General features: G+C 40.8%; 2 protein-coding genes, 1 long non-coding RNA gene and 2 other non-coding genes across 5 annotated transcripts; 1 reads left to right on the forward strand and 4 right to left on the reverse strand.

Moving 5' to 3' along the window:
• Positions 1-7770: 7770 nt before the first annotated feature.
• Positions 7771-19607, reverse strand: LOC140727668 (uncharacterized). The gene is made up of 4 exons (XR_012098897.1): positions 19472-19607; positions 13102-13229; positions 9063-9130; positions 7771-7863 (listed from the first exon to the last, which is right to left on the reverse strand). It is a non-coding gene; the product is annotated as an uncharacterized lncRNA (long non-coding RNA).
• Positions 19608-43519: 23912 nt separating this feature from the next.
• Positions 43520-168985, reverse strand: LOC140727203 (transmembrane protease serine 9-like). The gene is made up of 36 exons (XM_073044470.1): positions 168766-168985; positions 162963-163093; positions 155444-155511; positions 152463-152656; positions 151203-151241; positions 148080-148308; positions 145961-146094; positions 143746-143858; positions 139705-139811; positions 136525-136661; positions 130156-130263; positions 116838-116948; positions 116635-116751; positions 115918-116089; positions 112705-112973; positions 107378-107514; positions 104204-104391; positions 103028-103186; positions 100899-100998; positions 100025-100253; positions 99740-99864; positions 92721-92788; positions 83090-83289; positions 82939-82977; positions 78618-78837; positions 77351-77493; positions 76903-77000; positions 74979-75091; positions 70587-70720; positions 69762-69866; positions 68127-68234; positions 65857-65976; positions 57054-57237; positions 52584-52855; positions 47287-47423; positions 43520-44274 (listed from the first exon to the last, which is right to left on the reverse strand). The coding sequence occupies exons 1-36, from the start codon at positions 168983-168985 to the stop codon at positions 44116-44118; spliced, it is 5187 nt and encodes a 1728-aa protein (XP_072900571.1). The 3' UTR covers positions 43520-44115.
• A 20450-nt stretch (positions 168986-189435) lies between these two features.
• Positions 189436-199200, reverse strand: LOC140727671 (transgelin-3-like). Its single transcript, XM_073045307.1, has 5 exons — positions 198903-199200; positions 195351-195538; positions 192178-192352; positions 191289-191391; positions 189436-191117 (listed from the first exon to the last, which is right to left on the reverse strand). The coding sequence occupies exons 2-5, from the start codon at positions 195528-195530 to the stop codon at positions 190976-190978; spliced, it is 600 nt and encodes a 199-aa protein (XP_072901408.1). The 5' UTR covers positions 195531-195538; positions 198903-199200; the 3' UTR covers positions 189436-190975.
• Positions 199201-218596: 19396 nt separating this feature from the next.
• trnap-agg (transfer RNA proline (anticodon AGG)) lies at positions 218597-218668 on the forward strand. The gene has a single exon. It is a non-coding gene; the product is annotated as a tRNA-Pro (tRNA).
• Positions 218669-218805: 137 nt separating this feature from the next.
• On the reverse strand, positions 218806-218877 carry trnap-cgg (transfer RNA proline (anticodon CGG)). The gene has a single exon. It is a non-coding gene; the product is annotated as a tRNA-Pro (tRNA).
• Positions 218878-243130: the final 24253 nt, after the last annotated feature.

Raw genomic sequence — 243130 nt, forward strand, 5'->3', positions numbered from 1 at the left:
GGGATAAAGCTGAAGGGCCACAAGTTAATGCTGCAGCTCTGGTTAGACCACACTTGGAACATTGTGTTCAATTCCGGTCACCTCATTTTAAGAAGAACATAGAAACTTTAGAGAAGGTGGCAGAGGAGATTTACCAGAATGCTGCCTGGACTAGAGGGCATGTCTTATGAAGATAGGTTGAGTGAGCTAGGGCTTTTCTCTTTGGAGTGAAGGAGGATGAGAGGTGAATTGATAGAGGTGTACAAGATGATAAGAGACATAGATAGAGTCGATAGCTAGAGGCTTTTTCCCAGGATGGAAATGTCTAATACAAAGTGACATAATGTTAAGGTGATTGGAGGAAAGTCTAGCGGGGATGTCAGAGGTAAGTTCTTTACACAGAGAGTGGTGGGTGTGTGAAAAACCCTGCGGGGATGGTGGAGGCAGATACATTAGGGGCATTTAATAAACATTTAGATAGACACATGGATGATAGAAAAACAGAGTTATATAGGAGGGAAAGGCAAGATTGATCTCAGAATAGGTTAAAAGGTCGGCATAACATTGTTAGTCAAATGACCTGTATGTGCTGCAAGGTTCAATATTATATTAAAATTTTATAGAAAACTTGGTTCTTCTGCACTAAATCTTTGCAGCAGTCTAGAAAGAAAGAGAGGAAAAGCTCCAGTCTGCAATCATGCTACTTTCTGTAGTTTCCATTCTGGCTCTGATGATGCAAGATCTCCTTGCACACATTCTCTGAATTCATAAATGCTTTTGCATGCAAGAATGTCAAAAGAGCATGTTGAAAACATATGGATTTAACAAAATGACAAAATGCATTTAAGAATTTTCTCCTGGCAGACGGTATGGAAGCTGTCTTTTATACTCACTTTATACATGAGAATGCCATTGGAGAAACGTTTTCAGAAAGAAGGGGAAAATCAAGTCATTTGTTTTTATCATTCCTAATCCCTAATCACACACCGACTGCCAATGTACAGATTTTTGTGATGAATATTTGCTATCCAATGATGTTGTGCTCCGTACCTCGTGATTAACTTCAGCTTTGCAGGCACCAGTGAGTCATAGAATGCAATGTAATTCATGTTGCAATCACCATTCATAAAATACTTCTTAACAGAAATTTGCACTGCCTGGTTTGCAGGCCCTCTCATCTCCCAACGGCATGGCAAAGATTCGTTCCACTGGACTCTTGCACCAGTCACAGAACATGCTGAAGGGTGAGATATGATCAAAAGAACTTAATGTAGGAACAAAACTGACTCATTGTTCCTTGTTACAACTGTAAGATTGTTTGTAAATACTGTTCAGTAGTAACTGGAACACAAAGTATCCTTGTACACTAGTTTGAAACAGGGTTTAATAAAATTAATCTATTCAGATGGAGGCTGCTAAGCTTCCTGGACATTAAGTATCCTTTGTACCCAACAAAACTAAACTATTTTGAATTTTAATTTTAACTGAATCAATAGGTAAACTGAATGTAAGTTATATTCTGTGTAACTAGGGGTATATAGTGAGCAAACTGACCAACTTGAATTCTTGCCAGACAGATTGACTTGTATCGAACTCTCCTTTGTCTATCCTGCCTGTTATTTCTTCAAAATCTTTTCTACCCTAAGCACCTTTTATATTCTAGTTACAATCTGGAATCAGTGGTCAACTGGATAATAGAATTAAGGTCATATTATCAACTCTGTCATTAGAATGATGGACAGCAGGTAAGTTAACCTTACCATATGCATCTGCTGCTGCCTATATTGCTACCATTTGACACTGTCTATACTTTGTTGACTACAGCCTTAATCACGAAAAGTTGATTTTCTGAAATTATCACATTGTGAACCAACTTGCATGTTCCACTTGGTGCAGTTCTTTTGTGTGTGATGGTTGGCTGACAAATTTCAACCTATTTATTTCATTATGAACGTTGTTTTGCGCTTTGAAAGAAGTTTCTTTATTGAATACCATGTGAAATTTATCAAAACTCTGCTACTAAGACTCTTGGCAGTGTGGAGGATCAGAGGGATCTTGGGGTCCGAGTCCATAGGACACTCAAAGCAGCTGCGCAGGTTGACTCTGTGGTTAAGAAGGGATACGGTGTATCGGCCTTCATCAATCGTGGAATTGAATTTAGGAGCCGAGAGGTAATGTTGCAGTTATATAGGACCCTGGTCAGACCCCACTTGGAGTCCTGTGCGCAGTTCTGGTTGCCTCACTACAGGAAGGATGTGGAAGCCATAGAAATGGTGCAGAGGAGATTTACAAGGATGTTGCCTGGATTGGGGAGAATGACTTATGAGAATAGGTTGAGTGAACTCGACCTTTTCTCCTTGGAGTGATGGAAGATGAGAGATGACCTGATGGAGATGTATAAGATAATGAGAGGCATTGATCGTGTGGATAGTCAGAGGCATTTTTCCAGGGCTGAAAAGGTTGCTACAAGAGGACACAGGTTTAAGGTGCTGGGGAGCAGGTACAGAGGAGATGTCAGGGGTAAGTTTTTTACTCAGAGAGTGGTGAATGCGTGGAATTGGCTGCCGGCGATGGTGGTGGAGGTGGATACGATAGGGTCTATTAAGAGACTTTTAGATAGGTACATGGAGCTTAGAAAAATAGAGGGCTGTGGGTAAGCCTAGTAATTTCTAAGGTAGAGACATGTTTGGCACAACTTTGTGGGCCTAAGGGCCTGTATTCTGCTGTATGTTTTCTATGTTTCTATGTCTTTCAAACAAATTAAAATAAGCTAGAGACAAGTGGAACAGCCATTCTTGGAGTGGACACTGTGGGGATTTTGAGGCTCTAGCTCCTCGAGGCTTCAGTCACAGAAAGTGAATAGCTGTAGGTAGATTTTGTCCCTACAGTTTATTTATTGTTTCTCCTTCTTTATATTTTTTTCAGTTAGAACAGTCGGGATGCCAGGCAGTGTGGTTGAATGCTCCTCTTGCAGGATGTGGGAAGACAGGGAAACCGCATTAAGGAGTTGGAACTGGAACTGGGTGAACTCCAGATCATTCGGAAGGCTGATGGGGTGATAGATTGGACACACAGAGTGGTAGTTCCACTCAAGATGCAGGACACAGGAAACTGGGTGAGGGTCAGGAAGGGGAAAGGGGTTAAACAGCCAGTGTAGAGTACCCCTGTGGCCAGCCCCCTCAACAACAGGTATGCCTCAAGGGGCCGGAATGGCCTATTCTGCGCAGTATTTCAATAAATAAATACTTTTTGAAATTGGTCCTCTGGAATATCAGAATGTTAATTCATGCTTAGAACCAAAGCAGATGAGGGAGATCTTAGGTGAATATTTCTCCTCTGTACTTACTCAGGAGATGAACGCAGGGTCTATAGAAATGAGCAAAGCAGTATTGACCTCGTGGACCCTGTACAGATCAGAGGAGGAGGTGTTTGCTGTCTTCAGGCAAATTAGGATGGACAAATCCCTAGGACTTGACAAGGCGTCCCCTCAGACCCTGTGGGAGGCTAGTGCTGAAATTGCAGGGGCCCGAGCAGAGATATTTAAATCTTTTTTAGCGAGAGGTGATGTACTGGAGGATTGAAGGTTAGCTAATGTTGCTCCATTATTTAAGAAGGGCTGTAAAAATAAACCTACCCATTTTCTCTACAACATAGCAAGCCTGTATTTAACCATCCCTGTTCTGAATAATCTTTGATCTGAAACTTTAATTCTGTTACTTCTCTCACAGTTGCTTCCAGAGCTGTTGAGTATTCCCAGCATTTTCTGTTTTTTAAAGATTTCCAGCATGTGTATTTTTCTTTGATAGTCATCTACTCAACTTTATACTGAGAACAAATGGCATAAGGACTTGTTTGCCCTGCCAGTATCAAATCACCTTTAAATTTGCCACTCACAGGGATTGAAATTTTGTTAAAATAATTTCTTTGTTATAAATTGCACCAAATGAGTCCAATCTCTTTATTTTCTTATTACACGACTGATCTGATAAATGGTATCCACAGGACTTTGATAATATTGGAGAAGCAAATGCTCTTAATTACTACATCACTCACTCTTACTTCGCTCTTTAAAGCGTGTTGTACAGTCATATGGTAATTTTCTAGTGAACTCAGTGAGCTTAAAGGGATAACAAGCAGCAAATCCTGAGCACTTTCAGTACACAAGTTTAAGTTTGTCTGACTGGCTGAAACATGGTGGAATTAGAAATAAACCCTACCTGTCATAGCTCTGTGAAGATGCATCCAATAGCAGAACTATTATACTGAAACTATAACTAAGCCACAATTTATAGAGAATTTATTGACATTCATTACAATTAATTGGAGATATTTTGAACAGAAGTATCCTCAGTCAACAATGTAAACAAGACACGCAGAAATAAAAATGTTGTAACGTCTGATTAGGTCTTTGTATATGCACAAGCAAGCACTTGATTTTGTGGACTAGCTTCCAAAGACTAATCAAAGTAAACTCTCCACGGGGAACAAAATACAACTCAGGTATTGCCTTATATGAAACAAAACAATATGTACCAAGGCAAAAAAAATCTCAAGAATACTGAAACTCCAAAACAAAATTGGACAATGCTGGAAGTGTTCAGTATAGTTGAATCAGTGGGGAGGGAGTGTTGATACCCTCAAGTCAAAGACCCCTGACTAGAACTCAAAAAGTGAGAAAACAAGAGTGTTAAGCTGAGGACAGGGAACGTTTGTGATAAGCTGCAAACCAAACTTGGGTAACAATTACTTTAAATTTGGTATTAGGAGTCAGAAAAGAATAAGGAAATGTTAGATATAAGAAGCAGGAAGTAGGAGGGGCTTATGAGAAATATCAGGAAGGAGCTAAAGGAAGGATTTAGGAGAGCTTTAAGGGGGCATGAGAAGGCCTTGGCATGTAGAATTAAGGAGAACCCCAAGGCGTTCTATGTGTATGTGAAGAATAGGAGGATGATGAGAACAAAGGTGGGACCGCTAAAGGATAAAGAGGGCAACATGTGCCTGGATGCGGAGGAGGTTGGGGAGGTCCTAAATGAATACTTTGCTTCAGTATTCACAAGTGAAAAGGATCGTGATCAGGATGAGGTTGAAGTAGAGCAGGCCTGTGTGCTGGACAATGTAGAGATTAAGGAAGAAGTAGTGTTGGATCTTCTTAAAAACATTAAGATTGATAAATCCCAGGGCCGGATATGATACACCCCAGGTTGTTGTGGGAATTGAGAGAAGAGATCGCAGCAGCATTACCAGCATTATCTTTGAATCCTCTTTGGCTAGGGGAAGTGCCGGAGGACTGGAGAATGGCAAATGTAGTTCCCTAGTTTAAAAAAGGTAATAGGGAGAAACCTGGGAACTATAGACCGGTGAGTCTTATGTCGGTGGTCTGCAAACTACTAGAAAGGATTCTTAAGGATAGGATCTACAAGCATTTGGAGAAGTACAGTCTACTCGTGGACAGTCAACATGGCTTTGACAAGGGAAGATTGTGCCTCACGAGCCTGATTGAGTTTTTTGAAGAGGTAACAAAAGAAATTGATGAGGGTAGGGCAGTGGATATGGTCTACATGGACTTTAGCAAAGCATTTGACAAGGTCCCTCATGAGATACTCATCCAGAAAGTCATTAGGCATGGGATAAGTGGAACCTTGGCTGTTTGGATAAAATATTGGCTTAAAGGAAGAAAACAGACCGTAGTTGTGGAAGGAAAGTATTCTGCCTGGAAGTCAGTGACTAGTGGAGTGCCGCAGGGATCTGTCCTGGGACCCCTGCTATTTGTGATTTTTATAAATGACCTGGATATAGAGGCAGAAGGATGGGTGAGTAAGTTTGTGGATGACACAAAGATCGGAGGAGTTGTGGATGGAGCTGTAGGTGGTCGAAGGTTACAAGAGGATATAGACAGGCTGCAGAGTTGGGCAGATAAATGGCAGATGGAGTTCAATCTGGACAAGTGTGAGGTGATGCATTTTGGAAGGACAAACCAGAAGACTGAGTACAGGATTAATGGTCAGTTACTTAAGAGTGTGGTTGAACAAAGGGACCTTGGCATTCAAATCCATACATCCCTCAAGGTCGCTGCACAGGTTGATAGGGTAGTTAAGAAGGCCTATGGGATGCTGGGCTTCATTAACAGGGGGATTGAGTTCAAGAGTAGAGAGGTCATGTTGCAACTCTACAAATCTCTGGTGAGACCGCACAGAGTATTGTGTTCAATTCTGGTCACCTCATTATAGGAAGGATTTAGAAGCTATGGAGAGGGTGCAGAGGAGATTTACCAGGATGTTGCCTGGATTGGAGAACAAGTCATATGAAGCAAGGTTAGCAGAGCTGAGACTTTTCTCTTCGGAGCGTAGAAGAATGAGAGGGGACTTGATAGAGGTCTACAGGGTTATGAGAGGCATAGATAGGGTGGATAGTCAGTACCTGTTTCCCAGGGCACCAATAGCAAACACCAGAGGGCATAGGTACAAAATTAAGGGAGGGAAGTTTAGGGGAGACATCAGGGGTAAGTTTTTTTACACAGAGGGTTGTGAGTGCCTGGAATGACTTGCCAGTGCTGGTGGTGGAGGCTAAAACATTAGGGGTATTTAAGAGCCTCTTGAACAGGCACATGGATGAAAGAAAATTGGAGGGTTAAGGGGTAGTGTGGGTTTAGTACTTTTTTTTTAAGGATTATATGGGTCGGCACAACATGGAGGACTGAAGGGCCTGTACTGTGCTGTAGTGTTCTATGGTTCTATGGAAATAAACTAAAACAAAAGAATTGCCATATCTGTGAAGGGAATAAAAGCTACGGCTTCCTTACTGACACTTATTTTGTCAAATGAGAGATTCCAGCAGAAATTCAAATCGTGCAATAAAATCCTCATGCATTAAGATTAAAATGTATTATATAATTACTTATTTTAAAAGGCTATACTTGTGAAAGATATATCTTGCTTTTAGTTATAATCCTATCACCAATTTATGTTTGCTTGGGCTATACTCCCTGCTTTGCTAATATTTTATTGGTACTTTATGGGCACAATGGGACAGGGAACTTAAATTAAGCAGGAAAAAGTTGCAAGCAATTTAATCCCATAAAAGATTATGTACCTTCTTCCAATGATAAAGAATACATGTTTTGTTCTAGTTCTGCAACAGAAATATTGAAAGCAGAATCATTAATAATATTCAAAAAGTTCTAATTATCAAAATAAAAAATTCAAAACATAAGGATAATCAGCAAGAATGCTAAACAATTCATAACTATATGGAAATTTTGTAGAAACTCAAAATCTTTAAATACTGACGGCCATTCAGACCTGAAAACATAGTTCAATGTTCATCACTGAAAAGTTGGAATTGATTTCTTATTTTCATATTAAACTAAAATTTAATTTTATAAATTAGACATAACAATTTTAAGATCAAATCATTTTGGTGTCTGCATTCTGATGAAAAAATGGAAGCAAATATCTTTCACGTTATACATTCCAAAAGTACATTTGCAATATGTGTAATGCCTCTTCCTTCTGAAAACCTCCTTAAAGAGAACCCAATTTAACATACACGCGATATAAATTAGCATGTATTTTGTGTTTAATTTTTTGCCAATCTAATTACAAATGTGCATAGACTGATTGTTTCCAAGTTCCCAAATATATAAAGTAACTTCTATCATATTCTAATTATGAGATTTAATATCATAGGAGGAAAATCATACCATAAATGTCAATGGAATTAACATCTATAAGCAAGTTTCCCAGGAATACTGCAGGAGTGCTAGATTCAGAAGTTTTCCTCAAGACCTTAATCACATCATCAGCATGTAGGACCTGGCTATCTTCTAGAAGTGTTTTTTTACCCACATTGAATGCAATCACAAAGTAAGCTAAAACACTTCCTTCACTGTGGAAAAAAGATACAGTAGATTTCATTAAAAACTGCCCATTACAAAAAATGCATACAATACCATCTATAATGCATACATTCTCAAAGTCCATTTATAGTGAGGTTTGTTTGCTTGTGGGAAATAACATAAATATTGCCCAAACCTACACACTGCCTCAATGAATGAATTTTTACAAGTTTAATGCTAAGTATACAGGATCTACATGTTTTGACAATGGGCCTTATAATAGGGATGGTTTTGGAGACAAGAATCACAGATTACACAAAAAAGCAACTCAGAAATGACTCTTGCCCATTTGTCGGTGCTTAGTAAATTCTAAATTTTAATGGCCTGAGGATAGTGAATGTCCATAAACCTCAACTGTGTTTTATTTTTCATTCTGTACCAAGATCCATTTAGCCACCATCCCTTCACTCAAAGACCTGTTGATCCTCCATTATCCTACACTTTGTGGATAAGGCATGCCTCTTTAGTTGCTACAGATGAACAGAAACTACCTTATCAGGCACCCTTGAGAATGAATATCAGAAAGAGTAGAATGGGAGACCAATAAAGTGACAATCTAATGCAAATCCCAAAGTCTTATGGCTCCCCCTTTATTTTATCTTAATATTTAACATAAGTCCCTTCACATTGACCATAACTTTTGTGTTCCACACTCTTCTTCTAATGTAAGTGGTCATGCCTTTGCTCATAGGGATCTTAATCCTCAACATTCCCCATTTCAATGCCTTCTTACCTCTTATTCCTTTGAAAAACATGTTTTGGTTAAATTCTTAGTTACCCCTTCTTATTTCCATTTTTGTTTGATCTACAGCTCCACTTTATTCTATCATTTGTGAAATGGCTTGCATTTTTTTCTAACAAAAGCATGTTACATAAATACAGCTTATATTAATTTTAAGATTATTTGGTGGATCTGTCAAGTTACATAGCTTCCCAGATTTCTATCTCTTTGTTGAAAATAATCTTGTTATCCAAAACAGAAAGGACAGCAATTATTGATACTATCAACGAACTGTAACAAGTATTAATTATACATTTGTACATATTATATTGCAGCTCTTGAATTCACTGTAAGACAATAAATAATTTACAGTTTTTATCATCGATTCAAATATTTTAAAACATTAACATTTAAAAACTCTTAGAAAGTTGTGCTGTGATAGGAAAATCTTTAGGAACTGATTCATACCTAAAGGAGGTAACGTTGACACTAACGAAGCTCTGTGCCAATTGGGATCTTCTAAATATCTCTGTCAACTGCCAAACACATTAAATAAAATATAGTTGTAAGGCTGTGTGATCATGTTTTATAAAATTGCATAGTTATTTCTAAGAATGGCCAAACTGTGAACAAGTTATTTTTTAAGCAGGAATGTGAGAACTAAATAAATAATTATATTTAATAATGATTCTCGCTATCACAATTGCAGTGATTAGCCATAAGACATAGGAGCAGTATTAGGCCATTCGGCCCATCTAGTCTTCTCCGCCATTTCATTATGACCAATCCATTTCCCCCTTAACCCCATTCTCCTGCCTTTTCTCCATAACCTTTCATACCCTGACTAATCAAGAATCTATCAACCTTCATTGCTTGAAAAACAAAACCCAGAACAATCTAGAAATGTCAAATGAAAACAGAAAGTGCTGTAAATACTCAGCGTGTCAGGCAACATCTGTGATGAGAGAAACAGATTGACGTTTCAGGTCACAAATATTATCTGACCGGCCAAAATATTTTCAGCACTTTATGATTTTATTTGGAACCACATGACTCATTACCTTAAAGCATTATTATGGTTTGAATGATGCAAGGTTAACAATGAGTGGTGTGGTTTTGAGGTTATACTTAGTAAGGAGATGTGGTAATGATCTGTGACAAGCTATACCAAGGATTAGCCACAGTCCTGATTAATAGGATTAGCAAGCACTCTCAAACACTGTCTAACCTCAGTCTATACTTTTTAAGGGAGATTAAATTGCATTGGTGCCCCGCAAGAGAAAGCAGAACAAAGCAAGAATGACACCCATTTGTAGAACAAAGCAATAAAGCATGAATGACAGCCGGATTTGGTGAAACAGCCCAGTATTTAACATATTTCCTGATGACAAAATGGTTTCACTGATGACCAGAAAATTCTTCAGGCATAAAACACAGAGGGAAAAACAATTTGTGGAATTCACTGAAAAGCGCTCAGTCTTTAATTTATGGATTTGATTCGGCAGAAGTCTCAATGCCCTCAAATGCACTGACCTGCTGAGATACGCTGGCATTTTGTGTGTGCTGCTCTGGATTTCCAGCATCTGCAGAATCTCATGTGTTACTAGTGACAGCCTCTTCAATTACGAATCCTGCCAACTATGTGAGTGATATCAAACAATACCTGGTGTATTTCACACGCTCTCAACAGTCTCAGGACTCTGGCTAATCATTCATGTAGCTTATTCCCACATTTTCACATACGTTCACAATTTAAAAATGACACTTTGCACTGCCAAATATTTAAACTATGGAATATGCATCATCCAAACCAACAGCACAACATTCACAAATAAAAATTACCTGTCTGAGGCAAGTAATTAGTCCCCATAACTTTAACCTCATGAAGTCAAAGTATTACACACTCCTGAGGGCAAGAGTGATGTCCACAATTAAAGTGGCCACCAGCAGAAACCAAAGCATTGAAAAAGTGGTAGACTCTTAACAAATCTTTCTTTTTCTTGCATCCAGCTTCTTTCTTTAAACCAAATTCTTTTCTGATTTACTACACAAAGATGGTTAAAATTGAACTATTAATTCCCCCTCCCTTCTCCATCACCCTGCCCTGGCTCCATTTTCCATTTTGGAAAGCCAAGGTGGCCAGTCTGTTCTGTGAAGAAACAAGAATGAACGGACACCAACATTAAAAGTGAAACTCGCAACTGCCAATTCAGATATAGGTAATATGTGCTGTGACGGATAGCTAAGAGGTAGGAACTGAAGACTTTGGGACATTGAGCATGTTTGGTCAAATCTCAGGACGGGAAGTGTTAAACCAAAGGCAGCTCCTCACAGAAGGTATGGCCACACAGATTTCTGAAGAGGGCTCAGATCTTAAAAGAGTAGTGACAAGGTTCTACACTTGGCCTCCTGTCGTTGTAGCTGCTACTTGTACCAAGATCTTAAGGCACAAACTAACGGAGATGGGAGTAGACTCTCACATGGTGGATTGGATAGTGGACTACTTGACAGATAGACCTCAGTATGTGCGGTTGGGAGACTGTAGGTCTGACACGGTGGTCAGCAGCACAGGGGCGCCGCAGGGAACCGTACTCTCTCCGGTCCTGTTCACCCTGTACACATCAGACTTCCAATATAACTCGGAGTCCTGCCATGTGCAGAAGTTCGCTAATGACACGGCCATAGTGGGGTGTGTCAGGAATGGACAGGAGGAGGAGTATAGGAAACTGATACAGGACTTTGTGATATGGTACAACTCAAACTACCTGCGTCTCAATATCACCAAGACCAAGGAGATGGTGGTGGACTTTAGGAGATCTAGGCCTCCTATGGAGCCAGTGATCATTAATGGAGAATGTGTGGAGCAGGTTAAGACCTACAAGTATCTGGGAGTACAGTTAGACGAGAAGCTAGACTGGACTGCCAACACAGATGCCTTGTGCAGGAAGGCACAGAGTCGACTGTACTTCCTAAGAAGGTTGGCGTCATTCAATGTCTGTAGTGAGATGCTGAAGATGTTCTATAGGTCAGTTGTGGAGAGCGCCCTCTTCTTTGTGGTGGCGTGTTGGGGAGGAAGCATTAAGAAGAGGGACGCCTCACGTCTTAATAAGCTGGTAAGGAAGGCGGGCTCTGTCGTGGGCAAAGTACTGGAGAGTTTAACATCGGTAGCTGACCGAAGGGCGCTGAGTAGGCTACGGTCAATTATGGATAACTCTGAACATCCTCTACATAGCACCATCCAGAGACAGAGAAGCAGTTTCAGCGACAGGTTACTATCGATGCAATGCTCCTCAGACAGGATGAAGAGGTCAATACTCCCCAATGCCATTAGGCTTTACAATTCTACCACCAGGACTTAAGAACTTTTTAAAAGCTATTATTAATGCTTTTTGAGATAGTGATTTAGATGCATATCATATTTTTTACTGAGTTAAGTATTGTATGTAATTAGTTTTGCTACAACAAGTGTATGGGACATTGGAAAAAAGTTGAATTTCCCCATGGGGATGAATAAAGTATCTATCTATCTATCTATCTATCTATCTATGTACAATACTGTGCAAAAGTCTTAGGTATATATACATAGCACTGTGTTAGTCAATGTGGAGCAGTGGGCAAGTTTGTAGACCTGCGGGAGCAAAGGGTGTTGGAAATGATGAGGGTGGAGTACCACAAAAGGGGTGAGAGGCAGGTGGCAGAGATGAAGTGCTGGGCGGGGTTGGTGTGGGTGCAGACACACCCAGCACAGAGACACGAGACAAGGTCATTTGATTCCAAAAAATTGGGTTATTGTTCATTACAGAATGTCTCTTTGGTGCTTCCTGCTCCCTCCACTTTCCCTAATCATGATTCCCCTCTCCCTGCCCCCTTCCCACTCTCAGTCCACCATAGAGACCCATATCAGAAACAGGTTTGTCATCACTCACATATGCTATGAAATTTGTTTTCTTTTCAGCAGTCCAGTGCAATACATAAAATTACTATAGTGGTTTGCAAAACTCTTAGACCCCCTAACTCTAAGACTCTTAAGACTTTTGCACGGTACTGAACTTAATAAGATCTCTTTACTGAAACAGAGGCTCCGGTATCTTCTGAGCTACACATGGTAGTGTTCAGTTCACCGTGATGGGTAACCTTTCTGAAGGACGGCAGAAAGGCTTAGTTTTGTGGTAAACCCATTTTCGGTTGAATTTACAAGAAGGGCAATTCTTGAATTTGTAGAGGGACACTATCCTAAGTACACCAAATAATACTATTGTAAAAATTGCCATTCTATTATGAAGGTTGGTGAAAATTAAGTTTGGGTGGAAAGATTAATTGATAATTTAACTTTAGATATCAGCAGAATATTAAAGGAAATTTGTTCCCAGATTAATCTACACCAGAAGCGGTCCATCCTATTAAACTTTTAGTACTTTAAGATGTTAATCTCACGTGTGGCTATACCTTCTGAGCACCAGAATGAAACAAAAACTACACAAACTTTTCAGGACAAAATTTTACTTACTGGTTCCTCAACCTGTTTGGCTAAGAGCAAGAACTCCTGGGATTTGCTGTCTGTTAGTGTAGAACTGAAAAGGACATTGAGCAGATGTATGGAGCCACTGAAGTAAACTCTACCATTCGGAATCTTAGCTGTTGGATTTGATAGAATGCAAAAAATCAGTTAAAATTGCGACGCAAAATTCAGAAGTTGCATGTGAAAAGCTTAATTGCTGGTAGATGCGAGGAATATAATCACAGTAAATAGCTGAAAGCATTGTTATTATATATTAAAGTAATGCTCCAACAAAAGAACCAATACACAAGGTTAAAAAATATGTTACAAGTCATTTCAAAAGCAACCAGAATCTCATAAGACTAACATTGTTTTATGAGACAATCATATTATTGTAAACCGAAGAATCTTTGTCTAAAAAACAACAGATTGAACAAATGTCAAGTTCAAATTCAAGTGTATTGTCATGACTGAACATATACAACCAAATGAAATAACATTCTCTCCTAATATTTGTGTATCTGTGCATTTGTAAGGTTACTGTGAAACTGTAATTTCTTTTGGGATCAATAAAGTATCTATCTAAAAAAATATAATTCAAAATGCATGCAACACCGGTGAACAGTAAACAGCAAACAGTAAACAGTAAACAGCAAACAGTAAACAGCAAACAGTAAACAGTAAACAGCAAACAGTAAACAGCAAACAGTAAACAGCAAACAGCCGACCTAGTGACAAGGCTTCGGTGGTGCCAGGGTATTCATTAGTCTCGCAGCCTGAGGAAAGAAGCTATTACACAGTTTGGCCGTCCTAGTCCTGATGTCTCTGTACCTCCTTCATGACGGTTGTGGGTCAAAGAGATTGTGGGATGGGAAGTGGGGATTCTCAACAAGGCTTTGGGCCCTTCCTCTGCAATGCTCCTGGTAAATGTCACAAACAGGGGGAAGGGAGACCCTGGTGATCCTCTCGATGGTTTTACTATCCTACGTACTGTCTTGCGATCTAATGCCTTGCAGGCTCTGTGCCACACAATGATGCAGCCAGGCAGGGCACTCTTGATGGTACTCCTGTAGAAAGTTGTTAGACACTGCCTCAAACTCCTCAGAAAGTGTAGACACTGCTGTGCCTTCTTGACTAACGAGGAGGTGTTGTGGGCTGGGGTTAGACTGTCCATAATGCGCACAGCAGGGAACTTCGTGCTCATCACTCTCTCCGCAGCAGAGCCATTGATGTGCCACGGAGAGCGGTTGACCTGTGCCTTCCTGGTCCACAGTCATCTTTCTCATTTTGTCCACGTTAAGACTCGGGTTGCTGTTCTTGCACCATCTGACAAGCCTCTCTATATGCCAACTCATCATTTTGCAAAGCTGGCCACTGTTGTGTCACCAGCAAACTTGGTGATGCGGTTTGTGCTGGATCTGGCGGTGCAGTCGTGAGTCAGCAGTGTGAACATCAGCGGGCCGAGCACACAGCCCTGGGGGCCACCAGTGCTCAGCGTGATTGAGTTTGAGATGTGGCTGCCAACTCGGACTGACTGGGGTCATTCCATTAAGATGGCCAAGGTTCATTTAGAGAGATGAGTGTTGAGACCAAATGAGGATAATTTACCCGCCGGCCTCTGAGGGACGAGTATGTTAAACACAGAGATGAAATCGATGAACAGCAGCCTGGCACGAGGCAACGTTTTCTGGCTGGGACAAGACAGAGTAGAGGGGCGAGGCTATGGCATCATTAGTGGACCGATTTGAGTAGCCGGCGAACTGGAAAGGTCCAAAGCAGCTGGAAGCTGGCACTTCATATGATCCATTGCCAGCCATTCAAAGCACTTCATGATTCTGAAGTCAGTGACAGTGAGCTGTAATCGTTTAAGCCAGATACCGTTGTCCTCTTGGGCAGCAGAATGAGGGTGGCTGCCTCCAAGCCTAAAGGGACAGTGAACTGTTTCAGCAAATGTTGAAAGATGTCCTTAAGACCTCTGTTAGCTGATCCACAGGGTCCCTCAGCACCTGACCTCTCTGGCCCTGCAGCTTTGCTCGGGTTTACCCTGGCTAGGATCATCCTCACCTCAGCTGCAGCCAGAGAGGGTCCTGTTCCTCAGGGGGAGAGGGGGCTTTCCGCAATGTCATATCACTCAATGCATCAAATCATGCATAGTAAGCATCAGCTTATCAGGAATGGAGGAGTCGCTCCAGTTTATTTTCCAGCAACTGGACGTTGGCAAGTAGAATTGATATGACCATGGGCCTGCAGGGATCCGCTTTAAGACTTGCTTTAATGTCGATGTGCTTACCACACTGCTGCGTTCGAGCTTCCGATGACCACTTCCTCGAGCAGAAGCCCACGCCCCGTGTCAGTCTGTAACTGTGCAGCACCTATATTTTGTGTGTTCGCAGGCTAGGCCTGCATTTATAGTGTTCCTAGTGTTCGGCACTGTTCTCAGTTGTAGAAAAAGATGATCAGGACAAGAAGTTTCACTGTTCGTTGGAGCCGACATCTTGAGACATTCTTTAAATTTACTGAAAGAGCTTTGTACTTTTTGTTTAAATTGTTTAGTAGAGCAAGAAGGTGCCAGTTTTTGTTTTGCCTGAATTTAACAGAATTTTACAGTTTGGGTAAATTAGTCTGCAGGCACTGAAATTCTTAAGAAAACCTGGGACATACTTGAAAGATGAGTTAAGTTAAAACATGTTACCACTATTTCTCCTAAAAAGAACAAAATCATAATCAATTTTCTAGAAGTGAAGGAAAGGTATGAATACTCAATAATGCTGGATATCTATGATTAAAAAGGAAACCAATCATGTTAATGCCAGATTAGAAAGGCAATCTATTCAATTACTAATGTTTTATCTGATAAATTGCCTTCTTAAGTAAGACTTTCGGATAAAGTATTATCACACGAGTTTAATATGGGATGGTATGAAGAGACAGATTGAATTAAATATTATGTAGCAACAGCATTAGATGAATGGATACAAGAAAAAATACAAGATAGAAAAGATAAAGGTTTCATTGTTCAATCAATAAAAGATATCAATGTAGAGGAAAGTTTTTAAAACCACTGTCCTCTAAAACAAAACAACTACCGGTAATTAAATGTCAGTAGATGGAGGAAAAGCAGGAACTTATGAAGGAGTAATTATTCATTTCACAAATATAATAGTATCAAATTAAGCCGACAGGTGCTTTTGAGGGAACTTATACCAAAAGTTGTTTAGTTTTGTACATAGAGAATTTGACCAAGTTTGTTGGTAACAACTTTATTGACTTTGTCCAATAGCTGTTTAATTGGGTGTCCCTTGGTAGGCTTCTGGGTGAGGTTCTTCTGCTCCTGCAGCACACGAGGGTTCCAATGCATTGTTAATACACAATTTCAATTCTTAGAGCAGTCAAGTAGAAAAAAAAATATTGTATATCTGTCACCTGTGGTAAACAACTCATTCACTCTCCAGACTTCTGATTGGGAAATGTTACATAGTAAGCAAAATGGACTGCATGGTGCAACCATATCAATGTGAATGGAGCAAAGCTCAAGTTTAGCACTTTCATCTCCTCCGAGAACTACACTGCATTCTGATGTGATATGAAATTTAGACCCTGTCTTCCTACTCCATATGAAGCAAGGCACGATTCATTGAGCAGCTGAAGACTTCTCCTCCTGTCCTTCTACAAAACACGAGAAAGAATATTCTGAAAATAAAACCCATTATACCCTCTTTGAAACTGTGAAGGGAATAATAGGGAGGTACACCACACCAGAGGACACAAAAAAATGATTCAGTAGTTGCCACCAAACAACTGACCAAATTATATTGATCTTTTAAATGAACTTCTTCAATAACTGGGTTGGGGTGCTAGTGCAGAATACGCTCTCCCATTTCAGGACTTGCACTATTGTTAGATGAAGGTTATTAAAAAAAAGTCAATGAATTGTAAGATGTGTCAGGAACCTAGCTTTGCAAAAATATCATACATTTAAATACAAAGTTTAAATCTAGAAATCATTTTAAATTGCAAACAGCATGACAGTTTGAGTAAATACTAAGCCAGGGAACAGGTTAGGAGCAAATATCACAAATACTATACATGAAGCTTATAGATCAAACCAGTCTAATTATCAGAAACAAACAAACAAACGTGTATGAGAGACACCTCCCTGACTGTTCAGTGAGTTTACCCAGTATGGAACCATTTGATCAAGGTCCCGTCTGTGTTGGATATTGCACTAACATTGTTTAATAAACACAAGAAATTCTTCAGATGCTGGAAATCGAAAACGACACACACAAAATACTGGAGGAACTCAGCAGGTCAGGCAGCATCCATGGAAAAAAACAGTTGACATTTCAGGCTGAGACCTTTCTTCAAGACAGGAAAGGAAAGGGGAAGACGTCAGAATAAAAAGGTGGAGAGGGGAAGGAGGATAGCTGGAAGGCGATAGGTGAAGCCAGGTGGGTGGGAAAGGTAAAGGGCTGGAGAGGAAGGAATCTGATAGGGGAGGAGAGTGGACCGTAGGAGAAAAGGAAGGAGGAGGGGCACCAAGGCGGGGTGTGGCCGACGTGAGAAGAACCCTGTGCAGGGTCAACCCACGGAAGGCTGCTGGACCAGACAACATCCCTGGTAGAGTGCTCAGAGGATGTGCAGACCAGCTAGCAGATATTCTCACTGACATCTTCAACATCTCCCTGAGCAGCGCCACCATTCCAACGTGCTTCAAGGCCACCATCATCGTCCCCGTGCCGAAGAAGTCTTCAGTGTCCTGTGTCAATGACTACCGTCCCGTTGCACTCACATCCATCATCATGAAGTGTTTCGAGAGACTTGTCATGAGGCATATCAAGACCCTGCTGCCCCCCCCCCCACTGGACCCTCTGCAGTTTGTGTACCGTCCCAACTGCTCAACAGATGACGCCATTGCCACCACCCTCCACCTGGCCCTAACGCACCCGGACAAAAAAGACACATACATTCAGATGCTGTTCATAGACTTTAGTTCAGCATTCAACACAATCATCCCTCAGAAACTGATTGGAAAGCTGAGCCTATTGGGCCTGAACACCTCCCTCTGCAACTGGATCCTAGACTTCCTGACTGGGAGACCTCAGTCAGTCCGGATCGGGAGCAGCATCTCCAACACTATCACACTGAGCACGGGGGCCCCCCAGCGTTGTGTGCTCAGTCCACTGCTGTTCACTCTGCTGACCCACGACTGTGCTACAATTCACAGCTCGAACCACATCATCAAGTTCGCCAATGACACGACCGTGGTGGGTCTCATCAGCAAGAACGACGAGTCATCTTACAGAGAGGAGGTGCAGTGGCTAACGGACTGATGCAGAGCCAACAACCTGTCTCTTAATGTGAACAAAACAAAAGAGATGGTTGTCGACTTCAGGAGGGCACGGATCGACCACGCCCCACTAAACATCGATGGCTTCTTGGTAGAGATTGTAAAGAGTACCAAATTTCTTGGTGTTCACCTGACGGAGAATCTCACCTGGTCCCTCAACACCAGCTCCATAGCAAAGAAAGCCCAGCAGCATCTCTACTTTCTGCGAAGGCTGAGGGAAGTCCATCTCCCACCCCCCCCATCCTCATCACATTCTACAGGGGTTGTATTGAGAGCATCCTGAGCAACTGCATCACTGCCTGGTTCGGAAATTGCACCATCTCGGATCGCACGACCCTGCAGCGGATAGTGAGGTCAGCTGAGAAGATCATCGGGGTCTCTCTTCCCGCCATCACGGACATTTACACTACACGCTGCATCCGCAAAGGAAACAGCATTATGAAGGACCCCATGCACCTCTCACACAATTTCTTCTCCCTCCTACCGTCTGGGAAAAGGCTCTGAAGCATTCGGGCTCTTAGGACCAGACTATATAACAGTTTCTTCCCCCAAGCTATCAGACTCCTCAATACCTGAAGCCTGGACTGACACCTTGCCCTATTGTCCTGTTTATTATTTATTGTAATGCCTGCACTGTTTTTGTGCACTTTATGCAGTCCAGTGTAGGTCTGTCGTCTAGTGTAGCTTTCTCTATGTTTTTTTTTATTACGCAGTTCAATCTAGCTTTTTGTACTGTGTCATGTAAACCATGGTCCTGAAAAACTTTGTCTCATTTTTACTTTGCACCATACCAGCAGTTATGGTCGAAATGACAATAAAGGTTGACTTGACTTGATAAGAGCCGAGAGCGATAATAAAAGAAGAGGGGATGGGGATAGAACTAATATTAAACATTGTATAATATCAGTTAAAGTACCTACTTACACCTTGGCTACAAAGCCCCTCCCAAAACTACATAGAGGTTTACTAAACCACAATTCCATGATTAAAATTTCAAATGACAACTTCAGAATTTTTTGTTTTACTTACAAATGAAGTACCACAGAATGGCAGCAGCTCCTCCAGATACGACCAATATTAAAAGCACTATCAAAATAATTTTTGATGGACTGCATCTCTTCACAGATACTTCCTGAAGGTCAGTTCTTGGATATTTGCAAAGCTTCGTAGTGTGTGCTGGGTACTGCATTGGAAAATGCTGTCTCACTGTGCAGTCTTGCGTGGTTATAAATGCAGGATTTGTCTGAAAATGATTGTGCAAATTATATCATTCAGATACCACAGCTACCAACTCTAGACAAGCAATACAATGTTAAATAAGTTATAAATGTTTTATTTTCTAAAATTTGCTTTTGCTGGTAGCACATAATTTCAATTATATGTCAATAAGTAAATATAATCAACAAATAAATCATTCTGAAGAAAAAGTCAATGGTTAAAATGTACAGTACAATAACAATAAAAATCAAATGTTAATGTCTATTATATTATGTAAATCCTGGGAAAGATCAATGGGCAAAGTTACACAATTGGGCTGATTCTTTGCAGTAGCCTGTTAACAATATTAGCTTCTCTTTTAGAATCTTTAATAATTTATACAACAATTTTAAAAAAACTCTTCTCAAAGATTAACATCAAAAGAAGCAGAATGTTTAAAACATTCCAGTACATCCACAGAGAAAGAAGCATAATATCTAGAAATAAAGCAGTCTTTGCAGTAAGGTTGTTGTGAGAAGTATAAAGCAGATGGGCTCCCAGAAACTTTAAATAAGTTCGTGTCTGTTTTATCAAAGGAAGTTCTAGTCTGTTGGGGACTGAGGGCAAGAAGTCCAGTAGGTAATGTTTCAGACCTTATCTCTATCCTCTCTTCTCTATTACAAAGTGAACAACCTCATTTTTGTCATTCCTTTATCACCCTAAATTCTCTGAATTTGGCAGCATTCTCATAAATCTCCTTGACACCCGTACTCTTTCTATCACATCCTTATCATAATGCGCTGATCTCAACCGATCCATACTCCTTTCCTCTGCCAATTAAGTATCCCAAGCTTCTTTATAATGACATTATCTACTTGTTTGCTAACTTCAGTGACCTGCGCTCACAATGGCCCTTTGTTTCTCTAAACTTCTCAGTAATTCTGTGTTTTCTAGTCTCTTTAAAGTCCATCTCTCCTGTATTCTACTTTAGTGACCAGCTGATGAGTTTATTGATCGATTTATTACAATGCAAATCAAATTTAAGAATGAGGATAATTGTTTACTTTGTAGTGAGTAGTTAGATAAACTATTTTGTTGTTCTCCCCATAAGCTCCAGGTGCTCTTCCCACATTCCAAAGACATACAAGTGAGGGTTAGTAAGTTGTGAGCACGTTACGTTAGTGCTAGAAGTGTGCTGACACTTGCAGGCTGCTCAACACAACCTTCACTGATTTGATTTGACACAAATGCATGTCATTAAGAAGAAAAAAACCTGCAGATGCTGGAAATCCAAGCAACACACACAAAATGCTGGAGGAACTCAGCAGGCCAGGCATGGATGATGCATAGATGCTCTATGGAAAAAAAGTACAGTCAACGTTTCACCCCGAAACCCTTTGGCAGGTTTAAGCCTGAAACATCGACTGTACTTTTTTTTCCCATAGATGTTGCCTGGCCTGCTGAGTTCCTCCAGCATCTTGAATGCATGTCATTGTATGTTTTGATGTACATGTGACAAATAAAGCTAATCCTTCATCCCCGGAATTGCGGCACTCCATAGGCAGAGACTGAATGTCCTCTCAAGGAAGACCAACTGTAAATTAAAGTACCGTCTCTCATACAAATCCCATAAAACTGGAAGAAGCTTCACTCCACTTTTCACCTCTTTCCACACATCACCTGCATTGCCTGGGAACTGCTCTTCCCACACATTGCTCCCCTGCAAACAGGAGATGATTTATTTACCAGAGAAGGAGATAAAAGCTGACTTCCCTGCAGACAATATCCTATAGTCAGAAACATCATGAGATTTTGCACAGAATTGGTAAAGACTGGTGAAACTTATTAGCTCTTTGTTCTTATTCAAGATATTGCACTGTGTTCTTGAAGGGTCTGCAGGGGTAGACTGCTATTTAGAGTATCAGCTGTTTTCCCAAGAGTCCTCTTGGGCTTCTTAGATTCAAGAGGAACATTTATAACAAGAGCTGACCTAGGAGCTACTGACATGAAAAAGGTTAACTTGATAGCAGGTAATAGATCTGAAATGCGTGACGGAATTTCATTTGCATTGCTCTCTAAATCTTGTTCTGTAGATTACATGGAGAACTGGTTCATGGAGTTCAGAGTTTAATTTCTGTGTATACTTCCAATTATTTGGAGTAACAAGAATAACTGGGTCAAAAACAAAATGCCGGAGGAAGTCAGTGAATTGAGCAGCATCTGTGGAGGCAAACATTTTGTCAATGTCTTGGGTTAAGACCCTGCATCAGGACTGAGCGTGTGGGGGGGGGGGGGGGGTAGCCAGAATGAGAGGTGAGGAGGAGGAGTGAGGCAAATAGAGTTAGTGGGGGAGAGGGACAGTGTGGAGCTAGGAGACTGCAGCTTGTGGGTAGAGACAGATAAGGAGAATGAAGAAAAAAGGAGAAGATAGGGCCAGGCCAAAGGTCTTTTTGCATTCGGGGTCATTGAATCAACTGTTCTGCACTCTCTTTCTGACCCTTATTAAATGTTTCTTGACACTGGTTTTCCTGCTGTTATAAATGTTAATCATGTTTCAGAGTTTTCTTTCCTTTCTGTGATGCCTCTCTTTTCCCGCCTATGTGCTACTGTTTTGATCAAGGAGAAGATCCAATGTGGTTTGGCAGAGAATCAGAACAGCAGGAGTCTGAGCAAGAGAGCTAGTAAAGCTGGACGAGGAAAGAAGTCTGGAAACACTGTACAACTGTGGGGAACAGGCTCAGGCCATGCCCAGGATTGCTCTGCAAACTGAAGAAATAGGAAGAAGAACTGGATTGGAAATAAATTTCAACAAAAGTGAAGCCCAGACCATTGAAGCACTATGAGAGGAAACAGTACTGGAACTTGAATGAAGGAATTCAACTGTGAAGCTCAATGTCCGGTTTGAATTTACAAGTTCAATCAGAGACTAATTGAAACAACCTCCAAATTAACAGTTCAGATTACATGGGTGTTTCTCTGGTTGGCAATCAGTGGTGAGCGGTGTGCCACAGGGGTCCGTGCTGGGCCCACAAGTACAGTTGCAGCATAACCTTCCTGCTCTTAAATTCAATCCATCTAGCAATGAAGGCCAGCATCCCATTCTGAGGCCACACCTGGAGTACTGTGTGCAATTCTGGTCTCCTTACCTGAGGAAGGATATACTGGCTTCGGAGGTGGTGCAGAGGAGGTTCACCAGGTTGATTACTGAGATGAAGGGATTAAACTATGAGGAGAGATTGAGTTGCCTGGGACTGTACTTGCTGGACTTCAGAAGAATGAGAGGAAATCGTATAGAAACATATAATATTATGAAAGGATAGACAAGATAAAGGAAGGAAAGTTGTTTCCACTGGTAGGCGAGACTAGAACTAGGGGACATAGCCTCAAGATTTAAGGGAGTAAATTTAGGACACGGAGGAGGAGGAACTGCTTTTACCAGAGAGTGCTGAATCTGTGGAATTCTCTCCCCAATGATGCAGTGGAGGCTACCTCAGTAAATATATTTAAGACAAGGTTGGATAGATTTTTGCATAGTAGGGGAATTAGCGTTATGGGGAAAAGGCAGGTAGGTGGAGATGAGCCCATGGCCAGATCAGCCATAATTGGCTGATCTTACTGAATGGCGGGGCAGGCTCGATGGGCCGGGTGGCCTACTCCTGCTCCTATTTCTTACGTTCTTATTTTGACTAATGGATATCCTAAGATTCCAAAAAGAATAGGTTTTGTGCAGTTTTATCTTTCAGGAAATGGTCTTGATAGAATTACACATTTTGTCCACTGAAAAATCTAGACACGATTTCTCAGCTAAGTATCTAATGTGCAACAGACACAAGAAAGTTTGCAGATGCTGGAAGTGTAAAGCAACGCAACAAAATACTGCAGGAACTCAGCAGGCCAGGCAGCATCAATAGAAAAGAGTAAACAGTTGACATATCGGGCTGAGACCCTTCATCAGGACTGGAAAGAAAGGGAAGAAGTCAGAATAAGAAGATGGGTTGAGGGAAGGAAGAAGCACTAGGTGGTAGGTGACAGGTGAAACCAGGAGAAGGGGAGGGGGTGAAGTAAAGAGCTGGGAAGTTGATAGGTGAAAGAGATAAGGGGTTGGAGAAAGGGAATCTGATAGGAGAAGATAGAAGACCATGGAAGAAAGGGAAAAGGGAAGAGCACCAGAGAGAGATGATGGGCAGGTAAGGAGATAAGGTGAGGGAGGGAAATGGAAATGGGGAATGGTAAAGGAGAGGAGGGGGGACAATTACTGGAAGTTCAAGAAATCGATGATCATCCCATCATGTTGGAGGCTACCCAGACAGAATATAAGGTGTTATTCCTCCAACCTGAGTGCAGCCTCATTGCAACAACAGAGGAGGTCATGGACTGACATGTCGGAGTGGGAATGGGAAGTAGAATTGAAATGGGTGTCTATCGAGAGATACTGTTTTTTTTTGGTGGATGGAACATAGGTGCTCAGCGAAGCGGTCTCCCAATCCACATAGTGACTCACCGACATACCGGAGGCCACAGCAGGAGCACCAGATACTGTAGATGACTCCAGATGTAGTGTTGCCTCACCTGGAAGGATTGTTTGGGGCCCTGAATGGTAGAGAGGGAGGAGGTGTAGGGGCAGGTGTGGCACTTGTTCCGCTTGCATGGCCTCACCTGGAAAGCCATGAGGTTTGTAAGGGTTGATCTTGGTGATTGGGAATCTGTGTTGGACTCCAGCTACTCATGTTCTATCTTAGTAATTTAGATGAAAGAAGCAAACGTATTATATCCAAGTTGACCAATGTTACAAGGCTAGCTAGCTGTGTGATTGTGAGAAAAATGCAGAGATGCTTTGTTGGGTATCATGGATGGAAATGCAATATGGAAAAATGTGAAGTCATCACTATAGCATAAAAATTAGAAATGTGTGGTACTTTAAAAGTTAGGGATATTCAGCGGGTCAGGCAGCATTTGTCTGAAGAAGGCAGCACACAAAAAACGAATTATGGAACTGTGGGATGCAAAAGATAGCAGGTGCTGGAAAACTGATATATAAAAGAAGATAGCTGGAAATAGCTGAAACATCTGAGTTAGTGACTATAAATGTAACTCAGTTTTTCTCTCCGCAGAGGTCACCTGATCTACTGAGTATTCAACTTACTCTACTTACACTCCTCTCAACAGATCAGTTGTGTTTAACAAGCATTCATGATTTGATTATTAAAGGCACAAATAGTATCTCAAATATTCTGTTTGTTCTCCAGACACACCCCTTTCTCTTCAATTTAAAACACTGGTTTTCTCATTTTTCCCAGTTCTGATAAAAGATCTTCAACTAGAAACATTAGCTATTTCTCACCCTATGGTTGCAGCTAATTTGCTGAGTACCTCCAGAATTTCTGTTTTCAAATTTTATAATTTGCAATCAAAATATTAAGAAAGTGTATTTACTGTGAATACTACATATACTAACATAAATTTACTATATGCATTAATTCCAATATTTATCATGTTAAATTGCCATCTATTTTTCCATTTCCTGAGTTAATATTGTCAACTCTTATTACTCTAACATACTCCCCCCACAACCAGCCAATACAATTGAAAGCTCTGTTTCCTGTGCTACAGTATCTATCGGAAGGTTCCATTCAACATTCAATGTGATCAGTTGCCTCAATACTTAACCTTGCCATGTTAGTCTTTGGCATTTCTAAATGTGCTCTGCTTTGCATTCAACAAAAAGAGATTTACAATTTTGGGGTCCTACAAGTCCTCAAATACAGAACCTCTTAGTTTCCTCCTGTAGATCATTAGTGAATATCACTAAAACATAAAGCTCTGGTTCCTGTCTGACTCCACCACCGGTTTTCTATACTCCCTACCCCACTCTTAACAGCCAACAGCCAAACCCAACCTCATGTATACCCTGTTCCCTTCATTTAATATTAAGGCCTGGGCCTTGTACTGAAAGTGACTTAGCTATCAGCCCCATAGGCTGCAATCCCGGGCTAAGATTATCTATACAATTTTTCAGTGTGTTTTCCTCAGGCTTCCTGCCTCACACCAGCAGACATTTGGTCAAGTTGCCAGAAAGACAGGAAAAATATGCAAAGGATGAGTGGGGGAAACAATAACATGGGGTAAGTATGAGACTACAGACTAGAAAAGCAGAATATTCTACTTAGACTAATAAACTAGTAATAATAGACTTCTAAAATGTTGCTGTATTAAAGAATCTGGGTAATCTCATATGTGAAACAAAGGAAGTTAGCATTCAGGTAATTAGGAAGCCAAATGCAACACTGGACTTAATTGTGAAGGGGTTGAAGGAGGAAAGTCGAAGTGTCTTTCTGCAAATGTACAGGGCTCTGGGAAGTTGACCCATGGAGGATTGTGTTACCCTAAGGAGGAATGTACGTGTATTGGAGAGAGTTGAGGAAAGGCTTCTGCCTTGGATAAATAACCTGCATTGTGATGAAATGTTGAGAAATTGGGGCATTGGAATTTAGAAAATTGAGAGGTAATCCTAATGGAATTTACTAGTCCCAGAGCAACCAACAGGGCAGATGCTGAGATATTGTTTCCCTCACCGAGAAATTTAGAACCAGTGACATGAATGCAGAATATGGGATCACCTATTTAAGAAGAGGAGGAAGAACTAATTCTGCTAAGGGGTCATGAATCTTAAGAGTTCACTGTCCCAAAGAGCAGTGTCACTGAGTATTTGCAAGGTCTTTTTTGGACCATGGGGGATTCAAGAGTTTGGAGAACAGCCAGGTAAGTGGAGTTGAGATCAACCATAGCACATGGGGTCACATGACCTGCACTCAGTCCTATTTCTCAGGGTCTGAAGGCCCTCATCCACCCACTCTGCTGAGCTAGTTTCCCCACCAACAGTGTTCCCAAAATATGTAATTCCAATCAGTAAACTGTTTACTTTTAAATGTTAAAGCCCATTGTTCTGAAATACTTCAAGTTTGAAGTTCTTTGCTTGTAAACATCATTTTGAAACACAAAAGAACAAAATTTGCATGTAAATGTAGTGTTATTTGTGCCCTGCTTGTTCAACCTTAGCAAATTTGCTTAAGATTATTTAATTGCATTGTGTATTGTTATTTGCAATTACCAACTGTTTCTACCTGTGGCACTCTCAAGCCCATTAAGAAAAGGTTGTTTTTTCCCCCCGAATTCTTACAGTAATTAACAAGGCTACTTTAACATTTTTTTTCCCTAATCATTTACATTTAGCTACGCAGTGCGGTCGGTCATCCTATCACAGGCAAAAATAACTTTCATTGCCTTTGAACTGAAGGAGAAGTTAGGAATCAAAACAATTTGCTTTCTCATATAAAAAAATCAGGCTAGGTAAGGACATAGGTTCCCTTCTGTAAAAGGATCAGATGTGTTTTAGCAGTAATTTTATGGTCAATATTACTAAATTAATTGGAATTGGTTTAATGTTGTCACATGTACAAATAGATCACTCCACAAAGCTAATTAATTCCAGATTTTTGAATGATATTCATAAGTTCAATACAGTAATTGAATTTAACCTCCTTATCAGTTGCAGTGGAATCTGAACTGATGTCTCCAGATTACCAGTCAAAGCTGCTGATAACTACCATTTTGAAAGCATTCAAGAAAAACAATTGCTTAGTTGAATTAATTGTGCATATTGACATGTATTTCAGTATCAGAAACACCAATTTCTTGCTGGATTGAAAGTGCACAAATCATTTGGTGTTATTTGTGCAGTCACATCACATCAGCCAATGATTCAATCCTTGCCATTTGCTATGGAATATTAACTTAACTGCATCGCCTGCCAGGGGTGGTACCCAAAATCCTCATTACCAACCGTACCTTTTTAAACATGGAATTGAGAAATACAAAGACAAATTCCAAAGGGAAAATAAATCATTAATTATTCCCATTAAGTATTGCTCTGTAATAAAAAGTTTGTTAAAAGTTCTCATTACAGTCTTACAAAAAAAGTCCTGAAAAAATATTCAGCACCCAACTCTTTTTTCAATTAAATGAGTATTACACCAGGAATTTTGATCAATTTAACTGAGAATTTTTTTGTGAATCACATGCTCCCTTTTTTCCACAGAAGAGCCCCCAAAACAGGGAAAATTGTAAAGCATGAAAAACTACAAATTCTAATATTGAAATTACAGCATTTCAAAAGTATTCATCCCCCTTTGCTCAGTACTTAGTTGAACTACCTCTCACTGCTAATACAGCAGGTAGACTTTTAGAATGGGTTTCTATTAGCTTTGCACAATATGATAGAGCAAGATTTCCCCATTTCTCCTTGCAAAATTGCTCAAGTTCAGGACCGTCATACGTTCAATTGGATTAAGGTCAGGGCATTGACTGGGCCACTCAGGGACATAAATTTTCTTCATTTGAAGTCACTCCATGGTTTCTTTGACAGTGCGCTTTGGGTAGTTGTCCTGCTGAAAGACGAACTTCCTCCCCAGTTTAAGCTTTCCGGCAGAGGCTAGCAGGTTTTTATCCAGGATCTCTCCGTATTTAGCAGCATTCACCTTCCCATCAATCCTGACTGTATTTCTAGACTCCGCTGCTAAAAGCATCCCCATAGCATGCTGCAACCTCACCATACTTTACAGTAGGGATGGTGTTTCCATCTGATGCACAGTATTAGATTTACACCACCAGTACCACTAAAACAAAGCATATCCTTGCTTGTAAAGACCATGCAAAGTGTCAATAGACAATAGGTGCAGGAGTAGGCTATTCGGCCCTTTGAGCCAGCACCGCCATTCAATGTGATCATGGCTGATCATCCACAATCAGTACCCTGTTCCTGCCTTCTCCCCATATCCCTTGACTCCGCTATCTTTAAGAGCTCTATCTAACTCTTTCTTGAAAGCATCCAGAGAATTGGCCTCCATTGCCTTCTGAGGCAGAGCATTCCATAGATCCACAACTCTCTGGGTGAAAAAGTTTTTCCTCAACTCTGTTCTAAATGGCCTACCCCTTATTCTTAAACTGTGGTCTCTGGTTCTGGACACCCCCAACATCAGGAACATTTTTCCTGCCTCTAGCGCGTCCAATCCCTTAATAATCTTATACGTTTCAATCAGATCCCCTCTCATCCTTCTAAATTCCAGTGTATATAAGCCCAGTCGCTCCAGTCTTTCAACATATGACAGTCCCGCCATCCCGGGAATTAACCTCGTGAACCTATGCTGCACTCCCTCAATAACAAGAATGTCCTTCCTCAAATTTGGAGACCAAAACTGAACACAATACTCCAGGTGTGGTCTCACCAGGGCCCTGTACAATTGCAGAAGGACCTCTTTGCTCCTATACTCAACTCCCTTTGTTATGAAGGCCAACATGCCATTAGCTTTCTTCACTGCCCGCTGTACCTGCATGCACCTGCAGTGTTACTTAGAAGATACTGTAAAGGATGTGGAAGAAGGTCTTGTGGTCAATGGAACTTTCTGACCTCAAAAGTGGTATTTTGAATGTTCTTACAAATACTACTTGTCTTTATTGTAATCTTAAAATTGCATACAAAATATGTGATGCCTAGTTCCAAGATTTATTGCATCTTTATATGTGGTAATATATCAATGATTTAGCTTTAGTTGTGGGTCACTGATCTAGGTCCTAAGTGGTTCATTTAATACTGGATAAGGATAAACAGTTCAGATTCCGTGTTGCAAACACAGAGTGAAGTGTATATGTCTCTCTTCTTATCTATAACCATTTTATTTATTCATTACATTTCATGTTGCAGTTTGTTTCCACTAATGAATTCTATTTTTTCCAACCATTTTTATATCTGTGCTTCATGCTGTCAAGTACTATTATATTTCTGCTATCCGTTTACTTCTCATTTTCAAACTAAGTATTCCTTTGGCTCTCTTGTTTCTACTTTTAAATCAAATTGCAATTCAGTTATCCTCCTATTTACTTCCCTTTACATTCTCCATGTACGATTTTCAGCAGGATTGGCACAGTGATTCTCTTGCAGATTTCCTGAACCCCACACTCTTCAATATTATTGTTGAACAGAATTTTCACAATGTATCTTCCTTCATCACATGGCTCTCATCATGTACAGCCTGCTATGTGTATATACAAATGTCTATTGAAACTGATCTGCAACATGAAACTTTGTTCTACCCATGTAAATGTAGTCAGGTAAATATTGCTCTGTTTGTTCTATTTCCCTGCTCTTTACTCTCAACATTTTGAATGTCATATTTTAGGCTCTTATACCTTCTTTCTACTTCACTAAGCTATTATTCCAGCTCCAACAATTGTGAATCAGTAAGAAGCCCGAATTAACGGAGCAGGCTGCCATGAATGGTTCCACAGCTCTCCCTAGAATACTGAAATCTCCTGAGCCACACCCCTGTTCAAAATATCCATTAATGATTTGATTTTAACAATTTGAAAGCCAGACATATAGCTTCAACATTTGCAAACACCAAATTTACTGTATTGCTCTCCAGTTTCCATATTATAAAAAACATTACAGAAGCATAACGGAGTCAAAGAAAATATTCGTAAGGACAAATCCAGAACTGAGATAATATAGCTATCAAAAAAATTCAATGAATTGGGGTTTTATTTTCTCAAAAAGACTGATCCATAGATCAGATTAAGATAAGAGTGAGTCTACTGGACATCCAAAAGTGAGGAGTCCAAAACAAATGAGTTCATAAATATAAATTAATTCACTAATAAATTCAATAAAGAATTCACACAAATTATTTCCCCCAAGAAGTGAGTAGAATGTAAGCTACCATATGGTTGTGGCAAAAAGCACAGATAGAATTAAAGGAGATCTAGAAGAACTAAAGAAGAGTTGGATGATAAAGCAGCATGGGATAAGACTTGTGGAGAAGATTAAAAAAATATACATTAGTTGAATCAAATGTTCTCTTCTTATGTTGTGAACCTAAAGCAACATTTATCCCTCAATTAGTACTGCAAAAATAAGTTAACTGATTATGTCTTATTACTAGTCAACCTTATCATATACAAATTGGTTGCCATGTTTACCTACATAACTCTCCTGTTAATAAATGACCACATCTCAAAAGTAATAAATTAAAGATTTTGAGACTTGAGGAGATGAAGGGCACTATATAAATATTTTTTACTAATTTACTTTTACTTTATAATTAAGATAGACTGGAACAAGCTACAAGAACAGAAGAGTTAGGAACAGGAGTACGCCATATAGTTCTACAAGATTGGTCTGCCATTCTTTATGATCATGATTGATTGTCTAACTCAGCATCGTTTTCCAGCACTTTCCCCACTTCCCTTCTTGTCCACTGAAATAATACAGTGACTGAGCCTCCACAACCCCCAGGGCTAGAGAATTTGAAATAGTCACCAATGAAGAGCTTTTTCATCTCAGTCCTAAATAGCTGCTACTTTTACAGAAAATGTGTCCCTGGTCCTGGGTTCTCAAATTCTCTTGTTTTTCAAATTATAGCAGCATTTCAATAGCTGGACGGAGAGTGGCCCCTTTAAGGGTGATTCTTCTGCAGTTGAATTTAAAACAAAATCATGACAGACAACCAACAAAGAGATATGGGATTTGAGAATTTTTAAAAAACTGATGGATAGCTTCTATGCATAGGGTAATTATTCATATCAGTCTTTCTTCATGACACTTCTATCCTCTCCAAGCTGCTGAATATTGGTCCCCACATTTAAATTTTGAATCATGTTTGGAACTACAGAAAAATTACAACATTACAGAGAGTGCATAGATCTTCAGATTTTCCAATTTGTGTCATATTTTGACAATCCACAATGTGAAACCCCAAAAGTGTTGTCAGTTTGAGGATATGCTTTTATAAAAAAGGGGGAAAATAGTAAATCTTGGCCAAGATTCTGTTAGTTCAAAAAGTTGCAACAAATCAGTCTAAGTTGTTCAAAACTTACAATAACACCTTTTGAGATGAACTAGAGGTAGACAATATGAATACTGCCTTTGTCATCTCATCCACAGGTCGTTTCATACCACAATAATCTCTCAGCTTCATTGGCTTAAGGATTTGGTTGTATCTATGATTCTTTCACCTTTAGCATTCCATAATCTTTCTTTTTTTTAAACTAAGACTTTATTAAGTATTTCAGTTCAGCTTTACATTCCACTAATTCACTTTCCCGGTCTCATCTGGATTCTTTACTCATTTTCAGAGTACAGACATTTACATTCAAGTCTTCATTAGAGCTTCAATGTAAATCTTAACAAAATTGTATTCTTATCAATACTGAATCTGACTACTAATTCTGCAGCTAATTTTAATATCTGAATTATAATGTCTTTCTTAAGCCATTTCTGAATCATTTAGATAACTAATAAGACTTCTAATAGTTGTTGGGATTCCCCTTGCACGTAGATAATCTTCCAGATGAACAAAAAATTGTGCCTCTATCGAAATTTTGTTTATTCTGATCTCTTTGTTCTGTCTCTCTCTAATTCATTTCATTCTATTTCATTCTTATACATTCTTTTTTGTAATATGATATTCTTAGAGAGGGGAATGAAACATTATGTAGAAGGATTCGATTAGAGTCAGCAAAACCATGCCAGTGTTGAATCTGCAACTGGAACTACCTGGTCTAATCTTATTTACCTGCTTTATTTATACTGCTTGCTTATGAAAAAACAATATTTGTCACTACCTCAATCACCTGTGTTAAAGCATTATTTTTCTATGAATGGGAAATTCAGTCTTCTAAATTTCAAAATTGTTCCTGACCCTTCTTGTTACCAACATCCCAAAGACTTGCTATAATCTTTCACTGCTTAGCTTTTCAAAATCTTTCATAACTTTTCAAACCTTCAGTGGTTTTCATTTAACTCTCTAGATAAATCAAATTTTTATCCATGGATACTTTAATTTTATTTGAAAATCGCATTTTGTGGAGTCATAACTACAATTTTGATTCTTCATTTCATTCTGATTTTTAATGTGACTTTCTCTTACATAAGAGATATTATATACGGAGTGAATTGGAGACAGTTCCTTGTGGACTTTAAGGACCAGTTTTAAAAAGCAAGTGGAGCCTGCCAGGACTTGTCTGTAGGATGGGAGATTGCTTGGGTTAATAGTAACTTGGCATTGGCTAATAAAAAGAAGCAAGGTTTAAGCAGAGTGGGCATTATTGGGGTGAGTGGACAGTGGTCAGGCTTTGGCTCAAATGGCTCGGGCAAGAGCAGGCACTGGCTAGAGCTTAAGTTTGAGAGATTGGAGGTACAATGAGTGTAGGCATGATGGTAGTTCAGGCAGCAGAATGCTCCTCCAGAGAGATGTGGGGTTTCTGAGTACCTAACGGTCTCCCTGATGATTACATCTGCAGGAAGTGCACCCAACTTCAGCTCCTGACTGACAAGGTCAAGGAAATGGGACTGGAGCTGGATGCACTCGGGAGGAAGAAAACTTCATTAATGAGACTTTTACTGAGGTCATCTCACCCAGGGTGCATGCTTCAGACAGTAGATGGGTGACCACCAGGAGAGATAAGGGGAGTAAGCGGTCAGTACAGGGTTCCCCTGTGGCCATTCCCCTCAGCAACAGTATAACCCTTTAGAAATTGCTGGGGGATGACCCATCAGCGCTCAGCAGTAGCAGACAGGCCCGTGGCACTGAGACTCAGCAGGGAAGAGTAAAGTCAGGTAGGGCGATAGTGATAGGAGACTCGATCGTTAGGGGGACAGCCAACAGATTCTACAGTTGCAGAACAGAAGACAGGATGGCGTGGTACCTCCCAGGTGCTGGGCTCCAGGATGTCACAGAGCGCTGTAGAAGATTCTCAGCAGGGAAGCTGAGCAACCAGAGGTCGTGGTGCACATCGGCACCAATGGTATAGGTAGAAAAGAGAAGAGGTCCTGTGCAATGAGTATACCTGTCATTGAGGGGGATGACCACAGGGGCACTCTGCACTGGTTCCTTCATCTCTTTCCCCTTCCTGACTGTCCCCAATTTCCTGTGTCCTATAGCTTGGATATACTACCTCTCTATATGTTCTATCCATCACTCCCTCAGTCTCCCAAATGATCCACAGTTCATCCAGTTCCAGCTCCAACTCCTTAATGTGGGGAATATAGGACTGAAGATGTTATATTTGAATGCATGTATTATACAGAATAAGGTAGATGATCTGGTTGCAGAGTTAGAGAACGGCAGGCATGACATTATGGGCATCACTGAGTCTTGGCTAAAGGAAGATCATAGTTGGGAGCTTAACATCCAAGGATAGCTCTTTGTATCGAAAAGTCAGGCAGGTAGGTAGATAGGGTGTGTTGGCTCTGTTGGTAGATAATGTAATCAAATCCTTAGAAAGCGGTGACATAGGATCGGAAGATATGGAATACTTGTGGGTAGAGTTAAGAAACTGCAAGAGTTTCTGATTCTCAAAACACTATTCTGATGGGAGTTATATACAGAGCATCAAACAGCAGCCAGGATGTGGGATAAAAATTTCAACAGGAAATAGAAAAACATGTAATGATGGCGATGCTACGATAGTCACGGGGGATGTAAATATACAGGTAGATTGGGAAAATCAGGTTGGTGATGCGTCCCAAGAGAGAGAATTTGCTGTGTGCCTACAAGATGGCTTTTTAGAGCAGCTTGTGGTTAATTCTGAATTGCATGTTGTGTCATGAGCCAGACTTGATTAGGGAGCTTAAGGTAAAGGAACCGTTAGGAAACTGATCATAACATGATAGAATTCACCCTGCAGTTTGAGAGGAAGAAGGTGAAGGCAGATGTATCAATATTACAGTGAAGAAAAGGGAATTAAAGAGGCATGAGAGAGGAGCTGATTGAAATGGGGCACTAGAAGGGAGTTTGGCAGAGGAGCAATGGCTGGAGTTTCTGGGGCAATTCAGAAGGTGCAGGATAGATACATTCCAAAGATGAAGTGGTATTCTAAAGGGAGGACGCAACAACTGTGGCTTACAAAGACAGCATAAAAGGAAAAGAGAGGGCACATAATATAGCAAAAATTAGTGCAAAAGTAAAAGATTGGTAAGTTCTTAAAAACCAAGAGAAGATAGCTAAAAAAAAATGAGAGACAAGATGAAATATGACAGTAAGCTTGCCAATAATATCAAAGAGGATACCAAATATTTTTACAGAAAAAAATATGAAGTGTAAGAGAGGGGTAAGGGTGGATAATAGTGCACTGGAAAATGATGCTGGATAGGTAGTAATGAGGAAACAAAGAAATGATGGATGAACTTAGTAAGTATTTTACATCAGTCTTCACTGTGGAAGCACTAGCAGTGTGCCAGAACTTCGAGTGTCAGGGGACAGACATGAGTGTAGTTGCAACTACTAAGGAGAAGGGGCTTGGGAAGCTGAAAGCTCTGAAGGTATATAATTCACCTGGACCAGATGGACTACATCCCAGGGAGTAGCTGAAGAGACTGTGGAGGAATTAGTAATGATTTTTCAAGAATCACTAGATTCTGCAATGGTTCTGGCGGACTAGAAAATTGCAAATGTCACTCCAGTCTTTAAGAAGGGAGGGAGACAGAACAAAGAAAATTAAAAGCTAATTAACCTGACTTCAGTGATCGGAAATGTTGGAGTCCAATGTTAATGATAAAATTTGGGGGTACTTGGAGGTGCATGAATAAAATAGGCCAAAACCATTATGTTTTCCTTCAGGGGAAATTTTACCTGACAAATCAGTTGGAATTGTTTGAGGAAGTAACAGACAGGATAGACAAAGGAGGGTCAGCGGATGTTGTTTACTTGGATTTTCAGAAGGCCTTTGACAAGGTGCTGCATATGAGGTTGCTTAACAAGATAGGAGCCCATGGTATTACAGGAAAGATATAGCATGGATAGAGGATTAGCTGACTGACAGGATACAAAGGGTCAGATAAAGGGGGTTGGTGTCTAGTGGTGTGCCACAGGGTTTGGTATTTGGACTGCTTCTTTTCACATTACATATCAGCAATTTGGATGAATGAATTGATGGTTTTGTGGCTCAGTTTACAGATGATACAAAGATAGATGGAGGGGCAGGTGGTGTTGAGGAACCAGGAAGTCTGCAGAGGACTTGGACAGATGGGGAGAATGGGAGTGTAAGGAAATATATGATCATGCACTTTGATAAAAGGAATAAATGTGTTGACTATTTCCTAAATGGGGAGAAAATTCAAGAAGCACAGGTGCAAAAGGTCTTGGGAATCCTTGTGCAGGATTCCCTAAAGTATAACTCACAGATTGAGTCAGTAGTAAAGAAGGCAAATGCAGTGGTTGAGAGAAATGGAATATAAAAGCAAAGATGTGATGCTGAGACTTTATAAGGCCTTGGCCAGACCACACTAGGAGTATTGTGGGCAATTTGGGGCCCCTTGTCTAAGAAAAGATGTGTTGTTGTTGGAGAGTGTCCAGAGGAGGTTCACAAGAATGTTTCCGGGAATGAAAGGGTTATTGTGCAGATGAGGAGCATTTGATGGCTTTGGACCTGTACTCACTGGAGTTTAGAAGAATGAGGGGGGATCTCATTGAAACCTATTGAATATTGAAAGGTCGAGAGAGAGTGGTTAGGGAGAGGATGTTTCCTAAAGTGGTGAGTCTAAGACCAGAGGTTACATTCAGCATTGAGGAGCTCCCATTTAGAGCAGAGATGAGAAGGAGTTTCTTTAGACAGAGGGTGGTGAATCTGTGGAATTCATTGCTACTGATGGTATTGGAGACCAAGACATTAAATATATTTAAAATGTAGGTTGATAGGTTGTTGGTTAGCCAGGGCATCAAAGAGGAGAAGGAAAGAGAATTGGGTGGAGAGGGAAAATAAATCCCCCCGTAATGGAATTGAGACCAGACACGATGGGCCAAGTAGCCCAATTCTGCTCCTATGTCTTAAGGTCTTACAGTCTTGTAATATACTAAGTAATGGTTCATTTAGGTAAGGTGCCACATCAAGGGTTTATTAGCAAAGTTGAAGCATACAGGGCCATTGATGCCATAGACACACTGTTGGCTTAGTAACAGACAACAGAACTTTATGGCGGCTTTCCAACTGGAGAAGGATGAATAGTGGTGTTACTCAAGGGATATTGTTTATTTCTATATTATTGACCTGGTCTTGTATGTTTGCAGACAATGCTAATCTTGTGAATGGCAATAAGAATAATGATAAATTACAGCAAGCTATGAAGAAGGTGGTGAAAGAACAGCTACATGTGGATAAAATTTAATGTGGAGAGTTGTCAGATGGTTTTTTCTGCAGGAAATCTAATAAGAGAAAATATTGATATTGAGTCAATAATGTGCAAGCAATTCAAATCTTTATTAATAGAGGCATGAATTATATGAGTAGGAAAGTTTTACTGAACTTGTATAAATATTGCAGAATTATGTTCAGTTCTGATTGTCATTTTCTAGGAAAGATGTGAAGGCATTAGAGAAAAGATTTATGAGGATGTTTCCTGGGATGAATAACTACAGTTATAAGGCTGGATTAACAATCCAGCAACTGCTTTCTTTGAAGAAATTAATGCTGATGAGAGATTTGACAAAGATATACACAGCCTTTTTTCAGATACAGGTAGGTTTAGCTCCTGTCAACCTAAAAGTTCAATACTGGAGATAAAGCCACTTGCCGAACTGTAGCTTTAGCAGAGTTATGTTATCATACATGGACACTCTGTAATTGTAATTTACTTCTTCTGCAGATATCCCACACATAAAATTTCCTCCCTTCCTGTCCTAAAGGGAACGATTTTCCTGGGAAGTAGTTGCATGAATAACCTCAGCTCTTCAGTACACTATCCAATTCCCACAGTCCGGATAACTATTTCTGAACAGCAGACATCACAGGAAATGCTCACTTTAACCCAAATCCATACACTTTATTATGGGTTCATCTGAAACAGAAATCATGAAATCATTTCTCACCATCTATCAGCAGTGCAGAAGCAAACCTTTCTTATTCCTATTATATTTTAATAGTTTTATTGAGAAACACTGCAGAATAGGCCCTTCCAGCCTTTTGAGCTGCGCCGCCCAGCAAGTCCCCGAATTATGAATCTTTAGAGTCAAAATAAAATCCTTAGAAGTTATCCAAGATGATAACTTCTAATAATACCCCAGCAGTGTTTTAGCTACTAAATCACAAGAACCTATTTTAAAACGAACTGTAGAAAGAAGGATCTGGGTGTAATGCAGAGAACTAACTTACATGCTTGGGTGATGGGGTGGCAATCTTCGGCTGTCCATCGATTTTCGATGATGACTGAGGCCTGGGCAAGGTTGTATGGAAGACCTGTATTTGCTCAAGCTGCAAGTCTCCCCTCTCCACGCCATCATGTTGTCCAACGGAAGGGCATTAGGACCCATACAACTTGGCACCGGTGTCATCACAGAGCAATGTGTGGTTAAGTGCCTTGCTCAAAGATACAACACGCTGCCTCGGCCAAGGCTTGAACTAGCGACCTTCAGATCACTAGACCGACGCCTTAACCACTTGGTGACGCGGGTTTCAATATGTCTGTATCAAAGGAGGTGTAAGGGGCTCCATCCCTCCACTAGCCTGCAGAACACCCTTGGGCAAGTTGTAGCACCTGCCTAGCCCCCTTCAATCAATGTCACATGAAGCCATGGGAGCAGGTGGCAGATGGTCGTACAAGCACTTGGTGCTCATCACAAGTCCTGGTTATGCAACCACTGATACCAGGCAGACAATCTCCGAAGGGAATTGATACTGGTTGGAGTCACCCATCTTGTAAAGACGCTGCCCAGACAGAGACAATGGCTAACTATTGCTGTGGAAGAATAGTCATGGTGATGGGAAGGCCACGGTCGCCCACGTCATATGATACAGCACGTAATGAAGGGATGAATTTACATGCAAGCAGACCTCGTGTTACACAAGGGGTCCATCCTGAGAACAGTCTAGGCTGCTTTTTTCCCTAATTTTCTACAATAACCAAATCACATCTCACTTGATTACACTTGCTGTAATTCTTTCATTTCATTGAATAGTCACCCTAACACTACCCACAGTTAAAGAACTAGAAAAGGGAAACATTCAATAGAAATCCTTATATCATTGGGGGGTTTTCCACATTATGGTAGAATAACAAAATCAGGTTAACCTTACTGTCATATTGATGAGAGACCTCCACATTCATAGGATTAATGCAGTGCTAATGTAAATGAGTGCTTGATGGGTCAGCATGAGTCCGATGGGCCAAAGGGCCTCTTTCTGTGCAGCATGACTCTTCATTTAATTTCTCAAAAGACATTCCCAGAGAAAATTTAGACTTAACCTTCCGCAGATTACTTAATGGAACATTTGCCGCTTGATCCCTTGTTATTTAGAACAATGTCTGAATTTTCCCATTCACAGAAAGCATAGGAAATTAGTATGTCAACTCACTTCGATTTTCTGGGCTTCTTGTATATCAGAATGAAGCTGAGAGTCGGCTATAAAATGTGGACATCAAATGCCAGAGAATACGTGCTGTAAAATAATTTACCATGCGCCAACAACAGAGCTGGTGCCTATACTGTACTCTCTTAGGAGTTTACTGATGCATTTATTACAGTGACCTCACCGAATGTTACAGGCTGACGGAGGTGAAGGAAACTGGAGCATTAGTGTGAGGAGATACTGTTTTTGCAAACCTGAGATAGGAGACAAAGCAAGCAAAGGATATAAAACCTCCTCAAACTAAAGGAGCCAAAGAGTTGTCAGCTGTGCTTTAAAAAAGTGAACACGCCACTTTTACTTCAGGTAGTACTGAAAGTGTCCGTTTAATCTCAAGTTTAAACACAAAATACGATAAGAATTATGCCCAAACAAATTTCAAGTACAAAGTTGTGTTTTTAACCAACGAATTATTTAACTGTGGGAAAAATGAGGTCATTCGCCAAACAAATATTTCAGTATATACATAAAAAGTCTTAGCCAGGTGGATGGAACAACTTCCCGCATTGAATTCCGTACTCACTGTATTGAAGACAGTCGCGGGGAAGACAGACTCGGAGGTCTGGTTCTGGTAGTCGCTGCGATCATCAGCTTCTTTCCTCATTTTTGTATCTGGGTTACCTTCCTAAATTAAGATAAAAACAAAAATCACTTTCTTTTAAGATATTACATCAGCTGGGGGTGGAAGGTTTGTCCGTGAGGGGAAAGGTTTCCTTGCGGCGTCCTCGTTTGCGGCTGAGGTGAGTCCTGTATTGGTGGTGAGCGCGGATACAGGGTGAGTACACTCTCGGGCTACCTCTGTTATCACCAGGTCGCTCAGCGCCTTGACACATTGCCCCTCCCGCGCTCCACCTCAGCCTCAGCACGGGGAGCGATCCAGTGTTACTGTGCCGATGCTGAAGGAGACGCGGGCCACCACCTGCTCCTTAGACCTGTTTTTGCTGGGAGCGGTCCCGCGCTTGAACAACTGCCAGGTTTCCGCAGGCCAACCACAAAACGTCCGTGCTTTCCCCTCTGGCTTTGAACTCTTTTAGACTTACGGGTCTGCTGCGTGGCATTAGTCGTTTCTGCTCCTTTGTGGCATGTCAGAACGCTGGGGTGCTCCATTTTGAGCACAGGAGTGCTGTATGGTGCCCTGCAATATATGATAGGGCTTTTCCATTTCCTCTCTGCCCGACAGGAGTTTATCTTAGCAAATGAGCTACAAAATGTAGCAGGAGCAAGAGGATAATTCAAGAATAAAGGTGGGGGGGGGGGGGGAGATATTTGCTTGGATGCTAAGGATGTGGGGTCCTCAGTGAGTACTTTACATTTAGTGGTATAAATGGAGGATAGGGAGATCAGTGCTGAGAGTATAAAAATGCTGGGGTGACTGGAAGTAAAGGAGGAGGTGATGCTGGGTTCCTTAAAGAGCATTGAGTTGGATTAGTGCCCTGGGCCTGATGGGATATACCTCAGGTGACTGGGAGAGGCAAGTGACCGGATTGCTGGGACTTTGTGTCCTGTCTAGGCACAGGTGAGGTTCTGTAAGACTGGTGAGTAGCTAATGCTATTTTGTTGTTGAAGAAAGGGATCAGGGATAATCCTGGAAGTGATAGACCGGTGAGTCCCACAACAGTGGTAAGAAAGTAACTCAGGGGTAGGATTTATGAGCATTTGGAAAACCATGGCCTAATTAGGGAGAGCCAGCATAGCTTTGTGTGGGGTAAGTCATGCCTTACTAACTTGATTGAGTTTTTTGATGAGGACAATTGATGAAGGTAGAGCTGTGGATGTTGTCCTAATGAATTTTAGTAAGGGGTTTGACAAGGTCCCTCAAGGGAGGCTCATCCAGAAGATTAAGATGCATGGGATCAATGGTGAATTGGCCGTTTGGATTCAGACCTTCCCCAAAGAAGGCAGAGGGTGGTGGTCAAAGGGACTTATTTGAGCTTGAGGTCTGTGATGAGAGGCGTTCCGCAGAGATCTGCACTGCTGCTGGTGATGGATATAAATGACCTGGATGAAAACGTAGATGGGTGGATTAGTAAATTTGCAAATGATTTGAAGATCAGTGATGTTGTGGATGACTGGAAAAGAACAGAGTGGGATATAGATCCACTGCAGATATGGGTGGAGAAGTAGCAGATGCTGTTTACTTGTGTTGCATCTTGGTAGGTCAAATGTAAAGAGACAGTGTGGATGAGCAGAGGGATCCTGGGGTACAGGTTCATAGCTCCCTGAAAGGTTGATAGGATGGTAAAGAAGGCATTTGATATGTTGGCCTTTATTAATTGAGGTGTTGAATTCAAAAGTCAGGAAGTTATGTTGCAGCTTTATAAAACTCTAGTCAGGCTGTGTCTGGAGTACTGCATGCAGTTCTGTTTGCCCCATTATAGGAAGGATATTAAGGATTCGGAGTGGATGAACAAGAGGTTTAACACGCCACTGCCTGGATTACAGGTCATGTGCTATAACGAGAGGTCAGTCAAACTCGGGTTGATTTCTCTGGAGTGGCAGAGGGGAGATCTGACAGGTTTATAAGATTATGGGAGAGATAGATAGAGACCAGGGCTGAGAAGTCTAATAGCAGAGGGCATGCTGAGAGGACGTGATTTTAAAGGAGAAGTGAGAGGCAATTTTCTTTTTGGTATACACGCAGAGAGTGGTGCGTGCCTGGAGTGTGCTGCCTGGGTTGGTGATAGAGGCAGATACATTTGGGACTTTTAAGGTCCATTTAGATAGGCATGCGAATGTGGTGAAAATGGAGGAATATAGACAATGTGTAGGCATAAGGGATTAGTTTAGTTGGCCATTTGATTAGTAATTTATCTGTGGGCTGAAGAGCCTGTTCTATGTTTTATGTTTTAAAAGAAGTTTATCCTTTGTAAATTGAGCTCCAAAACTATTGTAGTTACTTGTTAAGTTTGAAGTTTTACCTTTCCAGCGAAGATGGCATTCCTTCACTTTTACAAGTGAAACATGCTCCAGAAAATAAACATTTCAGACTATCAACCTCCTAAGTTCAAGATCATCATTTTCCGAACAGGTTGCATTCCATTATGATTCTTCAGTTAGAGGGCGGTGAATCTGTGAAATTCTTTGCTGCAGAGGGCTTTGGAAGCCAGATCATTATTTGAGGCAATGATTGATAGATTTTTGACTGATAAAGAAATTAAGGGTTACAGGGAGAAGTCTAGAGAAAAGGGTTGAAGAAATAATCTGCCATGATTGAATGGAGGCATATACTCAATGGGCCAAATGGCCTAACTCTGATCCTATATCTTTTAGTCTTATTGTGGCCATTGATCATTTTTCAAGTTGACCTTCACAAATGATGTCCCATCTCTTTGCAATGTAGGACACCAACAAAGCAAAGAAGAAATGCAACTTTATTTATAAGACCCTGTGATCTAGGCAAAGTTATATACAATAGTAATAGGATATGAAATATATTCTCATGACATGATAGACATGACTTGTTTGTTTTTAAATCAGAGGACAGAAATCAGCTTGGTGAAAGTTTACTAATATTTTAGCTGCCTACACAAGTTTGTCTGTAAGGTGAAAAAAACCCAACAGATTATACTTAATAATCACTTTCACACCTCTCTGAGTTTTTGAGTGCTCAAGACTCTCAATGTTCTGAGAATTGAAATTCCTTCCCATCTCAGTAATGTCTTAAAAGGAATCTTTTTATCCTGAGATTTTCCCCTTTTGCATTCTCCTCAAGGAGAATAATTTTTGTAGCATCACCTGTACACAATCAAATCTTCTTAGAGTTATACGGGTTTCATTCTTCGAATCTCCATGGTCAATCTACACAATATTTCCTTATCGGTGGTTCCTTTCTCCCTGGAATTAATCCCATGAATCTTCTTTGATTCTCCCCAAGGTATCTATTTAATAAATAAGGCCACCAAAGTGAAATGATTCCTCCAAGTGTAGTCTCACAGAGTCTTGTAACGCTGTTACAAGTCCTTAATAATGTTATATACTATGTTCCACTTGCAATAAATGGTAACTTTTCATTTGCCCCCCTAATGACTTGCTGCACATGCGTACTATCTTTCAGTACTTCCTGTTGGAGGACAGCCTAATTTTTGCGAACACCGGCATTCATTAGTTTCACGTCTAAACAATATCTGTTCTTTCTATCAAAATGTTTAATTTCATGTTTATTGTACTGCAATTTATCATGAATTTGCTTTCATAAAGCATTCACTGAACCTTGAAAACTGCTCGGGAGTTATGAAAGCTGCAAAGAAAGGGCACCTGGAGTTTATATGAGGATATATAAATAGGCTCCCTTTGCCACAGTGTACCACTGAGCAAAAATTTGTCAAAGTACTGAAGTTAATTAATTACACTAGCACACAATAAAGCATGGAAGATGGAGTTACTGTTGTGTTAATGCTTTGTGCAATTTAAAATAAACAGGAAATCTGAATAAAGGTTCTGAAAATATTTGTAACCTTTATGCAAAGATTCGGCATGAAATTATTTATAAATTATGAATGACATACCAGGTCAGAATTAAACATAAATTTCAAACTTATTTTTCCAAAACTAATTCAAAGTAAAACCATTCTCATAACTCTAATTATTAAACAGTAAAGTACCGCTGAGTTAACAGTGCTACAGAGTCTTCCCCTAAACAAATTATATATAAAACCCCCTAAAATAATTTGAAAATTTTGATAAAACTTGTACAGATATTGCACTGTAATAAAACATATTTATTTGACAAAAACAAAGATACTATTCCTATGACTGTAATATGCCAGTTATAGCATAACTCAATCCAGTAACGAAAATTTCTTAGTAGGAAACATCCATAAACTACAAGTCATTGCTCTATGTATTTTTTTCCCGCCAAGGTTTCTGATCATTCTGACAATGCCCATTTCTGGTTGTTGAACCTTCAAAGCATTAGCTTATTGAGTCAGTGAGCATGCTTCAAGCTCGTTTGGGACTCACAAGCAGGAAAACGCTGCATTATTACAAAACAAGATGAATATCGTCATTGAATAAATTTCAATCAAGTTTCAGTTGATTTGTTGCTTGATCCAGTCAGAAAACCTAGAAACACGAGTGTAAACTCCAGGACGATTACGTCGAGCACATCCTTCTCCCCAGCTAACTATTCCTGCTAAAAACCATTTTCTTCTCTTGCCCAGACACACCAATGGACCTCCAGAGTCACCCTAGAAAAAAAAAGTTAAATAAAGGTTGTTTGCAGAACAAAATGATACCTGATGACACATGGATTTACTGTACAAGAAGGTGACAGATTTTGAGTAATTGTAACTTTGAAAGAAAACCAATAGATATAATAGGTCATAAGAAATGGGGGAAACCCTGCCAAAGTCAAATTTACACAGAGTGAAATATAGGGGTTTTGTAAGAGACTACACAGCTTTAAATGTGAACTTTATTTACAGATGAACTAAGATGGGACAAAGTCAGGTTTCATTGTGGAAGTGAACATGTCATGCCATTGAGCTAGGTACGTGGTGGAAATTCATCTTGAGATCAATCATAACATATACAATGGTTCTAGAAAGTTTGTGAACCCCGTAGAAATTTCTCTACTTTTGCATAAGTATGACCTAAAATGATATCAGATCTTTGGCTTGGAGGAACTTTAGGCCATTCCTCCTTATAAAATTGTTTCAACTCTGGGATGTTGGTGGGATTCCTTGCATGAACTGCTTCCGATCCTTCCACAGTATTTCTATAGGATTAGGGTCAGGACTTTAACTTGGCCATTCCAAAACACGCATTTTCTTCTTTCTGAACCATTCTGTTGTTGATTTATTCTTGTCTTTTGGATCATTGTCTTGTCGTATTAATAATCCAACTTCTATTAAGCTTCAGGTGACAGACTGCCACCCTGACATTCTTCTGTAAAATATCTTGATTCAATTTTGAATTCATTGTTCCCTCAACGATTGTAAGCTGTCCAGGCCCTGAGGCAGCAACGCAGCCCCAAACCATGATGCTCCTTCCATCATGCTTCACAGTTGGGATGAGGTTTTGGTGTTGGTGTGCAGTGCCCTTTTTCCTCCAAACATAGCAATGTGCATTTCTGCCAAAAAGTTCAACTTTTGTCTCATCTGTCCACAGAACGTCATAGGAAGTCATTCCTACCTGTAGCCATCAAACTTTACAACTCCGCCCTCAGAGTGTCAGACACCCTGAGCCAATAGACTGGTCCTGGACTTATTTCCACTTGGCATGATTAACTTATTATTATTTAATTATTTATGGTTTATATTGCTATATTTCTTCACTATTCTTAGTTGGTGCGGCTGTAACGAAACCCAATTTCCCTCGGGATCAATAAAGTCTGTCTGTCTGTCTGTTCTTTTGGAGAGCAGTGGTTTCCACCATGGTGTCTTGCCATGAATACCATTCTTGTTGAGTATTTTTCTTATAGTAGACAAAGGAACAGAAACTTCAGCAAAATTCTAGAGATTTCTGCAGGTCTTTTGCTGTTACCCTTGGGTAATTTTTCACCTCCTTCAACATTGCACGTTGTGCTCTTGATGTGGTCTTTGCAAGATGCCCACTCCCAGGGAGAGTAGCAACATTACTGTGTTTCCTCCATCTGTAGACAGTTTCTCTTACTGTGGACTGATGAACACTCAGGTCTTTAGAAATGCTTCTGTAGCCTTTTCCAGCTTCATGAATCTCTACAATTCTCAGGTCCTCTGAAAGTTGTTTTGATCAACGCATGGTGCACATAAAGAGATCTTTCTTGAGCAGAGCAGGTTCTATCAGTAACCTGACTTTGTGTGACTTTTTTATAGGGCAGAGCACCCTTACAACCCACACCTCCAATCTCATCTCATTGATTGGAACACCTGACTCCAAATAGAAGGCAGAATCCCAGAGGTTCACATACTTTTTCCAACAAATACATGTAATATCAGATAATTTTTCTCAATAAATAAATGAACAAGTATCATGTTTTTGTGTTATTTATTTATTTGGGTTCTCTTTATTTAGTTTTAAGACTTGCGTGAAGATTTGAACATATTTTAGGTCATAGTTATGCAGAAATAGTGAAAACTCTACTGGGTTCACAAACTTTCTAGCACCAGTGTAGGTTATAGACAGCCTTCTTCAGCTTCAAGGCTATTACAGGAAGATTTATGTATGAACTCACCAGATGAGCAATGGAGTGAATGGTAGAAATAAATAGTCCAATTCAAGCTCCCCTTAACAACACCATTGCCCTAGTGATAATCTTGCATCTTTTTCTAGCTTCTGTTCTGCATCTCAATTTCAATGTCATCTATTGTGTCTTTATATGTTGAAAATGTCTGTGTTCATATTCATAATGCAAACAATATGTAAACTTATCCAACAGTATTATACTGGCAAACAAGGGAACAGAAAAGCAAAAGTTGTTTATGATGAGAGTAACTAGGAGTGCTGGCTACACTTATGAAAGAAACATGACATCTACATCTAAAGCACTAAATGCTCAGATTTTCAGTAGTTGAAAATATTTCCCACTTGAGCTTGTAAGTGGCCAGTATTAGTGATCCATATTCTATTCCATGAAATCCATCTTGTTAATCGTCTTTCACACTATTCATTGTAACTTATAGTAATCTTTATCTCTTCCTCTGTACTTATTTATTGCAACTTATAGTGTTCTTTATCTCTTCCCCTGTACTGCTGCCACATAACAGCAAATTTCACAACCTACGTCAGTGGTCATAAACCTGATTTAGATTCTAGAAATTGGTTAATAGTTTGAAAAGAGAGGAAAAAGATTTTTCTTAAGAAAACTTCAGAAGATTTCCAACTCTGTTCTACATCAAAAGTATAATGTTTAATTACATGAAAATTGAAATGACTGACCATGGGGAAAAATTACTTATTTTAAAAGTACAGGTCTTGTACATTCAAATTTTTTACATATAAAAATATTTAATTTTATAGCAATAATTTTGTCAAATGCCTGATTGGAAGTATAGGTGTCTAATTGCACTTATAAAGAATATAGAAAGCATTCATAAAAATATCAATGATTTGGCAATGAATGCAAAATAAAGTTCCTCTTTTAAGGCATGATCTGACTTATTATCTGTCTTCTGTTTAGAAACAAACAAGTAAAACCTAACATTAGAATAGGTAATTCCATATTGTGTAAGTACTGTATTGAAAGTTAATTATCTGTACTAAATTCCATAGCCTCTTACCTGACAAGCATCAATTCCACCGTGAAGATAGCCTGCACAAAGCATTCTGGAAGTCACAGAGTTCTCATATAGTTTGTTACAAATACCAGGGGGAATAATTTTTACACTAGCCTCCTGAAGAACTGTTGCTAGTTCACCTAACAAACAAAAAGGATTTTATTTGCCAAATATTTTTGATAGAATGAATTGAGCAACTTGAAAAGTTATCTTCTTACATTCTGTAGTTAATGCAGAAACTCTCAATTAGTCTCCCCATTTTCATTCAATGGTTACATTCAAACTTAACAAATATACGTCTATAATGAGCGATATTTGGTCAGGGCGTGAAGGGATATGGGGAAAAGGCAGGAGATTGGGGCTGAGAGGAAAATTGGATCAGCCATGATGAAATGGTGGAATAGAATCAATAGGCCAAATGGCCCAATTCTACCCCTATATCTTATGGTCTTATGGATATTTCATATAGGTTTACATTATTTAAGACCCTGATAAGGTGGGTTTCAAGTGAAATGGCTTTGCGGTAATGAAAGACTTCAAAAGCATCCCCCTGCAAGAAAACAACTGTGCAATGAACTTAATACACTCTCTGCAGATTTTGAACAGAAGGCGATGGGAATGTCACTAGCCACTCGACAGACTCCAATGCAACTGAACCTACATTCACCATTGCGAACATAAGATCGGTCCTCCACTGAGTGAACCCACTCAAAGCACTTGGCCCAGATTGTGTTCCAGGCTGTGTCTTTAGATCCTGCACAGATCAGTTGGCAGAAGTATTTGCATTCATTTTTAACTTCTTCCTACTTCAATCTGAGATCCCCATCTGCTTTAAGAAGACCACCATCATCCTACTGCCAACCAAAAACTACGGCAATGTGCCTTAGTGACTACTGCTCAATGGCTCTGACATCCACCATCATGGAGCGCTTTGAATGGCTGGTCACGACATGAATTAACTTCAGTCTGCGAGACAACTTCAACCCATTGCAATTTGCCTATTGCTGAAAATGGTCTACAGCAGATGCCATCTCTGGGGCATTTGTAGAGTAAACACACCTACATTAGACCATTATTTATTGACCACACTTCTGCTTTCAATACTATAATTCCAAACCAACTCATCTTCCAGGCCTCAACACTTCTGTCTGCAACTGGATCCTGGACATCCTGACCAAAATCAGTTAGGACAGGCAGCAACATCTTTGCCACGGTTATCCTGAACACTGATACCCCATCCTCAGCCCTCAACTCTCTACACACTTGTGACTGTGGCTATATTCAGCTCTAACTTCATCTACAAGTTTGCAGATGATATCACCGTCAGATGCTGTATCTCAGATAACAACGAATCAGAGGACAGGAATGAGATAAAGAGCCTGGTGTCATGGTGTCATGACAACTACTTTTCCCTCCATGTCAGCAAAACAAAAGAGCATGTCATTGACTCAGGAACGGGGATGTTGTACATGCTCCTATCTCCATCAGTATTGCTGAACTTGGGAAGGTCGAGATTTTCAAGTTCAAGTTCCTAGGAGTGAACATCATCAATATCCTGCCCTGGTCCAATCATATGGATGTAATGGAAGGCTCACCACCACTTCCACCTCATTAGGAGGCTAAAGAAATTTGGCATGTCCCCTTTGACCCTCACCAATTTTTATCAATACACCACAGAAAGTTTCCTTTCACTGTTTGGTATAACTGCTCTGTCCATAATCACAAGATACTACAGTGAGTTCCAGACACAATTCAGCACATCACTGAAATCAGCTTCCCCTCCATGCAATCCGTCTATACTTCTCACTGACTCATAAAGTGTGCAACATATTTCACAATTCTATCCACACTAGATACTCACTTTTCTCCCCTCTCCAATTCAGCAGAAGATACAAAAGCCTGAAAGCACATACCACCAGGCCCAAACACAACCTCCGTACCACTGTGATAAGACTACTGAGCATTCCCCTGGTACAACAAGATGGACTGTTGACCTCACGATAAAACCTCGTTATGACCATGCGCTTCATTGTCTACCTGCACTGCACTTTCAATTTTATTCAGCATTTTGAGATTGTTTTAGCTTCCCTTACCTCAATGCACTGTTGTAATGAATTGATCTGTATGAATGGATACAAGCCAAGACCATTGCTGTACCTTGCTACGTGTGACAATTCGTTCATTCATTATGTGCCATACTATGTGACATAGGCAATCATGGTCTTCCCATGAAATATGATTGTTCTTAGCAAATGTTTCCACACTTTGCCATTGCTTTCTTCTAGGCAGTATCTTACAAGACTGCTTTTTTCCAGGAAAGATTCTAGCATGGATAAAGCAGTGGCTGATCGGCAGGAGGCAATGAGTGAGAATAAGGGGAGCCTTTTCCAGCTGGCTGCCGGTGACTAGTGGTGTTCCGCAGGGGTTTGTTTTGGGACCGATTCTTTTTACGTTATATGTCAATTATTTAGATGATGGAATTGATGGCTTTGTTGCAACGTTTGCAGACGAAATGAAGATAGGTGGAGGGGCAAGTAAGTTTGAGGAAGTAGAGAGGCTACAGAAGGACACAGACAGATTAGGAGAGCGTGCAAATCAAAGGCAGATGGAATAGAGTGTCGGGAAGTGTATGGTCATGCACTTCGATAGAAGAAATGAAAGCGTTGGCAGTTTTCTAAATGGAGAGGAAATACAAAAGACTGAGGTGCAAAGGGACTTGGGAATCCTTGTGCAGGATTCCCTAAAGGTTAATTTGCAGGTTGAGTCCTTGGTGAGGAAGGTAAATGCAATGTTAACATTCATTTCAAGAGGACTGGAATATAAAAGCAAGGATGTAATTTTGAGACTTTATAAAGCACCTGTGAGGCCTCACTAGGAGTGCTGTGAGCAGTTTTCGGCCCCTTGTCTTAGAATGGATGTGCTGAAACTGGAGAGGGTTTGAAGCAGGTTCATCAAAATGATTCCAGGCTTGACATATGAAGAGTGTTTGATGGCTCTGGGCCTGTATTCACTGGAATTCAGAAGAATGAGGAGTGACCTAATTGAAACCTACCAAATGGTGAAAGGCCTTGATAGAGAGGATGTGAAGAGGATGTTTCCTATGGTGGGAGAGTCTAAGACCAGGGGACACAGCCTCAGAATAGAGGGTTGTCCTTCAGAATGGAGATGAGGAGGAATTTCTTTTGCCAGAGAGTGGTGAATGAGTGGAATTCTTTGGCACAGGCAGCTGTGGAGGCTAGGTCTTTATATATATTTAAGGCAGAGGTTGATAGATTCTTAATTGGTCAGGGCATGAAGGGATACAGGGAGAAGGCAGGAGACTGGGGCTGAAAGGAAAATTGGATCAGCCATGATGAAATGGTGGAGCAGACTTGATGGGCCAAATGGCCTAATTCTGCTCCTATACTTTCTAGCCTTATGGTCCAGGATGGCTGAACCCAGCCATTATCAATATTCTTCAGAGATTGTTTGCCTCGCAGCAGTGGTCGCATAACCAGGACTTGTGATATGCACCAGCTGCTCATATGACCATCCACCACCTGTTCCCATGGCTTCACAAGACCCTGACTGGGGTGGTGGGAGGCTAAGCAGGTGTTCCACCTTGCCCTTTGGTGACTTCCACTCTTTGGACGGAAGGAGTGCCTTACACCTCCTTTGGTAGAGGCAAAACTCTACCCCACTGCCCAACATGTGACAATAATAAACCAATTTACCAATGCAGCCTTCATTATCAAGAGAACAAAAACCTATTTTATCCAGCCTGTTCAACAGGATCATTACTAATCTTCACCTGAATTCCACTTATTATTGTTCCCTGATTATTGAACTAATCAGTTGTGCTTAGTCAAAATTAACCATGCACCAGCATCCTTTCAAACTGCTCTTCCCCAAAAAATTTGATTCATGCATTCTTATCCTGAAGATTATTTCCTTTTGTTCCAGATTGATGCAACAATGGAAATAGTTAATGTTCCTTCCAATGCATTCATGATTTTAAGTTTTGATGCCGTCATCTCTTAAAATATTGAACTTAAGTCACTCATTCTTAATTCTTTGCACAATTAAGATGATTTAACTCTACAAATAGGCCCTTTAATTTCAATGAGTGTGTACTAGTTTCTTTGTGGTTTTTGTACCAAGTACATTTTTGAATACGTTTCTCTGTTTTGTGTGTGCCTAATCCCATCATAAATTCATTCCTATTTACTTCAATCAGTTAATTCTTAACACTTTGATATTTGCCGTACTGAAGTTTAAAGTCTTTGAACGTTCAAATGTAATCTCAAACTGAACCACGTGCGGTCACATTTTTCAGGATTGCTCTGGAATAATCGGATGGTTAATGATGACATGAACCCTGGGCTGGCTGAGCTGCATCACTTCCAATGTGGGAGAAAAAATAAAACGGGATGCGTGAAACACACATTTTTAAATAATGGAAGAAAAACTAGCTGCAAAATTATTATGCAATTATAAGCAAGATTTACAATAAACTGAGAAATTCTGCAAATGCTGGAAATCCAAAGCAACACACAAAAAGCTGGAGGAACTCAACAGATCAGGCAGCATCTAAGAAAGTGAAAAAACAGATGATGTTTTGGGCCAAGTCCCTTCTTCAGGACTTTCGCTTCCAAAGATTTACAATAGCCCTCATTAATGTAAGGCCGAGAACTTAACAAAGCGTTCCAAGAAGCAAGCAAGAAATTAATACTGCAGCATATGAGCAGATATTGAGGTACAAATTACTAATTTTCACCTGAGTTCCATTTATTGTCTTTTATTGGTCAATGAGGTAGGTTTTCAAAATCACTTTTACTGATATCTTTTGTCTTCAGATATTTTTAAGCTGATTGATATCTCCCACACTGTCTCATTCAGTAACATAAGCGTAATACATAAGCAGGAGCCAAGTCTCACTTAACACAGATTCCAATTTCCCATAAGAGTTTCAGTAACATGAAGGCAAACTCTTTTACAGATTATCCTCCTGATAAAATACTAGCATGCCACTTGTTACAACTTCACTTTTTCAATTTATCTTTTAATTGGTAATATATTTTTAAAATGATTGTATGTTTTACCCAACTACAACTGAATGCAAAAATGACCATTTTATCCTGTCAGTTTACTTCCAAATTCAATAATCTCATGCTCTCAAGGAGGATCAATAAAAACTAGAAGGATCTTGATCAAAGAATTGATGAATTACCTGCATTTGTTATATGATTGCACATAGAATTTCAATGGATTAACCCTCAGCTCATTTATATTTCTTAACAATCTTTTATAAAGTATCATACCATCTTCTCCAAGGACTCCCCAGCCAGTGACATAGCAGCTTGCAGTGGAAGCGAAGACATGAGTAGTCGCTGGTAAACAGACAGGTTGGATGGAATCGCTAAAGAAAACGGGTGTCTTCAGTTCTAATAATGCAATATCATAATCTGATGTGAATTCATCATATTTAGGATGGGTAACAATTCTATTAATTGATCTGGTCACTATCCTGGCATTCATTCTATTCATTAACTGTAAGCCTAGATATGCGGTCCAGGCTGATGGTGTGGAATATCTATAAAAAGAAGGAAAGTTAATTAAATAATGTTTTGGTGTGATGTGATCTGTAAATTTGCTAACACTTTCACAGTAACACTTGTCTCAGCACTGAACAGATTAGTCATTAATATTAGATACTATAATAAAGAACATTTTTTTCTACAGTTGGTATTTATATTTTTTATTTTGTATTTTTATATTTATTTATTTATATTTATCTTGCAGTTTTATTAAAAGTAATAAAACAGGGCTAATTGTGGTTGCTAGGTTACAGTAAAAAGTCAGGTTAAACTGTTCATCTTGATTGCTGTTGGGAATTTATGGGAGAGGACACTGGTATAAATAGCAATGCAGTTTTGAGGGTATCTCACAGTCAGCTGGTCTAATGCTCATTGTTGTTGTTGAGTGCTGTCGCACAGTCGTCAGCTCATGATGACCCTTTGGACAGGGTAGTTGTCCATAGGGTTTTCATGACAACATACAGAAGTAGGTTGCCAGGCCTTTCTTCTGCGCAGATACTGCTGCTGCCCAGGTTGGGACCCAGCTGGATTCGAACTCAGGACCATCTGTCTTGAAGTCCGGTGCTGATGCCGCTACACCACCAGCCGGCCCAACACTCATTACAAAAGCTTATATGTTTTAATGACACGCAGAATTTTATTTCTTACATCCATTTCCCAACATGAGTGAGTAAAAATCTTCATGCTGCACCTCCGTCGCAATGTACAAGCAATAAGGAAGGGAAGTGTGGGAGGATATTGCCCAAATACTAAGGTTATATACATAATTGTTTTATATCCATGTATGTACAGTCAGATATGCAATCAGATCAATGTGTATTGATAAATCTAGTGGCCTGTTGTAAGAAGCTGTCCCGGGGCCTGATGGTCCTGGTGTTAATGCTGTGATACTGTTTTCCATACAGCAGCAGCTGAAACAGTTTGTGGTCGAGGTGGCTGGAGTCCCCGATGATCCTCTGGGCCCTTTTTACGCACCTGATGCTGTAAAAGTCCTGAACAGAGGGAAGTTCACATGCACAGATGCGCTTGGGTGTCCCCACCACTCTCTGCAGTGCCCTGTGATTGAGAGTAGCTTTGGTACTGGAGTGTCATTGAGTTATGAAGTAGATAATGGTTAGAAAGTGGGCAGCAAGGAGTACAAAATTGAAAAGTGATCGAAAGGAAAAATGAACAATCATATTTAAAGATTAATTTGTACAGCTAAACTGTAATGGGCATCCAAGATCAAAAATGAAGGTTATATAAGAAGTACAGACATTGGGAAAAGAATTTCTTTTGTCAAATCAGATTGGTTGTAATGAAAACTGAAATGTTATAAAACAAGGAACAGGAAAAAGGAAAGGACATAAAAAGTACCAGCAACTGGATGAATCAACTTGCTAATACTTTCACAGTTTCATTTGCCTTAGAACTGAACAAATTCAATCATTAATATTTGATTCTGTAATAGTGATTTTTTTCTTTAGTTGGTCCATCTTCATTTACTGTATATTTATCAGGCAAATAGAATCAAATTAATTTCCTGAGGATTATAGAGAGTAAAGGAGAGAATTTAAGAAGAAAATTATGAAGGCATAAAGGAGCTTTGACAAGTATAATTAAGGAAAATCTCCAGATATTTCTATATGAGGAACAAGAAGGTAGCCAGGGAAAGGGTGGGTCTCCTAGGAACCAAAAAGGTAATTTATACGTAGATCCAGAGGATGTGGGTGAGGTACTAAATAAATACTTCTCATCTGTATTCACTAAAGAGAAGGATATGGAAGCTAGTGAGTTCAGAAAAGGAGTCATTAAAAGTTTGGAGCATGTCAGAATCAAGAATGATGAATTGTTAAAGGTTATTAAATCTCCAGGATCAGATAACATCTATCCCTGGATGCTAAGCAAAGCAAACAATTTTGTCATCTTCATGAGCAACAGCTGAGTTAGTAAACGATTGGGCAGCAATGATATTCTGGATAACTATAAACCAATGAGAATTAAATCAATGATAGAGAAATCATTGGAGACAACTCTAAGGGATAGGAGATACGTACATTTAGAAAGACTAGAGCTGATCAAAAATAGCCAACTTGGCTTTGTGAGTGGGGAGTCCTATCACACAAATTTGATTGAGTGTTTTTGAAAAGATAACTCAGAACATGAATGAAGATAGACAACAGACATTATTTATTTAGAACTTAGAAATTAATTTGACAAGAACACACATTGCAGGCTGGTGTAGAAGTTAAAACAAACAGGATCCAATGTGAGCTAGCTCATTGGATCTAAAGTTGGCTTGATAATACAAGGCAGAGGATATTGGTGGAAGGATGTTTTCCTGATTGAGAGCCTGTGATCTTCCATTTACCACAAGGATCATTGATCGTGATACATGTTGACAACATGGATATGACTAGGAGGAATGATTAGCAAGTTTATGGATGATTCAGAAATTGATAATATTGTAAACAGCACAGAATGCTGCTTGAGGCTAAGTAGAATACAGATCAGATAAAAGTTGGACAGAGCATTGGTGATGGAATTTAATCCCAACAAGTCTGAGGTGATGTTTTTGGGAAGTTAACTGGGGAAGAATATTACTGTAAATGGTAGGTCACTAAAGAATGTTGATGAACACAGAGACCTTGAGATTCAAGTCCATTGATCACAAAGTTGCTATAGGAATAGAGAGGATAGTGAAGAATGCATATGACACATTTGCACAGAACATAAAAGTTAGGACACTATATTGGAACTTTACTTAATGATGGCAAGACTGAGTTATCATATCCAGTCTGGTTACCACAACAACGAAAATATATAGTTACTCTGGAGAGAATGCAGAGGAGATTCTCCAGGATGTTGTCATATTGGAGAAGTTTAGTTATGGAGAGAGATTAGATAGGCTGGGCTTGTTTCATTTGGAGTGAAGGAAGCTGAGAGGTGACTTGACAGAAATATATGAAAGAGGCATAGACAGGATGGGTATTTCCAGAATCTTTTACCTATGATAAGGATATCAAAAATAAATGAGCACCAATTTAGAGGAAGAAGGTTTAAAGGAGATTTTAAAAAGTAATTCTTTTTACACAGTAAGTCACATCAGTAAAGGAGGCTTGACCCAAACATAGAACAGTAGAGACAACCTAACAATAAGAAATCCCATTAATAACAGGCCATGAGGGGCCACAAATCAAGAGAAAATGGATACTTAATTCAACAAGGTAACTGAAAGCTAGGAGCAACTGGTTGAGGCTGGCTGGCTTGATGGGTGAACAAGGACTGAGGATGAGAGCTGGGTTTAAATAGGCTGCAGGTGATGAGTGAGTTGGAAATGGAGGGCAGGTGACTCCTGTTAGCTGGGTGGAGACTGGGAGGTGCCCATGTGTGCAGACCTGACAAGTGATTGATAGCTGAAGCTCAGTGCCAGGAGGTGACTGAGTCAGATACAATCAATACATTTAGACAGGGAATGCATAAAATGATATGAACCTAATGTAGGCAACTGGGACTAGTGTAAATGGGGAAAATGTTAGCTTTAGTGTCAAGAGTCAAGGGGTCTGTTTCTGTGCTGTACAGCTCTATGAATCTACAGCATCTCCTGCTTCCCGATTTTGGCCCAATGTGTAGTCTGGCCTCAATGATTTTCCATTTATTGAACATAACTTTCTTTAGATCATTCTTAATTTCTCTAAATATTCCATTGCTACCACTTCTGGCACATCAGGAAAATGGGCTCACAAGTTAACAATTTTCCATTTTTTAAGGTTAATGGACCAAAATCATCATCATCTGGAAAGTACATTTTCTCAATATGCACTTTTTGCATGAGCTAGATGCAAATACGGTACCATATGGTAAAATGCATTATGGACAGTTATACCAAAGTACAGAAATTATAGCAAATTCTTATTAAATTAAGCATAGGTTTGATGGTTCACAGAATTCTTTAAATTCAAATTTTAAATTTTAAATTTAAATTAATTTAATTTATAGTATTACATTATCAGCACTGCAAAGAAACCTTTCAGCACATTCATGCCCGAACTGGTTCAGCCAGGACAGTGGAGTACACTTATTTGTTTTACCTGCCATTAAATATTTTAAAGGTTCTATCTTTTCACATTCTTGCGTTAAGATAATATCTTACAAACAGACTGTTTGAATTTGAGCACTTCTGATATTTGTGAAAATTGCATTTGCACATCTTACCGTATAGAGTCAGAGTCTTGGAAACAATGGCCAGCTGAAACAAGCCAACGATTTGAGATGATAGATGCACCACATATATGTCCATACAGTCCCATCTGCAGACTAACCTGCCAAGGCCATTTTCCATTCTTGGCATCTTCACCCCCAACTATTTTTGTTCTTTTGGTTGGACTAGTTCCACAACCTGAAACAAATTAGGAGACATAGATTTTCTTCTTGTATTCGTGGAATTTAATTTATTACTTTAAAGAATCTAAAATTGATTTATTTTCTATAAGGAGCAATTATTTCAGATTTGATTTCATAACCTAAAGAAAAATTGGGAAGGGTATTAATTTATAATAGAATATAGAAGAGTGCAGCACAGGAGCTGTCCCTTTGTTCCACAACGTCTGTGCTGAGCACAGCACCAGATTAAACAAAGCCCTTCTATCTGTACACAGAGTAATCCATATCCCTCCATTCCCTTCATATCGTGTGACTATCCTAAAGCCTCTTGAACAACACTTAATATCCTAGTAGCTGCCATTCAGATTCATGAGTACACTACGTCAGATAATCACAGCCCAGAATTTGAAGGAAATTGGCAAGGAACCATCAGCATATGAAGATGTTACTCAGTGTATTTAACAGCAACTTTCACAGATGAATGCTGAAATCTGGAAGCCAGAGTCAGCAATTTGTCTCTGGGCAGTACGTCGTCTGTTTTCAAACTGGCGTCCACATGGAGTTCAATGTGGGCATGAAAAGTTGCCACGGTTGTCTCACCACCAGTGATATGGAATTCATCTGAAGATTCTGTACCAAGTCAGAGAAAACACAGGGATCATTTCTCATCAATTTTAATGTGCAAATAAGCTGATAAAAAGAATTAAGCAATTGTTAATTTAGCCATGTAAGTATTTAAGGAGTTTTTAATGTTTTAAGAGTGTTTATACAAAATCTTTGTATATTTTTAATAATTGTTTGAAGTGTCTATTTATACAAGTATCTCCAAAATATTTATAAATATTAATTCTCTGATGCTTCTGACAGTTTCAGGCCATGATTCAGAGAGCTATCAATCTTTCCTCCGTTTGCAGAGAGAGGGCATAGTTTAGAAATTTCTGTTTCCCTTCGTATTTATTTTAGTTTTGTTTAGAGGTACAACGCAGAACAGGCCCTTCCGGCCCAACAAGCCTTGCTGCCCAGCAACCCACCTCTTTAACACTGACCTAATCACAGGACAACTCACAGTGACCAATTAACCAACTACCCGGTATGTCTTTGGACTGTGGGAGGAAATCAGAACACCCTAAGGAAACAGGGCTTCCGCTATTGCATCTTTGCATCTTGTTGATGCAGGACCTCGTTAAAAAAAGTATCGGAAGGCTCTTTGTCTATATCTCATTTTAGTATAGCTTATTTCCAAGTATAAATCCTATCTACTTGATAGATCCATAATTAGTTTCTTATTACTTAAGTCCTGGTATCATGCCACCACATCCTGCTGGCAGCCACTTCTTTTGTTGAAAAATGCTCCTTTCCAAACTACTATTAGAAAGGCATTAATTTGCATCCTATATTGTCATACTGTATCTAGTAATCTTTGACACACTTAATAATCAAGAACCTATCAACCTCTGCTTTAAATATACTCAATGACTTGGCCTCCACAGCTGTCTGTACAATAAGATTCACCACTCTTTGGCTATAGAAATTCTCTTCATCTCTGTTCTAAAGGAATGTCCTTCTATTCTTAGGCTGTGTCCTCTGAACCTAGATTCTCCACGTATACTCTATCTCAGCCTTTCAATATTCGATAGGTTTCAATGAGATCTCCCCTCATTCTTCTAAACTCCTGTGAGTACAGGCCCAGACCTTCAGACACTCCTCATACATTAACCTTTTTCATTCCTGGTATTATTCTCATGAACCCCTTCTGGACCCTCTCCAATGCTAACACAACCCTTTTTAGATACGACCTTGCTTTTATATTCTAGTTCTCTTGAAATGAATGCTAACATTGCATTTGCTTCCCGTACCACTGACTCTGGGGGATCTTAGAGAGGCAGATTCCAACAAGAAGGCTTGGTGTGCAGGAATCCATGAAGTCACAAAGAGTCGGACTCGACTTAACGACGGAACAACAACAAACCACTGACTCAACCTGCAAGGTGACCTTTAGGGAATCCTGCACTAGGACTCACAAGTCCCTTTGCAACACTGATTTTCAAATTTGCTTTCTGTTTAGAAGATAGTCTCTGCCTTTATTCCTTCTATCAAAGTACATGACCATATACTTCCCTACACTGTATTCCATCTGTTAGGTCTTTGCCCATTCTCCTAATCTGTCCACATCCTTCTCCAGACTTCCTGCTTCCTCAAAGCTACCTGCCCCTCCACCTATCTTTGTGTCATCTGCAAACTTGGCCACAAAGCCATCAATTCCATCATCCAAATCATTGATATTTTGTCAGCACAGATAGGATACCTTGCTGGGTACTGAAGACCTATGTTATTCAACTGACTGGCATGTTCATTGATATCTTCAACCTCTCGCTTTAGAAGTCTGAGGTACCCACCAGCTTCAAGCAAGCTTCAATTACAGTATACTGTCGTCCAAGGACGGCATGGTAATCTACCTCAGTGACCATTGTCCGAAGCACTTACATCCACAGTGATGAAGTGCTCTGAGAGGTTAGTGATGAAGCACATCAACTCTTGCCCGAGGAGCGACTTGGATCCACTCCAATTTGCCTGCAGGGACATCAGATGCCATTTCATTGGTTCTCAGCCTAGCTCTGGAACACCTGGACAGTGAAGGTGCACACATCCGGATACTCCTCATTGACTACAGCTTTGCATTCAATAATATCATCCCCTCAAAACTAATCAATAGGCTCCGAGACCTAGGCCTCAATACCTTCTTGTGAAACTTGTAGACCTCAGTCAGTTTGGATCGGCAGCAACATCTTCTCCACAATCTCCTTCAGCATAGGCACACCACAAAGCTGTGTGCTTAGCCCCCTGCTCTACTCACTTTATACTTATAACAGTGAGGGTAAGTGCAGCTCAAATGCCCTATGTGTACAATGTCATGCACCATGGTCCAGAGGTCTCGTTTGGCAGTATACATATGTATGGTTGAATGACAGTTAACTTGAGCTTGAGCCTGAATCTGAGCAACTTCTGCTATCTCCTATGTAAGAAAAAGGCCACTCAGGTTCTTATTTAACCTTTCACGTCTAACCTTAAAACTATGCCTTCTGGTTTGCAATTCCCCAAACCTAGAAAAAAGACCACTCACCCTGCCTATATCCCTCATGATTTACTGCATATATATCTGTGAGATCACTCCTCAGCCTCCAGTGCTCCAAAAATTAAAGGCTCAGCTTGTCTAACCACTCAAAAACAGAAGGATAGAGTAGCCAGAATCCAGGAACACATGCAACACGAGCCACAACTCTTGGCAACATCCTTGCAAATCTTCTTTTTCACTCTTTAGAGTTTAATTGGGTCCTTTCTAGATAGGGGGACGAACACAGTGACCTCTCAAGTGGTTTCTTTGTGGCCCTGCAAGCATGGGCACAATGAATAATCGATTCAAAGTACATTTATTATCAGAGTATGTACACAGAATACAACTCCAAGATCAGTCCTCCCACAGGCAGCCATGAAACAAAGTAACACCGTGGAAACCATTCAAGAAAACATCAGGCATGCAATGCGTGAAGATAGGAACCAATTGCGCAAACAGCAAAGAGTGAGCAAGCAACACACAGAATATCAAATATCAAAGCAGTAGAATTCAGTTTAGTTCAGCTCAGGTCAGCACCACGCTGCTCGTTAATGGAGGCTGCAGGGTCAGTCTTCGCCACAGTGCCCCAGTCACATCTGTGTTTCTCAAAAACACAGAAATAGAGTAGCCAGAATCCAGGAACACACACAACACGAGCCTCAAAGAATATCTTTTAATGAAGGCAATGGCTCTCAACTAAATTGCTGTGTCTGATGCATTAGTGAATCAAGTTCATACCAAGGTACACTTGGTTCTCAATGTTATCCTAATGGGTTATGCACACTACACAAAAGCTGCTTTGTTATTTGGAGAATCTAGGAATAAGGATCATTTTGTAAGAATTAAATTGAGATTGTGAAGGAGTGAGGCTATGGTATGAGGTGTAAAGCAAAAGATACAACTTGAAGTTTTGCATGACCATTGTTTCCAGAGCTAAGATAGTCATGTCATCATGAGTCATGGGTCACCTTGCCCTTTCTGTAACGTACAGCCTTCTGAAAACAGGCAAAGTTAATATTATGCTTGAAAGAGGGAAGCGTAATATGCAATATGGAGCTTGTGTGTCCAAGTCAACATGTAGCATTCACAGACCTTGGTTCAACAATGTTCTATCTACAGTACTCTGCAAGAGTCTTAGGTACATATATATTTAGCTAGGGTGCTTAAGACTTTTGAACAGCACTGCAGTAATTTTATGTGTTGCATACAGCTGCCGGAGAGGAGAAAAAACAAACTTCATGACATATGCGAAATATGATAAACTTGATTCTATATGGGTCTCTGTCGAGGACTGAGAGTGGGAAGGTGGCAGAGAGAGGGGAATCATGTTTGGGAAAGGGGAAAGGGGGAGGGGAGGGACTGGGGAGCCCCAGAGAGACATTCTGTAAAGATTAATAAACCAATTGTCTGGAATCAAATGACCTTGCCCAGTGTCTCAGGGCTGGGTGGGTCTGCATCCACACCAACCCCCGCCCTGGCACACTTTCTCTGCCATCTGCCTCACAGTCCTCCCACGGTGCTCCACCCTCACCATTCCCAACATCTCTTATTCCCATCGGATTTACAAACTCGGTCTCCGCTCCATGCTGACAATACAGCTCTATATATGGCATATTTAATGATGCATAAAATGCATAATCTATTGTGCCATGCCCTGGCACAAGATGTTTGAAGTATTGGTAAAGTTGACAAAGTGAAGGCACACAAGTTCAACTTTGTATAATTTACATAAAGTGAAAGGAATCATCCTGAAGCTGAGTCATAAAGTTTGGCAATATGAGATGTCAGCAGATGTTTTCACTTGCAATCTAGTTTTATGGTAGGTGAGGCTATATTTACATATTTTGTGTCTTGATCCACAATATTGTTGCATTGCTCTCATCTGCCTGAAGATTCACCCCCTCAAGTACAAATTGTCACTTGATCTTCTCCTTGTCTCTTTTGATTCTTCGTTAAAAAAATGTTTAAGGGCAGATGACCCCTTTTAAAAGGGCGGTGTTGTGCAACAGGCACATTAAAAACTATTAACAGCAAAATATTATCCAATTTACCATAACGCTCCTTTCCCCCTGAAAGCACTGTACCCAAGATATATGAACACCTCATGAAGGTTCAAGTGACCACTGAATCAACTCAACTACCAATCTATCATCAAGTTCACCTCCTACTCTGAAATAAAATCAATGAAAATGCATGTTTGTTGCTCAACATACCCAGAATTGATTTTGAGTTAGAAGGTTCCTGTTGGACATTATTGGAGATGATCCATTTGGAAAAGCATAGACTTATTGGGATTAATTAGCATGAAGTTGATTGAGTTTTATAAGTAATGAAGATGATTGATAAGGGTAGGGCCATGGATATCGTCCACATGGACTTTATAAAGCATTTGACAAAATCTCTTGAATTAAGCTGGACCAGAAGATTTAGTCACACAGGTCCAAATTTGAGTTGGTAAATTGGATACAAAATTGGTTTGTTCTAGAAGAAGGAAGGTAGTGGTGAAGGGATGTTTTGCTGACTAGAAGTTCACAACCATTGGTGACCCACAATAATCAATGTTGAGATTTCTGTTGTTTGTAATATACTATATTTATTATACAAAGAACATATCTATGATTTGGATGACAATATAGGTAATCTAATTAGTAGTTTGCAGATGACACAAAATTATGGATAGTGTGAAAGTTTGTCAAAAGATACATCAGATATAGATCAATGGACAGTTAGGTGGAGAAATAGCAGATGAAGTTTAATTTGGAGAAGTGCTGGATGATGCATTTTGAAGGGCAATTACCAAATTGAATTTAGTAAATGGCAGGACCCTTAGGACTATTGGTGTACAGAGAGTCACAAATTGATAGCCCTCTAAAAGGTGCCACACATGAATATGGTGGTAGATAATGTATACAGCCTTCATGGGTTGGGGCATTCAGTATAAAATTTGGGAAGCCATGCTGCACTTTGCTTAGGCCAATTGCATGCAGCTCTGTTCACCACACTACAGGAAAGGTCTGAGAGACTGGAGAAGAGGTTCAGCAGCTCGTTGCCTGGATCTGAGAATGTTACATATCTATACGCAGAAGTTGGACAAATGTGGACAGCTTTTTCTGGAGCATCTGAGGCTAAGGGGTGACCTGGTAGAAAATATAAAATAGTGGAAGACAGAGACAGGGTAGAAAGTCACAGTCTTTTACTAAAGTGGAAATGTCATATACCAGAGGGCATGGATTTAAGGTGAGAGGATGAAAGTCTATGGGAGATGTGCAAGGCATTTTTTTTTACAAAAAGAGTGATAGGTGCCTGGAATGCACTACCAGGAGAGGAGGCAGAAGCAGATATGATAGCAATAATTAAGAGGCTTTTAGACAGACACGAACAGGAGGTGAATAGGGTTCAATTGTTCTCTCCACCCTCTTCCCTCTCTGCAACTTAAAAATGTGTTAGGTTTCTAACTTTCCCCACTTCTTAAGAATAAGTCTTTACATGAAATATTCACTGTCTTTCTCTTCCCATGGGTACTGTCCGACATGCTGAGGATTTTCATCATTCTTTGACATTTATTCCACCTTTTGTAAGGCACGTTACTGAATTTGCAGCAGTATTTTATATACTTAGAAACTACTGATCTTCTGGGATTTTCATAACGTCAGTCTCTAGAGTGGTTCAGTAAGGTTGTTATAGTTGGTGCTGTTGGGGGGGGGATACTGGTGATAAGCTCCCATTACCTATTAAATGTTCCCAATGGCGTGCATCTCAAATAGCCTCTGACAATCAAGTCCAGCTCTTGTGCCTTAGCTACTAAGCCCAGCAAAACCATTTCTACTGACAGGAGAAGGGGCAAAGGCAGGTTACTGGCGTCTTAAAACCAGTCGCTTCGGGCAGATGGGGCTCATCAAGGAGAAGGAAAACTCTGATCTCAAAACTCCGCTGACTTGTGGCTAGACCCACTCATGGGGAAGGCTTCTGGAATAACCTATGAGGAAAAATCCAGAGCTGGAGTCCCTAAGGCAGTCGTACGTTGAGTTCATTGCTGACTGGCAGCTCCTGTGATACCACTGGTGCCAAACTGCATGGGTCTCTGCCATTTCATCAGCTGCGTGGAGACAGAGCTGATGAACGCTTGCTCTCCATAACACACTGCTCTTGCTTGCGTGTCACACAGAAAGCTGAGCAACAACATCCGTGGTCAATCTGTGGTTTCCAGAGAATCGAGCAGAAAACAAAGAGGCCAGTGAGTGGCAGTTCCGAGCAGGAAAATGCCTTGTTAATGAGAAAGGTCAGGGGAGGATGGCCAGCCTGGTTGAAGCTGAGTGGAAGGCAACAGTAACTCAAATGGCCATGCATTGCAACAGTGTGCAGAGCAGCATCTCTGAACTACAACACATTGAACTTTGAAGTGGGTGGGCTACAGCAGCAGACCACAAACATACACTCAGCGGCCGCTTTATCAGGTACAGGAAGGTACCTCATAAAGTGGCCACTCATTGTATAGATTCTCTTGGTCACTTACCAAGGGGTGGCTATGTAAAAGGCATTTCCTTTGTTGACTTTCATCAGAAAGTCTGTGGTAATTAAAAACATTGATTACTGCAGTGAGTTGCAAAATGTAAACAATTTGTCCAGAGGAACTTCTGCTTTCCTGGTTATATTTTCTGTGGAAAAATAGCAATCGGGAATGAAAGCCAAGCACCACAGGATTGTGTTTCCACCCTTATGTTGCTCTTAGATACACCAGCTGTCCACCTTGCTAAATAAGAGATTTTTAAAACCTCATTAATAGCCTCTTGTAAAGAATCCTTACAGATAATGGCAGTCTCTGAATGCAATATTTATACTCTCAATAGGATGATTCATCTGTTCAAACTAAGGTTGTCACTAATTCAGGGAACAATGCATAGCATTGTTTTAGTTAACAAGTGATCTTAAGGGTGGAACTTTCGTAGTATTTTGATTATATTTCCTTTCAACAACATGACAGCAAACATGATATCATTTCCATTTGTTCTAGATTAGGGAAATCATAAAGCAGCTCTTAAGCTTCAGTGAAATAGGTCTATAACCTTAAAGAGCTTTGCCGTCAATTCAAGAACTTCTAAGAGTCTGATTTTGCTGTAGCGGTTCCTTCTCTTATATTTTGCCTTAAGGAAAGGCTAGTGTCAAAATCTATGAAGCTGGCTCTGATCTTTAATAAGACTTATGAAATCTGAGAGAACTCAGAACTTCTCAGTTTTGAGATTCACACTGAATAACTAATAACAAACACATTAAAATATTGCTTTACAATCCCCTTATTTGCTATTTTAAGTTTTAATATATGCAAATTGATCTCAGTGTTAAAATGCTTCTGGAATTGCACTAATACAATTTAATTTCATGCATTGTCAAACAAAATATTTTTAAAAATGTAGGGTAGTGTAACAAAGATATTTTCATGAAAAAGACCAATAAAAATCTTTCTAACAAAGTTAACACTCGATTACGATTTCCTGTATAGCATTTCCACATTCTACCTCAACATACCACAGCCTGATTCATCTGAACCATCCTGGCAGTCCCTTTTCCCATCACACTCGGGATTGATCTTGTTCAGACATTTCCCGTTGTGGCACTTATACGAAGACAAGGAGCAACCTTTGTGGACTGAAGGGAAGATTACTGATCAGAAAGAGCACACTCAATGAATAACTGAACAAAACAAAGTAATCAATGTAGTGCGGAGCTTCTTCAAATATATTTCTAAGGTTATTCAGAAACTCATCAACTGCATAAATAGTAAGCACAAGGGATTCTGCAGATGCTGGAAAAACTCAGTGGGTCAAACAGCATCTATGGAAAAGACATTTTGGTCCGAGACCCTTTTAGTCGACGTTTTGGGCCGAGACCCTTTTCAAAACTGAACTACGTAAGTAATACTGGTGATTTAAAAATTGCTGACAAGGCACAATTTAAATGAAAATACAGTTCAACAGCGGCATCTACTGGGGCCCTCCGAAACATCATGTTCAAGTTTATTGTATTTATCTGTACACTTGTATACTGCCAAACAAGACAATGTTGCTCCTGACGAAGGTGCACAACACAGTCCATATAAGCCACACACCTAACACATAAAGTAATATTACCACAAATAATAAGGTGCATCTGTGACACAAGTTAAAAAGTAAACAGTATGATGCTACTGGCTCTTCATACATGATGAGATCTGGGTGGTGGCAGAGAATTCAGTAGTCTTGCAAGGTCTAGGGGAAGAGCAACACACACAAAATGGTGCCTGGCCTGCTGAGTTCCTCCAGCATTTTGTGTGTGTTGCTCAGATTTCCAGCATCTGTAGATATCCTCTTGTTTATGGTCCGGGGGAAGAAGCTGTTTCCCATCTTAACAATTCTTGTCCTAATGCTACGGTACCTCCTTCCTGATGGTAGGGTGCCAAAGAGATTGTTTCAAAAGCCTTCACGAGCATGTAAGAACTTGCTTACCTCTGTGCGGAACTGATTAGTAAATCCACTTCTGAAATGACTATTCATCTGACTTATGCCTTCAATAGTGTGAACTTTGAGGAGCTATGTACACTTCCTGCTAATATTTTGAATAATACTTGCAGGAATAAAGCAAACGAGAATGTGACCACTGTACTGCCGTAGTGCCACAGCTGGTGCTGCTGCCTCAATGTTCTAGTGATCCACGGTTGATCCTGACTTCCATTACTAACTGTGTGGAGCTTCAACATTCTCCTTGTCATTGCATGGTTTTCCACTGGGTTTTTCTTTGCAGCCTTTCCACATTCCAAAGATGTGAATGATTAATTAATCAGTATGCTTCATACTCTACTGAAGGTGGAATCAGGAAGTTGTTTGGCATGTGACCGAGAATATGTTACTTGGAGATAAATGTGAGAAATAGATTGATAGGAACTGGCAAAGACCCGATGGGCTCAATGGCCTCCTTCTACACTATAAGATTTGGCAGCACCCGTTCAGTGATTATTTGATGTAATGGTTCATTTATTCACTCTAATCCAATTTTAATATTTGACCTAATTCTGCCACATGTCTTAAAATCTGAAATATATGTTTATGTTCCACATAACATCTAGTTAGATCAAAACGCATGCAAGTTGCAGATATTGAAAATCAGAAATAACACAAAGAATGCTGGAAACACTGCAGCTCAGACAACATCAACGGAAGTGTTAACGTTTCAGGTCGATGCGTTTTTATCACTAGCATACTTGATAAAAATTCACCAGCCTGAAACATTAGCTCTGTTTTTTTCTCTCACTGATGATGGCAGGCCTCTAAATATTTCCACTATTTTCTGCTTTGATCCAATTGCAATCTTTGAAATATATCAGTAATTATGACATATAACTGACATATAATCCCAAAACTGTGATTGCAAGATCTTAGTGTTTTATTTCAGTCCAAGGCATTCTGATATCACCGCCCACAAGGATATCATGAGCCGATCTCCAAGCATGAAGGATTATTATATCTGGATGAATCACAATGCTCAGGGTCCACAGAGTTAGTAGCTTCTGAAATATCACTCTGGTGACTACCACTGTGTAAGGCTTATCCCTGAACTGTAAATCAAAGTCCACATGATAAAAGGTCATTCAGTCCGGTAAAAATCAGTAAATTTTAAGAATTGCAAGTAAATGGCCAAGATTAGGGAACAACTCAACCCAACCAATTATTGGTCAATTAATGCATGCATTGAACCAGGTCATTTATTTCTATGTAGAATTATCATAAAATGAGAAATTGAAAGTTAAATATATAAACACGTACGTGTTCTTGTACAGTTTTGTTCATCACTTTCATCTGCACAATCATTTATTCCATCGCAAATTGACCTGCGAAGAATACAGGTACCACTTGGGCATGTGAAATAGCAATCTGTAATTGTACCAAATACATATGATAGGAGATATGTTCATAGTGGCAATGAAAAGTTCTGAAACAATAAAGACAAAATATATTTCAATTCTTCAGTCTGCCCATTCTAATGATTGACTAATCTTTCAAAGTAATCTTGTCAGTGGAAAATAAATATTGCAAGAGAAGCCTGTTCCTCATAATCTCTTTTACACTATTACACCGTGAAGATTAACCCCTGAAGAGCAGATAAATCAGTGAGAATATAGATGGAGAAGAATATGAAAGAATAAATAGGGATTTTAATTTTATATGCAGCAGCTTCAGCTAGGTATAGAAATTACACGGGATGTTGCTTTGCCCACAGATAGAAATCAACATACTGTTATGATGGTCCTGTTGCTGAAGTATGAAGGAGGTTTTGAAAAATTTGAACTTTTATTAATCTTAGATGGAATCTGATTGAAATTTACCAAACAATGATAAGCTTTGAGATAATAACTGCTTAAATTGCTTCGAATGGTGGGCAAGTTGGGTTAAAAATAAGGCAAAGATCCATTTCAGTCCTCTACGCACATACAGTAAAATGTATTTGAATAAAGGATTGTTACCACATGGAATATTACCAAAATAAGGTCATGTAAAGCATTATTTATTACATAATCTTAGAAAAGAAAAAAAAACTGAATGCACATGGAGGCACAAGATATTCTGCAAATGCTGGAAATTTCATGCAACATCCATAAAATGCTGCAGGGATTCAGCAGGTTAGGCAACATCTATGGAGGGAAATGAACAGTCAAGGTTTTGGGCTGAGACCCTTCATCACTCTCTTATGAAGGGGCTCAGCTCAAAATTCTGACTGTTCATTTTTCTTCGCAGACACTGCCCGATCTGCTGAGTTCCTGCAGCATTTTGTGTATGAAGCAAATGAATGCATATGATAAACAGAGATTAAGAGGTTATAGAGCTAGCAATAGCTTGCTTCTGTGTTTGTTTCTAAGATACACAAAAAACTGAATTGTAAAACTTCCTCACACTACTTTTATCACCACATAGAAATATATATCTTTTGTTAAAAGTTTACACACAGAAATAATAATCAGACAATCCCAGAGTAGAAGCAGTGAGAAGAGAAATTTAGGTACTTTTTCTGCTTCCTGTTTAAAGGGAAGCAGTCATCACCCACCCTCTACGTAACTATAGTTACTTTTCCCTTGGACCATCCTGGGCAATCTATTCTGCACATCCTTTGAGGCTAGTCACCGGCAAGCCCTCCTTTCAGACCACGCTATAGTAAGTTCTCAACTTTGCCCCAAAATTGATTTCATTATTTTATCAAGAGGGAAGAGTGCTTAAGTTTATTATTGTCCTTTAAGGAAATGACCTCAACTCCTATCAGCACCTCACAATCTGCATACATCATTCTTCTAGGGCAGAAAATTCACATCTCGCATTATTTTTGATATATTTATTTGAAACAAATATTTTTTAAAATGATTACCTTTACAAGAGAACTGTTTGTAAAAAAAAAATGGAAGAACTTACTGCATTTCATTTCATCACTGCCATCTAGACAATCAGTCCATCCATCGCAGTGGCTCTTTAAAGAAATACATGATCCATCCCTGCATTTAAATTGATTCGGGCATGCTGGTTAAATAATAAATATTGCAATTTAGTAAAATGGTCGACTTTCTCCAGAACAAAACTTGCAAATGCAGTAAGAACATGGAGCAATGGACTGTGACAAGGAGAATATTTTGTTTCAGATTTCAGAAAATAATTTTCTCAGAATGAGCCTGATAAACAATTTTATTCAAAAGAGTATTTGTCTTCAAGTGGGAACTTCAACTGCAAAACATCCAAAGAACTTCCAAAAATTACTTTTGAAGTGATATTACTTTTGAAATATGAGAAACTGTTTATGTTTAACATTGTCCCTGAAATAGCAATGTGATAATGGCTTGATGATTAGTTGTTTTTAAATGCTGTTGATTGAAGGATAAGATGTTTGCCCAGAAAGCAGGGACAAATGTCATCTTCATTTTTGTACCATGAGATCATTCACTTTGAGAGCAAAAGTGAGCTTCAGTTTAAAACAAAGCTCATCTGAAAGTTAGCACTTCCTGCAAAGCAATGTTTTTCCAAAAAGTTAGCGTGGGTGCTGGGTCTCTGGAGAGGGAATCCAGCAGTAACCTGATTCACTTCCAAGAATGCAAACTAGATTGTGTTTTGCCAAAGCTGCAAACTGAAGTTAAGGCAGAAGCAGCATGAATATTCTAGGCCTGTATAACCTGAATAAATTAAAATGTTAATGGATAAAACTATAACTCCCACAGAGCCATCATTTAAAGGAGCAAGTTTACTTACGATCCTCATAGCTAAAAGCTCTGTATTCCAAATAAAATCCTTTGTGGGTAACTGACTGATCAGAGGAAAACTTAATTTTGACAGATCTTCCATAAATCTTCTGAAAACCTCCCTCAGCGACTCGATTGCAGTATCTAAGGAAGTAAAGGTGTGATTTAGCAAAATTAGTTAAATTTCAGTGGAATATTTAACATCCCCACAAATTAACTTACATCACTTCCAAATTATTTTGGACATATTCAGTCACTCTTATTATGACTATTGCATCCGGTAAGATGGCAGTGCACTTAGATGCAGCGGCCTCTCTGGGTGCAACCAAAAGGCATTATTGGCATTTGAACGTCTTTTTTATCATTGCAAGATACTGCTCGGCATTGAAGGTCTACGCTGTCAGTGAGTTGCTTGTTTTTATTTATTTATTTATTGTTCAGCATAACAAAACTTCCAATTTCCAGATACATTTCCATTTCTTCCCCTCACAGATATCAGGTATCAGAACACTTCCATCACAATATAGACACCACCACAACATCCTATACAAAAGCCCTTATTAGTATAGCAGACAGGTTTACAGCTACATACTGCAGAAAAGGTTGCCATGTTTTATGAAAACTATTGGTTTTTGAGTTTACCATACATGTCAAAAAGTCCAAAGGAATGTATTCCATGATTAATTTACGCCAACCAAAAAGTCCAGAGGCCTTATCAGATATCCAACAATGTTCTTCCTTGCACAAAAAGTCAGGATGTTAAAAAGTTTTTTTCTGATGTGCATTAATAATACGACTGCTGGGTAAGCCTAAGAGAAAGGACACTGGGTCCAGTTCAAGCTCCATCTTCAGAATCTTTTCCATTTCACCCAAAATATCACTCCAGAACGCCTGAAGTTTGGGACAAGTCCAAAAACAATGGGTGAAAGTTCCAGTATTTGCTTTTAATTTAGAACACATTGGAGAAACCCCCATCTTAAATTTCGAGAGACGATCTGGAGTCTGATAGGCTCTATGCAGAATTATGAGTTGCAATGCTTTAGTTCTATTACAAAATGAAATTTTCTTTGCATTATCACACGTCTTCCATTGTTTCAGCTGTAATTTCTACTCCCAGCTCTCCCTCCCAGACCCTTCCCAGCTGCTCAGCCTCTCCACAAGAACGTTCCCTCAGGATGTCGTAAGAAGTACTAATGGAGATTTCACCCTTAGAACAAAACACCCTCTTTTCTATGTCAGAACTATAGAAATCAGTTAACAATGATGTTCTTTTTCTGTATATAATCTCTTAACTGAAAGAAACAAGAAAGATCCTTGTTGGGTATGTTAAATTTCTGTACTATTTGACTAGAAGACATCATCGTTCCTTCATCAAACAAATCTCCTAGAATGAAAATACCCTTAGAAATCCAAAGATTAAATCCAGAGTCCATTATGCCAGGCTAAAAATTTGGACTGCCGGTTATTGGAGTGAAGGGTGATATTTTCACTGCATTGCCCTCAATTTGTCGCACTGCCCTCCAAGCCTTGACTGTGTTAATTGTTATTGGATTGCGACAATATTCCTTAACTAGTTTCATCTTATTGAGGAAAAGCAGATTAATAAGAGGGCATTTTGCTTGTGAAGCTTCAATGTCTAGCCAAATTGAGGAGGGGTCCCTGCAAACCCAATCAACCACATAAGATAAAAAGATATTTTTTGATGTCTGGAAAATCCTGACCCCCTAGACTACTGGGAAGCTGTAACTTAGACATTTTAATATAGGTTCTTTTTTTGTTGAGTTGTTTGTTAATGGAGGAGCTGGACTTAGTGCAGACCGTGTTGATGTCTGCTACAGAAAGGCATCGGATTTGGTGCATGAACATGGTGTGCTGCCTAACAACGAGTGATTGGCTTTTTCCTGTAATTGCAAGACCATGATGGACATTGGAAATGTAGAATACAAGTCTGGTTCACTGGTTCATTGGCGAGACTGACAGCGGGGGGGTCCCGTGTGGCCTCGGTTTTAGGCCGCAAGCGCAGACTAGGCCTCATGCCACGGGGTTGCCTATTGCAGCTGCCCAGGAGAAGAGTCACCAGATGCAGTGTGGTGTGACATCCAGGCCCCTCCTGCCTGTGCTGCCCTCCAGTGTACACTTGGTGGAAGGCAAGCTGGACTGCGTTCACCTGCTGACTGGTGTGCACTTGTTCTCGCTGATAACATGACACTCAGGAACCTGAGCTGTATAATTTTTTTTGCGTGACTGTATGTTTACTGCTATTCTGTATGTGCTACATCTGCCTTGTGCTGTGTGTGACTGTTGGTGCTGTGTTCTACACCTTGGCCCCAGGCGAAAACTGTTTTGTTTGGCTGTATTCATGGGTCTTCATGTATAGTTGAATGATAATTAAACTTGATCTAATTATTGCTAAATCTTTCCAGTGAATGTCTGATATTTCCAGGTGGAATAGAAATCTACCTGCTTCTGAGAAGCTGGCTCCAAGTACCACACACATTAGGCAAATGTGTGAAATCCAAAGCAGCAAAATGAATAACAGTGCAATAAAGAGCACTGATTTTCATAGCTGGAAAGACACAAAAGCTTTAACTCATTTGTGAATATGTGTATTCCTGGAAATAATTCTAATAATTTCAATTTCCCAGTCATGTTCAACAGTATGACGACTCCATCCATAATTCTAGAGTTCATTGGTACAAGATTAGCAATTAGAATAAACACCCAGAGAAAACTGTTGCAGACTCTCTATAGAATACTGTATATCAACTGGAATGTGACAAATCACAGAATTTAGTCCAATATTTTAGGTGAATCGTACGACATACTCCAAAAGCCTCAAAGAAGATGCAGAGATGGGCAACAACACGTCTTCACACAGTTACGTTTCACGGCAAAACAACATTAGTATCAGAATTTGGAGTTACTGAGCTGACTGCCGGTTGATACACCTATAATTAGATTTCAAAACTAGTTGGGAATGAGTCATTGCTGGAAAACGTGTTTAACATTTCGGCCACTTTTTTGTTACTATAATGAGACATGATTCTATTTCCTAATGGCTGCCAAGATGCAACCAACATGGATGGGAAGGAAAATGTGAAGATGACGTATTATTACTATATGACAGAAAATTGTACTAGAAAATAAACCAGAATGATACAGTCCTTTGGGAAGCTAGAGCTGTTATGCAATCACAAGGAAGAACAGCTTCTGAAGCCATGGATAAAGGACACCTGGATGCATCTCACATCAAGAAAGCAGCCAGAGTTTTATCTGGAGGCAGGAAAATATAAACAGTAAGAAACACCCTGCTCTCAGCCGAACAATGAACTTTGAGGATATTTATGGATTTTGTAGATCCGTCAATAAGAAATGCGATTGTAGAATATGGAATTTCTAAGTAAATTGCAATTCTAACAGTTTCTAAGGAAACAGTTCTCTAAAATAACTATTTCAAAACTGGCAATGATCTTTCCTACAGCAGGTCTTCCAGAGTTATCTTGTGGTGGACAATGGAGGCACCTGCTGTGGTTGCTGAATTTGCTGATTTTATCAGAAGAAATGGAGTTAAACACTTGCAAAGATTCCATTCAGCTTGCCAGAAGGGATTGCTTAGACAGTGAAAGAGTCACTGAAGAAACTCACTGCCTGGGAAATTTAGGCAGAATTTGAACGTGTCATATTTCACAAGTGGATTACCACAAAAAGTGACAGAACAGACTGTGGTGAACTAGATATACCTGTCTGACTGCTCCTGTGGCTCCTCCCACAGACCCTGCTGACTGCTCCTGTGGCTCCTCCCACAGACCCCTGTATAAAGGCGACTGAGGTCTGCTGCTCTCCCTCATTTTCCCAGGATGTAGTGTTGTTCTTCCAGTCAATAAAAGCCGATATCTCACTTCCTAAGTCTCAGCGTGAGTTATTGATGGTGCATCACAGACACCACTGATGGAATTTTATGCATTATTTCAGCCGGATCCTTATCCAATTAAGGAAATCAGGGCAGACAAGAAAATGAAGTTATGGAAGACACAAGTATACAACTGCCAGCTGCGTAACGTCATGTCAGGTGACAGTGTACTTGCGGTGGATTGTGAATCCATTCTGTTTAACATTTATCATGCTGATTCAAAAAGGTTTCTCTCAACAAACTGGTTGACACGTCAAATCATTTGAAAACCTAATAGCTTGCCATTGATTTGCAGTACTTACAACTGGAAATTCGAAGAGGCAGTACTGCCACCTCTTAATCTATCTGCTGAATTTGAGGTACAAAAGCAGCTTCTTTTCCGAATTATGCTTGGGGAGATTAAAGTTCATTCATCTGAGATCCCTCATGACTTCAGAATAATTCACATATCACCTCATCTCTTGTAATAAACTTTACAATCTACAGTCTTACCTGATTCCATCAATCTCTAACCAGTCCCTATCACAGTATCTTGAACCTTGGGATCTCTCTTGGATTTCCAAAACAATGACAGAAAGGACTATATTATATCCTACAGCAGGTGTCTGTTAAAGAAGATGACAACCATTACATTAAGTTAATAACTACATTTGATTTTGAAGTGTAAGCTAGAAAATATACTAAAATATCCAAGTAGGCTGCCACCATTCAAAGCAGAATACAAATAATCTCTAGACCAGATGTTTCAGGAATTAAAATTTCAGGATTTTGAAAACACAGCAGTGATGACGCTTTAATAGCTGTAAAGCATTTTGGATTATACTAAAATAATTATTCATTCTATACATTGTACATTAACATCATTCCTTTCCTAACTTAATTTTTAAAAATAATTTACCTTATTTTTTCTACAACTAGTACAGTCAATGCTGAACTTGCAAAGTTTTGTTTAACCAGTCTATGATCCTCAATTCTATTAACAAGAGTGGTGCTCTTGATTACTGGAAAACCAGAGACTAACTTTGCCGATCCATACTACCATTCCCTACCAGGACCACCTTCAATAGAGCCCAATGCAGTTACCTTTTACCACTGCAGAAATTAGATGAATGCTTTGATAACTATAATTGCTATTTCTTACTTTCACCCTCATCTTTATAACTTCAGAAAATGTGTTGACAATTTCCACTCTTCTCACCCTCAAATGATATATCTCTGACTCATCCTTTCACTCACTCAACTTCACCAATCTGGAAACAGCTTAACAAATAATATCTACTATAAACCCACAGATGTCCACTTCCTACCACCCAGCTTCCCAAAAGGAATTCATCCCATCTTCCCAATCGCTACATCTCTATTGCTTCTATCTTGTCAATTCTATGGCAGCGTGCATTCCCTTTTCATTAAATGAAAATTTCTATCCAGTGTTGCCTCAATACACCCATTCTAATTCTTGTCCCTTAATTTTTTTTAAATTTAGAGATGCATCATGGTAACAGGCCCTCCCAGCCCAACAAGACCACACTGCCCAATTATCTCCATGTGATCAATTACTCTTCCAACCTGTGTGTCTTTGGAATGTGGGAGGAAACCCACGTGGGGAGGTTGTTCCAGCTCCTGACATATAGTGGTAGGAATTGAACCCACTTCAATGGTGCTGTAATTACATAATGCTAACCATGATGGTACCAAGCTACTCCCATACCTCTGCTCCTAGTCCTTCACGTATCTGTATATTAACAGAACACCCCTTGTTCTTACTTTTGACCCCAACAAACATCACTCTTTGTCATTTATGACACCTTCAGTATGATGACACCACCAAGCCTAATTTCAGCATTGCCACCGCAATATCCTAATTCTTCCATGAATTGCCAACAGCATCCATTCCATTCAAGAGGCAACTTTTCTTGCAATGACAATTCTTGCACTAGCTCCATAATTGCCTTTTTCTTCCCACCATCCTGAACCCGAAATGTTCCTTCCAGGTGAAATGGTGATGTATCTTTCCTTTTATGTTAGGTACGTCTCCTTTCCTTAGTCTTTGAGTGACAACAGATCTGTAGTTAGAAGGTGGAGCACCGCTGGACTACTGAAGGACCCAGTGGGTCACACGGCAACTATGGAGATAATCGTCATCGATGTTTTGGATTAAGACCTGCATCAGGACTTCAGATTAAATGATCTGCAATTTCTTGTGTCTTTAGTCTGTAGTTAATACTGTACTTGAAATTCCTTTGGATGAAAAGCAACTATACACCATCTGATATAAAGTAATCACCAACAAAGAATGACTTTAAGAGCTTTAGTTCACTGTATCCACATGCTGTAAGTATTTTGAAACTTTTCCCCATGGATGAAAGCTTCAACGCAGAGGGGGCATTTTGAAGAATAGAAACGTACTATTACTCACGGTTATCGTCCAGGTACAGTCAATCTTGGGTGGGTAGTAGCGAGGGTAATAGGGAGAGCTCAAGGAACCATTCCAGGATATGAAATTACCACCACAACCTAGGAGGCAAAAGTATTTTTTAAATCTCAAACAAAATATAATCACACCATCAGATTGTCTATGTTGTTCTGTTATTATCAATAGAAAGTACAATTGCAACAATGAAGGGAGATTTTAAATCTTCTTTGTCTCTAATTTTTGTTTTTATATAGTCCTAGAACGTGGAAATTTATTTTTACTGGAAGTATTACAATTCAATTGGGATTATCAATTTAAACACATGCACACACAAATCTATCGGTTCACCCACAAGTCCAGTATTAAGGCTTAGGTTTTAATGAAGCCAGAAGATCGATTATTGGTCAACTAGTTCAGAATGCTTTTCATAAAACAATATTCACATATCTACCCTTTTTTCGAATAGCTTCAAAATATGCTTTGAATACTGCACCGCCTCTTCGAATTTTTGATGAAAATGTCACCAACATCACATTGCCGGATGAAGTCAATCTGATAACAGGAGGATTCCAACTGACAGGTGAACCACACCATCTGAAAAACATCATGTTATTTTCTTGTTCGACATAACATATTATAAAAATGTCCATAAACAGCATATTTTAAGAGGCAATATTTCCCAATTTTGTTACTTTTATATAAAACACCTTTGGATTTAAAATTTGTGTTATTTTCAATATTCTTAGACATAAAAGCAGAAGAACTGATTTGAAGTACATTTGTCATTGTCACTTAAGAATAACACATGAACAATTCAATTAGAGCCCAGATTTCTACTTTTAATTCTGAAGTTTATTGCAATATATATTCCACACATTGTCCAAATGTAGAGGACAGTCTCCAGCTTGAAACTTCACATTTCTATCCAAACATTTATTTTTAGACCAAGAACACTTGAATACATTGACATTTACAAAGTTTGAGAAGTAGACCAATTCTTGATGACTTTTCTTTCAAAGCAGATGGACCGCTGCCTCCAAATACATGTCCAGGCATGAAGTTTAAAAGAAGAAGAAAAAACTAAGAGCTCTTAGAACTATCACGATCAGTTGCTGTAACTTTAGCAGATGATCAGTAGAAACCCATTCAGGCCGTCTGAGGTTTCCAGTGATAATCCCTTACAGCCCCAGGGAAGGGCAACTGATATTCATGTTTTGGGCAAAAAGCACTGTTGAAGAAATTCAGGAGGTCAAGCGGCATCTATGGAGGCAAAGGGATAGTTGATGTTTTGACTGCTGCAGAATCATAACTCAAATCATTGCCTATCCCTTCCTCCATTGATGCTGCCTGACCCATTGAATTCCACCAGCAGGTTTGTTTTTGCTCCAGTTTCCATTATCTGCAGTCTCTGTTGTCTCCATTCATATTTAGTACTCTAGTTATCAATTCAGATGTAAATTTTAAATCATATTGAAAAACTAAACTCAGTAAAGCTCAGGATGCCACTCTGCATAAACCACAAGAAACAATCCAGTGCAAATGAACCAAGTTTGCTCCCAAAGCTGTTCCACGACCCAACACCAACTGACAATAGATAATGAGCAAATTTAGGCTTATTCATAGTAAGGAATTGTCAGCTTCATGCTAGGAAGTAAACAAAACACAGCGTAGCGTGAACACATTTTCATTATGTAAATTCCACCTGCTGCCCATCTTACCGTGCGATTATTTTGTTCTGTATGGGGAGTAGGAAATCATAAGCGGATAGTTTATGGATTGCACAGTTTCCTGGAATCGCCCCGTGTAGTGTCAGAATCACTAAGTGTACAATATGCCCTGCCGGAACTCGCAGTCGCCATTGGTAGTACGATCTTTTTGGCCGTGTTAGCGTCAGTGTCCGATTGTTACCTGGTTTTGCATAGAGGTCAAAAGAAATCGCTGCAAAAATAAGAAACAAACTCACAGTACCAAAGGGAATAAGGCAATCCGGTCTTCTCCTATCATTTTGCATTTTCCCCTCCCCCCCCACTTTCAAATCTCTTACTATCTTTCCTTTCAGTTAGTCCTGACGAAGGGTCTCGGCCCAAAACGTCGACAGTGCTTCTCCTTATAGATGCTGCCTGGCCTGCTGTGTTCCACCAGCATTTTGAAAGCATTAAGATAATGCTTTTATCTTAAGCATCATCATATTTGACCTGTATAATGTCATTGTTTGCATATTTGCTTAAAATATGCAAATTATGGTATTATGCATTTCAAATATGAATCACTTTTATTAAAAATGTAATTATTGAATCCTTAAAAGGCTGCCTAGTAACTGTAAACTGGTAGAGACTTCAGAATTTATCAGTGTGGTGTCAGAAATGGTATACTATTCACATTTCATTTTTCACCACTGGATAATGATCAAAATTTCACAAGCCATTTCAAATCAATAGTACTGTCATTTGGAAATTTACAATTCAGGTGCAGAGTTCATCAATATTATCAAGTTCACAACCAACTTACATCCTGCCCTCAAATTCAGTTGGTCTTTAATATGTCCTTCTGCCTTCTTGATCTTTCTTTCTCCTTTACAGAAGACAGATTATCCACCAACATCTACTACAAACCCACTGATACCCACAGCTACCTTGTCCACACCCCCTCACCATGCCCTGTTACTTGCAAATATGCCATTTCCTTTTCTCAGTTCCTCTGTTTCTACCACTTCTATCCTCATGATGAGTCCTTCAACACTAGGACAACCTGGAGATCCTCCCTTTTCAGAAAATGGGGTAACTTCTGCCCTCACTCCATTCCCCACCCTCAGGCAGAAATAGGTTCTCCTTTACTATCCCACCCCAACCAATGTATCCAACATATCATTCATTGCAACTTCTGCCAAAAGAGATGGTTGTTGACTTCAGGAGAGCATGGAGTAACCACTCTCCGCTGAACGTTCACGGTTCCTCCGTTGAGATCGTTAAGAGCACCAAATTTCTTAGTGTTCACCTGACAGAGAATCTCACCTGGTCCTCAATACCAGCTCCATAGCCAAGAAAGCCCAGCAGTGTCTCTACTTTCAGCGAAGGCTGAGGAAAGTCCATCTCCCACCCACCATCCTCACCACATTATACAGAGGATGTATCGAAAGCATCCTGAGCAGCTGCATCACTACCTAGTTCGGGAATTGCACCATCTCGGATCGCAAGACTCTGCAGCAGATAGTGAGGTCAGCTGAGAAGATCATCGAGGTCTCTTTTCCTGCCATTACAGACATTTACACCACATGCTGCACCCGCAAAGCTAACATCATTGTGAAGGACCCCATGCACCCCTCATACAAACTCTTCTCCCTCCTGCCATCTGGCAAAAGGTACCAAAACATTCGGGCTCTCACGACCAGACTGTGCAACAGTTTCTTCCCCCAAGCCATCAGACTCCTCAATACCCAGAGTCTAGACTGACATCTATATCATTTATTATTAAATTGAAATTTGTCTTCTACTGTGCCTATTGTCTTGTTTATTATTTATTTATTTGTTAATTAATTATTGTACTGTCCTGCACTATTTTGTCCACGTTATGTAGTCCTGTGTAGTTCTGTAGTCTAGTGTAGTTTTTGTGTTGTGTTACATAGTCTAGTGTAGCCTTGAGTTGTCTCACATAGTCTAATGTAGTTTTGTGTTGTTTCATGTAGCACCATGATCCTGGAGGAACGTTGTTGTGTTTTTACTGTGTACTGTACCAGCATTTTATGGTCAAAATGACAATAAAAAGTGACTTGATTTGACTTGATCTACAATGGGATCCCACCACCAAGCACACCTCCCACCCACCCCCCCTCCACCTCCACTTTCTGCAGAGATCACTGTCTGTGATACTCTCAACCACTATCCCTCCCACCTATACCCTTCCACCCAATGCACCCTCCCCTGAAACTACAAGGAGTTACACTTGCCTCTGGTTCCCCTAGACTTTACCAACTATTTCATTAATCTATGCCTCCAACATACCATTCATTGCAATTTCTGCCTTCTACAACAGGATCACACCTTCAGCCACATCTTTCCTGCCCACCCCTCCACTTTCTGCAAGGATCACTCTCTCTGTGACTCCCTCACCAGCTCAGCCCTCCCTCTCTATCCCCAAGCACCCTCCTCTGTAGCTACAAAAAGTGTTACATTTGTCTCGACACCACGTCCCTCACCATCATCTAGGTACCTAAACAGTTATTCTAGGTGAGGCAGGTTTTCTCATGTGAATCCTTTAGTGTTATTTATTGCATCTGGTGCTCCCGTTGCGGCCTCGTCTACATCAGTGAGTCAGGACGCAGACTGGGTGACTGCTTGTTCGAGCACCTCAGTTCCGGCTGCCGTTTTAGCCAGGAACACCCAGTGGCCAGCCATTTTAATTGTGCTTGCCATTTTCAAGACCAATATGCCTGTCCATGGCTTCCTCCACTGTGACAATGAGCCTAAATGCAAATAAGAGGAATAGCATCTCTTATTTCACCTGGGCAATCTCCTACTTGATGGCATGAATGTGGAATTCTCAAACTTCTGGTAAGCACTCCCCATCTGTCCCTTTTCCATTTTTTCCTCTTCTCCTGATCCACCTTCCCCCAAGCACCCTTTCCCTTACCTCTACCCCACCCTCTCCAGCCACACCCTCCTCTTACTGGTTCTTCTTGTCACGCTGTCCCTTTATTATATGCTCCACCTTCCACTCTTAGCAGATTCCATTATCTTCAGTCTTTTATCACTTCCATGTAACACTCTAATATAATCGCCACTCTCTCCTCTCTCTCATCTACATATCCACTGTTCCAGCCCTTTCTCCACCTTTTTATACCAACTGTCTTCCTTCTTTCTTTTATTCATGATGAAGGGTCTCAACCTGAAATGTTGACTGCTCATTTCCCTCCATAGTTGCTGCCTGAATCATTGAGTTCCTCCAGTGCCTGGTGTTGTTACAAAATGCTGGCTTCTTACTCAGAGTTTGATAGATTCAGAAATCTGGCAAAACCATGGACTAGCTACCAGCAGATTTAAATTTTTCTTAATTATAATAACATTGCCTATTGTAGCAGCATTTTTAATTCTTTCACTGTTGCCCCTTGGTTATTATTTTTTCATGCCTACAGAATTCCATCATCATAACAGCTACCTACCTAGCATTTCAAAGAGAAGAACGTATTTGCTTAGCTCCTGAGAAACACATCAAAATGTTTTATATTGTTTATTTCTTTAAGGGCATTCAATTTTAATTGGACAAATATGATAGTTCACATTAATCCAACTAACATGTCGTATAAACATTACAACTCACAAACAGAAATTTGTAAGTAAACATGGAAATGGAGTTCTGGAGAGAGAACTAATTACAATTTTTTAAATAAAGATTAAAATTGATATTTACTACAATGTTATCTTTTATTGCCAGGTCAGGAGTTAAATTTAACCACTATTTAGACTACTTTTGTGGTTAAACTTTTATTGCTCATGTCATTATATTGCCATGTCAGCTGAACTACTGTTTCAACACGGATAACACTAGAAGGGCTTATGGGCTGTGCTTATAAATTCTCTGAATTTCAGAAAGTGAAAAGATTAAATGTGAACTAATGCATGAATCTCCAGTGAACTACTGAAGAGGACAAAGTGATAGTAGATTACATACTGCTGTTCCTGTGGGTCTATTATCCTAGATGAACCATTCTCCAATCTACAACAGCAGCTAACAGGCCTCTGTAACCTCTGTGGTGCTGCTCTTGACTCAAGTCAGAAGATTGTGGGTTCATTCTGTACTCTGAGGATCTGAGCACAATAAAAACGTGGATGATGTTCCATTACTCAACATAATGAGTGCGGTCCAAGCTCGGGTGTCATTGGAAGAGATGTCAAGTTGAACTCCTATCTGCTCTCAGATACAACTGGAGTACTCAATGGTGTTATTTTGAAACAGGGACAAATTATTTGATTATCATCACCTTTCTCTTTGTGGGGGCTTATCATTTGCAAACATCTGTGTTTCCAACTGAAACAGAATCCTTACCTGATTTGACAGTTAGGTCATATTCTTCAGAGCCTGAAGCTGCGAACAAAAAAGAAAACACTGTGATGCCTAAGACGAGGACACAAATAAGTACAAGACTGAATTTTAGTTCTGCACAAAAGTTCTTTTTTTTTTGCAAATGAAACACTACCAAATAGCTCAATTGTGTAAACATCAAAATCTTCTTCAGCAGAGGAAATCTCTTCCGAAGAGTTCAATAAGGGGAATTTCAACTTCTTTCCATTGACATGTTGCAAATTAGATGTAGTTGTGTTCTTGATATAGTGTGCTACGTCCTCTGGAGCTGAGAACTTACTCCAATAATAGGCTCGAAGTCCTTCTTCTCCTTCACTGCAACAAAACAAAGGCACAAAGGGGTCAGAGTGAAAATATGTCAACTTCACAGAAACTAGTGAACAAAAACGACAACTTTCCATTGTTGGAATATTCAGAACAAAGCTTATGCATCTGAAGCGTGCAGTAGAAACTCAGGTGTGTACTCAGACATCTCACGTTGCAGAGTCTCGACACAAAATGTCAACTACCTTTGACAAATGCCAACAACCTCCACAGATTCTGCTTGTCTGGTTGAGTTCCTCTAGTAGATTGTACTTGCACCACGTCCCAACATCAGCAGTCACTTGTGTCTCCACATTGTATTTACTTATTTAGAGATACAGTGAGGAACAGGTGCTTCTGGCCCAATGAGCCGCACCACCCAGGAACCCACCTGTTTAACCTTAGACTAATCACAGGACAACTTACAATGACCAATTACCTGCCAACCTTTGGACCGTGGGACCCGGAGGAAACCCACGTTCACGGGGAAAGGTGTAGAAACTCTTCACAGATGGCATCGGAGCTGAATTCTGAACCCCAACGCCCCGAGCTGTAAAGGCGTCGCGCTGACCACTACGCCACCGTGGCGCCCCGCATTAGGAACACTCTGTCACTTCGATCTTTCAATTAACCTTCACATCCTGAGTTTTTGCTTCTTTCTGAAAATCCATTTTCCCTAAATGGCCCACACTTCCTCTTTCCTTCTTGCTGTGTTCACATATTTTCACTTCCTATTATGCCCCATGACATATTAGAATCAAGATTAGAGATTCAAAAACCATTTGTGGAAGTTGTAACATAACAAGTGTAAAATGTGAAATTTGTATGGAGCAATCACCATTGAAGGTTACTCTATTTTAAAGGGCGTATCACATGAATTAACTCCCACATGGCAAGGTGAAACTATTTTCCAATTCACATTGCCCGTACACTTTCTCACATGCAGAACATTCTTCTGAGAATTGCTGTCTTGACACAATAAGATTTTATTTATTGAGGCCCTCCATGAGTTGGGGTTGGTCATGGATGTTGCACCCCAGCTGTCTACGTGATACGCAAACCAGGGCAGGGCAGTATGATCTGAGGGCAAGGTGTTACCCAAGCAGCAAGCTCTGCCTCACCAAGCAGCAGATGGATCCAAAGGATCGGCAGAGACCCATACGGTTTGGCACCTGCGGCGTCGCAGGAGTTGCCACTCAGTTTGGATCCCGATGTAGGACTGCCTTAGGGACTCCAACTCCGGATTTTTCTCTCGGGGTTTATTCCTGAAGCCTTCCCCATGAGAGGGTATCGCTGCAAGGCAGCAGAGGTTTGAGATCAGAGTTTTCCTTCTCTTCTGCCAACTCACGGCTGATAAGCCCCTTCTGCTTGAAGCGACTGGTTTTAAGAAGCTAGTAACCCACCTTTGCCCCTTCTCCCGTCAGTAGGGACGGTTCAGCCAGGTTTATTAGCTAAGCCACACATGAAGGCCAGGAGCTGGACTTGGTTGTCAGAGGCTATTTGAGACGCACACTATTGGGAACATTTAATAGGTAATGGGAGCTTATCCCCACTACCAGCCTCCAGATACAGCAACCTTAATGAACCATTTTATTTATTAGTGATCCTTTATTGTTAGGCAGAATTACTGACAAATTACAAATAGCCTGCAGTGAAATACTGAGATATGATTGATCAATCCAAAACTTAAATGCAATGCCTGAAATTGAAGATTGAACACCCTGCAAGATTCCCCTCACCAACTGAGTAAACATACAGAACTGTACCAAGGGATGGGGGGCTGTGTGGGCACACAAGGGACTACAGATGCTGGAATTCAGTGAAACAAAAATGCTGGAAGAACTCATTGGGTCAAGCAGCATCGATGGAGGAAAAGGGATATCTGAGGTTTTGGGTCAACACCGTGCATCAGAACCCATAATGCTGCCTCCACATAGGGAGCCTTGCGATTCAAAGAACAAATAAAACAGCGTGACCCAATTAGCTTACTGCAAGCTCACTGTGACAAGATATATCAGAGCACACTGATGTAAAGACAATATTGTGCCTCACTGGTCACAGGGGTGATAATTGCACCAAGATAGCAACGTTGAATTGCCATCAGGGTGACGCATGGGACAAAAGGCAGAACAGGGAGAGTGCAGCCAAGTATGCTCGGACATTGGCAAGAGTTGCTGACAGCAAGTGAAACACCCTGAGGAAAAATGTGAGTACGTGGATTAGAATATAATTCTATTGGTGGTAGACATTGTAAATAACATCCAAAGTCAATGGACAAGATTGTCTATGTGAGGATTAGACCAGGGTAATGGGAATGAGATCAATTCTGTGGAAGGATCACCTTTTAGATACATCTACGGCAGGATGTTGGTGCAAGCACCATCTACAGCATTTCAAATATGCTGCCTAAATAAGACAGCCATCTTAAAACTGTGAAGATTAAATTTTAAAAAACTTGAAAGTATCCTGACCGGTCATATCATGGTCTGGTGCAGCAATTGAATACACAGGAATGTAAACCGCTGCCCGATACATCATGGGCACAGCACTCCCCTTGATTGGTAGTATCTACATGAGGCACTGCCTCAAGAAATCAACATCTATCATCAAAGATCCCCACCACCTGGGCTATCCCTTTTTTTTTTTGCAGCTATTATCAGGCAGGAGTTACGGAAGTCTAAAGTCTCACAGCTCCAGTTAAAAAATTTCTTCAACCAACTGGCAAAACCTTAATCATTACAGTATAGCAACTCTTTGACCACTTTGACCATCTTGTACTAAGGTGGGTCTTCCTTTTTTTGTTGTAATTATGTTTTCCTGTAAAAATTATATATATAATTTATGATCAAGTTATGTTTTTCTTGAGAATGCTGCTTTTGCAATGTATGTGCCTACAAGCCAAGTTTTAAATTGCACTTGTGCAGAAACGTACTTAGACCATAAGATATTCTTCCCATAATCTTTGACGTCCTTCTTACTCGAGAACCTACCAACCTTCGCTTTAAATATACCCAGTGACTTGGCCTCTATAGCTGTCTGAGATGACGAATTCCACAGATTCACCACGCTCTGGCTAAAGAATTTCCTCCCCATCTACGTTCTGAAGGGATGTCCATATTTTTTGAACTACAGAAGTCTATTTACACAAAAATACAGAAAATACAAATATCAAGTATTTACAACTCAGTGAACAAATTCAAATTAAAATGTGATTACTCTAACAAATGTTCACATTTAACTTTGACCCCATGTTTAGGATTGAACCCCAGTCTCTGGCACTGTAAAACAGCATCTCTACCTGCTGCACCACTGTGCTCTCTAGCCCTAGATTCACCCACTATAGGAAACATCCTCTCCACATCCAGTCTCTCTAAGCCCTTCAATACTCCAAACAAGAGAAAATCTGCAGATGCTGGCAATCGGATCAACAGACACAAAATGCTGGAGGAACTCAGCAGGCCGAGCAGCATCTATGGAAAAAAGTACAGCCGATGTTTTCGGGCCGAGACCTTACAACAAGATAGATTTCAATGAGAACTTCCCTCATTTTTCTAAATTCGAGCAGCTACAGGCCCCGAGTCATTAAACAGTCCTCATTCATTAAGCTTGTCATTGCTGCGATCATTCTCGTTAACTGCATCTGGACCCTCTCCAATATTAGCAAATCTTTTCTTAGATAAGGAGACCACAACTGCTCATAATACTGCAAGTGTGGTCTGACCAATGCCATATTAAGCATAAAATACTTGTTGTTCATATTCTAGTCCTCTCAAAATGAATGCTTACGTTGCATCTCCCTTCCTTACTACTGGCACACCTGCAGATGAATCTTCAGGCACGCCTGCTCTAGGACACCCTTTGCACCTCTGATTTCTGAATTTGCTCCCCATTTACAATATAGTCTACGCTTTTATTCCTTCTATCAAAGCATGTGACTAAACACTTCCCAACACTGTATAGCATTTGTCACTAATCTGCCAAGTCCTTCTGCAGACATCCTGCTCTATCAAAACTACGTGCCCCTCCACCTATCATTGTATTGTCTACAGATGTGACAAAACTATCAATTCTGTCATCCGAATACTTTACCTATAATGTGAATGAAGCCATCCCAACCCTGTGGAATACCACTAGTAACCAGCAGCTAATCGAGAAAAGGCTCCCTTTATTCTTACTCTTTTCTTCCTGTCAGTCAGCCAATCTACTGTCCATGCTAGTATCTTTTCTGTAATACCACGGGCTCTCATCTAGTTTACCAGGCTTGTGCGCGGCACGTATAGTGTATACTTCTGCATACGACAATAAACTTGACTTTGATTTCCTGTTGATGTAAACTGAAGCTTGAGGGAGGTTCAGTCCACGTTGCTTAACTCAGGGTGACCTTACACATGGCTGAGTTGAGTGCAAGTCAGATTTCAAAACTGAACTATGACCCTGTACTTTTTTCCCAAATAATTTGTTTAAACTAGGAACTTGAACTAGTATTTTGTACATGAACATTACAGTTACCTATGATATTACGGGTATTGCAGTACACATAATTCTCCCTGCTATTTCTACCTTTCTCTTCCCTGACTCAATTTGCCACAATATTTAGGATCTTGAGCATTTTTGTTTCTCATACAAATTGTTCCTACAGTTTCAATATTAATTAATTACAAGTTCTAATATATCAGTACATAAGACCCTAAGAACATAAGTTGGCAGCAGAATTAGGCCATTTGGCCCATCGAATCTGCTCCACCATTTCATCATGGCTGATCCAGTTTTGCTCTCAGCCCCAATCGCCACCCTTCTCCCTGTAGATCCTTCATGTCCTGACCAATCAAGAATCTATCAACCTCTGCCTTAAATATACATAAAAACTTGGCCTCCACAGCTGCCCGTGGCAGACAGTTCTACAGATTCACCACTCCCTGGCTAAAGAAATTCATCCTCATCTCCATTCTGAAAGGACACCCCTACTCTGAGGCTGTGGTCTTAGACTCTCCCACCTTTGGCAACATCCTTTCTACATTCACTCCATCAAGACCTCTCACCTTTCGACAGGTTTCAATGAGATCACCCCTCATTCTTCTTAATTCTAATGAATACAGGCCCAAAGCCATCAAACGATGTTCATACAACAAGTCATTCAATCCTGGATTCATTTTTGTGAACCTCCTTTGAACAACTTTCAGTTTCAGCACATCCTTTCTCAGATAAGGGGCCAAAACTGCTCACAGTATGCCAAATGAGGCCTCACCAGTGCTTTGAGTCTGAATGAATACTCAACATTACAACCTTACTTTTATATTCTAATCCTGCTGAAATGAATGCTAACAGTGCATTTGCCTTCATCACCATAGACCCTTTGTTCTCTCTAACAGTATCAACCTTCAACATGTTGCAAAAACAATCCAGAATGGCCATGATCAGGAAGACAGCAGGAACCAAATAGGATGCTCAGCAGTCAGTCCTATGAACAATTAGTCTAGCATAATGTTTCTCAGTCACCGAATATTGCTCGTACATCTGGGAGAGAAGTGCTCACACAAACATCACCACTACACAGCTCCATACTTGTATGAAAATAATCTCAGGAGCCCTAAAATTCACACCTGTCCAATGGCTCCCAAGAATGAGCAGAGTAGCACCCCTGGAGATCTGTCAAAGAGCAACTTCAGCAAATTTTTACAAGCATATTCAAAATATGCCCAACAACATTCCAGTTCGTAAACTCATTAAAAATACTTTCTCTTTCTACAACTTGAAAAACTTCGACTTATGATGAACACACTGAAAGGCGTCAGTACTGACACACCAACACCCAACACGCCTACCGGCGGAGATCTGATCTACGACCCCACCTTGCTCCTCCTGGGCTTTACTACAGTAACCAGATGAAACTGGACAGCCACAAATAGACACAGAAGTCGACATGCCTAAGCAGTGCAAACTCTACACCACTGGGGCACCAAGTCCCAGCTTGCCCCGTGGTGTCCCAACCCAGGATGTTCTCCACCCGGTCCAAACACATTCCGTCACCGAGATCAGAGACAGCTTTCCACGGTCCATCGACCTGGCCACGAGCTGGAGGAGTGACTTGACCAGAAACAGTTAGAAGTGTGAAGAGGAAAACACCTGACATACGAAACAACAACCTCATACTCAACCTGCAAGTTAACCTTTAGGGAATCCTGCACAAGGCCCACTGCATCTCATTTTTTTTTTTGTATTTTCTCTCCATTTAGAAAATAGTCAACTTTGCATCAAAGCCATCAATTCCATCATCCAAATCACTGATGTTTAACAGAAAAGAATCAGTCCCAACCCAAGTCACTGTGGAACACCACTAGTCACTGGCCGCCAGCCAGAAAAGGCTCCCTTTATTCCCACTCTTTGCCTCCTGCCTATCAGCCACTGTTTTATCCATGCTAGGATCTTTCCTGTAATACTATCGGCTGGTAGCTTGTTAAGCAGCCTCATGTGTGGCACCTTGTCAAAGGCCTTCTGAAATCCAAGTACACAACATCAACCAACTCTCCTTTGTTTATTCTGCTTTCTATTTCTTCAAAGAATCCCAACAGATTTGTCAAGCAAGATTTTCCCTTGAGGTAACCATGCTGACTATGGCCTATTTTATCTTGTGTCTCCAAGCACCCTGAGACCTCATTCTTAATAATCAACTCCAACATCTTCCTAACCACTGAAGTCAGACTAACTGGCCTATAGTTTCCTATCTTCTGCCTCTTTCCCTTCTTGAAGAGTGGAGTGACATTTGCATTTTTCCAGTCTTCCAGAATCTAGTGATTCTTGGAAGTTCATTACTAATGCCTCCACGATCACTTCAGCCATGTCTTTCAGAACCCTGAGATATACATCATCTGGTCCAGGTGACTTATCTACCTTCAGACCTTTCAGTTTCCCAAGAACCTTCTCTCTAGAAATGGTAATTCACATACTTCATGACCAATGGAAGCTAGAACTTCCAGCATACTGCTAGTGTCTTCCACAGCGAAGACTGATGCAAAATACTTATTCAGTTCATCCGCTATTTTGTTGGCTTTGACTTCTCTTGTTAGCCACAGTTTTGTCATCTTCCCTTTAGAATACTTTGGGATGTATATATCTGTGTCTTCCCAATTGCTTCCAGAACTTCCAGCCATTGTTGCTCTGCTGTCATCCCTGCAGTGTTTTTTTCCAATCAATTCTGGCCATCTCCTCTGTCATGCCTCTGTAATTCCCCTTATTCCACTGTAATACTGATACATCTGACTTCTCAAATTTCAGGGTGAGTTTGATCATATTATGATCACTTGCCCATAAGTGTTCTTCTACTTAACCTCTGCAATCAATTCCGGTTCATTGCACAACACCCGATCCAGAATATCTGATCCTCTAGTTGGCTCAACCATAAGCTGCTATAAAAAGCCATCTCATAGGCATTCTAGAAACTCCCCCAGGTGTAACCCTGCACCAACCTGATTTTCCCAATCTACCTACATATTGAAGACTCCCATAACTATTGTAATATTGCCCTTTTGGTACGCATTTTCTATCTCCCATTGTAATTTGTAGGCAACATCTGTACTACTGTTTGCGGGTCTGTATACAATTCCCATCAGGGTCTTTTACCCTTACAGTTCCTTAGCTCTATCTACAATGATTCCAAACCTTCCAACCTTATGTCAATTCTTTCTAATGATGTGATTTCATTGTTTTTTTACCAACAGAGCAACGCTGCCCCCTCTGCCTTCCTGCCTGTCCTTTCGATACAACGTGTATCCTTGGATACTAAGCTCTCAGTTACAATGTTCTTTCATCCATGATTAACTAATGCCTACAACATCATACCTGCCATATGTAACTGTGCTGCAAGTTCATCAACCTTATTCCAAACACTGCACACATTCAAATGTAGCACCTTCAGCCCTTTATTCACTCTTTTCAGTTTTGTCTGCCTTTTACGTTGACTGCAATTTTTCCCTCTCCTCACTACACATTGCCTCTGTAAATCAGCTATTTCATCTTCAGCACTATTATCCTCTTTTCCTACGATACTTCTTGCATTGAAATATGGGCAGATCAGGACATAAGTCACACCATGCAAACCTTTTTATTCCTAACTTTGTCTGAGGTCTTACTAACATCTGCCTCCACAACTTCTCCACTAACTGTTCTGGTACTCTGGTTCCCATTCCCCTTCAAAGCATTGCCAAACCTTTCTGCTGGGTTATTAGTCCCCCTCCAGTTCAGATGCAAACCCTTCCTTCCGTAGAGGTTCCACCTTTCCTGGAAGAGAAAAGATTTATGATCCATAAATCTTATGCCCTCCCTCCTACACCAATTCCTTAGCCATGTATTAAATTGCATAATCTTCCTAGTTCTAACTTCACTAGCATGTGGCACAGGTACAGATCCTGAGATCAGAATCCTGGAGGTTCTGCCCTTTAACTTTGTACCTAACTCCCTGAACTCCCTATTCAGAACCTCGTCACTCATCCTACCCATGTCATTGATATCTACGTGGACCTCGACTTCTGGCTGTTCACCCTCCCTCTCAAGAATGTTAAGGACTCAATCTGAGATATCCCAGACCCTGGCACCCGGGAGGCAACATTACATCCAGGAATCTCATTTTCGCCCACAAGACGCCCTGTCCCTAACTAATGAATTCACAATCACCACAGTGTGTCTCTTTGCCCCACCCCTGTCCCCAGCCTTTCCTTCTGAGTCACAGAGCCAGCTTCAATGCCAGAAACCAGACCACTGTGACTTTCCTCTTTAGGTCATCTACTGACAGAATCCAAAGTGATATACCTGTTGTTGGTGGGGTGGGGGAGATGTCCACAGGGGTACTCTGCACTGGCTCTGTAACCCCTTTCCCCTTCCTGACTGTCACCCAGTTTCCTGTGTCCTGCACCTTAGGTGTAACCACCTCTCTAAATGTCCTATCTATTACCCCTTCAACCTCCCAAATGATCTGGAGTTCATCCAGTTCCAGCTCCAACTCCTTAACATGGATTGTTAGGAGTGTTAGATTGTTACTTGAACACATGCTTTTAATATTCCTTTGACAGTCTTTTCATTCCAAAAACTTTTGTTGGAAATAGTTCTACTATATGATGCTATGATCCCAAAGAACATTTTACTAGTTTTGATAATATATTATCATATAAAATTTTAATTTGTTAACTGTTTAATGGTTAAATTGCCTCTGTTTTTTGGGAAAGGATTATAATGCATTGATGTTCTGTTGGCTAAGATATTGTTTTATTGCAGAAAGCAGGTTAAAGGAAAATAACAGGGTAATCAAATACTTTTGGAAGTAAGTTAACTATAAACGATATGTATTTCAGCAAGTAATTATGAATACTTTCCAATAACATACATCCAAATAGCCATAAAGGCACATTTAACATGGGTTAATACAAAAGAATTATGCAGGCTCTTGTACTCACCTAAATGCAGTGATGACAGATTTCAGGTAATATTTCCCCAATATAGATGGCTCGTACAGTTCTGAAAACTGTCATTTAAAGAGTGCAAGAGAAAGAATAGAGTTAAAGAGGAAAATTTAGCCTGTGGAATTGTATTCAATTTTATCAACAGTGATCCACCCCCTGCAATTAAATTCTATAAGAATCCACAAACCATTCAGGTAACAATAAAAAAATAGTGAATCATATTTAATTTTCTAATTAAAACAAATGGGATGCTTAAAAAACTTCTAGTAAATTAAAAAATCATTCAAACATGAACTTACATAAGAACATGAAACAGGATTGTAGGGCACATGAACTACTGCGTAAACTCTGCCATTCAGCAAGGTCATGACTGACCTCATTTACAAATGCCATTTTACTTCCCTCTCTTTCAGTTCTCCTTGTGTCCACAATTCCATCCTCATAGTTCAGTACAACTAATGATCAAACATCTGCAGTCCCTCGGATAGAAATATTTTAAGTTTTTAAGCTGTCTAAGTGAGAAGATTTCTCTTCTCAGTTCTATGTAGCCAACCTCATATTCTGAAACAGTGCCTTTTACTTCTACATTCATCTCCAATGGGAAAGAATATTTCTACTGCTACGTCCTCCAACAATTTTATTTCAATAAAATCATGTCTCATTCCAGAACGTTAGAAAATGTAGGGTATAAAAGAAGTTTGCCTGACCTATTTCTTCTAAAATACAACTCAAAGTGAGTTTCTTGTTAGCATAAAAACCAAAGAATTATACTTCCAACAAAACAATGGAGTGTCACTTCATAAAATGAGGTAACTTGCCATAGTAGAACTTCATCAAACATTAAAATTTCAGTTAAGTTTCACGCAGTGTATGTCCATACCCAAGTATTCATGAAGGTCTTTCTCCAAACCCATGAGCACTACGTTCTCACAGATCTTATAGGTTGCAAATAGAAATAGAGTGCACTTTTCAGCAAATCCATCACCTTTCTCATATTCCTAGAATGGCGTAATATGAAGGGGGAGGAAATTCTGTCTTAATGACAAAACAAGAATGCCGAAGATACTCAGCATGTTTGATGGAAGGAACACCATAAACGAGGAGAAAGCACATGTTGGAAAAACTGAAAAGGAACTAATTCATCAGTAAAAATTCATAAACCTGTTGAATGAAATTAAGCCCTTACAATAAGCAAAGAAGTCTAGAGAGCTCTGGGTTTATTATTGATAATGGTCACAGGTCTTTCCCTGAAATGAGGAGAGAGAAGTTTATGAGAGAAAGGGAAGAACTGGATATGGTGAATAAAGGAATATATTGCATTCTGTGCTGTGACTTAAGGGTTATTTCTCAAGCAAAACATATCCTCCTCGCTGACAATCAACACTGGTGCATCTCAGGGGCGTGTGGTTAGCCCACTGCTCTACTCTCTATATACACATGACTGTGTGGTTAGGCATAGCTAAAATACCATCTATAAATTTGCTGATGATACAACCATTGTTGGTAGAATCTCAGGTGGTGATGAGAGGGTGTACAGGAGTGAGATATGCCAACTAGTGGAGTGGTGCTGCAGCAACAACCTGGCACTCAACGTCAGTAAGATGAAAGAGCTGATAGTGGACTTCAGGAAGGGTAAGATGAAGGAACGCATACCAATCCTCATAGAGAGATCAGAAGTGGAGAGAGTGAGCAGCTTCAAGCTCCTTGGTGTCAAGATCTCTGAGGATATAACCTGGTCCCAACACATCGATGTAGTCATAAAGAAGGCAAGACAGTGGCTATACTTTATTAGGAGTCTGAAGAGATTTGGCATGTCAACAAATACACTCAAAAACTTAGGCTGTATCACTGTCTGGTATGGAGGGGCTTCTGCACAGGACCAAAAGAAGATGCAGAAGGTTGTAGATCTAGTAAACTCCATCTTGGGTACTAGTCTACAAAGTACCCAGGACATCTTTAGGGAGCGGTGTCTCAGAAAGGCAGCGTCCATTATTAAGGACCTCCAGCACCCAGGGCATGCCCTTTTCTCACTGTTACCATCAGGTAGGAGGTACAGAAGCCTGAAGGCACACACTCAGCGATTCAGGAACAGCTTCTTCCCCTCTGCCATCCGATTCCTAAATGGACATTAAAGCTTTGGATGCTATCTCACTTTTTAAAAAAATATACAGTATTTCTGTTTTTGCACATTTTTTAATCTACTCAATATACTTAATTGATTTACTTGTTGATTTATTATTATTATTATTATTTTTTTTTTTTTTTTTTCTCTCTACTAGATCATGTACTGCATTGAACTGCTGCTGCTAAGTTAACAAATTTCACGTCACATGCCGGTGATAATAAACCTGATTCTGAATCTGATTCTGGAACAATAGAGGCTGAAGCTGAGGGATACAAAAGTTTGACAGGTCTGGGTAAGACTGAACAGGAAAAATCCTAATCTGTCCATGAAGATTAAGGCCAATTGCATTCTATTAGTTTTATGGGTTTCAAAGAATGAAGTCAATTTGAGAACCACATGTCTATTTCACAAAAGGTGCCTGATGGGCCAATGCAATGCATAGCTTGCAATATTGTGTACCCCTTCCATCACTTCAGTAGAACTTCTATGTGTACCTGGTGCATGTACGCAAGATTTTCAAATCTATCTTTATTGATCTTTCTCCAATATGAGAGGTCATGGGCCAGAGATTTGCAGGAATAGGTCTTTATCAAAGCATCCAAGTGTATACTTCAATCTTTTTCTCTGTCTGACTGATAATCTCTTCCAGTGACTGAGCTTGAAATAGAATGTAGGTTTCAGAAATCTGGTGCTGGCAATGCAATTGACTTAGTCGACCCAGTGTAATGAACTAAGTGTAACTATGCCTCAAAAATGAGAATATTATGCCCAGAAGAGAACACTGACCATGGACCATGGTGCACTAGTTCTTGCAATGAATATGGAGGTTTTTATGGAGACAGGATTGGTGATAAGAGCCTTTTTTCCCCTTTAGTAGAAGGTCAGTACCTAAGGAGCTGATTTCAATGGAATTGTGCAAAGAATTAGCTGCCAGATTAGAATTTGTACAATGGTGGGATACAAGACCATAAGACCACAAGACAGAGGAGCAGAATTAGGCCATCTGGCCCATCGAGTCTGCTCCGCCATTCAATCATGGCTGATCCTTTTTTCTATCTCCACCTCAATCCCAGTTCCCAGCCTTCTCCCCATAACTTTTGATGCCATGTCCAATCAAGAACCTATCAATCTCTGCCTTAAATACACCCAATGACTTGGCCTCCACAGCTGCATGTGGCAACAAATTCCACAAATTCACCACCCTTTGGCTAAAGAAATTTCCCCGCATCTCTGTTTTGAAAGGGCGCCCCTCTATCCTGAGGCTGTGCCCTCTTGTCCTAGACTCTCCCACCATGGGAAACATCCTTTCCACATCTACTCTGTCTAGGCCTTTCAACATTCGATAGGTTTCAATAAGATCCCCCCTCATCCTTCTGAATTCCAGTGAGTGCAGACCCAGAGCCATCAAACGTTCTTCATGTGATAACCCTTTCATTCCTGGAATCATCCTTGTGAACTTCCTCTGGACCCTCTCCAATGCCAGCACATCTTATCTAAGATGAGGGGCCCAAAACTGTTCACAGTACTCAAGGTGAGACCTCACCAGTGCCTTATAAAGCCTCAGCATCACATCCCTGCTCTTGTATTCTAGACCTCTTAAAATGAATGCTAACATGGCATTTGCCTTCCTCACCACCGACTCAGCCTGCAAGTTAACCTTCAGGGTGTTCAGCACAAGGACTCCCAAGTCCCTCTGCATCTCAGATTCCTGGATTTTCTCCCCATTTAGAAAATATTCCACACATTTATTTCTACTACCAAAGTGCATAACCATGCATTTTTCAACATTGTATTTCATTTGCCACTTTCTTGCACATTCTCCTAATCCGTCTAAGTCCTTCTGCATCATACCTGTTTCTTCAACACTCCCTCCCCCTCCACCAATCTTTGTGTCATCTTCAACTTGGCAACAAAGCCATTTATTCCGTCCTCCAAATCATTTATATACAGCACAAAAAGAAGGGATCCCAACAGCAACCCCTGCAGAGCAGCACTAGTCACTGTCAGCCAACCAGAAAAGGATCCTTTTATTCCCACACGCTGCCTCCTACCAATCAGCTAATGCCCTAACCACAATAGTAACTTTCCTGTAATACCATGGGCTCTTAACTTGGTAAGCGTCCTCATGTGTGGTACTTGGTCAAAGGGCTTCTGGAAGTCCAAATATACAACATCCACTACATCCCCTTTACCTATCCTACTTGTAATCTCCTCAAAGAATTCCAACAGGTTCGTCAGGTAGGATTTTCCCTGAAGGAAACCATGCTGACTTTATACTATCTTGTCCTGTGTCACCAGTTACTCCATCACACCATTCTTAACAGTTGACTCTAACATCATCCCAACCACTGAGGTCAGGCTAACTGGTCTATAATTTCCTTTTTGCTGCCTTCCTCCTTTCTTAAAGAGCAGAGTGACATTTGCAATTTTCCAGTCCTCTGGCACTCTGCCAGAGTCCAATGATTTTTGAAAGATCATTTCTAATGCCATCTGTAATCTTTAAACACTTCCTCTTTCAGAACCCTAGGGTGCAGTTCTTCTGGTTTGGGTGACTTATATACCTTTAGATCTTTCAGCTTTTTGAGCACCTTCTCTCTTGTAACAGTAACTGCACCCACTTCTCTTCCTTCACACATTACGACATCAGGCAGACTGCTAGTGTCTTCCACAGTGAAGACTGATGCAAAATACTCATTTAGTTCATCTGCCATCTCCTTGTCCCCCATTGTATTTCTCCTGCCTCATTTTCTAGCGGTCCTATATCCATTCTCATTTCTCTTCTATTTTTAACATACTTGAAAAAACTTTTAGTATCCACTTTGGTATTATTTGCTAGCTTGCTTTCATCTTTTCCCTGCTAATGATTTTTTTAGTTGCTCTATGTAGGTTTTTAAAAGCTTCCCAATCATTTAATTTTTTGGTCTGTTGTATGCCCTTTCTTTTGCTTTTACAATAGCTTTGACTTCCCCTGTCAGCCGTGGTTGTACTGTTTTACCATTTGAGTATTTATTCATTTTCATATGGACCCACTGCCCATTTGGAATAATGTAAATCACATAGCAATGAACTACAAAGACAGGATTAGTCAGAATAGGCTTTTGGATAGCAGGAACATGATTGGATGAGTGGCTTTCTCCTTTGCAAAATTCTGTAATTCTCTAAAGATACAGTCAGACCAAGCTCCAGTACCCAAACTGGCCAAAACACAGTTTTCAGCAATTTCACCTTAGGTGCTGAATTTTTCTCCAGTTAGTCTTATCAAAGAATTTAACAAAGCTCTCAGTGTGAAGATACACAATGACATCAGCATGCTTGCCCATCTTTCTGTGATGGGATACTCAATGTCTGAAAACTGTGTCACCAAACAAAAGTGCCATGGTTTGATTTTCAATGTCAGGCAGCAATGAGCCTGGATTTGTTGTCTAAGATGTTGAGATGTGTGTAATTTAACCACTACAATATCAGCTTTATGCATGTTACGTTTTCCTGCTCTTAACTCTTTCTCTCACCATATTTATAATCATAGAGTTCCTCGGTCCTTTCATCTTTATCTTCAATAATTTACATACTTCTGAGAGCCATGTTTCACTTACCCAATCTACCCGACCTATTTATTTTGCTGATTACTTTCACTGCTTTTATGAAATCTTTTTCTTTAGACATTCACCATAGTTTCTAGAATGCAAACAAAACAACTCTAATAAAGTGTTGTAATGCTGAATATAAGCTTAATAAAACTGAGTCCATTTCCCAATGATCTCCTTTGTAAATGTTCAAATCTGCTCCAACCACTGTTCCCTCAAACCTGCGTGGGTGCACGGCCACACAGTAACTGAAATGCTCCCATGCACGTGGCCTCTGGGGTCACACAGCTGGAGTTTTATTTTATATAATGTTATTATTAAACTGCTGCACAGCTTTCAGGCCACATAGAAATTTCCTGCTCAGAGCAATGGTTGGTCCATGCAGCTGTAAAAAAGTTAGAGAGGAAGTTGATTCCAACACAAGTTTCTTGGCAGCAGAACTTCTTTAAGACAGAACAGTGCGGAACTTAATGACTACTTTATGGTGTTCAGTTGTTTTTTTCTCCAATTATCATCAAAAATTTTCTTCCAATTCCAGGTATCTGAACAGACCTGCTGCTTAGAATCTGCTGGAACACCATGTTTCAATTGTATGGCAAAATTAAACTTATTACAGTTAATGCAATTTCAAATGAATCAAATCTCCATGAAGGCGAAATTATGTTTTCCTTTCAGTTACCGAAAATGGCACAGACATTTCTTACAATGTTTATATGGCATTTTACACCCAGGGATTAAGAGATGAAAATCTTTGCGTGGTTAATTTATTGTTAAAATCTATTTTTGTAAAAGAATCAACTGAAAACTGAAAACGAAAGCATTTCGTTTTCTTCGGCCAGAACTGTGTCAACTTCAGAAATTTTAACTAATTGCTTTCTCAAATCCCATCCTCATAAACTGACACAGCTTCTATGGTTCACTTTACAAGGACAAGTGGAAAAGCAACTCCAGCCATTCACTCTGACGGGAGTTACTGTGCTAAATCTGCAATACTATATGATAGTGATTAAACATAAAAATAAATTTGGGCTAAACTACATTTAAGTTTACCCTGTACAGCAAGAAAAATTCGGCAACCGTTCTCCTTTTAAAACAGGATGGTGGATTTATTCTGAATTGCCTGTAATCAGATCCTAAGTGATGGTAGTCAACAGAATGAGTTCATGGATAATAGCACTACAACCATAAGCCAATAAGACCGTAATACTGAGGAGCTGAATTAGGCCATTTGACCCATCAAGTCTGCTCCGCCATTCAATCAATGCTGATCTTTGGCAAGGTAACAAAAATGGTTTGCAACTCACATAATTTTGGACAGCTTGCGCTTGTGAGATGAATTGTTTTGAGCGAGGGTCTCCCAGTTCATTGGTGTAGGTGAGGTTTGAGATTTCTAGACTTCCACTCAGATAAAAAATGGAGATAGCAGGTGCTGAAAAAGAAAACACCATAACTTGCAATCTGCAGGTAACAGAACTTCTGTTTACTTGAACAGAACAATTAAGCTGAATGTTTACTGCACTGTTAAGGAACCTGGACAATAGCTATTTGACTTGTAATATAAGCCATCACAGTGCAAGATTTAAACTTACACAAGCTGTAACAAAGGGCTGCAATGATTGCTGCCACTGTGAGAGGGATTACAGGCAGGGAGCCAAGGATCCATCTTCTGTCGGATTTACTTCTGGCCAGTCTGTGGGAGAACTTTTCAGGGCAGAGGTATGTTCCGAGTGCTAATGGATCAACAGAACGGACCGATGAAAGATTGAGACACTGATCGGAAGGCAAGCTCCCTTTGTTATATTCTGCAATAGGATATTTCTGTAGAGAAAAAAAACAGAAAGGAGTGTAAACACCTAAAATACACTAGGGTTTCTTGATGAACGTAATGCGCTTGAAGCGTACGCAGTGATTCAATTACCTTTTGCAACCTCTCCTCCGGAATCAAAATGTTCCTGGACAATATTTTACAAGTTGCCAAAGAAATAATTGTGCATTTTTACTTCAGTACAATGAGAAATGTTTACATCAAATGCTAGTCTTCAAGTTCCGAATATTTATACGAGGAGTCTTATCAACAGCAAAAAATTAACAAATCTCTCTTTAATACCCGTATTAACTATTTTGTAGCATTAGAGGTTTCATTCCGAGGAAATAATTCATATGGAGGACAGCTTATCTAAAAATATCTGCCGACTATGAATCTCGTTAATTTGTAACCATGTGAATAATGAAAATACCCCGAGTTTTTCATCCTTTATAAATAATCGAAATACATTATACCTAACGAGCAAAATGTCTCTTTTCAATGCTATGCTGCTTATGGCGGGATTTAATTATGAAGATAAACTGATGCTTACGAAAATACGATTAAAAAGTCGTGCGTGAGGATGAAATACTTCGACTGCATTCTTCGAGTAGGGTTAACATTAAGCTGATTTACATTTCTGCAAGATGTGACCTTACCTGGCCGGAGGTGAGTCTTTCCTGCTTCTGCTGGTGAGCGGCTATTTCTGAAATAGTGAAGACCTCACTGATCCGTTGTTTTGAAAGTATTCGCATCGCCCTATTTCGTTAAAAGCAGAATCTGCTCAGGATCAGCTCTTCCACAATCTATAGATCCTGTAAAGGCGCCGTGAACGAAACGACAACGACCCTACTTGTCTGCCAAGCTATCCCTATCATAGAGCTTGTAATCAAATTTATACAACGGTGCGATTCCCTCCCACTTACACTGTCGGCTGCTGCCGAGTGACACGAATAGTGAAGCCGGTAAGAACCCAGCAGTAAGTACACAGCCCCGCGACTGCCCAGGTGAAGCTTCTGGGCAGGAGGGGAAGCGTCTTCTGGGGGAACTGCGCCGCCCTGAGCCCCCGTTGCGAATCCAGCCTCCAGTGCCACAAGCACTTACTCCTATCGCATGTCTTCAAAACAGGGTCTTCAGAAATTACCTTAAAACGCACCCGATAACATCATATCTGTCGTGCTAGTGCACGTGTCAGTATCTAATGAATGGTCACTAACGTTCAGTGTTATTTTCCCTCGTTGTAGATGGTGTCTGACCCTTTTCAAGAAAGATTTGAAGTTTATTGCCCTAACTGAGCACCTGGATTGTTCTTTTCAGAGGCTGTTAAGCAATCATATTTCTCCGGACACGGGATAACATACGGTAGCAAGGATTTTCTTCGTGAAAAACATTGATAACACCAAAGATTTTTCGGGGGAACAACCCGGTGATTTAATAACCACCTATACTGAAGTACTTGAATTAGAGTACAATTCAAGGTCATGATGGGATCTACACCGACGTATCTAGACCACTAATCAAGTCTGTGGAAATCGGTGCATCTACCTTATGTTTTTGCAAATTTTTCTATCTGTTTGTATCTGACAGATGATCTCTCCCGCTCTGCAACGTCAACTATGAATGCAGTGGCATTTCTCACATCTTATATTGCCAGAAACACAAACGAATCTCCTATATAATTGCACTAAAAGATAAACACGTAGAATTATACCTCCGAGACAATAATCCATCTGACAAATTGAAAATGGTCCAAGTATGTCCTGTTCGGGAAAATGGGACAAATCCAATTGGCCAAATATCCCCCAGTCAATCTGCTGTAATATAAGAGTTGTGATGGAAGGTATCAGGACAGTACCATCAGGAAACACATACTCACCTAGAAGCATCTCACTGGTCCTCGTTTTGGGTTTCTCCAGCTCCATAGCCAGGGGCCAAAAGGTTGAAATCCAGAGGCGGAGTGAGACATCAAAGCAGCATTGTACAAGTGAAACCAGTGGGAAAACACTTCATTAATTGGAGTATATTCTGCATAAAGATTGTTGTGTTTGTTGGAAATCAATCACCCCAGCTCTAGGACAATAGTGCAGGAGTTTCTTGGCCCCACCATCTTTAGCTGCTTCAGCAGTGACTAGAGAGAGGACATTCACTGAACTGTATAATACTCAATGCTATTGTCAGCTCCCCAGCAAATGAGTCACGCAGTCCATACCTTCACTCAACAAATTCTGGACAACATTCAGACAGAGATGATAAGATGCAAATGACATTCTCAGAGGTGCCAACAACCTTCTCAACAAAACAGAGCAACCATCAATCCTTGACGTTGCCAGCAACACATGTTCCTGCATCAACACCATGGGAGTCACTGTTGACTAGAAACTCAATTGATCCCACCACATAGTGGTGACAAGAACAGGTTGGAAATTAAATATCCTGTGGCAAAAGGATCACATCCTTTTGTATTTTGTTAGTATTTTGTTTCCATCATTTATTAGAGACAAGTCAAGGATGTGATAAAATATTCTCCATTTATTTTAATAAAAACTGGACCTAAAACACCATCCCAGACAAAGCAGCCCACTTAATGGTACACATCCATTACTTACATATAGTCATTTCATAGCAGTACATAGTGACTGCAACATGTACTGTTTAAAGAAGCCACTTTATTGCACCTAGGCAACTCAGACAGCATCTCCAGAATCTGGTACCTTCTTCACCAAAGTCGATGGCAACAAGGGCATAGACACATAATCACCTGCAATGTTCTCTCCCAGTTGCACATTACTCTGATTTGGAAACACGTTGCTGCTCCTTCATTGCGGCTGAATTTAACTCCTGGAGCTCCCTACTCAATACCAATACAGGAGTACTTTCATTGGTACTGCAGAGCTTCAAGATGGGTCTCACCATCATTGTCTCAAAGGCAATTAGAGATAAGTACCAGCTTCACTAATAGATGAAAAGCAGTTTGAGGGAATACTAATGCATGGTGGTGCAATGTCATTGCTCTCGCCAGAATTTCTTTGCCTTTTCATGTTGTCTCTTAAAATAATTATATTGATGAAATGCAGTTGTAAAAATAAGCTTAAGTCTGCCACAAAGCTGATTTTCTGGCAGGATTTGAAAAACAGTTTTTAATGATTCTGAACGAAGTCTACATTATATGTAACATTTGCTTTCTGCCTGGATTTACTTTAATGGATTGAGTAAGTAATATTAAAATTGCAATCCTGGCATGATTGTATGTTTTAAACATTGTGTCTAATATACATAAATGGTGGCTAGCTACCTTGAAATGTAAAGTTTAATATTTAAAGGTACATAGTGTAATTTTGTTGGTTTTCACTGAGTCCTGTCAGCTTGCCCTGATTTCCGCCTTTCACTATCATATTTATATTCTGCATGAGGGCAGTGAATTTGGGTGTAAAACAGACAAGGGTAGAATTAAGTGCAATTTCCAGGTGAAATTTTCTAAATACATTTCCTGGAACAGCATTCTAAGAGGAAACATTCAGTCGCTTAGATACTGTAGCTATTTCTTAATAAAGGTTAATGTGGAATGCGATGATAGAGAATCATGGTGGAGTTATTGGCCATGTGAGAGAGAATGGTTACAGGGAAATAATCAAAGAAATGGATTTGTTTTCAGAGCTGGCATAGATTCAATGGGTGGAATGGCCTCAGTTATAAGAGAATATCTGCACATGAAAAAAAGGAAAATTGTGGGAAAGAATTCTATCAATTAAAATATCTTATAAGGCCAGTAGCAATTTAATCTTGATCACAGAATATATTACATTTTCATCATAAATAAACATACATAAAATTTCCACAATATAAGGTGACTGTGGAAATTGTGTTCTTGTATAAATAGCATAATTAAAAATGGTTATATTTACTCTATTATCAACATTGATAAATAAGTAATATTTTGAACTATAAACAATGACATCTGCATAACTATGTGAGCTCATCAGTTTTTGGCAAAGCAGAGATATGTTGCTGGATCCAGGTAGCAAACTTTGATACTCTTGTATAGACCCCTGGAAAATTGGGTCTTCCACATCCATGACCCCAGCTGACAATACCAGTGAGAAACCACCTTCCACCAACTCTTTCTTGACAAGATAATGGTCCTCCGGAGTCGCCCTGCAACATTAATACATATCCTTAAATACTGGTTGTTACAAAGTATTAGGAGGCATTTATTGATGACTATAACAATATTTTAGTTATGCAATACATGAGAGTGAGAAAGAGAGAGTGAGTGAGGGAAGGAGATAGAAAAACAGAGAGGAGATAGTGAGCTTGAGTGAGAGAGAGAAGGAAAGAGAGAGGAGAAGAGAGAGAGAGAGGGGAAGAGGGGAGAAGAGAGAGAGAGGTATAGGGGAAGAGAGAGAGAAAGAGAGAGAGAGAGAGATATAGAGAGAGATTGAGATAGAGAGAGAGAGAGAACCACATCTCTGTTCACAGTGGACCATCAGTGAACAATAATAGCAGAGCAAGAAGGCAGCTAGTTCCCAATGCCCTCAATACCTTCTGGACTCAAGGCCTCAAACTCTGGAATTACTTGTCTGAAGAATTCTACTTCTCTTATTTCTGTCTTACTTTAAGGCAAGTCTTTGACCTTTCCTCTTCCACCAATTTCCAATTATCTTTTGCTCCCATCCAATCAACTACATACTTTTATGCAGCTCAGTGCCAATTTTTTATTCTGACTCTCCTGGAGACTTTAGCTTCTGTATCACAGAAAGCCATTGTTATCTTCTTCACTTAGCATATTATCTATAACCTATATTCTTAATAACTTACATATGGTGTAAATATCCCAGAATCAAACCACAATGTCAGTGAAATACTCTCAAGAAAACAGCAACACCAGGACTGTCTGATCAATTGTTCAGCTGAAAGATTGGTTTGGGAAAATAAAAAGTCATATACGAGTGTGTTGCCACAAAATCATTTAGAGTCTTCCCCAACCAGAAGCCCAAGATGAACCGTGAGATCCATTATCTGCTGAGGGCCATATCAAAAGCATTCAAGTCTGAGGACCAAGAAAGCTACAAGAGGTTCAGGTATGATCTCGGGAAAGCCACCTCACGGGCAAAGTGGCAATTCCAGACGAAACTTGAATCAATGAAGGATGCTCGACAGTTGTGGCAGGGCTTGAATACTATGACCTCTTTTAAAGTGAAATCAAGCAACATATCATCTATTGAGCAAACACGAGGAAATCTGCAGATGCTGGAAATTCAAACAAAAACACACACAAAATGCTGGTGGAACACAGCAGGCCAGGCAGCATCTATAAGGAGAAGCACTGTCGACGTTTCGGGCCGAGACCCTTCGTCCTGACGAAGGACAGTGCTTCTCCTTATAGATGCTGCCTGGCCTGCTGTGTTCCACCAGCATTTTGTGTGTGGTGTTGTTAACATGTTGTTAACATGTCAAAGTGTTTTGAACACTTTGAACATCAAAACATGGAGGAACCATCAAGGACTTCCACAGTCCCAATAATCCTGAGACTTCAGTCTCCGAGGCCAATGTGTGAGTATCATTCAGGAGGGTGACCCTATGGAAAGCATCCAGCCCAGACAGGGTACGTGGCCAAGTACTAAAAGTCCATGTTGATCCACTGGCTGGAGTGTATCTGAGATCTTTAACCTCTCACCTCAGCACTGAGGTAGTCACTTGCTTTAAGCAGTCTTCACTTACACCGGTGCCCAAGAAGAGCACGGCAACTTCCCTGAATAACCGTTGTCCAGCAGCACTTACATCCGCAGGGATGAAATGTTTTGAGAGGTTGGTGATGAAACACATCAACTCCTGCCGGTGAAGCAACTTGGATCCATTCCAAATTGCATACCAGAGAAACAGGTCCACAGTAGATGCCATCTCATTGGCTCTTCACTCAACCCCTGAACATCTGGACAACAAAGATGTGCTTTTTAAAAAAATCAACCACAGCTTGGCATTCAATATTGTCATCCCCTCAAAACTAATCAATAATCTTCAAGACCTTGGCCTCAATACGTCCTAGCGCAATTGGATCCTCGATTTCCTCACTTGCAGACTTCTGTTAGTTTGGATTGGCAACAACATCTCCTCCACAATCACCATCAGCACAAGTGCACCACAAGGCTGTGTGTTTAGCCCCCTGCTCTACTCGCTTTACACTTATGACAGTGTAGCTAAGCACAGCTCCAATGAAATATTCAAGTTTGCTGATGACACTACTGTCCTAGGCTGAATCAAAGGTGGTGATGAATCAGCATACAGGAGGAAGATTGAAAATCTGGCTGAGTGCTGTCATAACAACAACCTCTCATTCAATGTCAGCAAATCAAGGAGCTGATTATTGAATTCAAGAGGAGGAAACCAGAGGCCCATGAGCCAGTTCTCGTTGAAGATCAGAGGTGGAGGGGGAGAGCAACTTTAAATTCCTCAGTGTTTTCATTTCTGAGGATCTATCCTGGGCACAGCACGTGCAAAGGAAGCAGAGCAGCAGCTCTATTTCCTTAGGAGTTGGCAAAGATTTGACATGACAGCTAAAACTTTGACAAACTTCTGTAGATGTGTGCAGGAAACACCAATGCCTTTGAACGGAAAATCCGACAAGAAGTGGTGGATGTGGCCCTGTCCATCACAGGTAAAGCCCTCCCCACCATTGAATACATCTGCATGGAACATTGTCGTAGGAGAGCAGCAACCATCAAGGACCCCCACCACCCAGATCATCCTCGCTTCTCACTGTTGCCATCAGGAAGAAGATACAGGAGCCTCAGAACTCACACCACCAGGTTCAGGAACTGTTATTACCCCAACCATCAGATTCTTGATCCAAAGGGATTAACTTCACTCAACTTCATTTGCCTCATCATTGAGATTTTCCCACAACCTGTGGAATCACTTTCTTTTCTTTAATAATACATTTACTTTGAACCTTGAAATGCTTCTCAAAGCACTTATGGAGAACATATGTAATGAAGAATTAAATCACTAAATATTAATAAATTTCTGTAGTTAAATCATTGCCTTAGAATGTGTACACAATCCAATACTGTATTTCTAACCATTCTTTTCTACTTACTTGTTTACCAGTTAATTCTAACTTGAAGCTTGCTTTTAAACTTACACGACAAGCGTCTCTTTTGCCAGATAACAATCCTGCACACAGCATCCGTGGGGTTATAAGTCCATAGGTGGAACGACAGAGAGACTGATTTATGATCTCAACCTCTGCTTGTTGAAGAATGGTAGGGTCACTGTTATCTTCAGCAAGAAAAAAAATACAAGGAAAATGTACAGTAGAATTTTAAAGTAGTATTTTATCCAAGGGTAATTGATAAAGATTAGTTATAACTGCTGTATATTCATTGCACCATCAGTAGATATCTATAATATAAACAGTGAAATGGTAGAAAATAAATTACTTGTTCCCATATATTTATTAGAAAGATCATCTGAAAAATAGACGTGGAAGTTTTGCACTGAACAGAATTAAAATACCATGGTCTGGAGTAAGACTGGGGTCTATGATATTGGTCACACCCTTTGATTGTAGGTGTCACTTTTACCTGTGATTCAGGCTTTCTCAAAGACAAGAGCATCCTTGCCACAGTTAAGTTTGATGTAGCCTGCTCTTTATGCTCCACCCATACCTTGATCATATTTTCTTTTGTTGGTCCCAAATTTATTGCAGGCAATGCCACAGCTGCCCTGACAAGTGGAAATGTCCATGAACAATCAGTGGGCTAACAGCAACAGATTCCCAAGGCCCGTATCCCATTCAACTTCATTGGCTTTTTAGACAGCTCACTGTCTGATTGAAAGATTAAAGTAATTTATAAAATCAATGAAGACTAATAAATGAACAGTATCAAGTTTTAGAGATCAAATGAAAGCATTTAAGTCAAGTAAAATAAAGAAAAATAACAACAACTTCCCTGAACTTAACTTTCTACTCTAGGTTGATAACCCTTTTCTAGAGAGTGGCTCCATGCCACCTATGGCTCAAATAACACTGAGGGGCCAGATGAGAAGTGCAACCAGTGCTTCTGTTCAGTAGATCTTATTTCTAGCCTTGTATTCAATGGTGACTCCAGTGGTGGAGAGCAAGGTTAGGGGCACTGGCAACTGAAGTCCAACACACTCCTGATATATGTGTTGCAATGCACATGCTCAGAAATCTATAATAAGCTGACTGGTGCCTTGCACCCAGCCATTGTTGCTGTACAGAGCAGCCGGAGAATGAACATAGCTGGCAATTCGACTCAGCTGGGAGAGGGTAGTTAAGGCCTGGTCTGTCTTATCAGGTAAATTTAAAACATCCAATGCACTATTAGAACAGAAGGTAATTCCTGCTGGTATAGTTTCTATTATTTTCTTACTAATTATATTGATTACTAATTGTGTTGAATACAACAAAACAAATCTTCTCTTCGTAGATGGAACTTGTGGAACAAGGATAACTTGCTTCCCCACCAACTTAATAATCAAAAAATTCAGAAACTAGATACCAGAAACAAAAACTGAAATTAGTGGAAGCACTCAGCATGTCAGGCAGTATCTGTGGAAAGAGAAATTTGCAAAGAAGCGACAACAGCAGGTCAGAGTTTCTTAATGTTGAGGGGTAAAAACAAACCCATGACCACTTTTTACCACTCAGCACTAAAATGGGTTAATTGCATTTGCTTGTAAAAATTGTGTCTGATTTATGTTTTTCTTGTGAATGCTGTTTATATGATACAATGTGCCTCAGATGCTGCTTCAGGTATGTTTTTCATTGCACCTGTCCATAAGAACATAAGAAATAGGAGCAGGAGTCGGCCATCCGGCCCATCGAGCCTGCCCCGCCATTCAGTAAGATCATGGCCGATCTGACCATGGACTCATCTCCACCTACCTGCCTTTTCTCCATAACCCTTAATTCCCTTACTATGCAAAACTCTATCCAATCTTGTTTTAAATATATTTACTGAGATAGCCTCCACTGCTTCATTGGGTAGAGAATTCCAGATTCACCACTCTCTGGGAAAAGCTGTTCCTCCTCATCTTTGTCCTAAATCTACTCCCCTGAATTTTGAGCCTATATCCCCTAGTTCTAGTCTCACCTACCAGTGGAAACAACTTTCCTGCCTTTATCTTATCTATCCCTTTCATAATTTTGTGTTTCTATAAGATGTCCTCTCATTCTTCTAAATTCCAGCAAGTACAGTCCCAGGCAACTCAATCTCCCCTCATAGTCTAACCCCCTCATCTCAGTAATCAACCTGGTGAACCTCCTCTGCACCACTTCCAAAGCCAGTATTTCCTTCCTCAAGTAAGGAGACCAAAACTGCACACAGTACTCCAGGTGCGGCCTCACCAGTACCCTGTACAGGTGCAGCATAACCTCCCTGGGCTTAAATAGAATGTGCATATGAAAATAAACTTAACTTTGACTTAGACAAAAAAAAAGCAGACATAATAAAATGAAATATCAGAATTTGGAGAATTCAGTACTGAGTCCAAAAGGTTACTATGTGCCCAAATGGAAGATAAGCTGCTCCACCTCAGGTTTGTGCTGGGACTCATTATAACACTGCAGACAGCTATAGACAGATCGGTCAAAGTGGAAGTGAGTAGGAGAATTAAAGAGGCAGGTAATGGAAAACTTGCTGTTGCTCCTGTGGACTGAATGTAGGTGCTGTGCAAAATAATTACCCTATATGCATTTCATCTCTCCAATGTAGAGGACCACATTGTAAACTCTGCACATCTCCTCTGAACCCCCCCCCCCCCCTCCCCAGGGACAGAGGAAGAATTGAGTTCCCCTGGTTTTCAATTTTGACATTCCACAGATCATCTTTCATAATTTCAGTCAACTCCAACAAGAATCCACCATCTTCCCCATTCACTTCCAGCCTTTCTAAGGGACTGCTCCCATCACAACTCGCTAGCTCATTCTTCCATTCTCACCAAGCATTATCCTCTGGTGTTTTTCCATGCAAATGCACCAAACGGAATTTCACCTCTTCCCTTCCCACAATGCCAAATAGTATTTCCAGGCAAAGCAATGAATTATTGCACCTTTTCCAACCCAGTATACAGCATTCCATGTTCTCAATGAGGCCTCTTCTATACTGGAATGACCAAAAACACTCTGAGTGTCTGCCTTACTTGTGTTCAGTCCGTGGGCAACCTAGAGCTTCATGGTGTTTCCCTCCATCACAATCCAACTCTGATCTCTTTGTGGCTTCCTGCACTGTCAGAATGAGTCCCGGTGGAAGCTCAAGGAACAGTATCTTCTGTCTGGGCACATTGCAGCCTCCCAATTAGAATATTGTATTCTCCAACTTCATAAAAGTCTCTTTTATTGCCTATATGAGAACTGGCCTCATTTGCTATAGGTCACCTATCTGTAATATTTTTTTCCCTTTCCATTAGCACAGTTTAACCTGACAATATTTTTAAATACAAATCACATTTCTTTTTCATCCTGTAATCTTCTATATCAACAAGTGATCTCCACTGCAACTCTGGCCTCATGCTATCACAGATATTCCCTTTGTCCTACCATCCCTTCCCTCAGCTTCTCTGCAATTTAAAACTAAGTATATTTTTTCCTCTCTTTCCTGGTTCTGACTTAGGGTTCTCAACCTGAAATGTGAACTATTCATCTTTTCAGATATGCTGCCTGACCTACTGAGTGTTTCCAGCAACTTGTAATTTATTTCTTTGCTAGCTCTCTAAGTTATGATGCAACTGTTGGGATCAATGTGGAACCTGAAAACTGTGCCTTAGATGGAGCATTTGGATGGTGTCTGTTTGCCCTCAACGAATAAACTTGAAATTCTGACAAAATGCTGGTGGAACACAGCAGGCCAGGCAGCATCTATAAGGAGAAGCACTGTCGACGTTTCAGGCCGAGACCCTTCTGAATGTCAGTCTGAATGATTGTTTTCCCCTCCATTTTACACACATCATAGCCAGAAATTCCAATGAATTGGTGAAGATCCAGTTTTTCCAAGGAGAGTTTGAGAATGTTCATCTCTTTTCTTCTTCCTGCCTGGTAATCTCTTGTTATGGTGGTCTTAAATAGCGTCTCAAGTATACAAACACATGGTGTCCCCATTAGAATCTATTGATATAATTAGGTTGTAAAGGCCATGGCCCTGGCAGAGAATGCTGATGTTGTGTTGCTTAGCCTGCTGGTAGATTAGGAGAATTTAGCAAAGATATCAATATGATTTCTCTCCATTGCTTTGGGGTGTCTGTTATTGGAGGTTTATGTTTCAAAACCTTACTGGAGGGCAGGAAACACTGCTACCTGGTATACTGTTAGTTTTATATCAATTTGTGCTCTTAATCTTCAAACTCTTTCCCTCAGCAGGCCAACGGCAATGGGTGATGAAGATTAAGCAGAGGTTAGTTCAACAGGCAAGATGATGCAGACATCCTTGTGGTCTCATATAGTTTGATAGGTGCCAATAAGGTCTTGTGTTTGTCTCCCTGGGAAAATAGGGAATTCAGTTTTGACAAGACCACGCTTCAAACATTTGGTCAGGAAAAGGTCAGTTGGAGTTAGATTTTTCTACTTCCATTTCCAATCATACCTTACCAGAGAATTCTGTATTTTTTGACTCTGAGGTAGATTATTGTCTCCTTTCAGGATGTACACCAGGATTTTTTCAAGATTGAACAGGAAATTATGAAATAGAGTTGGTTATAGTAATATTACATCTACAATTCAAGCTGATGAACTGGGGGGGGGGGGGGGGGTATGAAACTGAACCACTCTGTAGCACCACCACTGGGAAACCGTACAATTAGGATGGGAGATAGGCTGCTTTGATTATTATAAGTCCCAGGAGTAAATATAGTGTTGGTATAGCAAGTGCATCTAAAAGTAATATTTTAAAATTTAACATTATTGTGTAGCAGATATGGAATTACATTCAATGACTTCTAAGTTAACAAGTTCATACTTTTAATAGGAATATTAATTATTCTGCAATATTAGCATTATTCTGGCTGAACATAAAAAATTTTTTTAATGAAAATACTGCTGTGTTTATTGATGCCGGTATTTCTACGGATGTGCTGTAGAGAACATTCTCTCTTTCTTTCTTTTTTTCAACCTTTTTATTGATTTTGATGCTAATTTTATGTTCATGAAATATTGTCTAGTTTCCCTTTAAATATCTTAGATGGTCCATTAAAGCAGTAGACAGGAATGTTTAGAAATAAGCATATAGTTTTGTATGTTAACATTGCAATCACTTCTAGGCTCATGTTATTTTCTCACACCTTCATTTCCCAAAGTAAATGTAACTGAAGGACTGCTAACTCTACAAAGTGTCAATGCCATTTACTTAAGAACAAATATTTTTAACTATTATAAAGCAGTGCATGATGTATTTCTATAATACTTTGTCTAAATCCTTTACTAAAAGTATCATATACAGTAAATAATCTTACCCATTTCTTGTTTTTGTCCCCAGCCAGTGACCCAACATCTCTCTCCGTTTGGTACCACTTGAGCCAGTGAAGGGACGCAGATTGGTTGGATTGTCGATGCTAGTCTGTCTGGCCAAGGTGTTTTCAGTTTTAACAGCGAAATATCATAGTCAAAGTTCCGGCCATTGTAGTACTCATGGACAAGGATTCGTTTAAGCTCACTCTTAAACCTTGCATTTCCTTGAGTATGCATTCCTAAATGAGCCACCCATGGTCTGGGATCGGACATCCTTACAAAAAGCAAAGATTCACATTTTTTTCTGCAGTACTGCTTCTTTGCTTTGTGGTATGACAACTGTTCACTGCATCACACTACATAACAATCCTTACTTGCGTAAGTATTCCTGAGACTATGAATAGACGTATATAATTACATATAATTACTTCACAATTTTAAAAGAGCTGTTGAAAATGCGTGTTACCTATTAATTTCTGGATCACTGAGTATGAGTAAAGGAGAAAAAAATCTCGTATTTACAAATATATATTCATGTATAGAACATATATTCATGTTTTGAATATATCCAGAAGCATTTTAACCGAAGTACTATTGGGTTGTAGGCATTGTCACACAAGTGCAATGCTGTTTGTATAATTTTTGCCCATAAGATTAAAATGCTACATAATTACAACATTTATCATATTTTCATATTTAAGTTAAATTTCCTGGTATAATCCTGAATGTTCATTTTCATAATGGAGGCTAATTAATAATGTTACCTAAGGACAAAGGGGGGGGGGGGAGGTGGTACAGTGTATTACTTTACTTTTACTTTACTTTTAAATTAAATTTACTTTTATTAAATTGCCAGCTATACATTCATCATGGAGATTTCAAAAACTTAAATGTGAAAATATTCATTTTGGATGGAATTAAATTTCATTGATTCAGCAGGAATGTGAAATGAGTGATAGAGAATTGACACTTTTCACCAAATCATAAATTCTTTTTTGATGAATACTGTCCAACTTGCACAGTGGCTGCTTCACCTAATCTAACATCTTCTTATCAGCCCTTGCCAATTGCCTAATTACAGTATGTCACTGGCATTACACACTTCACAGTAAATGTACAGAAGACTGTATACTAAAGAGGTCAATCAATCCAGGTCTTTCCCAATTGGGAACCATGGATGAACTAAGAGATTCGTTCCCTACTGAAGTCTAGGCCTGAGGTATTCAAATCAGGCAAGCTTGACCTTTGTAGGAAATCTTAGTACAACCTTTGGAAAGCCATCAGAGATACCAGACCAAGCTGGAGACCCAGACTGCGGCGAGGCTTGCATGCTGTAACGGTCTACAAAATGAAGTTGGGAAATATCACTGACAACAATGCATCCCTTCCTGATCAGCTCAATACATTCTTACAGAAGGACAGTGAAATGACAGCACCCACCCTGACAGTCTCTGATGTACATGTACAAATGTCAGATTAGTCTTACAGAGAGTGAAACTATGGAAAGTGAATGGTCTGGATGGAGTCCCAGCCATGTTCTCAGATCCTGTGTGGATCATCTGGCAGGAGTATTTTCAGACATCTTTAACCTCTTCCTACTCCAATATGAACTTCTCAATGGCTTTAAGAAGACCAGTATCATGCTGGTGCCAAATTAAAATAAGGTAACATGCCTTAATGACTACCACCATGATGGCTTCAAGATGCTGTCTTTGCACTCATCGACTCTAGCATCCCAGACAACTTCAACCTACTACCCAAACAGGCCGATAGCGAATGCCATTTCCCTGGATCTGAACTCATCTCTGGAATATAAAGGGGCTACACCAGACTGCAATTAATTGACCATGGCTTTGTTTCTACAGCTATATAAAATTTAGTGAGACTGCACTTGGAGTATTAATTGCAGTTCTGGTCGCCTCATTATAGCAAGATGTAGGGACTGGAGAGGGTGCAGAAGGATTTACTGGGATGCTGCTTGGATTAGAGGGCATGATGTGTAAGGAAATGTTAGGCAATCTTTGGCTGTTCTCCCTGGAGCATTGGAGGCTCAAGAGAGACCTGATAAAGGATTTTAAAATTATGAGAGATGAGAGGCACAGAAGGGAAGACAGTCAGAATCTTTTCCATGGGATAGAAAACATCAGAGGATGTGCTTTTAAGGTTGGGGGTGGAGTTTGAAGGCAATGTGAGGGGTAGTTATTTTTTATGCAGGGGGAGATAGGTGCCTGGAATAGGTTACCATGGTAGTACTGGAATCAGGCAGTTTGGGGGAGATTAAGAGGGTTAGACACATGATGATAAAGGAAATAGAGGGATACGGATGATTCACAGGCTCAGCAAGATCAGTATGACATCATGAGCTGAACGGCTTGCCCAGGGCTCTACTATCCTACGTTCTACTTCCAGCATTCTATTTACCTTTAATCTACCTCAATGTAATTATTTATGGACCAATCTGTCTGGATGGCATGCAAACAAAAGCTTTTCAGTACATGTGACAATACTAAATCAACTACAGCTCCAATCCTCCATGGCCCTTAATGTTTGGAAGTGTCGGCAGTAAATATGAGTAGACCCTACATTAACCAGGCTCAGGTTCTTTTATATGGAAACAGGTACATGGAATCTCGTACTAAGTGTTGCCCTATGAGATTCTGTATTTAACGGAAACAATTGCAAAGAGCCCAAGCAAGGTGGCTGGGATCCTAAACAAATTCAGTAAGTATCACAATGATGTGTAGAATATGGGAAAAAAGACACTGATACCACAAACGTGAGTGTTCTTTACCCTGAAAGATCAGTTTGTGTCATGTAGTAAAATACAAGTAACAAAAAAGTTTCCTTGCCTGAATCCTGGCTTTGCTGCACACCTGGGTAAAGCTATTTGTGGACAATTGTGGAAAGGAATCCCTGGATTTTTGTTTCATTTGCATAACTCACACCTTTTATTTACATGAGAAAGCTAAAATATCTCTGGTGTAAATGGCAGGACTGCTGTGACACAGCGATGACTCCTCCTTTGCATATATGCAAAGTCAGGAGGCTGGCACACATGAGAAGGCAAACAATTTTCCTGAAATTCAGGACAGAATTTAGAATCTGCTTATGTAACGATGTATCAAACTTTCATCTTAAATTTCAATCATCAGCACAAGATCCGTTACATTTTTGAACCAAAAGTGCTTGAAATTTAAGCTAATAATTTCTTAGCATACTTGTCCCCTTGGAAGCAGTGTGCTGCAGATAGAAGCCATTCCTTTGTTATCACTGAGGCTCCACAATAGGGCGACCCGGAGAAGTGAAGGCTGACTTGCCAAGGCCACTCTCCATCTTGAGCACCGGATCCTCCTACAATTCGACTTCCGTGCTGTATTTTATTGCCACAATCTGCAGGATGCAAGTTGAAAAGGCCAACTATAAAAACGGAAGGAAGTGAAAACTGTGGCCTGTGGTCTAAATTATTTGATGTACATGTAATCATATTCACACCATCGTGCCTTCTCTACCTAGGAGTATATTTTTTTTCAATATTTAACCTGACCATCAATAGGAAGCTGATATTTTACATCAGAATAAACAGAATTTCTGAACAATGAGGAAAAAATTATCTAAAGTCGCTAATGTTTTCCTAAATCAAGATACTACTTCTGCTAGAAATCTAAAATAAAACAGAAGGTACTTTAAAGACTTGGGAGATCGGGCAGCATATGGGGAGAGATAATGGTGCCTGATCTGCTATGTATTTCCAGCATTTTCTGTTTTATTAATAATCCCCAACTGTTTATCAGCTTGTAATAGAGAAATAATTTGTCAGAATTAAAATAGATTTAAAAACTCCAGTTTGAAATGGAAAGTGAATTACCGATTTCTGGAGTTAGGCAAATATTAATTTTCAAATGACATGGTTCCAATTTAATAGAAAGAGTACTCACCACAACTCATTTCATCACTTCCATCCAAGCAGTCGATAGTCCCATCACATTTAGCATTCTTCTTCAGAATACACAGATTATTCTTGCATTTATAGGTAATGTTTGTACAAGGAACAGCTAAGAAATAATCATTGACATTGATTTATAGTTATTTAGAACTTTATAATGTAATTTTCTAAGCCCCCAGTTCTTTAAGTACTTACAGTCTGTGCAATTAAATTCATCTGCACCATTCTCACAATCTTTGAATCCATTACAGATGAAGTAGTGATGATACCATGGAGAACTTGTGTTGCACACCTTTGAAGGCAGAGCTAATTAAAATCAGTCACAAAAAAATAACAGCACATTACTTAATGAACATAAATTTTTTTCCCATGAAACTTTAATCTGAATGATTGTGAGTCATACAGCACAGAAACCTTCAGCTAAGCTTCTCCATGCCAACTGAAATCCCCAAGCAAGCTCGTCCCATTTGCCTGAATTTGGTCCACATTCCTCTAAGTGGAGGGCTGAGAGGGCAGTGTGGCTTTGTTGGTAAAAAGTGAAATGAAATCCTGAGAAAGAAGTGACATAGGATCAGAAGATGTAGAATCCTTATGGATAAAGGATAAAGAAACTGCAAGGCTAAAAAGATTCTGATGGGAGTTATATTCAGGCCTCTGAAGCACATGATAATTGGCCAATGTCTGCATGGTTTTCTAAAGGGAAAATCTTGTGTGGCAAATCTGTTGGAATTCTTTGAGGAATTAACAGGTGGGATAGACAAAGGAGAGTTGTGGATGTTGATTACTTGGATTTTCAGAAGGCCTTTGACAAGATGCCACACAGGAAGCTGCTTAACATGATAAGAGCCAATGCTATTACAGGAAAGGTACTAGCATGGATAGAAGATTGGTTGACTGGCAGGAGGCAAAGAGTGAGAATAAAGGGGTCCTTTACTGGTTGGCTGCTTGTGGTGTGCTGGAGGAGTCAGTGTTGCGAATGCTCCTTTTCACATTATATGACAATGATTTGGATGAAGGAATTAATGGCTTTGAAGCCAAGTTTGCAGATGATATGAAGGGGGTGAGGGAGCAGGTAGTGTTGAGAAGGGGGGCGTCTGTAGAAGGACTTAGACAGATTGAGGGAGTGGGCAAGGAAGTGGCAGATGGAATATAGTGTAGGGAAATACATGGAAATGCACTTTGGCAGAGTGATTCAAGGTGCAGAAGAAATGAGGAGAAAATTCAAAAATCAGAAGTGCAAAGGGACCTGAGAGACCTGGAGAGAGTGGATGTGGAGAGGATGTTTCCAATAGTGGGGGAATCCAGGAGGCACAGGCTCGGAACTGAGGGATGTCCATTTAGAACAGAGATGAGGAAAAAATTATTTAGCCAGAGGATGGTGAATCTGCAGAATTCGTTGCCATTGACAGCTGTGCAGGCCAGTTCATTGGGTATATTTAAGGAGGAGTTTGATAGCTTTTTGATTAGAAAAGGGCTTCAAAGGTTACGAGGTGAAGGCAGGGTAATGGAGGAGCAGACTTGATGGGCTGAATGGCCTAATTTTGCTCAGTTGCCTTACACAAATCTAGTAAATCTAGTAAAGCTCCGTAGAAGGCAGAGGATGATAGTAGAACGAGAGTATTCTTCCTGGACATCCATGATGAGCATTGTTCCACAGGAATCTGCTCTGGGACCCCTGATCTTTGTGATTTTTGTAAACAACTTAGATGAAAGGAATGATAGTAAGTTTGCAGATGACACAAAGGTTGGTGATGTTGGAAATAATACAGAAGATCATGGTAGGTTACAACGGGACATCGACGGGATACAGAGCGGGGCTGAGAAGTGGCAGATACAGTTCAATTCAGAAAACTGTGAAGTGATTCACTTTGGAAGGTAGAAGACAGAGTACAGGGTTAATGGCAGGATTCTTAGCGGTGCAGAGGAACAGAATAATCATGGGGTCCAAGACCATAGATCCCTCAAAGTTAATAGGATGGTTAAGAGGGTGTATGTTGTGTTTGGAGTTGAGTTTAAGAGCCACAAGGTCATGCTGAGCTCTATAAAAGTCTGGTTAGATCACACTTGGAGCATCATGCTCAGTTTTAGTTGCCTCATTATAGGGAAGACGTGGGAGCTTCAGAGGGTGCAGAAGAGATTTACCAGGATGCTGCCTGGATTACAGAACACACCTTATGAGGAAAGGCTGAACAAAGTCGGGCTTTTCTCTTTGGAATGAAAGAGGATGGGAGGAGAGTGGAGAGCAGTGTATAAGATAATTAGAGGCACATTGACAGAGTGGACAGCAAGCGCATTTTTTCCAGGGCAGAAATAGCTAATATGAGAGGGCATAATTTTAAACTGATTGGAGGAAAGTATAGTGGAGATGTCTGAGGTTTTACACAGAAAATGGTGGTGTGTGGAATGTGCTGCTGGGGGCTGTGACACAGGCAGCTGCCTTAGGGACATTTAAGAGACTCTCAGATAGGCATACAGATAAATGAAAAATTGAGGGCTATGTAGGACTGAAGGCCGAGATTGATCTTGGAGTAGGTTGAAAGTTCAGCCGAAGGGCCTGTACTGTGCTGTACTGTTCTATTTTCTACATTAACTGGCCATTTCAAATTACCCCCGTGCGAGAGTGGATGGAGAACATAGAGAAAATAAACATGGGAATCAGAAACTTGTTGCTTTGTGGCAGCAATAATAAATTACTATGTTAGGACAAAACTACACACACACACACAAATAAATAAACAGTGCAAAGGAGGACTATCGAGATAGTATTCACAGATCATTCAGAAATCTGATAGCAGAGGTGAAGCAGCCGCTAAGAATCAGAATCAGGTTTATTATCACCAGCATGTGACATGAAACTTAGCAGCGGCAGATCAATGAGAAATAAAAACAAGTATATCAATTACAGTATACATATATTGAATAGATTTAAAATTGTGCAGAAAAAAACAGAAATACTGTATATTAAGAAAAAAGTGAGGTAGTGTCCAAGGGTTCAGTCCATTTAGGAATCAGATGGCAGAGGGGAAGAAGCTGTTCCTGAATCACTGAGTGTGTGCCTTCAGGCTTCTGTATCTCCTACCTGATGGTAACAGTGAGAAAAGGGCATGCCCTGGGTGCAGGAGGTCCTTAATAATGAATGCTGCCTTTCTGAGACACCACTCCCTGGAGATGTCCTGGGTACTTTATAGTCTAGTACCCAAGATGTAGCTGACTAGAATTACAACACTCTGCAGCTTCTTACGGTCCTGTGCAGTAGCCTCTCCATACCAGACAGTGATGCAGCCTGTCAGAATGCTCTCCACGGTACAACTATAGAAGTTTTTGAGTGTATTTGTTGACATGCCAAATCTCTTCAAACTCCTAATAAAGTATAGCCACTGTTTTGCCTTCTTTATAACTACATCGATATGTTGGGACCTAAAACCTTGAGTGTGGGTCAAAGTTATTTATTATTGTGGTTTTTTTGTGTTGCATCAGACCCAGAGTAACAATTATTTCATTTTACATTACAGTTGTGTACTGGAAATGACATTAAACAATCTTGAAGCAGCCTTTACCTCCTCCCTGATGGTAGTAATGAGAAGAGAGCATGGCCTGGAGGGTGAGTATGCCACCTTGCTGAGGCACCAGCTTCTGCAGCTATCCTCAAAGTGCCCGTGATGAAGCTGACTGAGTCGACATCCCATCTGAAGCCTCTTACCTCCATGCCAGACAATGATGCAACCAATCAGAATGCTCTCCACGATACGTACATCAAAAGAGGTTTGCTATAGTCTTTGGTGACGTACCGTATCTCCTTAAACTCCAAGCGAACTGTAGCCGCTGGTGTGTGTTTGTCATGATTACATCTGTATATTGAACCCATGAGAGAACCTTTGAGATTTTGATGCCCAGGAACTTAAAATCGCTCACTCTTCCCACTGCTGACCCCACAGTGAGGATTGGTGCATTTTTTACCTCCCCTTCCTGAAGTTCTTTGGTCCTGCTGACATTTGAGTGCAACACCACTCAGCCTATTTCAGTCCCGTACACCTCCTCACCACCGTCTGAGGTTCTGCCACTACAGTGGTGTATGGTGTCTGAGCTGTGCCTAGCTGCCCAGTCACGTGTAGATAGAGTAGAGCAGCAGACTAAACACACATCCTTGAGATGCACCCGTGTTCACTGACAACGAGACTGACTGAGGAAGTCAAAAGTCCAATTGCAGAGGGAGGTACAGAGGCTCAGGTTTTGACGCTCGTGGATTAGTACTGAGAGGGTGATGATGTTGAATGCTGAGCTTTAAATCTTGCTGCGGGATTAATATACAGTAAACAGGTTGGCATGGACTCAGGGCTGAAGGGATTTATTCTGTGCAGTATGATGCCACGATATTTGTATCCATGAAATTTTAGCAACTTAATTACAGAAATGCTGTGCTATCAACATAAAATCTCAACACAAGTTTATCTTCATCAAAATGCACCCATATTGCTGCAAAATAGAATTCATGGTTTGATTACTGTTCAGTTCTCCCTAATCTGATCTTTACTGCTCACTATTTGACCTTGTCAGGAGGAGTTGTGCTAATCTTGTTCTGCAACAGGGATTATGGTGCACTCACTGTTATCTTGTGCTTTTGGCCTCCCAAAGCTCTTCCATATATGTTGTCTATTTCTGTGGTTTGTCACACTTCTGTCATTCTTTACCACATCAGAACTCAGTTTTGACAACTTTGACGATGGTAGCTTTCTTTTGAGTATTGTGGTTAAATGGTGACACCTCCTGAACAATCTCACTGTAGTTGCACACTTGCTTTTCCTACTTTCTTTTCTCCTGCCTTCATACTCTGGATGGAATTTTAGGCTTCAGCGATCTTACAGCTTTTAATAACATTAGATCATAGGACCATGAGATATAGGAGCAGAAGTAGGTCTTTTGGCCCATTGAGTCTGCTCTGCCATTCAATTATGGGCTGATCCAATTCTTCCAGCAATCCCCACTCCCCTGCTTTCTCCCCATACCCTTTGATACCCTGGCTAATCAAGAACCTATCTATCTCTGCCTTAAATCCACCCAATGACTTGGCCTCCACAGTCGCTCATGGCAACAAATTCCACAGATTTACCACCCTCTGACTAAAGTTATTTCTCCACATCTCTATTCTAAATGGACGTCCTTCAATCCTGAAGTTGTGCCCTCTTGTCCTGGACTCCCCTACCATGGGAAATAACTTTGCCATAACTAATCTGTTCAGGCCTTTTAACATTTGGAATGTTTCTATGAGATCCCCCCTCATTCTCCTGAACTCCAGGGAATACAGCCCAAGAGCAGCCAGACATTCCTCATACGGTAACCCTCTCATTCCTGGAATCATTCTTGCGAATCTTCTCTGAACCCTCTCCAACGTCAGTGTATCCTTTCTAAAATAAGGAGGCCAAAACTGAACACAATACTCCAAGTGTGGTCTCACAAGTGCCCTATAGAGCCTCAGCATCACATCCCTGCTTTATATTCTATACCTCTAGGAATGAATGCCAACATTGCATTCTCTTTCTGCACCACTGACTCAGCCTGGAGGTTAACCTTTAGGGTATCCTGCACAAGGACTCCCAAGTCCCTTTGCGTCTCTGCATTTTGAATTCTCTCTCCATCTAAATAATAGATGCCTGTTTATTTCTCCCACCAGAGTGCATGACCATACAATTTCCAACATTGTATTTCATTTGCCACTTCTTTGCCCATTCCCCTAAACAATCTAAGTCTCTCTGCAGGCTCTCTGTTTCCTCAACACTACCCACTCCTCCACCTATCTTTGTATCATCAGCAGATTTAGCCACAAATCCATTAATCCCATAGTCCAAATCATTGACATACATTGTAAAAAGCAGCGGTCCCAACACCGACTCTGTGGAGCTCCACGGGTAACTGGCAGCCAGCCTGAATAGGATCCCTTTATTCCCACTCTCTGTTTTCTGCCGACTAGTTAATGCTCCACCCTGGTTGAGAGTTATCCTGGTTGTCACTCAAATGTCAGCAAACATTGTCCTAGTTTGGCAGTTTATCAATCCTTCCCTGGGCTACAAGTGAATCCTATCATTGGCATATTGCTATAAGGTAAGAAACTGATACCTGCATTTCTGTACTCTGCTCAGAAACAGCTTTTGTCTTCCTCAGGTGGAGCTTCGGTATGTTTAAGCATTTTTCACCTTCCTACAATCTGTCAGATAGCTTGGTAACAATATTGTACGAGTAAATTCTCAAGTGGTAAACACTTCACAAACTCATCTGCAGCAAACTGTTGCCCATTTTTTCCTTACAGTTTTCGTCTGGATTATCAGATCTAACAAACTGAGCTTTTCTTTGGGTTCCTTCAGTAAATTTTCATTTTCAGGTTCCATTTGCTCAGGGGTACTCCCGTTATAGGGTAATGTGCTGTTTGGCACTTTAACCATTCAGTCATCCTTCTCACATATAATATTATGTTATATCGCTCTGCCTGAAAATTAGCTGCCTTTCTGTCTGCTTCATAGTGATAAAAATCCATGCTAGATTCCTGGCCTCTACTCTTTATGGAGCATATTACAAATTTACCCAGTCCTGATATCCCCTGACATTCATAAGTGTAACATTTCATCAACTATCACTGTAGAAAAATTTAGCAGTGAGAGGCATAATGCAGTTTCATCCTATTGCACTTTAAGTCTTCTCTCAATAAATTTAGGTGATGTAGGCTAACATAATGAACAACCTAGCACCCTCTACTCAAAATTACAGTTCAATTATTGTTAATTTCCAAAGAAAATACCTGTATTTTCAAATACTATAACATAAATACAGGAAAGGGTCCTCAATGTGAAATATTAACTGATTCTCTTTCAATGGATGTGGTCTGGCCTGCTGAATATTTTGAGCATTTTGTGTTTTTAGTTTAGATTTCTAACATTTTCTTTTTTGTTTGATTTTCTTTTACCTGTAATTTCAAACCTTGAAGTTCATGCCATAGTTCACGCCATATTTTATCACAAGCCATCATAAGAACATACGAGACTAGCAGGAGGAGTAGGCCACTCAGTCCCTCATCCCTGTCTGCATTCAATATGATCATAGGTGATTGTCCCCAGGCCTCATCTCCTGTAAAGTGTTACTTTTCCTGGCTCTCAATACTCTAATGTTGCAAAAATATATCTACTTTCACTTTATCTAACCTTCAGAATTCTCTGGAGTTAAAAAAACTCCAAAAATTCACACCCTCTACAAGAATTTGTTCCTAAATTCCTCAATAGAGTCATGGAGTCATGGAGAAGTACAGCAGAGAAACAGGTTCTTCTGCCCATCTAGTCCATGCCGTACCATTTAAACTGCCTACTCCCATCAACCTACACCTTGACCATAGCCCTCCATACCCCTATTGTCCATGTGCCTATCCGAACTTCCCTTAAACATTGAAATCAAGCTCGCATGCACCACTTGCTCTGACAGCTCATTCCACACTCCCACCACCCTCTGAGTGAAGAAGCTTCCCCTCATGTTCCCCTTAAACTTTCCACCTTTCACCCTTAACCCAGGACCTCTGGTTGTAGTCTCACTCAACCCCAGTGGAAAAGGCCTGCTTGCATTTACCCTATTTATACCCCTTGTAATTTTGTACATCAAATCTCCTCTCAGCCTTCTATGTTATAAAGAATACAGTCCTAACCTATTCAGTCTTTCTTTATAACTCAGGTTCTCCAATCCCGGGAACATCCTTGTAAGTTTTCTCTGCACTCTTTCAACCTTGTTTACATCTTTCCCATGGGTAGGTGACCAAAACTGCACACAATACTCAAAATTAGGCCTCACTAATGTCTTATACAACTTCAACATAACATGCCTCTTCTGGATTCAATACATTGATTTATGAAGGCCAGTGTATCAAACGTTTTCTTTGCAACCCTATCTACCTGTGACACCACTTTCAACAATTATATTCCTGTATTCCTGGATCTCTTTGTTCTACCACACTCTTCAATGCCCTACCGTTCTCTGTGTATGACCTACCCTGGCTGGTCCTACCAAAGTGCGAAACCTTGCATTGAATTCCCTCTGCCATTTCTCAGCCTATTTTTCCAGCAGATCCCTCTGCAAACCACGATAGTGCTCCTCACTGTCCACACTTCCTCACTGTCTTGATGTCATTCACAAATTTGCCGATCCAGTTAACCATATTATCATTCCGTCCATTGATACAGATGACAGAGCAAAGGACCCAGCACCACTCCCTGCAGCACACCATTAGTCACAGGCCTCCAGTCAGAGAGGCAACCCTCTACTACCACTCTCTGGCTTCTCCCACAAAACCAATGTCTAATCCAATTTTCTACCTCATCCTGAATGCTGAGCGACTGAATTTTCTTGACCAGCCTCCTATGCGGGACTTTCCCAAATGCCTAACTAAAGTCCATGTAGACAACAATATTAAATGATCATCCCCTTATCTTGGAACCATGTCCCCTCATTTGAGATTCCTCAGTAATTTGAAATATCACAAACTCAGCTCTGTTATGAACACTGAGGACACGAGATATGATACCAGTCTTCGTTATTGTAAACTTCACAGATAAATTTCTTGAGCTGACTACCCAGAATAATGCACTTACACATATACCAAATAACAAGATATTAGCTGTATTCAAGCATTGATACAATATGACTCTACTCTGGCCATTAGTTAGACTGGCCATTGTTGTTGTTCAGTCATTAAGTTGAGTCTGACTCTTTGTGACCTCATGGACCATCCATAGGGTTTTCATGGCAAGATTTGAAATCTTCTGCACAGATACTGCTGCTGCCCAGGTTTGGACCCAGCTGGGTTTGAACTCAGGACCATCTGCCTTGAAGTCAAGCGCCAATGCCACTACACCACCTGCCGGCCCCACACAACAACAGTTTTTAGAAATAGAATATTTGAAACCTGCTGCCCTTCCCCAATCTCCAATTATATATTAACCCTATTGCTAAAACACGGAATTCAGTGTAGAATGAGGATTCTAACAGAAGTGTGTTGAAGACTGTGGTAACAATCTCCCAGTAACCTTTTCTTTGCTTCGTTACAGTAGAAATAATGTCCTTAAGACATCATATCTTCATTTTTAATATTTTTCAGAATAAACATGTCTGGGTCCCTGTCACATCATATCTGATTTCTTTTCTGGTCTTACTGCCAGCCATTAAATTTAAACAAAGAAAGGCAGTATCTAGCTCATTTGTCAGAACCTATGTGGCTATTTAAAAAGAGCCAACTCAAAAAAAATTACTCATATATTATCAATTTACTACTGGAAGAAAGTTTTGCCCTTGTTGGCCTCATCATCTTCAAAAATGTTTGCTAAATTTTCAGCACAGGAGGAAGCATTATGTTTTCAGAGGTCAGTTCTCATGCTTGACATTTAAGACCATCTTCTATTGAAGACAGATTTTTGTCAACAATGGGCGAAGTGTTTGATACTGAGACAATGTTACTATTGCTGCTATGATTCAAAATTTTGTTTCACTGTTCTAAAGCTTCCAAACAGACTGCAGAATATTGCTTTTCACTTGGAGCCATTTCATGACCATCACTTCTGTATCAGGCTGAATACTCCAAAGCTCAGTGATCTTCTTCACTCAGGTAAGCCCCAGACATAAAATACAATCTGGGGAGTGCCTTTGAGCTTATAGCCCAGGCTGCAGAAGCAAGCAATGGAAAGGTGCAGAGGTGACTCTTGTGTGTAACGGTTGGTCTTGTGTCTGCTTTAGCATTTGTAAAAATCAAATACAGAATTATCAGTTTTATTTATATGACAGAAATCAAAATAACCACTGGAACCAATTTTCAAAAAGAGTAAGATGAATCAAAAACCAACGGATGTTGGAAATTTAAAATATAAACAGAAAATTCTGGAAAAAGTCAGCAAGTCAGGTAACACATTTGGAAAACAGAATAAACATTTCAGATCTCAGATATGCCCTGACTGCAGGAGATACAATGTGTGCCCTTTCACCTCTTCCCTTCCGAGCATTCAGTGACACATAACTTTTCCAAGAGAAGCGGTGATTCACTTGCCTTTCTTCAAGGATTGTGTACTGCATTTAGTGTTCACTATGTAATCTCCTCTACACTGGGGTAAATCAAACATAGACTTGGTGATCACTTTACAGAAGAGCAAAATTCAATCGCGAGAAGTGACTTGCTTTTTTTGAATTCTTCATTCCTCTTTGTGGCTTTGTGGGCAGATTTATAGATGATGCAAAGGCAGGCAGAGGGGCAGGTAGTGTTGAAGAAGCAGTAAGTTTGCAGAAGAACTTGGACAGCTTAGCAGAATTGGCAAATGGATACAGTATATAAATGGATGTTTAGTCATGCATTTTAATAGAGGGAATATAGCAGTAGACTATTTTCTAAATGAAGATTTATCAGAGATTAATTCAGCTGGGCATGTCATAGCTCAGCTATAAGCACCACACAACCACAGATAAAGAAGCAGATAACACATCTACATTTAGATAACACTATCACTGATATTCCCTTTGTTCTACCCAGCCTTCTATCACCCTCTCTGCAACTGAAGACTAAATTGTTTTCTTTCATTTCTAGTTCTGACAAAGGTTCTTGGACCTGAAACCTTAACTCTCTCTTTCCAAGGTGCTGCCTGACCTTGTGTGTTTCCAACATTTTCACTTCAATTTCAAATGTAGCAATTTACTCGATTAAAACTGCAACATCTCAAATTGTTGCTTTTTGTAGATACATTACTGTTATTTTAAGCCATTTCCATTAGTACAATAAAAGGACTTCTGTCTTTCTTTTTGACAAACCAAAGTCAATTAAGTCACCCATGTATTCAGTGAGATGCACCATATTTAACAGGATAGTGTTCAATCTGACTGAAATGTTATTAGAGTGATTTAGTTCAACTCAGGAAGCATTTTCCTCCACTGTTTCACTGCTAATGCTTATGTTAGCACAATCTATCATCAAAATGAGAACTGTGTAAGTCTGTTGCCTTTTACTGGTTCCCCTACCTATGCTTAGATCATAACTATCCATACGTGCAATATAAAGTTGTTTCCCCTTCCAGCTCTGCCAAGGATTTGTTGACCGGGCTGCCACGCTACAGGGTCCTGTGATCTGGTAAACAGCACCGCTGCTTGCCGCAGCTATGGACAGCCTGCCTGAGCAACAATTTCTCTTTCCTCGGGACTGCTAAAAAAGCTCTTGCTTGTTGGTAAGAATCACATTACAAATACACCTTAATCCAGGAAACTGTTTTGGGACAGGAAGCCACAGTGGTGAAGTTTGCCACTTTCTCAAACTACCGGTAATCTTTTTTGAAACCTTTTGCATTTAGACATCGGTGTTGCTACCCGTGATTACTCCATCTCTAAACTGTAACTAAAATCATTTGTTATGCTGATTCCATCTTGATTAAAGAGTTTGAAGACAACGTGAGGGCAAAAGACCTTAATATAATCATTATTTATTCTTGAGGTGATTTTCAATCACTCTGGTTGTTGTGAAGTCAATGAACATTTCAGAATGTCAGCAATTCTGGCAGTGGAAGTTATTAAGGTGAGGAATCATTTTACATTGGAGTAAGTCTGCCCAGCAAGTTAAAAAAAACAGCACTCCACAGTTCCACACAGAACAATAATAAGGCATTGATTTGCCTTGCTTTTAGCCACCTTGGGCCTCACAGCAGGAAGGGAGATTTTATCTTATAAACTTCATCTTTTTATTACAGTCCTTCTTTTGTCTTAGAATACCTCATCTGTATTAAAATGTTTCTATTAATTGGCTATTTAATAAAGAGAAAAAAGATAACAAAAAGAAATTTGTTTAGAGAAATAAAAGAAAAAGTTGGCCTAATTTTGCATGGCACAGATTCAGATCAATTTGTCCCGTGAACTGCATCTATTTACAACCACCAAGATGCGATGACTCATGACTCACTCGATCTACTGGTGTTTGCTATTATTTGGACCTGCAAACGAACATCTGAGTTTCAAATATTTTGTGCTCCTTAAATCCCTATGTTATCGATTGATAATTTCACATTAAAGTGAACAAGGTTACTGGTAAAAGCAACTCCATTTCGCCTTAGTCAAATTAGATTGAATAGCCATAGCGTTAAAAATAGAAGTAATTAGAGGACAGTGGATTGCCATTAATTGGGGCACATTAGGACCAGTAAATTTTGACCCCATTAAGTTTCCAATTAACCGAAGTTTCGTGGAAACAGGTAAAAGGTATAAACAAAGACTGTTTAACTGAGTAATAATTTATATATTTAAATTAAATACAGAACATCTTAGAACTATAAAACTGTATACAAGTTCCTAATAGTTATCGATGGAGGAATTCATCTGCCATGTTCTTTTGATTGACTGTAAATGAACAAAATTGGAGCAGACATCGAGTGCAGATAATGGACTGCCTTCAAACAATGCTAGATGATTGCTTCCTCCAAATCTTCATTTTCATTGTAACACTCAAGATGATTGTCGATACCTTCTTAATTCCTTACTTGTTGAAGTAGTGAAATTCTTTCACTATCACTCCCTACTGTTTTCTGACATCTCCAAGCCTGAATGCTTGAAACTGTGATGAGCAAAACAGTTCCAAATTGTCTCGCTGTTTATTTCTCACCAACTATCAGTGACAAAAATCACTGCTTTCTGAACGCAAACACACACAAATGACGCTAAACAAGTACAGTCTCCTGCCCCAATTAAGCAGCACGGTGTCCCAAATAAACAATGGGAATCCCAGCTATTTTCTCAATTTAGTTTGTGTTCTCTAATTATCTAAAATAACTGGCTGTCTTGATTAAGCGATGGCACAATTAACCGGAATCCATTGTATATGAATCCAAAGTGAAATCAGTTGCAGAAAATGGAAGGAAAGAAAGAACAGGTAGGAAAGAATACAGAAAGAAAGTCAAGTTAAAAATATTTGTAACTGCTCCAGAAAATAATACTTTTTAGAAATGAGATTGTATTTCTGCAATATTTAATTTTTAACATCAGTGTATAGGATTAGGAATAATTACCATTTATTATATCATTAAAATATTCTTACGCATTTTTGCTCAGTTTAGTTTCTATCTGCTGTACAAAGACAGTAGGTTCATGAGACTCGAAATTAATCAATGATAGTCACAAGTAGTAGGATACTATTAACTGTGGTGTAGTGCAGATTAGGCAACAACTGTTATACGTTATTTAAGCATTCATCTATCCTTGCCTAAATATAATGAAGGCCACGTAGCTTCTGCTAATCTGTGGTCTAATATACTTGTTTAATTTCATTGTGTGATAATGGCACACATGAACATTTTAAAGTTTAATTCTCCCTGTATGTGACAACATCACATATCAGAAATCCGTCCACGGGAGTCAACAGATGTAAACTGCGAACTACAGCATTTTCCATCTATTCAGTCCTCACTCATAAAGTTATCATTTCATAAAGTTCATGCACCTTTAAGGCAAAGCATGCTTTGGAGGTACCTACAACAAAATACTTCATCACTTTCATCAAAGCAGTCATCTGATCCATCACAATGTTGAGACTGTCGGATGCACAGACCAGTGGAGCAGACATAATATCCATTAGGACAGGCTTCAGAAAAAAAATGAGAATTGAGCTCATTTAATCTGCACAATGTTAACATTGTCCTTTAGGAAATAAATGAAAGAAACAAAGTCATTAAAACTCTACCATACATATAAAGTAACTTTGCCATCAAAGTCAGATTTCATATGTATCCAACCAAGCGAAATTACTCATGTCAGAAAATGCATGCAATTCTCTACGGTATTCGCACCAGAAACTAATAGTCATAACTTTCAAGTAATGAACTATACTTCGGACAGATCCCGGTTAATCCTTGCAATAGTGAAATGAAGTTTTGTTGCAGTCATTTCATTCAGTTTAAAACTTCTTATTCTGTTATTATATACAAACAAAAATCTTTGCAAGGCAAATTCTGGGCATTTCACTCGATTAGGCATAATGGTGTCATTCAGTCTACAAAATACAAGCAAGCTATCAGTTACAGAAATGCCGGCCTATTGCTTTCAATAAGGAGATTTTAAAGGGGAGATTTTAACCCCACCCCTTCCTATGCAAACATAAAGCAGATAGAAGAATTTTACAGTAATTATTACTGTATTCTTGTTTGTTTCCTGCCAGCTGCTGTACTAATCTCGCCTGAAACAAGCAAGCAACTTGAGCCTATATGCAAGATAGGGTACCCTAAATAACCTAAAAGAAGCAGTTCCACCCAGTACCAAACTGTGCACAAAGTTATAGGACACCTTTTTTCACTGTCTCAGTCAACGCTTTACTTTTGATACGAAATCACTAGGTGACAATTTGCACACAGCACCACCAACATCAATGTGATAAAGGCCAAAGTATCTGTTGGTGCAACAATGCGAATAACTTATTGCATTTGTTACACTGATAGATAGCTAGGAGGGCCATTTTGTTGAAGTGGAAGGATACGTCGGCACCCACCCTGTCACAATGGTTCTCTCAAGTGATGTTATGTCTTAGTTTGGAGAAAATTAGAAATTGAAACTTTGAACCTATGCTTGATTTTGAGAAAAGATGGGGTTCATTTGCTTGTTACCACCATTTGAGTTCATTGATAGATTTCCTCCACGATCTAATTGTAAATTTTGGGGGGGTTTTTTGCTGGTGGTTTGATGTTTATCTTTAGAAGCTTTTTGTCTGACGCTTGGCTCCGGGGTCGAACACCTAATGGGTTTTTTTTCCTCACTTTTCTTTGCTTTAGTAGGGCTTTTCTCTTTTCTTGTTTTTGTGTCACTATATTTCTCAATCTTTAAAACATTGGGTTTTTTCCCTTTGAGACATTGTGTTCGATTCTACTTCGATGTACTCTTGTTATTTTGGGTAATAATAAAAAAAAGTTTAGAAAAGAAACTTAGCTTCAGGATAATACTATCTGGTCTCAGAGGGCAGAGATAGCATCTTAAACAACTCCCCTGAAAGAAGCACCTCCAGTTCCGTAGCACACCTCAGTACTCCAGTATCCCGTTCTCCGGAGAGGGGCCTAAAACTACTACTTTCTAAAGTGAACCCACTAAACCACAGCTGACAATGGTTTCCAAACACCACTGTTCAAAGTGCTATAGAAAGCATTGAAGATGCACTCACAGAAGAGACTTGGGCAAAATCTGTTTCTTTGTTCTCTGTTCATGTCTGTCTTTGCCTTTTTAAAAATTTACCAGAAAAACAAAAATGTGCTGGATGCAGGCAGCATATATGGAGAGAGAAATAAGATAATGTTTCAAGTCGATGACCTTTCGTCAGAAGTCAGAGCTAATATAATGTCATGTGATGCCATAGAGTCATGAAGCAATACAGCAGGGATACAGGCTCTTCAGCCCATCAGTCAATGCTAGCCATTGTGTCCACCCAGCTAGTCTCAATTTCATATATTCGGCCCGTATCCCTCTACGCTCTTTCATGTGCTTCTTAAATGAGACTATTGTACCTATCTCAACCACTTCGTCTGATGGCCCTGCTGATCTACTTTCTCCTTAGCCACCCTTTTAATATAGCTATAGTAACTCTTAGGATTTTCCTTAATTTTACTTGCCACATCAATTTTGTACCCTCTCTTTGTCCTCCTAATCAGTTTTTGGACGCATCATTGCACTGCAGATCAGATCTCAGGTATTTAAAAAAAAGAATAAACATATGAGATTCTGCAGATGCTGGAAATCCAGAGCAACATGCACAAAATGCTGGGGGAACTCAGATGGTCACCTGGAAATCTATTGGGATCATTTATTCCTATAACTTATTTTTTTATTGAAGTTCATCATCAAACAAACATTTCCATAAGATGGATTTCAGACATTGTACATATATATCATATAATCATATATATCACAAATCTCCACAAAGTATTTATCTGAAATATACTCTCATAGAAAAGAGTGGAAAGAAAAAACAAGCAGAAGGAAAGAACTATGTACAAGTAGGGAGTGATCTTTTCTTTTTACAACAGATTCATTGATTTGTGAGAATAAAATCAGGCCTATGAGGCATTATGTAGTTAAACTATTTTTCCCAGTATGAATCAAATTGTTCCAAATTGGATAAAATTCTCTTACATTTGATTGGATTTAACAGCCCATTGACATTAAAAGAAATGAATTTTACCTTGTCCTTAGCCATCTGTATTTATCTGTCAATGTATCATTGAAATTAGAATAAAACTTGATCGATCTACTCCCTGAAGAAATAAGAACCAAGAAATGCAAATAACAACAAAAATGGCAACAAACGTGTGATTCCAAGGCTGAGGTCTCTAGTAGATGACCCTGCGTTGAGCTAGAGGAAATGTCTAGCTGTGGGGGATAACCCCTCCTACTTGTGAGTTGAGGGCCCCCATTGTAGTATTCATAAAAGTCAGTGAACAAATCCATTACACAAAAAAGATTTCCCTGTGTACTCCTCCTATATATATACATACACTCACACACATATATATATACATACATACACACATACATACACATACCACACACACATTACATACACATATATATATTTTCTCATTTTGGTGGGGAAAAGGGAGTAAGTGAGAGAATAAAGAATAACAACTAAGTAATATAAAATCCACATTATAATAAGTATTTCTCGAGATAGGTATATCACCGTGTACTTTTGCTTCCGTTTAGCTTCTCAACATTTTTAAAGTTAGCCAAACCTCTTCTGAAGGGGGTGAGGACTATCTTTGGGAAACTCCTGGTCTCTTCCTGATATATTTCTTTCGGCCTCCTCCCATCTCCTGCCTTCTCAATTCTCGCACTATTTCCCCAGCGAAGCGGGACAATTCCTCAGCCAGGCTTTCTTTTGTTTTGGTGACACTAACGGGCAACCCTCTGGCCTTCATGTCTGTAGTCGCCTCTTCCACTGTCTGGTACAACCGCGTCCCGTTGTCATAAAACACTCAAAGTTTAGCAGGGTACGGAGTTTGAAATCTAATCTTATTTTGCTTTAGTACTCGCTTTACTTCAGAGTATTCTTTGCGTTTCAGCAGGACCGTGGGGGGGGGGGGTAATCTTGGTCGAAATATATTACTTTATCGTCTAAAAACACTCTCTTCTTACCCCAGGCCCTTTGTAGAATCCCCGCCTTGGTGCTGTACTGAAGGAATTTAATTATTATTGAGTGTGGCTTTCTATCCTGGGTAGGTTTCAGAACGACCGCGCGGTGGGCTCTTTCAACTTCCAGCTTCATAACTGAGGGAAGATCCAGCACGTCCCGCAGTAACTTTCCGACAAACTCCGTCATAGACGAGCCCTCCGCTCCTTCGGGAACGCTGTAGATTCTGATATTTTTCCGCTGTGATCTTCCCTCCAAATCAAGCAGTTTACCTTCTTGGTGATGTATTATTTTTATTGTCTTGCTCAGTATCCGTTCCACGTTTTGAACGCGATCTTCCACCTTCTCAATTCGAGTCTCTTTCACCGCTATTTTTTGATTAACGCTGGCGAGCTCTGCCTTAATATCACAGAGCTGCTGCTTTATATCTTTCTGGACCTCCATTATTTCTGTCAGGATTTCGAAGATATTCGCCACCGTCTGAACAAGGCCCAGCGGCCGCCTCGCTCGCACGCGGTCGGGTAGGAGAGCCACTCGCTGCACTCCTCTCGGACGCAGGCTCCGCAGTGTCACTTTTTTTATTTCCATTTTTTTTCCCCATTCTTGCCCCTCTTTTCAGTTCAAATATTTTTCGAAAAATATTATATTTGACAGGTTAGCAGGGCTTAATACGCGTTTTTCCGGAGGAGCTTGTGACTTAAGCTGCCATTCTCGACGATGACGTCACTGGAACCCCTCGGGATCATTTATTCCAGTGCTCCTGATGCAGCCTCATCTACACTGGTGAGATCCGACATAGATTGTGGGACCACTGTGTCAAGCACCTCCGCTCCATTCACAGAAAGCAGAATTTCCCGGCACCAACGATTTTAATTCCTATTGCCATTTCCATTCTGCCAGTTCAGACCATGCCACGATGAGGCCAGTCTAAGGTTGGACGAGCAAGACTTCATATTTCTGTCTATGATGGCATGAATATCAATCTCTTCAATTTTCAATCATTTTCCCTTCCCCTTCTTTAGTTCCCTACTCTGGGCTCTTACCACTTCTCCTTACATGCCTATCGCATCCTCCTGGTGCCTCTCCTCCTTCCCTTAGTTCCTATAGCCCACTCTCCTCTCCTATCAGATTCCTTCTTCTCCAGCCCTTTACCTTTTCCACCTATCACATCTCAGCTTCTTATTTCATACCCCTCCCCTGCCCACCTGGCTTCACCTATCACCTTCTAGCTAGTCCTCCTTCCCTCCCCCCTCCCACCCCCACTTACTTATTCTGGCACTTTCTCCCTTCATTTCCAGTTCTGATGAAGGGTCCTGGCCCAAAATATCAACTGTTTATTCATTTCCATAGATGCTGCCTGACCTGCTGAGTTCCTTCAGCATTTTGTGTGTATTTAAAACAAAATCTTCAATGCTGACAATCTGCAATTATCATTTCTATTTCTTTATCCTCTGGCATTTCTTTTTCATTCCATTCATACCAATTCAAGAGTTAACAATACAAAGCATTGCAATTCCAAACAGAAAACAAAAACCCAATAATACATTACTCTCTGCAGTGAAGTTAAAAAATCGACCGACACACACAAAATGCTGGAGGAACTCAACAGGCCAGGCATCAACTATGGAAAAGAGTACAGTTGACATTTCAGGCCGAGACTCTAGGTCAGAAGAAAAGATGAGGAGTCAGAGGAAGAAGTTAGGGGAGGGGAGGAAGAAACAAGGTGATAGGTGAAACTGGAGGGTGGGGGTGTGAAATAAAGAGCTAGGAAGTTGATTGGTGGAAGAAAGAAAGGGGGAGGAGCACCAGAAGGAGGTGATGGATAGGTAGGGAAATAAGGTGAAAGAGGGAAATGGGAATGGTGAAGGAGAGGGGATGGGGGTCGTTACCAGAAATTGAAGAAATCAATGTTAATGAACTATGAGGCTGATGGTAGTGGATGGGTGAAACCCAGAGTTAATAATGTCAGTGATGGGGTGGGAGACGATGTCCTGCTGCTGTGGTCTTCTGCCTGCTCTGGATCCTTTCATTGTTAACTGCCAACAGGACATCAGCTGTCTCAACTTCACCACTCCTCTCTCCAATTCCAACCTCATTCCTTCCAAACCCACTGCTCGCCTCTCCCTCTGCACTAATCCTAACCTCACTATCAAACCCACAGATAAGGGGGGGATGCTGTAATACTCTAGTGGACTGACTTCTACCTTGCTGAGGCCCGGTGACAACTGTCAGGCACATCCTCTTACCTACCCCTTGAACACGACCCCACTAAGGAGCCCCAGGCCATTGTCTGCCACACTCTCCCCTCACCTTCTTACTCTCCTCCTCATCTTTCTTTCTCCAATCCTGACGAAGGGTCTCAGCCCGAAACATGAACTGTAATCTTCTCCATAGATGCTGCCTGGCCTATAGAGATCCTTCAGCATTTTGTGTGTGTTGCTTGGATTTCCAGCATCTGCAGATTTTCTCTTGTTTTTTTTAAAAATAGAGCATTACATGAAACTGATAAAGGTAAATCCCAAATTTTTAAAAAATGTGTTCAAACGGCACATTTCTCTTTGAATAAAACAGAATCAGCTAAGCCCATCACCTCATTCCTAAGCAAAAAACCATGCAGTTATATTTGTAGGCACTCACTTTTTTAAAAAAGTATTTTTTAATTCTTTGAGACAGTAAGAAAGCAGCTATTCCACAGTGTACAAGTATAGTTAAGTCAGTGAATAAGAATATTCTTACGTTGGCTGATGTTGTAGCTGCTGTACTCTGCCAGGAAAGCCTTGCTTGATTGTTTTCCACTGCACTGGAATGTGATACTAACCAGGAAATTAGTTACGTGGAATACTGTCTGATGGTCTATTTGATAGCCGCAGTACCTAGATGTAAAGCATATTTTGTAGTTACCCCAACAATGAACAGACTGACATTTTCAATGTTCTATTTAACATAGGTGTTGGATCTTAGACAGAGTAAAACATGTTTTCATTGGCAGAGTAACTCACCTCCCAACTCCCCAAAGCCTCTCCACCATTCATTACACCCAGGTCTGGAGTGTGAAGGAATACCTTCCATTTGCCTGGATGAGTGGAGCTTCAACAACACTAAAGATGTCGACACCACACAGGACTTTGGAGCCCACTTAATAGACGCCCCGTTTCACTCCCAACTATTTATTTGCTTTTCCACCAGCGCAGAGTGCCTGTAGTTTTTACCATCTACAATATACACTATTGTAAGAAGAACAACAGCATGGGAACCTAGGAGTCGTTCTCCATACCACGCATAGGACAGGGAACAGTACAGCACAAGAACAGGACTTCCGGCCCAGAATGTCTGTTGCGAATATGAAGCCAAATTTAACCAATCGTCCTCACATGATTCATACCCCTCCATTCTCTGAATATACGTGTGCCTTTCTAAAAGTCTCCTAAATACCACTCTTGTTCTTCTTTCACCACCTTGGCAGCGTATTCAAGACACCTACCACTCCCTAAGTAAAATACTCGCCTTGAATTTCTCCATTAAACTTCCCCCTCTCACCTTAAAGCTAATATTTGACGTTTTTGCCCTGAGAAAAAAGATTCTGACTCTCATAATTTTTCCACAGAAAACAGTTCACATTTGCCCAACATCACCTTAAAGCTAATACCCTCTAATCCAGGCAGTGCCCTGGGGAACCCTTATACACCTCCAAAGTTTCCACATCCCTCCAGAGCTGCACACAATACTCCAAGTGTGGCCTAGTCATCAGCAAGACTTGGAAATATATTGCTGTTCCTCTACCGTTGTGCATCAAATCATGGAACTTCCTCCATAACAGCATTGTGGGTATATCCTCGCCTCAAGCAGTTCAAGAAGACAGCTCACCACCACACTCACAAGGACATTTCCAGATGAATAATTAAGTACCAGCTCAGCGTACAAGGCCCACATCCCTCAAACGAATAAAACAAAGATCTGAATATCTTTCATTTTCCTCAGCACTGTTTTGGGGTTTTATGAAGAAGGGCAATTACAATTACCGGTAATTTGGGCATAACATTGAGGATGCCGAAGAGATTTACTGCAGTAGTTTCAGGTACAGGGACTTTAATACTAGTGGATAGATTGAAGTTGAGATTGTTCTGACATAGGAGGTTTTATGAGGATGTTTCAGGCATTTAAAATAATGAAGGGTATAAATAAAGTAGATAGAAAGAAGCACAAACATCAAATTTTATAATTTCCAGTAATTTCTCCCCGTTCCCTTTTCTCTTTTTCCAAATTCAATTTTGGCTCCCCCTTACTGCTTTTCATCTCCTGTCTTCCCCTTTGGTGTGCCTCCTCCTTCCCTTTCTCCTACGGGCTACTCTCCTCTCCTATCACATTTCTTCTTTTTCAGCCCTCTGCCTTTTCCACCAATCACCTCCCAGCTTCTTACTTCATTCCCCTTCCCCTATCCACATCTATCCCCCTTACCTGGCTTCACCTGTCACCTGGTACTCTCCCCCACCCCCCCACATTCTTATTCTGGCTCCTTCCCCCTTCCTTTCCATTCCTGACGGAGGGTCTCGGCCCAAAAAACTGTTCTTTCCTCTCCAGGAATGCTGCCAGACCTGCTGAGTCGCTCCAGCATTTCATGTGTTGTGACAAAATGCTGGATTTGTTTTCTCAGGTGGAGGCTAAGAGGAGATCTGATAGAAGTTTATAAAATTGTGATAGGCATAGATAGACAGGTGCTATCTTCCCCCCCCCCCCACCCCCCAGGAATGAAATGTCTAATACCAAAGGCCATGTATTTAAGGTGAGAGAGAACAGTTTAACAGAGATATACAGGACAAGCTTTTTTTAAAAAAACACAGAGATTGGTTGCTGCCTAGAATGTGCTGCTGAGGGCTAGTGGTGGAGGCAAATATGATAGAGACGTTTAAGAGACTCTCAGGCAAGTTTATGAACATGCAGAGAATGGAGGGATATTGTCACTGTGCAGGCAGAAGTGATCAACTTCACTTGGTGTCATAATCTTAATTGATTGGGTACAACGTTGTGAATCAAAGGTCTTGTTCCTGTGGTGTACTGTCCGGTGTTTGATGTTCTGTATGGAGACATGCAAGGCAATTCATTGGTGAGGGGAAACTAGGCAAGGGAATACACAATATGTGGTAGAGCACCGAATTGTGGAGAAACATGGTCATCTTGCAATTCATGTCGACTGTAGGACAGATGGATAAGATAATCAAGGTAGCTTGTAGGATACTTTACTGGTTCTGCCAGTTTATTTAGGAACAGAGAGAACTTGTTAAAACTGTGTAATGAACAGTTCTTGTCACCAGTATTGCAAGAAGCATGTGAGAATGCTCTAAAAAGTGAAGAATGGGGTTCAGAGGAATGGCCTTATGGCTAGATATTTGAATTGGCTGGGCTGGCATTATTTTATTCTAGCAGAGGAGTCTGAGGACAGATTCCTTGCAGATCTATAGGAAATATAAAAAGCTGAGATGGAATGAATGGATCTATTTCCCTAGGCAGAGAAATCAGAAACTCAGAGGGCATGGAATTAACGTTAAAGGATTAAAAGGGAAGTGTTTTCACCTAAAGGACAATAGGCGTGTTGTACTCAATATCTGAAAGGATAGTGCAAGCAAAATTCCTCATCACATTTCAAAAGGACCTGAATAGCTGCAAACTACAAGGCTACAGATGGGAGAGGCAATATGTGATTAGTCTGAAAAGCTCTTTTATGGCCAATATAGGCATGAAGGGACAATTTACTTTTTTCAAAGCCATAAATTGCCATGATTTCATGATAACATATTTCTTAAAGCTTCTCGTGCTTTATGTTATGCTATCATTGGAGTAACCGCAGAAAAATGCAAATAAAAATTCCTGTGCTTACCCTTTTACATAAATGTAATAGAAATAATAATGAAAAATACTTACATTTTTTCATTAATTTTCCACCAGCCATGATCACATCCTTCAATTCCCTTTTCCTTCAAGGTGTAGTTGTGAAATTTCAATGCTAACCCAAAAGATGGTGCAGAAGTCTGATAAACACAAGATAATTCTCATGAAAGCATTTTTTTAAGAATTGCCAAGTTATTTTTCATTTATTATTTTCTTCATTCTGCCTTTTCTCTTTGAATTCTGCATGCATAAATTCAGGGTATGTGGAGTAATGTACAGTCAATTATTTGAAGTGTAGTGGATAACAGGTCAAAACTGAGATGTTACAGTGACGACACTTTAATGCATGAGGGTACAAAATACCATGACTGGATTGACTATTCATCTATTTCAGTGAATGAAAGATAGGAAATTTTCCACCGTGAACTTGATAACAAACAATACCTAGCTATTTTTTCTTACAACAATAAACCCGTATAGTAAATTTTTGGTCAATTACATGGCAGCTGATCAATGAAACTCCTTCAACCCTGAAGTCATGCCCTCTTGTCCTAGAATCCCCTACCATGGGAAATAACTTTGCCATATCTAATCTCTTCAGGCCTTTTAACATTCGGAATGTTTCTATGAGATCCCCCTCATTCTCTTGAACTCCAGGGAATACAGCCCAAGAGCTGCCAGACGTTCCTCATACGGTAATCCTTTCATTCTTGTGAATCTTCTCTGAACCCTCTCCAATGTCAGTATATCCTTACCAAAATAAGGAGCCCAAAACTGAAGACAGTACTCAAAGTGTAGTCTCATGAGTGCCTTATAAAGCCTCAACATCACATCCTGCTCTTATATTCTATACCTCTAGAAATGAATGCCAACACTGCAATTGCCTTCACCACCGACTCAACCTTTAGGGTATCCTGCACAAGGACTCCCAAGTCCCTTTGCATCTCTGCATTTTGAATTCTCTCCCCATCTAAATAATAGTCTGCCCATTTACTTCTTCCACCAAAGCGCAGACCATACAATTTCCAACATTGTATTTCATTTGCCACTTCTTTGCCAATTCCCCTAAACTATCTAAGTCTCTCTGCAGGCTCTCTGTTTCCTCAACACTACCAGCTTCTCCACCTATCTTTGTATCAGTGGCAAATTTAGCCACAAATTCATTAATACTTAGTCGAAATCATTGACATACATCGTAAAAAGCAGCAGTCCGAACACTGACCCTGTAGAACTCCACTGGTAACCAGCAGCAAGCCGGAATAGGATCCCTTTATTCCCACTCTCTGTTTTCTGACGACCAGCCAATGCTCCACCCATGCTAGTAACTTCCTTGTAATTCTATGGGCTCTTATCTTGCTAAGCAGCCTCATGTGTGGCACCTCGTCAAAGGCCTTCTGAAAACCAAAGTACACCACGTCTACTGTATCTCCTTTGTCTACCCTGCTTGTAATTTCCTCAAAGAATTGCAGCAGGTTTGTCAGGCAGGATTTTCCTTTCAGGAAACTAATCTGGCTTTGGCCTATCTTGTCATGTTCCTCCAGGTATTCCATAATCTCATCCCTAACAATCGATTCCAACAACTTCCTAACCACTGATGTCAGGCTAACAGGTCTATAGTTTCCTTTCTGCTGCTTCCACCCTTCTTAAATGGTGGAGTAACGTATGCAATTTTCCAGTCATCCAGTACAATGCCAGAATCTATCGATTCTTGAAAGATCATCGTTAATGCCTCCACAATCTCTCCAGCTACTTCCTTCAGAACCCGAGGGTGCATTCCATCAGGAGATTTATCTACCCTCAGACCATTAAGCTTCCTGAGTACCTTCTCAGTTGTAAGTTTCACTGCACAAATTTCACTTCCCTGACCCTCTTGAATGCCCAGTATACTGCAGATGTCTTCCACTGTGAAGACTGATGCAAAATACCATTCATTTCATCTGCCATCTCTGCATCTCTCATTATAATATCTCCAGCATCATTTTGTATTGATCCTATATCTACCCTCAACTCTCTTTTACCCTTTATATACTTAAAAACGTTTTAAAATCTTCTTTGATATGAGTCGCCAGCTTCCTTTCATAATTCATCTTTTCCTTCCTAATGACCTTCTTAGTTTCCTTCTGCAAGTTTTTAAAAGCTTCCCATTCCTCTATCTTCCCACTATCTCTGGCTTCCTTGTATGCCCTCTCTTTTGCTTTTACTTGGGCTCTGACTTCACTTGTCAGCTTCGGTAGTGTCCTTCTCCCCTTTGAAAATTTCCTCTTATTTGGAATATATCTGTCTTGCACTTCCCTCATTTTTCACAGAAACTCCACCCATTGCTGCTCTGCTGTCCTTGCTGCAAATGTCCCTTTCCAGTCAACTTCATCCAGCTCCCCTCTCATCCCTTTGTAATTTTCTTTATTCCACTGAAATACCGACACATTGAATTTTATTTTTTCTCTCTCAGATTTCAATGTGAACTCGATCATATTGTGAACACTGACCCCTAAGAGTTCCTTAACCTTAAGCTCTCTTATCACCTCTGTATCATTACACAACCCACATCTTCAGCAATTACAGTTCAAACAAATACCTTCAAGCAGCTACCATCTTCCACCTTCCCCGTCAGACAACATGATCACAATTAACTTACAACTGTGTTAGTTTTCGGTTTTAAAATCCATTTTCCTCAGAAGCAGGCTCCAAGCTAATAAGCGTCCTGTCTTTTCATCTGTGTCCCTATTGGAAGGACACCATTTGTTCCAAATGAACAGGGTTAACTCTCTGAAATGTCTGTTTTATAAGATCTAATTTCCTTGATGTCCTTTTATGTTTGTTCTCTTATAGGTGCATTTAACTTTCAACAGTTATGTAAAGAAATATTGTCTTTCCAGCACCTTTTCACATTGTGCTCTGTAAGTCCAAACAGTATTCTGTATAAAAATATATCTTCTAATCTCTTTCTCAAGTCTTCTGATGATACATCTTAATGCTGATAATCTACCGATCCGACAGTCAATGGAACTAGAGCATAGAACGATAGAGCACAGTCCGGGTCCTTTGACTCATAATGGGGTGCTGACCTGTATAAAATGACTCCACAGTTAATCTAACCCTTCCTTCCTATGCAGCCCATAACCCTTCATTTTTCTTACATCCATATGCCTACCTAAGGGCTTTTTAAATATCCCCATTGTATCAGCCTTTACCTCCACCCTGGGTAGTCTGTTCCAGACACACACCACTTTCCATGTAAAAAACCTCCTCAAAACTTTCATCATCCCTCTTTCATTATTTATCTACATCACCTCCAAAATTTCCCTAATCAAAGCAAGCTTTGGGAAGCTGAGCTCATGAAATTTGTTCTATAATGCCAGTCTAAATTATCAGTATCAGCAGTCTTAAGATGTTCTCAAGATTTTGACTGTTTTTGCCTGTTTCTATTTGGGAACAACTCTCAGTTTCTCTCATTTCTGCATATGAATAAAGCCTTCTAATATTTGTGAATATCTTATTACTGGGTCAGAAAGAACTGGGAAAGTGAATGAAGATATGCATTTCAGAGGCATTCATAGAAATATTATCAGGAATACATGAGACTTATAAAGACTTAAAATAACATCAAAATAATAAAAATGAGACTGATGAAAGAAAACATTTAAAAGACCAAATACAAAAGATTAATTGGTTTGTTTTAGGTACAGGATAATCAGACTTTCGAGTACCTTCGTGACTGTTTTGACCAGCATTGTTTCAGTTTTATGATGTGTCTGAGACTCATTTGACACAAGTTACTTACAACTTGTAGATCTCTGACTATTATAATGTTCTTGTATAATTACTGTATAAACACGAGTCCTAAGGTCGATTTGATGTATATACTTGCCTTAAAACAGTTGCTTTAGTTTCAATACAAAATATTTCAAAATAGTTAAAAATATATTTTGATGTATTTCTGGTATTCTACATTCGTTCACCTGCATGAATTTGAAGGGATAAGTTAATGATGTACTGAATTAAGAACAATACTTGGAAGCATTTGAAGTTAGCTCATGAAAACAGCATTTTTGTCAAAACAAAATCAAATGTTACCTTAAATATCCATGTAGAGCTACACTTTCGAGGGTAATAACTTGGATAATATGGGCTGGTTATGTTTCCCTCCAATCTTGTTCCATCTTTTGACAGTATAGTGCTTTCTAATTCTAAGCAAAGGCAAATAAAATAATTAATTTCATTGCTTAAACTTTTAAAAACACTTTTTCTACTGCTCACATTCAAGTCAAGTCATGGCAAGTTGATTGTCATTTAACTATATACATGTATATAAATATATAACCATATAATGTATATAGAAACAAGATGTTTCTCTGAACCAGGGTGTAAGGCACAGTAGTACACATAACCCACAATAACTTAAGGATAAAATGTACAGATGAATCACACATAAACAACAAACTGAAGTGCATTAATATTAAATATTGTAGGTTATGGAACAGATTAACCGGTGACACTTCAAATATGATGAGGCAGGGAGTTCAAAAGCCCAATGGCCCGGGGGAAGAAACTGTTTCCCACCCTGACTGTTCATGCTTTTATGCATCGTAGTCCCCTGCCTGATGGTAGAAAGTCAAAGAGGATGCTGGATGGATGGGTGGGATCCTTAGTAACACTAAGGGCCCCTCTGCGTACACAGCGCTCCTGATGAATGTCCCTGACGGATGGTAGGGAGACCCCGATGATCCTCTCAGCTGTTCTCACTGTCCTTTGTAGGGACTTCCGGGTCACTTCTTTTCGTCCAGCTTTTTCAAATTGGTAGTGAGCTAATTTGGTTCCAAACCACGTCTGCTGAAACCATTTTGTATGAACTAATTTTTATCCCTGGCCTCGAGGCCAGGAAGCCTGGAGCCCATGATTGACTCCATTTTTCATCAATCTCACCGATTAAAGCACTGAGGAAGATCGAAATCTTGGAGGCGAGTGTGGAAAGTGAGGGAATGTTGAGTACCGTCTCCCAGCCTCTTGCTTGTTTCCGCCGGAGGAAGGTGTCTCTGTGTGACAGTCTCTCCCTCCCTCCCTCTGACTTGCTGCACCCAGAGGGAAGTCCCTGCATTCAGATGGTCTCTCTTCCCTCGACGCTGTCAGAGGATGGTGCCGGAGTTCTGGGTCTCGGACAAGGTTTAATCGATGTGGTTTGTGGATCGGACTCTGTAGTTCACGTTATGATGTGTTTCCACTTTCTGGTTGCTCCTTTGTTGCTGTTTGGACGATTTTGAATCGGGGTGGCCTGCCAGTAATGAACACTGAGCTGAACTGAATATGCCTGGACTCTTTCAATCCTGTGTTTTATATTCCGGGTTTTACGTTCATGTTTTTTGTTACTGTTTGCACAATTTGACTTTTTTTTGTGCATGGGAAGATGTTGATGTTTTTCTTTGACTGGGTTCCATGGTTTTCTTTGCTTCCATAAGACCATAAGATATAGGAGCAGAAGTAGGCCATTTGGCCCATCAAGTCTGCTCTGCCATTCCATCATGGGATGATCCAGTTCATCCCCACTCCCCTGCCCTCTCCTCATACCCTTTGATGCCCTGGCTAATCAAGAACCTACCTATCTCTGCCTTAAAATGCACCCAATGACTTGGCCTCCACAGCCGCTCATGGCAATAAAGTCCACAGATTTATCACCCTCCGACTAAAATAATTCTCGTGGCTGTCTGTGGGGAACGAATCTCAGGGTCATACATTCAGAGTAAATGTACTTCTGAAGAAAATCTTTAGAATTTCCTGTTCAGTGCAACTTTGGCAATGCGGTGAATATTAACCTCATGATAAATGGACAGCAAGCCAACAGCTTAAAAGAGGGGGAAACTCTCATAAGTAATTGTTAGCATATTTACAGTCCACAGCACTTTTCAAGCTTCAATATTATTCCCCAAGTTGCTGAGTACTTCCAGTTCTTGTATTTTATATGAGATTTCCAGAATCCACAGTATTTTGCTTGTGTGAGTAAATGGAACAGGTACATAAATAGAGCTTATAGAGCTCAAAGTTTTACCACTAAGTGTATTGCATGTATGGTTAACAGCACAAGAGAAGAGATACTCTGTTTGCAACTGTGACCAGTCCCAGTTTTGAATATCTTGTTATTACACGTTTCATCAGAAAAGCACTTTGAAAGTTAGTATTATGCTGGAGATACACTGAAATTGAACAAGGAAATGAGCTCACCAGTTTTAAGGTTTTACCAGGTTTCAGATCTTTAAGAAACTTGAGAATTACAATGCAAAGCTATTGAAGAACTTACTTTCCTTGGGAATTGCTTCAAAGTAGCCCATTAGTTCTTTCTTTCCGTACAACCTGAGGGAGTTGAATGACAGAAACATGCCATTGCCAGTAGATACGAAAGAAACGGGGGAAGAACCAAAGGGTTCACAGGCTCTGGAAATGAAAGAAAAACACTGACAGAAGCAAAGTTGGACAGGAACACATTAATAAAACACCACAAGATTGAACGAATATTACCTATAGCTGTATTTAAGAAGTGCAAAATTAAATTAATTAATTTCATGTATTCATATCAAAAGCGTGACCTTAATCAGGTGTGCAAAACAAATTTGCATTTATAATGCACCTTGCATATCCCTTTCAAAATTCTCCAAAGTGCCTTACAACCAATGAAAATGCTTTTAAGTGATGATGTTGCTGAAATTTAGGAAATATTTGTACACCGAAAACAGCAACAGGGTTAGAAAAATAATCTTAGAGATATTAATAGAGAGAGAAGTGCTTGCGAGAGCACTAGAGGTAATGCCCTTCCTTTTTCTTTAAAAAAGACTTGCTATCTAGGATCAGCCACAATCTTTTTGAATAACAAAGCAGGACTGAGTGCCCATCTGGCATGAGCTTGCTTCTATGTATCATGTGTATGCACGTTCATTGAACATGAGATTTTGCATTCTCATGTGAGTCGCCAAAATCTGCAGATATTTCCATGAGCAGATGTCTGCAATTCTGTGCAAAAATAACAACAAATCCCTACCCCTCTCAGCTTTTCGCAGGGATCGTTCCCTCTGCGACTACCTGGTCCACACGTCCCTCCCCACAGAACTCCCACCTGGCACTTATCCCTGCAAGCGCAAATGCTACACCTGTCCCCACACCTCCCCCCTTCCCACCATTCCGGGCCCCAGACAGTCCTTCCAGGTGAGGCAACACTTCACCTGCGAGTCTGCTGGAGTCGTCTATTGCACCCGGTGCTCCCAGTGCGGCCTCCTCTACATCGGCGAGACCCGACGCAGATTGGGGGACTGCTTCGTCGAGCACCTCCACTCCGTCCGTCACAATAGACAGGACCTCCTGGTTGCCACCCACTTCAACTCTGCCTCTCATTCCCATCTAGATATGTCCATACATGGCCTCCTCTACTGCCATGATGAGGCCAAACTCAGGTTGGAGGAGCAACACTTCATCTACTGTCTGGGTAGCCTCCAGCCTGGTGGTATGAACATTGAATTCTCCAATTTCCAGTAATTCCCTCCCCCTCCCCCTTCCCCTTTCCCAGGTCCCTCTCTGCCTCTCTCCCCTTTCAACTTTCTGCTTCTTTATCTCTACAGTTCTCTCATGCTTATCCCCTCCCCCTCCCCCTTTATCTTTCCTCTAATTGGTTTTCCACCTGGCGCCTCTAGGCCCTACCCCCTCCCCATCTCTATTACTGGGCTGCGGCCCTCTCATCCCCCCCATTCCTGATGAAGGGTGTCGGCCCGAAACGTTGCCTACTCTTTTCTCACGGATGCTGCCTGACCTGCTGAGTTCTTCCAGCGTTGTGTACGTATTCTCCCAGCAAAATCAAGTCTACCCTCTCTCGGTCCAGAGGAGGATTTTTAAGTGGATTTCTATCATCACAAAAACTTTGCTCCTTTGCTTACAATTTCATTTTTGATTTTGCCATCACTTTATTTACAAACTGTCTACAATCATTTTGTTATATTTAATTCATTTCACTCTTTTCCTCTGAACTTAGTAATGGATGTTTGTTAACAGATAAATATACACAAACTTTCTATGGCTTTAACAATTTACATACATCTGCTGCTGATTGTAATGATTGATATATTGATAACTTTATAAAACATTTCTTTGCTAATTTAGCAAATGTATTAATCTATTTAAAATAGCTAGGTAATAGAAAACTAAGAAAAGTCATTCCAAATACATTAAACATTTAATCATTAATCACAACAGTAATATTTAGCACATTTGTATTTTTCAATGCAATGTTTAAGGTGCTTTCTTTAAGTGACAGATATTAATGATATAATTTAAGATTATTCAAATCACTTTTATTGTATGAAAGATCAACAGGAATATGAAATAAATTAGATACAGGCTGTTAAAAACTTGAATCATTGGGCCTGGATACATACCGGTATAGTTTTCTACTTCTGATAGGCATAAGCGAATCATAAATATAGAATGAATCTGTGATGCAATTGTCGGGTTCAATCTGAAGGCTGACGACAGAGAGGCGAATGACATATCCTAACAGAGAGGTGAGCCTGAAGTAGCAATTCACCCGTCCCGAGGCAGCAGAGAAGTTCAGAGGGACAGAAGTGCCAGTCCGTTCTGCGTACTTATCAATGACATATTTTGAATCTGGGAAAAGGTAACAAATGATTAGAGATGTTAATATCTGTGACTATATGTCTTTTAATCATATTTCCCCATCTTATTTTACATACCCTTTATGCAACCAAGAAATACTGCCTTTAAAGCATTTCAATATATAAAATGAAACACATAATGAAGTAATGCCACTTACAGGTTTCTAGAGCTGGCACCTATTTCATCATTTGCCAAACCAACATGAAATGTTTTATTCCAAGTGTTCATCTCTCATTTCAATTGATTTCAAAGTCTTTCTCTATTGCTGAATTCTTGATTGAGATGCAACTTCAATAAACTAACAGGTGGCTTCTCTTACTGTGTAAAATGTCCTCCACAACTGTCTTTTCAAGTTGAAGTTCAAGTTCAGTTCATTGTCATGCAACTGTATCCATATATACAGCCAAACAAAACAACACAGTACATACAACTCACACATATAACACAAAGTAATATTATCACAGATATATTAATAAATAATAAGGTGCATAACAAGTTAAGAGTATATCTCATACGTGATGAGACCTGGGCTGAAGCAGAGTGTTCAGTCATCTTACAGCTTGGGGAAAGAAGCTGTTTCCCATCCTAACAGTGCCTGTCCTACTGCGGCAGTACCTCCTGCCCGATGGTAGGGGGTCAAAGAGATTGTTGGACGGATGGGAGGGATCATTGACAATGTTAAGGGCCCCGCATGCACAGCACTCCTTATAAACACACCCAATGGGAGGCAGAGACATCCTGATGTTCCTCTCGGCAGTCCTCGCAATCCTTTGTAGGGACTTGTGGTCAGATGCCTTGCAGTTCCTGTATCAGTGATGCAGCTGGTCAGGACACTCTCAATGGTGCTCCTGTAAAAATTGGTTAGTACGGGAGGTGGGGGCAAATCCTCACTTGCTTCATTCTCCTCAGGGAGTGGAGATGCAGCTGTGCCTTCTTGACCAAAGAGATGGCGTTGAGAGATTAGGTGAAATTGTCCATTTTCCAGGAACCCCCCGGGAAGCTTGGTGTTTCCAATTTTCTCCAGAGAAGAGCTGTGTATGTGCAGTGAGGAATGGTCAGCCTACAAAGTCCACAATCAGCTTATTTGGTCATGTCCATATTGAGACTCCAGTTGTTGTGCTCACTCCATTCTACCAGTTGCTCTACCCCCTCTCATTATATGGACTTGTCTTTGTTGACGAGGCCAACCATTGTATCATCAGCAAACTTGATGATTCGGTTTGAAATGTTCGAAGTAAATTTATTATCAAAGTACAGACAAGTCACCATATACAACCTTGAGATTCATTTACTAATGGGCATTCACAGTCAATACAAGAAACACAATGAATGACTGCTCTCAAGAGGGCAGACCACAACCAGTGGGCAAAAGACAACAAATTGTACAAATACAAAATGAGAAAAAAACTAAATAACAATAATAAATAAGCAATAAATATTGAGAAAGTAAGTGTAGAATTATTGAAAGTGAGTCCATGGGTTGTGGGAGCAGTTCAATGATGGGCAAGTGAATTTTCATGAAGTTATCCCCTCCGGTTTAAGAGCCTGATGGTTGTGGGCTAATAACTGTTCCTGAATCTGGTGCTGTGGGTCCTGAGGCTCCTGTACCTTCTTCCCTTTGGCAGCAGTAGGAGAGAACATGACCAGGATGGTGGGGGTCCTTGATGAAGTATGATGCTTTCTTGTGATAGTGCTCCATGTAGATGTGCTCAGTAGTGAGGAGGGTTTTACCCGAGATGGACAGGTCCATATCCCCTACCTTTGATAGGATTTTCCATTCAAGGGCATTGGTGCTTCCATACCAGGCCATGATGTAACCCGTCAGTGAACTATTCACCACATATCTATCGAAGTTTGTCAAAGTTTTACTGTAAATAATATGGTTAATCTTCACAAAATTCTAAGCTGCTATGCTTTCTTCATAACGGCACTTATGTGCTTGGCTCAGGACAGATCCCCTGAAATGAAAACACCAAGGAGTTTAAAGTTGCTAACCATCTTCTTCTCTGAACCCTGATGAGGACTGGCTCACGGACCTCCTGTTTCCTCTTCCTGAAGTCAATAATCAACTCCTTGGTCTTGCTGACATTGAGTGAGAGATTGCTGTTGTGGCACCACTCAGCCAGATTTTCAAACTCCCTCCTACATGCTGATTCACCACCTTTGATTCGGCCAAATAACTAAAAGCTTAGTTTTAGTTAGCTTGTTTAAGGTTAGGGTTGTGCTTGAGGTCAAGGCTGCCAATGATGTTGTGGTTAAACTTTGGACAACAAACTGAAGTCCAGCATGATTCACGCTGTCCAGGAGTACCCAGATTCAAGTTCCAGACAACCTGATATTAGATCAGACATCACAGCAGCGCAGCGTGTAGTTCTTTGTCCTCCTCCAACTCTCCGATAGCTTCCATGGTCTAGATTCAGTCCTAACCTCCGGCGCTATTTCTGTGTGGTTTGCATGTTCTCCCTGTATCTGCTTTCTTCCTACATCCCAAAGACGTTCTGGTTGTTGGATTAATTGGCTACCTTGATTGATTGATGCTTTGTAGCAAATTAAAAATCAAGTTACTTAATGTTTAATTGGGAGCAGACACAAGTTATAGTTCAATATTTCAACAGACGCATGCATGTGAGTTCTCATTGCTGGATCAGACGGAGCTTCAGATTCCCTGGCACTAATACCTCAGATGTCCTGTTTTGGACCCAGCAAAGAGATGCAGTTCATGAGGAAGGCGGACCAGCACTTCCACTTTTTTTTTTTAAGGGCTTTGCGAGTACTTAGGAGTATAAAATGGGCTCTGTAAATAAGGTCTTTCTTTATTTAATATTACCCCCTATGTGTGGTTGCACAATGTTTGCTTAAGGTTAAAATTAATTTAAAATTATTACCTGTCATAGCTGTAGCAATATAATCTGAACGAAGGCCAGCTATTAATACAAAAATAAAAAATTATGTTACGTCTGAGGAAAAGCTGTCTGGGGTATTAAAAAAGTAGACAGAGAATTTAATCTTTGACTAAACATCCATATGACTTGCACACACATCCAAATAATTTCCAGAGTTTAATATAACCAAACACTTAACAAACTGGGTTTCTTAAGAACTCATTAAAAACAACGACTAGGAAATTATGCCCCAAAAGGCTTTAATATTACCAACATGTCACAAGTTGATTTAAAGCTTTTTTTTCCAATTTTTTAAATACAGGGGTTTAATTAATCAAATCAGTGGCTTTACTAAACAGTGAATGAAGCAACTTGGGAAGAATGCTTCAAGTTTCCCACACTATTTTTATTGAGATCACTCATGTAAGTATATGAACGCGTGAATTGGAACTTACACCTCACAGATCTATAATTTGGGAAATCTGATATCGGATTCCAGCTAGCAGGAAAGAGAAGGCCTAGATTTTGTAGTCATTAACAAAGCAAATGCTCTTTCAGTTAACCAACAAAAGGTACTTACAACATTTCACAGGCTGTAAAGCACAGACTTTCCCTAGTCTAACATTAGCTTCAACTTAGTACCTTATAGAAATCATCCCTGATGCCCAACCATTGGACAGTCTATAATTTGACTGATCAGTCAGATTAAAGAATTCTTATGCAAGAAACAAGAAATATAGTCTTTGTTTAAATCATTGTACATGATAATGAAATAATGATTTACACTTGTGAGATTTACAGTGAACCGCAAATATTAAATAAAACCGTAAATATCATTTCCAATATTTCCAAAATCGGCTGATTTTAACCGAGGAAGTGAAATTTCATATATAAAACAAATTTAACAGGGTATGGCATAGATCATCCTTAAAATATCAGATGCTTTAAATGATATAAGAAAGGTAATTATTCATTATTTTGCATCGATCATCTCAATGTAAATAATGAATTGATTTTTATTTTATTTTTATTTTGATTCTATATGTAAGGGGCTTACGGAAGTGGCATCTTTAATGGAAACTTCCGGATTTCTGTGTTTATCTGCACATATATAGAAGCAAGAATTTGCCACCTGTTTTCCACAGTAATAAAGACAGCTGCTGGCAGTCTTGGCCCTACTACCTTTGCATATCCTGAGCCACTAATATATTGTGTGACATATAGTATTCAATAACTGCAGTATACAGAAAGCCGAAAAGATACCATTAATAACAATTGAGTCCAGATCCACAGGAAGTCCATGGAGGTAACCAACCGAAGTGCGGTTTACGAGGCTCGTCTGGATAGAGTCCTTTAAGATAGCACTGACACAGTCTTCACACACAAACAAAGCCTTCACATTTGGGACCACAAAGACCATCCAGAAATAAACAAGAACACCACCATTGTTGTTATCACTGTAAAAGAGACACAGGTTGGATTATGGTTTGGAAGACATGGACTGGCCTTTTACTGGAGTCATCCCTGCATAGAAAGTCCATTTTCAGGCAATTTGTTTATGGCTGCATATTGTACAAAGACGTGGCTCAACGGGATGCAGTGATTTGGAGAAATTCCTGTAGACTTTACTTCCTCTGCCACTTATATGGATTCTGTTTGAGGAAACTGACATTGCTGGCTATACAGTAAACAATATGCCAAATCACATGCATCGTCCTACCTCCAACTCATTTTAAAATAACCTCTCACTTGATGTCAGTGTAGCACTCTGGTTTACCATCATGTATCAATACTGTTATGCTGTTGGGGATTTTAGTTTCTGCAGGTTTTCTCAAAATGCAATGTGTTCCTTTAATTACGTTACACAATTGAGTATTTCATTTTTGCTCTTTCAAATAAAAATTCAGTTGATCGCTAAGTTAGGCTTGTTGAGTTAGCCAGTAGGATTTATCTTGGGAACAGTCCAGAGTGAGCATGGGAAAAAGGGAGGGGTAGCCATTTTCTAGAGAGAGAGAGAGTGTGTGTGGGATCAGAGAAGGAGAAAGAAGGAAAATGGAAACAGACGATGAACATAGCAGAGGAACATAGTGAAATACCTACAAAACCCACTTGGCAGGACAGATACTGCTGTCGGGAAAATCTTCATGCAGACGAGGTCCTCACAGAGAATATACAGATAACTTTTAGTTAGCTAGTTATCACAAAACCTTGGAGAAAGTTTGATGCTTTGTCCTTGGATGTCATGTGGATATTTATTTATGCTTTGCTTGGAATATGTTTTTGGGCAGATTTGTTCAGTACCATGAGTAACCAAAGTGAAACAAACTGGGATGACTACACAACAATGAGCTCCAACAACATCTGAACACTATTGACCAATGGATATGTAATGGGCCCATTTTCTTTATTCTGTTTGTTATAGTTAAAAATATTTGTTAATACAATTCTAATTTAAGTTTATCCTTGTGTTAGTTAAATTATTACTTCCTGGTGAACAGTAAATTTGCATGGGTGTCAGTATTCATATATGTAACAGTCTTATTTTCCCTTAAAGAGACATTCAACCTTTTATGTATTGTGTTTAGCGGAATCATATTTGCCCTGGATGAATTTACTTGTTGGAAATAATTCTGTGCATTTTAGAGTTGTGTTGCTGTTAGCTTGTATTCACAGTAATTGCTAACTCAGTATGAGCCTACAGTGAAAGGGTTACATCAGCAAAACCAAGGAGCTGATTATTGACTTCAGAAGAAAGAAGCCAAAGGTCCATAAGTCAGACCTCATCAGAGGATCAGAGGAGGAGAAGATCAGCAACTTTAAATTTCTTGGTTTAAGATATTCCTTGATTCAAGATATTTAAATATCTTGGAGAACCTATCCTGGCACGTAAGTACAATTATGAAGAAAGCTCGGCAGTGCCTCTATTTCCTTAAGAGTTTGTGTAGATTTCGCATGACAAACCTATAGATGTGAAGTGGGAAGTGTATTGACTGGCTGCATCACAGCCTGATATGGAAACACTTGAATGGAAAATCCTACTAAGGGTGGTGGACACACCCTGTTCTTCATGGGTAAAGCTCCCCTACATCTACACCAAGCTTTGTTGCAGGAAAGCACCATCCATCATCAGGGAACCTCACCATCCAGGCCATGCTCTCATATCCCTAATGCCATCAGGAAGGTGGTACAGGAGCCTCAGGACTTACACCTCCAAATCAGAATAATTATTGCCCCTCAACCTTCAGTCATATATACCCAAGGGGAAAACTTCAATCAACTTCCCATTCATTGAAATGATCCCACAACCCTTGGACTCACATTCAGAGATTCCTCATCTCATGTTCTTCATATTTATTGTTCATTTATTATTATTATTTCTCTTTTTTTGCAGTTTGTTGCCTTTTTTACACTGGTTGAATGCCTAAGTTGGTGCAGCCTTTCATTGATTCTATTATGGTTATTATTCTATTATGAATTTATTTAGTATGCCAGCAAGAAAATGAATTTCAGGGTTGTAATTGGTGACATAAATGTACTTGGATAATAAATTTACTTTGAAATCCACAGATGCTTCTTGATATAATGAAAACTTTCACCATTTTCTATTTTCATTTTAGATATCCAACATCTGCAATTTTTTGATCTTCAATATGCTAAATAATTTATTTTATATGGAAACTTCCTACAGTGAAAAGTGAATTAGTTTTGAAATATTAATAAAGTATTAATAGCAACAGTGTAAAACGAACTCCAGATAACAGTTAAAGCATAGAATCTATTTTTATTATATAAACTGGCATAAACAAAGTAGATTTAGAATAACTTGTAAAAACATGTTTATCATAATACAGTGACTATATAGAAGAGATGTCAGAAAAATGTGATTCAACGTTCCAAATATCTAGCCTGGAACCTTCCCAACACCCAGCTATTGTTTAACAGATTATTGTAAACCATCTTTGAACTTCTCAATACCAGGAACAAAAGTTTAGAAAAGCATCTTGGTGATGGAAATATTCTATCAATGTTAACCCTAATCAGCCTCAAAGGAAACCAAGATCAACAATAGTGTTAGTGTCATTAAGAAAGCAATTTTCCTGTAACCTTCCATTTTCCAGAGGTACCTCTGTACCCACAGGCTTCACTCATTTTTATTTGAAAGACAGTAAGTCTAGGCAACTACATGCAAATTCCAGAATATTAGCCTTTGATCCTTCCTGAGGACACACATTGAAATACAATACCTTAAGACAGAAATGGTCGATTGCTTGTATAACTTGGAGAAAAGTGATTTTTGATAAACATTATTAATCTGGAAGAAAAGGAAAGTACAATCTTTAAGTGTAAAACAGAAACAAAGATTATACTTTTTAATTTAGGTATCTATGATGAAAAATTGCATCAAACATCAAAGCAGTTGTTCTATGCAATTTGTGACAAAGCTGTCAATCCCTAAATCAAACAAAACACAAAACTTTCATATTAAATGAGTAAAAGGTTAATTATAGAAACGCAATTGACTTGTGAGAGAGTAGATTACACTGACTTTTCAGAAATCCAGATACACTCACGTCACTGTGTACTCCTTGAAATAGTTTGCTATATTTTATCATTAATGTTCTGAGCGCAAGCTTGAAAACGGTACTGTTTAGTCATTCCAAACAGTAAAATGGGTTAATAGGTAAAACAGTTCAGTGCAGCCGACACACACTAATCCTTCCCTGGCAAGATAATGTGGGTTCAGATTTTGCATATTAATGGTGTAATTTTCATTGCATTAAATCTGATGGTGATGACAAAGGAGTGAGATAGATCAGCTGGTTAAGTGGTGGCACAATAACATCCTTGGCACTCAACACCAATAAGGCCAAGGAATTGATTCTGATCTTCAGGAATGGGAAGTTAGGAGAACACACACCAGTCTTCATTTAGGGGCCATCGGTAGAAAGGCTGACCAGATCCAGGTTCCCGGGTGTCAACATCTATAACCAACACGTTGATGCAATCTTGAAGAAGGCAAAACCAATGGCCCTACTTCTATAAGAGTATGAGAAGATTTGATAATGTGACCGAGGACTCTTACAAATTTCAATACATGTAAAATAGAAAGCATTCCTGATGGATTGTATCGCAGCCTGGTGTGGAGGCTCCAATGCACAGGAGGCTGCAGAAGATTGTTGACTCAGCCAAATCCTTCATGGCCACAACCTTCCCTTCCATTGAGGACATCTTCAAGTGGCTTGGTTTGCTTACATTTAAATTTGATTGAGATAAAAGGATGATAAAAAAGTTGGATCCAGTTCTTGCTTGCAAACTAAACTTATTTGTTAAAACGAGACAAGGTGGTGCCTCAAGGGGCAGCACCCAACACTAAGGCTGCTCCACATCTATGACATGCCTTCTTCTCATTACTACAATCAGGTACAGGAGCCTGAAGACCACACTCAAAGATTTAGGAAGAGCTTCTTCCCCTCTGCCTCAGATTCCTGAATGGCCCATGAACACTACCTCATCATTCCTTTTCTTTTTTGCACTATTTATTTATTTTTAATTCACAGTAATGTTTATACTTCTGCACTCTGCTGCTGCTACAAAACAACAACTTTCATGTCATTTTACTCGGTGATGATGAACCTGATTCTCATTCTGATTGTAATAGAAGCTTTCTGCATGGGTTACAATCATGTGAACCTGTAGAGTGTGCTCTGCTACAGGACACTTAGATTTCAGTAAGAGATTGGGAACTTGGACAAACTGACTAAATTTAAAAGGCATGCACCTTAAAATACATACAATGTGGAGGCTAAGTTTCATTCTTTAAAAAGTCTATTTGCTTCAAACCTGCTGTGTCCACGTTTGTCAACACCATAGAAGAAGCTATAAAGTAACTAAGCATGGAAACAGATTCATCAGTCCAATCATCTGTGTTGATCAAGATGCTCATCTAAGCTAGAACCATTTGCTCATGTTTGGCCCACATCCACCTGAACCTTTCCTATGTATGTTGTTGTTCAAGTGTAGTTTAAATGTTGTTATTGTACCTGCCTCAACCACTTTCTCTGGCACCTAATTCCATATACCATAAGACATAGAAGTAGAATTAGGCCATTTTGGCTTATTGAGTCTGCACCACTATTCAATCATGGCTGATCCTTTATTTTCCTTCTCCTCAACCCCATTTCCCAGCCTTCTCCCCATAACCTTTGATGCCATGTCCAATCAAGAACCTAACAATCTCTGCCTTAAGTACACCCAATGACCCGACCTCCACAGCTGCAAGTGGCAACAACTTCCACAAATTCACCACCCTCTGGCTAAAGAAATTTCTCCGCATCTCTGCCTTGAATGGATGCCCCTCTACCCTGAGGCTACGCCTTCTTGTCATAGACTCTCCCACCATGTGAAACACTCTTTCCACCTACTCTGTCCAGGCATTTCAACATTAAAAAGTTTTCATTAAGATCCCCCCTCGTCCTTCAGTGTGAAGATGTTGCCCCTCAGGACCTTTTTAAATTTTTGCCCTCTCACCTTAAATATATGGCCCCCTAGATTTTGGTTCCCCTTCCCTTGTAGAAAGTCTATGTGCATTCATCCAATCTAAACCTATTATGATTTAATTCATCACCATAAGATCATCCCTCGGTCTCCTATGTTCTGAAGAGTAAAGTGCTAGCCTGCCTATTCTCTCCATATAATTCATGCCCAGTCAACATTCTCATAAATCTTCTTTGCACACTTTCTTGCTTAATGGCATTGCTCCTATCACAGGGCAATCAAAATTACACAACACTGCAGGTTCAACCTCACTAGCGTCTTGTACAACTGCAACATAACTTCCCAAATCCTATACTCAGTGCCCTGAGTATCGAAGGCCAGTGTGCCAAATACTTCCTTCAGTACCCTGTCCACCCATGACACCACTTTCAGGGATCTATACATGTTTACCCCAAGGTTCATATGTTCTACAACAGTTCCCAGGTCCCTATAATTCACAGTGAAAGTCATCAAGCCAACTATGTATCCATTTAGCTAGCTCTCCCTGGATCTTGTGCAATTAACTTTCCGGACAAGCCTTTCAAGGAAGACTTTGTCAAAAGGGGCCTTTTGGAACCTTGTGTGAGGAAAGACAGGCAGATGATAGGGGGAAAATCTGCAGTCAGGGAAAAATCAGAAAGGGCGAGGAACACAGGACTGAAGGCATTACATTTAAAGATCACAATATACGGAATAAGGCAGATGTGCAGCTAGACATTGGTAGGTATGATGTGGACATTGCTAAGTCGTGGCTGAAATGAGATCGAAGTTGGGAGCTGAACATTCAAGGATACACATTATTTCAAAATTATTTCAAAAACAGGCAGGTAGGCAGAGGGGGTGGATTTGGTTCTGTTGATAAAAAATGAAATCAATTCATTAGAAAGAGGTAACATAGGATCAGAAGTTAAAGAGCCCTTGTGGGGAAAGTTAAGAAACTGCAAGGATAAAAAGACCCTGATGGATGATACATACAGGTCTCTGAACAGTAGTCAGGATGTGGGATACAAATTACAATGGGAGGTAGAAAAGTTTTGTGAAAAGGGTAATGTTACAATAGTCATGAGGGATTTCAATATGCTGCTAGATTGGGAAAATCAAGTTGGTGCTGGATCCTAAGAGAGAGAAATGGTAGAATGCCTATGAGATGGCTGTTTAAAGCAGTTTGTGGTTGAGCCCACTAGAGGAAAGGCAATTCTGGATTGGGTGTTATGTAATGAACCAAATATGAATAGGGAGCTTAAGGTAAAGTAACCCATAGAAGGCAGTGATCATTACCCTGCAATCTGAGATGGAGATGTAACAGTATTACAGTGGAGTAAAGGGAATTACAGAAGCATAAGAGAGGAGCTGGCCAGAGTAGATTGAAACGGGATGCTAGCAGTGATGAGAGAAAGTACAGCAATGGCTGGAGTTTCTGGGGACAATTCAAAGGCACAGAATAGATATGTCTCAAAGATGAAGTACTCTAAAGGGAAGATCATGTAACCACGTAACCTTAGCTGACCAGAGAAGTCAAAGACAGCATGAAGGCAAAAGGGAGGGCATTTAATATCACAAAAAATTAATGGGAAGTTCAAGGATTGGGAAGCTTTTGAAAAGCAACAGAAGGCATCTAAAAAAGAAGCCATAAGGAGAGAAAAGAAGTATGAAGGTAGCTAGCCAATAATATCAAAGAGGATGCCAAAAGTTTTTCAGATATATAAAGAGTAAAAGGGAGACAAGAGTGGAAAATGACACTGGAAGGGCAGAAATGAGGTTCAAAATTGTGGCAAATGAATTTAATATATTTTGCGTCAGTTTTCACTGGATGACCTTAGCAGTATGGCAGAAATTCAAGAGTGTTAGGGGCAGAAGTGAGTGTAGATGAAGGTGCATGGGAGGCTGAATGGTCTGAAGGTAGATAAATCACCTGGACCAGATCGACTATACCCCAGGGTTCTGAAGAGATAGTGAAGGCATTAATAATGACTTTCCAGAATCATTAGATTCTGGAATGGTTCCGGAGGACTGGAAAATTGCAAATGTCGTTCCACACTTTAAGGGGAGGACACAAAAGAAAGAAAACTACAAGCTAGCTACCTTTACCTCAGTGGTGGGGAAGATGTTGAAGTCCATTACTAAGGATGATGTTTCGGGGTACTTGAAAACACATGATAAAATAGGCCAACATCAGCATGGTTTCCTTAAGGGGAAATCTTGCCTGACAACTCATTTGGAATTCTATGAGGAAATGACAGTCAGGATAGGTAAAGAAGAGTCAGTTGATATTGGCTGCTGGTGACTAGAGGTGTTCCACAGGGATTAGTGTGGGGACTACTTCCTTTCACATTACGACTCAATGGTTTGGATGCTGGAATTGATGGCTTTGTGACTAGGTTTGCAGACAACAGGCAGAGGGGCAAGTAACATTGAGGAAGCAGGGAGTTTGCAGAAAGACAGATTAGGAGAATGGGCAAACAATTGGCAGATGGAATACAGCATAGGGAAGTGTATGATCATGCATTTTTGTTAGAAGTATAAAGGCGTAGACTATTTTCTAAATGGGGAGAAATTTCAAAAATCAGAGGTGCAAAGAGACTTGGGAGTACTTTTGCTTGATTCCGTAAAGGTTAAATTGGAGGCTGACTCAGTGGAAAGGAAGGGGAATGTAATGTTAGCCTTCATTTTGACTGGAATACAAGAATAAGGATAGGATGCTAAGGCTTTATAAGGCATTGTTCAGACTGCACATTTGGGCCCCTTATCCAAGAAAAGAGGTGCTGACATTGGAGAAGCTCCAGCGGAGGTTCATGAGGATTATTCCGGCAATGCAAAAGTTAATGAATGAGGATCATTTGAAGGCTCTTGGTCTGTACTCGCTGGGATTCAGAAGAATGAGGGGGATATTTCATTAAATCCTATTGAATATTGAATGACCTAGAAAATTGCTGTGGAGAGGTGTCCATTTAGAACAGAGATGGGGAGGAATTTCTTTAGCCCGAGAATAATGAGTTTGTGGAATTCATTGTGAATTGCCCTGCGGTTAGATAGGGTTAATTGGAGTTTTGGGGTTCTTGGGGCAGAGTGGCTCAAAGAACCTACCCTGCACTGTATCACTAAATAAGTAAATGAATAACTCTGTTTCTCCAGCAGTTTGTTTTTAACATAACCAGGTGTTGCCTGGCTTGGAATGTAGAGTATAAGCTACAAGAAGAAGTTGGGCAAAACTGGATTGTTATCTCTGGACTGAGAAGCAACCTGATGAAGGTATATAAAATTACTAGAATCATGAAGTGGGTAGATAGTCTGAATCATTTTCCAGAGAAAATGTCAATTACTAGAGGGTACAATTTTAATGTGAGAGGGAGAAGGTTTAAAGGAGATGTGCAAAGCAAGTTTATTTACAATGGGAGCAGTGGGAGACAGGTATGCCCTGCCAGGGAAGGTGGCAGAACAGATATAATAGCAACACTTAAGAATCATTTGTACAGACATGTGAAAATGCAGGAAATAGAGGAATATGGACCCTGAGTAGGAAGAAGGGATTAGGTTAGATTAGCATCATGATTAGCACAGGCATGTTGGGCCAAAGGTTTAGTCCTTAATGTGAGCCAGGATCCACACTGTAAATAGGCTGTGCAGCCAGAGACAAAGTGCAGAGCACAGCCGGGGCCAGGGTCCACACTGTGTAGACGGAGCTGGGACTGGGGGTCTGAAACAACAGGGATCAAGAGAATGATAGGTTTGCAGCTGGAGTCAGGGTGGTCAATGTTTTTGTATTTTCCACCTTTGTTTAAGTTCACTGGACTCAGCGTAAAATAAGGTGAAATAAATGTGTGTTTGGATATTAATGGGTGTTACACGCAATAGTCTAGAAAATATGCTCATATAGCTCCACCAAGGTGCTATGGTGTCATATTATTAGACCTTTATTATATTCAGTCATACCATTTATCTTAGGTATTGCATTATTTCAAGATACTTTACTGTTTTTGGGTCAAATTCCATTTCTTCGCATCGAGAGGTCCAAGAGATGAAATGGAATGTTACAAGGACACCCTCAAACTTTCTGTGAAAATACTTGGGATTGACATGTGAAGCTGACAAGGTGGAACAATGAAGGAAGTTGCCTGGCAGCATCTTCTTTGCGAGGAATCTTTCCACGTTGAATAAGCAATGAAACTGAAAGGAGAAAGCAAAGGGGGAAGGAACAACAAGCACAGTTCGTTCTTCCCCCAATCAACGTGTGTGATATCCATCTATGGGTTTTGTACGCCTAAGATTTGGCTCACAAGAATCTGCAGGATTCTAATTCAGGGTTAGGACATATGGAAAAAGAATCTTCATTCTCTACACACACAAAATGCTGGTGGAACGCAGCAGGCCAGGCAGCATCTATAGGAAGAAGCGCTGTCGACGTTTCAGGCCAGGACCCTTCGACAGAACTAACTGAAAGAAGAAATAGTAAGAGATTTGAAAGTGGGAGGGGGAGGGGGAGATCCGAAATGATAGGAGAAGACAGGAGGGGGAGGGATGAAGCTAAGAGCTGGAAAGGTGATTGGCAAAAGGGATACAGAGCTGGAGAAGGGAAAGGATCATGGGACGGGAGGCCTGGGGAGAAAGAAAGGGGGAGGGGAGCACCAGAGGGAGATGGAGACCAGGCAAGGAGTGATTGTGAGAGGGAAAGAGAGAGAAAAGAAGAAAAAAAGGGGAAAATAATAAATAGATTGATAGATAAATAAATAAATGATGGGGTAAGAAGAGGGGAGGCATTAATGGAAGTTAGAGAAATCAATGTTCATGCCATCAGGTTGGAGGCTACCTAGACAGAATATAAGGTGTTGTTCCTCCGACCTGAGTGTCGCTTCATCCTGACAGTAGAGGAGGCCATGGATAGACATATCAGAATTGGAATGGGACATGGAATTAAAATGTGTGGCCACTGGGAGATCCTGCTTTCGCTGCATTTTCTATGTGCTTCGCCAGGAGATTAAGAATGTCTGTTGAGTACCCACTGGACCCACCAATATGCCCCACCAATATGCCCCACCAATATGTAAAACAACATGTATTAACAGCAGAGTTTTAATCTAGCAATTGTATTTTGTATAAATTTGTATTCAAGTAAATAAGTTTGAATCAATAAATGTCAAAGAACTTGTTGTTTTGTGAAAACATGGCTTTTGTGGAAAATCGATTGTGATGTATTTGTTCACAAGTCAAAATAGTGACATTAAAGTTTCTTACCACTTGCTGAACTTTATCTGCCATGTGCAGAAATTCAGGGGAATCCTTTCTCCGATATTCAGGTATAAATTCAACATTAGCTATGCGGAATAATCCAGCAAAATATAAAGCACTGTTGTTTTGAGTTCTCACTGCTCAGTAGAAGAAACATTATATTTTAACACATTTTAATGAACACAAAAAAATATACTCCTTTGACACAAGCAACAATTACAAAAACATTCAATCTTTTTTTTAGAGCAAGTCAGCTACAGCTATTCAAATCCCATTGATGCTTTACAAGTTTGGCTAAATTTCTAGAGTATGGACTGGCAGTTACCAGAATTAGCAGACATTAATTTAAGTATTTCAATGAGGTCCAGTTGGCCGACAGGAACTCAAGTTCAATTGGAGTGCTCATTGTGCTTCCCAGTCCAATTTCATCTTGTGATCCAGCCAAATAAAAGTGAGATGAAGAACAGGCAGTTCCATAGAGCGTAAAACAGTACCGCACTGAACATGCCATTAGGCTGATAATATTGTGCTAATCTTGAGGCCAATTTATATAAATGTCCTTCTCCTGTGCATCATCCCTATCCCTCCATTCCCTTCATATTCATGTATCTAAAACCTTCATGAACTAGACCACTACTACCCCTGGTAACCTATTCCAGGCATCTAGCGCCTTCTGCATTAAAAAAAATTGCCACACACATCACCTTTAAACTTCATCCCTTTAGCCTTGTGTAATGCCCTGGTTAGTACTCTACATTGTGGCCGCAGCAATCTCGGTCCTAATTGGATGGCACACGTTCCTCATCATCCCTTATCTTCAACAATAACCCAAAAAGCTGAAAGCAGAACAGACTGCTCTTACAGAACTGCTAAATTAAATACCTACAGTATAGCAGTATAGACGTGAACCAAGGCATTACACTTATAAGCATGTTTTCTGGTGCTTGCTATTTCCACACTGGGGAAAGGTATCTGACTGTCTGCAACATCTACGTCTCCCATAATTTTAAGAATCTCTATCTGGTCTTCCCTCTGCCTCTGACACTCCAGGGAGAAAAACACAAACTTGTCCAACCTTTCCTGTAGCTCATACCCCCCAAACCAAGCAGTATTGAGAAATATACCTGACATAATCATTATATATACCTGAAACATAATCACTATGTACTAGCTATTTACTACACTATGTAATCACTATGTAATCACTTCTAGGTACTGAATATTACTATGTATTATTTTACTAGACTCATTTTGCTATGTATTGTTTTAACTAGATACTTTGTACTCTCTTAGCTGCATACTGTGGCAATTACAGAACACCTGTTTAACTAGCGCACTATTAGCTGAAATGTACTCCATGTATTACACTCAGCCTTTGTTTATTTAGAGATAACGGTGGCGGACAGGATGGTACGAGCAGGAATGTAATGTGAGGGAGGTTAAGGAGGCTGACTGAGAAACAACCTTGGCCAGGAATGAGGCCCAAGATGCGAACTGGAAAGAAATACTGGTGGCGCACCGAGAGCTAGGCAAGAGCGATTGATTAGTTAATGTATAGATGATATGCAATTAAAACTTGATTGGGTATGCTAATAAAACCGAAATGTAACTGAGATAAGAAATTACTATAAAGAATGCTGTACACCGGAGCTCGGGGGGCTTTCAGTGACAAGTTCATTGATTGCCTCAGCCTTTGTTTGCAAATAAAGGTTTAAACTTCTCGAAGAATTGTCTGCGTCTCCTGGTCATTTCAAGTAACCACGACAGCAGCAAGTTGATAAATGTCTTCTACACCCTCCCTACAGCCTCCACATCGTTCCCATAAGGGGGTGACCAGAAATGCACTAAATACTCCGTGCTGTCTGACTACAGTTTTATATAGCCACAGCATGAATTCTTTACTCTTCTATTTAATGTCTCTACCAGTGAAGGCAAGCATGCCATTCACTTTCTTTACCACCTTATCAACTTTCAGCAAACTATGGACCTAGACCCCAAGATCCCTCTGTACCTCAGTGCTATTAACAAGTCTACCAACGACTCTATACCTTCTCCTTTCATTTGACCTTCCAAAGTGCAACACCTGACACTGGCCTGGAATAAACTCTGTCTGCCACTTCTCTGTCCATATCTGTAAGATCATAAAACCATAAGACATAGTGCAGATAGGCCATTCAGCCCATTGAGCCTTAGAATCATAGAACCATAGAACACTACAGCACAGTACAGGCCCTTCAGCCCTCCATGTTGTGCTGACCCATATAATCCTTAAAAAAAAGTAGATGTAGAGCCTTCTCTGCCATTTTATCATGGCTGATCCATTTTCCTCTCAACTTCATTCTCCTGCCTCCTCCTCATAATCTTTCACACCCTGTCTTATCAGGAATCTATCAATGCCCGCCTTAAATCCAATGACCTGGCCGCCAACAAATTCCACAGACACACCACCCTCTAGCTAAAGAAATTTCTCCTCATCTCCATTCTAAATGGAATATCCTGTATTCTGAGGTTGTGCCTTCTAGTCCTAGATTCCCCCAACTATAGGAAACATCTTCTCCACATCCATTCTATCTAGGTTTTTTAATATTCGATAGGTTTCAATGAGATCCCTCTTCATTCTTCTGAATTACAACAAGTACAAGCCCAGAGCCATCAAATGCTCCTCATAAGATAAGCCTTTCATTCCTGGAATCATTTTTATGAACCTCATTTGAACCCTCTCCAATGTCAGCACATCCTTTCTTAGACAAGGGGCTCAAAATTACTCTCAATACTCCAAGTGAAGCCTCACAATGCCTTATAAAGTCTCAGCAATACATAATTGCTTTTATATTCTAGTCTTCTTAAAATAAATGTTAACATTGCATTTGCCTTCCACACCACCAACTCAGCTTGCAAATTAACCTTTAGGGAATCCTGCATGAGGACTCCCCTTTGCACCTTGGATTTTTGAATTTTTTTCCACATTGAGAAAATGGGGAACTTTTCCCCATTTATTTCTTCTATCAAATTGCATGACCATACACTTCCCGACACTGTATTCCATCTGGCACTCCTTTGCCCATTCTCCTAATCTGCCTAAGTCCTGCAGACTCTCTGCTTCCACATCATTACCTGCCTATCTTTCTATCTTCATATTGTCCACAAACTTGGCTACAACACCATCAATTCCGTCATCCAAATCATTAACACACAATGTAAAAAGAAGTGGTCCCGCACTGACCCCTGCAAAACGCCACTAGTCATTAGCAACTAATCATAAAATCCTCCCTTTATTCCCATTCTTTACCCCCTGCCAATCAGTCAATGCTCTATTCATGCTCTGTCTTTCCTATGATACCCTGGGTTCTTATGTTGTTTAGCAGCCTCATGTCAAAGGCCTTCTGAAAATCCAAATACATAACATCCCCTGATTCTTCTTTGTCTATTTTGCTTGTTATTTCTTCAAAAAATTAACTCATAACAGATCTATATCCCAATATCCTCTCTGATAGTCCTTCATACTGTCAGCAACTCCACCAATCAAGTGTGTCATCCTCAAACTTGCTAATCCACGCATTTACATTTTCATCCAAATCTGTGATACATATCACAAACAGAGGTCCTATCAGCGATCCTTGTGGATCATCAATGATCACAGACATCCAGCCAGAATAACAGCCTTCTGCCCCTGTTCTCTATCTTCTATTGGCAACCCCGTACCAAATCCACTTGCAATTCACCTGTGTGCCTTTATTTTCTGATAAAGACCTCATCTTCCTTATCTTCTGAATCGAATTACCTTATCAAATGCCTTACTATAGTCCATGTAGATAACATCTACTGCTTTATCCTCATCAAGATCCTTTGTCAGCTCCTCAGAAAACTTGATCACGCTTGTAAGGCATCACGTTACTAAACCATGCTGACTGTCCTCAAGATGACCCTGCCTTTCCAAATGCAAAGAAATTGTATCCCTTTGTATCCTCCACTAGCTTCCCTGCCACTGAGGTGGGGTCTATATATTGTAAATCACTGGCTTATAATTATCCCTATTCCCTATCCTGAACAAAAGTACAACTTCTGCTACTCTCCAATCCTTTAGGACTTCTTCTGCCTTCCCTGGGACACTGTATGAGTAACACTTGCTCTTGCCATGGCAGGCGCCATCTCCCTTGAACAAACTTCTTCAATGTAACTGCCTTCAAAATCAAGGGGTTCAGAAACAAGTGTTTAGGTAAAAGTCATTAAGCCACACAAACCAGTTCAGCTGTTTAAATACGTCTTGACTGATTCGTGAGGCAGCCCCTCATTAAACGTCCCAGTTCAATCAAAGATCTTTCTCAATTAATTTCACTCTGCCAGCAGATGAAATGATATCTGTACATCAACCTTATCAACTTGTTTAATCACCTTATGCACTTGAATTATTGTGTTTATGCTCAAGCGAATGTAAACCCACTCTGCAACCTCCTTATAATGTCTATTAGCCTGGTGTAATTCACAAGAAGATATACTAAGCTCACTGCAGGGTCTCCCATCACCCCAAATGTTGGCACGCAGATCTGAATGCAGTACTCCAACATAACCTTAACTTCATAGTCAATAGTATCCAAGTTCAGTAGGAGAGATTCTTTAAGGTTGTTACAGCTGGGGTTGGTAATGAGGGTAAGCTCCCACTATCTATTAAATGCTCCCAATAGCGTGCACCTCAAATAGTCTCTGACAACCAAGTCCAGCTCCTGGCCTTCACGTGTGGCTTAGCTACTTAGCCCAGTGGAACCTACTGACAGGGGAAGGGGCAAAGGCAGATTACTGCCACCTTAAAACCAGTTGCTTCGGGAAGATGAGCCCCTCAGCCATGGTTAGCAGCTCATCTAGAAGGAATACTCAGATCTCAAACCTCCGCTATCCACTCGTGGGGAAGGATTTGGGAGAAAACCCCGAGGGGAAAATCCAGAGCTGGAGTCCTACGTTGGCAATTCCTGCAACGTTGTTGGTAACAAACTGTATTGGTCTCCGCCATTCCTCTGGGTTCATCAGAGGCATGGAGATGGAGAGCTTGCTACATGGGCAACAGCTTGATCTACATATCGTACTGCCCAGGCTTGCGTATCTAGACAGCTAGGATGCAAAATCCATGGTTGACCCTAACCAATAGAGATCTCACTCACTCACTCCCTAAGAGAATTAGAATGAAGGGGAGAAAACCTATAAAGTATGGGGAAAGACTAGAGATCTGGGACAAATTCAATGGATCTTTGAAAGAGTTGGCACAGACTTAATGACCTTCCTCTAATAGTCGTCACCCATATTTTTATGAATCTATATTAATTTTATTGTATAATAAAACAGCAAATTAATTGATTACAACCTTTGGCTTGATCTGCACAAAGAAATATCAAGGAGGTGCTAGGGAAGATGCAGAATTTCAGTTTGGTTCATGAGAGGGTCTAACTCTTTGTACCTTCAAGAAATTTACTTGTAACCAAATTCAATTCCTGTAACAATAAGTCAATATTATAAAGGAGGACGAATATTGCTGAACCAGAGATGATAAATACAGAGGATCACAAACTTATAACTCATGATATTTAAGCTAACGTCCAGTTCTCAATTGAGCAGCTAAGCTTGAAAATTAATGCTTTCAATTGATTATATGCTTTAATCCACCATAGGTTTTAACTCAATCAAGGATATTTTGATGACCTTTGATTTAATTCAACATATTTGCTGTCAATAGAGAATTGGACCTGAGCAGCCTGCTAATTCACTACCATTCAGCGACTTAGTTTATTTTCCTTTGGATACAGATAAGTGAAATACTCACAAACAAAGACCCACAATAAAGTCCAAGTTATTATTACAATAACAAGAACCATCAGAGTAAGGAAGATTATTTTTTTGTTTATAAAGACACACTTGGTCATTTCACCAAACCGACATTTCCGTGATAATTTGGGCCTCTTATTTGCTTTTCGTGGACTTTTCTTCACAGGTACTCTTCCATCTACATTGGTCACGTAGACCGATATTTCAGACACCTGCATGTAGGACAGAAGAAAATTTGCACTGTGGTCACTGCCTTCCCAATTTAGAACTTCTAACATAGAAAAGTCACAATATATTTCACAAATGGATAATAAACCAAAGAACAATTATTTAGAATCACAAACAAGCGAAAATCTGTAGATGCCAGAAATCCGAGCGACGCACACAAAATGCTGGAGGAATTCAGCAGGCCAGGCAGCATCTGTGGAAAAGAGTAAACAGTTGACACTTTGAGTCAAGACCCTTCATCAGGACTGGAAAAAAAGATGAGAAATCAGAGTAAGAAAGCAGGGGCAGGGGAGGAAGAAGTACCAGGTGGTAGGTGATAGGAGGATCTGGAAAGTTGATTGGCAAAAGAGATAAAGGACTGGAGAAGGGGGAATTGGATAGGAGAGGGTAGAAAGGGAAGGAGGAGAGGAGCACCAGAGGGAGGAGATGAGGTGAGAGAGGGACACGGGATTGGAGAATCATGAAGGGCAGAGCAAATATTGGAAGATTGAGAAATCGATGTTCATGCCATCAGGTTGGAGGCTATACAGATGGAATACAAGGTGTTGCTCCTCCAATTTGAATGTGGCCTCATTGAGGAAGCAGAGGAGGCCACAGACTGACTGGTCGGAATGGGAATGGGAAGTGGAATTGAGATGGGTGGCCACTCGGAGATCCCCGTTTTCCCGGAGGACCGGGTGTAGGTGCTTGGTGGAGCGGTCTCCCAGTCTATGGCGGGTCTCGCCGATATACAGAAAACCACACCAGGAGCACCAGGTATAGTAGATGATCCCAACAGACTCACATGTGAAGTGTCACCTCCCAGGAAGGATTGTTTGGGGCCTTGAAAAGTAGTGAGGGAAGAGGTGTAGGTGCTGGTGTGACACTTGTTCTTCTTGTAAGGACAAGTTCCAGGAGGGAGATCAGTTGGGAGGGATGAATGGAAAAGAAAATGCTGCAGAAGGTGGGTGGGGGGGGGGGGGGGGGGAGGGAAAGATGTGCTTGGTGGTGGGATCCCATTGGAGATGGCAGAAGTTGTGCTGGAGACAGAGACTAGTTGGGTGATAGGTGAGGACAAAAGGAACCCTGTCCCTGGTGGGGTGGTAAGAGGATAAGGTGAGAGCAACATTGATGGTGAAGGAAGGAAAGTCCCTTTCTTTGAAGACAGGCATCTCATTAGTTCTGGCATGAAAAGTCCCATTCTGAGTACAGATGTGGCAGAGATGGAGGAACTGAGAGAAGGGGATAGCAGTTTTACAAGTGACAGGGTGGGAAGAGGTATAGTTCAGGAAGCTGTGAGAATGTGAGAATCTCCTGGTGGCCACTCACTTCAATTCCACTTCCCATTCCAACATGTCAGTCCACGGCCTCCTCTACTGCTGCTATGAGGCCACACTCAGTTTGAAGGAGCAACACCTTATATTCTGCCGGGGTGGATCCAAGCTGATGGCTCAAACATCAATTACTTGAACTTCTGGTAATTGCCCTACCACCCCCCTTCACCATTTCCCTCTCTCTCCTCATCTCTTTACCCGCTCATCACCTCCTTCTGGTTCTCCTGCTCCTTCCCCTTCTTCCATGGTCTTCTACCCTCTCCTATCAGATTCCCCCTCCTCCAGCCCTTTAGCTCTTTCACCTATCAAGGTCCCAGATCTTTACCTCACCCCCTCCCCCAGTTTCACCTACCGCCTTGTACTACTTCTTCCTCCCTCCCCCACACCTTTCTACACTGGCCTCATTTTTTCCCCCAGTCCTGGTGAAGGGTCTTGGCACAGAACATCAAACATTTACTCTTTTCAGTCGATGCTGCCTGGCCTGCTGAGTTCCTCTAGCATTTTGTGTATGTCGCAAACAATTATTTAGAGAGGTTGTCCACAAGTACTCAACAGAACAACGTTTAAGGAAAATGTTACGTAAAAAGGAAAAGGCTTTCCTTGTTCTCTGCAAGTCTTTGATGATGCAGTGTGCTACCCAATATCCAGGCCGTGCTTTTGCCCAAGGAAACTGGCGGCACCAGCAAATAAACTGACAGACACTGAACTCAGTGACCCAAAGGTTCTTTTCACCCCGCTGCCCATGGGAGGACTGCAGTGAGGAGGGGTCAGTGACCCACCTCTTTGCACACTGTGGATTCGCGGAGAAGGTGTGGAGGAGGATGGAAGGGGCTGTGTCGAGGTTCACCCCCAGCAGCTGCGTAACAGAGGACTCTCTGATCTACAGGCTGTTCCCGGGGACGCACACGGAGACCAACATCCGGTGCTGCTGGCAGATCATCAACTCGGTGAAAGACGCTCTGTGGTCGGCCCGAAACTTAGTGGTCTACCAGCACGCGGAGATGTCCGTGGGAGAATACTGCCGACTGGCACATTCTCGGCTGCAGGAGTACATGCTGAGGGATGCACTCAAACTCGGTGCAGCCACCGCAAGGGCCCGGTGGGGAAGGACCACAGTCTAGGGTTCTTCTCCCGCGGGAGTTGAGGGGTAGGGTGGCGGGGAGTTTACCCCTCAACAATGGAATGTAAGTATGAAACAACAGAGTGCCACGTGGGTGGCTAAAAGTGTGGAAATGTAAAGACTGTAATGGAAACATTTGTAAAGGATTGAGAGACATTGAATGGTTTATTGTACATAATTTTATTTTTGAATAAAGTATATTTTCTTTAATAAAAAAGTCTTTGATGATGAGGCAGAAGCTAGAGTAAAAGAATTTTAGGAGAGCGATTTGTGGCTCATGGGTTTAAATGTAATGAAGAGGACAACAGTGATAGGTAAACAAGACAGTGAACAGTAGAATCTCAATATAGAGCTTTTGTTTAGATAACACTTGGTCAATCTACAGTTAGTTAATAAACTATTATTTGCAATGCATCCAGAAATGTAAAATAAATCATGCCAGTGAAGGCCAGGAGAAGCCATCAGCTCCCTGTCAAACAGTGAAATATTTTATATTCATTTGCAAGATATAAACAGCTATAGATTTATGCCAATCAAAAAGACAACTTGTCCAAATCTCTCAGTAAGTCACTATCAGGCTGGAATAAACGGACAAATTTCTTGTGTGGGCTTGAACTACAATTTAAATCACCCAGTCAGGGTTGACATGATTTGCAATTTCTTCAATCATTTACTATACAGGAGTTAAATGAGTAAATTTGTTTTATGAGCGAGCTGAGTGTGTCAGGAGAACACCAGACACCTACAGGATAGGATTTAGGTGCAGATGCTGTAACAGCTATTGTTGATTTGCATATAAACTAAAAATTGCAATGGGAGTTTAAATGTTCTTGGGAGCTGCAGTATTAATCAGTCATGGTGTAAGCTTACATTCAAGTAAAGATGCAGAATATTATAGGTATTCTTAACAATAAGCAGATTGTTCACATTTCTATCTATTAATTGAACCAGCAGCAAAGTTCAAACTTCAAAGAACATTTATTATCAAGGTATGTATACATTATACAGTCTTGAGATTTGTCTCCTTACAGGCAAGTACAAAACTAAGAAACCCAACAGAACCTATTTAAAAAAAAGACAGTCAAACACCCAATGTGCAGAAACCCAAATCGTGCAAACAATAAAAATACACAAATAATAAACTGAAGTTCATGAAAGTGAGCTTGCAGCCATGACGCCAGTCATAGCCGATCCAGGAGCCCATTAGTTGTAGGCCACAGCCTCAGTTCAGCGTGGAAACCAATAAATCTTGCGGAGCAGCAAGTTGATCACCTCTGCCCCCGACACCCTGACCTTTTCAATCTGGCTTGGCACTTATATTGGCCAAACAGCAGGTCATTCCTCACTCTCGGACCCAGGCCCTGCTGCTTTGATACGCTCTCTGGCATGGGAACCACCGTCTCAATTCACCTGACCTTTCCATTTCGGTCCAGTGCTTATATTGATCAAACCTCGGCTTGTTCCTCGCTCTCGGGCCCAGGCCCCGACACCTCGATTCTGCCTCACCTTGATTCTGCTGCTTGGAATTGCCTACAAGTCTGCTCAGCAGTCAAACATTGGCTCGGTCCCGGGCCCTGCCGCCTTGATTTGGCCCATACACGCCACGTCTGGCACCGTTGAGACTTCAGTTGACACCGCAAAAAACATCAGGCGACATAGGAGGTTCAAAAGCTCAATGCGGAAAGGGAATTTACAGACTATTGATTGCAGTGACGTTTCTGAGAATAAGTGTTATTAGTATAGTAGTTAATAGTTGCCTTTGCTACCACACGTCATTGCTTTGCTTCATCAGTACCAACTTAAACCAGCAACCTGCAAAAGGAAAGCATTATGACTTCCTCAGTCAGAACCATTGAAATCAATTGTAGATAGAAAAGACCTCAGTCTCATGGAATCTATGATATGTTCTTGGAACACAGTTAATTTTTTCGTTCTGGATTTTATGTAGATTTCTATAACTTTAACTAGTCTGGCTAATTTTCTTATTACCAACATGTTTTACATTTTGCAGCAATGTAGATACTTAAGTTGTAATATAAGCAATTTATCCAAGGAAGAATATAAATCTTCATATAAGCTCATCTTCAAATGTTTACTACACTGAGAACAGCTGACAATCTTGTATTTCATTGTAAATACAGTAAATAATTAATACTGTGTCATTCCGTCATTTAAACGAAATAGAACAGGATAGCACATTATCTGGGTAACTGTATGGTATAGGATGTCCTTTTTTCCTGATGGCATTATTTATTAAAGAAATACAAAACCTACATTGAAATGGACCAGGATTACAATTTAAGATATCTCTGAATAGTTCAATGAAAGAGGAGCTGCAGAATTAATATTTTCCAGATATCCAGAATATACTTGTATCTATTAATATGATTGTTTTAAAATCTACAAAACATTATATTAAATTTTTACCCTCCAACCTGATGGAATGAATATTGATTTCTCCTTCCAGTGAACAAATTCCACCCCCCCCCCTCTATTCTCCTGACCTTACACTTCTCACCACCCTATCACTTCCCCCGGGTCCCCTCCACCTTCCCCTTTCTTCTTTGTCCACTGTCCTCTCCAAACGGATCCTTTCTTCTCCAGCCCTTGACCTTTCCCACCTCCAGCTGGATTCACCCATCACCTTTCAGCTGGCCTTTCCCCTTCCCCCACATTTCTATTCAGGCAACACCCCCCCAGTCCTGATGATGGGCCTCGGCCTAAAACGTCAACTGTTTACTCTTTTCCATAGATGCTGCCTGACCTGCTGAGTTCCTCCAGCATTTTGTGTGTGTTGCTTTGGATTTCCAGCATCTGCAGACTTCCTCGTGTTTGTGAGTTACTAAATTTTATTTGACTTGCTTGATTGCATCAGCCCTCTGTTAAATGGATGAAAATTAGAAGCAGATTTCACACCATTATCTTATAGCATAAACACTTCAGTGATGTGTAAGAGAATCATATGTGAAAATAAAATAGATGCAAATTCTGGAAATCTAAAATAAACACAGAAAATGCTGAAAATACTCAGCAGGTCTCATCACATTTCTGAAGAAAAATAGAGTTAACATTTTAGAACAAAGTCCTTCATCAAAACCAGGAAGGAAGAAATTCATTAAGCTGCAGGGAGGGCAGAGCAGGGGAGATGTCTTTGACAGGGTAAAACTACAGTAACCATGGGAACAGGCTGTAAACAATGTCACTTGCTCAGTAAGTGACTGGGAGCAGCTACAGAGTGAGAACATGGATGAAAAAATGTAGGGGTTGTGAAATCATAGATTAGGAAGACATGCTTATCAAGTCAGGCTAAGCATGTCTTACACTCCCAGAGTGTGCTTTCAACTGCCACATCTTTACTTCTTCCTTTTCAGCATTTCACAGGGCCTCCATTTTCCACTCTTCTGCAAGGCAGAGGATGACGTTTTATTTCCAGATGGTATTATGTATTAAGGAAATACAATTCCCCACATTGTAATGAAGCAGGAGTACCACTTACAAACCAGTTCCCTTCTTGTAGTACTTTCCCACGCAGCCTCAGACAAGGCCACACTCTTCCCTTCCAACCTACCAGAAATCTAAACACTTCTAATTTAGTGGATTGCATTTGGTGTTCACGATGTGATCCCTACCACTTTGAAGAGACAAAACGCAGTTTGTGTGACTTGCTTGTGGAGTTCCTGTACTCAGTCACCAGGGCAACCTTGGGCTTCCACTTACCTGCCACTTTAATTGACCATCCCACTCTGTCCTATTGGTCTGTGGCATCCTAAACTGTTACAATGAGACCCAATGCAAGTTTGTGGAATAGCGGCATAGCTTCCTTCTATGCCTGCTGTAACCTTCTGGACTTAATATTGAATTATCCTGCTTAAGGTAACTCGATTTCTTGGCCTGTATCAGTTGTCCATCTGTGATACTGCCTCAGCTTCTTTGCTTTTTCCTCTTTTTCTTTCCCTGGATGTGAAGGTTGTGCACATCCTGACCTCTGGGCATTTCTTTCTGCTCTGTATTCCACAATTCCTGTACCTTTTCCCCATGTTCCTCACTGCTCACATTCAATCATTGACAGGTGACCTTGCTTACAGCTTATCTCCAAAGTCGCACTGGCTTTACGCTGATATCAGAGACACCTCCCTCCTCTGCCACTTTCTCTTTTCTCTCCAGTTCTGATGAACGGTTTTCAGCCTGAAACAAACTTTGCTTCTCCACCCTGATGCGATCAAACTTGCCGAGTATTTCCAGCATTCCCTGAAACATGCACACCTTTCAGGACATAGTATTAATTCACTGAAGTCACCTTATTTTAAGACCATAAAACATGGGGGCTATTTTGCCCATAGAGTCCGCTCTGCCATTCCATCATGGCTGACTTACTTTCTTTCTCAACCCTATTCTCTTACCATCTCTCCATAACCTTTGACGTCCTATATAATCAGGAACCTATCAGCCTCTGCATTAATTCGAGTTAATTCAAACAGCGTCCCTCTGCTCGAAGGTGCAAACCACGCTAGCAGTAGCATATAACACAGAGCACAAGTAGCACATATGGTTACAATTCAGGAAAACACAGTCACAAAGAAAAAATATGTAGCCCACATCCCTGAATGGTATGATTGTGGCCCGGGTCCAGCTTGTTCTTCCACTGAGTGAAGACAAGAGGGGAGCACTGAAGCAAGGGACCAGGCCCCAATTCAGTACGGATTCCAGCACTCCCCACAAAGGTCCCTCTGCTCTCTCCCACACCACCTCAGCATCTCCTGTCCTGGGCAGCCCACAGCTTTGGTTTTGTCCTCGCCACAATTAAGGCAACGCAGCTCGTCTGCCATCAGTCTTGCCAATGAACCAGTGAGCCAGACTTGCAGTATTCTGCATTACCAATGTCCAACAGGGTCTTGAGATCACAATAATAAAGTCCAAGACAACCATTCACTTCATTTGTTGGATTGCGCACCGGCTCGACATAACGGTAAACAACAGGTCCAGGCATCAACACAACAATGGTACATAACAAGTCCAGCTCCATCACAAGCAACTCACTGATGGGATTGTCCTGCAGGACTTGATGTCCTTAGTATCCAGCAGTGACTTGTGATCGTGAAGGAGATGTACAAGGCAAACAAGTTCATCTTCGATTGGACCCGAGGTGACTGCTGTGTCTGAGTGTGCCACTATCTTACCAGAAGGTTTAAGTATATCCATTGGGAAGAAAGCCAGATAATTCATGAATATGATAAATACGTAGCAGGAAGTGAGTTACTGTGTTTGCATGGTATTTAGAAAGACTCTTCAATAGGCAAGGCATAGAACAATGCAATCCTAAAGTGAACAGATGGGATTAATGTGGTTAAGTGTGGCATGGATGTGGTGACAGAAGAGCCTGCTTCAGTGCTATATGACTTTATGACTTAATACTTGTAGAAGCATAGAAAACATACAGCACAATACAGGCCCTTCGGCCCACAAAGTTGTGCCGAACGTGTCCCTACCTTAGAACTACCTAGGCTTTACCCATAGCCCTCTTCTTCTAAGCTCCATGTAGCCATCCAGGAGTCTCTTAAAAGACCCTATCATTTCCACCTCCACCACCGCCGCCGGCAACCCATTCCATGCACTCACCACTCTCTGCTTTAACTTACCCCGACATCCCCTCTATACCTACTTCCAAGCACCTTAAAACTATGCCCTCTTGGGGCAACCATTTCAGCCCTGGGGAAAAACCTCTGACTATCCAGTTAATCAATGCCTCTCTTTATCTTTTACACCTCTATCAAGTCACCTCTCATTCTCTGTCGCTCCAAGGAGAAAAGGCCGAATTCACTCAACCTGTTCTCATAAGGCATGCTCCCCAATCCAGGCAACATCCTTGTAAATCTCCTCTGCACCATTTCTATGGTTTCCACGTCCTTCCTGTAGTGAGGTGACCAGAACTGAGCACAGTACTCCAAGTGGGTCTGACCAGGGTCCTATATAGCTGCAACATTATCTCTCGACTCAAACTCAATCCCACAATTGATGAAGGCCAATACACCGTATGCCTTCTTAACCACAGAGTTGACCTGCGTAGCATCTTTGAGTGTCCTATGGACTTGGACCCCAAGATCCCTCTGATCCTCCACACTGCCAAGAGTCTTACCATTAATACTATATTCTGCCATCATATTTTACCTACCAAAATGATCCACTTCACACTTATCTAGGTTGAATTCCATCTGCCACTTCTCAGCCCAATTTTGCATTCTATCATCGTCCCGCTGTAACCTCTCACAGCCCTCCACGCTATCCACAACACCCCCAACCTTTGTGTCATCGGCAAATTTACTAACCCATCCCTCCACTTCCTCATCCAGGTCATTTATAAAAATCACAAAGAGTAGGGGTCCCAGGACAGATCCCTGAGGCACCCCACTGGTCACCAGCCTCCATGCAGAATATGACCTGTCTACAACCACTCTTTGCCTTCTGTGGGCAAGACAATTCTGGATCCACAAAGCAATGTCCCCTTGGATCCCTTGCCTCCTTACTTTCTCAATAAGCCTTGCATGGGGTACCGTATCAAATGCCTTGCTGAAATCCATATACACTACATCTACGGCTCTACCTTCATCAATGTGCTTAGTCACATCCTCAAAAAATTAAATCAGGCTCATAAGGACCATTATGCTTCCAATATACAAATCCATCATGTCACCCAGTGGTCTGTGCACACGAGTCTTGGATGAATGAATATGCATCCAGAGATCACCAGAGATAGCCCAGTATCTGCACTGGTGAATTACCATTAGAATATGGCTCTACGAGCATTACTGTAAAGCTTCTCAGCTTAAATCTTCAACTTTCTCCCAAGTGTCATTCTCTTTCCATTCTTTCTAGATAAAATTCAGATCCAGGGCAATAATTCTTTCACAATGTCAGCCACAGTTAAACTTGCTCACCATATAATTAAAAGGCAAGCCAAACACATCTGAGGATGAGTATTTAATCTTGAATCACCCTCCCAGTGATACATTTCATCCTTTAATCACTTGCTGTCCTCTGTACAATCCTATCCACGTTCTGTTGTCAGTCCCCCATTCTCCTGTCCCTGCTCCTCTTGCTCTTTCCACACCACAGCCCATTTCATTGTTCACTATTCCAAACAGTTTCTCATTCTTTATCATTGGCTCAGAAGGCAATTATCCTAACCATCATAACTCAATAACCTGTCGATAAATAATCTGTGAACTCCAAGACACCAAACACAACCAACTATTCGTGCTTTTTAATTGAAGTACAGCAATTAAAAAAAAGAGCATCCTCATGTTGCCAATGCAAATAAGCAAAATAAAATAACAGTGGAATAAAGGAAACATTCTTAATGCTCTTTCATTCATTATAAAGCTGCCTTGTTATCCACTGTAAAAAGGATGGTCAATAATATTACTCTTTCAGAATATTGCATTCTAATGTAGAAATTGTCATGAATCAAGTAATATATTTAATGCTGTTTTGTATTCCTAAATCAGCCATTCAAACAAATAAAAAATAATTTCTGAAAGCTTTAGCCAAAGACCAGAAATTCACATCAACCCAACTACATGAAGTTGGTAACAAGAATTTAGCACTTACACATACACCTGGACCGTCCTCTGGTTTGCTAGATTGCTCCCAGCTTCTATTTTGTGCCATCACACAAGTTTCAAACTTATTTTCAAGAGGCAGAAAAAGACAGCGGAATCCACTGCTCTTTTTAAAGTCACACTATAGCTCACTGACTCTGTGACACATAATTCATTTCTGCTAAATCATTTGATGAATAGTTTCCAAAGGGAGATCTATGAGTAATGCTCGACTGTCAGAAGGGATATTGTTTTACCTTGTAAATAACAGTGTACCACATGGTGGCAGCAGTAACAGCAGCAACAACATGGAAATCGGTGGTAGAATGACACCAATCATCATCAGTTTTGGTGTTTGTATATGGAACTAACGAAACATCAAAATCAAAGTTTTCATAATCCATAGGAACATTTTAGAACAGTTTCTAAATGTGATAACCTCTTTTATAAAACAGTTGGGATTCTCTAGTTTGCTCTGATCTTTATAACGAGCCAAGGAGAAGCTGTTTTCCAAGGCAAGTGAGAGCAGCCTAAATAAATGATAGGAAGTTGTATCAATGACTCCTTACAAATCAGAGATCAATGGGAATTGGATTAAAAAGCCTCTTGTGACTGGAATTATGCTTGTAATAAGAGACGTTAGTTGCAGCTGTTGCCAAAAATTATAGCCTCAGGCCATCTGTATGGTGGGGTGGGGGGGGGGGGGGGAGCGATGGTAGAGAACATCCTGTCGGAAACAGTAACAGTCCACAATTGCTTCACTCATCAATTGCACTCCATTATGGGGCGATAGGGCCATTTGTCAACTGCTCCTTTGTGTTTTTCTGTATTCAGAAATCCTCTTAAAAATGAAACACAATACCTGCCTATATGCATTGACAAGTGACATTTACATGAGTATTAGCTGGTAGTCATCATGAATATTTTTTTAAAAATACCCTGCCAGCAATCCTATTCTTCAGCATTTCCAGTTCCCTCATTGTTCTAGGAACAGTCTAAAACGCTAACAGTCTTTTTCAAGAGGATGACGGTGGTTGGGATATACTGTTGCGATAGGCGATGCTTGTCCTTAGAACTACATTTTTTCATCATCTAAAATGCAAATGTCATACAATTTAAAGTAGCACACATAAATGCTGGAGGAACTCAGCAGCATCCGTGGAGGAGGGTAAGTAGTCAAAGCTTTGGGCTGAGACCCTTCATCAGAGTTGGAAAGGGGGGGGGGGCAAAAAGCCAGAATAAGGTGGGGGAGGGGAAAGAGTATAAGCTGGCAGGTGATAGGTGAAACCAGGTGAGTGTGTGGGACAGGCGGGGTGAAGGGAGAAGCTGGGAGGTGATAGGTGGAAACGTTAAAGAGCTGTAGTAAGAAAATCCACACTCACCCACCTTCCTCCTCACCTGGTTTCTCCTAATAAAGTCCCAATGAAGGGTCTCGGCCCAAAACATTAACTGTTTAATCACTTCCATAGATGCCAGCTGGTCTGTTGAGTTTCCTCAGCATTTTGTGCGGATTGATCTGGATTTCCAGAGTCCACGTCGATATTATATAGGACATCATAGCTACCCGCAATCATAGTCGTAGGCATGGAAATAGGCCCCTAGGCCCACTGTGTCTGCATTGAACTTCAGTCACCATCCTAGCTTGAAGGCCAGAGGCTGAGCTAAAAGTAGGTAAATTACTTTCACAGCTCTTATAATTAACAGGACATCTAATAAAATAGAAACGTTCAACAAAAATTATGCAGAACTTGTCAAAGTTTACTTTATTGTTTTCATCTTCTGTCACTGAAGCAGACGAGAACATGAAATCCCGGCAAACAGTGCATCCGAGTAGGAGAGGCCAATATTTTAGATGCCTTTTAAATGCTGTTTAAAGGGAATTATGGTTTGAAAGTTAAGTTTAATGGTTTGATGATTTGTCCAATGGCTTCATTTTGTCTTATCATACATTGATGCTATACTATAAAAGCATAATTATGAAAAATTGATAGGATGTTAAATATATTCATTTCACGATTAATTATGAATTATTCACAATCTAGAAGATAAATTTTAACTTCTGCTCCTTTACTAAAATCTAACCTTTGTTAGGCAATTAATACTTATTTAAAAGTGTAATTTATCTCTATAAAATGTATATTATAGCAATTAGGAAAGCTAATAGTATGTTGGCCTTTATAATGGAAGATGTCTTACTGCAATTAATTTGGATCTTGGAGAGGGTATAGCTAGAAGGCATCACCAAACAAGGACATTTTGCCAAAAGAGGGAGTTCAAAGTGCAAAGTAAGTTTTTCTTAAATCAAGGTACGTGTACATTCTGTGGCCATTTTATATATTTGCTTGTTAATGCAAATATCCAATCAACCAATCATGTGGCAGCAACTCAATGATTGAAAGCTTGCAGACATGGCCAACAACTTTTGTTGTTCACACCAAACATCGCAACTGGGAAGAAATGTGATCTACGTGATTTTGACTGTGGAATGATTGTTGGCGCTGGAGGGGTTGATTTGAGCATGTTAGAAACTGCTGATCTGGTGGGATTTTCATGCACAATAGTCTCTAGAGTTTATAGTGAATGGAGCAGAAAACATAAAGCAGCCAGAGAGTGGCAGTTTTGAGCAGGAAAATGCCCTGTTAATGAGAAAGGTCAGGGGAGAATGGCCAGACTGGTTCAAGCTGACAGGAAGGCAGCAGCAACTCAATGACCATGCATTACAACAGTGGTGTATGGAAAAGCATTGCTGGACACATCGAACCTTGAAGTGCATGGGCTACAGTAGCAGAAGACCAGAAACATGTGCTCAGTGGCCACTTTGTTACGTACAGGTGGTACCTGATAAAGTGCATGTTATGATATACTACTTTGAGATTCATTTTCTTGCAGGCGTTCATAAGCAAAAGGAAACACAATAGAATCTACAAAACAAATTCATGAACAAAGACCGATAAACAATGTGCAAAAGATAAACTGCAAAAAAATTGTGAGAACGTAAGTGATAACGAGCCCTTAACAGTGAGCCTGTAGGTTGTAGAGTCAGTTCGGAGATGTGGTGACCGACATTACCACATGAATGAGCCTGGTTCAGGAGCAGTGTGGTTATAAGGGGATAACTGATGGTGGTGTGGAATCTACCTCCTGCCCGATGGTAGCAGAAAGAAGGTGATAACACTTAGATACTGGTCCAAGGGCAGAGCCTCTGATATGATAACAGCAGCAAATTTAAAGCTACTATCCATCCCACTTGTTCCCCTAACGAGGACTTGCTTATGGACCTCCACCTTCTTCCTCTTGTAATCGATAATTAACTCTTTGGTTTTGCTGATGTTGAGTGAGGGGCTTTTGTTGGGGCACCACTCAACCAGATTTTCAACTTCCTGAGGCCTTAGGTCTTGGAGCTTAGTATTGGATTTCGAGCGGATGATAGTGTTGAATGATGAACTATGGTCAACGAAGAATGTTCTGACATGTGCATCTTCATTGTCCAGGTTTTCCAGACCTGAGTGAAGAGCCAGTGAAGTAGCATCTGCTATTGGCCTGTTGTGGCAATAGGCAAATTGGAGTGGATCCAGGGCACTCCTCAGGCAGGGGTTGATATGCTTCAAGACCAACTTCTCAAAGTACTTCATCACAGTGGATGCAAGTGCTACATGATGATAGTGATCAAAGCAGATTACTGAGTTCTTGTGAACCAGTATGATCGATGTCTGCTGGAAGTAGGTAGGTACCTCAGACTGCAGAGATGAGAGATTGAAGAGGTCCATCAACACTCCAGTCAGTTGATTAGCTCTAGTCTTCAGTACTTGAACTGGGCCAAATGCATTCTGTGGATTTATGCTCCAGCTATACTTTATTAGGAGTTTGAAGAGATTTGGCGTGTCAACAAATACACTCAGAAACTCCTATAGTTGTACCGTGGAGAGCATTCTGACAGGCTGCATCACTGTCTGGTATGGAGGGGCTACTGCACAGGACCAAAAGAAGCTGAAGGTTGTAAATCTAGTCAGCTCCATCGTGGACACTAGCCTACAAAGTACCCAGGACATCGTCAGGGACCGGTGTCTCAGAAAGGCAGCATCCATTATTAAGGACCTCCAGCACCCAGGGCATGCCCTTTTCTCACTGTTACCATCAGGTAGGAGGTACAGAAGCCTGAAGGCACACACTCAGCGATTCAGGAACAGCTTCTTCCCCTCTGCCATCTGATTCCTAAATGAACTTTGAAGCTTTGGACACTACCTCACTTTTTTTAATATACAGTATTTCTGTTGTTGCACATTTTTAAATAATTTATTCAATATACATAATTGATTTACCTGTTTATTATGTTTTATTTTATTAATTATTTTTTTCTCTCTCTGCTAGATTATGTATCGCATTGAACTGCTGCTGCTAAGTTAACGAATTTCATGTCACATGCCGGTGATAATAAACCTGATTCTGATTCTGAAGGATGCTTTCACGGCAGCCTCGGAGACTGATATCACAAAGTCATCTGGGTTTCGTGAAGGTGCCTCCGTGTTCTGTCAGTTGAAGGAAGAATAAAAGATATTGAGCACACCCGAGAGCAAAACCTCTTTGCCAATCAGGTTGCTTGGTTTTGCTTTGTACAAGGTGATGGCATTCAAGCCCTGCCACAGCTGTTGACCACCTTTCTGAGATTCAAGTTTAGTCTGGAATTGCCGGTTTGCTTGTGACATGGCCCTCTGGAGGTCATACTTGGACCTCATGTACTTCCTGAATTACCCATTCTAAATGCCACCGATCTAACCCCTTGCAGTTTGTTAATCTTTGGTTCATCCAGAGCTTGTTGTTGGAGAAGACTTCAAATGGGATACACTCATCGTGTTAACTCGATTGAAGATTTACTATCCCTTACTTGCAATTTAAATAGGAATCTGCACAATGTTCAAATTTAAATATTTTCCTTTAAATTTTCATCAATGTTCATCAGCAAATTCTGAGTTGGTCAACAGATTACATGCATGCTTGCATTCTCCCTGCTCCACCATATTTTCTTCAGAAATTAGGAGCTGAATTTCCAATTGTTTAAAATTTGAAATATAAACAGAAAATATTGAGAACATGCAGCACACACATCTGGGAAGAAAATGAGAAATTCTCAGACATGGAAAGTGAGAATTGAATATTTAATTAAAAGGGGCAGAAAGAATAAAATGAAACAGTAACAAAGAAATAAATAACCAAAGAAGTGTTAAAAATAGAAAGGAATCAGAGTTACACAGCACAGAAACGGCCCTTTGCCCAACTCATAGACAGCTAAAGTAATACTTAGAAATATTCGCATGCACAGAATGCATGGGAGAGAATCCATATGCAAACTGCTACAGCAGCAGGATGGTCCAATTTGAAACTGTAACACGAGGAGCCACACCGCTGAAACATGATCGAGTTGTCAGGCTAGGTGAACAAGGAAGCTGAAACCAAGAGTACACGCTCTCAGTTATTATTTTCTTGCAAATATCAGGAAGTCATTAAAAGGAATAATTGTTATATAAAAAATTTGCCCACATCACTTAGTATTATAAAAGGAACATTTGCTCAGGCCATGTTTTTACTGGTTGCTAATGCTTAGCTGATAATGGCACAGCTACATGGTGGAAGCCATTAGTCAATGAAAAGAAAACCTGGCCACAGATGGCAATTATAACCAAAGTGGAGAGCTTTGAAAGCAGTAACTAAGAGAGCTGACTGGAGAGAAAAAGTGTCCATCTGTCTTTGCTTGTGAATCATTTCATATTCTGTGGACTGGAACATGGAAAATTTGCATTGTCATGAACAAATTGATTTAAAAATTTATTCCTGGTGTAAGGAAACCTGCTTCTCTATATGAACAAACCATTCTCATTTCGGGGTTTACTTAAACAGGATTTAATTACTAATTACATAAAGTGTCATAAAAGAGCTCTTGACAAAATTGAAACAGGGGCAATAGGAAGTAAAAAAAAATTTAGAAATCAATTATTAGAAGCCCACTGAAAGCAAACATGGTCAAAGATTCTATTAACAAACTGACAAATGGGCCTAGTGGTCAGAAAAATAAGAAATGGTTAACTCAGGGCAAAGTATTTGATACAGTTATCTGAAAGTTTCCTCGTGGATATTTTCAGCAACACTATGGGACGGACGGACGGACGGGGACACACACACACACACACACTTACTTTTCAAAATGATCCCAATCCATCAGCAGTGCCTTGGGAAGATGAAAATTTTCTTTGCATATATATGCTCATGAATCCAAATTATTTTGCACCAAAATGAACATTCTAGAAATTAATAAAATATCTGCCACGTGCTCGTTGGGTTTACACATTTGCTCAGTATCAATAACAAGGCTAAAAGATCACAATGATCTGACAATGAATTTGAGGCATTTAAAAAATGACATTCTGGTATAAAGTTAATTAAAAAATTGTGACAGATTCTATCATAACTTACAATTGCTGATCTTCAACATCATAACCCATAAAATATATTAGTTAAAATGAAAAACACTCACTTACTCAAACTGGCTCCAATCTGAGCAGTCTGCTTTTTTTTAAAAAAGTACTCTTGCTTTGATGAACTATGAACATTGCTAAATAGTCAGGGAAATTGATCTTCAGCACCAGGGCTACAATTCTCAGCAATTACTGCATTATTTAAGCAGGTTAGTTAATATATATGTATTCAATGTTTCATAATTAAATATGTGCAGTTTGTTGGCCTGGTACAACAATGCCACCTACTGAAGGGAATTCAGCTGATGACAAAGATCACATGAAAGTAATCTCGAGTCCAGTTATGATCAGGACATTGTATGCTTAGGCCTAAATATGGGAGAATGTACAGACCTACAGAGGATGAACATAACTTTAAAAAGGACTTAAAAAATCAGTTAATTTAATAACATTGGGACATAGATAAAATGTAGGTTTATCCAATGTTATGCCTGAAATTTTTAAGCATAGCATATTGGGTAATGTGGATTCTAGATATGTAAACTCTAGATAGATCTCCAAGACACATCCACAAAATGTTATTCAATCGGGATAGGCAACACTGGAGACTTCCGATATAAAACACGTTATATCTTATAAGTATTTCTAGAAATATATGCAATTCGCCCCCAGAATAACGGCTTTCAGAGCATACAAATAAGTAATAGGCTTTTTAGCATTACTATCAACTCAATCATTAGCAGTCAATATATTGGCTTCATACTGAGAGATTCACTACCATGTAAATGTGATAGCCACATCGGTACACTAGTGCCTTTCCCCACACTGCCCCTACATCCCAAGTACAGTACAGAGGTTATAACAACAATTGCATCCAGTCTTCATCTGGTTAGTGACATCTAGTTTATCAGCACCTTCCAATTCATCTTGGTCTTTCAACTGAAGCTCAACAAAAAAATAAAGTACAATTGGTTGTGCTGTTGCAAACATTTAGGCAAATTGAAGTATTGATCAACTGGCTTCTAACATTTAGAAAGAATTTTACAATATCTTCAGGAAATTGGATGGGTCAATACATCGCCCTCTTTGGAGACACCAGACCTTGATCTAGAACATTGGCAATTCCTCCCACATCCTGCATCTGCTCAACCCACTGAGTTCCTCCAGCAGATTATTTTTTTTAGCACCATTAAATTCTCTGCCCCATTTGATTATTCAATTTAGGATTTTAATTCAAGAGACATTCAACATTAAAATGGGGGCTTGAGAGCTTAACACCCACTCCAAGAACAAATCTGAACATTAAGTGACAACAAGAAAATCTGTAGTGCTGGAAATCGAAAGCAACACACACCAAGTGCTGGAGGAACTCAGCAGGCCAGGCAGCATCTATGGAATAGAGTAAACTGTTGATGTTTTGGGCCGAGAAAGATGCTGATGAAGGGTCTCAGCCCAAAATGTCGACTGTTTACTCTTTTCCATAGATGCTGTCTGGCCTGCTGAGTTTCTCCAGCATTTTGTGTGTTCCATTGACATGGCAAGCCTCTTTGCAACACATTATTTATAGAAGAATTACCTACTGCATTATTCATCGACCTTTGTTCAATCACCTAGGGGAAAGTACAAAATGGATTAAGAATTCCAACCAATTCATTATTCCTAACTTATACCAAAGTTGCTTCCACGTTATTCAAAGACTACTACTAACACTGAGCATCAATCAAGCAGACTTGGTTGTTAAGTTCTCAAGTTGAGAATATACAAGTTTGCAGCATGTTCTTTGTTATTGTTCAGTTATATTCTGCATGGAGGATTGCAGCAACTTCATACTGCTACAATGAACTTATAGATATCGAAAGGTAAATATACCAAAACATTTTAGTGAACAGGTGATTTGCATATTTTTAAATCATATTTGTACATTTGGCAGTTGTTCTATCTTCAAGTGTATTTGTCTTATGGTATTACCAATGATAACTTGAAATTAAGGTCTTGAAAAGATAGAAATGCTCCCCCAAAGTCTTCACGGCATTCTAGTCACTAGAAGATTAACAGAATCTCCGAGGTAAAGGAACAATTTCATTTCTACCTCAGTAAAAAGAACGCAAACTGGCATTTAATTCAAAGTATATTTATACCTTCCAGATACTTCCCTGTAGCATCCAGGACATCTACTAGGAGTGGTGTCTTAGGAAGGCAGCATCCACCATTAGGGATCCCCACCACCCAGAACATGTCTTTTTCACACTGTTACCAATCGGTAAGCAGGTAGAGAAGCCTGAAGGCACACAGTCAGTGATTTAGGGACAGCTTCTTCACCTCTGCCATCCGATTTCTAAACAGACATTGAATCCAATAACACTAGCTCACTACTTTCTAATTTGTAATTTTGCACTACTTAACTTAACTATTTAAGAGACAAATATACTTAAATAAATAGAGAATAAAAACTGAGTTACATGATCATGTATTTCATTGTACTGCTGTCGTGGAGTTAACACATACCGGTGATATTAAACCCAATTCTGAGTTAGGAAATAGTTCATTACAAGTTGCAAATGAAGTGGAACAGCTACCATTATTTTTGTCTGGACGTGCACCAAACTAAATTTTAGGATACAAGTTCGCTATGATTTGCACATGGAAAAGCGATCCCCTAGCACTGCCCATCTGCAAACTAAGTACCTTGGTGGGAATGGTAAATACCAGAGGCTAGAGGACATAGATGTGAAGTGAGGTGGGGTGGGGGTGGGAGAAAGGAAAGTTTAGAAATGAGGTTTTAAAAGAAACAGTAATAGGAGCCCAGAAATATCCTGCCAGGGAAAGTGATGGAAGCTGATCCAACAGTAGAGGTCTAAGAGGTATTTAAACAGGCACATAATCAGTCATGGAATGGAGAGCTGTGGACCATGTGATGGCAGTTGGACTGTCAAAGCCAGCACAGACCAGCAGGTCAAATGGCCTGTTCCTGTGCGATACTATTCCATGTTCAAGTGACTGTTCTCCTTAGAACAGAAGTAGAAGAACGGATATGGTTGATGCACCATCAATAACTCTCGGAGACGTGAGTCGAGATAGGCTTTTATTAGCTGGAAGAAAGCAGCATCAGCAGCAAGAGACCACCACACAACATCCTGGAGACTGAGGGAGGAGCAGTGCCTCCAATCGCCTTTATACCGGGGTCCGTGGGAGGAGCCACAGGAGCAGTCAGCGGGGGGGGGGGGGGGGGGGGCGTGTCCAGACAGGTATATGTAGTTCACCACAATGGTAGATAGCAAAATTGTGCAGACTAAACAGTAGATAGACTAAATGGCCATTGGGAGAGTAGCAAGAATCAGTAAACAAAAAGAATTGATGAAAAGAACCAAAAGAGACAAGAAAAAATAAACGAGTGTTTAGTACATGCTATGAATTGCTGAATTTGGTGGTAGAGATGACAGGAAGTGAAAGAAAAACTACAAATAATGGCAATATAAAACAAAGTGCTGTAACTTCATTTGACTTTGGCAAGTTGCCAAGGGCAACTGATGGATGTTAAGACAAAAGGGAGTATGTGTATGGACAGTGTTGTGATGCTAAGTTACTATCTGAAAAATATTACTGGTTGATAGATTAATTGAAGCCTGAAAGTACAGTACATGCAGGAAGATTTTAAGTGATGGCACGAGCCACTTTAGGAGAGCCAAAAGCAGGAGGAGAATATTAGAAATGTCCAGTCAATACAAGAGACCCCTTTAAACTATCAGACTTCAATTCAGGCAATCTCCATTTCAAATTATGTACTCTACAAGCTATCTTTCTGCACCACTGCTTTGTTTCAGATTACAGGCAACCACAAGTAATGCAACTGATCAAATTTAAATCTTGTAAACTTTTAGTTCCAAACCACTATATTAAACAATTTTGTTTTCAAACCATAAAATTAAACCATACAAATCAAGACAATAGATTTAACAGAAACCTTTAATAGATGACATTGTGAACAATAAATGGAAGTTTTCTAGAACCGTGAGGATTAGAACTATGGGAAGTTTACAAACGTAGTGTTTCATTGAATTGCCTAGAAAACAGTACGGACTTTGTAAACTCATTTTGAAACAGAAGTAGTTGATGGGAGAACAGTGCAGTATGTGATCATTACAACTTTGCTTAGGACAACTCCTTCAGCATGCAATGTTTGACATGCCCAAGTTTAAAATTCTCCCTTTTAAAACAATGTTGAAGTCACAGAACAGTTAGATGAATACAGCCAATTAGACTATTGGAGATTCCAACTTTCAAATTGTATTTCCATTGATTGGGCACTTTAGATTCCAATTCCATACCAGCACTGCTTCGAAGTCCTTTACTGGATCTAGTGCATGCATACGAGCACCAGACCCAAGTGAAGCCATTTACCGGTACACCAGATCTACTAGAATAAATTCAAGTCATTCTACATAGTCCACAAGGTCCAAGTTTAACCTCAAGTTGTTTTTAAAGTAGAATCTCTCTCCTACAAGGATATGGATTAAACCAAAAAAATAAATAAGCTTCCTTGAAAATTAAGAGCTTTTGTATTTTGAATTGCAAGTAACCAAATTTAATCATTGAGTCACCTTACACCACAAAATAAAAATTCTACATTACTTACATTAATTACCACATTGCCTTAAGTGTGTAATGCAGAACACGATTCAGAATTAGGGACTATTTAACAAACATCTCTGCATACAGGGGAAATACACCAACATCAGAAGAACACAAGTAGGGTTAAAACTGTGTGCAAGCTGACATATCTCCACAATTTTAGATAAAGGATTAAATATGTGCAGATCAGTCAATTCCAGAAATTGAATTTTTGGTCATTTGATTCAGTTACAGTGTAATGTTGTCATCAGTGACAGTGGAGTTAATTTCATTTCAACCACCAAGTATAGTTTTGGCAACAAAAGAAAACCTCTGGCAAACAAGAGCTGCAGATGATTCTATTCTGTTTAGCTTTTCAGCAGCCACAACCTGACTAATTCCATTTCCCTGAAGTCCTTACACAAATTCCCATGACAACTGAAGGGATATAATGATTAATTCAAAGATCAAAAGCATATCTGCACAAAACCTGAAATATTCCTTCAATCTAATTTCATGGCAAATCATTCTATTAACGTTAAATACAGACATTAAGCAGTGTTACAAATTCCGCAGGCAAAAGGTGGCACAAAGCACAAATGAGAGTTCTAAAATTCTCATTCCCAACTCCTCGGGAATACAAGATTCCGGAAATTAACTTGTCAATTGTTAGGTCGGTGGGGAGGGGGGAGATGATATTTTGAAAACAAAAACTTTACATTGTTAATGTGGTGGCGCAGCATAGCCACCCGTTGCAATAACAATCCATAAACTGCAAGTTAAAGCAAGCAACCTTTGACAGCAATTTAGAATATGGTAGTTTAAGATGAGAGTCCCCAGTCTACTGGATTGCAGTTTCTTGCCAAAGGATGGTGTGCTACATGATCTGTCGATGCATGCCATAGCCTGTCATGCCGGACTGAGAGGCTCCCTTGTTACTTCCCATCTGTAGGCCGATAACACTTTGCCCTTTTCGAAGCTGCTCTTCAGAAAATTCACGCTTGTTGCCCTGAGCTTTCCTGTTAAATAAAGGTACATGTGAACATAGGACATACATTGAGAAAACTTTTTCTTTAAAGAAGTGTATTTATAGTCAAAATTGACATTACCTTTGCAAGGCATTGATTTAACTAGACATTAAATGCCATTAAGAATACCTTGGAGTTTTAAATATGACACAAAAGTGTTACCTATGGAACCAGTTGGGATCTCCTTGATAATATCCATCATCTTTGGTTACTGCGACACTACCCAAAGCCATTAGTGTTCTTTGCACTGCAGCCAAATCCTTTCCTACAAGGAAAATAAAGCTTTGTATTGAAAACCTAAAACAATCAAAATGTAACAAGGTGGCAAGACATCAGCAAGATTTCTAAAAGAAAGTTAGCATAAAAAAAGTGCTAATTTGGATCAGTACTGTTTCACATTAACCATACAAAGATTGTTGTCCACTGCAAATATCTCTAATTTTAGGATTAGCAGGATCTAGCAGTTATCTATTTACATCAAAATGAAGCAAAAGAAACATCTTGCATTACAAATATCCATGGAAGCTTTTTATATGAATCTGTAGTTTCATGACCATAGGATTCTCATCCCAATATTTTGGATATTTCTCAGAAAAAGATAAATTAAAGAATTAAAGTCAGTAGAATTGTCAGTAAAGTTATTCAATAAGAGCAAATTATATTTCTAGATATGAATCCAGAAAGTATATAGAAATAAACAACAAAGCATCATCTTTGGAGATAATGTTTCTAATCAATGGTCCCAAAGTCACGAGAAACCATCACTTGCTCCGTAGATCATGTTTAAACAACTAATATTTGAACAAGTGAAAAGAATACTGAAAGAAATTTTACAACACTAAAATAGTGTTTCTATTTGTGTATATATAAAAAGAGTGCAAGAGAATGTTTGGATGTGATTACAAAGGATTAGGTAGAAAGCCATCTTGTTTTCCTTTTTGGGGAAAAAAAAAGTGCATCTTTCTTAATCCCCCACTAAACTCAGCCAAATGTTATTCACTCCCATTTCATAAACTTTTTAAAAGCAAAATGAAGCAGCAGTGCCCAATACCTTCCCAGAGGTCTACAGTCTGGAAGATATCCATTGTTGCAACACCATAATCTTCAGCGGCTTTCAGAAACTGAGAGATTTGTTCCATCTGTTTGAAGGCCATTTTGGTCTCTTGGACTTTTTTAATTGGCTCCTGGCCTTTTGGATAAAGTCCATTTATAACCCTACATAATAACTAAAAAGAAGAGTTAACATTTCATGTGACATTATAAGATGCCTTAAGAACTTAGCAATATATCCAATAACTTAAGACCAAGGGGAATTTTAATTTTCCACTGAATAACAAAGAGCTTGTGAACTCCTTTCAAATAAAGTAAATTTGCGGCATGTACAACCCTACAACAAATGCCACTACAACCAAGTGAAAAGCTTAACTTTTCCAGTGAAGCCGGTGAGAAGCTTTCAGATATCTGAAAAGAACTTCCTTTTTAAAAAAAACAGACAAAAATTAAGAGCACCGGTGATCATGTCGCAGTATTACTTGACAACAGGGCACTGCAAAATTCATTACATTGTAAGCAATTCAGTCCTAGGATTTTTGCAGAACCATTACCACAATCCATTTATGCCTTTAACAGCTGCACTCTCAAAAATCAGATTGCAATGTTAAACTCAAAAATAGAAAAGGAACAAAAATCATGCAACTTAATCGAGAATATTTGTCTCCTTGTTTATGGAAGGCCACTGCAGCTCAGGAAGTAACTGGATACAATGTCAGCAAAAAGGAGAGCCACATATGGTGCAATAGGACTGAACGACTTTCTTGGGAACAAGAATCACAAAGAAAAACAGCAGATAGACTAAATGGCTTCCAGCTGAACAACTTTATTCTGATGGTACCAAACATCAGAAAACCCAGATTTCCTAATTCAGGTTCATATTAATCCTTGCATGATTTTACAGGCAAATTGCTGTTACTTCAGGTGGTTTCACAGTGCAGCAACTGAAACACATTTTTCTGCAAGCTGGATTGGAAAATAAAGCATGGAATCAATCCAAGAGTCTGACATTCTTGTTAGCTCAGTGGCAATGCGCACCATATTATTATTGCATGCAGTTCGTCGATTGTAGAGTTCACTGCACACAGCTCAAAATTAGACAGCACAAAAATCTTGTCTTCAAATACCCTGCAGCAAACCGTCCCATGATTGGGTTAGGGTTAAACCGGGGTTATCAGGAGTTGCAGGGGTGGCGTGGCACAAAGGGCCAGAAAGGCCTACTCCGCACCATATCTCTAAATGATAAAAACAGACAAAGGTCCAACCATTTACTCAGTAGATAGAAGTTACTTCAAATCAGCCAACTTGGGTAATGTTTTAAACTAGGATTTGAGGAGAGATCCAAATCAGCAAGGGACAATCAAACCTTATAACCTTCGAACAGTTATGAAAGCTTGACAGGCAATCACCTGCTGGAAATTAAATATAATCCGCTCCTTGCCCCACCCTCAATGAGCCATCAAAGCTGACTACTTAACTGCAAAAAAAAGTCCTTTTTCTCCTTAATTCTTCAAAGTAAATTATGTATAGAAGTATTAATTCTTTAAGAAGTCTGTTCTAGAACACCCTCACTTCCTCCATATTAAATGTGTCTTCTAGTACCAAAAAGTGTTTAAAATTTGCTGAAACATTCATATTAATAATGGACCAAAACAGCGATCACAATGAATTCACAACTATGCCCAGTTCTGAATTTTATTTACATATAGAAATCTTTCTTCCATTCTAAGCAAATTGATGCCTAAGTACTGTATTTTCTTGCCTTCTAGCCATGATCTGCAAATCAATTAAAACATTTTTACTTCATAGTTAAGGCTGCATATATTACAAATTAGCTTGAAGAGTAGCATTAAAGCTACACTTGTAATACATGCAGCCTTAACTATGGAGTAAATTTTAAAAATTGATTTGCAGATCATGGTTCGGAGGCAAGGATATACACGAACACAACTCAATTAGAATGGAAGGAAGATCTCTACATCTATGTAAATAACTAGGAAGTTTAGAACTGGGCATAGTTGTGAATTCATTGTGATCACTGTCTTGGTCCATTATTAATAAGAATAATGTTCCACCTTCAGCAAATTTTAAACACTTTGGTACTATCAGACTTATTAGAAATTGTATCTGAAGACACTCTACTATGGAGGCAGTGAGGGTGTAACGGAAAAGACACCTTTTCAGAATTAATACTTTGTTAAATTTACACTCTGAATTTTCTTTGAAGAATTAAGGAAAAATCCAGCACAACTTTTTTTTTGGCAGTTGTTAGGTAGTCAGCTTTTGTGGCCCATTGAGGATAGGGCAAGCGGGAACAACATTCAATTACCAGTACTATGAGCAACATATGGAGATAGATAGATAGATAGATACTTTATTGATCCCAAAGGAAACTGCAGTGTCACAGTAGCATTACAAGTGCACAGATATACAAATATTAGAAGAGAAGTAAGAAAGAATAAAAAAGTTACCTCAAAGTCTAACAGAAGGGGTGTCATCACTTCCCCGGCTATAGGACGACTCATTATAGAGCCTAATGGCCGAGGGCAAGAATGACCTCATATTGTGCTCTTTGGAGCAGCGAGCACAATAGAGAAGATGGCCAAGGACAGACATGATTGAGGTCCTTCATTGCTGCCCTAGATGCCAGCAGCATAACGGGCATTTGGTGATGATGTAGCTTTTTTGCAGGAACTGTTTGCTATTCTTCCTATGAAAGCATACCAAAAGTTTAAAATAAAATAATCACTGGTTTACACTGCAGCAATGTGTGTTTGAAATCAGTGCTAATTTGATGTCAGTGCAAGTTATTGAAACATTTTTGAAAATGCAGTAACAACTACGTCTTTACAACCTCTTCATTTCTTCTCTCCCTTTTCCACAGGGCGGGAGTGTCCCAAACGTTCATGTCCTTTATAACCTCTCCATGTATATCAAACATTTCAGATAGGAAGGAAGCATCATTTCACAAATTACGCATTTAGGTACATCACTGCACGTGGATGATCATTTAAAATGATGGTAAATGTTTGGCATTACTTCCCAAGATCTGACATAATCATTGGGGGTGTAGCTTTGTGTTAAACTACATCAAATTTAACCAAAGCTTTGTTTCCGATCAGTTCCCACAATATTCAGAGATCAATCAGGAACCGAGGTTTAAATTACACTTACCACACCATTCAGCAGCCACTTCTGAAAGTGGGTTTTTCCAGGATCTGGACGACTTATATTCCCACCACACTGTGCAATGATCCAGTCCACTAATCGTTCTTCCAAGTCTGGATCATACTTCCGTTCAATCTTCTGCTCAACTTCTCTAGACAAACCATAACTGGGTCCTCTATTGGCCATTCTGGAAGCTAAAAACGCAAGTATTTATTTAATATCTAGAAAAGTTAAAGCTGCTCATTCTCAACAAATTGAACAGCACAGTACACGGTGCAAAGGGAAATAACGATTGGCAATTTAAATTACTGTGCATTATAGATCACTGCAGTTAAATAGCACTAACCCTTCTGAGCAGTTCATCATAATTAGTTTAGCTGAGTTAATGCAAGAGGCTGCGTTTAGTGATAACGTGTTCCATTTTGAACAAGTATTGATTTTTCTTCATTTGATGACATGGCACTTATACTTTCCACACATTCAACATATCCTTGAAATTTGTATAAGCATCTATTTGCAAGTGTTATATTGATTCGTCTCAAAACAAATTGGATCCAGAAACATTTGAAGAGTCATATAGCAATATGCCTAGCACAACTTCGTATCTTCCACTACAAATTGACTAGCTGCACACATTTCACACTAACAAAATTTATCATGTAGTCTGCCCTGTCAGTTGAGTAGCAGGATTCATAGCTATGATAGGAGAGTAATTCTAACCTTGTCTTCCACCTGGGTCTTATCACAAAACCCACGGCAATAACTGCTCAGTGAGGTACTGAGAATGCCAGGTCCAGAGAGCGGAAATGCTGAAGGAGCAAGTACATAGGTTAGCCACTAAGTGCCCAAGGAGAGAAGCGAGGTTCAGAACGGATGTGGTCAGTGAAGAAAAAAATTTATAGGTACTGAATTTGGACCAATGACCAACAGTTAGAGGTGATGCACCATCAATAACTCTTGGAGACGTGAGGCGAGATATAGGCTTTTACTGGCTGGAAGAAAGAACAAGCAGCAAGTGACCACCATACTACATCCTGGAGACTGAGGCCAGGGCTGTGCCTCCAATCGCCTTTATACCGGGGTCAGTGGGAGGAGCCACAGGAGCAGTCAGCGGGGTGGGGGGGGTGGGGGGTCCAGACAGGTATATGTAGTTCACCACAAGAGGCCTGCACATAAACTGGGAGAAAAATTATGTAGGTACGTTAAAAAGTACAGAGACATCATCCATTCCTAGGACAATAAACACAAGTAAATCAAAGTTTGAAGCACTGCCATGGAGCATTCCTATATCACCATTGTCTAAACTCCAGAGAATACTTCAGAAACAGAAGTTTAGCATTTACCCTAAACTAAACGCAGTCAAAAGACTGAAGCAAGGTGTGCAGAGAAACAACCGCAGTTACTTTTACCCAAATTTATCCATTGGGCCTTCTTAAAAGTGAGGATTATTCTTTTGATTTCAGGTCAGGAACCACTTTTCCAAATAATTGGGAAAATTACTTGCTGAAAAGCCAGAGATCAATGGAATCAAATCAAAAGAATGCTGAGAATTGGTACTAAATGGTTCGGAGCAAAAGCAAACATGGTGGCAATCAATTAAAATTGAACATACTGACGGAGCAAATGGAGCTTTGGATGATGAGCCGTGGCACGAGATTTTAAAATGCCCACAGAACCAATATTGTGAAGTGGTCTAGAAACTAATATAGCCATAAGAGATCATTTGTCTCCTGAAGCACTTTACCAGGATGTTGCATCACAAGCTGCTGGTTGCTGAAACCTCAGCTGCCCCCATTGCCATTTTAAATTATTCAAATACTAAAAAAAACAGCTGAGTCATTGATTCACTGGAGAATTAGAATCTCAGTAATTAATCTGACTTCTCTGAACAAAGGGATTTGACATGCCAGATCAATTTTTTTGCTCTAAGAGTTGGGCATTCAGTACATGCTACCAAATGTCCAATATCACTAACCCATTGCTCGTTCTCAGAGCAGCAAGCAGTGGCAAGTTAAAGATCTGCAAAAGCAAAATGATGAAATCACTCAGGTCAGAACACCAGTAATGTTGTTAACAGTTCCACCCTCTACAGACGCTGCTTATTTCACATTTCCAGTGGCTGCAATTTTTAACCACAACCCCTCTTTTTAAGGCGACTGCCAAACCTTCAGTGTTGAAGCTGTGGTACTAATATTGAAAGATTAAAGTCTGAGTTAATATCTGAAGAAAACTAGAAACAATGTTTCAGCACTGCACAAAATCTTATTTCATTTTGACAAAAGTGGCGTCCATTTTGTCTATGAAGAAACTGCTGGTTCCAAATGATTCCATTTCTCCAAAAATTCCCCTATGCTCTCTTCTGCCATCTCCCTAATAATCAATAATCTTCAATAATCAATCCAACTGTATTAATACCAATCAGTTCCACAATCCTTTATTTTTACCTCATACTTTAACCTTACCCTCCCCCTATAAACTGAGACCTTTAATCCAAAACAAGTACATGTTCTATCACTGGTAGCCAAGGGGTTTATTATTTTGTGCTTAGGCAAGTACTTTCATGTTTGTTACACAACTTTTTCCTCATCAATTGAGCACTTACATCTCCCATATTAAAACTAATAAACAAGTTAATCTTTAAGTGCTGACATTAAAACTTAAATAGAAAACCTATATAGTAAATTTGGTATGGAACTGCACTTAAATTGAATACAATTGACAGAGTCCGGAGAAATTCAAAATTCAGTGAATTGTACGATTGTCCTTCTCCAACATGATATATTAAGTATGGTAGTATCTAGATTTCAGCTACAACTAAAAATTAATACCAGTCTATACTAAAATGATGCAACTTATAACTACAAATATTTTTCTCGGGTTCCTTCCATGCAATGCCTTAGCCGTTTAAGAGATCCCTATAAGTTAGTGAAAGAATAATGATGAACAGGCAGGAAATCATTTACACCCTTCCCCCTCCCTATTGAAGAGGGCGGATGACACCTCTACCATCTGTCCGCCCATTACAAAAGTCCGTTTCCACTCGCTGACAGAATAGGGACGTTCAGTGCACGGAAGAAAGTGAGGTAATTGTAGAAAATATATTAATAATCTGTTATTCAGCAAAATATAAAAAAGGCTATTTCAGAAGTTTTACCAATACGAGCAAAAGTTAAATGCGTATTCACTGTAGTTGGAATCCACTTAAAAAAACATGAACATGTTAGAGTTGTGAGAACATGTTTACATTATGGTTTCACTAAAGTGAATGGAGCTGAACATCAGTGGATAGGATAATAAAAGCTGGAAGGCAAAAATGAAAAGCGGGATATCAATGAATAATTTGATCTTATAACAGAAGCGTAGTATAATTATGAAAATGAACGTTACTGCATTACATTATACCATCAATACTTGGCACTAGTCTAGTTGCGCACATTTGCCAAAACAAAAATCACTGCTTTTCTTTAGTTTGCTAAAAGCAATATCACCATCTGTCCTTTTCAGTAGAAAACGCTTTGCGTTTTTCTCTATTCATAATTCACAGTGAGTAAAACCAACCTGAAATTGAGGCGTCCACGGGAAACGCAGTGCGAAATCTAGGACAGACACCGCGAATTAGGTCGAATGGTGAGAGCGCTACCGAGGCCAGCTCTGGAAAGAATCTCAAGCACCGGTTATGCTCTCGAATAACCACACCCCAGAGGTTAGCCGACTGATAGCCTGCTGTTTTGATACCAACGACGTTAGATAGACGGTTCCAGATGCGACATGCAGCTGGTTATCTGACTTTGACCAGGGAGCTGCCTTCCTGCCGTCTGCTTCCAGGACAATTGAAACCCTGACTATAATTTTCACCATCATCAGTCCCGTGTTTTTCCTCATCAGAGTGTACAGAGATCAATAAACGAAGCCGATGGGCCATCAGATTGTGCAAAACTGAATCATCATATTTTGTTAGGAATATTGTCGTTTATTAAAGGAAGATAAATTATTCATTCAAAACACCGGTAATTGAGGGGCGGTGTTTCCAGCTAACAGTGAACTGAATTAATATTTCAAAAATACGCTTGGGGCCATTAACTGCGTCAATTTGACCTTCATTAATATAAATTGCCAATGCACCAAAAAAAAGCTTCCCTAAGTCTAGGTCCTTAATACGTATATAAAAAGACCAAGGCTCTTAATGCTGACCCCGAGGTAATCTCACCCTATAATTTTCATCGCTACTTTGCTTTCTGTTCCTTGCCAATTTCAACTCATCATTGCTGTTATATTGGCCATCAGTCTTCAATTTTGGTTATGTTATTTCAGTGATGCTATCTTCACCAATCCCTTATATTATTTTGTTCAAACCTCATTCAAATTACCATTAATAAATCAGGACAGTAACATTCTGCAGGTGCACCTTAATTACTTCCACCTATGTAACTAAATGACTATTAAGTGTCTATTCCAAGTCAATATGTGGCCTATTAAGTTAGCAGCTATACGCCATAGCTGCCTTTACCTCTGTCAAATAGATGCTAGACTAGTCCAACACTGCAGCTTATTCAGCAGGATTCTGAGTGATCACTGAAGAAATAACACGTTTTACTTTCCCTGATATGGAGCGAGATGCCTGTGTTTACTGTGCATTACTCTGCTCCCCCATTTGTTATCACGATGATTTCCAGTGTGAGGGAAGGTGTGACAGCAGATTGCTGGAAGATCTCTGCTCTAGATTGGAGATGGTTCATTATTTTGCCAGGTCACAAGGGACAGTACTCAACAACTGACGACTTATTTAGGGCCATAATATCATAAGACACAGGAACAGAATTAGGCCATTCAGCCCATCAAGTCTTCTCCACCATTCTATCAAGCTGATTTATTATCACTCTCAATCCCATTCTCCTATCTTTTCCCCATAATCATTGACACCCTTACTAATCAGGAGCCTAACAACCTCCACTTTAAATATACCCAATCACCTGGCCTCCTTTGGTCCTAGACTCATCCTCAACTGGAAACATCTACTCCTCATCCATGAAATCTAGGTCTTTCAATATTGGTACATTTCAATGAGATTCACCCTCATTCTTCTAAACTCCAGTGAGTACAGACCCAGAGCCATCAAATGCTCCTCATACATTATCCCTTTCATTCCTGGGAACATTCTCAGAAACCTTTGCTGAAACCTCTCCAATGACAGAACATCCTTTCTTAGATATGGAGCCCAAAACTACTCACTATTCTCCAAATGTGGTCTGAGCAATGCAGTAGAAAGCCTTAGGATTATATCCTTGTTTTGTCTTCTAGTCCTCTTGAAATGAACGTTCACATTGCATTTTCCTTCCTTACCACCAACTCAACCTGCAAATTAACCTTTAGGGAATCCTGTAGAAGGACTCCTAAGCCCCTTTGCATCCTCAGTTTCTGAATTTGCTCCCCATTTAGAATATATGCTATGCCTTTATTCCTTCTACCGAAGTGCATGACCATATTTTTCCCTACACTTCATTCCATCTGCCACTTCTTTGCCCACTGTCCTAACCTTTCCAAGTCCTTCTGCAGACTCCCTGCTTCCTTAACACTACCTGTCCCTCCACCTATCTTTATTTCATCCACAAACTTGGTCACTAATTTATCAATTCCACCATTCAGATCATTAACATTTAACAGGAAAAGTAATGGAGCCAACACCCAACCCTTGCAGAACACCAGTAGTTACTGTCAGCCAAACAGAAAAGTCCCACTCTTTGCCTCTGTCAGTCGGCCAATCTTCAATTTATGCTAGTATCTTTCCTGTAGTACCATAGATGCTTGTTAAGCAGACTTGTGTACTGCACCTTCTGAACATTGAAGTGAACAACGTCCATTGACCCTCTATTGTCTATCATGCCTGTTATTTCCTCTAAAAATTCCAACAGCTTTATTAGGCAAGATTTCTCCATAAGACTATAATACATAGCAGCAGAATTAGGTGATGTCGCCCATCCAATCTGTTCTGCCATTTCATCATAGCTGATTTATTATCCCTCTTAACTCCACTCTCCTCCCTTCTCCATGTAAACTTTGACACCCTCACTAATCAAGAACCTATCAACCTCTACCTTAAATATACTCAATGACTTGGCCTCCATTGCTGTCCATGACAATGAATTCCACAGATTCACCACCCTCTGCTTAAATAAATTCCTCCTCATCTCTGTTCTAAATGGACATCCCTATATTCTGAGGCTGTGCCCTCTGCTCCTAGCCGAACCCACTATAGAAAACAACCACCCCACAGGGTCTTTTTACCCTTGCAGTTTCTACTCTACCCCCAAGGATTCTACATCTCACGATCCTATGCCACCACTTTTTAATTTTTTACCAACAGAGCCTCTGCCTACGTGCCTGTCCTCTCGATACTATGTGTATCCTTGGATGTTAAGCTCGCAAATATCTTCTTTCAGCCATGACTCGGCAATGCACATGTTGTACACCAATCTTTAATTGTGCTACAAGATCATTTATCTTATTCTGCATACTGCATGCATTCAAACATAATCCTTCAGTCCTGTATTCATCACTCTTTTGATTTTGCCCCCATGTTACACTTCAATTCATCCCACTGACTGCAATCTTGCCCTATCACCTGTCTTTCCTTGCTCACAATCTCACTACACAATCCTTTGACTTTTATCCCAACTACCCCATCCTGAGCCTTATCACTCCATTTCACATTGCCCCATGCCAAATTAGTTTAAACCCTCCCCATCAGCTCTAGCAAACCTGCCCATGAGGATATTGGTCTCCCTCAGGTTCAGGTGTAACCTGTCCCTTTTGTACAGGTCACACCTTCCCCAAAAGAGATCCCAATGATCCAGAAATCTGAACCTTGTCCCCCACACAACCTCCTCAACCACTCATTAATCTGTACTGTACTATTCCTACCTTGACTAGCACATGTCACTGGGAGTAATCCAGAGATTATTTCCCTGGAGGTCCTGCTTTCCAGACTCATCCTTAACTCCCTATACTCACTGTGCAGGACCTCTTCCCATTTCTACCTACGTCACTGGTGCCAATGTGCCCCACCACCTCTGGGTGCTCACCCACCCTCTTGAGAATCTTCTGCAGCAGCTCTGAGATATCCTGGACCCTGGCACCTGGGAGGCAACACGGCACCCTGTCTTCTCATTCACAGACACAGAGTCTCCTGTCTGTCCCCCTAACTATCGAAACTTCCATCACTATCGCTCTGCCTGACTTTTCCCTTCCCTGTGAGACTCCGAGTCAGCCACAGTGCCACTGGCCTGGCTGCTGCCGCCGTGCCCTGATAGGTCATTCTCTGCCCACCCCCACCCAGGGGTGTTGCTGAGGGGAATGACCACAGGGGAACCCTTCCTTCTCCTGGTGACCACTAACCTACTACCTGAGGCTTGCATTCTGCATGTGACCACCTTAGTAGAAGTCCCATCTGTGAGGTTTCCAGCCTCCCGGAAGGCCCTGAGTGTATCCGGCTCCTTGACCTTGACAGCCAGGAGCTGAAGTTGGGCACACTTTCCACAGATGCAGTCATCGGAGAAGCCATTGGATATCCTGCAATCCCCCATCTCACAAGAAGTAGCATTCTACCGCTCTAACTACCATTCTGCCTACACTTGTTATAACTTCTCAAGTTTAAGTTCCAGACTGTGCCTGTTCTCACCTAAGCCAGTCGAGCCAAAGTCTGGCCACTCTGATACTGTCCACTCCAGCAATGGCCACTCCCCTTGCACCGCCCCTGCAGAATGTATAATAGATCATTACGATTGCTGCCCACTGAAAAGTTCCAAAAGGCCCTAACCTGTTTTTAAGCCTCACCAACAACCTTTTGCAATGTTTGCAGTCTGCCCTCAGGGAAACCATACTGACCTTGGCCTATTTTATCATCAATTCAACTCAAGTCACTTTTTATTGTCATTTCGACCATAACTGCTGGTACAGTACACAGTAAAAATGAAACAACGTTTTTCAGGATCACGGTGCTACATGAAACAACGCAAAAACTACACTGAACTACATAAAAACAATACAGAAAAAACTACACTAGACTACAGACCTACCCAGAATTGCATAAAGTGCACAAAACAGTGCAGGCGTTACAATAAATAATAAGACAATAGGCATAGTAAGTTGCAGTAAGTTGGTGTCAGTCCAGACTCTGGGTAATGAGGATTCTGATAGCTTGGGGGAAAGAAACTGTTACATAGTCTGGTTGTGAGAGCCCGAATGCTTTGGTGCCTTTTCCCAGAAGGCAGGAGGGAGAAGAGTTTCTATGAGGGGTGTGTGGGGTCCTTCATAATGCTGTTTGCTTTGCGGATGCAGCGTGTAGTGTAAATGTCTGAAATGGCAGGAAGAGAGACCCCGATGATCTTCGCAGCTGACCTCACTATCCGCTGCAGGGTCTTGCGATTTCCGAACCAGGCAGTGATGCAGCTGCTCAGGATGCTCTCAGTACAACCCCTGTAGAATGTGATGAGGATGGAGGGCTGGGAGATGGACTTTCCTCAGCCTTCACAGAAAGTAGAGATGCTGCTGGGCTTTTTTTGCTATGGATCTGGTGTTGAGGGACCAGGTGAGATTCTCCATCAGGTGAACACCATGGACCTCCAAGTATCCTGAACCCTCATCTTTCATAATGGACTCTAACATTAGGCCAATTAGTAAAGTCAGTGTACATTTAGTCTCACATCTGCTAGCAGGACTCTTATAGTGTCTCATGCATTGACTGTTATTTGAGTGGGGTATCTGTGAACTGCTCTCACCCAAACTGTTTCAACATTTACGCCAGCATCCACCATTCCTTTACAGATGCACACTTATCATCATGCCTTTAGCACCGATCGGAGAATTCCAAAACAATTACAACCAGTCCCACGACTGATACATCATCCAGCAGGTTGTGGATTTTCAAGAACGATGGGCACCTTTTAAATATGGTGAGAGTTTCTGTTTTACCACCCTTGCTGGCAGTACATTCCAAACCCTATCACTCTCTGGGTAACTTTTCTTCCTTCACCATCCTTCTAATCCTAGCAATGATTACCCAGAATCTTTAACCACTATTTATTTGTTCCTGCACATAAGCAGAAGCTGGTCAGTCATATTTACTCTGTGTCGGTCAATTATGCTTCCATTCATCTTCATCTCTTCCAAAAAGTGTAACTCCAGCTTAACCAAACTTTTCTTAGAACCAACCTTTTCTAGTTTGGGTAATTTCCTTGTGAATCTCTTCTCCAATGCAATTATATCATTCTTATAAAGGACTATACACAATACTTGAAAGTAGTCAGACAAAATTCTATTTATAACTCTAGCCATTATCTTCCAACTCTTGAATTCCATACCTTGGCTAATCAATGAAAGCATCTTGTACCATCTTTTTCTTTCCTGTACTGACACCTGTAAATATTTGTGGATACGCATGTCGATTTATTAATATTATCCCAGTTATTATTTACTCAGTGGCCACTTTATTAGGTACACCTGCTCGAAAATGCAAATATCTGATCACCCAAACACGTGCCAGCAACTCAATGCATAAAACCATGCAGACATGGTCAAGAGGTTCAGTTATTGTTCAGACCAAACATCAAAATGGGGAAAAAATGTGACTTAAGTGACTTTGACCATGGAAAAATTGTTGGCGCCAGATCGGATGACTTGAGTATCTCAGAAATTGCAGATCTCCTGGGATTTTCATGCACAAGAGTCCTAGAGTTTACAGAGAATGGTGCAAGAAGCAAGAAACATGCAGTGACCAGCAGTTCTGTGGGTGAAAACGCCTTGTTAATGGGAGATGTCAGAGGAGAATGGCCAAACTGGTTCAAGTGTCAGATAGGCGACAGTAACTCAGGTAAACATACGTTATAACAGTGGTATGCAAAAAAATATCTCTGATTTCTACAGATGTACTGTGGAGAGCGTTCTAACTGCTTGTACTACAATGCACAGGATCAAAAGAGGCTTCAGAGAATTATAGACTCAATCAGCTCCATTTCGGGCACAGGCCTCCCCACCATCAAAGACATCTTCCAAAGATGGTGGCATCCATCATTAAGGACCCTTAGCATCTGGGACCTGCTTTCTTCTCATGATTACCATCAGAGAGGAGGTGAAGGAGCCTGAAGAAACAAACTCAGCATTTTAAGAACAGCTTCTTCCCCTCTGATAGCAGACTTCTGAAGGGTCCATGGCCTATGAACCTCACTATTCCTCTTTCACATTATTAATTTATTTTTACCGTAACTTATTGTAATTTATTAACCCTACACTGTACAGCAATCACTAAACAAGTTTCACAACTTGCGTCAGTGACAATATTCTGATTCTGCTGGGTTTCTATCAGGTTATGGGTTAGTTCATTAAGGAAGCAGAATTGATGACAGGACTGAGATTGCAGTGATTATTTATAGCAAAGTCATGGAAATCATTGCATATACTCCACACTTAATACGTGTATTTCTGTGTAAATTAAACCTTTGCAATAGGTCTGCATATTCATTGGTTCATTGATGATTCAGTTCCTAAATCTTGTCTATAAATTTACAGACCATTACATTGTGGAAACAAACATTATTCTGGAAGAATATACAGGTTGGTAAGTTCATTATGCCTGGTATGTAGCAGAATTGTAGAACGTGGGGAAGTTGGAAATACGGTGAGAATTCATAGGATGAGTATAATCATTGGGCTGAAAAACCTGTTTCCATGCTGTCTGAATCTTTGACATAATGACTATTATTTGTTAAGTATAATAGATAATCATTACCTGTAACTGACATGAGGTGATAAATGACAAGTCATTTTCACATCACACTGGTGCCAGACTGTGACAAACTCCACAACAAGTGAGAATCAATGAGTCCCTCACCATCAATAAACTGAAGTTCACCATTAACTAAAAATTCAATGGAGCCAAGTCTTTCTGCTACGAACAAGGCACAAATCAGAACTGAAGTGGAATGTTCCCCACCTGCCTGATGGATCCAGTGCCAACAACTCAAGAAGTTCAACAGTATTCAGGACAAAGCAGAACATTTACTCCCTCCATCACCAATGCAGAGTGGCTGCAGTTTGTCCCACTTCAGGTACTTACCACACCCCCTTACTATCCTGCCTTGGAGGAATATCATTAACAACCTGATCTGAGCCATCTCATTTCCCTCAGTAACAAGTGGAATTTAAAGCAGGAATTTTTGCAGGGATATTGAACAAATGAAAGGATATTGAGAAATTGGCATATCTGTATATATGCGCAAATGCTTAAAGATCGCAGTATAAGTAAGAAAAAGTGATTAAAAGGGCAGTATAAGATGCTTTCCATTCTTAGCCAAGTATGGAATAGGTGTTAAAAGCTAGAATTATATATAGTGCTTGTTTGCCACAGTCAGAACACTGCTTGCAGTTCTACTCACCCCTTTAGAAGAAAGATGTAGGAGAAGAGGGAATTCACAAGGATAGTGCCAGGACTGGAAAAGGTTAATTATAAGAAATGTCTGGCAGTTATATTCTTTGGAATAGAAGGATTGCAGTGGTTCTTGAAAGTGCATAAGCCCGTCACCACCTTCTGAAGGGCAATTAGAAATGGGCAGTAAATGGGCAGTTTCTAATGTGCAATTAGAAATGGACAGTAAATGGGCAGTTTCTAATGGGCAATTAGAAATGGGCAGTAAATGGGCAGTTTCTAATGGGCAATTAGAAATGGGCAGTAAATGCTGTGTTTACTGGTGACACACAGATTCCAAAAGTGAATGCAAAAGATATATTATCTACATTTTATTCTCCCCTCCTTCACCCATTTTAGCATGAGCATACAAGGTGGTAGCAATTTGCAGATGTGCATCCAATCAGATCTAGATTATCTTCATGTAAAACCATATTTTAATGCCATAAATGATTTACGAAATTAACAAAATCACTTACTGGTGTAGGCAACTATCATCCAAAATCCCAGGATTTCTTATTTGCAGAAATAAACCAACATCAAGAGAATATTGATCTGGCCAATATTCCAGTATTCATCTGAAACAGTGAAAAGATTTCATGCAGTGATCTATAGAAACGAGTTGTAGCTCATTTTCGACTAATCATCAAATAGGGGAAAACTTAATTTCTTTTCAAGACTGGAAAACTTAATTACATTTTTGTTGTTATTTTCTTTCCTTAGGATTACAGTGGAGATTTCGATAAAATATTGCAATATGATATAGCATGAGTTAAGATAAAATGGTTGAATATATGCATGCACAATTCTTTTATTAGCACAACCCTGTTTTCATTTCCCTTTAGGAGAGGATCATAGGCATTCAAATGTATCTATAAATTAATTTGTTTTGTTGACTTGTGAAGTGATATTTGCACCTTGAGTGTGTCAGCGTTCATGGAAAATGCAGAATCAGAATCATTTATACTACTTGAAATGTGTTGTGTTACAGCAGCAGTACAGTGCAAAGACATAAAATTACTAAACATTACAAAACAAATAGGTAGTGTACAAAAAAATAATGAGCTAGTGTTTATGGGTCCTTGGACTATCCAGAAATCTGGAGGCAGAGGGGAAGAAGCTGTTTCTATGGATTGTAACAAGATTTACTAAATGGATTGTGCACAATGATGGTGCACAAGGCCCTCTGCTGTTCATTTCCAAATCAGCATTTAATGTTTAAATTACTTGGAATGAAATATTCCTTATATGTAACTTGTACTGAAGCACAATTACAGTGTGTGCTCTCTTCATAAAAACTAAATAATATAGAGTGCAGAGAATTCCTGTGTTTACCTGCTAAGGTTGCACACAAGCTAATAAAAATATTTCACTTTCAAAGGTGGCATATAATCGCTGTTTATTAATATTATTGGTTCTAAATTGAACTGTTTAAGCAACAAAAGGAATTCAAATGGATGAAACTACATTTATAACAACTTTACATACAAGTTACAAGTGTTGCATATTTCTAAATGCCACCTTTTAATAAATTTGATAGTAAAATAAAATTATAAGTGTAAGTACGGATGCTGAAGTTCCAATTACAATGGATTTTCATTAGCTCTCCCTATGGATAGTTAAATGAGGACAGGCTAAATATAAAATCCAGCCTATTTACCATGCCCATTTAACCCAGGGAGAAGTTCAGAGGGCAAATGAGGAACCCTATTCGGAGAGTGCTATGACAAGCAGATTAAATGTAATAGATAGATAGTTGTACCAGCACAGTACCTCTGAGAAACCAACACATCTTGTCATAAATGGCATCAAAAACACATAAGACTGCTAGGAAAGAGCACTCACCAAAAGTAGAGAGAGGAAACTAGTTCTGCTATTTGTTATTGCTATATTTCTTCATATTGCTATATTTCTTCACTATTCTTGGTTGGTGCGGCTGTAACGAAACCCAATTTCCCTCAGGATCAATAAAGTCTGTCTGTCTGTCTGTAAGAACGAATATGTACACACAGTCAGACCTCTGAATGTATTAATATTATGGAAGCTTGTTCATGTAGGAGATAACCAAAATCAAATTTTCTTAACCCAAGGAGAACCATTAAAAGTTTTCCATTAATCATATTGATACAGGATTAAAGAATCAAGTAAAAGAACTTGAAGGAAAAACAATCGATCTGGTGTTGATTTGCTTCCCCTGTTCATTGTACCCCTTTAAACCTCAGTTTTAAAAACTGGCCGATTCTCTTTTCAAGTAGGTATTCTTCATTGTGTTGGAAGCTTTACTGCTGCAGAATAAACACTCATTGTTATTAGTAGAAACAGAGATATTGTGACCTCCAGTGCTGTCTGTGCAGTTTCTCCCTCTCACCATGTGGCCTTAGTTTCTTCCAACATTACAAGGCATGCCCTAATGACTGCTGTCAATTACTATTAGTGTAGGTGGGTGGTGGACAATCGGGGTGGAGTCGATCAATATGTAACTCAACAGATGAATGGGATTGATGGAATTTCTCTGAAAGCAGGTTTCATGGCTCAAATGCTTCCTTCTGTCTCAAAAGAATATCTGAAAATGTGAAACCAATGAATACAAATGGACCAGAAAAGACAATTATAGTCAGAAGACATGACTGTCTTCCCAAGAGGATTGCATTCCTATGTGGATATTTAAATAGGTTGCAGAATGAAACATTGCAGACCAAACTGAAAGAGTCCATTTGATTACCAACTGGACACAAGCTGATCAAAATAGACTTTAAAAGGAAAAAAGATCACCTGTCAAAGATCTCTCACCTTAACTTCTGCATCTAACTGCATTTTGAGAATCAGAATCAGGTTTATTATCACCGGCATCTGTCATGAAATTTGGTAACTTAGCAGCAGCAGTTCAATGCAGTACATGATGATATAGAAAGAATAAATATATAAACAGATTACAGTGTATGTGTGTATATACGTGTGTGTGTGTGTGTGTGTGCGTGCGTGCGTGCGTGCCCTTAACTCCTGGTCAAGTTGTCAGGGCGTCATTATGACAAGCTTTTTGCACCAATCTTTTTGGTGATTGCTCATCGTCTTGGGCATCTGAAACCTGGCGGAGCCCGTCCCCCTCGTTTTTTTTTACAATGTCAAGTTGGTAGCTCGACACTCAACCCATATGGCAGAAGGGAAGAAGCTGTTCCCAAATCGCTAACTGTGTACCGTCAGGCTTCTGTACCCCCTCCCTGACAGTAACAATAAGAGGCATGTGATGGGGTCCTTAATAATGGACACCACCTTTCTGAGGCACCACTCCTTGAAGATGTCTTGGCTACTACAGAGACTGGTACCCATGATGGAGCTGACCAATTTTACAACCTTCTGTAGCTTCTTCCTTATTTGGTAATTTTTCAGCATCCTGTTAAATCTTCTCTGCACCCTCTCTAAAGCTTCCACAACCTTCCTATAATAAGGTGACCAGAACAAAACACAATACTCCAAGTGTGGTCTAATCAGAGCTTTGTAGAGCTGCAACATGGCTGTTGAATTCAATCCCCTGACTAACTGTGAGATGAAGTGCACAAATTGAAAGGCGTGGAATGATTGGACTTCAGCCTAATTGTTCATTACCCCTGTGCATGAGCAGGTATGACAGCAGCAGGCATATATGTAAAGGACAACGTTGTGCCCATTGGAGCAACTGTGAACCTCATAGAAAACTCTATGGTAAGGGAAATAGATTTACTTTATTTCATAAGGCATCACTTGTACTGAGGGTTAGGGAAGAGACTGTGATGAAGAAGCTATGGATAGGCTTTAATAATAGGAGAATAGTAGTCAATAACCACTGATACTTCATCTGCTGAATGATAACTATCCATTTTTTCCAATATTTTCATCATGGCAACGCTAACATTTACAATTTGCAACTCACTCTCCACCTCCCAAATAGATCATTTTAGAATGGAGTTAAGGTTGGCTTACTTTGGTAGGTCTAGTCTCACACACCAGCTAAGTGATTTCCTTTCATGAAGATTTGTTTCTTACAACTATCATTCAATATCATGATCACCATTAATAATATTTTATCTATATATAATTTCATTATATAATATCTGAAATATTATTCACCAGAGAAGGGATTGAAGTTTATCTCTCTAGCAATAGTTCAGATCTGAATATTAGTCCAGGTCTGACCACTATGTTATAAGTAGCACCCTCAATGGTTTATTTATCAAACACTTCCAGTTTATTCCTCATACTCACTTACAGTGCACCATCACCTTTCCTCTATTTACACATTGTCATCAATCAATATTTTTATTTTCTCCAACCCACCATATTTTCAACACACATGCTTGAGTTTCATGGACAATATGTTTAATACATGCCACTTCCCATCATGATACTTCATTTCACTAAGCAGATACACACGTCTTTCAAATAACTTGGATCTGCTTCAAATTGCTTACTGTCGACAGCAGATGCCAGCTCATTGGCTTTTCACTCAGCTCTGGGACAACTTGACGATGTCCAATGCTAGAGGGTGTGCACCTAAGGTGAGCGGAGGTCACTTCAAAGGAGATGTGAGTGGCAAAGTTTTTTTACACAGGGCGCTGGGTCCCTGGAATGCACTGTCTGGGGTTGTGGTAGAGGCAGATACATTAGGGACTTTTAAGGGTGTTAAATAGACACACGAACATGAGGAGAATGGAAGGATATAGACGTTGTGTAGGCAGAAGAAATTAGCTTAGTTAGACATTCAATTACTAATTCAGTTGGTTCAGCACAACATTATGGGCTGAAGGGCCTGTTCCTGCACTATTCTATTCCGTGTTCTACATATGAACACGGTTCAGCTGGTTCTCATTATTTGAGGTGAACTGATATTTTCAGGTAAGATACATTAGCATCACTATGCTCTATCCACCTTGAACAATAACAATAAATAAATTTCACCTGGAGTCCAAACTGCATTACAGGTTTGTGGTTTAAGTTAAATTTGTTTGTAATAATAGAATCATATTTCCTAATTAATGCAATTTTCAAACTGAGGTTCAGTTACAGGAAGAGCTTCTCCAATTAAGTTAAGGAGAAGGAGAGGATAAATTAAAATGTTTTTAAAAACCCGTTATTACTCTATTATCTTGTCAACTGGGCTGAGATTGGCCTGTATTCTAATCTCCTAAGGTTCCAAATTTGAATCTGAATCAAGGAAGTTCAGAGTTCAAAGTAAATTTATTATTGAAGTACACGGATGTCACCACATACAACCATGTTTTCCTGCGGGCATACTGTACTCAATAAATCCAAGGTTCATAATAGAATCAACGAGAGACCACATTCAACAGGATGGACAAGCAACCAGTGTGCAAACGATAACAAACTGTGCAAATACAAAAGAAGAAAAGAAATAATAATAAGAAATAAGCATAAATATCGAGATCCAGCCAGCAATTTCAGCACAAGGATGCTACAATTGGCTGGCTGGAGGGGGTTTAAAGAATGGCCGGCACCTAGTCTATTTACTGGCCAGTGAGGCTTGATGAAATTTTCAGATGGAAACCAGTACGTTCATTTAACAGTAAAATGAAATTCCGACTGCAGGAGAAGCATCTGTGTAGAGAAAGGAATACAGAGCCAGACCTGGCCACTGTAGTTACAATTGGAGAACAATGCCCACATAATTGTTTCCTAATAGATTGGAGGTACTTTGAGAAAACAATGAAACTACTGAACTGCATGTGATTGGAACCTGTGATTTACAGTTTGATGGCATGTTTTGAGCGATCTGGCTGTTTGCTGTGTCTGAGGGAGTACGATGAGGATTGGAGGAGTGTGCACCACCTGGAGGCCTGGCAGCTTGGAGATGGGGCACGAACCCATGACCGACTCCATTGCTTCTCTCCGACTGAGGAATCAATTCAGGTTGAAGTTGATGAGTACGCGAGCGTCAGGTGTTCGACGCTGTCTGCCTTCACGTGACCGGTCTTCCTCTCCCTCGCGGAGGAAAGTGCAGGAGACTTGGGATCAGCATTGCCAGGATTTATCGGTGAGGCCGTGTACTCATTTTGGGAGCGGTTGAGATTCATGTTGCATGCGTTCATGGGTTCTGGTTAGTCTTTTCTTCGGCTGTTTTTGAGTGGATTGATTGGTGCAATCAACGCAGAGAGGGGCGGTTTGATGAAGAATGGCCTCGCGGCCTGCATTGACAAGCGGCATGGTGCTGAACGGAACTGAACCGCTGGTTTGATGCATGATATTCTGTGTGTTGTTCAATCACTCTTTGCTGTTTGCACAACTTGTCCTTTTTTATTGCGCACTGGGGGTTGATGTTTTCTTGAACAGGTTCCATGTGTTTCTCTGCTTCCTGACTGCCTGTGGGAGAACAAATCTTATTCAATATACATATTTTGATAATAAACATACTTTGAAGTTTGAACCAAAATTGGAGTTGACTTTTGTCAATTTAAAAAATACTTTTATGATTTTCAAACTTCCACGTCTTTCTAGATGATTGAGGTTGAAACCCAGGTGACGTTTGATACGAAGTACCTCGTTGGGGTGGGGATAGTGTGAGATCATTCCACGCCCCAGAAAAGCACGCAGCCGAGTGATGTCATCAGCAATTTCTATTGTCAGTGAAATGAAGGAAGTGACGTGCGTGCGTGACCTCCCTAAACACCCGTGGGCAGTGAGTGGTGCACAGTTCACTGCAGAGTTAGGCTTGCAGTTCAAATTATCAGAGAGTCATGGGGAGATGTTACTGAACATCTACTGAACAACATTGCAATGCACCTTTACAGAGACACACCTGGACCAAAGTTCAAAGTAAATTTATGATCAAAGTGCACATGTGTCACCATATACAACCTTGAGATTCATTTTCTTGTGGCCATTCACAGTAAATGCAAAGAAACAAAATAGAACCAATGAAAGTTCACACACAACTAAATGGACCAATGTGCAAAAGACAACAAACCGCAAATACAGAAAGAAATAAAAACTATCTAAATAATAATAAATAAGCAATAAATATTGAGAACATGAGATGAAGTATAGGTTGAGGGAACAGTTTAGTGTTGGAGTGAGTGAAGTTATCCCCTCTGGTTCTAGAACCTGTTGGGGTCCTGAGCCTCCTTCCTGGAGGCAGCAGCGAGAAGAGAGAATGGCTTGGATGGTTGGCACCTTTGATGTTTTCCTGCAACAGCGCTCATGCTCATTAGTGGGAGGGCATGTACAGGGCAGTAACCACTACCTATTGAGGGATTTTCAAGGGCATTGGTGTTTCCATACCACATCATGATGCAACCAATCAGAATACTCTCTATCATGCATCTATGGAAGTTTCTCAGAGTTTTAGATGACATCACAAATCTTCGCTAACTTCTAAGAAAGTAGAACCTCAATGTGTAGTGACACTTGGTTCCATGTACTTCGACACACTGATTGATACAGCCACACATGAAGGTGATCATGAGGCACAGCTTGAAAGCCAATTATTTTTGAAGTATTGTGTTCATAATGGAATTGCAACAGATAGCTTGCTCACAGCGACCTGCCACACACAGTAAAGTAACATTGATCAGATAATATTGTTGAGAGGTGTTAGAAGGGCAGATATTATCAAGAGCAATGAAGATAAAAAGAAATTATTAAGGACTATGAAGATAGACGAGATAAAAACGAGGTTGCATTTAACCAAAATAAAGCAATGAGATTTTTAAAATTTGATTTTGAGAGGGAAGATTGGGCTTTGGTTTAGTTTCTCCTGTTGAAGGTCTGCACCCTTCAATATTGCAACACTGGGGATTTTGGAGCTCACATCTCTGGAGTGCAACACAGCTCTTGACTTGTAGAAGAGGGTGCGGCCAACTAACTCAGTGCCAACCTTAAACCTTCAGTTGAAGTGTTCAGAGAAGCAAGGTATTATGTTCAAAACATTAAACTAATTCAAAGGAAGATACGGAAGTCCAAAATGTGGGTGTAACTTTGTCTTTACTTCGAGTGAAGTGTGCATGTATCATGTGTTAGCATGATGACGTATGCAATTAATGCATTTTTACATATAACCCATAATGAATTTTTTGAACAAACAAGAATGCTTAATTTATATATATATATATATATATATCTGTGATCACGCAAATATAACTAAAATTGGATTTCTGAATAGAAATTGAATCCATGAACACTATTTCACTACTTTATTTTTGCACTATTTTAACTATTTTATATCTACTTGTTGTAATCTATGTTTTTTTTTCTATTATCATGTATTGTGTGTACTGCTATCACAAAGACAACAAATTTCATGACATATTCCAGTCATATTAAACCTGATTCTGATTCTGAATATTAAACACACAACTTTCCTCCCTGCTTAGCTATAAACTCCAACACAATAGAGAATGCATCTCAACTTTATAGACTGTAAACTATATAATGCAACTACTATATACACACATCCACAGCATTGTCAATTTTAAGCTGTCCCATTCAGGCTTATAGATTTAATCGCTGTGGAGGATTTCTTACTCTTGTGGGATAACATGTTCCCTGACAAGCAAGATCACTCTGCTTCTCCGTTGAGACTTGTAGCTGTGAAAACAATCTCAGGCATCCTCTGTGCTGGTTGTAGGAGTTGACTCTGAGACTGTAGGGAGTGGTTCTGATAGCTCTGGACACCTTTCTATTCCTTTTCTCTCTCTGGATCTACTTTGATCCCTTTCTTTTTCACTTTCCTTCTTTCACACCTTTCTCTTTTCCTGTTCATATTCTTTTTCTCCATCTTTTCCCTCCTATTTTGTGCATCTTGATCCTGGGAAGGAGTATTTAGTTCACTGGAGTATTCTCTTATTAATCCTTCTATTGCTGCCTTTATGATCTGATCTGTCCTCTCGATTTCCTCATGCACAACATCATCTGACGAATCCTCTGTTTCTGTATCTCCATTGACTCCTTTCATTTTGGCCTTCCATTCACCCAGCTGGACTTTGCTCTTTGCATCTACTTTTACAAGCAGCTTTTTGTCATAAACTTGATGCACGCAGAGTAGATTCTGGATCTTTGTGTTCAACAAAAGCCAAATGCTTGCAACTTTCCTGAACTCTTCCAGCTTAAACCCAAGCCATGTTTCATGAGTAATTGTCTGATTCACATATCAGAAGCTTTCTCAGAAATGTTGCCTATAAAAACTGTACTTGCCAGGCTATTCACTTTCACGAATACTCTAAGCAGCATGGTCCTTCCTTGTTCCAGTATGCATTCCAACCAGAGGCACAGAGGTTGGCATCAAAACCTGGTTGTCCTCTGTTGGGCAATGGCTCATGGTGTTCGGCATGGGGAGAGTTGTTGTACCATCCGAGCTGAGAGCTGGAGCATTGGAGGAGCTACATGCCGGTCATCGCCAATTTTCTCCTTGCATGTTGTAATGCAGCACACTCCACAACCAACAACTCACCAGCTATAGGCAGTTCCTCGGCTGCAGACATCCCACCCTGCAAAAACTCATTTCAGGGAGTTGGAAACCCCCCCCCCCCACCCCCGCAACCCCATACCCACCTCCTGGCCAACCTCCAAGGGTGTATGTATACAGGACGTTTGATTATGAAAGAACTATTTACACACATACACACGCACACATATATATATTCCTTGTTGAGTATTTTGTTGGCAGTCTCAGTGCTAATAGCTAAATACTAATGTAAATAGCTTTTCTATTTCTTTTGCAAACTTTCCTTTTACTGTGATGTGTTCTCTCTCTCTCTCTCTCTCTCTCTCTCTCTCTCTCTCTCTCTCTCTCTCTCTCTCTCTCTCTCCACACCCCTCGTTCACTCACTCTCAAAAAAATCGATTTCTGAGATATTGTATACAATTTGCAGGCATCAGGGAACTGCTATCAACATGCGGGAGACTCCCGGAACTTCCGGGAGAGGTGAGATGTTTGGGGTTGTCCCTTGCATTCACACTTGCATCTCCTCAAACCCAATCTCAGAAGGAGGAGACAAACTGAAGGCTCATCAAACAAGGAGGTTCAATGTTTCACTCAGGAGACAGTCCTGGTGAGGGACTACAGAGGTGATCAAAAGTGGGTACTCAGAAAGATTAAGGACAGAAACTGGACCACTCATCTACACAGTGAAAATTGCATCCGATAGCATATGGAGACCACACATTGATCAATTGAGGAGAGCGGAGTCAATTGATAGTGAAGAAAGTTGGCCACTACTATCAAAACCACTTCCTGCAGTGATAGAGTCAACTCGGACAACCACCTTGGAGGAAACCCCAGAACCTGAGATTCTTTCACAGCCACAAGACTCTCCCGCCAAGCAGTGTTTTCCCCACCCCCTGGTCAGGGAAGATGTTGTCCCACAAGAGTAAGAAATCCTCCACAGTGATTAAATCTTTCAGGCTGAAGAGGGCAATTTAAAATTTACTATGCTGTGTATGTCTGTAAATAGTTGTGTTATGTAATATAACGTATGCATTCTCCATTGGAGTTTATAGCTAAGCAGGAAGGAGTGTTGTGTAGTTAATATTTCCGTTATATTTGAGTAATCTTGCATCTATATATTACATATATATTGATTAATTAAGTATTCCTGTTTGTTTAAATCTATAATTACGGATTATATGTCAAAATACGGTAGTTAATACGTCATCGCGTTAGCACGTGATACGCGCGCGCCTCGCTTAAAGTAAACCTGTATTTAGATTCGCATTTTGGACTCTCGAGTCTTCGTTTGAATTAGAGTAATATTTTGAAGTTACAAATCATAACACAAGGGCTACAGCACTATATAGATAAACCAGTGCACATGGCTGATGATGTAGTATTTCCGATCAATTAACTCGCACATGAAACAAATCATGCTGCACTTCGCTCTGGCATTGTCGGAGGCTGACCGGCCACTCCAGGGGCAAATCATTCAAAAAGTAGGGTCGTTCTGACCGGCCACTCCAGGGGCAAATCATTCAAAAAGTAGGGTCGTTCTGACCGGCCACTCCAGGGGCAAATCATTCAAAAAGTAGGGTCGTTCTGACCGGCCAAGCAGTGAGAAGGTGTCTGAGCCCGAAATGTCGACTGTGTATTCCCCTCCTGCTTGACATGCTGAGTTCCTCCAGCATTTTGAATGTGTTGTAGAAGGATACAGTACTAATGTTTTGTGCTGATAACCAGCACAGTTAACTGGTGGGATACATGTACACACACAATTTTGCCTCAGTTGTGGGCAGATTGTGCAACTGTAACCAGGAAAAGGTAACTGGACATTCCCAGGTAACTCACACTGTTTTGTAATCTTTTAAATACAGAAACAGCGTCTACACGAGCCAGATATGCAGCATAACAATTAAAAATTAGCTATCATTTCCTGTCAGCCACCTTATATGCAGATACTCCCGTGCCTTACGTCACTTTATGGACATAAAATCAATCTATATACATATATATTTTTTAAAAAGCTATCTTATGTATTTATATTGATTAAGTTTTTTAAAATTATTGTGTTCTTTATCGTATTGCGGGGTTTTTTTTCGTGCTGCATCGTATCCGGAGGAACAATTATTTCATTCTTCTTTACACTTGTGCACTGGAAATGATACTAAACAATTTTGAATCGCGAATGAATGCTCCATTAATTATCCAGAACTAAATAGATTACTTGAGGAATAATGTTACAGAATATATATTCGCACGAATAAAGAAAGCTAATGATTTCGGAGTGGAAGCACATTGTGAATGTTACCCGGTGGAGGAGAGAATGTCAGTAGTACCAGGAACTGAGTCTAATGCGGAATACGGAGCTGCAGTCCGCATGGCTCGTTGGTCTAGGGGTATGATTCTCGCTTAGGGTGCGAGAGGTCCCGGGTTCAAATCCCGGACGAGCCCTCTTTTGACACCTTCCATCGCAACTCTTTATTTTCGGGTAAAAAGAAATAATCCTTTGCAGCAAACTGTATCTGTAAACGACGCCGCCACGCAGAAATAAAGTAAATTTTCTAAAAGGAGCTTTTAAAAACAAAATTGGGCTCGTCCGGGATTTGAACCCGGGACCTCTCGCACCCGAAGCGAGAATCATACCCCTAGACCAACGAGCCAACTGCCATTCTCAGTAGCGCCAAGCTCTTTCTCCAGCTACTCCGACGCACCCGTTTTCCTCTCCTCCTCCAGTTTCCGTTCTCGGAACTGACCGGAACCGTGTTCTGTGTCCCCGATACGAGCAATTAGCTTGCGCGGAGAATGGGCGGCGCGGACTGCGGGCAGCGGTGGAACAGCGCGGCTTCTCCGCAGCCCCGGAGCCACGTCGCCGCCATCTGGTGACGCGTGGGATTACGACGGTGGCTCTTGGGCGCCGCCCAAGCGGCTGAGGACGGTAACGGCAGAGCGTAATGTGTGGCGAGGCGAGAGGTTTCGCAAACTCTGTCAGACAATCTCATCACTGCAGAATCTCAGCTACAAGGCGTGGAACTAATTTTGCTGCGTCTCATGTTAACAATCCCTAACACTGAAACAGAAACAATCCGTCGCAAAATCCGGAATCACAATCAGATAAATATGGAAATAAAAACATAATTGAGATTACAGTGAACGGTGATCCTATTAACTAGCAGAACAGGGTTCGAAAGAGCTATGTGGCCTTTTCCTGTTCTTAATTTGCACAGGAGTCATAGAAACAGGCCCTTCTGCCCACCAAGTGCATGCCACCCTTTCTGCTCAGCTACAATTTATCTAATTTGCCCACATTAACCCGGGTAGGCTAATTGGTCATTGCGACTTGGCCCGCGATTAGGTTCGGGTTCAATCGGGATTCTCGGGGGCAATGCGCCTTGAAGGGCCTCTTCTGCGCTGTATCACTAAATAATTCATTTATTATCAAAGAATACAATTCAGAAATTCTCCAAAGTACACAATAAAAAATACTATGTACAATAAGTCCAACCTAACAAATTTCTCCCCATAAATATAGTCCTCTGCTCCAGGCAGCATCATTCTGCAAAACCCAAAGACTCCCCACCCTTTGAGTCAGGAAATGTTTGACTCTTTTCAGTCCCAAATGGCCTACTTCCCATGGAGAGAGGGCTCTAAACTCCTACTAAACTCGTTATCCAGGGTATACATTTCATTTCTATCTTATCAATCACATCTACCTTGTATATTTCAATGAATCAGTCTTCTGAACTCTATTTGCTCAATCTCCCCTGTCCATCTGAATTGCTACCCAGGAACTTGTCCAACAAATCTTTCCTTCATCCCCTTTTCAACAACTCTGTCTTTGTTAAGGGTAGAAAGAGACTAAAATTGTACACAGTACACCAATATGATCTCCCAGGGCTCCGTAATAAGAATCTTCACTCCTGTATTGCACCACTCTGCACCCTGCACCAGTGTTTCTGCTTGCAACAACCCAAGTACAAGAATTCCCAGGTCCCACTGAACATCTACATTTCCAACCAGTTTAGCAATTCATAAACGGAAGAGATTCTGCAGCTACTGGAAATTCAAAGCAACACACACAAAATGCTGGAGGAACTCTCCAGCTCAGGCAGCATCAAGGGAAGGGAATAAATGGTCAATGTTTCAGGCAGGGGCTCTCGATTCTATCCACCAACCGACCAACATGATTCCAGCACCCACACAGCATGCCCACAAGTTACAACCCTAACCTGTATGTGGGGGAACTGGGACACCAGAGGAAATCCACACGGTCATGGGGAGAGTGCAGAGAGAGTGATGGGCTTGGCATGGTGTAGACCCCTTCTGCATCATCACATGCAAACGCACAGATCCCTGCCTTCTACCATTTATGGAACTTTATAAAACTCTGGTTAGGCTGAATCTGGAGTATTGTGTACAGCCTGGTTGCCCCAGTTGTCATATGAGGGGCATTGGGAGTGGACCCAAAAGCAAGACACAGACACTGAACTACCAGGAGCAGGACTAGGCGTGAGAAGTAAGCAAGGAAAGTGGGGAAGAAAGGAAGTTGGACACGACACAGGCCCCGGACGAGACAAGGACTCCGGGCCTGGGCTAGGACTTGACAAGGATAGCGGAACCAGGACATGGAACTGGGAACTAGGATCCTGGGCTTGGACTCTGAGCCAGAGACTGGACAAGGACCCAGAACCTGGGCCTTGACTCGGGCTCGGATCCCGGAACCAGGCGAGGACAAGACGTAGCTATGGAACGAGGAGAGGCACAGGGCTGGACGTGAGACTGCTGGACGGGACAAGGGAACCCCAGCACCGGACTAGGCGAGGCACTCCTGGGCTGGGCGAGGCACTCCTGGGCTGGGCGAGGCACTCCTGGGCTGGGCGAGGCACGTGACAAGACGAGAACACAAAGCCGTGGCTAGGACAGGACAAGGACCTTGGACGTGAGACTCCTGGACAGGCAAGGGAACCCCAGCACAGGATGAGGGATTCCCAGCACCGGGATGGGCGAGGCACACAGACAAGATGAGAACACAGAGCCTTGGTTGAGGGAGAGACAACAGGATTGGACATGAGACTCCTGGACAGGACAAGGGAACCCCAGCACAGGACGAGGGATTCCCAGCACCGGGCTGAGCAAGGTACTCCTGGGCTGGGCGAGGCACATGGACAAGATGAGAACACAGAGCCTTGGTCATGGGAGAAACAGAAACATGGAACACCGAGCCAGGACCTCTCCTAGGGTACAGGACGTAGGGCCAGGACCCCTCCTTGGGTACAGGACGTAGGGCCGGGACCCCTCCTTGGGTACAGGACGTAGGGCCGGGACCCCTCCTTGGGTACAGGACGTAGGGCCGGGACCCCTCCTTGGGTACAGGACGTAGGGCCTGGACCCCTCCTTGGGTACAGGACGTAGGGCCTGGACCCCTCCTTGGGTACAGGACGTAGGGCCAGGACCCCTCCTTGGGTACAGGACGTAGGGCCGGGACCCCTCCTTGGGTACAGGACGTAGGGCCAGGACTCATTACTCAGAATGCTGAACACGACAAGACAGTTCCCAACACTAGGTAGTGGCAAAACAGCCAGACCTACCTAGCGAAGGCATGGACACAGACAGACAGTTCAGGGCACAGCTCCAGGAGGAAGGTGAAAGGAAGGGATACTGACAGGGGGTTTGGACAGGAACAATCCAACAGCCAGAGGCTGAATCCTGAAGCTATTTATGAAGCCAGCCCAAACAAGAATCAGCTGCCTCAACTGGGGAAAACCCAGAAAACCTGGAATAAGGAGCATGGACCGGACTGTGAACCGGAATGCAGATTTCACGGACCGGACCATGACACCAATAAAGGAAGGACGTTAAGGCTTTGGAGAGGGAGCAAAAGAGGTTTACCAGGATGCTGCCTGGTTTAGATGGCATTGCTATCATGAGAGGCTGGATAAATTTGGGTTGTTTTCTCTAGAATGGCAGAGACTGAGGGGGAATTTGATAGATGTTTATAAGACTATGAGAGGCATAGATGGAGTAGACAAGGAGTATCTGTTCCCCAGGGTTGAAATGTCTAATACCAGAGGGCGTGCATTGAAGGAGAGAGGAGGTAGGTTCAAGGGGGATGTGAGGGGTAAGTTTTTTTACTCAGAGAGTGGTGAATGCCTGGAATGCACTGCCTGGTGTGGGGGTAGAGGCAGATACATTAGAGGCTTTTTAGAGACGTTTGGTTAGGCACATGGAGGTGAGGATGATGGAGTGATATGGACATTATGTAGGTGGGAGGGAGTAGTGTTTGGGTGGTTTGGCACAGTACTGTGGGCCAAAGGGCCTGTTTCTGTGCTGTACAGTACTGTCTGATGTCCTGTAAGACAAATGAGCAAAGGTGGGGGTTAAAAATCAACCATTTTAGCATTTCTGTTTTCCCCCCACCCAAGTCACCCTTTTCCACATTGTCTTTTTTCTTGACTAAATGTGTAATAGTTCCTGTCATCCTCATGAAGATATGTTGGCCCTGCAACCTAATCAACCTAATCAACTTGAAAAGACACGTACATATCAGATCAGTATTTGCCGTTGCCAATCCACTTTCTCCTGTTGCAGTAATTAGCCTTCTCTCTGTTTAGACCAGAGCAAGAATGTAATGCTGAGGCAACGATCAGTGCACATTGGACATATCTCGAGCTGTTTTGGGCCCAATGTCTAAGAAAGGTTGTGCAGGCACTGGAGAGGGTCCAGAGGAGCTTTCTAAGAATGATCCAGGGAATGAAATGTATGATGAGTGTCTGATGGCCATGGACCTCTACTCAGTGGAGTTTAAAAGATTTAGTGTAGGCTGCTCCACAAAAGGCAGAAGATGGAGGGTTTTCTGCCGGAGGTTGATGACCAGTGGTGCTCCATTGGGATCTGTACTGAGAATCCTGCTCTTTCTAATATTTATAAATGAATTGGATGAGGAAGTGGAAGGATGGTTTAGTAAGTTTGCAGATGACTCAAAGGTTGGTGGTGTTGTGGATAGTGTAGAAGGTTGCCTGAGGTTATAATGGGACATTGATAGGATGCAGAGCTGGGCTGAGAGATGGTGGAGGTCAAAATGGAAAAATGTGAAAGAAGATTGAATTTGAAGGCAGAATGCAGGCTCAATAGCAGGATTCTTAGCAGTGTGGAACAACAGGGGCCTCTCTGGGGGTCATGTCCATAGATCATTAAAGTTGCTATGCAAGTTGATAGGGTGGTTAAGAGAGTGCATGGTCTGTTGCTCTTTATAGTTCGGGATTGAGTTCAAGAACCACAAGGCAATGTTGGCATCTCTATAAAACTCTGGTTAGATCACACTCAGAATAAATATTGTGTTCAGTTCTGGTCGTCTCATTATGTGGAAGCTTTAGAGAGGATGCAGAGGAGACTTACCAGTATGCTTCCTGGATTAAACAGCATTTCTTACGAGGATAGGTTGGGCAAGCTAGGGTTTTTCTCTTTGGAGTGAAGGAGGGTGAGAGATGACTTGATGGAGATGTACAAGATGATGAGAGACACAGAGTGGACAGACAGAGAGTTTTCCTGAGGTGGAAATGGCTAAAATGAGGTGTTTAGAGGAAAGATTCTAATTTTAATCGCCTTACCATCCCTACGCATTCTCTATAGTGGGAATGTCAGTGTCTTTTTGTGTTTACTTTAACATGGAGAGTGGTAAGTGTGTGGAACAGGGGTGATCATAGAGATAGACACATTTGGGACATTTTAGAAACTCGTAGATAGGCACATCAGTGATAGAAAAATGGAGGGCTATGGGAAGGGAAGAGTTAGATTGATCTTAGAATAGGTTAAATGTTTGGAACAACATCTTGGACTGAAGGGCCTGTATTTTACTGTGCTGTTCTGTTTTATGTTTTAATGAGTGGGGACCTCATAGAAACATAGAAAACCTTCAGCACAATACAGGCCCTTCGGCCCACAAAGCTGTGCTGAACATGTCCCTACCTAAGAACTGCCTAGGCTTTACCCATAGCCCTCTATTTTTCAAAGCTCCATGTAGCCATCTAGGAGTCTCTTAAAAGACCTTATCATTTCTGCCTCCACCACTGCTGCTAGCAGCCCATTCCACGCACTCACCACTCTCTGCGTAAAAAACTTACCCCTGACATCTCCTATATATCTACTTCCAAGCACCTTAAAACTGTGCCCTCTTGTGCTAGCCATTTCAGCCCTGGGGAAAAGCCTCTGACTATCCACACAATTAATGCCTCTCATTATCTTGTGCACCTCTATCAGGTCACCTCTCATCCTCCGTCACTCCAAGGAGAAAAGGTCGAGTTCACTCAACCTATTCTCATAAGGCATGCTCCCCAATCCAGGCAACATCCTTGTAAATCTCCTCTACACCCTTTCTATGGTTTTCACACCCTTCCTGTAGTGAGGCGACTAGAACTGAGCACAGTACTCCAAGTGAGGTCTGACCAGGGTCCTATATAGTTGCAACATTTCTTCTCAGAAATTTATTGAACATTGAAAGGCCAAAATAGAGTCGGTTATTTTCTACAGTGCTATTTTCTATAGCACTGTGAGGGTCATGTTTTTTTTACTTCTCCAGTGTGTTCAACACCATCCGCCCTGCTCTGCTGGGTGAGAAGCTGACAGTGATGCAGGTGGATGCTTCCCTGGTGTCATGGATTATTGATTACCTGACTGGCAGACCACAGTACGTGCGCTTGCAACACTGTGTGTCAGACAGAGTGGTCAGCAGCACTGGGGCTCCACAGGGGACTGTCCTGTCTCCCTTTCTCTTCACCATCTACACCTCGGACTTCAACTACTGCACAGAGTCTTGCCATCTTCAGAAGTTTTCTGATGACTCTGCCATAGTTGGATGCATCAGCAAGGGAGATGAGGCTGAGTACAAGGCTACGGTGGGAAACTTTGTCACATGGTGCGAGCAGAATCATCTGCAGCTTAATGTGAAAAAGACTAAGGAGCTGGTGGTGGACCTGAGGAGGGCTAAGGCACCGGTGACCCCTGTTACCATCCAAGGGGTCAGTGTGGACATGGTGGAGGATTACAAGTACCTGGGGATACGAATTGACAATAAACTGGACTGGTCAAAGAACACTGAGGCTGTCTACAAGAAGGGTCAGAGCCGTCTCTATTTCCTGAGGAGACTGAGGTTCTTTAACATCTGCCGGACAATGTTCTACGAGGCTGTGGTGGCCAGTGCTATTACGTTTGCTGTTGTGTGCTGGGGCAGCAGGCTGAGGGTAGCAGACACCAACAGAATCAACAAACTCATTCGTAAGGCCAGTGATGTTGTGGGGGTGGAACTGGACTCTCTGATGGTGGTGTCTGAAAAGAGGATGCTGTCCAAGTTGCATGCCATCTTGGACAATGTCTCCCATCCACTCCATAATGTACTGGTTAGGCACAGGAGTACATTCAGCCAGAGACTCATTCCACCGAGATGTAACACTGAGCATCACAGGAAGTCATTCCTACCTGTGGCCATCAAACTTTACAACTCCTCCCTCAGAGTGTCAGACACCCTGAGCCAATAGGCTGGTCCTGGACTTATTTCCACTTGGCATAATTTACTTATTATCATTTAAATATTTCTGGTTTTATTTTGCTATATTTCTACACTATTCTCGGTTGGTGCGGCTGTAACAAAACCCAATTTCCCTCGGGATCAATAAAGTATGTCTGTCTGTCTTCTCAGAAGCTTACTGAACATTGAAAGGCCAAAATAGAGTCAGTTATTTCCTGTAGTGGGGGAGTCTAAGACCAAAGGGAACAGCTTCAGAAGAGAAGGATGTCTCCTTCTAACAGAGATGAGAAGAACATTCTTTAGCCAGCAGGTGGTGATTCGGTGGAATTCATTGCCTCAGGCAGCTGTGGAGGCCTAGTCATTGGATGTATTTACCATGGAGATTAATAGGTACTTGATTAGTAATGGTGTCAAACAGAGAGAAGGCAGAAGAATGGGGTTTAAAGGCAAAATAAATCAGCCGTGATGGACTGGCAGAGCAACTTGATGGGCTGAATGGCCTAATTCTGCTCCTGTGTCTTATGGTCTTATTCCTTGCATGGGTGTCACCTGGAGCTGGGAGGCTCGAAAGCCAAAGGAAGGACTCAGGATTTCCCACTGCATTCCTAGTGCCCCGGTCGCTTTCACAAATTATTTGAGACATCAGGTCACCTAGCAGCCTTCCAGTAGCAGAATTCAAAATCTGATTCTAAAGTGGGTGAAAATTTGTCAATTTTAACTTACAGACAAAATAATTCAAAATATTTGCTTGCGCTTTCGAACTTCCAGGTAAACTATATGGTGACATCTCCGCTTTGTGAAACGGAGACCATTGGAGATTCGCAGACAGATCAGCAGATGGCAGCACTGAGCTATATCCACTATTTTAATTGCAAACCCACAGCTGTAGTGCGAGAACCAGCACAAACTGCAATTAGTCTGATTGATGCCCCAAATCCGGCGGCATAAAGCACGGCATGCCGGGAAAACAGTGAGGGGAGGGTAGTTGGTCTACTTGTTGTAAGTTTGCTTCATTTGGAAGATTCGTATCTCTGAACAGAGAAAAAAAACACCAGATCTGAGAAATCTGAGATAAAAACAAAAAATGCTCAGATCAGGCGATGTCTGTGGAGAAGGAAATAGAGTTAGTATTTGAGGTTGAAGACCTTTCACAAGAACGGGGAAAAGTGTGAGCATGGCATGGTTGTGAAAGGGGAGGCACAATGGGGACAACAATAGGAATGTCTGAAAGAGGGTGGAGTCCTGAGGAAAATGGAGAATGCCATTGTGGTAGCTGATGAGTATGGTGAACGGTGTTGTTTGCAGGTAATCTGTCATGAAGAGGTGTAAATAGAGAGAGTTAAATGAGAATCGATGAGAATAAGAAAAAGAGTATTTGAATTGAGGGAATCAACACAGCTATTGCTGTAAAGCTGGAATAAAGCCAAATGCTGGACAATCTCAGTAGGTCAGGTAGAGAGCGGGGAAAGAAAATCCCGCCAAGGCTTCTCACACGGGTCCAGGAAATGTCATCTGTTGAGGGCTATGTGGAAGACCTATTAAAGTCCTAATTGTTCCCTCTCTCACCTTCGTGTAAGGACTATGTTCAATTCTCTCCGGCTACTTGCAACTGTTATGATGCCTCCCTTTTTCCTGGATTCTCATTCCCTCCATCCAAGTTGGAAGTGCACTGGACAGCAGCTGTTCCACATCCTGTGTGTCTGTTCTTCTCGCACCCGGAGAAACGGGGCACTTCTCACTTTCCATCTTATTCAGTGTTGTCCTCATCACCTTTCATAAGGTGCCAATACTTTAGGCATTTTACCTTCCCCCTCCTTTCTGGGCGTTGCTGTTAGGCTGTCCTGGAGTGTGGATATAGTAGATTTGATTCCAAACAAGAACTGGTCTTAGTGTAAATGTAAGTAAGTTCAGGATGCTTGTAATTAGCCTTAAGTTCTTGTAAATTTAAGTTAAACCGGCTCACAGACAAATGATTGCATATGCATCAGCCAAAAGTTAAGACAATGTGGCTTGTTAATTGACTTAATTAAATCAGGCAATATGGCTAAATTGTTGGCACCATTGTGATTTGAGTTCAAGCTGGTAGACCAGACGCATGTGTCACCTGGCATATCAAACATGGTCAACAGGTTAGACAATCAATAGTATTTGTGTACTTAGAGACAGACTTGACAACATTAATTTTGGGTGTCTAGCTCTCTGTCATCAGAGAATTTTAGAATATCTGTGTTAATTAGTTTTCCCCAAAGGTATTTGGGTCTTCTGAGGTGCTTCCACTATGTATCTCAAAGGAACCATTTATCAACCTGAAGTATTGAAGTAAACAATGTCATTGTAACTATTGTGATTGTATTGAATAGTACCATTACCCTTGATCTTAAGGGTACAAAAATATGATGTATTTCCGGGCTTGTGAGCCTCGAGTGAGAGTGTTTCCCCAGTGATGCTTGCTTGTGTTGAATAAAATCTTTATCACCAACTTCAGTGTCTCCCCAGTGACTTCAATGACAGTCATATTTGGGGGTTCGAGTGGGATATGTTTGTGACCCACTGTGTGGCCAGTGACTTCAGCAGAAGTTTTTTGAATACAGAGAACATGGAACTTAGAAATCTACAGCACATTTCAGGCCCATCAGCCCACAATGTTGTGTCGACCATGTAACCAACTCTAGAAACTGCCTAGAATTTCCCTAGCGCATAGCCCTCTATTTTTCTAAGCTCCTTGTCCTAAGAGGCTCCACATCCACCACCACCGTCGGCAGTGCATTCCACGCACCCACCACTATCTGTGTGAAAAACTTATCCCTGACAACCCCTCGGACCCTATTTCCAAGCACCTTAAAACTATGCTGCCTTGTGTTAGCCATTTCAGCCCTGGGGAGAAAGCCTCTGGATATCCACATGATCAATGCGTCTATCAGGTCACCTCCCATCCTCCGTTGCTCTGGGGAGAAAAGGCCAAGTTCGCTCAACCTATTCTCATAAGCCACACTCTCCAATTCAGGTAAATCTCCTCTGCACTCTCTCTATAGTATCCACATCCTTCCTGTAGTGAGGTGACCAGAACAGAACACAGTACTCTAACAGGGGTCTGACCAGGGTCCTATATAGCTGTAACATTACCTCTCGGCTCTTGAACTCAATCCCACGGTTGATGAAGGCCAATACACCATATGCTTTCTTAACAACACCATCAAGAAGCAGCAGCTTTGACCATCCTATGGACTCGGACCCCAAGATCTCTCTGATTCTCTACACTGCCAAGAGTCTTACCAATAATATTATATTCTGTCTTCAGATTTGACCTACCAAAATGAACAACTTCATGCTTATTCTGCATCCTATCAATGTCGCGCTGTAACCTCTGACAACCCTCCACACTATCCACAACACCCCCAGTCTTTGTGTCATCAGCAAACTTACTAACCCACCCTTCTACTTCTTCAGCCACAATCGTTTCATGGGCCGGGAAAATAGTAGGAAGGAGGAGGAAAAGGGGTTGTAAGGTCGCTGTAGCTGACTTAGCTGCTGTGAAAATGCAGGGATCTTGGTTTGTTTGTCATTGGCCAGGGCACTTAGCGAGGGGCTGCCACACTAGACATAGAAGGGTAAAGGAGATGTTGTCCTAAAGGGCGAAGGAGCATGAGAAGTTACTCAAAGCCAGGTAGAGACCACAACAGAACTGAACTCCCCAACACAGACAGCATCCTCTTTTGTCCACTCTGACTGCCGACCAAATTGTAGAATTGGTAAAGACAGCCGCAAGATCAGACAAATAGCTGGTGGCAGCCCCCATCAGAACCACCGGTAACCCACGGATGTACACAACAGCGCTGTTAGGGGGCCGGCAATTCAAGATGTTATTGGATAGAGGAGCATTAGTATCAGTAACTGACCTGCCCTTACCAACAAATGGAAAGGCTATTTATATTACAGGTGTAGGATGGGAAACAGTGAGAACAGAAAAGATTGAGCATCAGATGCTTGGAATGGAGGGGGGTGGGATGCATCTCCCAGTTCATTTCTGGCCCTGTGCTAACAATGGGGGGATGGCCCTGGAATTAGATCTATTAAAGGAGGCAAGTGCCATCATAGATCATATCAAATCGAGTTTAATTGTCATTCAAACCATAGATGGACTCTTCTGAATGAGACAAACTTCCTGTGGGGCCAAGGTACAAAAACATACGCATGCATTCAAAATAAAAAGAAAGAGAAAATAAGATAGTCACGTAAGAAAACAAATTTTTAGTCCAAGTCCCTGAGTGACAAGTCCTACAAATTGGTGGTTCCTGGCAGTCCAGCCTGTAATTCCACTGATCCAACACTGGGGGGCAGCACCTGCAGGACAGACCACCTGCAACTGAGCCACGGACCCGAGGACTGAGGCCTAGTCCTAGCTCCAGCCGAGGCAACACTGCTGCCTCCCCCCACCAAACAAGGGAAGCAGGCCTTCAGCAATCAATGTCCGAAAGGGTCTCGTGATGGCAAAAGAAATGTCCAATGTAGTCACAAACCTGCTGTACAGATAGTTATTGGACTCGAGAGTAGTCTAAGAACACATTTCACAAGGGGAAAAGCAGCTTTGGTTGGACCCCGAGAGGCCGCTGTGTGTATACACGCCGCCATCTTACCAGAATAGATTCAGGAAAGGGAGAACTTACAAGTCAGGGTATGCGAACGCATGCAACCTCTGGATTTTACAATGCGGCCCATATAGCTGCGGCAGCCCCGATAAACAGGGATTGGAGCAAGGAAGGTTTGTGTGGGCTAATCTGTCAGCAGTTCACAGGCGCATGGGCCAGATACAAACAAGACTGTGGGTAGCTGACAATAGACCCAATTAAAATAGAAGGGAAATACACAACAATACCCCATAAAGGCGGTTTGAAGTATAGTAAAGCAATTGAAACAATAGTGTTTACTGAAGGAGACTTCTTCGATCACACACTTATAGCCAGTAAGGAAACCAGATGGATCCTACTGGGGTTGACAATAAATTACACTGCACTCAATAAGACTACACCACAATGGCTTATCATTGTGGTCAGTGCAGGCACAATCCTACTGGTCTCTGTGCAGCACATAAAATATTCACGGTCCTAGACATTGCCAATGGATTCTGGGGGTTGCCATTAGCTTCCAAGTCTCAGGACCAATACCATTAAGCAAGTAGTCCATGGACCCTAGGTTGGGAAGCCCTGCCTTAGAGGGACAACAGTAGGCATGGACAAGACTACCACAGAATTTGCACAGTAGCCCCACCATCCTCCATAAAATCACGTCACAGACCTTGGGCAAGCTTGACTTGACGCCATGCCTAGTACAGTTCTACAATATGTAGATCGTTTGTTAATCACCTCGCAGGACAGAGTAGGCCACTGTGTGGCAATAGTGAGTGTTTTTGAAGTATTGCGACACCCAGGGATTTAAAATCAGCCCACGCAAGGCCCAAATGTGAAAGCGAATAGTGAAGGACCTGGGGCATGTTATCTCACTGGGTGGAAAGGTCATGTCAGCTGACAGGACAATGATTAGTTCCGTGCCCCGTCCAGTCAATGTGAGGGGAGTGGGGTGGTTCATGCCAGGCTTGCAGCACTGGTGACTCAAAGGAGGGAAGCCCCTCTGGAGGAAGTGAAGTAGAGGTCAGTAGACGAGCAGGCCTTCACAGATATTTAGAAAGCCCTCATTTTTGCACCTGCTTTAGGTTTACCAAGATGTGACTTGTCCCTTTCACAACAGTACTATAATGCAGACATAGCTCAGGACGACAGGGACACAAAAGAACCTGTGGCATACTATCCAGCAATACAGACTCCTGTTGTAGCCAGACCTCCCCGGTGTGTCGCAGCCTTGGGCTGTGCGGGTTTGTGAGCCTGTAGTAACACTGGGGTAGCTCGTGTTACAGACTTCACATGCCATGGCGAGCTCCTGAACGCTGGGAGGCTGAGAGCAGGCACGGACAGTCGGGGGAAGCGTAGGCCAGTCTCATCCCCGAAGGCAGATCAGTAACAAAAATGAGAAACACTGGAGAGACCTCAGACGTGCCATCTGAGGCGAGACACGCCAGTGTCAACTGGAATTAGAGCAGGAGGAAGGTACTGGTGTAGAGGACACTCTGCTGGAAGGGGAAGTGGAGGAGAATTTTTATAGGTGGGCCTTGGAGGAACCTGTGGACTGGGTGGGTCGTGGTGACAATGACAGGAGAGGAATTAGCAGCAGGAACACAAAGTTCAGCTCAGGTGGCAGAACTAGTGGGTTTAATAGAAGCACTACGCAATAGCCAAGGGAGGAGAGTGAACATATGCACACACAGCAGGTAGGCTTTTGGAGTGGTGCCCAATTACCTGATGGCATCGATGTGGAGGGGGTTGGTAATCCAAACAGGCACAGGCATCCAGCACGGGCACCGAATACAAGAACTGCAGGAAGTTGCCTGCACAGACAGCGGTGATTAATGTGAACGCTCACCAGAGAGTGGAGAGTAAAGAGCGGCGAGAGACTGAGTGGGCAGACCTCAGGGCAAAAAGAGCGGGAGAAGAACACGAGCCAACAGACACTGCGGGCATAGAAGGAAACCTACTGAAGCCAGTCTGGTAAAACTCAACGGGGACGCGGAGGCGGAGAAGCGGAAGGAGAAGTGGCAAAGAGGAGGAGCAAATGAGGGGCCAGGTGGTAGCTGGGCGCACGGGCAAGGGGTAACCGTAGTCTCAGCATGTACAGTATTAGGCAGATTCTGCTAAAGTTACGTCACGAGGCGATGCACAGGGAAGGCGCAGTATGGCCGTGACCCGCCACCAGTCTCACTAATGGCTAGGGGTGGGAAGGGACGTCGAGAAAGTTTGCTTGGACATGTATCATTTGTGCCCAGTATGACCCTGGTGGAGGAATAAGGGTGCAGCTGGCAAACCAGACACAACTGAGGGGACCCTGGGACAACATCCAGATGGACGTCATGGGACCCCTGGGGGGGATTTACTGTCTGATGATCCTGGATCCCTTCACCCGGTGGGTAGAGGCTTTCCCAACTGATTGTACTGTCAGCACGGTGGCACGAATCTTAGTTCAGGAAATCCTCCCTAGCTGAGGAACCCTAGCCCAGGTAGACTCGGATCAGGGAGCACATTTCACAGGGAAAGCGATGAAAAAAACGTGTCAACAGTTAGGGATTTGACAACAATTCCACGCTCAGAGCTCAGGAATGGTAGGAAGGATGAACCGGACAATCAGAACAGCCTTAGCTAAAGCTACAACAGAGACGGGAAAGATGTGGGTTGATATATTGCCAGAGCTCCTATTGAGATTGCGAGCAACCCCAAACCTCACTCTGGGCCTTAGCCCCTATGACAGGACAAGCAATGCAACTCCCTTATGGGGTGATTATGGGTTACGGTGAACCTGGAACCTGGAACCTTTTAGGATAAAGTGACCCAGTATGAAAAGGACCTTTATATCCAGCTTAAAGTGTTGAAGGACTGAGAAACACATTGCTCATCAGAGAGAGCTAGAGGGAGAGAAGATACTCCTCCCACTGCCAGGAGACCAAGCCATGGTAAGAGAGCTCCCTGAAAAGGCAGAGTTCACTCCCAGGTGGATAGGACCACGGGTGGTGCTTCTGAGAAATCCCATTTGTGTTATGTACCTACATATCCAGCAGGGCAGCCAGTGGAAACACTGGACGCAGGTTAAACCGCACGGCTCACTTTGTTGACACCCTCACAGCCACCAGTGGTCGAGTCCACCCATTACAGAGAATCTTCAGTGATGAACATCAACCTGATGTGTCAGCTGACCACACCTGCTGAAAGTAGGCCTACAGGTGAAAGAGAACAAAAGCACGACTCCAGAAGACAGAGAGAGAGAGAAAGAGAGAGAGTGTCAGTGACTCGTGAATAAATTACAGTGGGAACTATACTTTGTAATGAAAGCTGGTTCTTGGGGCTAGATGATTAGCTCTATAGATCGGAATAGAAAGATATTGGCAAAAGTAGATGGGAAGGGATCCAAGTTAAAACAGAGACATCAAGTTCCCAACCTTGATGGTGTGGGAGGCCGAGAAAGAGAAGAAAATGCATTTGAGGCAGGCATCAGAGAGGACACAAAGGAGCTGGGCCCTTTCAGTGGCTGAGTCACTGATTCCAAGGACAGTCTGCAAACACGAGGAAGTCTGCAGATGCTGGAAATCCCAGCAACACACACAAGATGCTGGAGGAACTCAGCAGGCCAGGCAGCATCTGTGGAAGAAAAGTACAGTCAACATTTCAGGCTGAAACCCTTCAGCAGGACTGGAGAAAAAAAGCTGAGAAGCAGTTCTGGAGTTGGGGTGGGGTGGGGGGGGTGGTAGGGGAGAGAGGAACGCCAGGCGATAGGTGAAACTTGGAGAGGCAGGGATGAAGCAAAGAGCTGGGAAGTTGATTGGTGAAAGATCAGAAGGCCATGGAAAAAAGACGAAGGGGGAGAGGAGCACCGGGGGGAGGCGATGGGTGGGCAAGGAGATAACCTGAGAGAGGAACAAGGGGATGGGAAATGGTGGGAGGGGGCATTACTTGATGTTTGAGAAATCAATATTCATGCCATCAGGTTGGAGGCTACCCAAATAGGATATATGGTGATGTTCCTCCGACCTAAGTGTGGCCTTATCCCGATAGTGGAGGAGGCCATGGATGGACATACCGGAATGGAAATGGGAAGTGGAATTAAAATGGATGGCCACTGGGAGATCCCGTTTGTTCTGGTGGACAGAGTGTAAATGCTCGGCGAAGTGGTCTCCCAGTTGATGTCAGGTCTCACCGATATACAAGAGGCCACACCAGGAGCATTGAACACAGTATATGACCCCAACAGACACCCAGGTGAAGTGTCGCCTCACCTGGAAGGACTGTTTGGGGCCCTGAATGGTAGTGAGGGGGGAGGTGTAGGAGCAGGTGAAGCATTAGTTCCGCCGATTCCTGTGGAAAGCAGGAAGTGAGTGGGGGGGGGGGTGCGGTTGGGAAAGATGTTTGGTGGTGGGATCCAGTGGAAGTGGCGAAAGCTTTGGAGAATTATGTGCTGGACATGAAGGCTGGTGGGGTGGTAGATGAGAACAAGAGGAATCCTATCCCTGGAGACAACTTATCCACCGACGTCTATTATAAACCAACAGTCTCTCACAGCTACCTGGACTATACCTCGTCCCACCCTGCTACTTGTAAAGACGCCATCTCCTTCTCTCAATTCTTCCATCTCTGCTGCATCTGCTCTTGGGATGAGGCTTTTCATTCTAGAACGAAGGAGACGTCCTTCTATTTCAAAGAAAGAGGCTTCCCTTCCTCCACCATCAACGCTGCCCTCAACAGCCTCCGTTCCATTTCACGCATGTCTGCTCTTACCCCAACCTCCCGCCACGCTACCAGCGACCAGCCTCCACGTTCAGCACATAACTTTCCAAAATTTCCACCACCTCCAACGGGATCCCACCACCATACACATCTCCGCCCCCCCACTTCCTGCTTTCCGCAGGGATCGCTCCCTACGTGACTCCCTTGTCCATTCGTCCCTCCCCACTGACCTCCCTCCTGGCACTTATCCTTGCAAGCAGAACAAGTGCTACACCTGCCCCTACACCTCCTCCCTTACTACCATTCAGGGCCCAAAACAGTTCTTCCAGGTGAGTCTGTTGGGGTCATATACTGTGTTCAGTGCTCCCGGTGTTGCCACCTGTATATCAGTGAGACCCGAAATCAATTGGGAGACTGTTTTGCTGAGCATCTACGCTCCATCTTCCAGAACAATTGTGATCTCCCAGTAGCCACCCATTTTAATTCCACTTTCCATTCCGATATGTCCATCCATGGCCTCCTCCACTGTCGGGATGAGGCCACACTTAGGTTGGAGGAACAACACCTTATATTCCATTTGGGTAGCCTCCAACCTGATGGCATGAACATCGATTTCTCAAACTTCCAGTAATGCCTCCACCCCCACCACCATTTCCCATCCCTTTGCCCCTCTCTCATGTTATCTTCTTGCCCACCCATCGCCTCCCTCTGGTGCTCCTACCCCCTTCCTTCTTTCTTCCATGGCCTTCTGTCTCTTTCACCGATCAACTTCCCAGCTCTTTGCTTCATCCCTCCCCCTCCAGGTTCCACCTATCACCTGGTGTTTCTCTCTCCCCTCGCCCTCCTTTCAAATCTACTCCTCAGCTGTTTTTCTCCAGTCCTGCCGAAAGGGTTTTAACCCGAAACATCGACTGTACTTTTTCCGTAGATGCTGCCTGGCCTGCTGAGTTCCTCCAGCATTTTGTGTGAGTGTTGAAAGGACAGCCCGGGAGGAGATGCCACTAGGTTGAGGTCCTTGGAGCCATTCAAATAGAGATCATCCCAAGCCTTGCTGTAGATCAATCGAAGGGACTGAGATTGTCAAGAGTTTTGACAATCTACCATCATGGCATGGAGTGTGAACTGTTGCCTGTGAATCTGAAACAAAGTTACCCCGATGTGCCCCTGTCCACAGAAAAACTACTGCTATCAGGTAGTGAAGGGGTAAAGATAAGGATATGAGGCCAGCAGGGAAGGAGGCAACAAGCACATAAGTGAAAGCTGCATGTTAAAGACTGATAGAAGTCAAGAAGACAAACAGAATATGTCATCAAACTTCGGGAATGTTTTATTGCCATTTCTGTGCCGTCTTGTAGATAGCCAATTAGGGATGTTAGGCCATATACATGTAGGTATGCATAGGGGCATGATAGATTCGTAATCGGGAAAGGGATATGAAGTGAAGGGCATTTTCACTGCGTGGCTTAATCAGATCCTCCTTAAAGTTTAGCTATCCTGGGACAGATTTCTGTTCGGGAACCAAGCAGAAGGTATGTTAGGGTATTCTGGAGTTATGTGGATATAGCAGATATTAATTCAAACAAGAATCAGTCTTCTATTCTGATTATAAATGTAAATAAGTTCAGGACGCTTACAATTAGCCTTCAGTTCTTATTGTAAATTACAAGCAGTAAATTGAAGTTAAACTGACCCACAGACTAAGAGGTTGCACATGCAACAGCCTAACATTAAGACAATGGGGTTATGTTAATTGGCTTGCATCAAACTAGGTAACACAGATAAGTCATCTGCACCAATGTGACTTGATTTCAAGCTGGCAGGTCAGACGGATGTTGTCACTTTGCCTATACCTTTGAGATATTTGATATGCTATCAACTGGGTCTTGTATACTTACAATATTTGTGTACGCAGAGACAGTCCTGACATCATTATTTTGGGTGTCTGCTTCTCTGTTGTCAGAAGCTTTTCAGAATATTTGTGTTAATTAGTTTCTCCCAAAGGCATTTGGATCTTCAGAGGTGTTTTATCAATTACACGTTTCCATTGTTTATCTCAAAAGGAAACTTTCGTTGATCCAATCAATGTCACTGTTACTATTAAAATTGTATTGAATCACCTGCTATTATCCTTGATCTTAAGGGTATAAAAATGTGATGTACCTTTGGGTTTATGAGCCTTTACCAAGAGTATCTCCAGAATGCTAGGTTTGCTAGCATGGTTCGGGAGGGTTTAAATTAATTGGCAAGGGGGATGGGACCCGGAGCGATAGAGCAGTGAAAGAAGTGCATGGAGTAAAGCCAGATCTAACATATAGAGAGGCTTTGAGGAAAGAGAAGCAGAATAAAGGGTGTAAAGGTAGTAAGGTAGACGGGCTAAAGTGTGTGTACTTCAATGCAAGAAGCATCAGGAACAAAGGTGATGAACTGAGAGCTTGGATACATACATGGAATTGTGATGTCGTGGCCATTACAGAGACTTGACTGGCACCAGGGCAGGAATGGATTCTCAATATTCTTGGATTTCAGTGCTTTAAAAGGGATGGGGGGGGGGGGGAAGGGGAGAAGGGGTGGCATTACTAGTCAAAGATACTATTACAGCTACTGAAAGAGTGGGTAATGTAACAGGATCCTCTTTTGAGTCAGTATGGGTTGAAGTCAGGAACAGGAAGGGAACAGTTACTCTATTGGGGGTATTCTATAGGCCCCCTGGTAGCAGCAGAGATACCGAGGAGCAGATTGGGAGGCAGATTTTGGAAAGGTGCAAAAATAAAAGGGTTGTTATCATGGGTGACTTTAACTTCCCTAATATTGATTGGCACCTGATTAGTTCCAATGGTTTAGATGGGGCAGAGTTTGTTAAGTGTGTCCAGGACGGATTCCTGTCACAGTATGTTGACAGGCCATCTAGGGGGAATGCCATACTAGATCTAGTATTGGGTAATGAACCGGGTCAGGTCACAGATCTGTCAGTGGGTGAGCATCTGGGGGACTGTGGTGAACTACATATACCTGTCTGGGCTGCTCCTGTGGCTCCTCCCACAGACCCCTGCTGACTGCTCCTGTGGCTCCTCCCACAGACCCCAGCTGACTGCTCCTGTGGCTCCTCCCACAGACCCCTGTATAAAGGCGACTGTGACCTGTTGCCCTGCCTCATTCCCCAGGATGTAGTGTTGTTCATTCTTCCAGTCAATAAAAGCCAATACCTCGCTTCCTACGTCTCAGCGTGAGTTATTGATGGTGCATCAATGCCAAACTGGTAGGGTGGTCCCAGTGACAGACTTCCTGGGAAAAGAGAATAGGCGTTCGTGAGGGGTGGCATTAGTGGACGTACACAACAGGGAGTGGATAGAGTGGAGTGCCTCAGGGAGGACCTCCTGCCATTGGGAGACCGGCAACCCTTTTGACTTAAGGGCTAAAAGTGTGGCCTTCCACAGGGACAGTGATCACCGTTCCCTGGCCTTTAGCATTATCATGGAAAAGTATAGAATCAGAGAGGACAGGAAAATTTTTAATTGGGGAAGGACAAATTATGAGGCTATAAGGCTAGAACTTGTGGGTGTGAATTGGGATGATGTTTTTGCAGGGAAATGTACTATGGGCATGTGGTCGATGTTTAGGGATCTCTTGCAGGATGTTAGGGATAAGTTTGTCCCGGTAAGGAAGATAAAGAATGGTAGGGTGAAGGAACCATGGGTGACAAGTGAGGTGTAAAATCTAGTCAGGTGGAAGAAGGCTGCATAAATGAGGTTTAGGAAGCAGGGATCAGACGGGTCTATTGAGGAATATAGGCTAACAAGAAAAGAGCTTAAGAAGGGGCTGAGGAGAGAAAGAAAGAGGCATGAGAAGGCCTTGGTGAGTAGGGTAAAGGAAAACCCCAAGGCATTCTTCAATTATGTGAAGAACAAAATGATGACAGGAGTGAAGGTAGGACCGATTAGAGATAAAGGTGGGAAGATGTGCCTGGAGGCTGTGGAAGTGAGCGAGGTCCTCAATGAATATTTCTCTTCAGTATTCACCAATGAGAGGGAACTTGATGACAGTGAGGACAATATGAGTGAGGTTGATGTTCTGGAGCATGTTGATATTAAGGGAGAGGAGGTGTTGGAGTTGTTAAAATACATTAGGATGGGTAAGTCCCCGGGGCCTGATGGAATATTCCCCAGGCTGCTCCACGAGGTGAGGGAAGAGATTGCTGAGCCTCTGGCTAGGATCTTTATGTCCTCCTTGTCCACAGGAATAGTACCGGAGGATTGGAGAGAGGAGAATGTTGTCCCCTTGTTCAAAAAAGGTAGTAGGGATAGTCCAGGTAATTATAGACCAATGTGCCTTACATTTGTGGTGGAAAAGCTGTTGGAAAAGATTCTTAGAGATAGGATCTATGGGCATTTAGAGAATCATAGTCTGATCAGGGACAGTCAGCATGGCTTTGTGAAGGGTAGATCATGTCTCTCAAGCCTGATAGAATTATTTGAGGAGGTGACCAGGTATATAGATGAGGGTAGTGCAGTGGATGTGATCTACATGGATTTTAGTAAGGCATTTGACAAGATTCCACATGGAAGGCTTATTCAGAAAGTCAGAAGGCATGGGATCCAGGGAAGTTTGGCCAGTTGGATTCAGAATTGGCTTGCCTACAGAAAGCAAAGGGTCGTGGTGGAGGGAGTACATTCAGATTGGAGGGTTGTGACTAGTGGTGTCCCACAAGGATCTGTTCTGGGACGTCTACTTTTCATGATCTTTATTAACAACCTGGATGTGGGGGTGGAAGGGTGGGTTGGCAAGTTTGCAGATGACACAAAGGTTGGTGGTGTTGTGGATAGTGTAGAGGATTGTCGAAGATTGCAGAGAGACATTGATAGAATGCAGAAGTGGGCTGAGAAGTGGCAGATGGAGTTCAACCCAGAGAAGTGTGAGGTGGTACACTTGGAAGGGCAAACTCCAAGGCAGAGTACAAAGTAAATGGCAGGTTACTTGGTAGTGTGGAGGAGCAGAGGGATCTGGAGGTACATGTCCACAGATCCCTGAAAGTTGCCTCACAGGTAGATAGGGTAGTTAAGAAAGCTTATGGGGTGTTAGCTTTCATAAGTCGAGGATAGAGTTTAAGAGTCGTGAGGTAATGATGCAGCTCTATAAACCTCTAGTTAGGCCACACTTGGAGTACTGTGTCCAGTTCTGGTCACCCCACTGTAGGAAGGATGTGGAAGCATTGGAAAGGGTGCAGAGGAGATTTTACCAGGATGCTGCCTGGTTTAGAGAATACGCATTATGATCAGAGATTAAGGGAGCTAGGGCTTTACTCTTTGGAGAGAAGGAGGATGAGAGGAGTCATGATAGAGGTATGCAAGATATTAAGAGGAATAGATAGAGTGGACAGCCAGGGCCTCTTCCCCAGGGCACCACTGCTCAATACAAGAGGACATGGCTTTAAGGTAAGGGGTGGGAAGTTCAAGGGGGATATTAGAGGAAGGTTTTTCACTCAGAGAGTGGTTGGTGTGTGGAATGCACTGCCTGAGTCAGTGGTGGAGGCAGATACACTAGTGAAATTTAAGAGACTACTAGACAGGTATATGGAGGAATTTGAGGTGGGGGGGTTATACGGGAAGCAGGGTTTAAGGGTCGGCACAACATTGTGGGCCAAAGGGCTTGTACTGTGCTGTACTATTCTATGTTGAGTACTGACATGGATTGAAAATTGGCTGGCTGACAGGAAACAAAGAGAAGTGATTAACGGGTCCCTTTCGGAATGTCAGTCTGTGACCAGAGGGGTACCGCAAGGTTCGGTGCTGGGACTACAGCTGTTTACAATATACATTAATGATTTAGATGAAGGGATTAAAAGTAACATTAGCAAATTTGCCGATGACACAAAGCTGGGTGGCAGTGTGAAATGTCAGGAGGATGTTATGATAATGCAGGGTGACTTGGACAGGCTAGGTGAGTGGGTGAATGTATGGCAAATGCAGTTTAATGTGGATCAATGTGAGGTTATCCACTTTGGTGGCAGGAACAGGAAGGCAGATTACTATCTAAATGGAATAAAGTTAGGAAAAGGGGAAGTACAACGAGATCTAGGTGTTTTTGTACATCAGTCAATGAAAGCAAGCATGCAGGTACAGCAGGCAGTGAAGAAAGCTAATGGCATGCTGGCCTTTATAACAAGAGGAATTGAGTATAGGAGTAAAGAGGTCCTTTTGTAGCTGTACAGGGCCCTGGTGAGACCCCAACTGGAGTATTGTGTGCAGTTTTGGTCTCCAAATTTATGGAAGGACATTCTTGCTATTGAGGGAGTGCAGCGTAGGTTCACAAGGGTAATTCCCAGAATGGCAGGACTGTCATATGTTGAAAGATTGGAGCGACTGGGCTTGTATACACTGGAATTTAGAAGGGTGAGAGGGGATCTGATTGAAACATATAAGATTATTAAGGGATTGGACACATTGGAGGCAGGAAGCATATTCCTGCTGATGGGTGAGTCCAGAACTAGAGGCCACAGTTTAAGAATAAGGGGTAGGCCATTTAGAACAGAGATGTGGAAAAACTTTTTCACCCAGAGAGTGGTGGATATGTGGAATGCTCTGCCCCAGAAGGTAGTGGAGGCCACGTCTCTGGATGCTTTCAAGAGAGAGTTAGATAGAGCTCTTATAGATAGCAGGGTCAAGGGACATGGGGAGAGGGCAGGAACGGGTTACTGATTGTGTATGATCAGCCATGATCACAGTGAATGGTGGTGCTGGCTAGAAGGGCCGAATGGCTTACTCCTGCACCTACTGTCTATTGTCTATGTTCTATGTAATGATGCTTGCTTGTTAGTGACTCTCCAATGACTTCGATCACAATCACAACAATTACAAAGTGACTTTTTCCCCTCCGTATCTCTCCTATCTCTACTGCCAACCAGAAAGAGAAGCTGGAGCAAGCCATTTATTCTCTCCTGGCTCACTACTGTTCGATAAGATCATGGCTGATCTTTCAACTTCAGTACCTCTTTCCCACTTTAGCCCTTGGTCCCCTGAATATCTAATCAATCTCTTTATTGAATATATTTAACTCAGCAGAGTTACTCTACTCATCCTGAGTAGAGAATTTAAAGATTCACCATGCTCTGAGCGAAGGAATTTCCTCCCACTTCTGTCTGAATGTCCGATCCCATTTTTTTGGGAACATGGGCTTTAGACATCCCAGGGGAGCATCAACCCTATTTTTATGATATTAAACTCCAGGATAATTCAGGGAGATCAAATCCTTAATTTTTCTAAACTCAGAGAACCTAGACAAATTTGCTTAACCTCTTCTCATAGGACGAACCCATCATCTCATGAATTAAATCTGGTGAACCTTCATTGCACTCTCAATCACAACAGTATCCTTCCTTAGGGGAGTAAGCCTGTTCAGTCTCATAAGCACCCCAGATAATTGGAGTTAAATGTCTCTGTACCTGTATGCAAATCCCCTTGCAATAGAGATCTATGTACCTATAATTTTCCTAAATGCTTGCTTTCAGTTTTCCCAATCAAGAGCATCCCAGATTACCAGCATCTTTAATTTCAACATCCCTGAAACAAAGTTACAAAACACTGGAAAGACTCACCAGGTTTTAGAAATCTTTTGGCACATTGGATTTCATACATTTCATGCAGGATAGAACCAGACTACAGCGCACAGTGAGGACTGCCGAGCGCATCATTGGAGCCTCCCTGCCCTCTATTGTGGACCTGCACTCTTCCAGGTTGAAGAAGAGGGCGGGGAACATCATAAAGGACTCCTCCCATCCTGCACATGGACTGTTTGATCTGCTTCCGTCTGGTAGGCGCTTCAGATCCCTCCAGACTAAGACTAATAGGCATTGGAGAAGTTTTTTCCCTACTGCGGTCACTTTGCTGAACGGTTAACTGTCGGCTAACTATTACTTGGATTGCACTACCTGTATGTATAATCTATATTTTCATTATTATTGTTATGAGCAGAGAGACAACATCTGCCGGAAGTAAATTCCTTGTATGTGCATAGGTACTTGGCGATTAAAGTCTGATTCTGATTCTGATTCTGATCAAATTATTTCCCAAAACTCAGGTCCTCAAG

The sequence above is a fragment of the Hemitrygon akajei genome, chromosome 5 (assembly GCF_048418815.1).
Source record: "Hemitrygon akajei chromosome 5, sHemAka1.3, whole genome shotgun sequence".
Taxonomy (NCBI): Eukaryota; Metazoa; Chordata; class Chondrichthyes; order Myliobatiformes; family Dasyatidae; genus Hemitrygon; species Hemitrygon akajei.

Excerpts from the sequence above, each read along its gene's own strand:
- LOC140727203 (XM_073044470.1), bottom strand. The coding sequence starts at position 168,985 with ATGCAGGTGTCTGAAATATCGGTCTACGTGACCAATGTAGATGGAAGA. Across the intron at positions 139,812-143,745 it reads GCTCTACATGGATATTTAAG|ACTTCTGCACCATCTTTTGG; the intron begins GTAACATTTGAT and ends TGTGTTTATCAG. Across the intron at positions 83,290-92,720 it reads TCTGTCATCACTGCATTTAG|TGAAGGAGAAGAAGGACTTC; the intron begins GTGAGTACAAGA and ends GTTTTGTTGCAG.
- LOC140727671 (XM_073045307.1), bottom strand. The coding sequence starts at position 195,530 with ATGGCCAATAGAGGACCCAGTTATGGTTTGTCTAGAGAAGTTGAGCAG. Across the intron at positions 191,392-192,177 it reads GACTGTAGACCTCTGGGAAG|GAAAGGATTTGGCTGCAGTG; the intron begins GTATTGGGCACT and ends TTTTCCTTGTAG. Across the intron at positions 191,118-191,288 it reads GATCCCAACTGGTTCCATAG|GAAAGCTCAGGGCAACAAGC; the intron begins GTAACACTTTTG and ends TTTATTTAACAG.